This window comes from Ranitomeya variabilis, chromosome 2 (assembly GCF_051348905.1).
Source record: "Ranitomeya variabilis isolate aRanVar5 chromosome 2, aRanVar5.hap1, whole genome shotgun sequence".
NCBI classification, from domain to species: Eukaryota; Metazoa; Chordata; class Amphibia; order Anura; family Dendrobatidae; genus Ranitomeya; species Ranitomeya variabilis.
Window position 1 is genome coordinate 409,926,738 of NC_135233.1, and position 288,358 is coordinate 410,215,095.

Here is a 288,358-nt window from a genome sequence, read left to right on the forward strand (position 1 = left end):
GACAGCGGTGCCCAGCAGATGATGTTCCTCTCTCCTTGCCTGATCAGACCGGCCAGAGGTGCACAGCAGATCATGCTCCTCTCTCCCTGCCTGATCAGATGAGCCAGAAGTGCACAGCAGATGATGTTCCTCTCTCCTTGCCTGATCAGACCGGCCAGAGGTGCCCAGCAGATGATGTTCCTCTCTACTTGCCTGATCAGACCGGCCAGAGGTGCACAGCAGATGATGTTCCTCTTTCGCTGACTATAATTTGACGATGCTGAAGTTGGTTTCTTATTCAGCAGTTTCTTATTCGGCTATTTTTTATTTTCTGTTTTTTTCAGGTTTTTCAATAAAAATAAACCATTCTAAGTCTATAATATTATGCCGTCATGTGCCCTCTTGTGAATACACTTAAAAACAGATAAACATATTAGAAGGCTGGCACAAAAATGGGCATCAAAGTGGGCACTGAGGTATGGTATTAAAGGTGTTAAATGGCTTTGTGCCACTGATCTGACACCTGACTTGCATACCTTGTGATGCCACACATCAAGTTCCTGTCAATCCAGCCTGGCACAAATGGGTTCTGGGCATCAGAACTGGCATCAAAGTGGGCAGAGAACCAATTTTCACACATGCGAATAAGTAACAGCTATTTTTAAGGGGTTAAATGCCTTTGTGCCACTTATTAAACACCTGATTTACATACCTACTGATGCCCCACATGAAATCCATGTCACTCCAGCCTGGCACAAATGTGTTCTGGGCATCAAAACTGGCATCAAATGGGGCAAATCGCCCATTTTCACTGATTTGAATAAGTAACAGCTATTTTTAAGGGGTTAAATGCCTTTGTGCCACTTATTAAACACCTGATTTACATACCTACTGATGCCCCACATGAAATCCAAGTCAATCCAGCCTGGCACAAATGGGTTCTGGGCATCAGAACTGGCATCAAAGGGGGCAAATAGCACATTTTCACAGATTTGAATAAGTAACAGCAATTTTTAAGGGGTTAAATGCCTTTGTGCCACTAATCTAACACCTGATTTACATACCTAGTGATGCCCCACATCAAAGTCAAATCACTTCAGCCTGGCACAAATGGGTTCTGGGCATCAAAACTGGCATCAAAGGGGGCAAATCGCCCATTTTCACAGATTTGAATAAGTAACAGCTATTTTTAAGGGGTTAAATAGCTTTGTGCCACTGATCTAACACCTGATTTACATAACTACTGATGCCCCACATGAAATCCAAGTCACTGCAGCCTGGCACAAATCGGTTCGGGGCATCAAAACTGGCATCAAAGTGGGCAAATCACCCATTTTCACAGATTTGAATAAGTAACAGCTATTTTTAAGGGGATAAATAGCTTTGTGCCACTGATCTAACACCTGATTTACATACCTACTGATGCCCCACATGAAATACATGTCACTCCAGCCTGGCACAAATGGGTTCTGGGCATCAGAACTGGCATCAAAATGGTCAAATCGCCCATTTTCACAGATTTGAATAAGTAACAGCTATTTTTGAGGGGTTAAATGCCTTTGTGCCACTGATCTAACACCTGATTTACATACCTACTGATGCCCCACATGAAATCCATGTCACTGCAGCCTGGCACAAATGGGTTCTGGGCATCAGAACTGGCATCAAAGTGGGCAAATCGTACATTTTCACAGATTTGAATAAGTAACAGCAATTTTTAAGGGGTTAAATGCCTTTGTGCCACTAATCTAACACCTGATTTACATACCTAGTGATGCCCCACATCAAAGTCAAATCACTTCAGCCTGGCACAAATGGGTTCTGGGCATCAAAACTGGCATCAAAGGGGGCAAATCGCCCATTTTCACAGATTTGAATAAGTAACAGCTATTTTTAAAGGGTTAAATAGCTTTGTGCCACTGATCTAACACCTGATTTACATAGCTACTGATGCCCCACATGAAATCCAAGTCACTGCAGCCTGGCACAAATCGGTTCGGGGCATCAAAACTGGCATCAAAGTGGGCAAATCACCCATTTTCACAGATTTGAATAAGTAACAGCTATTTTTAAGGGGTTAAATAGCTTTGTGCCACTGATCTAACACCTGATTTACATACCTACTGATGCCCCACATGAAATACATGTCACTCCAGCCTGGCACAAATGGGTTCTGGGCATCAGAACTGGCATCAAAATGGTCAAATCGCCCATTTTCACAGATTTGAATAAGTAACAGCTATTTTTGAGGGGTTCAATGCCTTTGTGCCACTGATCTAACACCTGATTTACATACCTACTGATGCCCCACATCAAAGTCAAATCACTTCAGCCTGGCACAAATGGGTTCTGGGCATCAAAACTGGCATCAAAGGGGGCAAATCGCCCATTTTCACAGATTTGAATAAGTAACAGCTATTTTTAAGGGGTTAAATAGCTTTGTGCCACTGATCTAACACCTGATTTACATAACTACTGATGCCCCACATGAAATCCAAGTCACTGCACCCTGGCACAAATCGGTTCGGGGCATCAAAACTGGCATCAAAGTGGGCAAATCACCCATTTTCACAGATTTGAATAAGTAACAGCTATTTTAAGGGGTTAAATAGCTTTGTGCCACTGATCTAACACCTGATTTACATATTTACATACCTACTGATGCCCCACATGAAATCCATGTCACTGCAGCCTGGCACAAATGGGTTCTGGGCATCAGAACTGGCATCAAAGTGGGCAAATCGTACATTTTCACATATTTGAATAAGTAACAGCTATTTTTAAGGGGTTAAATGCCTTTGTGCCACTGAATTAACACCTGATTTACATACCTACTGATGACCCACATGAAATCCATGTCACTCCAGCCTGGCACAAATGGGTTCTGGGCATCAGAACTGGCATCAAAGTGGGCAAATTGCACATTTTCACAGATTTGAATAAGTAACAGCTATTTTTAAGGGGTTAAATGCCTTTGTGCCACTGATTTAACACCTGATTTACATATTTAATGATGCCCCACATGAAATCCATGTCACTCCAGCCTGGCACAAATGGGTTCTGGGCATCAAAACTGGCATCAAAGTGGTCAAATCGCCCATTTTCACAGATTTGAATAAGTAACAGCTATTTTTAAGGGGTTAAATGCCTTTGTGCCACTAATCTAACACCTGATTTACATACCTACTGGTACCCCACATCAAAGTCAAATCACTTCAGCCTGGCACAAATGGGTTCTGGGCATCAAAACTGGCATCAAAGGGGGCAAATTGCCCATTTTCACAGATTTGAATAAGTAACAGCTATTTTTAAGGGGTTAAATAGCTTTGCGCCACTGATCTAACACCTGACTTACATAACTACTGATGCCCCACATGAAATCCAAGTCACTGCAGCCTGGCACAAATCGGTTCGGGGCATCAAAACTGGCATCAAAGTGGGCAAATCACCCATTTTCACAGATTTGAATAAGTAACAGCTATTTTTAAGGGGTTAAATAGCTTTGTGCCACTGATCTAACACCTGATTTACATACCTACTGATGCCCCACATGAAATCCATGTCACTGCAGCCTGGCAAAAATGGGTTCTGGACATCAGAACTGGCATCAAAGTGGGCAAATCGTACATTTTCACATATTTGAATAAGTAACAGCTATTTTTAAGGGGTTAAATGCCTTTGTGCCACTGATTTAACACCTGATTTACATACCTACTGATGCCCCACATGAAATCCATGTCACTGCAGCCTGGCACAAATGGGTTCTGGGCATCAGAACTGGCATCAAAGTGGGCAAATCGTACATTTTCACATATTTGAATAAGTAACAGCTATTTTTAAGGGGTTAAATGCCTTTGTGCCACTGATTTAACACCTGATTTACATACCTACTGATGCCCCACATGAAATCCATGTCACTCCAGCCTGGCACAAATGGGTTCTGGGCATCAGAACTGGCATCAAAGTGGTCAAATTGCACATTTTCACAGATTTGAATAAGTAACAGCTATTTTTAAGGGGTTAAATGCCTTTGTGCCACTAATCTAACACCTGATTTACATACCTACTGGTACCCCACATCAAAGTCAAATCACTTCAGCCTGGCACAAATGGGTTCTGGGCATCAAAACTGGCATCAAAGGGGGCAAATCGCCCATTTTCACAGATTTGAATAAGTAACAGCTATTTTTAAGGGGTTAAATGCCTTTGTGCCACTAATCTAACACCTGATTTACATACCTACTGGTACCCCACATGAAATCCATGTCACTGCAGCCTGGCACAAATGGGTTCTGGGCATCAGAACTGGCATCAAATTGGGCAAATTGCACATTTTCACAGATTTGAATAAGTAACAGCTATTTTTAAGGGGTTAAATGCCTTTGTGCCACTAATCTAACACCTGATTTACATACCTACTGATGCCCCACATGAAATCCATGTCACTCCAGCCTGGCACAAATGGGTTCTGGGCATCAGAACTGGCATCAAAGTGGGCAAATCACCCATTTTCACAGATTTGAATAAGTAACAGCTATTTTTAAGGGGTTAAATGCCTTTGTGCCACTAATCTAACACCTGATTTACATACCTACTGGTACCCCACATGAAATCCATGTCACTGCAGCCTGGCACAAATGGGTTCTGGGCATCAGAACTGGCATCAAAGTGGGCAAATCGTACATTTTCACATATTTGAATAAGTAACAGCTATTTTTAAGGGGTTAAATGCCTTTGTGCCACTGATTTAACACCTGATTTACATACCTACTGATGCCCCACATGAAATCCATGTCACTGCAGCCTGGCACAAATGGGTTCTGGGCATCAGAACTGGCATCAAAGTGGGCAAATCGTACATTTTCACATATTTGAATAAGTAACAGCTATTTTTAAGGGGTTAAATGCCTTTGTGCCACTGATTTAACACCTGATTTACATACCTACTGATGCCCCACATGAAATCCATGTCACTCCAGCCTGGCACAAATGGGTTCTGGGCATCAGAACTGGCATCAAAGTGGGCAAATTGCACATTTTCACAGATTTGAATAAGTAACAGCTATTTTTAAGGGGTTAAATGCCTTTGTGCCACTAATCTAACACCTGATTTACATACCTACTGGTACCCCACATCAAAGTCAAATCACTTCAGCCTGGCACAAATGGGTTCTGGGCATCAAAACTGGCATCAAAGGGGGCAAATTTGCCCATTTTCACAGATTTGAATAAGTAACAGCTATTTTTAAGGGGTTAAATGCCTTTGTGCCACTAATCTAACACCTGATTTACATACCTACTGGTACCCCACATGAAATCCATGTCACTGCAGCCTGGCATAAATGGGTTCTGGGCATCAGAACTGGCATCAAATTGGGCAAATTGCACATTTTCACAGATTTGAATAAGTAACAGCTATTTTTAAGGGGTTAAATGCCTTTGTGCCACTAATCTAACACCTGATTTACATACCTACTGGTACCCCACATGAAATCCATGTCACTGCAGCCTGGCACAAATGGGTTCTGGGCATCAGAACTGGCATCAAAGTGGGCAAACAGCGCATTTTCACAGATTTGAATGTCATGGTTCCCAATGGCAAGAGAACGTCAGAAAAACATAAATAAGGACTAGCTCTTGGGTGATGGAATCTCGAGCTGACCATGAGCTAAACCTACCACACAACTAATAGTGGCCGGGTGGCGTATCTACGTTGCCCCTAGACGCCCAGCGCCAGCCGGAGGACTAACTAACCCTAATAGAGGAAAAACAGACCTGGCTTACCTCTAGAGAAATTCCCCCAAAAAGGAGACAGAAGCCCCCCACATATATTGACGGTGAATTCAGAGGAAAAGACATACGTAGTATGAAGGTAGGTTCAGCAAAGCGAGGTCCGCTTACTAGATAGTAGGAAAATACAAAAGGGGACTTCACGGTCAGCTGAAAACCCTCTTTAAAATACCATCCTGAAATTACTTTAAGACTCATGTGTCAACTCATGACACCGGAGTGGCAATTTCAGTCCACAAGAGCTTCCAGCTACAGAAAAATAACACAACTGTGAAGTGGAACAAAAATACAAAACAAACTTAGGACTAAGAGTCCAACTTAGCTGATCAGAAGACTAGGAGCAGGAACATGCAACAGAAAGGCTCTGGTTACATTGATGGCCGGCACTAGAATGACTGAGCAGCAAGGCTAAATAGGATACTCCCATATCCAGGGCCGGACTTAGCCCAAAAGGCGCCCTGTGCGAGACTGCAGGACGGCGCCCCCCCCCCTCCAAACTTTGAAAGAAAACAATAACTCTTTAATATTCACAACAACACGTTTACTTAGAAAACTTGTGTTTCCCTGCAAAACACTTGAAGAAACACTAATATTGCAATAACGGGAATTATAAAGTGCTTTAAAGCGGACCAAAAGGAAAAAATGACGCTTGGTCCAAAGCCATATGGGCTGACAGCCAATCAGAGTGCAGAGCGGCGGCCTGCAAGGCCAAACACCGCCCTGCACTCTGATTGGCTGCCAATCGGAGTGCAGAGATGATGGCCAGCATGGAGAAGAGTTCCGGACGGGTGGCAGCAGGTCGGGTGCCGTGCGGACCAAGAGTCATTCTATGACTTTTGATCCACCTTAATACTAAATAAAATATCTTAAAATATCAAATATAAATAATATAATAAATATGCAACATACATGAGAAAAACTGTCATTAAATATGTGCACAATTTTCAACCTTCAAGACAAAAAAATAAAAATAAAGTGCACTATACTGTAATCCAGCAACAACAAGAACATAATAACGTGCTACATAAACTGATTTAAAAAGCAACTTTCCGTGCTTTTACTTTGGCAAACTCATCAATAGTTTCATTTAAGTCTAGAGATGCCAACACATCATTTTCAATTGACAAGACTGCAAGTGAGGATAACCTGCTCTCTGTCATAGTGGACCTTAAATATGTCTTAATGAGCTTAAGTTTTGAAAAACTGCGCTCTCCTGAGGCCACAGAAATCGGGATGGTGCACAGAATCTGAAGTGCAGTCCAGGTTTGTGGAAAGTGCTCTGTAAACTCATTTTTGGTGAGGAAACCAAGTATCTGCAGCGGAGTCTCAACATCATCAGGGAGCACATTCCGAATGTGCCAGAGTTCATCAGAAAGTTCAGCACCATTTATGTCAGACTTATTGCCATAAGTCAGAGACTTCTGCAGTTCTACACTATGTGCCAACAAGTCTTCCCGTGATTCATGGCTCTTTATATCGTACAAAAAGCCCCATTTTTTATTATGAATACTGAGTTGCTGGAAACGCTCCTCCATTGAATTTAAAGCAGTATCCACCAACACATTGAAGAACTCAACCTTAAATTTCTGCTTTGCATCCACCGCCAGCATAGTGGAGGCCATGTGAGGTGGTTACTCACGCTTTGCTTGGCTGAGTTGGCTCCTCAGGTCCACCTCTGCTCTGCTCTTCAGTGCCGGGAAGAGAGCGGCGGGGCACGAGCGGGGACGTGTGGCGTAATGTCACACGCTGTGCAGCCGTTCTCTCCCGCCGGGGACAGCAGAAGGCGGAACTAAAGTTCCTCTGCGTGCTGTCCCTGCCCAGCGGGGAGAACGGCTTGCGCGTGTGACATTACGTCACACGCAGAGAGCCGAGCGACAGGGCGGGCGCCGGGCGGGCGGCACTGGGCAGGAGCAGGCGAGCAGCAGATACAGATAGCGCAAATGGCGCGGCGGGGGGCGCCACAAGAGGTGCGGGCGCCCTCAGGCCATTAAGCGTCTACATTGTGATCAGGGGTGGGATTCAAATTTTTAACAACAGGTCCTCTAAGTCGCGGCGGGCGGAATTTTGGCCACGCCCATTTTCAATAACCCCGCCCATACTAATAAGCCACACCCAGTTCAATAGACAGACCAGACACCATATCACCACAGTGACCTATAATACTATCTACAAGGCACAAATACCGCCACACCATGACCAGATGACATATTACCACCACAGTGATCGAATAATATCAAATACAAGGAACGAATACCACAACATCATGACCAGACCACATATTACCACCACATAGTGACTGAATACTACAATACTGATCAATAATAAAAAAAACCACAATACTATCACCATAAGTGCCATTATACACAGGAGATCTGTACTTAGTATGCAGCGTCTGTGTATAGGTAATACAGTGATCACCGGTGACATACACAGGACCTCAGTATATAGTATACAGTGTATAGTGTCAGTGTATAGGTAACACACTGACTCACCAGTGACATCTCTAGGTGAAGTCCTTCATCTTTCATCCCGCACAGACCGCCATCACTTCATCCAGCCAGGACTCGTCTCTGCAGGAAATAACACAGTTATCTCGAGTTCCACTTGCAGAACACATTACTTAAAGGGAACCTGTCACCCCCAAAATGGCTGGTGAGGTAAGCTCACCGGCATCAGGGGCTTATCTACAGCATTCTGTAATGCTGTAGATAAGCCCCCAATGTTACCTGAAAGAGGAGAAAAAGACGTTAGATTATACTCACCCAGGGGCGGTCCCGCTCTGGTCCGCGTCCGATGGGTGTCTCCGGTCCGCTCTGGCGCCTCCCATCTTCATTCCATGGCGTCCTCTTCGGGTCTTTACGCCGCGGCTCCGGCGCAGGCGTACTTTGTCTGCCCTGTTGAGGGCAGAGCAAAGTACTGCAGTGCGCAGGCGCCGGAAAGGTCAGAGAGGCCCGGCGCCTGCGCAATGCAGTACTTTGCTCTGCCCTCAATAGGGCAGACAAAGTACGCCTGCGCCGGAGCCGCGGCGCGAAGACCCGAAGAGGACGTCATGGAACGAAGATGGGAGGCGCCGGAGCGGACCGGAGACACCCATCGGACGCGGACCAGAGCGGGACCGCCCCTGCGTGAGTATAATCTAACGTCTTTTTCTCCTCTTTCAGGTAACATCGGCGGCTTATCTACAGCATTACAGAATGCTGTAGATAAGCCCCTGATGCCGGTGAGCTTACCTCACCAGCCATTTTGGGGGTGACAGGTGCCCTTTAATTTTCCCAACTTCTACATTACACCACATGAAGAAGGCGACATAGTGTCACTCTACACAGTAATAGGACCGCCCCTCCATTTAAAACAGTATACTCAAAAAATAAAATAAATACATCACTGCAGTAATAATATCCCTTAATTAGCCCCTATGGTAATAATATTCGCCATCCTGGCCCCCGTGTGTCTCATTCCTGGCGTCAGCCATATATTCTCCCATCCTGCCCTAATGAGTATCTATCCTGCCCCATATGATCTTCCCATCCTGCCCCATCTGTCTCCATCGTATCCATCCTGCCCCATCTGTCTCCAATCCTGCCTCCAGTGTCTCCAGTCATGACGCCATGTCTGTCATCCTGCCCCGTGTCTCCATTCTGCCCCTGTGTCAAGCATTCTGCCCGTGTCCAGCTTTCTGCCCCAGTGTCCAGCTTTCTGCCCCAGTGTCCAGCTTTCTGCCCCAGTGTCCAGCTTTCTGCCCCAGTGTCCAGCGTTCTGCCCCAGTGTCCAGCGTTCTGCCCCAGTGTCCAGCGTTCTGCCCCCGTGTCCAGCGTTCTGCCCCCGTGTCCAGCGTTCTGCCCCCGTGTCCAGCGTTCTGCCCCCGTGTCCAGCGTTCTGCCCCCGTGTCCAGCGTTCTGCCCCCGTGTCCAGCGTTCTGCCCCCGTGTCCAGCGTTCTGCCCCCGTGTCCAGCGTTCTGCCCCAGTGTCCAGCGTTCTGCCCCAGTGTCCAGCTTTCTGCCCCAGTGTCCAGCTTTCTGCCCCAGTGTCCAGCTTTCTGCCCCAGTGTCCAGCTTTCTGCCCCAGTGTCCAGCTTTCTGCCCCAGTGTCCAGCGTTCTGCCCCAGTGTCCAGCTTTCTGCCCCAGTGTCCAGCTTTCTGCCCCAGTGTCCAGCGTTCTGCCCCAGTGTCCAGCGTTCTGCCCCAGTGTCCAGCGTTCTGCCCCCGTGTCCAGCGTTCTGCCCCAGTGTCCAGCGTTCTGCCCCAGTGTCCAGCGTTCTGCCCCAGTGTCCAGCGTTCTGCCCCAGTGTCCAGCGTTCTGCCCCAGTGTCCAGCGCTCTGCCCCCCCTGTGTCCAGCTTTCTGCCCCGTCTCCAGCTTTCTGCCCCAGTGTCCAGCTTTCTGCCCCAGTGTCCAGCTTTCTGTCCCAGTGTCCAGCGTTCTGCCTCCCTGTGTCCAGCTTTCTGCCCTGCCCCCCCCCCCCTCCCGATCGCCGCTCTCAATAATAATTAAAAAAAAAAAACAAGTTCTTCTTACCTGACCGCGATCCTGCTCTATCTGCTTATCGGTGGGGGCGGCCATCTTCCTGAGGCCGCGCGTGCGCAGGTGGAGTGCTCTGCTGCCCGGGGCTTCAGGAAAATGGCCGCGGGATGCCGCGCATGCGCAGATGGAGATCGCGGCGGCCATTTTTCTGAAGCCGAGAAGCGAACAGCCAGGTAAATTCTGCGCCGCCGGCGACCCGCCCCCCCGCATTGTGCCGCCCCCCGCATTGTGCCGCCCGGGGCGGCCCGCCCCCCCCTTCCTACGCCACTGCCAGGGGGGGCCCGATGACCGGGGGCGTGGTAACCGGAACGCTGGCAGATGGAAATTTTAGAAAACGGCTGCCCCGACATTAATCTGCTGAGCTCAATAAATGCGCCCCTTGTATGCTAACGAGCCTTGGCGCCCTGTGCGGCCGCACAGGTCGCACAGGGCAAAGGTCGGCCCTGCCCATATCCTGATGGAAACAGGTGAACAGAGAAAGTGAAGCACACAAGTCCAGTACCACCAGTGACCACCGGGGGAGCCCAAAAACCAAATTCACAACATTTGAATAAGTAACTGATGTTTTTAAGGGGTTAAATGCCTTTGAGCCACTGATCTGACACTTAAAATACACAGACAGTGATGCCCTGCATCAAACCCAGGTCCCTTCAGCCTGGCCCAAATGGGTTCTGGGCACCAGAACTGGCATCAAAGTGGGCAAACAGCCCATTTTCACAGATTTGAATAAGTAACTGATGTTTTTAAGGGGTTAAATGCCTTTGGGCCACTAATACGACACTTAAAATACACAGACAGTGATGCCCTGCATCAAACCCAGGTCTCTCCAGCCTGGCCCAAATGGGTTCTGGGCACCAGAACTGGCATCAAAGTGGGCAAACAGCACATTTTCACAGATTTGAATAAGTAACTGATGTTTTTAAGGGGTTAAATGCCTTTGGGCCACTAATACGACACTTAAAATACACAGACAGTGATGCCCTGCATCAAACCCAGGTCTCTCCAGCCTGGCCCAAATGGGTTCTGGGCACCAGAACTGGCATCAAAGTGGGCAAACAGCCCATTTTCACAGATTTGAATAAGTAACTGATGTTTTTAAGGGGTTAAATGCCTTTGGGCCACTAATACGACACTTAAAATACACAGACAGTGATGCCCTGCATCAAACCCAGGTCTCTCCAGCCTGGCCCAAATGGGTTCTGGGCACCAGAACTGGCATCAAAGTGGGCAAACAGCCCATTTTCACAGATTTGAATAAGTAAGTGGTGTTTTTAAGGGGTTAAATTCCTTTGTGCCACTGATACCAGAGTGCATACATATAGAACAGGGAGCCCCACAATAAAACCAGGTCTCTTCAGCCTGGGCCTAATTAGTTCTGGGCATCAGAACTGTCATCAAACTGGGCAAACAGCCAATTTTAACAGATTTGAATAGGGACCTGCTGTTTTTAAGGGGTTAAATGGCTTTGGGCCACTGATCTGACACTTAAAATACACAAATAGCGATGCCCTGCATCAAACCCAGGTCCCTCCAGCCTAGCCCAAATGGGTTCTGGGCACCAGAATTAGCATCAAAGTGGGCAAATATAGTGGGTTGGTGTCGGGAATGCCTTGGTTACAGCATCAAAACCCTGTTATTAACTGGGTTACTGAGGAAATTGTTCAATGGTCCTTATCTAAGTCCTTGAAGTGTGTATCTGTGTTGTCTGTCGGTCTGGAAGCTATTCCGGAGTATCTGAAGGTCTTTGAAGACGTGTTCTCTGAAAGCGAGGCTGAGGTTCTACCACCACATCCATCTTTTAATTGTGCCATCAATTTAATCTGTCTTGTCCTGAGCGGCTGGCCATGAAGGAGTACAGGTCCTTCTCAAAAAATTAGCATATAGTGTTAAATTTCATTATTTACCATAATGTAATGATTACAATTAAACTTTCATATACTATAGATTCATTATCCACCAACTGAAATTTGTCAGGTCTTTTATTGTTTTAATACTGATGATTTTGGCATACAACTCCTGATAACCCAAAAAACCTGTCTCAATAAATTAGCATATCAAGAAAAGGTTCTCTAAATGACCTATTACCCTAATCTTCTGAATCAACTAATTAACTCTAAACACATGCAAAAGATACCTGAGGCTTTTAAAAACTCCCTGCCTGGTTCATTACTCAAAACCCCCATCATGGGTAAGACTAGCGACCTGACAGATGTCAAGAAGGCCATCATTGACACCCTCAAGCAAGAGGGTAAGACCCAGAAAGAAATTTCTCAACAAATAGGCTGTTCCCAGAGTGCTGTATCAAGGCACCTCAATGGTAAGTCTGTTGGAAGGAAACAATGTGGCAGAAAACGCTGTACAACGAGAAGAGGTGACCGGAACCTGAGGAAGCAGTGGACTGAGTCTGGTGTGGAAACATCCAGAGCCACCGTGCACAGGCGTGTGCAGGAAATGGGCTACAGGTGCCGCATTCCCCAGGTAAAGCCACTTTTGAACCATAAACAGCGGCAGAAGCGCCTGACCTGGGCTACAGAGAAGCAGCACTGGACTGTTGCTAAGTGGTCCCAAGTACTTTTTTCTGATGAAAGCAAATATTGCATGTCATTCGGAAATCAAGGTGCCAGAGTCTGGAGGAAGACTGGGGAGAAGGAAATGCCAAAATGCCTGAAGTCCAGTGTCAAGTACCCACAGTCAGTGATGGTGTGGGGTGCCATGTCAGCTGCTGGTGTTGGTCCACGGTGTTTCATCAAGGGCAGGGTCAATGCAGCTAGCTATCAGGAGATTTTGGAGCACTTCATGCTTCCATCGGCTGAAATGCTTTATGGAGATGAAGATTTCATTTTTCAGCACGACCTGGCACCTGCTCACAGTGCCAAAACCACTGGTAAATGGTTTACTGACCATGGTATTACTGTGCTCAATTGGCCTGCCAACTCTCCTGACCTGAACCCCATAGAGAATCTGTGGGATATTGTGAAGAGAAAGTTGAGAGACGCAAGACCCAACACTCTGGATGAGCTTAAGGCCGCTATTGAAGCATCCTGGGCCTCCATAACATCTCAGCAGTGTCACAGGCTGATTGCCTCCATGCCACGCCGCATTGAAGCAGTCATTTCTGCCAAAGGATTCCCGACCAAGTATTGAGTGCATAACTGAACATTATTATTTGATGTTTTTTTTGTTTGGTATTAAAAAACACTTTTATTTGATTGGTCGGGTGAAATATGCTAATTTATTGAGACAGGTTTTTTGGGTTATCAGGAGTTGTATGCCAAAATCATCAGTATTAAAACAATAAAAGACCTGACAAATTTCAGTTGGTGGATAATGAATCTATAGTATATGAAAGTTTAATTGTAATCATTACCTAATGGTAAATAATGAAATTTAACACTATATGCTAATTTTTTGAGAAGGACCTGTATATTGCCGAGAGTCTTCGTAAGGGGCATATCCGCCCTTATGTTTCTCCTGTGGCAGCTGGCTTTTTCTTTGTAAAGAAAAAACATGGTGGTTTGAGTCCTTGCCTCGACTTTCGGGAACTCAACAAAATCACTGTGAGAAACACCCACTTCCTCTCATTCCTGACTTGTGTAACCAGTTGTCTGGGGCCAAATGGTTTTCAAAGTTGGATTTGTGGGGAGCCTATAATTGGATAAGTGTTTGAGAGGGAGACGAGTGGAAGACGGCGTTTCTCACGTGAGAAGTTCTTTTTGAGAATCTTTTTACGTCCTTCGGGCTAACAAACACCCCTGGCCATTTTTCAAAATTTTATTAATATTGTGTTTGCTGATCTGATCGGTCACTTTGCGATTATTTACCTTGACGACATCTTGGTTTACTCCCCTGACAGTGAAACCCATTTTCACTATTCGCGTACTGTCCTTCATAGACTCAGGGAAAAACTACTTTTTTCAAAATTTGAAATGTTAATTTTTTGTACAGGAGTTATCATTTTTGGGTTTGATTGTTTCCAATGAGGGGTTTCACATGGATCCCAAGAAGGTGCAGGCTATTAGTGATTGGGTTCAGCCCCGTGACTTGAAGGGTTTGCAACTAGTGATGAGTGAGTATACTCGTTACTTGGGTTTTCCCGAGCACACTCGGGTGGTCTCCAAGTATTTATGTCTGATCAGAGATTTAGTTTTCCTTGCCGCAGCTGCATGATTTACAGCTACTAGACAGCTTGATTACATGTGGGGATTCCCTGGCAAACAGGCAACCCCCACATGTACTCAGGCTGGCTAGCAGCCATACATTATGCAGCTGCATCAACAAAAACTAAATCTCTGAGCAGTCACAAATACTCGGGAGACCACCCGAGCGTGCTCGGGAAAGCCCGAGCAACGAGTATACTCGCTCATCACTATTTGCAACGCTTCTTGGGGTTTGCAAACTACTATCGAAAGTTCATCAAGTGTTTTTTGCAGGTAGTTAATATTGATGAGCGAATATACTTGTTGCTCGGGAAATCTCCGAGTATTTGTGACTGCTCAGAGATTTAGTTTTTGTTGATGCAGCTGCATGATTTATGGCAATTATGGCACTTAGCCTCTCTCTTCCCACTGCCCTGTAGCGGTGGCAATGGGGTAATAGTTGGGTGGTTGATGTGACCTTTGAATTGTAAGGTCACATCAAGCCCGGCTTAGTAATGGAGAGGTGTCAATAAGACAGCTATCCATTACTAATCCTATAGATCTCCTGTAATGAATAAAAAAAAACAAAAAACAACAATATACCTGTCCGTTGTTCTGTCCCACGCAGTAATCCATATCTGGGGAAAATACAGTTTGCAACCAGGACTGTGCTAAGATGCTACCAGCCCAGCTGCAAACTACTGGGGAATGAGGAGATGCTGCCAGCGCAGCCTCAGTGACTAGCGGTGAAGTCACTGAGTCTACCCTCCCTGCTTGCCTGACCCGCGCTGAACTCTGGAGCGTGGGAAAATGCCAGTTCATTTTCCCACGCTGCAGAGTTCATTGCAGTTCAAGCCGGAAGGGAGGGCAGACTATGTGACATCAGCACTAGTCTCTGTAGCTGCACTGGCAGCATCTCCTCATTCCCCAGTAGTTTGCAGCCATGGCGGTTGCATTTCAGCACCGCTCCTAGTTGCAAACTGTATTTTCCCCAGATATTGATTACTGCGTGGGACAGAACGACTGACAGGTATGGTATATTGTTGGGTTTTTGTTTTTGGGTTTTTTTAATTACAGGAGAACAAGGGCGTTGTATGTATTAGCTGCATAATAAGGATGAAAAACTGTGTTTAGTGTTTTATTTCATTAAAAGACTTTATCCTGGCTGCGTCTTTATTGAACCTGTAACAACTATAGGATTAGCAATGGATAGGTGTCTTCTTGACACTTCTCCATTACTAAGCCGGGCTTGATGTGACCTTACAATATAAAGGTCACATCAACCCCCAAACTATTACCCCATATACCACCGATACAGGGCAGCGGGAAGAGAGAGGCTAAGTGCTGAAATTGGTGAATCTTAAAAATGCGACATTTCTGGGGAGGCTGAGAGCTAGTGTTTGTAGCCATGAGGGGTCAATATCCATGGCCCCTTCCTAGGCTATGAATATCAGCCCGCAGCTGTCTGCATAGCTTTTTCTGGAATTTAATTATAAGGGTACCCCATGTCATTTTTGGGGGGCCACCCTATTTTAATAGCCAGTAAACACTAAAAATACAGCTGTGGGCTCATATTCATAGCCTGGGGAGATCCATGGGTATTAACCCCTTCTTAGGCTATAAACATTGGCCTCCAGTCGCTGGCTTTCCCTCTCTGGATTGGAAAATTATGCGGGAGCCCGCAACATTTTTTCCCCCCAAAATAATCTTTTATTAATTACATACATGTCCTCTAATTTGCACACACACTATACTAATTGTATTGATCACTGACATATACAGTACATATCTAACTATTCTGCATCTACTTAGTGTAAGTAAACCATGTCTTCTATCCTGTCGGCTCCAGCAGTGATTTTAGAGAGGCTGACAAATGAATTACCGGCTATTCTTCTATGTATCTCTCTCTGCAATATAAAGACTATGTATATACAGTGTATATATATATATATATATATAACCATATGCAAGAAGAAAGAGAAGGCACTCACCGATCTAAATTTCCCAACTTTATTTCATCTTAATGTTAAAAAAATTCCATGGCCGGGGGAGTGAGGAGCGGAGTTTTTGTGAGCAGGGATAGACGACGGCCGTTTGTGCTTGCGCTTCCACGGGTCAGTATTTTTTTAACATGAAGATGAAATAAAGTTGGGAATTTTAGATCGGTGAGTGCCTTCTCTTTCTTCTTGCATATGGTCATGGATTTTCGTGTATTTTCAGAAGAGCACCTATGATCTTGATGCATGGCTGATGCTAGGACTATTATTCATTAATACCTGAACCCGAAATTTTTGGATAACCTCGTTTCACAGACAGTGCCGTTCGTTTTTGGTCTTCTTGGCGTTATATATATATATATATATATATATATATATATATATATATATATACACACACACCCACTAGCTATTGAACCTGTTCTACGCCCGGGTGGCGAGCATTTATATTGGTATATGGTCTCCATCCTGGTATGCGCCTCTTCCATCCTGCCCCCTAATCTTGTCATGTGCTGCTACCATCTTGCACCCCCATCCTGTCATGTGCTGCTCCCATCCTGCGCCCCATTCTGTAATGTGCTGCACCCATTCTGCGCCCCCATTCTGTCATGTGCTGCTCCCATCGTTGATGGCCCCCATAAGATGCTCCATAGCATAATATGCCCCGTATGCTGATGCTGCGATTTAAAAAAAAAAAATGACAGACTCACCTCTCGTCGCTGGGCGCCGAGTGCCTAAGCAGGCGGGAACACCAGCGCACTATGGGGGTCAGGTGCTGGAGTCGCCGCTGGCTAAGGCCCCCGGTGTAACAGCGTGTCCCTCCCCCGGCCTGTGTCCCTGGACTGCTATGTAATCAGGCTTGAGTCAACAACCAGAAGGGGGAGCTTTCCCTCATGGAGGGATGGATCCCAGGACACAGAACAATAGACTCATGTGTTGGCTGATTCAATTGTGTGGTGACTTGCGAAGGGCTGGGATCGTATGCTGAGGCGAGATCCTGGTGCCCGTGTGTGGAGGATTAAAAGCTGCCACGTGGAATGGTGTTGTGTCCCTCATCTGCTGGATCCAGTAAACCCATCCCAGGATTATTTTTCTTTTCCCTGGCTTCGGATTGCCAGGTGGCGCCCCCGGATCTGCTCCCTTTGTGTGGACTCATTGTAGACTAATTACGGACGCTGCAGAATTACTTTGATTTGTGTTGTCCCAGTTCCCTGTTTCGATAAATTTTATTGGATTGATTACTGGCGTGGTGTCTCTTTCTGCTCTGTCGCATGCCCCGTCACACCCGGCACTTGCGATATTCACCTGTCCCTGTTCCACCGCCGCGCGCCACTCTGTCATCCGTGTCCTCTGGCTGTGACTGTTGAGGCAGGGGGCGCGCACTGACCACGTCATCGCGCCCTATGACCTGAACGTCACAGCCAGAGGATGCGGAAGACCCGGCGGTGGAACGGGGACAGGTGAATATAGCATGGCTCACCCTCCCCCTTCATACTCACCCTCCTGGTGCGTCTCTGCTTCTCCGTTGGAGATAGCGGTATGCGTTCAGTGCTTACTCATACCGCGATCTCCTGGGCCACAATCCTCCTCCCCGGATGCGTCACACTGTGGGATCCAGACTGTGCAGATGCGTCGCGCTTGCGCAGTTTATAAAGGCTTTGGACAGAGTGACGCTATCAGCGTTATAATATATATATATATATATATATACACAATGGTGTTCAAAAGTCCTGCATAGGCGTGAAGAAAACTATATGTTTCATACTTCTGCATCTCTACAGTGAAACTGGTGGGACATATATGTTTTTGTAATCCCTCATCGTATGCCATACTCATTTTTGAATGTCCCAAGTGTATAAATTGTTATGGTATGCGCATTTTTGATAATTTTTTTTACAGCATAACCATACCTACACCAGTACAGTGTGTAGAATGGTGAACAGGTTTCTAAGTTCATTAACTTCCAATGCAAGTTCACACAGACTTAAATTTAACTTTTTAAGATTTATTATTTTTTATTTAATTCAGAGTCCTGAAAAGGGCCTTTAGAGTGCATCTTTAGCTTCTAATACTTTATTGGCCAGCCTTTGCTCTTGAGCACCAGCTTGCATCTCTGTGGCATTGAGTGAACAAGCTTCTGCAGATGTTCACGAGTGATGATGTGGTTCCAGGCCTGTATCAGAGCCTCAATCAACTCACTCTTGGTCCTTGGCTGTTTTCTAGATATCTCTAATGATACCTTGTGCCACAAATTTTCAATTGGATTGAGGTCCGGGGACTGAGCTGGCCAGTCAATAGTAGCCACCTTGTTCTTTTTTTTCCTTTCCGTTACTGTCTTAGCTCTGTGACAAGGAGCATTATCATCCTGGAAGATGTAATCCCCTGAAAAGAGGTGTTGAGCAGAAGGAAGCATTTTCTTATTAAGGATGTCTATGTATTTTTTTGCATTAACCATACACTCCACAATATGAAGCCTTCCAACACCATTGGCTACCATACAGCCCCAGACCATTACTTTCATCGGATGTTTCACAGAGAAGCTCAAACACTCTGGCTTGTACTCTTCATGTGGGAACCTTCTCACATAAGACTTGCCATCATTTCCTAAAATGCAAAAAGTGCTTTCATCACTAAATAGCACTTTTTCCCACTCCTCCTTCCTCCATTTTAAATATTTCAATGCCCACAGTTTTCGCCTTTGTCTTTGTATGGCTGTCATCAATGGCTTCTTTCGGGCCTTGCACCCTCTCAATCCTGCTTCCAAACATCTCTTCCTAACAGTTGATGTTGCTACCTCAATATTGCACTTTTCTTGCCATTCTCGCAGAAGCTGAGGAGAGGTGAGTTTTCGATTGGCAAGGGATGTTCTTATGAGTACTCTATCCTCCCTTTTAGTTGACTTTCCGGGCCGACCAGATCTGGGCCTGTCCTGGGTAATTCCAAGCTGCTTATGTTTCTGCAAAATTCTTACGACTGTACTCTGATTACAGCCGACCTTCCTTGCGATCTGGGGGCCAGTATAACCCTCTTCATGTAGCACCACAACTCGCACACAATCCTCCGCTGACAAAAATCTGAAGGCTCCCATCATAAAACTCTACAGTATGATTCAGCTAGATAGACCAAGAGATAAAACAAACAAACAAAGCAGCAGATATGATGCAATGTAATGCAATGAGATTGGCTGCCATATCCAGGTTATGATTGGTCACAAGAACCTCATCTGTGATTGGCTAATTTTGGATCTGAAGCTGTACAATATTTAGTTGTGCTTTCAATTCCCATATTGTTGCAATAATATCAGGCAAAACTGCTTCAAAAGCTAAAAATATTACAGGGAGAGAATGCAAAATTGTATTCTGAACAAAACCATATATAATATGTCATATTAGCATTGAAGATATTCGACAGAAAACGTTTAAAACTTGAAAAATCAATTTATCCTATGCAGGACTTTTGAATACCACTGTATATATATACTGTATATATGTATACACACACACACACCACACATTTATTCTATGTGTATATCTCTATTCTATCGTAATCTAACCTGTCACTCTGATTAAAATGTACGTGGCTGATCATTTGCCGGCTTTTAATCTATCTATCTACCTAGAATATATATATACATTTTGAAGAATATTACGTTTTAAAACTATGTGTAAATGATTAATAACATTTCTGTATGTAAAATCTCATGTTAAAATCGCACTGCAGTCGGATGTAGATCGGGTGTTAGGTGTGAAAAGTCAGATTGTACTCGCACAAAAAACGCCTGACACTCACATGACACTTGCATTGCACTCGTCAGACTTTCCTAGTGTGTAAATCGCTAGTGTGTCTCCAGCCTGTGTATGTAATAGTGGTGTGAGATCAGTGGCCAAGGTCATTTAACCCCTTAAAATTCAGTTACTTATTCAAATCATTAAAATCAATGCCAACTTTGATGCCAATTCTCACGGCCAGAACCCATTTGGGAAAAGCTAAAGTGACATGAATTTCATGCAGGGCATCAAAATGCATGATCAGTCAGATCAGTGGCCCAAAGTCATTTAACCTCTTAAAAAATCACTTACTTATTCAAATATGTGAAAATGGGCTGTTTGCCCACTTTGATGCCAGTTCTGATGCCCAGTACCCATTTGGGCCAGGCTAAAGGGACCTGAGTTTGATGCAGGGCATCACTATCTGTGAATTGTAATCGTCAGATCAGTGGCCCAAAGTCATTTAACCCCTTGAAAACACCAGTTGCTTATTCAAATCTGTGAAAATGGGCTGTTTGCCGACTTTGATGCCAATTCTGGTGCCCAAAAGCCATTTGGGCCATGCTGAAGGGACCTGGGTTTGATGCAGGGCATCACTTTCTGTGTATTTTAAGTGTCAGATCAGTGGACCAAAGGCATTTAACCCCTTATAAACATCAGTTACTTATTCAAATCTGCGAGAATGGGCTGTTTGCCCACTTTGATGCCAATTCTGGTGCCCAGAACGCATTTGGGCCAGGCTGGAGGAACCTTGGTTTGATGCAGGGCATCACTGTCTGTGTATTTTAAGTGTTGTATCAGTGGCCCAAAGGCATTTAACCCCTTAAAAACATCAGTTACTTATTCAAATCCGTGAAAATGGGCTGTTTACCCACTTTGATGCCAGTTCTGATGCCCAGAACCCATTTGAGCCAGGCTGAAGAGACCTGTTTTTGATGTGGGGCTCCCTGTTTTATATGTATGCACTGTGGTATCAGTGGCCCAAAGGCATTTAACCCCTTAAAAACATCAGTTACTTATTCAAATCTGCGAAAATGGGCTGTTTGCCTAAATTGATGCCAGTTCTGATGCCCAGAAAACATTTGGGCCAGGCTGAAGGGACCTGGGTTTGATGCAGGGCATCACTTTCTGTGTATTTTAAGTGTCAGATCAGTGGCCCAAAGGCAATTAACCCCTTAAAAACATCAGTTACTTATTCAAATCTGTGAAAATGGGCGATTTGCCCACTTTGATGCCAGTTTTGATGCCCAGAACCCATTTGTGCCAGGCTGGAGTGACATGGATTTCATGTGGGGCATCAGTAAATATGTAAATCAGGTGTTAAATCAGTGGCACAAAGGCATTTAACCCCTTAAAAATAGCTGTTACTTATTCAAATCTATGAAAATTGGTGATTTGAGTACTTTGATGCCAGTTTTGATGCCCAGAACCCATTTGTGCCAGGCTGTATTGACATGCATTTCATGTGGGGCATCATTAGGTATGTTAATCAGGTGTTAAATCAGTGGCACAAAGGCATTTAACCTCTTAAAAATAGCTGTTACTTATTCAAATCTGTGAAAATAGGTGATTTGTCCACTTTGATGCCAGTTTTGATGCCCAGAACCCATTTGTGCCAGGCTGGAGTGACATGGATTTCATGTGGGGCATCAGTAGGTATGTAAATCAGGTGTTAGATCAGTGGCACAAAGGCATTTAACCCCTTAAAAATAGCTGTTACTTATTCAAATCTGTGAAAATGTGCAATTTGCCCACTTTGATGCCAGTTCTGATGCCCAGAACCCATTTGTGCCGGGCTGGAGTGACATGGATTTCATGTGGGGCATCAGTAGGTATGTAAATCAGGTGTTATATCAGTGGCACAAAGGCATTTAACCCCTTAAAAATAGCTGTTACTTATTCAAATCTGTGAAAATGTGCAATTTGCCCACTTTGATGCCAGTTCTGATGCCCAGAACCAATTTGTGCCAGGCTGGAGTGACATGGATTTCATGTGGGGCATCAGTAGGTATGTAAATCAGGTGTTAAATCAGTGGCACAAAGGCATTTAACCTCTTAAAAATAGCTGTTACTTATTCAAATCTGTGAAAATGGGTGATTTGTCCACTTTGATGCCAGTTTTGATGCCCAGAACCCATTTGTGCCAGGCTGGAGTGACATGGATTTCATGTGGGGCATCAGTAGGTATGTAAATCAGGTGTTAGATTAGTGGCACAAAGGCATTTAACCCCTTAAAAATAGCTGTTACTTATTCAAATCTGTGAAAATGTGCAATTTGCCCACTTTGATGCCCGTTCTGATGCCCAGAACCCATTTGTGCCAGGCTGGAGTGACATGGATTTCATGTGGGGCATCAGTAGGTATGTAAATCAGGTGTTATATCAGTGGCACAAAGGCATTTAACCCCTCAAAAATAGCTGTTACTTATTCAAATCTATGAAAATTGGTGATTTGAGTACTTTGATGCCAGTTTTGATGCCCAGAACCCATTTGTGCCAGGCTGGAGTGACATGGATTTCATGTGGGGCATCAGTAGGTATGTTAATCAGGTGTTAAATCAGTGGCACAAAGGCATTTAACCCCTTAAAAATAGCTGTTACTTATTCAAATCTGTGAAAATGTGCAATTTGCCCACTTTGATGCCAGTTTTGATGCCCAGAACCCATTTGTGCCAGGCTGGAGTGACATGGATTTCATGTGGGGCATCAGTAAATATGTAAATCAGGTGTTAAATCAGTGGCACAAAGGCATTTAACCCCTTCAATACCATACCTCAGTGCCCACTTTGATGCCCATTTTTGTGCCAGCCTTCTAAATTTTGTATCTGTTTTTAAGTGTATTCACAAAAGGACACATGACCGCATATTATTATATACTCAGAATGGTTTATTTTTATACAAAAACCTGAAAAAAAACAGAAAATAAAAAATAGCTGAATAAGAAACTGCTGAATAAGAAACCAACTTCGGCCCGAATAAGAAACTGAACGAATAAGAAACCAACTTCAGCATCGTTATAATTTGTCTGTGTGAGCCCCTGCACCAGTGAGAGAGGGGTTTCCCCCAGGTGCTGTGCTGGCGGCTGTGAGAGATGGGCTCATGGTGTGGCAGAGAAACCCCCCAGCAAGAGGACCTCAGGAGGGAAGACAGGCTGAGGAACCACAGAGATGCCTGATAAGGAGGGACTGTATACAGACTTCCCCTGCTGCATTAACTGTGAGTTAGCCCCTTTCACACATCAGTTTTTTGCTATCAGTCACAATCCATCGAATTTGGAAAAAAACGATCTGGCGATTGATGCTGACGGATCAGTGTTTTGCTCATAGACTTGTATTAGCGACGGATGCCCTCACGTTTCATCCGTCGTGCACCGGATCCGTCGAAAATTGTTTGTCCGGCAAAACGGAAAGCGACAGATCTGTTGCCATCCGTCGATTGCTAGAATGGATTCGTATGGCTCCGGATCCCGTTTTTTTTTTTTTAACTGAGCATGCTCCAATCCAATTAGCCAGACCTGCTAGCCGGATCTGTCCAAAAACAGATTTGTCGCATCAAATTTTCACAATCCGCATCCGATGATCCGTCGTTGGAAGGGGCCTGAGAAGGGAGACGGATTTTAAAAAGTCTTAAGTTATAAATTCTCCACTACATAGCCCAGGGGGAGTCTGGAGGCCAGGACCACCACCTTAGAGGAGGCTGGCCGATAACATCTCCTGTGCACCCCTCCCCCTAGCTTTATAGCAGTTTACCCCCTCTCTCACAGCTCTCCCAGAGACTTCACAGCCCCCAGGAGATTTCCGAGTTTTAACCTAATTTTCTCAGCCACTTTGCAAAAGGGGCTATCCAGCATATACTTGGATATCCCCCTGAATTACTAATATCTTGGTCTTTCGTCCACTCTCAGAAATAGGGTCTTTGGCCTAATTTTTCCAGCTGTTTAAGCTTGCAACACATATTTTAGCACACAGGTGTAAATCCACTTACCTAGTTTCGGGACTGCTCAAGATTTATTCAGGAAAATCCATTGTCTTTAATATCAGAAAACTGACTTTACAACCTCCCTACCGAAGATTTTATTGCACTCCTTAATATCTGGCGCCACTTACTGGCCATTCTGTGCTATAGCATCCTTTACGAGACGCTCCGCATTAACCACATGAAATGATTGGATAAAAAACAACGTATGATTAAAGGGACTCTGTCACCTGAATTTGGAGGGAACAATTTTCAGCCATAGGGGTGGGGTTTTCGGGTGTTTGATTCACCCTTTCCTTACCCGCTGGCTGCATGCTGGCTGCAATATTGGATTGAAGTTCATTCTCTGTCCTCTATAGTACACCCCTGCGTAAGGCAAGATTGCCTTGTGTAGGCATGTACTACGGAGGACACAGCATGAACTTCAATCCAATATTGCAGCCAGCATGCAGCCAGCAGGTAAGGAAAGGGTGAATCAAACACCCGAAAACCCCACCCCTATGGCTGAAAATTGTTCCCTCCAAATTCAGGTGACAGAGTCCCTTTAAGTGGTGATTCTTCCTGGTGCACGCTAACATCAAAATATGGTTAATTCTACGGCGGGGTCACACTACCGTAGAATGCGGATGAGTGCTATGCGAGAAAACATCGCAGCACTCGGACTAGTGTTACTCTATGGGGAAGCTCACATCACCGTATTTTTTATAGGGCGTATTCAGCGTGCTGCGATTGTACGCCTATATCGGCAGAGTCTCATCAATGCAAGTCTATGAGTGCGAGAATAAAACTGGACACCACACGGACCATCAGTGTGACTTGCGACAAATGCGCTCACATTTTCCTCATTTCAGCCCATTGAGCCATTAACCCCTTCCCGACATTTGACGTACTATCCCGTCGAGGTGGGGTGGGCCCCCATGACCGCCGACGGGATAGTACGTCATATGCGATCGGCCGCGCTCACGGGGGGAGCGCGGCCGATCGCGGCCGGGTGTCGGCTGCATATCGCAGCTGACATCCGGCACTATGTGCCAGGAGCGGTCACGGACCGCCCCCGGCACATTAACCCCCGGCACACCGCGATCAAACATGATTCCCTGAGACGATCGGTACAAGGTGATGTACTCACCTCGTACCGAACGTCTTCTCCCTGCAGGCCCCGGATCCAAAATGGCCGAGGGGCTGTATCCAGGTCCTGCAGGGAGCACTTCCGGGTCGGAGCAGGCTGCAGATGAAAGCTGCAGCCTGCTCCGATGAAAGTATGATCGCGGATCTGATAGAGTGCTGTGCACACTATCAGATCTGCGATCTGTGATGTCCCCCCCTGGGACAAAGTAAAAAAGTAAAAAAAAAAATTCCCCACATGTGTAAAAAAAAATAAAAAAAATTCCTAAATAAATAATAATAAAAAAAAAAATATTATTCCCATAAATACATTTCCTTATCTAAAAAAACCAAACAAAAACAATAAAAGTACACATATTTAGTATCGCCGCGTCCATAACGACCCAACCTATAAAACTGGCCCACTAGTTAACCCCTTCAGTAAACACCGTAAGAAAAAAAAAAAAAACGAGACAAAAAACAACGCTTTATTACCATACCGCCGAACAAAAAGTGGAATAACACGCGATCAAAAAGACGGATATAAATAACCATGTTACCGCTGAAAACGTCATCTTGTCCCGCAAAAAACGAGCCGCCATACAGCATCATCAGCAAAAAAATAAAAAAGTTATAGTCCGCAGAATAAAGCGATGCCAAAATAATTATTTTTTCTATAAAATAGTTTTTATCGTATAAAAGCGTCAAAACATAAAAAAATGATATAAATGAGGTATCGCTGTAATCGTACTGACCCGACGAATAAAACTGCTTTATCAATTTTACCAAGCGCAGAACGGTATAAACGCCTCTCCCAAAAGAAATTCATGAATAGCTGGTTTTTGGTTATTCTGCCTCACAAAAATCGGAATAAAAAGTGATAAAAAATGGTCACGTGTCCGAAAATGTTACCAATAAAAACGTCAACTCGTCCCGCAAAAAACAAGACCTCACATGACTCTGTGGACCAAAATGTGGAAAAATTATAGGTCTCAAAATGTGGAGACGCAAAAACTTTTTTGCTATAAAAAGCGTCTTTTAGTCTGGTTTCACACTTGCGTTTTTATCTGCATGCGTTTTTTAAAAAAACCACATGTGTGAAAACATGCATGTAAACGCGGTAAAACGCATGCGTTTTTATAGAAAAACACAAGAAAACAAGAAAAAAACAAAAAACCCTAACCCTACCCCTAACCTGAAATACGTGGCACTGAAATACGTGGCACTGAAATATACGTTTATATACGTATATACGTATATAAGTGCCACGATATTTCAGTGGCCACGTATATAAGTGCCACGTATTTAAGTGCCACGTATTTAAGTGCCACGTATTTACGTGCCACGTATTTACGTGCCACGTATTTACGTGCCACGTATTTACGTGCCACGTATTTTTCAGTGCCTGAAATACGTGGCACTGAAATACGTGGCACTGAAATATACGTTTATATACGTATATACGTATATAAGTGCCACGATATTTCAGTGGCCACGTATTTAAGTGCCACGTATTTAAGTGCCACGTATTTAAGTGCCACGAATTTAAGTGCCACAAATTTAAGTGCCACGTATTTCAGTGCCACGTATTTACGTGCCACGTATTTACGTGCCACGTATTTTTCAGTGCCTGAAATACGTGGCACTGAAATACGTGGCACTGAAATATCGTGGCACTGAAATATCGTGGCACTGAAGTATTTACGTGCCACGTATTTTTCAGTGCCTGAAATACGTGGCACTGAAATACGTGGCACTGAAATACGTGGCACTGAAATATCGTGGCACTGAAATACGTGGCACTGAAATACGTGGCACTTATGACTGTCAGAAAATGTTCAGTAAACGGTTAGGGGTGAGGTTAGGGGTAGGGTTTCAGGTAGAATTGGGGAGTTTCCACTGTTCAGGCACATCAGGGGCTCTCCAAACGCGACATGGCGTCCAATCTCAATTCCAGCCAATTCTGCGTTGAAAAAGTAAAACAGTGCTCCTTCCCTTCCGAGCTCTCCCGTGCGTCCAAAAAGGGGTTTACCCCAACATATGGGGTATCAGCGTACTAGGGACAAATTGAACAACAACTTCTGGGGTCCAAGTTCTCTTGTTATCCTTGGGGAAATAAAAATTTGGGGGGCTAAAAATCATTTTTGTGGGAAAAAAAATATGTTTTATTTTCACGGCTCTGCGTTGTAAACTGTAGTGAAACACTTGGGGGTTCAAAGTTCTCACAACACATCTAGATAAGTTCCTTGGGGGGTCTAATTTCCGATATGGGGTCACTTGTGGGGGGTTTGTACTATTTGGGTACATCAGGGGCTCTGCAAATGCAACGTGACGCCTGCAGACCAATCCATTTAAGTCTGCATTCCAAATGGCGCTCCTTCCCTTCCGAGCTCTGTCATGCGCCCAAACAGTGGTTCCCCCCCACATAGGGGGTATCAGCGTACTCAGGACAAATTGGACAACAACTTTTAGGGTCCAATTTATCCTGATACCCTTGTGAAAATACAAAACTGGGGGCTAAAAAATCATTTTTGTGAAAAAAATAAATAATTTTTATTTTCACGGCTCTGCGTTATAAACTGTAGTGAAACACTTGGGGGTTCAAAGTTCTCACAACACATCTAGATAAGTTCCTTGGGGGGTCTAGTTTCCAATATGGGGTCACTTGTGGGGGGTTTGTACTGTTTGGGTACATCAGGGGCTCTGCAAATGCAACGTGACGCCTGCAGACCAATCCATTTAAGTCTGCATTCCAAATGGCGCTCCTTCCCTTCCGAGCTCTGTCATGCGCCCAAACAGTGGTTCCCCCCCACATAGGGGGTATCAGCGTACTCAGGACAAATTGGACAACAACTTTTAGGGTCCAATTTATCCTGATACCCTTGTGAAAATACAAAACTGGGGGCTAAATTTCATTTTTGTGAAAAAAAAAAAAAATTATTTTCACGGCTCTGCGTTATAAACTGTAGTGAAACACTTGGGGGTTCAAAGCTCTCAAAACACATCTAGATAAGTTCCTTAGGGGGTCTACTTTCCAAAATGGTGTCACTTGTGGGGGGGTTTAATGTTTAGGCACATCAGGGGCTCTCCAAACGCAACATGGCATCCCATCTTAATTCCAGTCAATTTTGCATTGAAAAGTAAAATAGCGCTTCTTCCCTTCTGAGCTCTGCTATGCGCCCAAACAATGGGTTACACCCACATATGGGGTATCGTCGTACTCAGGACAAATTGCACAACAACTTTTGTGGTCTAATTTCTTCTCTTACCCTTGGGGAAATAAAAAAATGGGGGTGAAAAGATCATTTTTGTGAAAAAATATGATTTTTTATTTTTACGGCTCTGCATTATAAACTTCTGTGAAGCACTTGTTGGGTCAAAGTGCTCAACACACATCTAGATAAGTTCCTTAAGGGGTCTACTTTCCAAAATGGTGTCACTCGTGGGGGGTTTCAATGTTTAGGCACATTAGGGGCTCTCCAAACGCAACATGGCGTCCCATCTCAATTCCAGTCAATTTTGCATTGAAAAGTCAAATGGCGCTCCTTCCCTTCTGAGCTCTGCCCTGCGCCCAAACAATGGTTTACACCCACATATGGGGTATCAGTGTACTCAGGACAAATTGCACAACAATTTTTGGGGTCCAATTTCTTCTCTTGCCCTTGGGAAAATAAAAAATTGGGGGTGAAAAGATCATTTTTGTGAAAAAATATGATTTTTTATTTTTACGGCTCTGCATTATAAACTTCTGTAAAGCACTTGTTGGGTCAAAGTGCTCACCACACATCTAGATAAGTTCCTTAGGGGGTCTACTTTCCAAAATGGTGTCACTTGTTAGGGGTTTCAATGTTTAGGCACATCAGGGGCTCTCCAAATGCAACATGGCGTCCCATCTCAATTCCAGTCAATTTTGCATTGAAAAGTCAAATGGCGCTCCTTTGCTTCCAAGCTCTGCCATGCGCCCAAACTGTGGTTTACCCCCACATATGGGGTATCAGCGTACTCAGGACAAATTGTACAACAACTTTTGGGGTCTATTTTCTCCTGTTACCCTTGGTAAAATAAAACAAATTGGAGCTGAAATAAATTTTGTGTGAAAAAAAGTTAAATGTTCATTTTTATTTAAACATTCCAAAAATTCCTGTGAAACACCTGAAGGGTTAATAAACTTCTTGAAAGTGGTTTTGCGTACCTTGAGGGGTGCAGTTTTTAGAATGGTGTCACACTTGGGTATTTTCTATCATATAGACCCGTCAAAATGACTTCAAATGAGATGTGGTCCCTAAAAAAAAATGGTGTTGTAAAAATGAGAAATTGCTGGTCAACTTTTAACCCTTATAACTCCGTCACAAAAAAAAATTTTGGTTCCAAAATTGTGCTGATGTAAAGTAGACATGTGGGAAATGTTATTTATTAAGTATTTTGTGTGACATATGTCTGTGATTTAAGGGCATAAAAATTCAAAGTTGGAAAATTGCGAAATTTTCAAAATTTTTGCCAAATATTCGTTTTTTTCACAAATAAACGCAAGTTATATCGAAGAAATTTTACCACTAACATGAAGTACAAAATGTCACGAGAAAACAATGTCAGAATCGCCAAGATCCGTTGAAGCGTTCCAGAGTTATAACCTCATAAAGGGACAGTGGTCAGAATTGTAAAAATTGGCCCGGTCATTAACGTGCAAACCACCCTTGGTGGTGAAGGGGTTAAAGTCAATGGGGAAATATGCAGTGAGAAATGTAAAGCCGTACAGATGTCATACGGATTCCATACAGGCACATAGATGAGAGGAAATCACATCATCGCATTGCAAACGCGTTACATACACATGACCATATGGAGAACATTTGTGCAACTTTCGGCCGAGAGTCGGACCGATGTTTCATACGTTAAGTGTGACGCCGCCCTAATAAAGAGCGTGCCATACCCCTGCATCTCGTAAGCGACAGGGTGAACTGGACACGTTCCTAGGGAAAAAGCTACCTACTCCCCAACCTTCCTTAAATAAACTATCCTCACACTCCGGGCATTCAGCTCTAATGTAAGACTCAGAGTTAACCAACGATGACTCTAGAAGTGAATCATCATCCGCAGAATCAGCTCCCATCTCAAGATCCTTTCTCAAGAAAACGCTGAAACCTTTGCTGCTGGAAATATCAGGCCTGAGATCCGATCTAAAACCGGTATGCCACCAAATGGTTCCTTGGGGACCTCTCACTCAGACCTCCTAGAATTCTCAAATACCCTGAAAGACCAAGTGTGTTATCACCAGCAACAACTTAGCACCACTATGCTAGCTCTGGAAGATCAGGAATTAGGAAAAATATTTGACTTAAGGGAATCCCAGAATCATTCGCTTCAGAGTCACTAGAAAAAAATCGCCAAAGAACTCAGCCTCCATTGTGGGTGCTGAGAGGTCGGATTGAGAGAGTACACAGAGACTAAAACAAAAGCCAAAACCATCTGACCCTCCACGTGACCTAATATATGGCCTTCTAAGCTTGGTTGAGATGTCAGCTACTCTTTCCGCAATGAGAGGGCAAGCATCTCTTTCTTGTGACAATAATCCCATCCAAATCTTCCAAGACATTGCACCATCAACATTGTTTATTTTTTCTTCTTTTTTTTTTTATATAGCGCTAACATATTCCGCAGTGCTTTTCAGTTTGCACACATTATCATCACTGTCCCCGATGGGGCTCACAATCTAGATTCCCTATCAGTCTTTGGAATGTGGGAGGAAACCGGAGAACCCGGAGGAAACCCACGCAAACACAGGGAGAACATGCAAACTCCTTGCAGATGTTGTCCAAGGTGGGATTTGAACCCAGGACTCCAGCGCTGCAAGGCTGCAGTGCTAACCACTGAGCCACCGTGCTGCCCATTGGTGAAAAGAAGAAAGATGAAACCTCTCCTAGATGCGTTAAGAGCCAACAAGTTAAAATATAGATGTCTCTTTTCCTTTGGCCTAGCTATACTCAAAGAAGGAAAGCAAATCTTCATCCGCACACCAGACAACCTCAGAAAGGCCTGGGATGTCCTACAAATCTTCCCTGTAGAAGTTCTCCTGGATGCCACTGGATGTTGGTTTCAAATATCCTCAACTCCAAAAAGCTGAAAAATGGTCCATACTGAAATCTTCCTCCCTTAAAGCCATGAGGCAAATGAGAAGACACATTCCTCCATGAGACCCGACAAATGTTTCTTTTTCCCCCCTTCTCCAAGATGTTGGTCCTCTGGAAACAGGTCAAAGGACTGATGCCCTTCACCACTCACTCCCCCTATTCTTTCCTTCACAGATTTTTGTCCTCTCTTTAACTCTCTCTATTTTCACCCAATCTAGTCGTTTATTGGATGCTTTTTTTCTAGGAGGTTTTAAGGAAAACTCACCAATTGGACTGCCTTTTCTGCCTTCCACTGGGACGTTACTTCCTCCCCTCCCTGCAGATAAGACATATGTTTGTTATTTAGGTCTCTTGTTATTTCAAGGTACAACATTTACTCTTTAACTGCACACACTTCCAACGCTTATGGCTGACACACCCAATCCTGACTCCATTACAATCACTTCATTTAACGTGAAGGGCATTAACTCCCCTACCAAGCGCCAAGCAACCAGATCATGTCCCTATTGAGGAAAATAATACAAAAATTGCTTTCTTACAGGAAACACCATGTAAAAAAGGTCGTATTTCAGATCTCTTGCGTTCCATTTTCCCGATTTGGTTTAGTAGCAGCAGTTCTACTTCCTCTAAAGGAGTAAGTATTGCTATCCGTAAAGGTCTACCCTTCACGTTGAAGGATTCACTCTCTGACCCAGAGGGGAGAAACATCTTTGTGAAGGGTTTTATAGCCAATACTCTGGATACATTTGGTAATATTTATGTCCCAAACCAAAGGCAGGTGACATGGATCACCACAACTCTGGAACTTTTAGCTCTCTTAAAGGAAGTATTACTTGTAATGGGAGGGGACCTCAACACCCCACTAAACCCATTCTTAGACACGTCTACAGGATAGACGACCTTGTCTCAAAAGGCCCTTAGTAAAATCCAGCTTGCCCCAAACTCACTACATTTAATTGATTGATTAATTGGAGACTGCATAATTCATCTGTGAAGGATTACACCTTCTTCTCCCAAGTACACACTTCTTACCACAGATTGGATTACTTATTTCTACCAAACAATAATATTCTCTAGTCACCTCCACTTCAGTAGGATCTATCACACTATCAGACCACGCACCAATGTTTCTAGAATTAATGATTGCTTTGTTACCACGACCAACTATATTTTGGATACTAAATGAAACCTTACTAGACAGCAATAAACCTCCAAGGTTTCCAAAATATTAGACGTATACTTCAAAGAAAACTTAACCTCAGGTCCCTCTTTCCCTATAATCTGTGAAGCACATAAATCTGTACTGAGAGGAGAATTTATTGCCTTAAGTTCACACTTGAAAAAAGAAAGGGAAAAGGAAATAGCCTCCATTCTTCACCAAATAAATGCTTTTAAAATTATACACAAAAAAATCAGTTGCGAAAGGTGTTCAGAACGATCTATCCAAGTTGAGAAACAAACTTAAAGACATCCTAAATATTCAATCAGCGAAACTTTATCAGAGGTGTAAACAGAAATTCTATATGCATGCTGTGATATGGTATGTGGGTATCATTTTGACTATATTCATATTTTATTGATTTTCATAGTGTTCTCTTGTGGCTCTGTGTCCCTCTGTGCTTTCCCTCTAATGTTGACTTCTCTTGCAGGATGAGTTATTATTTGCTAATTGATGAATAGCTGTTATTTGCCAACTGATATTATTATTATTTATTTAGCACCATTAATTCCATGGTGCTGTACATGAGAAAGGGGTTACGCAGAGTTATAGATATCACTTAGAGTAAACAAATTTACTATGACAGACTGGTACAGAGGGGAGAGGACCCTGTCCTTTCGGACTTACATTCTATAGGATAATGGGGAAGAGACAGAAGGTCAGGGGTGCGGCAGCTCTGGTGGTGGTGAGGTGGCAGCTCTGGTGGTGGTGAGGCAGCAGCTCGGGTGGTGGTGAGGCAGCAGCTCGGGTGGTGGTGAGGTGGCAGAATGGTTATTGCAGGCTGTAGGCTTTCCTGAAGAGATGGGTTTTCAGGTTCCATCTGAAGGATCCCAGGGTGGTGGATAATGGGACGTGTTGAGGTGTGGAATTCCAGAGGATGGGGGATTGTTGTGAATTTGCTTTTTGCTCCCTCTAGTGGTTACTAGTTTTTTGACTCTGGTTTTTCTGTCATTCCTTTTATCCGCACCTGGGTCGTTAGTTAGGGGTGTTGCTATATAAGCTCCCTGGACCTTCAGTTCAATGCCTGGCAACGTAGTTATCAGAGCTAGTCTGCTGTGCTCTTGTCTACTGATCCTGGTTCCGGTTATATCAGCTAAGTTTGCTTTTTGCTTTTTGCTATTTGTTTTGGTTTTGTATTTTTGTCCAGCTTGTTCCTAATCTATATCCTGACCTTTGCTGGAAGCTCTAGGGGGCTGGTGTTCTCCCCCCGGACCGTTAGACGGTTCGGGGGTTCTTGAATTTCCAGTGTGGATTTTGATAGGGTTTTTGTTGACCATATAAGTTACCTTTCTTTATTCTGCTATCAGTAAGCGGGCCTCTCTGTGCTAAACCTGGTTCATTTCTGTGTTTGTCGTTTCCTCTTACCTCACCGTTATTATTTGTGGGGGGCTTCTATCCAGCTTTGGGGTCCCTTCTCTGGAGGCAAGAAAGGCCTTTGTTTTCCTCTACTAGGGGTAGTTAGATTCTCCGGCTGGAGCGTGTCATCTAGAATCATCGTAGGAATGATCCCCGGCTACTTCTAGTGTTGGCGTTAGGAGTAGATATATGGTCAACCCAGTTACCACTGCCCTATGAGCTGGATTTTTGTATTCTGCAGACTTCCACGTTCCTCTGAGACCCTCGCCATTGGGGTCATAACAGTTTGCCAGGCCAGTATTAAATGTTTAATGCATTGCAGAAGAGGGATTATAAGAAAGAAGATTCTGAGTTTTGTTTTTTTTTCTTCTTCCCCTTTACCTCAGAGTGGCTATGCTTGCTGCAGACATGAATGTCCAGACCTTGATTACAAGTGTGGACCAGCTGGCTACTCGTGTGCAGGGCATACAAGACTATGTTATCAGAAATCCTAGGTCAGAACCTAAAATACCGATTCCTGAACTGTTTTCCGGAGACAGGTTTAAATTTAGGAATTTCGTGAATAATTGTAAATTGTTTTTGTCCCTGAGACCCTGTTCATCTGGAGACTCTGCTCAGCAAGTAAAGATTGTTATTTCGTTCTTACGGGGCGACCCTCAGGATTGGGCTTTTTCGCTGGCGCCAGGAGATCCGGCATTGGCTGATATTGATGCGTTTTTTCTGGCGCTCGGTTTACTTTATGAGGAACCCAATCTTGAGATTCAGGCAGAAAAGGCCTTGCTGGCTATGTCTCAGGGGCAGGACGAGGCTGAAGTGTATTGCCAAAAATTTCGGAAATGGTCCGTGCTGACACATTGGAACGAGTGTGCACTGGCCGCTAATTTTAGAAATGGCCTTTCTGAAGCCATTAAGAATGTTATGGTGGGTTTTCCCATTCCCACAAGTCTGAATGATACTATGGCACTGGCTATTCAAATTGACCGGCGGTTGCGGGAGCGCAAAACCGCAAATTCCCTCATGGTGTTGTCTGAACAGACACCTAATTCGGTGCAATGTGATAGAAAAACCGCAAATTCCCTCATGGTGTTGTCTGAACAGACACCTGATTTAATGCAATGTGATAGAATCCTGACTAGAAATGAGCGGAAAATTCATAGACGCCGGAATGGCTTGTGCTACTACTGTGGTGATTCTACACATGTTATCTCAGCATGCTCTAAACGTATAGCTAAGGTTGTTAGTCCTGTCACCGTTGGTAATTTGCAACCTAAATTTATTCTGTCTGTAACTTTGATTTGCTCACTGTCGTCTTATCCTGTCATGGCGTTTGTAGATTCAGGTGCTGCCCTGAGTCTTATGGATCTGTCATTTGCTAAGCACTGTGGTTTTACTCTTGAACCATTAGAAAATCCTATTCCTCTTAGGGGTATTGATGCTACGCCATTGGCAGCAAATAAACCGCAGTATTGGACACAGGTTACCATGTGCATGACTCCTGAACACCGCGAGGTGATACGTTTCCTGGTGTTACATAAAATGCATGATTTGGTTGTTTTAGGGCTGCCATGGTTACAGACCCATAATCCAGTCCTGGACTGGAAAGCTATGTCAGTGTCAAGTTGGGGCTGTCGTGGTATTCATGGGGATTCCCTGCCTGTGTCTATTGCTTCTTCTACGCCTTCGGAAGTTCCGGAGTATTTGTCTGATTATCAGGATGTCTTCAGTGAGTCTGAGTCCAGTGCACTGCCTCCTCATAGGGACTGTGACTGTGCTATAGATTTGATCCCAGGCAGTAAATTTCCTAAGGGAAGACTGTTTAATCTGTCGGTACCTGAACATACCGCTATGCGTTCATATATCAAGGAGTCTCTGGAGAAAGGACATATTCGTCCGTCTTCTTCCCCTCTTGGTGCGGGATTCTTTTTTGTGGCAAAAAAGGACGGATCTTTGAGACCTTGTATTGATTATCGGCTTTTAAATAAGATCACTGTCAAATTTCAGTATCCTTTACCGCTGTTGTCTGACTTGTTTGCCCGGATTAAAGGTGCCAAGTGGTTCACCAAGATAGACCTTCGTGGTGCGTACAACCTTGTGCGCATTAAGCAAGGTGATGAATGGAAAACCGCATTCAATACGCCCGAAGGTCATTTTGAGTACTTGGTGATGCCTTTTGGGCTCTCCAATGCGCCTTCAGTTTTTCAGTCCTTTATGCATGACATTTTCCGGAAGTATCTGGATAAATTTTTGATTGTTTATCTGGATGATATTTTGGTTTTTTCTGATGATTGGGATTCGCATGTGGAGCAGGTCAGGTTGGTCTTTAAAATTTTGCGTGAAAATTCTTTGTTTGTCAAGGGCTCAAAGTGTCTCTTTGGTGTACAGAAGGTTCCCTTTTTGGGGTTCATTTTTTCCCCTTCTGCTGTGGAGATGGACCCAGTCAAGGTCCGAGCTATTCTTGATTGGACTCAGCCCTCGTCAGTTAAGAGTCTTCAGAAGTTCTTGGGTTTCGCTAACTTCTACCGTCGTTTTATCGCTAATTTTTCTAGCATTGTGAAACCTTTGACGGATATGACCAAGAAGGGCTCCGATGTAGCTAACTGGGCTCCTGCTGCCGTGGAGGCTTTCCAGGAGTTGAAACGCCGGTTTACTTCGGCGCCTGTTTTGTGCCAGCCCGATGTCTCACTTCCCTTTCAGGTTGAGGTGGATGCTTCAGAGATTGGAGCAGGGGCCGTTTTGTCGCAGAGAGGCCCTGGTTGCTCTGTTATGAAACCTTGTGCCTTTTTCTCTAGGAAGTTTTCGCCTGCCGAGCGAAATTATGATGTGGGCAATCGGGAGTTGTTGGCCATGAAATGGGCATTTGAGGAGTGGCGTCATTGGCTCGAGGGGGCTAAGCATCGTGTGGTGGTCTTGACTGATCACAAAAATCTGATGTATCTCGAGTCTGCTAAACGCCTTAATCCGAGACAGGCCCGCTGGTCATTGTTTTTCTCCCGCTTTGATTTTGTTGTCTCGTATTTACCAGGTTCAAAGAATGTGAAGGCCGATGCTCTTTCTAGGAGCTTTGTGCCTGATGCTCCTGGAGTCGCTGATCCTGTTGGTATTCTTAAAGATGGAGTTATCTTGTCAGCTATTTCTCCGGATCTGCGACGTGTGTTGCAGAGATTTCAGGCTGATAGGCCTGAGTCTTGTCCACCTGACAGACTGTTTGTCCCGGATAAGTGGACCAGCAGAGTCATTTCCGAGGTTCATTCCTCGGTGTTGGCAGGTCACCCGGGAATTTTTGGCACCAGAGATCTGGTGGCCAGGTCCTTTTGGTGGCCTTCCTTGTCAAGGGATGTGCGGTCATTTGTGCAGTCCTGTGGGACTTGTGCTCGAGCTAAGCCTTGCTGTTCTCGTGCCAGCGGTTTGCTCTTGCCCTTGCCTGTCCCGAAGAGACCTTGGACACATATCTCCATGGATTTCATTTCTGATCTTCCGCTATCTCAGGGCATGTCCGTTATCTGGGTGATATGTGATCGCTTCTCCAAGATGGTCCATTTGGTTCCTTTGCCTAAGCTGCCTTCCTCTTCCGATCTGGTTCCTGTGTTTTTCCAGAACGTGGTTCGTTTGCACGGCATCCCTGAGAATATTGTGTCAGACAGAGGATCCCAGTTCGTTTCCAGGTTCTGGCGATCCTTTTGTAGTAGGATGGGCATTGATTTGTCGTTTTCGTCTGCTTTCCATCCTCAGACTAATGGACAGACGGAGCGAACCAATCAGACTTTGGAGGCCTATTTGAGGTGTTTTGTCTCTGCTGATCAGGACGATTGGGTGACATTCTTGCCGTTGGCTGAGTTTGCCCTTAATAATCGGGCTAGTTCCGCCACCTTGGTTTCGCCTTTTTTCTGCAACTCTGGTTTCCATCCTCGCTTTTCTTCGGGTCATGTGGAGCCTTCTGACTGTCCTGGGGTGGATTCTGTGGTGGATAGGTTGCAGCGGATCTGGAGTCATGTGGTGGACAACTTGAAGTTGTCACAGGAGAGGGCTCAGCGCTTTGCTAACCGCCGCCGCGGTGTGGGTCCCCGACTACGCGTTGGGGATTTGGTATGGCTTTCTTCCCGCTTTGTTCCTATGAAGGTCTCCTCTCCCAAATTTAAACCTCGTTTTATTGGGCCTTACAAGATATTGGAAATCCTTAATCCTGTATCTTTTCGTCTGGATCTTCCTGTGTCGTTTGCTATTCACAATGTATTTCATAGGTCCTTGTTGCGGCGGTACATTGTGCCCGTAGTTCCTTCTGCTGAGCCTCCTGCTCCGGTGTTGGTTGAGGGCGAGTTGGAGTACGTGGTGGAGAAGATCTTGGATTCTCGCCTCTCCAGGCGGAGGCTTCAGTACCTGGTCAAGTGGAAGGGCTATGGTCAGGAGGATAATTCCTGGGTGGTCGCCTCTGATGTTCATGCGGCCGATTTAGTTCGTGCCTTTCATGCCGCTCATCCTGATCGCCCTGGTGGTCGTGGTGAGGGTTCGGTGACCCCTCACTAAGGGGGGGGTACTGTTGTGAATTTGCTTTTTGCTCCCTCTAGTGGTTACTAGTTTTTTGACTCTGGTTTTTCTGTCATTCCTTTTATCCGCACCTGGGTCGTTAGTTAGGGGTGTTGCTATATAAGCTCCCTGGACCTTCAGTTCAATGCCTGGCAACGTAGTTATCAGAGCTAGTCTGCTGTGCTCTTGTCTACTGATCCTGGTTCCGGTTATATCAGCTAAGTTTGCTTTTTGCTTTTTGCTATTTGTTTTGGTTTTGTATTTTTGTCCAGCTTGTTCCTAATCTATATCCTGACCTTTGCTGGAAGCTCTAGGGGGCTGGTGTTCTCCCCCCGGACCGTTAGACGGTTCGGGGGTTCTTGAATTTCCAGTGTGGATTTTGATAGGGTTTTTGTTGACCATATAAGTTACCTTTCTTTATTCTGCTATCAGTAAGCGGGCCTCTCTGTGCTAAACCTGGTTCATTTCTGTGTTTGTCGTTTCCTCTTACCTCACCGTTATTATTTGTGGGGGGCTTCTATCCAGCTTTGGGGTCCCTTCTCTGGAGGCAAGAAAGGCCTTTGTTTTCCTCTACTAGGGGTAGTTAGATTCTCCGGCTGGAGCGTGTCATCTAGAATCATCGTAGGAATGATCCCCGGCTACTTCTAGTGTTGGCGTTAGGAGTAGATATATGGTCAACCCAGTTACCACTGCCCTATGAGCTGGATTTTTGTATTCTGCAGACTTCCACGTTCCTCTGAGACCCTCGCCATTGGGGTCATAACAGGGGATATTCGGGAGAAATCTTGGAGGCAGTTGTGTGAGGAGCGAATAAGTGTGGTGGAGAGAAGGAGGTCTTGGGAGGATTGAAGATTACATGAGGGAAGATATTGGGAGATTAGTTCAGAGATATAGGGAGGGCACAGGTTGTTGATGGTTTTGTAGATCAGTGTTAGTAGTTTGAACTGGATTTGTTGGGGAATTGGGAACCAGTGGAGGGATTTGCAGAGGGGAGAAACAGGGGAGTAGTGAGGAGAGAGGTGGATTAGCCGGACAGCAAAGTTGAGGACAGACTGGAGTGGTGCAAGAGAGCGGGGAGGCCACATAGGAGGGTGTTGCAGTAATTGAGGCGGGAGATGAGGGCATGCATAAGAGTTTTAGTACATCGTGGGCTGAGGAAGGAACGGATTCTGGCAATATTTTTGAGTTGGAGGCGACAGGAGGTGGCAGGGCAGAGTCGAGAGTTACCCTGAGGTAGGGTATTTCAGGTGCGGGAGAGAGCATGATGCCGTTTACCGTTTACCATAATAGATCGGGTAGGGGTGATACGCGAGATGGTGGAAAGATGGAGATTTCCCTTTTGTCTACATGTCTACATTGAGTTTTAGGAAGCAAGAGGTGAAGAAGGAGGATATGGCTGATAGACACTCTGGGATTCTGGACAGCAGAGAGGTGACATCTGGGCCAGAGAGGTAGATCTAGTGTCGTCCGCATACAGGTGGTACTGGAAGCCATGGGACTTTATGAGTTGTCCTAGGCCAAGGGTATAGATGGAAAAACGTAGGGGCCCTAGGACAGAGCCTTGAGGGACTCCAACAGAGAGAGGGCAGGATGAGGAGGTAGTGTGGGAGTGGAAAACGCTAAATGTGCGGTCGAAAAGGTATGAGGCAATCCAGGACAGGGAAAGGTCTTTGATGCCAAGGGAAGAAAGAATCTGTAGCAGTAGTCGACTGTGTCGAAGGCAGAGGACAGGTCGAGAAGGAGGAGGATGGAGAACTGTCTGATAGTTTCGGCTGTGAGTAAGTCATTAGTAATTTTGGTCAGGGCCGTTTTGGTGAAGTAGTGGGGGCGGAAGCCAGATTGGAGGTTGTCAAGAAGAGAGTTAGATGACAGGTGGGAGGAAAGTTGAGAATGGGAGCAGTGATATGGGGTGATAGCTTGGCATAGCAGTTGGGTCAAGGTTAGTTTTTTGAGGATAGGTTTGATGGTGGCATGTTTGAAGGCAGAGGGGAAGGTACCAGAAGATAGCGATAGGTTGAACAGATGGGATAGGGCTGGAATGAGCATATTAGTGAGGTTGGGGAGCAGGTGGAAATGGATGGGGTCAAGTGCACAGGTTGTGAGGTGTGATTTGGAAAGGAGGTGAGTAAGCTCTCCTTAGTGATGTTGGAGAGGGAGATTATTAGGGAATGGCAGAGGTCTGGTATATGGAGTGCTTGGGGTGGTGGAACAATAAAGGTTTGCCTTGATATCAGCCGCTCACAGTACTGTACTGTTATCTTTCCAGAGAATCAGTGAATAATGCTGTTTGATAATATGCTAATGACATATTGAACTAGATTGTTGAAACAATGAGCTCTTGGGACCTTCCCTCCTGACCTGTGAATGAGGAGAGACGAGAGATCAGATCCTGTGTGGGACGATGATGGGACCACAGCACCACAGAGAGTATATGGACTATTTTATCCTCTGCTGGATTGTTGGACTCATCTCCCAGGGCTTTTATCCTGTTAGGCCATGTGCACACGTTCAGTATTTTTCGCATTTTTCACGTTTTTTCGCTATAAAAACGTGATAAAAACGCGAAAAAACGCTTACATATGCCTCCTATTATTTTAAGTGTATTCCGCATTTTTTGTGCACATGCTGCATTTTTTTCCGTGAAAAAATCGCATCACGGAAAAAAAAGCAACATGTTCATTAAATTTGCGGAATTGCGGGGTCTCCGCACACCTAGGAATGCATTGATCTGCTTACTTTCCACATGGGGCTGTGCACACCATGCGGGAAGTAAGCAGATCATGTGCGGTTGGTACCCAGGGTGGAGGAGAGGAGACTCTCCTCCACGGACTGGGCACCATATAATTGGTCAAAAAAAAAAAGAATTAAAATAAAAAATAGTCATATACTCACCCTCTGATGGCCTCGGAGTGTTCCCGCCTCTCAGCGGTGCATGCTCTCTCTTCCGTTCCTATAGATGGTGTGGTTCAGGACCTGCGATGACGTCGCTGTCTTGTGATTGGTCGCGTGACCGCTCACGTGACCGTGACGTCATCGAAGGTCCTGAACCACACCATCTATAGGAACGGACGCCGCTGAGGAGGTCGGCTGTCTGCAGAGGGTGAGTATAACCATTTTTTTAATTTTTTTTATTATTTTTAACATTCTATCTTTTACTATTTTTGCTGCAAAAGCAGCATCTATAGTAAAAAGTTGGTCACACTTGTCAAACACTATGTTTGACAAGTGTGACCAACCTGTCAGTCAGTTTTCCTAGCGATGCTACAGATCGCTTGGAAAACTTTAGCATTCTGCAAGCTAATTACGCTTGCAAAATGCTAAAAAAACGCGAAAAAAACGGGAAAAAAACGCAAAAACAAAAATGCGGATTTCTTGCAGAAAATTTCCGGTTTTCTTCAGGAAATTTCTGCAATAAATCCTGACGTGTGCACATACCCTTACTGAACTGCATTCGGCTTCTGGACTATCTTATCTTTTGTGTGGTGGATTGTTTATGGACATTTGTTTTTTTTGCTTAAAATAAAGGTCTTGGTATTGTTCGCTCTTCCTTTGCTCTGTTGATTGTGATTGTGTGATACCGGAGAAGGACCCCCATGACACATGGCAATAAAGCCCCCGTCACACTAAGCGAGGTCGCTAGCGAGATCGCTGCTGAGTCACAAGTTTTGTGACGCAACAGCGACCTCAGTAGCGATCTCGCTGTTTGACACGTAGCAGCGACCAGGCCCCTGCTGTGAGATCGCTGGTCATGTCGGAATGGCCTGGATCTTTTTTTGATCGTTGAGGTCCCGCTGGGTAGCACACATCGCTGTGTTTGACACCTTACCAACGACCTCGTTGACTACAACGTCACACAGGACGTCCCTCATCGAGGTCTGAATCGTCATAATAGCTGCCATTTGACATCGTTGTACAGGTCGCTACAGGTCGCTGCATCGCTGCTGCGTCGTTGGGAAGATCTCACTGTTTGACATCTCACCAGCGACCACATAGCGACGCAGCAACGATCCCTGACAGGTCGTATCGTTGTCGGGATCGCTTTAGCGTCGCTAAGTGTGACGGGGCCTTAAGGGAAGTAACCTTACCTCCTCCCTATTGAAAGAAAGTTCTGAAAGGTCTTTTATCAAATAAATTTTGACCAATAATAAGACATTAACTGACAAAACAGAAAATATAGCAAACTCCTTCAAACTCTTCCATGAAAAGCTCTATAATTTAGAGACCCTATCTGCAATGCAAAACCCAATAGATGCATAATTTAAAATAAAAGACTTCTTAAATGAATTGTCTCTGCCTACTCTTAAAGGATTGTGAAAAGCTAACCTCTCAAGTTACCCAACACAAAATATTAGATACGCTTAAATCCATGCCCAATGGGAAAACTCCCGAATCTGATAGCCTTCTGATTCTATACTATAAAAAAAAACTTACCAGATCACTACTCCCCTATTTAGTAAAACTTCTTAATTCTTTCCTTTCTGGTCTCCCCCAACCCCCCATAAACAATCGTTAGAAGCTTTTATTACAGTTATCCCTAAAGAAGGCAGAGACACCTTATTATGTAGCAGTTACTGCCCAATTTCGCTGCTAAATGCAGATATGAAACTGTGGGCTAAACTCCTAGCTAGAGGGATAAATAACGTTCTATCATGGATAATACATCCAGATCAAGATGGCTTCATCAAAGGCAGAGAAGGGAAGGATAACTCTGCTAATGTATTACATTTGATCTCATATGCATCAAAACTCAACTGACACTTCTTTCAACTGACGCCGAAAAGATGTTTGATAGGTTTAGCTGGCACTTCATGGCAAGCACTTTGGAAAGATTTGCTTTTCCACCAGCAATTTAGATGCCATGCTAACACTTTACTCCCAACACACAGCCAGCGTTAGAGTTAATAGTTCTCTCAGAGTTTCAAGATCCAAAAAGGAACCCGCCAAGAGTGCCCTCTCTCACCTTCACTGTTCATAATAGTGATGGAAACCCTTATGCAGAAAATTAGGCAGGACATGGACATCCAGGGACTCCATGTTGAGTGTATAGAACAAAAAGCTGTGGCCTTTGCAGACGATCTCTTGCTTTTACTCACAAACCCCAGAGAATCCTTCCCCAAACTAACACAACTCTTTGAGCAATTTGGGGGGCCCCGTGGTCCGTGGTATTGCCTCCCTAACCAGTGGTGGTATCATGTCTGGAAGTAAATGGAGCTCCCTACACTAAGTAAACCACGCGTCCACACACAAGCCCATCCCTGACCAAAAAGGGGAGCACAAGCCCCTAGAGTTTGTAGGGTGACTGCCTCTTCTGGCTGAGGGGGAGGAGTAAGTGTGTAGTGTAGTGTGAGGAAGGGAAGAAGGTGCACATGGTGTTATTCCAGAGTTGGAGCTATGGAAGGCTCACCCTAGGATTGTGACGAAAACAGGACACCAGAGTCCTGGGCAACCAGGGATTGCAAACCCTGAGAACAGAATCTGGAGACCAGGGGACTGCAGGTTCTCTGGCCACTACTGCAGCGCCAAATGCATCACATTACAGAGGGCTCAGAGCTGGGACTGAGAGGACAGCTTGCAAAGAGCACACAATGTATGCTGGCTGTAACTGCTACAGAACAGGCAAGCAGGGAGTACAGATCAGGTCATAAGCTGTTGAACCTCCAAACAGATGGGCATAGAAAGGAAGACTTATTCTACCCACTTAGTGGAGTGGACTCCAGCTGCTTCCAGATCGGCCGGAGCCTGAACATAGTGACCAGTACTCCTGGATTCAACTTGCCATCCATTATCAGTAAAGGAAAAAGACTGAATTCTTTTGCCTCCTTGCTTCTTTCTGCTGCACTGCTCACTACAACCCCCATCATCACCCCAGGGGCATGCTCCTGCTGAGGGGAGTGATCCATCTTACTGCATTACCATCTATCCCCTCGGGACTCCACTTGCAGCGCTGGCCATCCTTGGCCAGACATCTCAGCTGGTGTCATGATAAAACCATAAATTATTATCCCCTGTAAATACTCCCCTTTCATTTGTCCGGTCAGGGCCACGGCGCTGGGCAATCGCTACTGTGATATCTCTGATAGACTGCTTGCCTTGCTATCAAGTACCCCGGCCTGTGTGACCACGGCAAAATTGGCATAATGAACAGAATAAAGCACCGCTGCTAAGTGGAGTGCTGTGCTCCTAATTTCTGCTTCTGAACGGTTTGTGAACTGTGTAAAACGCTGCATGCAGTGTGGTGCATTGGAACTTATTACTGTGGCACATGTGGAGTTAATCATATGCATGGTGTCCCATCATGGGTGGATGGGACACCATGAGGGACACCTCTTTCGGGCACCAAAAGAGGCCCCTCCCACTTGCATAGACTATGCTTTGAGTTGTCTGTCATTCCTGAAAGGTGCCGCCAGCCCCCTGCCTCAGATTGTGCGGAAAAATTGCTACCTCCCCCTGCATTAGAATGTGCCAGCCCCTCTCTGCATAGACTGCGTTATGATGACGCTGATCCACCCCTCTGCACTGAGCAGTGTGCTGTGTAATCCATCCAACCATCAAAGCATCTGCGGCGGGCTGCCAGCCACAATACAAGTGAAGCTGTGAAGCAAGGGTGCAGCTGTCCAGTGCAGTGCTGTGCAAGGAGCATCAACCTGCAGCATCCACAGCATTGAGTCACACCCCAGTAAGGGTTAACTAGGGGGAAGATGGCCAACTCCAGTGGCCCCACTGTAGCGGCCCCCATACTACTGCTGTCTATGCCTTATATACTGGGTGCAGCCTGGTTGCCACAGTATTCAGGAGAATCTCATACCCTGAGTGACTTTAATGAAAGATTGCGCAGCTTGCTTGATGTTCATCCATTGATCGAAGGGTAGAAAGTCAGCATACTGACCAGCCAACTCACTGGTGCTACCCAGAGGGAAGTCAAATCCTGGCCAGATGCTGATATCCAGGTAGTTGGTACAAGGTATATTTTCTTATAAATATACCTAAAACACTGGATACACTGTACCAAGAGGGGGCGAGAGCATTGTGGACTGGGGAGAACATAAATAATGAGATGGAGAGCGATAGTGCTGCAGACAGGGATAGTAGTGTGCTACAATGCTGCTATCACTAAGTAAGGGCAGCATCACACAAGCACAGAAAAAATTGTGCAGAGCTTTGTCTGGAAAACTGGGAGGATTTTCTTCTCACTTGTCATCCAAGTACAATCCGTTTTTTCCAGCTGCATTTACACAACCATTTACAGTTTCCAATGTTACAGAATTGGGTTCGGATGTTATATTGCAGTATCTGATTTTTTTTACACTCCCATAGACTTGAATGGGTGAGTCTCATATGATTTATGGAAGAAATGAGTGCATCTTGCAATTTATTTTTTTTCTAACGCAGATTCAGTCTGTGAAAACAATTGCTCATCTGCACTGCCCCATTGGATAACTATGGTCTGAGTGCTGTCTTTTTTTCCACAGACAGCACACAGACTGAAAATACGTCCAGGTGAACAGGTTGTCAGTTTGTTTTTCTGCAGCAGTTCAGTAATTCATTGCATTTTGCTGGTGTAAATAACAAGCATTTAAATCCCGGAACAGACAAGACCAATTAGTTCCAGTTTAGTGTGTGACAAGGTGTGCGTGTCTCAGAGATGGTCCAGTCTGCATTTGCTGCAAGTGTATGCCAACAAGTTACAGCAGCATGAGGTTACCTCTGACACCGACACTGTCAGTCTCAGCAGTGTTCAGCCCATTCCTCCACAGAGATACCTTTCTATTAATGACATCTGTGCTCACTGACCACTGGTGATGGGCTTCTCTCCTAAGAGATGGCACTCCATGGAAAGCAGGATGTCTCCCAACAAAGTGTTCCGGGTAATTCATCGGTTAGCACAGTCAGCATTTAGCTGGAGTGAGACAGATCAGTAGGAGGACATGACTTCTTGATGGCAGTAACCATGGTCGTTGTAATGTCATATGAAAATCTATAGGTGGGAATCACGAAAGAGGGAAAGGGGACCGTGACATTTCCCAGCCTGAGAATATTGGCACGGGATGACTACCATGTGATAATGATGATGGTCTAGTGGACAGGACCCTAGATTCAGATCAGGGTGATGAGTGTGGTGGCATAGGCGATAAAAAGCAGAGCCAACGTATGGCAAGAAGACCAAAACCTTCCCAGGGCAGATCTGCTGCTTCAAAAGCTTCAAAACACAAGAAAACTCTGGTGGTGGCAGTAACAATGCTGCGAATGTCACTGATGATGACCACATGAGAGTATCTCCTGCATGGAATTTTTCATTACAGTGTAATAGAGTGCAGGGTAGAGTATGTCACCACCGAACAGACAGACCAACTGTTGAGGGGGGTTTATTAACAGGGGCAATATTCTCCTCGCAGGGAGAAAACAGTAGAATACAAACTGATAAAATAACGGTGCAAAATATATGGGAAGCAGTATAAGTTTCCAAACAGTATAACAGTAATAAATGGAATTTCTTGGGAAAACACTTATCAGTCTGAATGCTTGTAGGGTCATCTTCTCCAACGTAGTTGCCGAGAAACAGCGGCACTTGTCGTCCCTCTGTTATCCGTGGGCTGTGTAGTCTCTAGGAACCCACAACCTGGGGTTTAAGGGGTTACTGTGGTGAGCAGAGGGGATGCTAGGGAAACGAGGTCACCTGTACTCTGAGTCTTTTGCTTCAAAAGTGCAGCCTATCCCGGGAGAACGATGCTCTGTCTATTATTGGGTCTCCCAACAGGAATCAGGGGCTCTGCACTAATACCGTGGGTAATAGGGGCCAGTCTCTGCACGGGTCACTGTCTCTGCACAGATCAAGCATACAGAACGCAAGGCACAGGAGAACAAACCTCGCAAGCTGAATGTACATCTGGCAGAGTTCTGGGAGACACAGCTCAGTTAAAAAGCATGTGTAATGCTGTTGCACTGCAGCATAGCGTAGCCTCCACCAGGGGATGCTGGTGAGGGAAGAGAGGTTGCACACACAGCGTAACACCACTGAGCAGCAGCACAAACGCCACCTGGGGGCGAAGGAGTGGTCAGAGGGCCAAGTCAGAAACAGTCAGGACAAGAAGTACCAGAGGTCACAGCAATACACGTGATCAAATATGAGCCAGAAGTCAGAGCCAGAGATAACAGAGATGAGAGACAGTCAAACAGGCCAGAAGACAAGCTGGGTCACATACCAAGAGGTCCAAGAATAGGGAGCGAATACTAAGTCACGGGAACAGAGTAAGTAACCGGGCAGAGGACTAAAACACGTATCAAGGGGTCAGCTGCTCTAGGCGGAGAGCATGGACTATCACTGACATAGATCTGCAGGCACAGCAGACTGAAATAGCCACACCGAACCCAAAACCAGGCAGAGAAGGTTAACCCCAGCATGCCCAAACCAGGGAGAAAATAACATGAAAAACCCTGGCCTGGATGATGACAGTATGGCACTTAACTGGAATAATCAAAATCATATGAAAGAACCTCAATACTAAAAACACTTTTATTGATTAAAAACAAGGCAACCAACACCACTCAAAAGTGATCAACAAAAAAACAAAAAACATGTGCTCAACCAAAAACCGTATAAAAGAATCTAATGGGGAAAACTGTAGGACCCTGGTAAAGGCACCTATACTGCCCCTACCTGGCTGCGGAGGTAGACGCCCTAGGGGGGAACGTATTGTAACGTATTACACTTAACTGGAATAATGAACACATGGAGACAGCCGATGCCTCAGAGTCTCAGATTTGATAGCTGAGCTGTCAATCAATACATTGAGAGCTCAGCAGGCCCCTGTACCAGATTGGATGGCCAAGCTGTCAGTAACTGCATCCCAGACACACTGAGGGGTGGAACCGTGACAATTGGGTCCCAATAGTGACTCAGTCAGATGTTTAGGAAAACCTGTTAAGGGCTTTTATCTTTAGAGGGATTTACAGTTTTGGTAGTGGGGCGAATCCCTCTCTCCATTACGGGTTTTGGAAGTGGCTCTATGGCCACAATTCCATTTAAAGGGAATCTGTCAGCAGGATTGTGCTCAGTAACTACATACAGTGTCAGGTCGGCGCCGTTATACTGGTTAAAATGATACCTGGTGATGAAAGGCGTCTTGTTGTTTCTTGATCTTTATTTTCAGTTTGTAGTTAATGAGATTCTCGTGCCCTAGGGGGGGGGGGGGGGTTGGTGTATGTGGTACTCTGATTAGGTATTCATAATTAGAGATGAGCGGTGTTTGAGTCGAACTGTTCGCCAATTTCAAATTCGAGCTGTTTTGGGCGGTGTTCCGAGTCGTTCGACGAACTCGAACAATTTGCTTAAAATTCGACTGTTCGAGTTTCTGTTCGATAACTGTTTGTTCACAAAAAGCCTAACTTGATTTTCACATTAAAACTGTTTATCATTGTTAATGGACTGTTTCAGTGTATAGTGGGCGGGGGATAGATCTGTGCTGAAATAACGCCGATATCCTTTTTTTTTTTCTTTCCAGCATTTACAGTGGGGCGGTGCAGTCTCTCAGCCTATCAGCAGTGCACACACACACAGCAATGTGCATGTGATGCACACAAGCAAGGGCATGTTTCATTGGCTGTGTATGTCACATGTCCTTGCCCTATAAGAACCAGCCATTTGCCCCGTCGCCACCATTTCCTCACTGCTGCAGCTTAGTGTTAGACGGCACCGCTGCTGCTGTGAGCGCTATACAGTCTAAGAGTGGTTTTTGCGAGCAAATTTTCAGTTAGAGAGAGATAGGTTTAGGGAGTCGGGACTAGTTGTAATATCAGCCCTTTTCAGGGTAGGTTACAGCAGTTCATAGCACTGTTTGCCAGGCAGGTCTGTGCCAGTGCTGTGCAAGTGTTTGTCACAGCATTTGGTGTAATCCAGCTCAGCCAATCCTTTTGGGCTAGTAGCAGTGTCTGGTAGTCATCTGAGTAGCCCGCCTGTGAAGCTAGCTACACCGCCTGTGTATCTCAATTTTTACTGCATCTAACCCAGTATATTGTTTTGGGCTTAGTAGCAGTGTCTGCACGTCAGCGGAGTAGCCCGCCTGTGAAGCTACACCGCCTGTGTATCTAAATTTTTACTGCATCTAACCCAGTAAATCGTTTTGGGCTTAGTAGCAGTGTCTGCACGTCAGCGGAGTAGCCCGCCTGTGAAGCTAGCTACACCGCCTGTGTATCTAAATTTTTACTGCATCTAACCCAGTAAATCGTTTTGGGCCTAGTACCACAGTTTGGCCACTCAGCTCTGCTCGGTTTCCATCCATCATTTTTTGTGCTAACAACTCCAGAGTTGCCAATTAGTTAAGCACCAAAATGAGTGGAAAAAGGCCTGCTGCTGGTGGAAAGGGGAATAGGCGTGTTGGAAAGGGAAAAAAAGGTTGTGTCTGTGGGTTAGGTGGTAAAGCAACAGTAACATCTGCAGAAGAAAGACCATCTTCCAGCCAAAGTAAGATGTCTACTTCTTTTCGTGGACAATCTAATATGATCCCTTTCTTACGACCATCGCTACGAGCATCGCTACAAATTCCAGATGAGGCACAAAAACAGCAGGTGCTTGAACGGATATTAAGTGCTCGTTCAAGTGGGCTCTCCTCCACCTCAACCTCAACATCACAAATACTCCAGTCCTAGAGATGTCACCACAATCGCACTTGCTTCCTCACAGCTCCCAAGTCTCCAGCCGCCCGTCTGAGTCCCAGCTGCCCATCTGAGTATGGGGTAACACAGATGGTTGAGTCTGCAGAGCTGTTTACTCATACTATAGCCTGGGAATCAGAGGTCTGCTCCAGAGCTTCTGTAAATCCAGACGAGGAAATGATCTGCACTGATGCCCAGAATCTTTGTGAGTCGGATCCAGGCCCAGATGAAGAAGGTTCTGAGCATAATGTAGACCCTCGTTCCCAAACTGTAACGTCTGTTAGTGGAGACAATGAGGAAGATGATGATGAGACTGAGATACCTGATTGGAACGAAAACTTTACTTTTCGGTCAGGGCAGGAAGAGGTTGGCTCTGGAGGACGACGGGTGTGAACACACAGGGTGATGATGAGGTTGGAGACCCCACTTACTGTCAACTCACAGTCCGTCAGTCCATGAGGTCAGCAGAGGAGGTGGAGGAGGATGCTAGTGACGAGGTTAGGTTGCGCCTTCCTGGACAGACGGAGTACTGGAAGCACGTCAACAACTGCATCCTCAACCACAACTGTGCCTCTGAGCACAAGTTGTGGTGGCTCTTCAGGTCGCATGGGCTCTAAGCCTTGCATAGCCTGGGCATTTTTTGAGATCGCAAAGGATTACCCAACTCATGTTGTCTGTAAGATTTGTCACCAAAATCTCAGTAGAGGCCAAAAAATGGTTTGAGTACTTCATGCATGAACCGTCACATGGATATGAGGCATAAGTTGCAGTGGGAAGCTCACTGTGCTACAATGCGGCCTAGTGGGCCGGGCCAACCACCGTCTGCCCCATAAAGTGCATCCGCGGCCTCTTCATCCTCTGTGACTGTGGGGACAGCAGTCACACATGGTTTTGGACGCAGACCTTCCACCTCTTTACCCGCAACAGCCAGTGTGATTGGCAGGTCGTCAGTAGATTTGCAAATGGAAACACCTGCTGGTGTTGAGCGCTCTCTGACATCGAGACCACCACATTTTGATCAAGGCAACATAATATCTCCGCCTGCACCTTCTTCACAGACCAGCAGTTTGCCGGGGACACCCTACTCAACCTCGTCTAAGCACGGCAGCCAGCCCTCGGTCCCTCAGATGTGGACAATAAAAGACCATTTCCTCCTAGCCATGACAAAGCTAAGTGGTTGAATTTCACCATCTGCAAGCTGTTGGCTACAGAAATGCTGCCTTTCCACCTGGTGGACACAGAGGATTTTCGAGACCTTATGTCCGTCACAGTGCCCCAGTACCAGATGCCCAGTCGCCACTACTTCTCAAAGAAAGCTGTGCCTGCACTACACCAGCATGTCGCACACAACATCACCGCTTCATTGAGAAACTCTGTGTGTGACCACAGACACTTGGACGAGTAGACATGGACAGGGGTGTTACATGTCGGTGACTGGGCACTGGGTAACTATGGTGACATCAGGAGAAGGGGCTGCCGTTCAAGTCTTGCCGTCCCCACGAGTTGCGCGTCGATCCTCTGTATCTATAAGTTCCTCCACTGCTTCTGTCTCCTCAACCTCCTCTCGGTCCTCCATCTGCACCCAAAGCCTGTCTGGTAATGCCACCCGCGTTACTATGGTGTCCTCAGGGCTCAACGGCATCAGGCGGTGTTTACCTTGAAATGCCTGGGAAATGTGAGTCACACAGCTGAGGAGTTGTGGTCAGCTCTGGAGACCGAGTTCCATCAATGGTTGTCTCCACTAAACCTGCAGCCAGGGAAGGCCGTGTGCGACAATGCTGCAAACTTGGGTGCAGCCCTTCGCCGGGGCAATGTCACACACGTGCCTTGTATGGCTCACGTTTTGAACCTGGTTGTCCAGCAATTTTTATCCCACTATCCCGGACTAGATGGGCTTCTGCAGAGGGCACGGTCGCTGTGTGTTCACTTCCTCCGTTCGCATCCCACAGCTCAACAACTTACATCTTTTAAATATGCACCAATAAAGGACTTAATTTTATTCAAGGCATCTTTGTGGAGCTGGAATCAACCCTTTTTTCATTGTTAACTTACATCTCTACAGAAGTCGTTGGGCCTGCCAGTTCACCGGCTGAAATGCGATGTGCCCACACGGTGGAATTCAACTCTGCACATGTTGCAGCGACTGTGGCAGCACCGTCGAGCCCTGGTGCAATACGTTATGATGTATAGCCTGGGCCAACGAGATCCAGAGGTGGGGCAAATCACGCTGCAGGAGTGGTCTCAGATCAGGGACCTATGCACCCTTCTGCACAGTTTTGAAATAGCGAGGAAGATGTTTAGTGCTGACAATGCCATTATCAGCATGACTATTCCGGTCATTTACATGCTGGAGCACACCCTAAAAAACAGTATTCAGAGTCAGGTGGTGGGACAAGAGGAGGAGGAGGAACAGGAGGAGTCGTATGCGAAAGGGATAATATCTCCAAGGTCCAGACAGTCGGCAGCACCAAGGCGGCTGGCATTGGAGTGTGGGGGAGAGGGATTACCGAGGGTGTATGGTAGCAGCCAAACTGTTGAGGAAGGTGCAGGAGCCAAGGAAGAAGTGGAGAACGAACTGGCGCTGGGCATGGAAGACTCATCAGATGAGGGAGACCTTGATCAAATTTCTGTTGTGCGAGGTTGGGGGGAGAGGGCAGAGGAAGGTAGCATGATTCTCACCTCGCCGCCACCAAGACAACAAGGACTTGGTCCTCCTGGATGCGCAAGACACATGAGTGCCTTCTTGCTGCACTACCTGCAACAAGCCCCTCGGATTGTCAGAATCCGAAGTAATGCCGACTACTAGTTTGCCACACTCTTAGATCCCCGGTACAAAAGTAAATTTGGCTAAATAATTCCTGCCACAGAAAGGGATTCACGCATGCAGGAGTATCAGCAGAGACTGTTACAGAATCTTACATCTGTTTTTCCACAAAACACCAGTGTTGCACGTAGTGAATCTCTGAGTTCTAACTTGCCAACCGTGGGACTGTCGAGTCATCACTCAAACCGTAACAGTAACATCGTATCTGGTGGTAACAGCAATTTTTTCCAATCGTTTCAAGAATTTTTTAGACAATCCTTTGCGAGGCCACAGGAGACATGAAGTCTGACGCATAGCCAACGCCCAGAGAGGATGGTACAGGAGTATCTCCAAGTTAACATCGATGCCATGACTGTGGAACTGGTCCCTTGCTCATTTTGGGCTTCCAATCTGGAAAAATGGCCTGAGCTCGCCACTCACGCCTTGGAGATCTTGTCGTGCCCCGCAGCCAGCGTTCTCTCTGAATGTGTGTTTAGCGCTGCTGGTGGTGTGCTGACAGATAAGCGCACGCAGCTGTCCAGTGACAACGTGGACAGACTAACGTTCATCAAGATGAACAAATCCTGAATCCGCAAGGACTTTTCTACGCCTGTGTCATCCTGGGGAGACTAAAAGCTTGATGATTTTTGAAAATCACCTTACCAACCATTTTAAGAAACTCTGGCGAAATTGATGCCACTTAACTGGTGTCTGTGGCCCAATTTTTGGAAAAAATTGAGACTCTTTTTGGAGTCCCCTTGCTGTGTTTTACATGACGTTGGCATAGTCAATTCCAGGTGGGTGGGGTCGTTCCCCCCCCTTTTAACCTTTAGAAACTACATATACTATGGCTTGGGGTAACACAGATGGTTGAGTCTGCAGAGCTGTTTACTCATACTATGGCCTGGGATTCAGAGGTCTGCTCCAAAGCTTCAGTGTCTGCTAGTCAGCAGAGTAGCCCACCCATGAAGCAAGCTACACCGCCTGTTTATCTAATTAATAATTTTTAACTGCATCTAGCCCACGCAATACTTTGGGCCTAGTAGCAGTGTCTGCTACTCAGCAGAGTACCCCACCCATGAAGCAAGCTACACCGCCTTCTTCCTTTCTCAATCTAACCCCTCAGAGCTCTGGGGTGTCCGCTCTCCCTCCAGCTCTCTCCTTCTCACAGGTGGACTACCATGTGTATTCACACTGTGGCGTATCTTTTGGGCCCAGGCATAAGAAGTTGTCGAGGTAATGGATAATATGTGCACTCTTAGAAACGTCCATGACGACCCATTTGACTAAGCAACTAAACGGATGGAGCACCCCATGGGCAAACAGCGATCTATGTAGTATGCTCCTTTACAGAAGCAGCCCAATAAGCGGACACTATTCGGAGGCACAGGTAGTAACTGGAGCGCCCCCTCAATGTCTGTTTTAGGCATTAGGGTGCCCCTTCCCAACTTCTTGACCCGTCTGATTGCCTCGTCAAAGGAGGTACAGTATACAGTACTGTACTTGGTTCCGCGTCGATGTTGTCGTTTACTGACCTGCCCCTTGGATATGACAAATGGTGGATTAGTCTGAATGTATTGGGTTCCTTTTTTGGCACGACTCCCAACGGGGATACCACTACGTCTTCTAAGGAAAGTGTTCTGAATGGACCCGCCGCCATTCTACCTAAAGATATTTCTTTTAAAAAAAATTTTGTCATGATGTCTGAGTGTTGGTAGGCTGATTTTAGGTTTTTACTCCAGCCTTTCTTGATTTTAGAAGGGCATGACATGCCTATATCAGTGTCTCCTCCTCCTTTTACACCACCTCTTTTATTTTCGCATGACTATATGTACTTGTGACTCTTCCATGTGTTTGTTGTATCTTCTGAGCAGTTTGTCAGCTTTTGGACACCTTTTAAGGTGTTTTCTATGTGTTTGCCTACCATTGGTTTCAATGGGGTTCGAAGGTGTTCGTCGAAGACGCCCCAATTCAACAAACCGAACCTAACTCGAACACTAGGGGGGTGGCTCAACACTATTCATAATGCAGACTGCTGACTGGTCACTGATCCCTTACTGCCCCGCCACCTAGTTTGCATAATGAATACCATCACAAACTAAATTAAAAAAAAACCTTCTGCAGTCAGGTGCCGGCTGTGGCCCCAGCGCTGCAGCATAATCGAATGATTACTTAGCACTTAATCCCTTTTGCTTATTTAATGCAGCAAGAAAAAAAACGTCAATTTGAAAATGGCGCCTGCCACACCTGTGCAGTATCTGCTATCGGTGTATATAGCTGTGATCTGATAGCTGCTGTTGCGCAGGCGCCATCTTGCTGGAGAAGAAAAATATTTCCTCCTCCAAGACGGCGCCACCTGCGCAGTAGCAGCTATCGGCGGATCTCCGAGATGGATCAGTGACCTGTCAGCAGTCTGCATTATGAAAATCTAATCAGAGCACACATACACCAGACCCACCTTAGGGCACGAGCATATCATTAACACAAAACTGAAAATAAAGATTAAACAACAACCACAAGACAGATTTCATCAACCCAGGTATCATTGTAATCAGTATAATGTTGCCGACCTGACACTGCCAGTAGGTTACTGTGCACAATCCTGCTGACAGGTTCCCTTTAAATCTGGCGGGTTTGCCTTGGGTGTATCAGTTTGGAGTTTGCAAGCTGCAGAGCAGGAGGCTCTGTGCAAGTTAGGTCTGTGTGGAGCTAACAGAGCCAGGGACTTCAACAAGGCTGACGCACCCAAAAGACACAGCGGTGCCATTGTCCATGGCAACAGGTTTTGAGTTCTGGACTGTGTCTACAGAAACCCGGCTGTGATCCAGAGGACATCACTCCAGTGTGTGTTTATTGGACACCGGTCCCTGCCTGTCGCACTGCACCAACCCCGCTGCACTACAACAGATACTGACTGATGACGGGACCATACATGTACATATACAAATACTGGCTCATGACCGGATCATACATGTACATATACAGATCCCGGCTGATGACCGGATCATACATGTACATATACAGATCCCGGCTGATGACCGGATCATACATGTACATATACAGATCCCGGCTGGTGACCAGATCATACATGTACATATACAGATACTGACTGATGACCGGATCATACATGTACATATACAGATCCCGGCTGGTGACCGGATCATACATGTACATATACAGATCCCGGCTGGTGACCGGATCATACATGTACATATACAGATCCCGGCTGGTGACCGGAGCATACATGTACATATACAGATCCCGGCTGGTGACCGGAGCATACATGTACATATACAGATCCCGGCTGGTGACCGGAGCATACATGTACATATAGATACTGACTGATGACCGGATCATACATGTACATATACAGATACTGACCGATGACCAGATCATACATGTACATATACAGAACCTGGCCGGTGACCGGATCATACATGTACAGATCCCGGCTGATGACCGGATCATACATGTACATATACAGATCCCGGCTAGTGACCGGATCATACATGTGCATATACAGATACTGACTGATGACCGGATCATACATGTATATATACAGATACTGGTCGGTGACCGGATCATACATGTACATATACAGATACTGGCTGATGACCGGATCATACATGTACATATACAGATACAGGCTGATAACCGGATCATACATGTACATATACAGATCCCAGCTGATGACCGGATCATACATGTACATATACAGATACTGACCGATGACCGGATCATACATGTACATATACAGATCCCGGCTGATGACCGGATCATACATGTACATATACAGATCCCGGTTAGTGACCGGATCATACATGTACATATACAGATACTGACTGATGACCGGATCATACATGTATATATACAGATACTGGTCGGTGACCGGATCATACATGTACATATACAGATACAGGCTGGTGACCGGATCATACATGTACATATAGATACTGGCTGATGACTGGATCATACATGTACATATACAGATACAGGCTGATAACCGGATCATACATGTACATATACAGATCCCGGCTGGTGACTGGATCATACATGTACATATACAGATACAGGCTGATAACCGGATCATACATGTACATATACAAATCCCGGCTGGTGACCGGATCATACATGTACATATACAGATCCCGGCTGGTGACCGGATCAAACATGTACATATACAGATACTGACTGATGACCGGATCATACATGTACATATACAGATACAGGCTGGTGACCGGATCATACATGTACATATACAGATACCAGCTGATGACCAGATCACACGTACATATACAGATACTGACCGGATCATACATGTACATATACAGATACTGACCGGATCATACATGTACATATACAGATACCAGCTGATGACCAGATCACACATGTACTGTACATATACAGATCCCGGCTGATGACCGGATCATACATGTACAAATACAGATCCTGGCTGATGACCGGATCATACATGTACATATACAGACACAGGCTGGTAACCGGATCATACATGTACATATACAGATCCCGGCTGATGACCGGATCATACATGTACATATACAGATCCCAGCTGATGACCGGATCATACATGTACATATACAGATACAGGTTGGTGACCGGATCTTACATGTAGAAATACAGATACTGGCTGATGACCGGATCATACATGTACATATACAGGTACTGGCTGATGACCGGATCATACATGTACATATACAGGTACTGGCTGATGACCGGATCATACAAGTACATATACAGATCCCGGCTGATGACCGGATCATACATGTACATATACAGGTTGGTGACCGGATCTTACATGTAGCAATACAGATACTGGCTGGTGACCGGATCATACATGTACATATACAGGTACTGGCTGGTGACCGGATCATACATGTACATATACAGACCCTGGCTGATGATGGCTACCCACCCTTGGTGGAGTCACTGTTGGTCCCAGCTAACTACCCCCTGGGGAGTCTTAGCTGGCCCTGGCTACCCTCGGGGGCGACACGGCTGGCCCCGGCTACCCTCGGAGGAGTCACGGCTGGCCCCCGTCTATCCTCGGGGGCATCACGGCTGACTCCTGCTACCGACCCTCGAGGGGAGTCACGGCTGGCTCTGACTACCCACCCTCGGGGGAGTTACGGCTGGCCCCGGCTGCCTTCCCTCGGTGGAGTCACGGCTGGCCCCGACTACCCACCCTTGGGGGGAGTCACGGCTGGCTCTGACTACCCACCCTCGGGGGGAGTCACGGCTGGCCCCGGCTGCCTACCCTCGGTAGAGTCACGGCTGGCCCCGGCTACCCTCGGGTGTTAGGATTGCTTTTGCCTTTGCTCTGGAGCCCCCTGCTCCTTTACATCTCTAGAAAGTGCATAAGTGGCCAAGCAATGATCTGTATAACGACAAGTCATCCAATGCAGAAGGGGTCTTACAAGCCGCGAGATAATAACACAATGTGGAGCCTTCGGGGTCATTTACCGGCTCTCCAAATTTGGGTCAGGGGAGCGGACGCCCTATGAGCAGCCAGGAAATTCTCCACATTTCTGCAGGGCTTTATTAGAGATCCTTACTGAAGTGGAGAGGTCGAGGCTGAAGACGGGAACAGGCTGCGACCAACCGGAGTCAAGATCCTAGAACTTTCATCAGAAATAAGCGGAGATTCCAAGACGTAAGTGTGCCTATGGCCGAACACAGCGGGCAGAGAGGTTTATGGGCGAGTCAGACATCACAGGATCCAGCATCTCATCCTTCTTTCCTCAACTGTAAAGCCGGGAGACTCATCCACGGTGGACCTTGTCCTCATATGGCTGCCGTCATGTGGTGGAGAGATCATGGCGCTGGTTGCATGGCCTAGCGCTGGAATCCATTTCAGGACACATCGGCCATTACATGACGGAGAAATCCTCGATAATCTGACAACGATCGGGTGGCTTCAGAGAATAGCTAGCTCTGCTTGCTGCCGTCCGTCCACGTCCTAATATCCTCATAAGACAATCGCTTTAATGGTCCTGACAGGGGGCAAAATTATTAAAGGTGCATTCCACATCATGTGAATAAAGCTTAGCAATTACATTACTAAGCTGAAGAACCACTAGGTTTTGGTCTCTCACCTTTTCCATCATTTCTGTTTGCAGTCAGTGAATGGAAACTGTAGATCTGATCAGATCCCGCTCACACAGGTGCCCGGCGTGTGAAGACTGATGTTCTGGCACAACGTGACAGCGAGAAGATGTAGACAGGTTTGGGGTCACTGACCAGCGCAGGATATCGGACTGGTGAGCGTGAAGCCGAGGTGACCAATGATCGGCTTTCTTATATGTCAGGAACGCAAACCCCTCGCCCCAGGTTTTACCATTGCGCCGTGAATGATGGATTGTCCAAACGTCAGATCAGTGTTTTTTAGTTGTATTTTTGTTTTTTTAGCACCCGTACAATAAAACTGTACCATTTACAATAAAAAGAAAAATCTCAGTTCAAAACAAGTTAAAGTGGCGCGTGTTTGACGGCGCGACACGCGGCCGGCGCCCCACCGCACAGGAGGGGCTTTCGTGACTTTAGTTTTCCTTTTCCTTTCCAGGAAGCGAACACTCACACACTTTTTTTATATATTTTTTTCTTCTTTTTTTACTTTCACTCCAAATTTCATTTTTTCTTTTAAAATTAGCATTTACTATAAAAAGTACGAAGCGTTGGATGAAGCGGGAAGAGGAGCCCTGAGGACAATCACACACATTTCCTCCTCCCCGGTCTCTAGCCATGCGGTCTATGGTTTCGCCACGGACTGAAGCATCTAGTGGTGCTGGCATGGACTGATGAGCGCGACCACGACCAGCGGTCGTCACCGTCAGTGTGAGTCCCAGATCGTCCCAACAGCCTCCCCATGTGACATGTTATCAGTAGGCGCGCACAATGCTTGGAGCCAGTGGGCCACGTTCCTGCAGGACATGTGGCTCGAGTCTGCTCAGCCCTGCTCCCATGATCCTCAATATCACCATCACCAGTTTTACAGTATATACTTCATAAAGGGACTGATTGGAAAGAAAAGTTGAAGGATTCTCCTTGGCTGTATGATTGTCTACCCTTCAGGTCATCCATTGTGTCGTTGGATGAACCAGTGCATTACTCACAGATGTCTGAACGTAGCCAAACATGGCAGATGGAGGTGATCTAGGAGTTCCCGGCGCCATCCTCCAACCCTGTGCGTATAATCTCATCCCCACGGTAGAAGCATAGAATAGATGAGCCATGGCAGGTAGACGGGAAATAAGGGCACAGCCAGCCGTGGCAATCACCGGTGCGGGCGCTGCAGGAGCCGGCTTTTCTTGCTCTCAGTTATTGCCTGTGACGTATCTGAAGGGTCTTGCACGTGACTTCTCCTCATCTGTCAGCTGTCGACACTCTGAAATTCCACAGCGGAGCCCAGGAGCTTAGCCAGTTCTGGCCCGTATTTCACCAGCTCTACCATTTCTCCACAGTCCTGTGGCCAGTAGTCAGTGCCCTCGGTGGGCGTCAAGATCTGGCTGGTGAACACCTGTCGCGTGAACTCTTTCTTTTGCATGCTGACAATTTCAAAGTTGGGATATCGCGCCTGGAAAATCCGGGAGGATAACTTCAGCCTCTTCAGCACATCGGACACCAGGAACCAGTTACTAGGTCTGTGAAGAGAAAAGAAGCGAAGACGATCAGGAGCGAAGAGGAGAGAAAAGGAGCGAAGACGATCAGGAGCGAAGAGAAGAGAAAAGGAGTGAAGACAATGAGGAGCGAAGAGAAGCGAAAAGGAGCGAAGACAATCAGAAGCGAAGACAATCAGGAGCGAAGAGAAGAGAAAAGGAGCAGAGCTGATCAGGAGCAAAGAGAAAAGGACCGAAGAGAAGAGAAAAGGATCGAAGACGATCAGGAGCAAAGACGATCAGGAGCGAAGAGACAAGAAAAGGAGCGAAGGCAATAAGGAGCGAAGAGAAGAGAAGAGGAGCAGAGACGATCAGGAGCGAAGAGAAAAGGAGCAAAGACGATCAGGAGCGAAGAGAAGCGAAAAGGAGCAAAGACGATCAGGAGCGAAGAGAAGAGAAAAGGAGCAAAGACGATCAGGAGCGAAGAGAAAAGGAGCAAAGACGATCAGCAGCGAAGAGAAGCGAAAAGGAGCAAAGACGATCAGGAGCGAAGAGAAGAGAAAAGGAGCAAAGACAATCAGGAGCGAAGAGAAAAGGAGCAAAGACGATCAGGAGTGAAGAGAAAAGGAGCAAAGACGATCAGCAGCGAAGAGAAGTGAAAAGGAGCAAAGACGATCAGGAACGAAGAGAAGAGAAAAGGAGCGAAGACGATCAGGAGCAAAGAGAAGAGAAAAGGAGCGAAGACAATCAGGAGCGAAGAGAAAAGGAGCAAAGACGATCAGGAGCGAAGAGAAAAGGATCAAAGACAATCAGCAACGAAGAGAAGCGAAAAGAAGCAAAGACGATCAGGAGCGAAGAGAAGAGAAAAGGAGCGAAGACGATCAGGAGGGAAGAAAAAAGGAGCAAAGACGATCAGGAGCAAAGAGAAGAGCGCAGGGCCACCCCGCTCTCTTCCTGGTTTACATGGATATTTACAGAATTCTTGTGTGCGGCAAATGCCCTGCTGCTGACAATCGTTTAACGACTTCTGTGCCAGGCTACATAGCTCCTTCAAGGCCAGACACAGTGACACTTGTATATGCATGAGCTAAAGATACTACTGGTAAGATTATACATCATGATCAGATGCAATGGCCTGATCACCGATATCATTACCACTGTTCTCGGCAGCACATCCAGGTTATACGGGGTGGGGCAATGTGCTGCTGAGAAAGAGGATGATTAAAAAAGCTTGAAAATTAATGCACCAGAAGAAGAAGTGTTTCGCTTCTTCATCAGGTGATTACGATCTTGTTTACAAGGCACGATTATCAGAAAGTGAGTGTTACCAGATTATCGGCCCGTATAACTAAGCCTTACTCAAAAATAGAACTAAAGACCCCATAAACAGAATGATGGCAGCTGATCCAGCTGATAACGATGGGTGCGGCCAACTAGGTATGGTGTATAGGGGCCCCGCACAGATGATTGTCGGGGGAGTTAAGGATCTACAGTGTCCAATTTTGGACTATCGATCCTCTTGTTATCCCAGTTGTAAGATGGCATCCTAAGGAAGGAAAGGCAGAAACATCTAAAGCAAAACTGGGAAACGTTCGGCACACATCCTGCCCTCTGGTTGTTCCAGTGCAGCCCACAGGCAGAAACAGCCAAAGACCTGAAGACAGTGGCCCACGGGCCTCACCATCCCCTCCACAGCCTGCGTAATGATATCACCACTATCTGCAACTCAAGATGCAATCAGCGGTGAATACATTGGAGGAGGATGGAGCCGCCGGCTCCTTCTTCCACCAATCAGCATGTGCAACTGAAACAGCAGATGCGATGACGTCACTACATCGTGCCTGCTGTGCGGAGAGTCAGTGCATCGGAGACCGGAGCAGTGCGGCAGGGGTAACGGGAGTAAGATCAGTGTATGTTTTGTTTATTTTTCATGTGGGGGCCTCACACTGTACACAAGAGGCTATGTGGGGGCTCATACTGTATACATGAGATTGTGGGGGATCATGCTATATACATGAGATTGTGGGGCTCATACTGTGTATAGGAGGTTGTATCGAGAACATACTGTATAAAGGAGGCTATGTGGGGGCCTCTGTACACAGGAGGCTTTGTGGGGGCCTCACACTGTACACAGGATGCTATATGGGGGCCTCACACTGTACACAGGAGGGAATGTGGAAGTCTCACACTATACACAGGAGGCTGTGTGGGGGCTCATACTGCACACAGGAGGTTCTGGGTAGATCATACTGTTTATAGGAGGTTATGTGGGGGCTCATACTGTATATAGGAGGCTGTGGGGGCTCATACTGTATATAGGAGTTTATGTGGGGGTTCATACTGTATATAGGAGTTTGTGGGGGTTCATACTGTATATAGGAGGCTGTGGGGGCTCATACTGTATATAGGAGTTTATGTGGGGGTTCATACTGTATATAGGAGGCTGTGGGGGCTCATACTGTATATAGGAGTTTATGTGGGACTCATACAGTAAATAAAGGTGTTGGGGGGTCTTACTGCATGTCAGGAAATATGAAGAATGTCAGGTTGTCCCAATTACACTTCTGGAACTTTCCGCTGCATTCACTGGCACAAGCCTGCTTGTAATCCTGTCTCCCTTTACCCCCCCATTAGGTCTGTGTAAAGTACACACACTGCAGCTGCATCAACTGTACAGCCCCCCTTCAGTCTGCCTGTGTAATTCTCCTCACCAAGCAGATCGCCAACACCTATGAGGCCAACAGTAAACCGGATGTGCGGAAGCCAGTCACCGCCAGCTGGAGAGGGGGTAAGCCATCAACCAGCCACAGTGCCCCTGCCAGCCGACTAACCGGAGGCCCCGTCCCCTTTGCCAACAACACCAGACCTACATCCGACCCTCGCAAGTGTTTTTCCTGCAATAGTACTGGCAATATCAGCGCCACCTGTCCGGAAAAGCAGAAGAATCCCCCAGCCAAGGCCCCAGGCCCTAATGCAGCAGTTCTTTTGGTAGGTGGGGCGGTTGGGAGGGTGTGTGATAATGTGCAGCACGTTACCGTGGGGAGCCACGTCACTAAAGGCCTCAAGGACACCGGGGCTGAACGAACCATCATCCTACCCGAACTGGCAGCCCCTGAAGAGATTATTCCACGGAAAACCCTGTCACTGGGATTGGGGGCATCTGCTGTCCCTTGGCAATGGCCCGGATAGATTGGGGTGCCGGGAGCGGGGTGAAGGAAGTGGGGTGGTCTGAAAACTTGCCCACCAACATTTTGTTGGGGACTGATTTGGGGAGAATGTTTGCCTATTATGTCCCTGACCCCCCACCCAATCTGTTACGAAGGGTCATGCTAATGCTGATGGTAATGCTGTGAAATGGCATGCATTGCCTGCGAGTGATTTACCTGATAATGCTTTAACGCGTAATGATGATGAGGATGATGTAAATGTGTATGTTTTACCTGCTAACCATTTATCTCCTAATGATGATGTGTCTACAGGTGCAGAGGTGCTCAGCCACATCACTCTGTGGGGTGAAATGGCTGAGGAACCCCTAACAGGAGCAAGCGATGGTGCTAAGGGAAATGGGGAGATGCATGGGAACCATGAGGAAGGTGATGCCGTGCAACTGACCAGTGCCATAGGGGAAGGTAACTGCCCCATAATTAGCACTGCTCCTGAGATGTTGGGGTGGATGGGGAGGTAGAACCCATAGCAGCGCCGGCTGATGGGTCAGTGAAGCTGCTGTCACCTGCAGTCAGAGTGCCTGGAACGCAGATAACGTTCTGCCTTCTGGACCCTACTTAGTCACAAGGGTTACTGAACCGGAAATGGACCCAGAGCAGGTCCCAGAGTGTTCCCGTGGGGAAGGGACCCTGACGTCGCTTCTGGCTTCCCCTAGCCAGGAGTTCCAGGCCACTCTGCACTCATATGCGAGCCTGGAGAATTTGAGACACATCGCCGAGACGCCCACCTCCGTGACTGATAAGGAGAGGGTGTTCTGGGAATGAGGGAGGTTATACTGGGAGAAAGTTCCCAGTAAATCCCAAAAGGAGTGGTTGAGGGAAAGACAGCTAGTTGTCCCGTACCAATTCAGGGGTTGCCCAAGAGATCCCGCTCGCTGGACACTTGGGGATCAGCAAGACTAAGGCCCGGCTGTCTCAACACTTCTATTGGCCCAAGATGGGGTCAGATGTGACAAACTACTGCTGCTCCTGTATCACGTGTCAGAGAGTGGGGAAGTCCGCGGCCTGTTCCCAAGGCTCATCTTATCTCTCTGGCAGTGATAGAGGAGCCTTTCCAGAGGATCGCGGTGGACATTGTGGGCCCGCTGGCTGTCCCCAGCAGCTCTGGCCAGTAATACATCCTCACTGTGGTAGACTATGCTACCCTGTACCCAGAGGCAGTGGCTCTGTCCTCAACTAGGGTAGATAAGGTTGCGGATGCACTGTTGGCTATCTTTTCACGGGTAGGATTTCCCAAGGAGATGCTTACTGATCGGGGACCCAATTCATGTCTCGCGTAATGGAGGCTCTCTGTAAGAAAATGCAGGTGAAGCGTCTGGTATCGAGTGCGTATCACCCCCAAACCAATGGCTTGTATGAGCGCTTCAACGGTACCCTCAAACAGATGCTAAGAATGCTGGTTGAGACCCAAGGGCGCGACTGGGAGTGGTACCTCCCACACCTACTATTCGCTTACTGAGAGGTTCCGCAGGCCTTAACGGGGTTCTCTCCTTTCGAGCTCCTGTATTGAGTACGGGGACCCCTTGGGTTGGTAAGGGAATACTGGGAAGAAGAGCCAAACCTTTCAAAAGTGTCCATCGTGGAGTATATCATGCGCTTCCGTGACAAAATGCAGACCTTGATGCAGTTGGTGCATAACAACATGACGCAGGCTCAAGCTGACCAGAAGCACTGGTACGACCAGAACGCCCGGGAGCGAACCTACCAGGTGGGTCAGAAAGTGTGGGTACTGGTCCCTGTACCAAAAGATAAGCTTCAGGCAGCCTGGGAAGGCCCGTACGTCGTACACGAACAGCTCAACCCAGTCACCTACGTGGTCACTCTTGACCACGCCCGGGGTAGGCGCAAAGCTTTCCTCGTCAATATGATGAAGGCTCATCACGAACGGGACGCCTCCGTCCTACCGGTCTGCAACCTGCCCAAAGACGGGGAGGAAGACCCCCTCCTGGACATGTTGGCCCAAGCCAAGGCCGGCGGGTCCACCGAGGCTGTGGACGTAAGCGCCTTGTGAACCAAACCCCAGCGGTCGCAGCTGCGGACCACGCTGGAACCCTTCCGGGTCATGTTCTCCAACCAACCTAGAAGGACTCAGTTGGCGGTCCATGAGGTGGACACCGGGAATCATGCCCCACTACGGCAAACACCCTATCGGATCTCTGACGAGGTGCAGCACGTTATGCGCTAGGAGGTCAATGAGATGTTACAGCTGGGGGTGATTCAACGGTCCAAAAGCGTGTGGGCCTCACCTGTAGTCCTCGTGCCAAAGAAGAAACTGACCTCCCGGTTCTGCATGGACTACAAGGGGCTCAACGCCATCACAGCCTCCAATGCGCACCCAATGCCGCGGATCGAGGAGCTGCTTGAGCGGTTAGCTGGCGCAAAATATTTGTCCATAATAGATCTGAGTTGGGGATACTGGCAGATTCCCCTGAGCCCCGAGGCGCAGGAGAAGTCCGCCTTTATCACACCCTTCAGACTGTACGAGTCAACGGTCATGCCATTTGGCATGAAGAATGCCCCTGTCACATTCCAGAGGATGGTCAACCACCTGCTTCAGAGACTTGAGAAGTACGTGGTGGCGCACCTGGATGACATTACCATCTTCAGTCTCTCCTGGAAGAAACACCTGCAGCATCTCCAGGTGGTGCTCCGGCAAATTCACCAAGCAGGCCTGACCATCCAGCCGGGAAAGTGCCAGATGGGAATGAGCGAGGTCCACTACCTGGGGCACCGGGTAGGTGGGGGTTCTATGAGGCCAGAGCCTGGGAAAGTGGATGCAATCGCGTCCTGGCCCACCCCCAGGATCAAGAAGCAGGTGGTTTCTTTCTTGGACACTGTAGGGTACTATAGGCGCTTTGTACAAGACTATAGTAGCCTGCAAAACCCTTGACGGACCTCACCAGGAAGAAGATACCCCAAACAGTCGACTGGACAGACGGCTGTGAGGTGGCCTTCCGGGCTGTGAAAGCAGCCCTGAAGAGTGCTCTGGTGCTAAAAGCAGTCAACAGTAGTTGAACGTTCTTAGTACAGACCGACGCCAGCGAATTTAGCCTCGGTGCTGTGCTCAGACAGGTGGACTCAGGGAACCATGAGCACCCCATGTTGTACCTGAGCCGGAAGCTTCTGCCGAGGGGAGTGGCCTACTCCACCATAGAGAAGGCGTGCCTGGGCATGGTCTGGGCCCTGCAACGTTTGCAGCCCTACCTGTATGGTCGCACCTTCACTGTGGTGACCGACCACAACCCCTGAGCTGGCTTCACACCGTGTCTGGTACCAACGGAAGGTTGCTACGCTGGAGCCTTGCCCTCCAGCATGACGACTTTACAGTCAAACACAACAAGGGCAGCGAGCATGGCAATGCAGACGGGTTGTCCCGGCGGGGCGAGCCTGCCGAGGAGCGCATGGAGGAGTACCAAAAGGTCCTGCCTCCATAGCGCAGTCCAAAAGGGGGAGGTGTCATGAAATATGACGTAAGCCTCATTGTTCAGTCACTCATACAGAGCTCCGCTGCATCTCGGCTCTGTACTAGCATGCTCCAGCCCTGATCCCCCTTGCAGCTTCCCCGCCCCTTCACAGCTGCATGTGTGTAATTCCAGCCCCCTCCGTGTCCCATACTATACAGCTGTGTAACCTGAGACCCTAATGTACCACAGAGGCACATGGCAATCCAATGTCTTTGTGTATCTCAGATCACATATAATGGCGCAGAATACTCATAGAAGCAGGGATCCTACATTTTTGGCATCTACATCGGTGTAGCTACCCACTGGTTTGTTTTGAAACTTTGGTGTCCAGCAGGAGCCAAGAAACAGATTTCAATCCAACCGAGCCAGCCAGCCACGGCATGTTAAGTCTTAACTGAAAGGAAAACTTGTAAGCAAACCTATGATAGTCCTGCCGTCATCCTACGCAGGCAGAGTTATGGCTTTCATAAGGTTTCAGTAATTTCTGAAAAGGGGAGTACACTCCATAGCTTCGCCCACCCAGAAGCAGGTATAAGAATAGCAGGCTTATTTAGACTGTGTTCAGACCTGGGGTGGGCAGCATATACCATCCATGCTGGGGACTAAATCTCTGCCATTGGGAACCCCTCCCCAATCCACATGGCGTACCAGTAACTAAGATCTGTAAGTTCATCTTTTAAGCTCTTTATTTTGTAATTGTTGTACATATTGTAATTGTCTCATTTTGTAACATCTTTTTATACTTTTGTAAACACTGCCTATTTCTTTTTGGAGTACAATCTATAAAACTTTACTAGCTTTGTTCTCTTTGCTCTAAACGTACCGCCACGCCCTCCGACTAAGTCAACACTACTGACTGGGTTGGCTCCTGACCCGAAATTAATCATAAGAACTAGGAGCTGGTGGCAGCCAAGTGTTCTGGGCTTTTGGGAAACTCTGGCAGTGACGGACAGAGATTTATAAGTATGACCCGCCTGAGACTGGAAATAGTTATATCGCCCTCACTGCAGTGTGCCCAATAGCCAGGACAAGGTAAGGCGGCCCTGCTGGCGACTACTAGTTCCCTGACTGACCTGAGGGTAAGACGGGCTCCAGAGAGCTGGAAGTTCCAAACTGGAACTGGACAGTGGGATATAATAAATCCCTTGACGAACTGGGGGCAAGCAAACACCCGCAGTTCATGACTGTGATACCGTCTGCTGAGCTGTATATCTAATCCTATCCTGTGTGTTACTGTCTGCTGAAAAATGTATCTAATCCTCTCCTGTGTGATACTGTGTGCTCAGCCGTGAATCTAATCCTATCCTGTGTGATACTGTGTGCTGAGCTGTGTATCTAATCCTATCCTGTGTCATACTGTCTCATGAGCTGTGTATCTAATCCACCCTAAGATGTATAATTATGTGCTTAATTGTAAAACACTGGGCAAAACCGTCAATGAAAAAGACCTGGGAGTATGGATGGATGACAAACTCACATTTAGTGGCCAGTGTCAGGCAGCTGCTACAAAGGCAAATAAAATAATGGGATGCATTAAAAGAGGCATAGATGCTCATGAGGAGAACATAATTTTACCTCTATACAAGTCACTAGTTCGACCACACTTAGAATACTGTGTACAGTTCTGGTTTCTGGTGTATAAGAAAGACATAGCTGAACTAGAGCGGGTGCAGAGAAGAGCGACCAAGGTTATTAGAGGACTGGGGGGTCTGCAATACCAAGATAGGTTATTACACTTGGGGCTATTTAGTTTGGAAAAACGAAGGCTAAGGGGTGATTTTATTTTAATGTATAAATATATGAGGGGACAGTACAAAGACCTTTCTGATGATCTTTTTAATCATAGACCTGAGACAGGGACAAGGGGGCATCCTCTACGTCTGGAGGAAAGAAGGTTTAAGCATAATCACAGATGCGGATTCTTTACTGTAAGAGCAGTGAGACTATGGAACTCTCTGCCGTATGATGTTGTAATGAGTGATTCATTACTTAAATTTAAGAGGGGACTGGATGCCTTTCTAGAAAAGTATAATGTTACAGGGTATATACACTAGATTCCTTGATAAGGCGTTGATCCAGGGAACTAGTCTGATTGCCATATGTGGAGTCGGGAAGGAATTTTTTTCCCCAAGGTGGAGCTTACTATTTGCCACATGGGTTTTTTTTGTCTTCCTCTGGATCAACATGTTAGGGCATATTAGGTTAGGCTATGGGTTGAACTAGATGGACTTAAAGTCTTCCTTCAACCTTAATAACTATGTAATCCCATCCTGTGTGATACCGTCTGCTGAGTGGGTGGGGCTGTGGAGTGGGCGGGGCTATGTGGAGTGGGTGTGGTTTGATACAACTTTATATATATCAAATATAGGAGTTTCACTTTTTCTATTTTAGAACTGAAATAAATTCACTTTTTGATGAGATTCAAATTTTGTGAGAAGCTTCTGTATATACATACACCTGTTCAGTGCAAAAACAAAGAGCAGCTGTACCACCGCCCCTCTCTGCGGCCCCCACACAGCCGCCCCTCTCTGCGGCCCCCACACAGCCGCCCCTCTCTGTGGTCCCCACAAAGCTGCCCCTCTCTGCGACCCCCACACAGCCGCCCCTCTTTGCGACCCCCACACAGCCGCCCCTCTCTGCGGCCCCAACAGAGCCGCCCCTGTCTGCGGCCCCCACAAAGCTGCCCCTCTCCGCGGCCCCCACAAAGCTGCCCCTCTCCGCAGCCCCCATAAAGCTGCCCCTCTCTGCGGCCCCCACACAGCCGCCCCTCTCTGTGGCCCCAACAGAGCCGCCCCTCTCTGCGGCCCCCACAGAGCCGCCCCTCTCTGCGGCCCCCACAAAGCTGCCCCTCTCTGCGGCCCCCACAGAGCCGCCCCTCTCTGAGGCCCCCACAAAGCTGCCCCTCTCTGCGGCCCCCACAAAGCTGCCCCTCTATGAGGCCCCCACACAGCCGCTCCTCTCTGCGGCCCCAACAGAGCCGCCCCTCTCTGCGGCCCCCACAAAGCTGCCCCTCTCTGCGGCATCCACAAAGCTGCCCCTCTCTGCAGCCCCCACAAAGCCGCCCCTCTCTGCGGCCCCCACAAAGCTGCCCCTCTCTGCGGCATCCACAAAGCTGCCCCTCTCTGCAGCCCCCACAAAGCTGCCCCTCTCTGCGGCCCCCACAAAGCTGCCCCTCTCTGCGGCCCCCACAGAGCCGCCCCTCTCTGAGGCCCCCACAAAGCTGCCCCTCTCTGCGGCCCCCAAACAGCCGCCCCTCTCTGCGGCCCCCACAAAGCTGCCCCTCTCTGCGGCCTCCACAAAGCTGCCCCTCTCTGCAGCCCCCACAAAGCTGCCCCTCTCTGCGGCCCCCACAAAGCTGCCCCTCTCTGCGGCCCCCACAAAGCCGCCCCTCTCTGAGGCCCCCACAAAGCTGCCCCTCTCTGCGGCCCCCACAAAGCTGCCCCTCTATGAGGCCCCCACACAGCCGCTCCTCTCTGCGGCCCCAACAGAGCCGCCCCTCTCTGCGGCCCCCACAAAGCTGCCCCTCTCTGCGGCCCCCAAACAGCCGCCCCTCTCTGCGGCCCCCACAAAGCTGCCCCTCTCTGCGGCCTCCACAAAGCTGCCCCTCTCTGCAGCCCCCACAAAGCTGCCCCTCTCTGCGGCCCCCACAAAGCTGCCCCTCTCTGCGGCTACAACAGAGCTGCCCCTCTCTGCGACCCCCACAAAGCCGCCCCTCTCTGCGACCCCCACAAAGCTGCCACTCTCTGCGGCCCCCATAAAGCTGCCCCTCTCTGCGGCCCCAACAGAGCCGCCCCTCTCTGCTGCCCCAAAAAGCTGCCCCTCTCTGCGGCCCCCACAAAGCTGCCCCTCTCTGCGGCCCCCACAAAGCCGCCCCTCTCTGCGGCCTAAGTAATTCACTTTACACTTGTGCTGTAACTATACAATGGAGCCGTCTCAGTGAGGTACCGATACCGACGGACTTTCACAAGTTCGGGTTCTGGTAGGCGTCCAAAACTTTATTTCAAAGTTGGGTTCGGACACCAGAACTAAACCCGAACTTGAATCAGAACCCAAACTCCATTGAAAACAATGGGGACCTGGACCTTTCGAGCTAGAAAAATAATCTCTCTGCTTTGGATTACTGAGAGAAGAGCATGCTCGGCGTTTAGTGCCAAACACCAACTGTCCGTCCAGACACCAAACTCTTAACTTCAGCTCTAAAAAAGCATAGAGATACTACAATTGGCCACTAGAGGTCAGTGTTCTCACAATGCTGAATGTTCCCCACACACAGCGGATCCAGAGCGAGAGGCCGAGACCCTCACAGGAGACTGCGAGGGACCCGGCCACACAGCTGCCTTTTCTGCCCCCGACTCCTTTATAATCTCCGTTTTCAATGTCAGAAGCTTTTCCAAGAACAGAAGTCTGGAAACTGTCCGGTGTAAACGCTGAAGACCAGGGAGCTGCGCCATGAATCCCAGCATCCTCCCCGGTAGGCATCTTACACCGGACTCGCACCGCCGAGACATCCTCTATGTGGGCAGCCTGTCACCCCCAGCCGTCCTCCATGTGGGCAGCCTGTCACCCCCAGCCGTCCTCCATGTGGGCAGCCTGTCACCCGCAGCCGTCCTCCATGTGGGCAGCCTGTCACCCCCAGCTGTCCTCCATGTGGGCAGCCTGTCACCCCCAGCCGTCCTCCATGTGGGCAGCCTGTCACCCCCAGCCGTCCTCCATGTGGGCAGCCTGTCACCCCCAGCCGTCCTCCATGTGGGCAGCCTGTCACCCCCAGCCGTCCTCCATGTGGGTAGCCTGTCACCCCCAGCCGTCCTCCATGTGGGCAGCCTGTCACCCCCAGCCGTCCTCCATGTGGGCAGCCTGTCACCCCCAGCCGTCCTCCATGTGGGCAGCCTGTCACCCCCAGCCGTCCTCCATGTGGGCAGCCTGTCACCCCCAGCCGTCCTCCATGTGGGCAGCCTGTCACCCCCAGCCTTCCTCCATGTGGGCAGCCTGTCACCCCCAGCCATCCTCCATGTGGGCAGCCTGTCACCCCCAGCCGTCCTCCATGTGGGCAGCCCCGAGCACTCACTTACCCGCTGCTCAGTGAGACATGCAGGTTGTAGCAGGAAATGAGCGGCAAATCTGAAAACTCGAACAAGAAATCGTCTTCCTTCGGCTCCTCGCCCTCCGGCTCCTCTGTACAAGCGTCAGACGCATCTAGGAGGACATCATGGCCGATCTCATCCTTTGGATCTAGAAGATAACAAGTGTGGTGAGGACTCAGTGTGGTGGCAGCCTTCAGTCTCAGACCACGGCTGTAGGGTGTCGGGATATGCTGGGACATGCAGTTCCACTGCCGGAGGCTGAGGCCACATGAACCTTCATGGCCTCTTCATTCGATGTCCGTATGGAGAGGTTCAGCCTCTGACAGTATGGGGGCCCTCCCGCGATCTGGACAGACGCGAGCCCCTGCAACAGTTACACACAGTCGTACATGAAGGGACCGCATTACGCCAGTTATATTACTGTATACAAGGTGTTGGACTCCGCCGGTCCAGGGCCGCCGCCACCATCCATATTCATATCTTCCTAACCCTTCCTACCATCAATCTGGCACAGTGGCATGTAAAAGTTTGTGCACCCCTGGTCAAAATTACTGCGATTGTGAACAGTTAAGCAAGTTGAAGATGAAATGATCCAGAAAAGGCCTAAAGTTACAGATGACACATTTCCTTTGTATTGCAGACAAAAATATATACAGATTTTTTACAGTTTAAAAAAAATACAAAAAGAAAGTGAGCCGATGCAAAGGTTTAAGCACCCTGCACGGTTAGCACCTAGTAGCGCCCCCTTTTGTAAGTATCGCAGCTTGTAAACACTTTTTGTAGCCAGACAAGAGTCTTTCAGTTCTTGTCTGAGGCATTTTCATCCATTCTTCTTTGGAGAATTCCTCCAGTTCGGTGAGATTCCCGGGGCATCTTGCTTCCTCTGCTATTTTGAGGTCTCGCCACAGATTTTCAATGATGTTCAGATCAGGGACTGTGAGGGCCATTGTAAAACCTTTAGCTGTCAGGTCGTCTTTTGTGGATTTTGCCGTGTGTTTAGGATCGTTATCCATCTGTAGCAGCCATCCTCATCCTCTTCTCACCTTCAGCTTTTTTTTACAGATGATGGTATGTTGTATCAAGAATTTGTTCAAATGTCATTGAATCCATTCTTCCCTCTACTCGTGAAATGTCCTCCCTGTCATTGCTTAATGATTGGCGAGATATTCGTTTTCTGAAATTCTGTGCCCTTTTCTCTCTACACATCTCTTTGGCCACAATGATCAAAGGTATCTATTTTACCTCTTTGGTCCACAGGACTTATTTCCAAAATGCATCAGGCTTGTTTAGAATACAGCATCAGAAGTCTGCAAAAAAACTTCTATAGTGATGCGCAGGAAAGGTTTTCTTCTGATGACTCTTCCATGGAAGCCATTTTTGTGCAGGTGTCTCTGAACAGTAGAACAATGTACCACAACTCCAGAGTCTGATAAATCTTACTGAAGGTCTTTTGCAGTCAAGCAGGGATTTGGATTTGCCTCTCTAGCAATACTAAGAGCAGATACCACTAAAATTTTGCTTGGTCTTCCAGACCTTACCTTGACCTCCACTTTTCCTGTTAATTTCCATTTCTAAATTACACTTCGAACCGAGGAAAGGGCATCTGGTGATTGGGGCCCTCACTCCTCCTGTATCTGGTGATCGGGGCCCTCACTGCTCCTGTATCTGGTGATCGGGGCCCTCAATCCTCCTGTATCTGGTGATCGGGGCCCTCACTGCTTCTGTATCTGGTGATCAGGGCCCTCAATCCTCTTGTATCTGGTGATCGGGGCCCTCACTGCTCCTGTATCTGGTGATCGGGGCCCTCAATCCTCCTGTATCTGGTGATCGGGGCCCTCACTGCTCCTGTATCTGGTGATCGGGGCCCTCACTGTCCTGTATCTGGTGATCAGGGCCCTCAAACCTCCTGTATCTGGTGATCGGGGCCCTCACTGCTCCTGTATCTGGTGATCAGGGCCCTCAATCCTCTTGTATCTGGTGATCGGGGCCCTCACTCCTCCTGTATCTGGTGATCGGGGCCCTCACTGCTCCTGTATCTGGTGATCGCAGCCCTCAATCCTCCTGTATCTGGTGATCGGGGCCCTCACTGCTCCTGTATCTGGTGATCGGGGCCCTGAATCCTCCTGTATCTGGTGATCGGGGCCCTCACTGCTCCTGTATCTGGTGATCGGAGCCCTCAATCCTCCTGTATCTGGTGATCGGGGCCCTCACTGCTCCTGTATCTGGTGATCGGAGCCCTCAATCCTTCTGTATCTGGTGATCGGGGCCCTCACTGCTCCTGTATCTGGTGATCGGAGCCCTCAATCCTCCTGTATCTGGTGATCGGGGCCCTCACTGCTCCTGTATCTGGTGATCGGGGCCCTCACTGCTCCTGTATCTGGTGATCGGGGCCCTCACTGCTCCTGTATCTGGTGATCGGAGCCCTCAATCCTCCTGTATCTGGTGATCGGGGCCCTCACTGCTCCTGTATCTGGTGATCGGGACCCTCACTCCTCCTGTATCTGGTGATCGGGGCCCTCACTGCTCCTGTATCTGGTGATCGGGGCCCTCACTGCTCCTGTATCTGGTGATCGGGGCCCTCATTCCTCCTGTATCTGGTGATCGGGGCCCTCACTGCTTCTGTATCTGGTGATCGGGGCCCTCACTGCTTCTGTATCTGGTGATCGGGGCCCTCAATCCTCTTGTATCTGGTGATCGGGGCCCTCAATCCTCCTGTATCTGGTGATCGGGGCCCTCACTGCTACTGTATCTGGTGATCGGGACCCTCACTGCTCCTGTATCTAGTGATCGGGGCCCTCACTGCTCCTGTATCTGGTGATCGGGGCCCTCACTGTCCTGTATCTGGTGATCAGGGCCCTCAATCCTCTTGTATCTGGTGATCGGGGCCCTCAATCCTCCTGTATCTGGTGATCGGGGCCCTCACTGCTACTGTATCTGGTGATTGGGACCCTCACTGCTCCTGTATCTGGTGATCGGGGCCCTCACTCCTCCTGTATCTGGTGATCGGGACCCTCACTGCTCCTGTATCTGGTGATCGGGACCCTCACTCCTCCTGTATCTGGTGATCGGGGCCCTCACTGCTCCTGTATCTGTGATCGGGACCCTCACTCCTCCTGTATCTGGTGATCGGGGCCCTCACTGCTCCTGTATCTGGTGATCGGGGCCCTCAATCCTCCTGTATCTGATGATCGGGGCCCTCACTGCTTCTGTATCTGGTGATCAGGGCCCTCAATCCTCTTGTATCTGGTGATCGGGGCCCTCACTGATCCTGTATCTGGTGATCGGGGCCCTCAATCCTCCTGTATCTGGTGATCGGGGCCCTCACTGCTCCTGTATCTGGTGATCAGGGCCCTCAATCCTCTTGTATCTGGTGATCGGGGCCCTCACTGCTCCTGTATCTGGTGATCGGGGCCCTCAATCCTCCTGTATCTGGTGATCGGGACCCTCACTGCTCCTGTATCTGGTGACAAGGGCCCTCAATCCTCCTGTATCTGGTGATCGGGGGCCCTCACTGCTCCTGTATCTGGTGATCGGAGTTCTCAATCCTCCTGTATCTGGTGATCGGGGCCCTCACTGCTCCTGTATCTGGTGATCGGGGCCCTCACTCCTCCTGTATCTGGTGATCGGGGCCCTCACTGCTCCTGTATCTGGTGATCGGGGCCCTCAATCCTCCTGTATCTGGTGATCGGGGCCCTGAATCCTCCTGTATCTGGTGATCGGGGCTCTCACTGCTCCTGTATCTGGTGATCGGAGCTCTCAATCCTCCTGTATCTGGTGATCGGGGCCCTCACTGCTCCTGTATCTGGTGATCGGGACCCTCACTCCTCCTGTATCTGGTGATCGGGACCCTCACTGCTCCTGTATCTGGTGATCGGGGCCCTCAATCCTCCTGTATCTGGTGATCGGGGCCCTCACTGCTTCTGTATCTGGTGATCAGGGCCCTCAATCCTCCTGTATCTGGTGATCGGGGCCCTCAATCCTCCTGTATCTGGTGATCGGGGCCCTCACTGCTCCTGTATCTGGTGATCGGGACCCTCACTGCTCCTGTATCTGGTGATCGGGGCCCTCACTGCTCCTGTATCTGGTGATCGGGGCCCTCGCTCCTCCTGTATCTGGTGATCGGGGCCCTCACTGCTCCTGTATCTGGTGATCGGGGCCCTCACTCCTCCTGTATCTGGTGATCGAGGCCCTCACTGCTCCTGTATCTGGTGATCGGGGCCCTCACTGCTCCTGTATCTGGTGATCGGGGCCCTCACTCCTCCTGTATCTGGTGATCGGGGCCCTCAATCCTCCCGTATCTGGTGATCGGGGCCCTCACTCCTCCTGCATCTGGTGATTGGGGCCCTCACTGTTCCTGACCACACACGGTCTCCAGGGTGGCCAACATTTTTCATCAGTCCCTTTCCTTTTTGTAATTTTTACCATGTAACAGCTGATGTCATCTTTACCTTTAGGTCTTGCAGAACTGTTCACAATAACAGTAATTTTGACCCGGGGTGCACAAACTTTTGGATGCCACTGTATACATGACAGGTCTGTCATGGTCCTGGGTTTCCATCCATATAAGAGGGAAGACCTCTGAGCTCCTAGGAAATTATCATCCTGGAGACAATACCTACAAATGAGGGTAGGTAGCACCTGAGAACAGGGGAGGATCCGACAACAGGGGAGGACCCGACCCGACATCAGGGGAGGACCTGACAACAGGGGAGGACCGGACAACACGGGAGGACCCGACAACAGGGGAGGACCCAACAACAGGGGAGGACCCGACAACAGGGGAGGACCCGACAACAGGGGAGCCCCCGACAACAGGGGAGGACCCGACAACAGGGGAGGACCCGACAACAGGGGAGGACCCGACAACAGGGGAGCCCCCGACAACAGGGCAGCCCCCGACAACAGGGCAGCCCCCGACAACAGGGGAGCACCCGACAACAGGGGAGCACCCGACAACAGGGGAGCACCCGACAACAGGGGAGCACCCGACAACAGGGGAGCACCTGACAACAGGGGAGGACCCGACAACAGGGGAGGACCCGACAACAGGGGAGCACCCGACAACAGGGGAGCACCTGACAACAGGGGAGGACCGGACAACACGGGAGGACCCGACAACAGGGGAGGACCCGACAACAGGGGAGGACCCGACAACAGGGGAGGACCCGACAACAGGGGAGGACCCGACAACAGGGGAGCCCCCGACAACAGGGGAGGACCCGACAACAGGGGAGGACCCGACAACAGGGGAGGACCCGACAACAGGGGAGCCCCCGACAACAGGGCAGCCCCCGACAACAGGGCAGCCCCCGACAACAGGGGAGCACCCGACAACAGGGGAGCACCCGACAACAGGGGAGCACCCGACAACAGGGGAGCACCCGACAACAGGGGAGCACCTGACAACAGGGGAGGACCCGACAACAGGGGAGGACTCGACAACAGGGGAGGACCCTGCGCCTCTCTGGGGTAGGCAAAGTACAAAGACAGCCGAGCTGCTACCAGAGAACAATAGAGGGGACCGGTGTACAATGAGAACACTCACCTAATACCGAGCTGCTGAAGAAGTCCCAGGAGGCCCGCGGGTCCCCATCACAACGGCCTCGCAGATCAGAGAGGTAATCTACAAGGCGAGAAACAGCAGGGACGTAATATCGTGAGGTGCATTCCATCCCAACCTAATACTTGTCACAGCGGAGGGTTCGCTACAATTGCATCCAGCCTAGATAACCCTCCGAGCGTTTGCTACAATGTATCAGTCTGGAGCCCGATTGTTTCTAGGCTGGATACAAAGGCGATCAGCCTCCGGACGTAAAAAAGAAGGTTTCTATTTACTGACACCAAGCAGAGATCTGGAAAATTGGCAGAAACTGTCATTTCATAAATTTTCATTACCCAAATCAGGCATGTTGGGCATTGTAGTATGCCTGCACAGTCTGGAATATTGCAAGGACACAGAAGTGCAGCCTTACCACTCAGAAACATCCTCATGGCCTCGCTGCTGGCCAGCTTCATGGGTGTCTGGCCGGAGTAAGTGGCCAGGGTGGGGTCGGCCCCATAAGAGAGCAGGAGCCACACAGTTTCCAGGTTGTCATTGACCACGGCATCATGGATGGGTCTGGAACAAAGAAGAACACACAAGGTGAGAGCGATGCGGAGATTGGGCCGGCGGAGGACGTTCCCCATCAATCCTCTATTTATAGGTATCCAATGAGGCCAAACCTCTCCGCGCCTACGCAGGTGACTCCCCAACCCTCCAGAACATCGGCCATGTCACGTGCTGCAATCTCTATGGGAAAGCAGGATGGACCCCGGAGGCGGCTTCGTAAGGTAAAACGACAGGAAGAAAACGGGGCTCAACTCCACTCACCTGGTCCCGTCCTGTGCGCTGCAGTTCACATTCGCTCCATTCTCTAGCAGGATCCGGAGGATGGACGTCCAGCCGCGGGCACAAGCTTCGTGCAGGGCGGTATACCCCGCATTATCCCGGTGGTTAATATCACCCTGATCGCGTTGTAGACAGTACAGTACGACATCCTGAGGGGAAGAATCAGCCAGGACAAAGCGATCAGTGAGAAGGGAGGAGAGGGCAGTGAGGAGGTGGCCGAAAGGTAGAGGAGGCGTCAGTGAGCAGGAAAGAGGCGGCGGCGGTGGGGACGATGAGAGGGCTGCGGCGGTGACGAAGAGGAGGCGGCGGCGGGAATAAAGAGAGGGCGGAGGCGGGGACAAAGAGAGGGCGGAGGCAGGGACAAAGAGAGGGTGGCAGCGGGAACAAAGAGAGGGCGGAGGCGGGGACAAAGAGGGCGGAGGCAGGGATGAAGAGGGCGGCGGCGGTGATGAAGAGGAGGCGGCGGGGACGAAGAGGAGGCGGCGGGGACGAAGAGGAGGCGGCGGGGACGAAGAGGAGGCGGCGGGGACGAAGAGGAGGCGGCGGCTGGGATGAAGAGGAGGCGGCGGCTGGGATGAAGAGGAGGCGGCGGCTGGGATGAAGAGGAGGCGGCGGGGATGAAGAGAGGGCGGCGGCGGGGACGAAGAGGAGGTGGCAGCGGGGACGAACAGGTGGCAGCGGGGACGAAGAGAGAGCAGCGGCGGGGACAAACAGGAGGTGGCGGCGGGGACGAAGAGGAGGCAGCGGCAGGGACGAACAGGAGGCAGCGGCGGGGACGAACAGGAGGCAGCGGCGGGGACGAACAGGAGGCAGCGGCGGGGACGAACAGGAGGCAGCGGCGGGGACGAACAGGAGGCAGCGGCGGGGACGAACAGGAGGCAGCGGCGGGGACGAACAGGAGGCAGCGGCGGGGACGAACAGGAGGCAGCGGCGGGGACGAACAGGAGGCAGCGGCGGGGACGAACAGGAGGCAGCGGCGGGGACGAACAGGAGGCAGCGGCGGGGACGAACAGGAGGCAGCAGGGACGAAGAGAGAGCAGCGGTGGGGACAAACAGGAGGCAGCGGCGGCGGGGACGAAGAGAGGGTGGCGGTGGGGACGAAGAGAGAGCGGTGAGGACTAAGAGTGCGGCAAGGAGGAAGTTGCTCTGGGAATGACGGGGGAGATGTCGCTCTGGGAATGGTGGGGGGACGTCACTCTGGGAATGGCAGGGGGACATCGCTCTGGGAACGGCGGGGGGACATCGCTCTGGGAACAGCGGGGGGACATCGCTCTGGGAACAGCAGGGGTTGTCGCTCTGGAAATGGCGGGGAGGGGGGGGGGAACGTTAACCCTTCACATCTTTGTGGTTCTCTATTGCCTGTTTTTATTACTTCCCCCCAAGCAGAGAGGAGCCATACTCAGGTCACGCTGGTGGATCCACACTTGCACCTCTCGGCCCCTCACCTTGTATCCCAGCCGCGCCGCTCGCTGTAGAAGGGTCTCGCCAGCATTTTTATTCACAATGAGTCTCCGGGCTTCAGGGGGCATGTTCTGGCTGCAGGGGGTGTCACATGAGCCCAGGCTGCTGGTCCGACGAGAGCTGCAGGGGGTTCCTGGCTGACAGGTCTTCCGGGGAGATTTTGTGGGGGTGCTTCTGGGAGTCAGGCTGCTCCGCCAGCCCCGTCCCTACAGTAAGAAAACAAGATGGACGATGAAAAATAATAACGTGTCCCGGAGACCGGACACAGCACTACTGCACATCAGAGGCCATATTTAAGGCCGCCGTCTATACTGTTGAGCACCCGCGATGCGCTCTCCTACCTTGGCCTCTTCATCTCTGCCACCCCCGAGATGTTTTGTCTTGCACTTGCGTTTTCCAGAGGGTTTTTCCAGAATCTGTAAGGGCGAATCCTCAAGGCTGAAGTTTCTGGGATTGCTCAGTCTCTGGTTACTCCGCAGGATCTCACCCGCTTCGTCTGTTGAGATTTTTCTCTTCCGGAAATCTAAAATCGTGAAGAGAGCAGTATGAGCAAAACGGGAAAAAGGAAGACAAGAAAAAAAGAAAATGTTTCCTAAGAAAGTTCCCCTCACATGGTGAATGACTCGTCACCTCCTGTGCCCCAGTTTCATCAATTTAGAGTCAATATACAGTGGCATGTAGAAGTTTGGGCGCCCCTGGTCAAAATCACTGTTATAGTGAACAGGTAAGCAAATTGAAGATTAAATGATCTAAAAGGCCTAAAGTTACAGATGACATTTCCTTTGTATTTTACGCAAAAATAAATAAATACCATATACTTTCATTTTTTTACATTTTGAAAATTACGAAAAGGAAAATGGGCCTATGCACAAGTTTAGGCACCCTTGGAGATTTGTGTGCTGAAATAACTTTGACCATGGTTTCAGGCCTTAATTAGCCTGTTGAGGTTATGGCTTGTTCACTATCATCGTTAGGAAAGGCCAGGTGATTAAAAATTTCCCAGCTTTATAAAACATAGCCTCCTCAAACCTTGTGCCAAAAACCAGCAGCCATGGTTCTTCTAAGGCTACTTTCACATTTCCGTCTTTCTGCTACCGTCGCAATACGTCGATTTTTTAAAATGCAGAATCCTGCATTTTCCCATAGACTTGTATTAGCGACGTATGGACTCACGTTTTGTCCGCCGTGCACTGGATCCTATAAAATGTGACGGCCCGTTTTTTGCAAAAAAAACGTTCAAGGGAATGTTTTTCTGTACGTTGTGTCCTGTGTTTCCGACTGTGCATGCCCGGCAGGAAACCTCTCTCTCTCTCTCTTTCCTCCCCGGGACTTTAGACTGGACAGCGGACCCGTTGAAAAACTGCGTCCGCTGCTCACGATATACACTATTTCACAAACGTCAGTCGGTAAGTCGCGCCGACGCTTTGTGACGGCTGACTACCGACGGAAATGTGAAAGTAGCCTAAGCAGCTGCCTGGCACTCTGAAAATAGTGGCGGCCAACAAAGCAGGAGAAGGCTATAAGAGAGCAAAACGTTTTCAAGTTGCCCTTTCCTAAGTTCAAAATGTAGTTACGAAATGGCAATTTCCAGGAACAGTGGAGGTCAAGATAAGGTCTGGAAGACCAAGCAAAAGTATCAGTGAGAGCTGCTGGTAGGATTGCTAGAGGGGCAAATCAGAACCCCTGCTTGACTGCAAAAGACCTTCAGTCAGATTTAGCAGACTCTGGAGTAGTTCTACTGTTCAGAGACACCTGAACCTGAACAAATATGGCCTTCATGGAAGAGTCATCAGAAGTAAACCTCAAAAGGCACAAGCTGAAGGTTTTATAACGGCTCTCACAATCCCCTGATCTTAACATCATTGAAAATCTGTGGCGAGACCTCAAAATAGAGGATACAAGACACCCCAGGAATCTCACAGGACTGGAGGAATTCTCCAAGGAAGAATGGATGAAAATCCCTCAAAATAAGAATTGAAAGACTCTTGCCTGGCTACAAAGTGTTTACAAGCTGCGATACTTTCAAAAGGGGGGTTCTACTAGGTACTAACCATGCAGGGTGTCCAAACTTCTGCATCGGCTCATTTACCTTTTTGTATTATTTTAAAGTGTAAATGATGAAAATATATTTTTGAGGGGCCTAAAATACAAATGAAGTCCAAGTCCTCCCTAAAATGTACAGTGCTGCGGAATATGTTGGCGCTATAGAAATAAAATTATTATTATTATTATTAGCAATAACCCTAGCAGGCTAATTAAGGTCTGAAACCTTGATCAAAGTTATCTGAACACACAAATTTCCAGGGGTGGTCAAAATTTAGCATCAGTCCATTTACCTTTGTGTAATTTTTAAAATGTAAGATGATGTATGATCCTTAACTTTATGCCTTTTAGAGATCATTTCATCTTCAACTTGCTTATCTGTTCAAATGGTGAGAAGAACGGACAAGGAGGGTCATATAAAAGCGAGAAGAATGAACACAAAACGTCACCAAACAGCATGAAGAAAGGACGCGAACCATCACCGAACAGAGAAGGACAGGCTCGGAAGGTTACCAAACAGTGAGAAGAACAGACGTGGAACATCACCGAATACCAAGAAGAAAGGATGAGGAACATCACCCAACAGCAAATAAAACAGAAGTGGAACGTCAACAAGAACGTCCGCAAGAAGAAAGGATGCGGAACGTCAGAAGAGCTAAAAGAACAGATGCAGAATAACACCGAAAAGCGAGAACAGATACAGAACGTCAAAGAAGAGTGAGAAGAACATACACAGAACGTCAACAAAGAGCGAGGAACAGACACAGAACGTCACAGAAGAGCAGAAGAACAGACACAGAACGCCAACGAAGAGCGAGAAGAACAGACACAGAATGCCACTGAAGAGCGAGAAGAACACACAGAACATCACTGAAGAGCGAAAAGAACAGACACAGAACGTCACTGAAGAGCGAGAAGAATAGACACAGAACGTCATTGAAGAGCGAGAAGAACAGACACAGAATGTCATTGAAGAGCGAGAAGAACAGATACAGAACGTCACCGTAGAGCGAGAAGAACAAACACAGAACGTCATTGAAGAGAAAAAAGAACAGACCCAGAATGTCATTGAAGAGCGAGAAGAATAGACACAGAACGTCAACGAGGAGCAAGAAGAACAGACACAGCATGTCACTGAAGAGCGAGAAGAACAGACACAGAACGTCAACGAGGAGCGGGAAGAACAGACACAGAACGTCAACGAGGAGCGGGAAGAATAGACACAGAATGCCACTAAAGAACGAAAAGAACAGACACAGGACATCGCTGAAGAGCGGGAAGAACAGACACAGAACATCACTCAAGAAGGAAAAGAACAGACACAGAACATCACTGAAGAGCGAGAAGAACAGACACAGAACGTCATTGAAGAGCGAGAAGAACAGACCCAGAACATCAACGAGGAGCGAGAAGAACACAGAGAACGTCACTGAAGCGCGAGAAGAACAGACCCAGAACGTCAACGAGGAGTGAGAACAGACACAGAACGTCACTTAAGAGCAAGGAGAACAGACACAGAACGTCAACGAGGAGCGAGAAGAACAGACACAGAATGTCATTGAAGAGCGAGAAGAACAGACACAGAACATCAGCGAAGAGCAAGAACACACAGAAGGTCAACGAAGAGCAAAAGAAACAGACACAGAAAGTCACTGAAGAGTGAGAAGAACAGACACAGAAAGTCACTGAAGCGCGAGAAGAACAGACCCAGAACGTCAACGAGGAGCGAGAAGAACAGACACAGAACGTCACTAAAGAGCAAGAACAGACACAGAACGTCACTGAAGAGCAAGAAGAACAGACACAGAACGTCAACGAGGAGCGAGAAGAACAGACACAGAACGTCAACAAGGAGCGAGAAGAACAGACACAGAACGCCACTGAAGAGCGAGAAAAACACACAGAACGTCAAAGAGGAGCGAGAAGAACAGACACAGAACGCCACTCAAAAGCGAGAAGAACACACAGAACGTCACTGAAGAGCGAGAAGAACAGACACAGAATGTTAACGAAGAGCAGGAACAGACAGAACGTCAACGAAGAGCAAAAAAACAGACACAAAGTCACTGAAGAGCGAGAAGAACAGACACAGAAGGTCAACGAGGAACGAGAAGAACAGACACAGAACGTCACTGAAGCGCGAGAAGAACAGACCCAGAACATCAATGTGGAGCGAGAAGAACAGACACAGAACGTGACCGAAGAGCAAGAAGAACAGACACAGAACGTTAACGAGGAGCGAAAAGAACAGACACAGAACGTCACTGAAGACCGAGAAGAATAGACAAGAACGTCATTGAAGAGCGAGAAGAACAGACACAGAATGTCATTGAAGAGCGAAAAGAACAGAGAACGTCACTGAAGAGCGAGAAGAATAGACACAGAATGTCAACGAGGAGCGAGAAGAACAGACACAGAACGGCACTGAAGAACGAAAAGAACAGACACATAACATCACTGAAGAGCCAGAAGAACAGACACAGAATGTCACTGAAGAGCGAGAAGAACAGACACAGAATGCCACTGAAGAAGGAAAAGAACAGACACAGAACATCACTGAAGAGCGAGAATAGACACAGAACATCATTGAAGAGCGAGAAGAACAGACACAGAATGTCATTGAAGAGCGAGAAGAACAGCCACAGAACGTCACCAAAGAGCGAGAAGAACAAACACAGAACGTCATTGAAGAGCGAGAAGAACAGACCCAGAACGTCAACGAGGAGCGAGAAGAACAGACACAGAACGTCACTGAAGAGCGAGAAGAACAGACACAGAACGTCACTGAAGAGCGAGAAGAACAGACACAGAATGTCAACGAGGAGCGAGAAGAACAGACACAGACCGCCACTGAAGAACGAAAAGAACAGACACAGAACATCACTGAAGAGCAAGAAGAGCAGACACAGAACGTCACTGAAGAGCGAAAAGAACAGACACATAACGTCACTGAACAGCAAGAAGAATAGACACAGAACGTCATTGAAGAGCGAGAACAGACACAGAACATCACCGAAGAGCGAGAACAGACACAGAACATCAACGAGGAGCAAGAAGAACAGTCACAGAACGCCACCGAAGAGTGAGAAGAACAGACACAGAATGTCAACGAGGAGCGAGAACAGACACAGAACATCACTGAAGAGGAAGAAGAACAGACACAGAACATCAACGAGGAGCGAGAACAGGCACAGAATATCACTGAAGAGGCAGAAGAACAGACACAGAACATAACCAAACAGCGAGAAGAACAGACACAGAAAGTCAACAAGGAGCGAGAAGATAAGACACAGAACATCACTGAAGAGGCAGAAGAACAGACACAGAACATAACCAAACAGCGAGAAGAACAGACACAGAACGTCAACAAGGAGCGAGAAGAACAGACACAGAACATCACTGAAGAGGCAGAAGAACAGACACAGAACGCAACCAAAGAGTGAATTAGAAACGCCAACAAACAGCTTGAAGAAAAAACGCAGAATGATACTGCACTACAATAAAAAGATGACAGAATAGTCATAGATAGTAAGACAGCTAAGGGTGATATCTGATGAACTAGAGAGAACCCTCTCGTCCGCAGAGCCCTGTTGTATCATCACATTTGATGAGCCCTACCGTACGCAGAGCCCTCCTGTCTACTGCTGTCCGTAGAAAACCACTCCCGCCTCCTCCCGTCCGCACACCTCTCCAGTATCCTCCTGTCCGCACAGTCCTCCCGTCCGCAGACCTCTCCCGCCTCCTCCCGTCTGCAGTGAACTAGACGTGAGCACTACTGTCGTAGGTGCACGGGTAGGCTCCCACACCTTATAGTAAATGTAACAAAACCCAGAACTCAACTTAAGTATGGATGCTTTAAGGTTTATTGTGTAGTATTAACAATAAAACGTTTCGGTCCTGTGGACCTTCCTCAGTTACTATTTGTGAGATGAGTAGGGAGTAAGTATCTTTTGCCAATAGAGCCCTATTGGTACAACTTAATATCCAGTAAGTTCCTGATTTCAGCTTTAAGGCTGTGTTGTCTCCGGGTGCAGACGCGGTGTCCACCGCTAGTCCCAAATGCCGGTAGATGTTTTGGGACTAGCGGTGGACACCGCGTCTGCACCCGGAGACAACACAGCCTTAAAGCTGAAATCAGGAACTTACTGGATATTAAGTTGTACCAATAGGGCTCTATTGGCAAAAGATACTTACTCCCTACTCATCTCACAAATAGTAACTGAGGAAGGTCCACAGGACCGAAACGTTTTATTGTTAATACTACACAATAAACCTTACAGCATCCATACTTAAGTTGAGTGCCGGGTTTTGTTACATCCTCCCGTCTGCAGACCACTCCTGCCTCCTCCCATCCGCAGAAAACTCCCATCCACACAGCCCTCCAGTCTCCTACTGTCCGCACACCTCTCCCGTATCCTCCTGTCCGCACAGCCCTCCCGTCTGCAGACCTCTCCCGTATCCAGCCGTCCCCAGAGCCCTCCTTGTGCAGACCACGTTTAGCAGATGAGAACGATCAGCAGATTGATGACTGATGTGTATTGGCAGCTTTAGGGTGAGCCGCCCTTGGACCCACCTGTCCGTGCCCTCCTCCGACAACAGTACTGAGACACTTCCTCCTCTTCTTTTTCAGTCAGATACTCCCCGTTCTGGTATTTCCGGTTCTTCTGTCTCCGTCTCTTTCTCTGGTGTAATAAACCATCCTCTTCACCATTGTCGTCCTGCTCTTGGAGGGTCTCTGTGACAGTGTCTAGACCCCTGCTGGACAGTTGCCAGGAGTCCTGTATTACCGGGGTGATGAGCTCGGGCTCGGGCTCCTCTTTGATGGCTGTGTACTTGCGAGGCCGGCCTGGTTTGCAGTTTTTCCGTAGCTTCCTTCTCTTATAGGGAATGGACGCTTTGTCCTCCTCTTCCTCAGTCCGGACATCGTCTACTGGGGGTCCAGTGTCCGAGAATCCGTAAGATCCTGCAGAAAACAGAAGTAAACGGGTGATGCCATGCAGGTCGGCACCAATACAGCCACAAACTGCAACAACTAGAAGGACAATACACATCTGCATCAGAAGATGCGTCTCTGCTGCTACCAATCTCAGGGAAGTCGCCCGATAACCTGCGGCCGCCATTACAGCCCACAGGGGATTGTGGCCCATTCCCAGACTGTGGTAACAGAAGCCAAGGATGGATTTACCCAATAGGAGTCTGAGAAGCAGAATGACAAAAAGGAAAAAGAAAAAGCAGGCTGCGCTCACCTCACGAGTGCCCGCCGCTACCGCGCTGATGACCTGCCGCACAGGACTGCTACACTCACGAGCAGGTACAGCACGTCATCACTCCGGGCATCCGCACTGGAGCCGCGTAGAGTTACATGTGCAGTAAGGTGAGCTTTTATGTTTTGTCTTTGAAAAACCCCTTTAAATGCACCCATCTCACAACCATCACACAGCAACCCTGGGTCACACCCATCCCACACCGACCCTGGATCACACCCATCACACAGCGTCTCTGGATCACACCCATCACACAGCGACCTTGGATCACACCCATCCCACAGCGACCCTGGATCACACCCATCCCACAGCGACCCTGGATCACACCCATCACATTCCACAGTGACCCTGGATCACACCCATCCCACAGTGACCCTGGATCACACCCATCACACAGCGACCCTGGATCACACCCATCCCACAGCGACCCTGGATCACACCCATTCCACAGCGAACCTGGATCACACCAATCACACAGCGACCCTGGATCACACCCATCACACAGCGACCCTGGATCACACCCATCCCACAGCGACCCTGGATCACACCCATCTCACAGCGACCCTGGATCACACCCATCACACAGCTACCCTGGATCACACCCATCACACAGCTACCCTGGATCACACCCATCACACAGTGACCCTGGATCACACACATCCCACAGTGACCCTGGATCACACACATCCCACAGTGACCCTGGATCACACCCATCAACACAGTGACCCTGGATCACACCCATCCCACAGCGACCCTGGATCACACCCATTCCACAGCGGCTGAACAGATTTAGGTAATTACCAGGGACTTTATATTTTGAACATCAAGGAATGAAAACTTGACGGCGTTAAGCTGCACGGTGGGATTAGACTTAACAGTAGCCCCTACTCAACTGCCAAGAAGGTGGAGAAAATAAAAAGTCTCCGATTTTACGTAGACAAAAGTGTCGTATGCTGCGGATGATTGCGTGATCGCGCTGCATTAACTGTTTCGGCCGAGAACACTGGAACAGCCGATAAGAAGGGCAGGGCCCATCCCCCACTGCTGCATCGTTACCTGTCTGACTGCGGGTTCGGCTCTTTAACACGACTGGGATGAAGTCTTTGAAGCGGTTTTTGGGTTTTCTCTCTGGCGTGGCTGTCGGGAAGGGAGAGCACAATGAGAGGAAAGCAAGAAAGGAACAAAGCTCAATTTAACGGGCAGCAGAGGAAGAGGCCAGCAAACCAGGGTCTAATGCCATCACAGCCAGAGACCAAAAATGCCCACTGGCCTGTACAGGTAAAGGCAAATTCTACTGGTAGCAGGCCAGAATAACATGGGTGGGGGCACAAGCCATTTTCTTTTTTGTTTTTATTTTTAAGTAAATGACAAGTCTGTGCAGAATTTCTGGAAAGGCTGTGGTATCTGATTCACAGGGGCCACAGCGGTGTAATACCCCCAGATAAAGCCGAGACTTATGCCAGTAATCACCAGCTGCCATACTGCACAGACTTCAGACAAGAAACATTACTAGACACACAGGAGGAGCCAGCGCCCAGGAAGACCCAGGAGGTGCTGACACACAAGAGGAATCAGCGCCCAGGGAGACCCAGCATGGTGCCGGCACCTAAGAAGACCCAGAGAGGTGCCAGCGCCCAGGGAGTTGCAGAAGGTGCTGACACACAGGAGGAAACGGCACCCAGGAAGACCCAGGATGATGCCAACACCTAGGAAGACCCATAGAGGTGCCAGCGCCAGGGAGAGCCAGGGAGGTGGAGGAGCCCAGGAAGACCCAGGGAGGTGGAGGAGCCCAGGAAGACCCAGGTGGTGCTGACACATAAGAGGAATCAGCGCCCAGGGAGACCCAGGAGGTGCTGACACAAAAGAGGAATCAGCGCCCAGGGAGACCCAGCATGGTGCCGGCACCTAGGAAGACCCAGAGAGGTGCCAGTGCCCAGGGAGTCGCAGAAGGTGCTGACAAACAGGAGGAAACGGCACCCAAGGAGACCCAGGAGGTGCTGACAAACAGAAGGAACAGGCGCCCAGGAAGACCCAGGATGGTGCCGGCACCTAGGAAGACCCATAGATGTGCCAGCGACCAAATAGACCCAGGAGGTGCTGACACACAGGAGGAAACAGCACCCAGGAAGACCCAGAGAGGTGCCAGCACACCAGGGAGAGCCAGGGAGGTGGAGGAGCCCAGGAAGACCCAGGGATGTGGAGGAGCCCAGGAAGACCCAGGGAGGTGGAGGCGCCCGAAGACCCAGGGAGGTGGAGGCACCCAGGAAGACCCAGGGAGGTGGAGGCGCCCAATTTAGGGAGAACTAGGTAGGTGCTGGCACCTAGGAAGCCCCAGGGAGGTGCCAGCTCCCAGGGAGTCCCAGAAGGTGCTGACACAGAGGAGGAACCAGTGCCCAAGGAGACCCAGAATGGTGCCGGTGCCTAGGAAGACCAGAGAGGTGCCAGTGACCAGGGAGACCCAGGGAGGTACTGCCACACAGGAGAAACCAGCACCCAGGAAGACTCAGGATGGTGCTGACACACAGGAGGAACCGGCGCCCAGGGAGACAAAGGATAGTGCCGGCGCCTAGGAAGGCCCACAGAGGTGCCAGCGACCAGGGAGACCCAGGAGGTGCTGACACACAGGAGGAACCAGCACCCAGGACGACCCAGGATGGTGCCGGCAGAGCCAGGGAGACCCAGGGAGGTGGCGGCGCCAAGGGAGACCCAGGGAGGTGGAGGCACCCAGGAAGACCCAGCAAGCTGGAGGCGCCCAGGAAGACCCAGGGAGGTGGAGGCGCCCAGGAAGACCCAGGGAGAACTAGGAGGTGCCGGCACCCAGGAAGACCAAGGGAGGTGCTGGCGCCCAGGGAGAAGCCAACATACAGGGACATGGAGACGCAGTGTTAATTACCAGCGTCCAGGGCCAGGGAAACCCAGAGCGAGGGAGATCTAGGGAGGTGGAGGCAGCCAGGAAGACCCAGGGAGGTGGCAGCATCGCGGAAGACCAAGGGAGGTGGCGATGGCCAGGAAGACACAGGGAGGTGCTAACGTCTGGAGCCAGTGAGAACCAGGGAGGTGCCGACTCCCAGAGCCAGGAAGACCCAGCTAGGTACCAGCACTGGCGTTGAGGCAGGTGCAGTGTCCAGGGAGATCCAGGGATGTTCCAGAACTAAGGGCCAGGGAGACACAGGGAGGTGCCAGCTGCCAGAGCCAGGGAGACCCACCAGGGAGGTTCTGCCACGGAGACCCACCAGGGAGGTTCCTACTCCCAGAACCAGGGAGACTCACCAGGGAGGTTCCGGCTCTCAGAAAGCCAGGGAGATTCCGGCTCCCAGAAAGCCAGAGAAACCCAGGGAGGTGCTGGCTCCCAGAAAGCCAGAGAGACCCAGGGAGGTGCCGGCTCCCAGAAAGCCAGGGAGACCAAGGGAGGTGACTGCTCCCAGAAAGCCAGGGAGACCCAGGGAGGTGACAGCTTCCAGAAAGCCAGGGAGACCCAGGGAGGTGCCGGCTCCCAGAAAGCTAGGGAGACCCAGGGAGGTGCCGGCTCCCAGAAAGCCAGGGAGACCCAGGGAGGTGCCGGCTCCCAGAAAGCCAGGGAGACCCAGGGAGGTGCCGACTCCCAGAAAGCCAGGGAGACCCTACCAGGGAGGTGCCGACTCCCAGAGCCAGGGAGACTCACCAGGAAGGTTCCGCCAGTGAGACCCACCAGGGAGGTGCCGGCTGCCAGAGCCAGGGAGACCCACCAGGGAGGTTCCAGCTCCCAAAGCCAGGGAGACCTACCAGGGAGGTTCCGCCAGTGAGACCCACCTGGGAGGTTCCGGCTCCCAGAGCCAGGGAGACCCACCGGGGAGGTTCCGGTTCCCAGAAAGCCAGGGAGGTTCCGGCTCCGAGAAAGCCAGGGAGACCCCTAGGGAGGTTCCGGCTCCCAGAAAGCCAGGGAGGTGTCGGCTCCCAGAAAGCAGGGAGGTGCCGGCTCCCAGAAAGGCAGGGAGGTGCCGGCTCCCAGAAAGCCAGGGAGGTGCCGGCTCCCAGAAAGCCAGGGAGGTGCCGGCTCCCAGAAAGCCAGGGAGACCAAAGGAGGTGCCGGCTCCTAGAAAGCCAGGGAGACCAAAGGAGGTGCCGGCTCCCAGAGCCAGGGAGAAAATAGGAGGTGCGAGCTCACAAGGAGATTCAGGGAGATGTCTGCCACAGGGCCATGGAGACGCAGAGTGACGTGTCGGCGCCCAGAGCCAGGGAGAACTAGGGAGGTGTTGGTGTCCAGGGAGACCCTGGAAGTGCAGTCATTCGGAATGTGCCCACTCAGGAGGAGGACCCAGAATCTGCCCACGCAGAGAAAGACCCAGGATCTGCCAATGCAGAGAAAGACCCAGGATCTGCCCACGCAGAGAAAGACCCAAGATCTGCCCTGTCACGGTTCATGGGGAGGATACCTTTATCATCCCCACCACTCACACCAATTTGTCATGAACCGGGGGTTGTTTGGTTGCCCCTGGTTCTTTCTGAAGGGGATTTATCTATATCTCACTTCCCAGTTCCGGTTTGGAACTTGCCGCTCTCTGGCGCCCCCCTTTCCCTCAGGTCAGTCAGGGTACTGCACCTAGGGTAACTAGTTGCCAGAAAGGCTGCCTTCCATGTACTGGCTATCGGGCACGCTGCAGCGAGGGCGATATAACTACTCCCACTCAGACGGGAACAATAATTATCAACGCCGCCGGTCGCTACAAAGCCTCCCAATTGCACAGGACAAATTTTGCTGCCACCAGCTACTATTTCTTATTTATTAACGGGTCCGGAGCCAACCCAGATTAGTAGCGCAATTCACTTCAGAGGACGTGACAGTACATTATAAAGCAAGGAGAGACAAGCTAGTAATTTTATATTTTACTCCAAAAACAGTTAGGCGGTATTTACAGAGGTATAAAAAGATATTATAAAGAAGACAAATATCATATGTACAATACAATTACAAATAAAATGGGATTAAGGTTGAAAAACACTTACATTTCGTTATGTCATATCATCTGATGGCTGACCGTGTGCTGTGGGGGAAGGCCGAGCATATATCCAGATGCATCACCCCTGTATAGCAGCTAGACCCCAGACAAAGACACGTGAAGACTGCTGCTTCACTCACTCAATTCCTAGCTGAAAACCCAAGCACTCCCCGTGGTGACCTCACTTAGAGGCTGAAACCTCCCCTTTACTTAGAGTTATGATAACTATTTTTATGCCTAGCTCGCTGTATGAATCTCGTATACGAAAGATACAATGATCATGAAGTGCACCACGTCGGGGCGATTCTTTTAAGTGTAAACACGGTGTAATTACATGACCCGCTTACGGAGAAACCCGCTCTTCGCACTCGTTGGGTTTAGCTTCTAGCGATTTCAGGGAGTTAAATATCCCTTGATGGACATCCGGAATATATAATCCTTATATCTCTAGCCCTGATTGGTGCCAATATATATAACCTTCAAAGAACAATAGAAGCTCAAGCCTTCTATACCAGTTTTAACCAGTACCAGGTGGGAGGGGGAATGAGGGATTTTCACAGAGTCTGACTGTGCAGCGTAAAGACATATAAATTCTTGAGGGGGGGGGAAGAACTATAGGATTTCACACACAGGCAGAGGGAGAAGAAGGGGGTCGGAAAGGCCCACAGCGTGTGTCTGCAAAGCCATGGAACTTTTAGGTAGATACTCAAACATGGCATATTCACATTATTGTGACATGCCCACGCACAGAAAGGATCTGCCCACAAAGAGAAAGACATAGGATCTGCCCATGTCGAGAAAGGCCCAGGATCTGCCCACGCCGAGAAAGACCCAGGATCTGCCCACGCCAAGAAAGACCCAGGATCTGCCCATGCAGAGGAAGACCCAGGATCTGCCCACGAAAAGACCCAGGATCTGCCCACGCAGAGGAAGACCCAGGATCTGCCCACGCAGAGGAAGACCCAGGATCTGCCCACACAGAGGAAGACCCAGGATCTGCCCACGCAGAGGAAGACCCAGGATCTGCCCACGCAGAGGGAGACCCAGGATCTGCCCACGCAGAGGAAGACCCAGGATCTGTCCACGCAGAGGAAGACCCAGGATCTGCCCATGCAGAGGAAGACTCAGGATCTGCCCACACAGAGGAAGACCCAGGACCTGCCCATGCAGAGGAAGACCCAGGATCTGCCCACGCACACAAGCCATTTAGTAATTGTGTAGCAGGAGCTGTGAGGAACTCCAATGTTGAAATCCCCAGGAGCCATCCAGCAATCATACTCTTAGATTTTACAGATGTAGTTTACAATTTTAGATGTGGATTCTGATCACTTACTCCAATGGGTAGATTCATTGCATACTGACCTACAACTCCCAGCATCCTGTGCTGACTGGAGCTCATGTGAATACCTCCGTATCATGAGCAGACACTGACTGAGGGAGAGCTGTGAACATTAGCAGCCCCTCAGTCGGGAAGTCTAAATGGAGTCAGTATCAGCCACGACTGCCGCCTGTTGTGTAATATCCTCCCATCAACTCACAATCTGCCATCATCTGGAAAACCGAGGGTCCTGGAAATACAGGACGCATCCACCCCAATGGAAGGAGATAGGGTTCCTAACATCAGAGCCGGTAGATCTAAGCTGTCCCTGTAATTGGCCATTCTTCCCCAATACGTAGTGTGCAGGACTACTCCTCCTGCCGAAGCCGCGCTGCGCTCCGTTGAGATCCTGCTGATCGACGTTTTTCTTTTGCTGCAGTGATAAGTATAAGGGGAACAACATATGTCGGAATTCAGATACTAAGAACCCCATTAGCCACCAGTAACAACACTCGATAAAGACAACGGATGGCTAATGGCCATGAGAGGAACTAGTCTAGAATGAGGCCCTGACAACCCCTGACACCACCAATGGCGCTGACAACATTGCGCACTGCCTTCGGGGGCAGCTGAAAATAAAGGACGCATCTATCTGCAGCATCGCCTCATACCACCAGATATCGCCAGGATAAGATTAGCAGCCTTGTCTTACAGCCCCAACCCCCAGCACCCCCCACTGCCCCGAGGCCGAGACGTAGACAGGAGCTATGGCCGCTACAGACGTCTACACCCAGAGCTTTCCTGCCACATACAGCAAGCCCAGGGTCGGGGCATGATCAGAGGCACTGCCAGGGGGCACAGAGAGGGAGCAAAGATAGGGGGCACAGAAAGGAGAGGGGCACAGAGAGGAGAGGGGCACAGAGAGAGAGCAAAGATAGAGGGCACAGAGAGGAAAGGGGCACAGAGAGCGAGCACAGAGAGAGAGCAAAGATAGAGTGCACAGAGAGTGAGCAGAGAGAGATCAAAGATAGGGGGCACAGAGAGGAGAGGGGCACAGAGAGGAGAGGGGCACAGAGAGAGAGCACAGAGGGAGCAAAGCTAGGGGGCACAGAGAGGGGGCAAAGAGAAGGAGCACAGAGAGGAGGGGCACAGAGAGGAGAGGGGCACAGAGAGGAGAGGGGCACAGAGAGTAAGCAGAGAGAGCACAGAGAGGGGGCACAGAGAGGGGAGAGGAGAGGGGCACAGAGAGGAAAGGGGCACAGAGCGAGCAGAGAGCGAGAATTGCTAGGGGGCACAGAGAGGGAGCAAAGAGAGGGGGCACAAGAGAGAAGGGGGACAGAGGGGGCACAGAGAGAGGGCAAATACGGGGCACAGAGAGGAGAGGGGCATGGGGCGGGAAGCAATGAGCAGGAAAAATGACACATGGAGCAGAGGCGCAATGCACAGCGCACAGAATCGGATCCTGATGGAGCAATTATAAACCTAAGACAAATAAATTTTTTTCACCCCATCAAAAAATTAAATCAGATTAATCAAAGGAAAAAAAAAAAGTGTCCCAGTGAGTGGTCTCAGCCAGGACAGCAGTGCAAATACAGGCGTGCGGGGACCGCCCCTCCCAGGCAGGGCGTGCGGGGACCGCCCCTCCCAGGCAGGGCGTGCGGGGACCGCCCCTCCCAGGCAGGGCGTGCGGGGACCGCCCCTCCCAGGCAGGGCGTGCGGGGACCGCCCCTCCCAGGCAGGGCGTGCGGGGACCGCCCCTCCCAGGCAGGGCGTGCGGGGACCGCCCCTCCCAGGCAGGGCGTGCGGGGACCGCCCCTGCCAGGCAGGGCGTGCGGGGACCGACCCTCCCAGGCAGGCGTGCGGGGACCGACCCTCCCAGGCAGGCGTGCGGAACCGACCCTCCCAGGCAGGCGTGCGGGGTCCGACCCTCCCAGGCAGGCGTGCGGGGTCCGACCCTCCCAGGCAGGCGTGCGGGGTCCGACCCTCCCAGGCAGGCGTGCGGGGACCGCCCCTACCAGGCAGGCATCCGGGGACCGCCCCGCTGGATCTCGGTTACGGTCAGAGAACAGAGACACTCATGATTATGTGAAGAGCTATGATGTCACCTAAATTTAAAGTGCTTGTCCACTACTGGACTCACCCAGATTAATCAATTCAAAGCCTCATAGAAAATAAATACAGTGTACACTCACCTTCTGCAACATCTGCTGTGACAAAATGATGAAGTCTGCAGCCAATCAGTGGCTGCCAATTGTTATGTCATGTGGCCACTGCAGCCAATGTGACATCACCCACAGGGAACAGCGGTGCTGCAAGAGGCGAGTATTCATCACTTGTGCTCATTATCCCTTTAAAAACATTCCTGCTCCTTTCCATTCTCCGTACAACGCTACAAGATCTGACGTCTCCAGCCAGAGATCTACTCGCCTGCGCATCTCACCTGGGTCAAACTCTGGGTCCAGAGGTTCGCTCTTTATGGCTCTCCTCCGCCGCCGCCGGACTCTGGAGATCACCGGATCCTGCTTGGATTTCAGGCTTGTATGTTCTTTATTCTCAAGATTCAATACACACGATGGCCGCTTACCCTGAAAGATAAAGATAGATCATATACAAAAGTCAAAACTGGATCGTATAGAAGAGATCATATAGGAATCATACAGAAGGGATCGTATAGAAGAGATCATATAGGGATTGTATAGAAGAGATCATACATTATACAGGGATCACTGAGCGAGGGCAGGGCGCACAGAGAGGGGGCATGGGGCTGCACCAAAAGAGGGGTCACGGCACACAGAGGAGACACAAGGCACAAAGCAGGGGCAGGACGCACAGAGAGGCACCAAGGCGTACAAAGAGGGGGTACGGTGCACAGAGAGGGGGCAGGACGCACAGAGAGGAACAAGGCAAAGCGGGGGCAGGGCGCACAGAGAGGCCGCGAGGCGCACATATAGATAGGATCGTATAGAAGAGATTATATTGAGTTGTGCTCAAAAGTTTACATACCCCGGTAGAATTTTGGCTTTCTTGGCCTGTTTTCACAGAATATTAATGATAACGCCAAAACTTTTTCTCCACTCATAGTTAGTGGTTGGGTGAAGCCATTTATTGTCACTACTGTGTTTTCTCTTTTTAAATCATAATGACAACCCAAAACATCCAAATGACCTTGATCAAAAGTTTACATCCCCTGGTGATTGTGGCCTGATAACATGCACAGAAGTTGACACAAATGGGTGTGAATGGCTACTAAAGGTAACATCCTGTGACCTGTTTGCTTGTAATCAGTGTGTGTGCATAGAAGCTGAGTGAGCTTTTGGGATCCAGACAGACTGCTGCATCTTTCAACCAGCCACTGATGTTTCTGGATTATGAGTCATGGGGAAAGCAAAAGAATTGTCAACAGATCTACGGGAAAAGGTAGTTGAACTGTATAAAACAGGAAAGGGATACAAAAACATATCCAAGGAACTGATAATGCCAGTCAGCAACGTTCACACTGTGATTAACAAATGGAAAATCAGGGGCTCTGTAAAAACAAAACCACAGTCAGGTAGACCAAAAAAATTGTCATCTACAACTGCCAGGAAAATTGTTCGGGTTGCAAAGAAAAACCCACAAATAACATCAGCTGAAATACTGGGCTCTCTGAAAACTAGCGGTGTGGCTGTTCCAAGATGCACAATAAGGAGGCACTTGAAGAAAAATGGTCTGCATGGTCGAGTCGCCAGAAGACAGCCAAGTCAACCTGTCATTAACTACAGCAGTACAAAGTGAAGGTTCTGGAGTGGTCATCTCAGTCTCCTGACCTCAGTATCATTGAGCCACTCTGCGGAGATCTCAAGCGCGCAGTTCATGCTAGACAGCCCAGGAATTTACAGGAACTGGAGGCTTTTTGCCAAGAAGAGTGGGCAGCTTTACCATCTGAGAAAATAAAGAACCTCCTCCACAACTACCACAAAAGACATCAAGCGGTCATTGATGTTAGAGGGGGCAATACACGGTATTAAGAAATGGGGAATATGAACTTTTGATCAGGGTCGTTTCGATGTTTTGGGTTGTCATTATGAGTTAGAAAGAGAAAACACAGTAGTTTGACAATAAATGGCTTCACCCAACCACTATCCACGAGTGGAGAAAAAGTTTTGGCATTATCATTCATATGCTCTGAAAAAAGGCCAAAAAAGCAAAAATTCTGCCGGGGTATGTAAACATTTGAGTACAACTGTAGAATGGTTCGTATAGAAGAGATTATACAGGGGTCATACAGAACAGATTATATGGGGATCATATAGAAGGGATCGTATAGAAGCGATATATATTGTAAGATGGCCGCCGGACAAGTCCTTGAGGGGAGATGTGTGTCATCGCGGCTATTAGCTGCAGTGATGTGAACTCGAAAGTATGCTCCAGCACGAATAGTGCTGAGAGAATTGTTTGGGCCGCTCCAGAGCCGGGTTTTACGAGCGGTCAGAGATAGGTGGGAATGACCGCTCACATATCCCCACACCGGGGATGTGGTTTGGTTAGTAAAATGGAGGTCCATTGCCTCATTCAGTGTCTGAGGCTGGAGGTGTGGAGACCTCCATTGTGTGTGCTAAAAACACTGACCTGTGCGGGCGGACCCAGAGTACTATACAGTTGTGGCCAAAAGTATTGACACCCCTGCAATTCTGTCAGATAATACTCAGTTTCTTTCTGAAATGATTGCAAACACAAATTATTTGGTATTATCTTCATTTAATTTGTCTTAAATGAAAAAACACAAAAAGAATTGTCCTAAAGCCAAATTGGATATAATTCCACACCAAACATAAAAAAGGATGTGGACAAAAGTATTGGCACTGTTCGAAAAATCATGTGATGCTTCTCTAATTTGTGTAATTAACAGCACCTGTAACTTACCTGTGGCACCTAACAGGTGTTGGCAGTAACTAAATCACACTTGCAGCCAGTTTACATGGATTAAAGTTGACTCAACCTCTGTCCTGTGTCCTTGTGTGCACCACATTGAGCATGGAGAAAAGAAAGAAGACCAAAGAACTGTCTGAAGACTTGGGAAACCAAATTGTGAGGAAGCATGAGCAATCTCAAGGCTACAAGCCCATCTCCAAAGACCTGAATGTTCCTGTGTCTACCGTGCGCAGTGTCATCAAGAAGTTTAAAGCCCATGGCACTGTGGCTAACCTCCCTAGATGTGGACGGAAAAGAAAAATTGACAAGAGATTTCAACGGAAGATTGTGCGGATGTTGGATAAAGAACCTCGACTAACATCCAAACAAGTTCAAGCTGCCCTGCAGTCCGAGGGTACAACAGTGTCAACCCGCACTATCTGTCGGCGTCTGAATGAAAAGGGACTGTATGGTAGGAGACACAGGAAGACCCCACTTCTTACCCTGAGACATAAAAAAGCCAGGCTGGAGTTTGCCAAAACTTACCTGAAAAAGCCTAAAACGTTTTGGAAGAATGTTCTCTGGTCAGATGAGACAAAAGTAGAGCTTTTTGGGCAAAGGCATCACCATAGAGTTTACAGGAGAAAAAAAGAGGCATTCAAAGAAAAGAACACGGTCCCTACAGTCAAACATGGCGGAGGTTCCCTGATGTTTTGGGGTTGCTTTGCTGCCTCTGGCACTGGACTGCTTGACCGTGTGCATGGCATTATGAAGTCTGAAGACTGCCAACAAATTTTGCAGCATAATGTAGGGCCCAGTGTGAGAAAGCTGGATCCCTCAGAGGTCATGGGTCTTCCAGCAGGACAATGACCCAAAACACACTTCAAAAAGCACTAGAAAATGGTTTGAGAGACAGCACTGGAGACTTCTAAGGAGGCCAGCAATGAGTCCAGACCTGAATCCCATAGAACACCTGTGGAGAGATCTAAAAATGGCAGTTTGGAGAAGGCACCCTTCAAATATCAGGGACCTGGAGCAGTTTGCCAAAGAAGAATGGTCTAAAATTCCAGCAGAGCATTGTAAGAAACTCATTGATGGTTACCGGAAGCGGTTGGTCGCAGTTATTTTGGCTAAAGGTTGTGCAACCAAGTATTAGGCTGCGGGTGCCAATACTTTTGTCTGGCCCATTTTTGGAGTTTTGTATGAAATGATCAATGTTTTGCTTTTTGCTTCATTCTCTTTTGTGTTTTTTCATTTAAGACAAATTAAATTATTGCAATCATTTTCAGGAAGAAACTGAGTATTATCTGACAGAATTGCAGGGGTGTCAATACTTTTGGCCACAACTGTATGGACTGTTTATTTTCCGGTTTGCTATTTTGTGCCAGAAAAGGGTGTTCATTTGTTTTTCCTAACCAGAGTAGTTTATGCTGTTTGTATAAACTTCCTTGGACATATAGCTTTCTGTGCCTACCTCAACTGCAGCCGAGTGAGTACAGATCCCTACAATCGGTGCTAGACGTGCGGGCAGCGTTCCCAGCAGAGACGCAAGACTGCTACAGGATGGGCTGCATGTCCTGGGTTAAGTCTGTCGCAAGCCAGCAAGCATGACCAGACAAGGTGGAGGACCTGCTGGTCCAGTCGCAGCAGCAACAGCAAGAGACCAACAGGCTGCTATTACAGTAAATCCAGCAGAGCTGGGAGGATCAACGGCAGCAGATGCAGTTTCAGGCAACCACCAACCAGGGCAGGCGAGCGCCCCAACCCCAAGTCAAGCTGTTGACGCCCATGTCCAAAAGGCGGTAAGACGTGCTTTGTAGAAAATGACCCCCCAGGGATGACGTTGAGGCTTTCCTGATGGTGTTTGAAACGGTTGCCAAGAGGGAGAAACTCCCGCCAGAGCAGTGGGCAGAGGTACTGGCCCCATACTTGACGGGGGAACCCCCAGAAGGCGTACTATGACAACTTTGCAGGGCGCCAAAGACAAACTAAAAACAGATACTCAGGTGCTTGGAGTGACAATGACTCTCAGGGCCCAGCGGGTTCACCGCTGGGTGTATCACCAGGACAAACAACCTCGCTCCCAAATGTTCGACCTGTTGCACCTGGTCCAGGAGTGGCTGCAACCAGAGTCGTCGACGCCTGCGCAGATGGTAGAACAGGTGGTGATGGGCCGGTTTGTGCACTCCCTGACGAGGCCCATACAGACTTGGGTTGTCCAGGGTGATCCCCAGAATGCCGATGAAATGGTCGACAGATACCACGGGATTGAAGGTTTCTTTGGAAGGCAGCCCACTTCAAACTGGTCCCAACAGGGGGCGGAGGCCCAAAAAAAGGGATGGGGCGTCCAAGGTCCAAATGGTTGGGGGAGATGGTGCCCAAGGTCTTTACGGGTGATGTTATTTGCTGGAGGTGCCACGGGCCAGGACATATAGCCGCCCGTTGTCCCATGATCACTAAGCCAATGGACTGCACAATGGGATGGCGCTGCTTGTATTTTGCCTATCCGGCCTGCAGGGCTGTGCCCCAAACGGGAGAGGGGCTGCAGGCATGCTCCATGACAGTAAATGGGGTACAAGTGACTGGTTTGCTTGACTCGGAAGTTTGGTAATCCTAGTGAGGGCATAATTCCACATAGGCTTATTCCTGGAAAGAGGATGGGCGTCCGCTGTATCCATGGTGACGAGACGGACTACCCTGTGGCCCAGTTGGTCATAAACACAAGCTGTGGCACAGAGTCCCATGAGGTTGGCATGGTCAAAAATCTATTGCACCCTATTATAATATGGCGGGACTTTGTGTTGTTTTGGGACTTGTGGGGAAAAGGGAAGATGTCTGGTTGCCTGAACAACAGCCAGATCGCTCCTGAAGAAACCTTGTCCCAGATGGCAGATTTCCATTATGTGTGCTTGTTGGCGATGAGGATGAGGCGGCATCCACTGAGGCCAACAGTCCTGAGCTGGACATGTCCAGGGGAAAGTTTGGGACTGCCAAACTCAGGGACTTAACTGTAAAAGGGGCTTTGATTATGTAACGGTACTTAATGATGTTGCTCAAGAGCTGGGGGCTGACACTCAATACCCACATTTTGCCATGAATGGGGAGATGATATATTGTGTCACCAAGCTGAGAGGGGAGATAATTGAGCAGTTATGGGTGCCAGGGGCCTACAAACGCAGAGTGTTAGACATGGCCCATACACATGTGTTAGGTAATCACCTGGGCGTAGAGAAAACTCAGGAACGGATCCTCCAGAGGTTCTACTGGCTCGGTTGTCACCATGATATAGTGAATTTCTGTAGGTCCTGTCCCACCTGCCAGCCGACATCCCCAGTGGCCTGTTTTCATAGCCCCTTGGTGCCGTTGCCCATTATTGAGGTACCGTTTGATTGCATAGCCATGGATCTATTAGGACACCTGGTCAAGTCCACCAGAGGACATCAGTATATCCTGGTTATACTGGACTATGCTACACGATACCCAGAGGCCATTCCACTACGTAACTCCTCCGTCAAGTGTATCGTCCGAGAGATGGTCCATGTCTTCTCTAGAACGGGTTGCCTAAAGAGATCCTGACAGACCAAGGGACCCAGTTTATGTCAAAGGTGAAGGAGTTGTGCAAAACCCTGCAAATCGCACAACTCCGGACCTTAGTCTCCCATCCACTGACGAATGGCTTGGTAGAAAGGTTCAATAAAACCTTGAAGGCCATATTGAAGAAGGTCGTAGAGAAAGACTGACGGTACTAGGATTGTCTACTACCGTACCTTCTATTCTCCATCTGAGAAGTACTGCAGGCCTCTACTGGGTTCTCCCCTTTGAACTGTTGTATGGCCGACACCCTCGTGGACTCCTCGACATAGCAAAAGAGACGTCGGAGGCGGAGTCTACACCATACCGGAGTGTAATGGAACATGTGACCCAGATGCAAGACGATTGCCAAGGTGATGCCCCTCGTGAGAGAACACATCTTCAAAGAACAAGAGGCACAGTAGAGGGTCTACAATAGGTCAGCAAGTGTGAGACACTTCAACCCTGGAGATCGAGTAATGGTGTTGGTACCCACGGTGGAGACTAAATTCCTGGCCAAGTGGCAGGGTCCCTATGAGGTAGTGGAGAAAGTTGGAGGTAAACTACAAAATCCACCAACCGGGGAGGCGAAAGCCCTACCATGTGTACCACGTGAATCTAATCAAACCGTGGCAGGACAGAGTACCACCTGAGGAAGCCACTTGCCTGCTGGCCAAATCCAATGTCAGTGCAAAGGATGTTAAGGCGGCAAACACATTATGCCCCTCGCAGAAGCAGAAGTGCCAGGAGTTGTTGCAAAGGAACAGAGACCTGTTCTCAGAACTGGGGTGTACTAAGGTTATAGAGCAAGAGGTCCTGATGGAGCCTCAGGTCGGGGTCAATGTGAAGCCATATTGGATTCTGGAAGCTCGTCGAGAGGTAATCTCAAAGGAAGTAAAGTGGATGCTGAGCTTGGGAGTTATCGAGGAGTCCAAGAGTGGCTGGTCTAGTCCAATAGTCTTGGTGCCGAAGCCAGATGGGGAATGGCGATTTTGCTATGACTATAGGAAGTTGAACGAAGTCTCTAATTGCGATGCTTACCCAATGCCCTGGGTCGATGAACTAATTGAGAGGCTAGGGCTGGTTCAGTACATTACTACCCTTGACCTCACAAAAGGGTATTGGCAAATTCCTATGTCCCAAGATGCCAAGAAGACTGATTTTTCAATGCCAGATGGGTGCTTCCATTACACAAAGATGTTATTTGGGTTTCACGGCGCTCCAGCTACATTCCAGAGAACCATGGACCGGATCCTGGCCCCCCACAAAAGGTATGCGATGGCCTACCTGGACATTGTAATCTTCAGTCAGGATTGGGGGAGCCATCTGAGCAAAGTCCAGTCTGTACTTGATCCTCTACGGGAGGCAGGGTTTTCTATAAATCCAAAAAAATGTGCCTTAGGAATGGAGGAGGCAAGATACTTGGGTTATGTTATAGGCAGGGGCGAAATAAAGCCCGAGATAAACAAAGTTGAGGCGATCCAGGGCTGGCCACAACCCCTCAAAAAAGCAGGTGAGGGTGTTCCTGGTGTCATGTCGGACGCTATTCACACTAGGGCGTCCGACAGACAGCGGTAATTCCACATTCGTCCACTATACGCTCAGTGGCACCGGCTAGACTTTATCCAGGTTGTCCGGGGTTAATCTAGCTGGTTATCGGGTTGGAGGCTGGGTCACGCCCATGGCCTTTAAATAGTCATTCTGAACTTTGGGCGTCGCCGATTATAGCTTGTGTCTTGTGCCTGGTGATCTCGGTCTGGACTGGTGGTCTAGGAGAAGAAATATCGTATCTGGTGGTGTATTATCCTTTGTCATATTTCTCCTTCCTATATTTGTATTTGTTTTGCCCTGTGCACATTATAGTGTTTTCCTGTGTGTCTGTGGCGTGGTGCGTTTTTAGTTTTCCCTGTCTGTGCTTTTTGTAGGGGTTGGTGTGTGGTCTTATCACTGGGTGGCAGGTGGAGGTTTCAGCATAGGACTGAAACAGGAGTCAGGGTCAGGCCTGGCGGCCCAGACAAGCACACCATCAGTGTAAATTCTGGGAGAGGGATAGACCGGGTTTTCCCTAGTCTGAGGGATATCGCAGGGGCCCGGGTAATCAGCTGTAGTCTACCCAGTACCCGCGTGACACCTGGGCTGTGTAGGCTGTTATCACCAGTTTATTCCAAACTTCGCCATGGTAGCTGCCTCTGCTTAAAAGGGACAAAGTAGGCTATGGCGAAGTGGTCTCCAGAAGCTGAGATGGCCTTCCAGGAACTGAAGCTGGCCCTGTGCAAACACCCGAAGCTGATAGCACCTGATTTCTCCAAGGAGTTTGTGGTCCAGACAGACGAGTCGGATGTCGGGCTGGGAGCGGTCTTGTCCCAAGAGGTTAACGGGGAAGAGCACCCCATAATGTATCTCAGTCGAAAGTTGTCATCCTGAGAAAAAACTACTCCATAGTGGAGATGGAATGTTTAGCCATCAAATGGGCAGTAGACTACCTCTTGGGCAGGAAGTTCAGACTGGTGTCTGACCATGCCCCACTGAAGTGGATGAGAGAGAAAAAAAGGGAACAATGCCAGAGAGACCAGGTGGTTCCTAGGCCTTCAGGATTTCAAATTCCATGTAGAGCATAAATCAGGGAAACTGCATGGCAATGTTGATACTCTGTCGAGGATCCACTATTTGTTGGCAGAAGGTGCCAAGCCCCCCGACTTTTGGCAGAAGGGGAGGGTATGTAAGATGGCCGCAGAACAAGTCCTTGTGGGGAAATGTGTCATTGCGGCTATGAGCTGCGGTGATGTGAACTCGGAAGTATGCTCCAGCACGTATAATGCTGAGAGAATTGTTTGGGCAGCTCCAGGGCCAGGTTTTACGAGCGGTCATGAGAGATAGGTGGCAATGACCGCTCACATATCCCCACCCCAGGGACGTGGTTTTGGTTAATGAAACGGAGGCCAATTGCCTCATTCAGTGTTTGTGGCTGGAGGTGTGGAGACCTCCATTGTGTGTGTGCTAAAGACACTGACCTGTGCAGGCGGACCCCGCAGTACTATGTGGACCATTTATTTTTTCTGTTTGTTACTTTGTGCTGGAAAAGCCTGTTCATTTGTTTTTCCTAACCAGAGCAGTTTATGCTGTTTGAATAAACTTGCTTGGATATATTGCTTTCTGTGCCTACCTCAACGGCAGCTGAGTGAGTACAGATCCCTACAATTGGTGCTGATCCCTATTAGGCTAGCTTCACACTAGCGTTCAGCAGCCTTCTTCCTCCGTGAAGCCCCGCCCACTGTCGCGCCTCTTCCTTCAGCTCCGCCTACGTTTGCATGCATTCTGCGTACCCCATGTTTAACATTGGGTATGCAGACCATGCGGATGTATGCGGATGCTTCTGCATGCGTCATTTTGAAGCTGCGACGACCGCAACAAAATTCTAACATGTTGCTTTTAATGCAGGTCAGCGTAGCATCAAGACGACATATGCGGAAGCATCCGCATACATCCACATGGCCTGCGTGCCCAATGCTAAAGATAGGGTACGCAGAACGCATGCAGACGTAGGCGGAGCTGAAGGAAAAGGCATGGCAGTGGGCGGGGCTTCACGGAGGAAGAAGGCTGCCGTCACCAGCCCTGCTGAACACTAGTGTGAAGCCTGCCTTATATATAGGTTGGAGCAGGTGTCGTTAGATTTACAAATGATGACATTTGCCAGCACTTCGCCTCAAGCTGCGATTTTTTTGGCACATGAAACATTGTATAATAATAATCTTTATTTTTATATAGCGCTAACATATTCCGCAGCGCTTTACAGTTTGCACACATTATCATCGCTGTCCCCGATGGGGCTCACAATCTAAATTTCCTATCAGTATGTCTTTGGAATGTGAGCGGAAACTGCAGAACCCAGAGGAAACCCACGCAAACACGGGGAGAACATACAAACTCCTTGCAGATGTTGTCCTTGGTGGCATTTGAACCCAGGACTCCAGTATGTATGAAAACTTGTTGGATGATTGAGCAATACCTCGTGTTGGCCGACGGGTCACGTATCAACACTCAGATAAGCACATTAGAAGAACGGGGCTTAGTTATCCATTCTATAGTGAAAATGGATGTCACACACCAAGTGAAGGTGTCACTCAGCGTCTACACAACCCATCAGAAAGAGTGTGCACAACGGCTAAGAGCTGGAGTCCGACTAGAGGTGTTAATTGAAGGTTGGACAGGAGGTCTGTCCTCATCAGTGAAGAGTCTCGCTTATGTCTTGGATACAATGCTACCCAGAGATTGGTCTGAAGACCATGTGCGAGATACCATGAAGAGAGTATTCACAAGGAAACATCACACCGGTCTTGCTCCCAGAATTATGGGGTGCAGTGGGATAGGGTATGACAATGTACGGTGGCTAGACCCCCCTAGACTTTACTCCAGGTGTACCAACAGCTCAGCCTACATGGATCTGATGGTGGAACCAGTGGTGTGGCCATTTCTTCAGTGTTCCAGGAGCCATTTTTCACATAACACCAGGCCGCATGTTCCTCACACTACTGTGAGCCATCTGTGTGGCCTAAACCTGCTCCCGTGGCTGCAGAGTCTCTGGAATGGTTTCCTTCAAGCACATCAAAGATGTCATTGGTCGGTAATTACATAGGAGCTGCTGGCAGCATCTCCGGACTTGGTTTCCTTTCGAGCACATAGGAGACGTCATTGATCAGTGATCACAAAGGAGCTTCCGGCAGTGTCTCCGGACTTGACTCCATCAAGCACATCAAGGGCTTCATTGGTAGGTGAATAGACAGGAGCTGCTGGCAGTGTCTCCAGACTTGTCTCCATCGAACACATCGAGGACGTCATTGGTCGGTGATCACACAGGAGATGCCAGCAGTGTCTCCGGACTTGTCTCCATCAAGCACATCGAGGATGTGATTGGTGAGCGATTACACAGGAACTGCTGGCAGCGTCTCTGGAATGGTCTCCTTTCGAGCACATTAGGGACATCAATGGTTGGTGGTTACACAGGAGAGGCCAGAATGATTTGTACATTCAATGGCAAATCCTTCCCCAGCTGACTATTAATAACCTCAGTGATAACAGTCGAGGCCGGAGGTGCCGGGATTTCTGCACGAGGCTCAGACTCCAGAGGTGGTGATTTTGTTGTGGACATATTTTCTCCATTTGCAGTTCAGTGACGTCTCAACCAGTGATTTCCAGAATCGCACGACTTCTGCTTGGTGCTGCAATTTCATTGTTGAGGATTATAGAAGGGAACATACAGAAGATCATATAGAAGAGATCACGTAGGGATTATATAGAAATCATATAGAGGACAAAGAGAAAGCCGAGATGTTACATGGGCACGTCTCATCCATGGTCACCAATGACCTGACTGTGCCGGTACCATACAGCGAGGCAGTGTAACGGGGTCTACCGTGCTGGAGTACCTCTTTAGTACCACCCCGTGTTTCAGGAGGTCCACTCTGCTTTGGCTGGAGTCTGAATGAAGGACGCTGGCTGGAATTCCTTGGTTACATGGGCGCATATAAAAGATCACTGCTTCTCCACATATTTCCAGTGTGACAACGCTTTACTCACAGGACACAGAATATATATCACACAGATACAGAGGGCAGACCAATTGAAAAGCGGCAGGCCAGACATACATTACAATAGCCACAGGTGGCTGGAGCCTGCTGATATTTACTGTGGGAATTACAAAGGTGGGGGAGGTCAGAAGGGGGTTATCTTGTCCCCTCTGCCCAGGGCGCAGCCTGTAGGCTCATGCGTCTCACATGGAACCTATTATACAAATATATAAATGCACAACATATTCTGAGTGCTGGTGGTTTCCGTAACACGGCTCCCCTTTTCAGCGACGCGATCGGCATACACAGTCTGATCCTTAACGGATCGGTTTGGGGATGACCGAAGTTTATGGGGTTGGTACAAGTTCCGTTTGTCGACTTAGTCCATCGGCGTTACCGTTTTGTTTGCCGGGTCTGTAGAGGATGGTGAAGTCCAGAGGTTGTAGGGCCAAACTCCACCGCAGTAATCTGGCGTTGTCTCCGGAGACCCGATTAAGCCAGACTAGGGGATTATGGTCCATTAGGAGGGAAAACTGTCGTCCATACAAATACGGTTGCAACTTTTTGAGTGCCCATACTACCGCCAAGCACTCCTTCTCGATGGAAGCATAGCTTACTTCACGGGGCAGTAGTTTCCAACTCAGGTACGCTACTGGGTGTTCTTGGCCGTCCGGCCCGACTTGGCTCAGTACTGCCCCCAATCCAAACATAGAAGCGTCTGTGTGAACAAGGAAACGTTTAGTTGGATCGGGTGCGGCCAATACAGGGGTATTGGTGAGGGCGTCCTTTAGCTGGCGGAAGGCTTCCTCGCACTCTGGGGTCCAGGTTACATGGCGGGGTTGGTTCTTACGGGTCAGATCAGTGAAGGGCTTGGCTACGCTGCTGTAATTGGGAACGAATTTCCTGTAATACCCCGCTGTCCCTAGAAACGCCATGACCTGGGCTTTAGTGCGTGGGGTGGGCCATTTGGCTATGGCCTCAATCTCGGCTGGTTCTGGTCGCTGTTTCCCACTTCCCACCCAATGCCCTAAATACTGAACCTCTGCTTTGCCCACGTGACACTTGTTTGGGTTCAGGGTGATTCCGGCCTTGTGGATCCTGTCCAATACTGTCTCTAGGTGATTTAGATGCTCTTCCCATGTCACGCTGTAGATGGCGATGTCATCCAGGTAGGCACAAGCATAGTCCTGGAGACCATCCATAAGCCGGTCAGCCAGCCTCTGGAAGGTTGCCGGGGCATTCTTCATCCCGAATGGCATAACTCGAAACTGGAATAAGCCGAACGGGGTGACAAATGCCGACTTGGGAATAGCGTCAGGACTAAGGGGAATCTGCCAGTAGCCTTTGCATAGATCGATGGTGGTCAAATACTTTGCCCCCGCCAGCCGGTCTAACAACTCATTCACACGCGGCATGGGATACGCATACGTCAACGTTTTTTAATTGAGCTTACGGTAGTCTACACAAAACCGTGTAGTCCCATCCTTCTCGGGCACTAACACTACGGGGGATGCCCAGGGACTATCTGACTCTTCAATGACCCCAAAAAGCAACATCTCTTGCATCTCTTGTCGCATCCCTTCTCGTACAGACTCAGGGACGCGGAAGGGGGGTTGTCGCAGGGGGGTCTGATCCTGGGTCTCAACCTTGTGTTGTGCCAGGCGAGTGTACCCTGGTCTCCCCGAAAACATCCTCTGTCGCTGCCTCAACAACGCCTCCACCTGCTGCCTCTCCCGGGGACCTAGGTCTTCACCCAAGTGTACCTGGTCCCATGTTTTGGACTGAGTCCTTTCCCCTAAGACATCAGGCAAGGGAAGTCCGGCTAAATCCTCTGCTTCAGGTGCACAGATGGCCACTACCTCTTCAGGGTGCTCCCGGTTGGGCTTCAGCATATTCACGTGGAACATGCGGATAACCCTGGGGTCGTCACAATCGGCGACATTATAGGTGGTGTCGGCTATTTTCCCCACTACCTGGTAGGGCCCCTGTCATGCAGCTTGGAACTTGTTCTGCCTAGTGGGCTCTAACACCAGAACCTTCTGTCCTATTTTCAAGGTGCGTTCTCTGGCCCTCCGATCGTACCATACGCGCTGGCGCCGCTGGGCCACCTGCATGTTCCCACGTACAGCCTGGGTCAGCTCCTGTAGGCGGTCCCGGAATTCCAGCACATAGGGTACAATAGGTACCCCTTCTATGATGCCCTCCCCTTCCCAGTGTTCTAGCACTAAGTCTAAGGGTCCCCTTACCCGCCTCCCGTATACCAGTTCGAACGGGGAGAACCCCGTGGATTCTTGGGGCACCTCCCGATAGGCAAACAGGAGGTGTGGCAAGAATTTCTCCCAGTCCCTGTAGGTCCTGGTAAAAGTCCCAATGAGTTGTTTTAACGTCCCGTTAAAGCGTTCACACAACCCATTGGTTTGCGGGTGGTACGGGGCGCTTCTCATGGACTTTATGCCGCACAGCTTCCACAGTTGGTTGGTCACCTCTGTTGTAAACCGGGTACCCTGGTCCGAGATAATCTCCCGGGGAAATCCAACCCGTGAGAAAACCTGGAGCAGGGCAGCCGCCACCATCTCTGCCAGTATGTTAGGTAACGCAACCGCCTCTGGATACTGTGTGGCATAATCTACCACTGTCAATATATACCTTTTCCCTGACGGACTGGGTTTGGCTAACGGCCCTATCAGATCCACCGCTACTCGGCTAAATGGTTCCTCCACAATGGGGACGGGGCGTAATTTGGCCTTGCATCGATCTCCCTTCTTGCCAATGCGCTGGCAACTGTCACAGGTCTGGCAGTACTGACGAACATCATAGGTTATCCTCGGCCAAAAGAAGTTTTGTGTCAGACGATGCCGGGTGCGACTGACGCCGAAGTGCCCGGCCAAGGGTATGTCATGAGAGATTCGCAGTAACTCCTGCCTATACTTCTTGGGAACTACCAGCTGTCTTTTATAGTGGGGCTCGTCCCTGTGTGGTGCTGCTCTGTGATCCGGTAGAGGAGTCCCTGCTTCCATACAAACTGTTCCCCTTCCAGCACCCCTCTCCCCTCCTGTGCCTTCTCACGATATCCCTCCAATGAAGGATCCTCAAGTAACTCTCTCTTAAATTCAGCTGGGGTGGCCCAAGAAATGTGTCTGGCTATGGGAATACGTGTAGGGCTGGGATGTCTTACCTGGGCCTCCTCTGAGTGTGATTCCGCCTCCGCAGCTTGAGCTTGTCTCAGGGTGGTCACAGGATATGTCTCAGCCAGAGGGGCAACCGAGAAGGCAGACAACATGGGCCCCAAGTTATTTCCCAGCAAGACTTCTGCAGGCAAATCCTCCATCAAGCCGACCTCAACAAGGCCATCCCCGACTCCCCAGTTCAGGTGAATCCTAGCAGTGGGCAGTCGATGTATGGCTCCCCCTGCTACACGGACTGCCACTGTCCGGTCCGTCTTCTCTTGGTCCCGGACGAGATGAGGCTTCACAAGGGTCAAAGTTACCCCGGAATCTCTTAGTCCCTGCATACGTTTCACATTAACCCACACGACCTGTCGATGCTGTTGTCGATTATCTGCCCGGGTTGCCTGCACGAGGTCTACTTCATGCAGCACTTCCTCCATCTCTTCCATCCCCTGGTTAGTCGTAGCCCCCAATGCCGGGTCAGCTTTGTCTTGGTAGCAGTGTACAGCGGCCCGGCGGAAGGTAGCGGTTCCCGCCTTTGTACCCACTGTAGCAGTGACTGCCGTAATTTACAGGCCGATTCAGCGTGGGTATCGGTTACACGTTTTATAAGTCCGCGGAACTTTTGGCGGTATGCCTCTGGCGTCAGCACATACCGGGCCAAGATCACTTCTTTGATCCGCTCATAGTCCATACAGTCCTCATAAGGTACCGTGCGATAGGCGTCCGCTGCCCGGCCTGTCAGCTTGCTGGCCAGAATCTGAACCCGTTCCTCCGGCTTCACTTGATGAAGGGCACACTGCCCCGCAAAGTCCTGCAGAAAGACATCAATGTCTTCCTCTGCCTCCCCAACTGTCAGAAGGCATTATACTGGATCTTTTTGTGGCTTACTGTTGAAGGTACCTGGGTGGAGGCCAGAGGTCCCCCTGCTTGCTGACTCTCCTCTCTGCCATCTCCATCTTGGCCAGCTCCATTTTGGTCCGCTCTGCCATCTCCATCTTGGCTAGCTCTATCCTGGTCCGCTCGGCCATCTTTTCCTTCAGATCAGAACGCACATCAGCCATCACCTCTCGTATGATCTCTACTGCAGGGTTTGGGCCATAGAACGCCAGTCTGTTCTTTACCTCCCTCTGGAATTCAGTCTCCTCCACGTCCACATTGGGGGGCGCTGCACTGTCGTGTTCCATGATGGTTGCTAACAAATCCGCTTTTGTTTTGTTGCTGGCGATTAACCCTCGGGCTTCCACTAGATCTTTTAATGTAGTCCTCTAACTTCTGGTAGTTGTTTTCCATTCATTCCTTTCCTCCTGTAGACGGGGTATCACATCCCGCTGTCTGCCACCAGTGTAACGGGGTCTACCGTGCTGGAGTACCTCTTTAGTACCACCCCGTGTTTCAGGAGGTCCACTCTGCTTTGGCTGGAGTCTGAATAAAGGACGCTGGCTGGAATTCCTTGGTTACATGGGCGCATATAAAAGATCACTGCTTCTCCACGTATTTCCAGTGTGTCAACGCTTTACTCACAGGACACAGAATATATATCACACAGATACAGAGGGCAGGCCAATTGAAAAGCGGCAGGCCAGACATACATTACAATAGCCGCAGGTGGCCGGAGCCTGCCGATATTTAATGTGGGAATTACAAAGGTGGGGGAGGTCAGAAGGGGGATATCTTGTCCCCTCTGCCCAGGGCGCAGCCTGTGGGCTGATGCATCTCACATGGAACCTATTATACAAACATATAAATGCATAACATATTCTGAGTGCTGGGGGGTTCAGTAACAGGCAGAAATCAAAGTTCACCACCTAATATAACTGACACAAGAAGAAGTGCATCTGCGTCAGAGCAGATTAAACATTTACAAATCCCACGGCCCAGATGGCATTCACCCACAGACACTGAGGGAGCTGAGCTCAGTAATTGACAGTGTGAAGAGGGAGCAGCCGCCATCTTGGATTTGGGGCATAATGCTGGCCTCCTATCAGAGACTGGCCTGACTCCATTTTGTCTCCTCTCAGAATTCACCTGGTCACAGGTCTGCAGGGACTTGAGCACTCCTTCCCCCACCTTTTTCCTACCTGAATGAAGACCCTTTAGTATGGTAATGGACTGAGACCAGTGTAGCAGGCAGATGACACTTCAAAGCTTGAATGAGGAAGCCATGCCAGCAGGGAGAATGGAGGTGCCTGGGGGCTCAATTAAAGTATACATGTCAGATGGCTACAGGAAGACACGTCTATTGTCTTCCCAGACGGAAAGTCTAGAACATGAAATTATGAACGCATCGTCCGAGGTACAGGCTCATAAAAAATATCCTCAAAAAAATATCCTCATAGCCCTGAAGAAATTGTGCATCTGACAGTGCAACTCCCGGGTCAGTCACAGTTCTGGAACCTGAGATATAGAGCTCAGCCTCCCACAGCAATCTAATGGCTCTAGGTTTGATCCCTGTACGACCGGCAGAACAAACAACATGCGCTGGTACCGCCCATGTACTGATCCAATCATCCTGAGAGAAGTTTATTATGTATTAGCTATTGGGAATAGATTCTGCAGGGAAACTGAAGGGTGGAGATTGTTAGCCCACCCAGATACAGGGGGGAGAGATACAGAAGGATTAAGAGCTGAGGACACATGGAGAGTCAGACACAACAGAAGAAGATGATGATGACATAAGGAACAGGGCATATGCCAACCAGAGGGGAGCAAGCACATGCTTTTTGGGGGCTGCCCGGCAACTAGAAGTCTTGTACCTGTGGAACGCAGAGCTCCCCGACCTCCACAAGCAACCTTCAACCTGGTAAATTGACCTCCAGCTTTATACCTCTAAGCCTTGTACTATTATTGCTATATTTTACTCTGACTGTAACTCTTGGTATATTCTTACTGTATATTTCTTGTAATTATCCAGTGCGCCCTTAAGGCAATTAAACCATAAATCAATTTTGGGCTGATCCTTTTATTCTGATTGCGAATCTTAGAATACCCAGCGTGGGTAACAGGGCAGTCTCCCCGGCGGCCGTTTTCTCTAGGTGCAGTTCTATTATTGACCTGAGAGACAAAGGGGGCGCCGAAGAGCTGTGCCTGTGTAGTTACATCACGGATTGGTGACGTGGGAGGAACCAGTTTTCTTCACAGACAGACCACTGTATCTCATATTCTTAGACTCCCTTGTAACACGGTCTGTGCCACAGGATTGGAGGAGGCCGATGTGAGACCAATACAGTTATATGAAAAAGTTTGGGCACCCCTATTAATCTTAAGCTTAATGTTTTATAAAAATTGTTTTTTTTGCAACAGCTATTTCAGTTTCATATATCTAATAACTGTTGGCCACAGTAATGTTTCTGCCTTGAAATGAGGTTTATTGTACTATCAGAAAATGTGCAATCTGCATTCAAACAAAATTTGACAGGTGCATAAGTATGGGCACCCTTATCATTTTCTTGTTTTAAATACTCCTACCTACTTTTTACTGACTTACTAAAGCACTTTTTTTGGTTTTGTAACCTCATTGAGCTTTGAACTTCATAGCCAGGTGTATGCAATCATGAGAAAAGCTACTTAAAGTGGCCACTTGCAAGTTGTTCTCCTGTTTGAATCTCCTCTGAAGAGTGGCATCATGGGCTCCTCAAAACAACTGTCAAATGATCTGAAAACAAAGATTATTCAACATAGTTGTTCAGGGGAAGGATACAAAAATCTGTCTCAGAGATTTAACCTGTCAATTTCCACTGTGAGGAACATAGTAAGGAAATGGAAGAACACAGGTACAGTTCTTGTTAAGGCCAGAAGTGGCAGGCCAAGAAAAACATCAGAAAGGTAGAGAAGAAGAATGGTGAGATCAGTCAAGGACAATCCTCAGACCACCTCCAGAGAGCTGCAGCATTAACTTGCTGCAGATGGTGTCACTGTGCATCGGTCAACTACCGTATACAACACACTTTGCACAAGGAGAAGCTGTATGGGAGAGTGATGTGAAAGAAGCCGTTTCTGCAAGCACGCCACAAACAGAGTCAGCTGAGGTATGCAAAAGCACATTTGGAGAAGCCAATTTCTTTTTGGAAGAAGGTCCTGTGGACTGATGAAACCAAGATTGAGTTGTTTGGTCATACAAAAAGGCGTTATGCATGGCGGCCAAAAAACACAGCATTCCAAGAAAAACACTTGCTACCCACAGTAAAATTTGGTGGAGGTTCCATCATGCTTTGGGGCTGTGTGGCCAATGCCGGCACCGGGAATCGTGTTAAAGTTGAGGGACGCATGGATTCCTCTCAGTATCAGCAGATTCTTGACAATAATGTTCATGAATCAGTGACAAAGTTGAAGTTACGCAGGGGATGGATCTTTCAGCAAAACAATGATCCAAAACACCGCTCCAAATCTACTCAGGCATTCATGCAGAGGAACAATTACACTGTTCTGGAATGGCCATCCCAGTCCCCAGACCTGAATATCATTGAAAATCTGTGGGATTATTTGAAGAGGGCTGTCCATGCTCGGCGACCATCAAACTTAACTGAACTGGAATTGTTTTGTAAAGAGGAATGGTCAAAAATACCTTCATCCAGGATCCAGGAACTCATTAAAAGCTACAGGAAGCGACTAGAGGCTGCTATTTTTGCAAAAGGAGGCTCTACTAAATATTAATGTCACTTTTCTGTTGAGGTGCCCATACTTATGCACCTGTCAAATTTTGTTTGAATGCAGATTGCACATTTTTTGTTAGTACAATAAACCTCACTTCAAGGCAGAAACATTACTGTTTCCAACAGTTATTAGATATATGAAACTGAAATACTCGTAGCTGTTGCAAAAAAAACAATTTTTATAAAACATAAAGCTTAAGATTAATAGGGGTGCCCAAACTTTTTAATATAACTGTATATAAGAAAGGAAAGAAGGTTCCAGGCAGCCACCGTCCGGTAAGTCTGACATCAGTGGTGACATATATGGGGGCGTTATAAGAGATGACAGCAGAGAATAATATAATAACTGACAACCAACACAGATTCATGAAGAATACGCCGTGTCTGATATGTTGGGTTTCTATGAGAATATAAGCGCAGATCTGGATGGTCATGTGACTGATGGGATTTATCTGGACTCTGATCCTGCACCACATAACAGCCTTATACTGAAGCTCCAGAAGATGGCACTGGGAGAAATTATATGTAGGGGGGAAAGGAACTGGTGAAAAGGCAGGAAACACAGAGCCATCATAAATGGTATATATGAGATATAGTCAGCAGTGGAGGACCGCAGGGGATCTGCCCCGGGACCAGTGGAGGACCGCAGGGGATCTGCCCCGGGACCAGTGGAGGACCGCAGGGGAACTGTGCCACGACCAGTGGAGGACCGCAGGGGATCTGTGCCACGACCAGTGGAGGACCGCAGGGGATCTGTGCCACGACCAGTGGAGGACCGCAGGGGATCTGCGCCGGGACCAGTGGAGGACCGCAGGGGACCTGCGCAGGGATAAGTGGAGGACCGCAGGGGATCTGCGCCAGGATAAGTGGAGGACCGCAGGGAATCTGCGCCGGGACCAGTGGAGGACCGCAGGGGATCAGCGCCGGGACCAGTGGAGGACCGCAGGGGATCTGCGCCGGGACCAGTGGAGGACCGCAGGGGATCTGCGCCGGGACCAGTGGAGGACCAAAGGGGATCTGCGCTGGGACCAGTGGAGTACCGCAGCGGATCTGCACCAGGACAAGTGGAGGACCGTTGGGAACTGTGGTCATTCCACTTAATGTCTGTGGACCACCGCTAAGACTCGGAGCAATACTCCTCCGCTGTCGATTTCCCTGCTAAAGCTGACACAGTGTGAACTCCGCCAGGGAGACGCAATCGAGGTCGTCATATATAATTCACGCTCAGGGGCATCACTGTCCTCATCTACATCCATAGACATTAATATGGAGAAAGTATGTGCCCCCCACATCCACCTCCGGGGGCTTCACTGTCCTCATCTACATCCATAGACATTAATATGGAGAAAGTATGTGCCCCCCACATCCACCTCCGGGGGCTTCTCTGTCCTCATCTACATCCATAGACATTAATATGGAGAAAGTATGTGCCCCCCACATCCACCTCCGGGGGCTTCTCTGTCCTCATCTACAACCACAGATATTAATATGGAGAAAGTATGTGCCCCCCACATCCACCTCCGGGGGCTTCTCTGTCCTCATCTACATCCATAGACATTAATATGGAGAAAGTATGTGCCCCCCACATCCACCTCCGCGGGCTTCACTGTCCTCATCTACATCCATAGACATTAATATGGAGAAAGTATGTGCCCCCCACATCCACCTCCGGGGGCTTCTCTGTCCTCATCTACATCCATAGACATTAATATGGAGAAAGTATGTGCCCCCCACATCCACCTCCGGGGGCTTCACTGTCCTCATCTACATCCATAGACATTAATATGGAGAAAGTATGTGCCCCTCACATCCACCTCCGGGGGCTTCTCTGTCCTCATCTACATCCATAGATATTAAAATGGAGAAAGTATGTGCCTCCACATCCACCTCCGGGGGCTTCTCTGTCCTCATCTACATCCATAGACATTAATATGGAGAAAGTATGTGCCCCCCATATCCACCTCCGGGGGCTTCTCTGTCCTCATCTACATCAATAGATATTAATATGGAGAAAGTATGTGCCCCCCACATCCACCTCCGGGGGCTTCTCTGTCCTCATCTACATCCATAGACATTAATATGGAGAAAGTATGTGCCCCCCACATCCACCTCCGGGGGCTTCACTGTCCTCATCTACATCCATAGACATTAATATGGAGAAAGTATGTGCCCCTCACATCCACCTCCGGGGGCTTCTCTGTCCTCATCTACATCCATAGATATTAAAATGGAGAAAGTATGTGCCCCTCACATCCACCTCCGGGGGCTTCTCTGTCCTCATCTACATCCATAGACATTAATATGGAGAAAGTATGTGCCCCCCACATCCACCTCCGGGGGCTTCTCTGTCCTCATCTACATCCATAGACATTAATATGGAGAAAGTATGTGCCCCCCACATCCTCCTCCGGGGGCTTCTGTCCTCATCTACATCCATAGACATTAAAATGGAGAAAGTATGTGCCCCCCACATCCACCTCCGGGGGGCTTCTCTGCCCTCATCTACATCCATAGACATTAATATGGAGAAAGTATGTGCCCCCCACATCCACCTCCGGGGACTTCTGTCCTCATCTACATCCATAGACATTAATATGGAGAAAGTATGTGCCCCCCACATCCACCTCCGGGGGGCTTCTCTGCCCTCATCTACATCCATAGACATTAATATGGAGAAAGTATGTGCCCCCCACATCCACCTCCGGGGGCTTCTGTCCTCATCTACATCCATAGACATTAATATGGAGAAAGTATGTGCCCCCCACATTCACCTCCGGGGGCTTCTCTGTCCTCATCTACATCCATAGACATTATTATGGAGAAAAGTATGTGCCCCCCATATCCACCTCCAGGGGCTTCTCTGTCCTCATCTACAATAATAGACATTAATATGGAGAAAGTATGTGCCCCCCACATCCACCTCCGGGGGCTTCTCTGTCCTCATCTACATCCATAGACATTAATATGGAGAAAGTATGTGCCCCCCACATCCTCCTCCGGGGGGCTTCTCTGTCCTCATCTACATCCATAGACATTAATATGGAGAAAGTATGTGCCCCCCACATCCACCTCCGGGGGCTTCTCTGTCCTCATCTACATCCATAGACATTAATATGGAGAAAGTGTGTGCCCCCCACATCCTCCTCCGGGGGCTTCTCTATCCTCATCTACATCCATAGATATTAATATGGAGAAAGTATGTGCCCCCCACATCCACCTCCGGGGGCTTCTCTGTCCTCATCTACATCCATAGACATTAATATGGACGAAAGTATGTGCCCCCCACATCCACCTCCGGGGGCTTCTCTGTCCTCATCTACATCCATAGACATTAATATGGAGAAAGTATGTGCCCCTCACATCCACCTCCGGGGGCTTCTCTCTCCTCAACTACATTCATAGACATTAATATGGAGAAAAGTATGTGCCCCCCACATCCTCCTCCGGGGGCTTCTGTCCTCATCTACATCCATAGACATTAATATGGAGAAAGTATGTGCCCCCCCACATCCACCTCCGGGGGCTTCTGTCCTCATCTACATCCATAGACATTAATATGGAGAAAGTATGTGCCCCCCACATCCACCTCCAGGGGCTTCTCTGTCCTCATCTACTTCCATAGACATTAATATGGAGAAAGTATGTGCCCCCCACATCCTCCTCCGGGGGCTTCTGTCCTCATCTACATCCATAGACATTAATATGGAGAAAGTATGTGCCCCCCACATCCACCTCCGGGGGGCTTCTCTGCCCTCATCTACATCCATAGACATTAATATGGAGAAAGTATGTGCCCCCCACATCCACCTCCGGGGGCTTCTCTGTCCTCATCTACATCCATAGACATTAATATGGAGAAAGTATGTGCCCCCCACATCCTCCTCCGGGGGCTTCTCTGTGCTCATCAACATCCATAGACATTAATATGGAGAAAGTATGTGCCCCCCACATCCACCTCCGGGGGCTTCTCTGTCCTCATCTACATCCATAGACATTAATATGGAGAAAGTATGTGCCCCCCACATCCACCTCCGGGGGCTTCTCTGTCCTCATCTACATCCATAGACATTAATATGGAGAAAGTATGTGCCCCCCACATCCTCCTCCGGGGGCTTCTCTGTCCTCATCTACATCCATAGACATTAATATGGAGAAAGTATGTGCCCCCCACATCCTCCTCCGGGGGCTTCTGTCCTCATCTACATCCATAGACATTAATATGGAGAAAGTATGTGCCCCCCACATCCACCTCCGGGGGGCTTCTCTGCCCTCATCTACATCCATAGACATTAATATGGAGAAAGTATGTGCCCCCCACATCCACCTCCGGGGGCTTCTCTGTCCTCATCTACATCCATAGACATTAATATGGAGAAAGTATGTGCCCCCCACATCCTCCTCCGGGGGCTTCTCTGTGCTCATCAACATCCATAGACATTAATATGGAGAAAGTATGTGCCCCCCACATCCACCTCCGGGGGCTTCTCTGTCCTCATCTACATCCATAGACATTAATATGGAGAAAGTATGTGCCCCCCACATCCACCTCCGGGGGCTTCTCTGTCCTCATCTACATCCATAGACATTAATATGGAGAAAGTATGTGCCCCCCACATCCTCCTCCGGGGGCTTCTCTGTCCTCATCTACATCCATAGACATTAATATGGAGAAAAGTATGTGCCCCCCACATCCACCTCCGGGGTTTTCTCTGTCCTCATCTACATCCATGGACATTATTATGGAGAAAATATGTGCCCCCCACATCCACCTCCGGGGGCTTCTCTGTCCTCATCTACATCCATAGACATTAATATGGACGAAAGTATGTGCCCCCCACATCCTCCTCCGGGGGCTTCCCTGTCCTCATCTACATCCATAGACATTAATATGGAGGAAAGTATGTGCCCCCCACATCCACCTCCGGGGGCTTCTCTGTCCTCATCTACATCCATAGACATTAATATGGAGAAAGTATGTGCCCCCCACATCCTCCTCCGGGGGCTTCTGTGCCCTCATCTACATCCATAGACATTAATATGGAGAAAGTATGTGCCCCCCACATCCACCTCCGGGGGCTTCTCTGTCCTCATCTACATCCATAGACATTAATATGGACGAAAGTATGTGCCCCCCACATCCTCCTCCGGGGGCTTCCCTGTCCTCATCTACATCCATAGACATTAATATGGAGGAAAGTATGTGCCCCCCACATCCACCTCCTGGGGCTTCGCTGTCCTCATCTACATCCATAGACATTAATATGGAGAAAGTATGGGCCCCCCACATCCACCTCCGGGGGCTTCTCTGTCCTCATCTACATCCATAGACATTAATATGGAGAAAGTATGTGCCCCCCACATCCACCTCCGGGGGGCTTCTCTGTCCTCATCTACATCCATAGACATTAATATGGAGAAAGTATGTGCCCCCCACATCCACCTCCGGGGGGCTTCTCTGTCCTCATCTACATCCATAGACATTAATATGGAGAAAGTATGTGCCCCCCATATCCACCTCCGGGGGCTTCTCTGTCCTCATCTACATCCATAGACATTAATATGGAGAAAGTATGTGCCCCCCACATCCACCTCCGGGGGCTTCTCTGTCCTTATCTACATCCATGGACATTAATATGGAGAAAGTATGTGCCCCCCACATCCACCTCCGGGGGCTTCTCTGTCCTCATCTACATCCATAGACATTAATATGGAGAAAGTATGTGCCCCACACATCCACCTCCGTGGGCTTCTCTGTCCTCATCTACATCCATAGACATTAATATGGAGAAAGTATGTGCCCCCCACATCCACCTCCGGGGGCTTCTCTGTCCTCATCTACATCCATAGACATTAATATGGACGAAAGTATGTGCCCCCCACATCCTCCTCCGGGGGCTTCCCTGTCCTCATCTACATCCATAGACATTAATATGGAGGAAAGTATGTGCCCCCCACATCCACCTCCTGGGGCTTCTCTGTCCTCATCTACATCCATAGACATTAATATGGAGAAAGTATGTGCCCCCCACATCCACCTCCGGGGGCTTCTCTGTCCTCATCTACATCCATAGACATTATTATGGAGAAAATATGTGCCCCCCACATCCACCTCCGGGGGCTTCTCTGTCCTCATCTACATCCATAGACATTAATATGGACGAAAGTATGTGCCCCCCACATCCTCCTCCGGGGGCTTCCCTGTCCTCATCTACATCCATAGACATTAATATGGAGAAAGTGTGTGCCCCCCACATCCACCTTCGGGGGCTTCGCTGTTCTCATCTACATCCATTGACATTAATATGGAGAAAGTATGTGACCCCCACATCCACCTCCGGGGGCTTCTCTGTCCTCATCTACATCCATAGACATTAATATGGAGAAAGTATGTGCCCCCCACATCCACCTCCGGGGGGCTTCTCTGTCCTCATCTACATCCATAGACATTAATATGGAGAAAGTATGTGCCCCCCATATCCACCTCCGGGGGCTTCTCTGTCCTCATCTACATCCATAGACATTAATATGGAGAAAGTATGTGCCCCCCACATCCACCTCCGGGGGCTTCTCTGTCCTCATCTACATCCATAGACATTAATATGGACGAAAGTATGTGCCCCCCACATCCTCCTCCGGGGGCTTCCCTGTCCTCATCTACATCCATAGACATTAATATGGAGGAAAGTATGTGCCCCCCACATCCACCTCCTGGGGCTTCTCTGTCCTCATCTACATCCATAGACATTAATATGGAGAAAGTATGTGCCCCCCACATCCACCTCCGGGGGCTTCTCTGTCCTCATCTACATCCATAGACATTATTATGGAGAAAATATGTGCCCCCCACATCCACCTCCGGGGGCTTCTCTGTCCTCATCTACATCCATAGACATTAATATGGACGAAAGTATGTGCCCCCCACATCCTCCTCCGGGGGCTTCCCTGTCCTCATCTACATCCATAGACATTAATATGGAGAAAGTATGTGCCCCCCACATCCACCTTCGGGGGCTTCGCTGTTCTCATCTACATCCATTGACATTAATATGGAGAAAGCATGTGACCCCCACATCCACCTCCGGGGGCTTCTCTGTCCTCATCTACATCCATAGACATTAATATGGAGAAAGTATGTGCCCCCCACATCCACCTCCGGGGGCTTCTGTCCTCATCTACATCCATAGACATTAATATGGAGAAATTATGTGCCCCCCACATCCACCTCCGGGGGCTTCTCTGTCCTCATCTACATCCATAGACATTAATATGGAGAAAAGTATGTGCCCCCCACATCCACCTCCGGGGGCTTCTCTGTCCTCATCTACATCCATAGACATTAATATGGAGAAAGTATGTGCCCCCCACATCCTCCTCCAGGGGCTTCTCTGTCCTCATCTACATCCATAGACATTAATATGGATAAAGTGTGTGCCCCCCACATCCTCCTCCGGGGGCTTCTGTGCCCTCATCTACATCCATAGACATTAATATGGAGAAAGTATGTGCCCCCCATATCCACCTCCGGGGGCTTCTCTGTCCTCATCTACATCCATAGACATTAATATGGAGAAAGCATGTGCCCCCCACATCCTCCTCCAGGGGCTTCTCTGTCCTCATCTACATCCATAGACATTAATATGGATAAAGTGTGTGCCCCCCACATCCTCCTCCGGGGGCTTCTGTGCCCTCATCTACATCCATAGACATTAATATGGAGAAAGTATGTGCCCCCCATATCCACCTCCGGGGGCTTCTCTGTCCTCATCTACATCCATAGACATTAATATGGAGAAAGCATGTGCCCCCCACATCCACCTCCGGGGGCTTCTCTGTCCTCATCTACATCCATAGACATTAATATGGAGAAAGTATGTGCCCCCCACATCCTCCTCCGGGGGCTTCTGTGCCCTCATCTACATCCATAGACATTAATATGGAGAAAGTATGTGCCCCCCATATCCACCTCCGGGGGCTTCTCTGTCCTCATCTACATCCATAGACATTAATATGGAGAAAGTATGTGCCCCCCACATCCACCTCCGGGGGCTTCTCTGTCCTCATCTACATCCACAAACACTAATCTGGAGAAAGTATGTACCCCCCACATCCACCTCTGGGGGCTTCTCTGTCCTCATCTACATCCATTAACATTAATATGGACGAAAGTATGTGCCCCCCACATCCACCTCTGGGGGCTTCTCTGCCCTCATCTACATCCATAGACATTAATATGGAGAAAGTATGTACCCCCCACATTCACCTCCGGGGGCTTCTCTGTCCGCATCTACATCCATAGACATTAATATGGAGAAAGTATGTGCCCCCCACATCCACCACCGGGGGGCTTCTCTGTCCTCATCTACATCCATAGACATTAATATGGAGAAAGTATGTGCCCCCCACATCCACCTCCGGGGGCTTCTCTGTCCTCATCTACATCCATAGACATTAATATGTAGAAAGCATGTGCCCCCCACATCCACCTCCGGGGGCTTCTCTGTCCTCATCTACATCCATAGACATTAATATGGAGAAAGTATGTGCCCCCCACATCCACCACCGGGGGGCTTCTCTGTCCTCATCTACATCCATAGACATTAATATGGAGAAAGTATGTGCCCCCCCACATCCACCTCCGGGGGCATCGCTGTCCTCATCTACATCCATAGACATTAATATGGAGAAAGTATGTGCCCCCCACATCCTCCTCTGGGGGCTTCTCTGTCCTTATCTACATCCATAGACATTAATATGGAGAAAGTATGTGCCCCCCACATCCTCCTCCGGGGGCTTCTCTGTCCTCATCTACATCCATAGACATTAATATGGAGAAAGTATGTGCCCCCCACATCCACCTCCGGGGGCTTCTCCGTCCTCATCTACATCCATAGACATTAATATGGAGAAAGTATGTGCCCCCCACATCCACCTCCGGGGGCTTCTCTGCCCTCATCTACATCCATAGACATTAATATGGAGAAAGTATGTGCCCCCCACATCCACCTCCGGGGGCTTCTCTGCCCTCATCTACATCCATAGACATTATTATGGAGAAAATATGTGCCCCCCATATCCACCTCCGGGGGCTTCTCTGTCCTCATCTATATCCATAGACATTAATATGGACGAAAGTATGTGCCCCCCACATCCTGCTCCGGGGGCTTCTCTGTCCTCATCTACATCCATAGACATTAATATGGAGAAAGTATGTGCCCCCCACATCCACCTCCGGGGGCTTCTCTGTCCTCATCTACATCCATAGATATTAATATGGAGAAAGTATGTGCCCCCCTCATCCTCCTCCGGGGGTTTCTCTGTCCTCATCTACATCCATAGACATTAATATGGAGAAAGTATGTGCCCCCCACATCCACCTCCGGGGGCTTCTCTGCCCTCATCTACATCCATAGACATTATTATGGAGAAAATATGTGCCCCCCATATCCACCTCCGGGGGCTTCTCTGTCCTCATCTATATCCAAAGACATTAATATGGAGAAAGTATGTGCCCCCCACATCCACCACCGGGGGCTTCTCTGTCCTCATCTACATCCATAGACATTAATATGGAGAAAGTATGTGCCCCCCACATCCACCTCCGGGGGCTTCTCTGTCCTCATCTACATCCATAGACATTAATATGGAGAAAGTATGTGCCCCCCACATTCTCCTCCGGGGGCTTCTCTGTCCTCATCTACATCCATGGACATTAATATGGAGAAAGTATGTGCCCCCCACATCCACCTCCGGGGGCTTCTCTGTCCTCATCTACATCCATAGACATTAATATGGAGAAAGTATGTGCCCCCCACATCCACCTCCGGGGGCTTCACTGTCCTCATCTACATCCATTAACATTAATATGGACGAAAGTATGTGCCCCCCACATCCACCTCCGGGGGGCTTCTCTGTCCTCATCTACATCCATAGACATAATTATGGAGAAAGTATGTGCCCCCCACATCCTCCTCCGGGGGCTTCTGTGCCCTCATCTACATCCATAGACATTAATATGGAGAAAGTATGTGCCCCCCATATCCACCTCCGGGGGCTTCTCTGTCCTCATCTACATCCATAGACATTAATATGGAGAAAGTATGTGCCCCCCACATCCTCCTCTGGGGGCTTCCCTGTCCTCATCTACATCCATAGACATTAATATGGAGAAAGTATGTGCCCCCCACATCCACCTCCGGGGGCTTCTCTGTCCTCATCTACATCCATTGACATTAATATGGAGAAAGTATGTGCCCCCCACATCCACCTCCGGGGGCTTCTCTGTCCTCATCTACATCCATAGACATTAATATGGAGAAAGGATGTGCCCCCCACATCCACCTCCGGGGGCTTCTCTGTCCTCATATACATCCATAGATATTAATATGGAGAAAGTATGTGCCCCCACATCCTCCTCTGGGGGCTTCTCTGCCCTCATCTGCATCCATAGACATTAATATGGAGAAAGTATGTGCCCCCCACATCCTCCTCTGGGGGCATCTCTGTCCTCATCTACATCCATAGACATTAATATGGAGAAAGTATGTGCCCCCCACATCCACCTCCGGGGGCTTCTCTGTCCTCATTTACATCCATAGACATTAATATGGAGAAAGTATGTGCCCCCCACATCCTCCTCTGGGGGCTTCCCTGTCCTCATCTACATCCATAGACATTAATATGGAGAAAGTATGTGCCCCCCACATCCACCTCCGGGGGCTTCTCTGTCCTCATCTACATCCATTGACATTAATATGGAGAAAGTATGTGCCCCCCACATCCACCTCCGGGGGCTTCTCTGTCCTCATCTACATCCATAGACATTAATATGGAGAAAGTATGTGCCCCCCACATCCACCTCCGGGGGCTTCTCTGTCCTCATATACATCCATAGATATTAATATGGAGAAAGTATGTGCCCCCCACATCCACCACCGGGGGTCTTCTCTGTCCTCATCTACATACATAGACATTAATATGGAGAAAGTATGTGCCCCCCACATCCACCACCGGGGGGCTTCTCTGTCCTCATCTACATCCATAGACATTAATATGGAGAAAGTATGTGCCCCCCACATCCTCCTCTGGGGGCATCTCTGTCCTCATCTACATCCATAGACATTAATATGGAGAAAGTATGTGCCCCCCACATCCACCTCCGGGGGCTTCTCTGTCCTCATTTACATCCATAGACATTAATATGGAGAAAGTATGTGCCCCCCACATCCACCTCCGGGGGCTTCTCTGTCCTCATCTACATCTATAGACATTAATATGGAGAAAGTATGTGCCCCCCACATCCACCTCCGGGGGCTTCTCTGTCCTCATCTACATCCATAGACATTAATATGGAGAAAGTATGTGCCCCCCACATCCACCTCCGGGGGCTTCTCTGTCCTCATCTACATCCATAGACATTAATATGGAGAAAGTATGTGCCCCCCACATTCTCCTCCGGGGGCTTCTCTGTCCTCATCTACATCCATGGACATTAATATGGAGAAAGTATGTGCCCCCCACATCCACCTCCGGGGGCTTCTCTGTCCTCATCTACATCCATAGACATTAATATGGAGAAAGTATGTGCCCCCCACATTCTCCTCCGGGGGCTTCTCTGTCCTCATCTACATCCATGGACATTAATATGGAGAAAGTATGTGCCCCCCACATCCACCTCCGGGGGCTTCTCTGTCCTCATCTACATCCATAGACATTAATATGGAGAAAGTATGTGCCCCCCCACATCCACCTCCGGGGGCTTCTCTGTCCTCATCTACATCCATAGACATAAATATGGAGAAAGTGTGTGCCCCCCACATCCACCTCCGGGGGCTTCTCTGTGCTCATCTACATCCATAGACATTAATATGGAGAAAGTATGTGCCCCCCACATCCACCTCCGGGGGCTTCTCTGTCCTCATCTACATCCATAGACATTAATATGGAGAAAGTATGTGCCCCCCACATCCACCTCCGGGGGCTTCACTGTCCTCATCTACATCCATTAACATTAATATGGACGAAAGTATGTGCCCCCCACATCCACCTCCGGGGGCTTCTCTGTCCTCATCTACATCCATAGACATTATTATGGAGAAAGTATGTGCCCCCCACATCCTCCTCCGGGGGCTTCTGTGCCCTCATCTACATCCATAGACATTAATATGGAGAAAGTATGTGCCCCCCATATCCACCTCCGGGGGCTTCTCTGTCCTCATCTACATCCATAGACATTAATATGGAGAAAGTATGTGCCCCCCACATCCTCCTCTGGGGGCTTCCCTGTCCTCATCTACATCCATAGACATTAATATGGAGAAAGTATGTGCCCCCCACATCCACCTCCGGGGGCTTCTCTGTCCTCATCTACATCCATTGACATTAATATGGAGAAAGTATGTGCCCCCCACATCCACCTCCGGGGGCTTCTCTGTCCTCATCTACATCCATAGACATTAATATGGAGAAAGGATGTGCCCCCCACATCCACCTCCGGGGGCTTCTCTGTCCTCATATACATCCATAGATATTAATATGGAGAAAGTATGTGCCCCCACATCCTCCTCTGGGGGCTTCTCTGCCCTCATCTGCATCCATAGACATTAATATGGAGAAAGTATGTGCCCCCCACATCCTCCTCTGGGGGCATCTCTGTCCTCATCTACATCCATAGACATTAATATGGAGAAAGTATGTGCCCCCCACATCCACCTCCGGGGGCTTCTCTGTCCTCATTTACATCCATAGACATTAATATGGAGAAAGTATGTGCCCCCACATCCTCCTCTGGGGGCTTCCCTGTCCTCATCTACATCCATAGACATTAATATGGAGAAAGTATGTGCCCCCCACATCCACCTCCGGGGGCTTCTCTGTCCTCATCTACATCCATTGACATTAATATGGAGAAAGTATGTGCCCCCCACATCCACCTCCGGGGGCTTCTCTGTCCTCATCTACATCCATAGACATTAATATGGAGAAAGTATGTGCCCCCCACATCCACCTCCGGGGGCTTCTCTGTCCTCATATACATCCATAGATATTAATATGGAGAAAGTATGTGCCCCCCACATCCACCACCGGGGGTCTTCTCTGTCCTCATCTACATACATAGACATTAATATGGAGAAAGTATGTGCCCCCCACATCCACCACCGGGGGGCTTCTCTGTCCTCATCTACATCCATAGACATTAATATGGAGAAAGTATGTGCCCCCCACATCCTCCTCTGGGGGCATCTCTGTCCTCATCTACATCCATAGACATTAATATGGAGAAAGTATGTGCCCCCCACATCCACCTCCGGGGGCTTCTCTGTCCTCATTTACATCCATAGACATTAATATGGAGAAAGTATGTGCCCCCCACATCCTCCTCCGGGGGCTTCTCTGTCCTCATCTACATCTATAGACATTAATATGTAGAAAGTATGTGCCCCCCACATCCACCTCCAGGGGCTTCTATGTTCTCATCTACATCCATAGACATTAATATGGACGAAAGTAAGTGCCCCCCACATCCACCTCCGGGGGGCTTCTCTGTCCTCATCTACATCCATAGACATTAATATGGAGAAAGCATGTGCCCCCCATATCCACCTCCGGGGGCTTCTCTGTCCTCATCTACATCCATTAACATTAATATGGACGAAAGTATGTGCCCCCCACATCCTCCTCCGGGGGCTTCTCTGTCCTCATCTACATCCATAGACATTAATATGGAGAAATTATGTGCCCCCCATATCCACCTCTGGGGCTTCTCTGTCCTCATATACATCCATAGATATTAATATGGAGAAAGTATGTGCCCCCCACATCCACCTCCGGGGGCTTCTCTGTCCTCATTTACATCCATAGACATTAATATGGAGAAAGTATGTGCCCCCCACATCCACCTCCGGGGGCTTCTCTGTCCTCATCTACATCTATAGACATTAATATGTAGAAAGTATGTGCCCCCCACATCCACCTCCAGGGGCTTCTATGTTCTCATCTACATCCATAGACATTAATATGGACGAAAGTAAGTGCCCCCCACATCCACCTCCGGGGGCTTCTCTGTCCTCATCTACATCCATAGACATTAATATGGAGAAAGCATGTGCCCCCCATATCCACCTCCGGGGGCTTCTCTGTCCTCATCTACATCCATTAACATTAATATGGACGAAAGTATGTGCCCCCCACATCCTCCTCCGGGGGCTTCTCTGTCCTCATCTACATCCATAGACATTAATATGGAGAAATTATGTGCCCCCCATATCCACCTCTGGGGCTTCTCTGTCCTCATATACATCCATAGATATTAATATGGAGAAAGTATGTGCCCCCCACATCCACCTCCGGGGGCTTCTCTGTCCTCATCTACATACATAGACATTAATATGGAGAAAGTATGTGCCCCCCACATCCACCACCGGGGGGCTTCTCTGTCCTCATCTACATCCATAGACATTAATATGGAGAAAGTATGTGCCCCCCACATCCACCTCCGGGGGCTTCTCTGTCCTCATCTACATCCATAGTCATTAATATGGAGAAAGTATGTGCCCCCCACATCCACCTCCGGGGGCATCTCTGTCCTCATCTACATCCATAGTCATTAATATGGAGAAAGTATGTGCCCCCCACATCCACCTCCGGGGGCATCTCTGTCCTCATCTACATCCATAGACATTAATATGCAGAAAGTATGTGCCCCCCACATCCACCTCCGGGGGCTTCTCTGTCCTCATCTACATCCATAGTCATTAATATGGAGAAAGTATGTGCCCCCCACATCCACCTCCGGGGGCATCTCTGTCCTCATCTACATCCATAGACATTAATATGCAGAAAGTATGTGCCCCCCACATCCACCTCCGGGGGCTTCTCTGTCCTCATCTACATCCATAGACAGTAATATGGAGAAAGTATGTGCCCCCCACATCCTCCTCCGGGGGCTTCTCTGTCCTCATCTACATCCATTAACATTAATATGGACGAAAGTATGTGCCCCCCACATCCACCTCTGGGGGCTTCTCTGTCCTCATCTACATCCATTAACATTAATATGGACGAAAGTATGTGCCCCCCACATCCACCTCTGGGGGCTTCTCTGCCCTCATCTACATCCATAGACATTAATATGGAGAAAGTATGTGCCCCCCACATCCACCTCCGGCGGCTTCTCTGTCCTCATCTACAACCATAGACATTAATATGGACGAAAGTATGTGCCCCCCACATCCTCCTCCGGGGGCTTCTCTGTCCTCATCTACAACCATAGACATTAATATGGACGAAAGTATGTGCCCCCCACATCCTCCTCCGGGGGCTTCTCTGCCCTCATCTACATTCATAGACATTAATATGGAGAAAGCATGTGCCCCCCATATCCACCTCCGGGGGCTTCTCTGTCCTCATCTACATCCATAGACATTAATATGGACGAAAGTATGTGCCCCCCACATCCACCTCCGGGGGCTTCTCTGTCCTCATCTACATCCATAGATATTAATATGGAGAAAGTATGTGCCCCCCACATCCACCTCCAGGGGCTTCTATGTTCTCATCTACATCCATAGACATTAATATGGAGAAAGTATGTGCCCCCCACATCCACCTCCGGGGGCTTCTCTGTCCTCACCTACATCCATAGACATTAATATGGAGAAAGTATGTGCCCCCCACATCCTCCTCCGGGGGCATCTCTGTCCTCATCTACATCCATAGACATTAATATGGAGAAAGTATGTGCCCCCCACATCCACCTCCGGGGGCTTCTCTGTCCTCATCTACATCCATAGACATTAATATGGAGAAAGCATGTGCCCCCCATATCCACCTCCGGGGGCTTCTCTGTCCTCATCTACATCCATTAACATTAATATGGACGAAAGTATGTGCCCCCCACATCCTCCTCCGGGGGCTTCTCTGTCCTCATCTACATCCATAGACATTAATATGGAGAAATTATGTGCCCCCCATATCCACCTCTGGGGGCTTCTCTGTCCTCATCTACATCCATAGACATTAATATGGACGAAAGTATGTGCCCCCCACATCCACCTCCGGGGGGCTTCTGTGTCCTCATCTACATCCATAGACATTAATATGGAGAAAGCATGTGCCCCCCATATCCACCTCTGGGGGCTTCTCTGTCCTCATCTACATCCATAGACATTAATATGGACGAAAGTATGTGCCCCCCACATCCACCTCCGGGGGCTTCTCTGTCCTCATCTACATCCATAGACATTAATATGGAGAAAGTATGTGCACCCCACATCCACCTCCGGGGGCTTCTCTGTCCTCATCTACATCCATAGACATTAATATGGAGAAAGCATGTGCCCCCCATATCCACCTCTGGGGGCTTCTCTGTCCTCATCTACATCCATAGACATTAATATGGACGAAAGTATGTGAACCCCACATCCACCTCCGGGGGCTTCTCTGTCCTCATCTACATCCATAGACATTAATATGGAGAAAGTATGTGCCCCCCACATCCACCTCCGGGGGCTTCTCCGTCCTCATCTACATCCATAGACATTAATATGGAGAAAGTATGTGCCCCCCACATCCACCTCCGGGGGCTTCTCTGTCCTCATCTACATCCATAGACATTAATATGGACGAAAGTATGTGCCCCCCACATCCACCTCCGGGGGCTTCTCTGCCCTCATCTACATCCATAGACATTAATATGGAGAAAGTATGTGCCCCCCACATCCACCTCCGGGGGCTTCTGTCCTCATCTACATCCATAGACATTAATATGGAGAAAGCATGTGCCCCCCATATCCACCTCCGGGGGCTTCTCTGTCCTCATCTACATCCATAGACATTAATATGGACGAAAGTATGTGCCCCCCACATCCACCTCCGGGGGCTTCTCTGTCCTCATCTACATCCATAGATATTAATATGGAGAAAGTATGTGCCCCCCACATCCACCTCCAGGGGCTTCTATGTTCTCATCTACATCCATAGACATTAATATGGACGAAAGTAAGTGCCCCCCACATCCACCTCCGGGGGGCTTCTCTGTCCTCATCTACATCCATAGACATTAGTATGGACGAAAGTATGTGCCCCCCACATCCACCTCCGGGGGCTTCTCTGTCCTCATCTACATCCATAGACATTAATATGGAGAAAGTATGTGCCCCCCACATCCACCTTCGGGGGCTTCACTGTCCTCATCTACATCCATAGACATTAATATGGAGAAAGTATGTGCCCCCCACATCCACCTCCGGGGGCTTCTCTGTGCTCATCTACATCCATGGACATTAATATGGAGAAAGTATGTGCCCGCCACATCCACCTCCGGGGGCTTCTCTGTCCTCATCTACATCCATAGACATTAATATGGAGAAAGTATGTGCCCCTCACATCCACCTTCGGGGGCTTCTCTGTCCTCATCTACATCCATAGACATTAATATGGAGAAAGTATGTGCCCCCCACATCCACCTTCGGGGGCTTCTCTGTCCTCATCTACATCCATAGACATTAATATGGACGAAAGTATGTGCCCCCCACATCCACCTCCGGGGGCTTCTCTGTACTCATCTACATCCATAGATATTAATATGGAGAAAGTATGTGCCCCCCACATCCACCTCCAGGGGCTTCTATGTTCTCATCTACATCCATAGACATTAATATGGACGAAAGTAAGTGCCCCCCACATCCACCTCCGGGGGGCTTCTCTGTCCTCATCTACATCCATAGACATTAGTATGGACGAAAGTATGTGCCCCCCACATCCACCTCCGGGGGCTTCTCTGTCCTCATCTACATCCATAGACATTAATATGGAGAAAGTATGTGCCCCCCACATCCACCTTCGGGGGCTTCACTGTCCTCATCTACATCCATAGACATTAATATGGAGAAAGTATGTGCCCCCCACATCCACCTCCGGGGGCTTCTCTGTCCTCATCTACATCCATGGACATTAATATGGAGAAAGTATGTGCCCCCCACATCCACCTCCGGGGGCTTCTCTGTCCTTATCTACATCCATGGACATTAATATGGAGAAAGTATGTGCCCCCCACATCCACCTCCGGGGGCTTCTCTGTCCTCATCTACATCCATGGACATTAATATGGAGAAAGTATGTGCCCGCCACATCCACCTCCGGGGGCTTCTCTGTCCTCATCTACATCCATAGACATTAATATGGAGAAAGTATGTGCCCCCCACATCCACCTCCGTGGGCTTCTCTGTCCTCATCTACATCCATAGACATTAATATGGAGAAAGTATGTGCCCCCCATATCCTCCTCCGTGGGCTTCTCTGCCCTCATCTACATCCATAGACATTAATATGGAGAAAGTATGTGCCCCCCACATCCTCCTCCGGGGGGCTTCTCTGTCCTCATCTACATCCATAGACATTAATATGGAGAAAGTATGTGCCCCCCACATCCACCTCCGGGGGCTTCTCTGTCCTCATCTATTGTACATCCATAGACATTATTATGGAGAAAAGTATGTGCCCCCCACATCCACCTCCGGGGGCTTCTCTGTCCTCATCTACATCAATAGACATTAATATGGAGAAAGTATGTGCCCCCCACATCCACCTCCGGGGGCTTCTCTGTCCTCATATACATCCATAGATATTAATATGGAGAAAGTATGTGCCCCCCACATCCACCACCGGGGGGCTTCTCTGTCCTCATCTACATACATAGACATTAATATGGAGAAAGTATGTGCCCCCCACATCCACCACCGGGGGGCTTCTCTGTCCTCATCTACATACATAGACATTAATATGGAGAAAGTATGTGCCCCCCACATCCACCACCGGGGGGCTTCTCTGTCCTCATCTACATCCATAGACATTAATATGGAGAAAGCATGTGCCCCCCATATCCACCTCCGGGGGCTTCTCTGTCCTCATCTACATCCATAGACATTAATATGGACGAAAGTATGTGCCCCCCACATCCACCTCCGGGGGCTTCTCTGTCCTCATCTACATCCATAGACATTAATATGGAGAAAGTATGTGCCCCCCACATCCACCTCCGGGGGCTTCTCTGTCCTCATCTACATCCATAGACATTAATATGGAGAAAGCATGTGCCCCCCATATCCACCTCCGGGGGCTTCTCTGTCCTCATCTACATCCATTAACATTAATATGGACGAAAGTATGTGCCCCCCACATCCACCTCCGGGGGGCTTCTGTGTCCTCATCTACATCCATAGACATTAATATGGACGAAAGTATGTGCACCCCACATCCACCTCCGGGGGCTTCTCTGTCCTCATCTACATCCATAGACATTAATATGGAGAAAGCATGTGCCCCCCATATCCACCTCCGGGGGCTTCTCTGTCCTCATCTACATCCATAGACATTAATATGTAGAAAGTATGTGCCCCCCACATCCTCCTCCAGGGGCTTCTCTGTCCTCATATACATCCATAGATATTAATATGGAGAAAGTATGTGCCCCCCACATCCACCACCGGGGGGCTTCTCTGTCCTCATCTACATACATAGACATTAATATGGAGAAAGTATGTGCCCCCCACATCCACCACCGGGGGGCTTCTCTGTCCTCATCTACATCCATAGACATTAATATGGAGAAAGTATGTGCCCCCCACATCCTCCTCTGGGGGCATCTCTGTCCTCATCTACATCCATAGACATTAATATGGAGAAAGTATGTGCCCCCCACATCCACCTCCGGGGGCTTCTCTGTCCTCATCTACATCCATAGACATTAATATGGAGAAAGTATGTGCCCCCCACATCCACCTCCGGGGGCTTCTCTGTCCTCATCTACAACCATTAACATTAATATGGACGAAAGTATGTGCCCCCCACATCCTCCTCCGGGGGCTTCTCTGTCCTCATCTACATCCATAGACATTAATATGGACGAAAGTATGTGCCCCCCACATCCACCTCCGGGGGCTTCTCTGTCCTCATCTACATCCATAGACATTAATATGGAGAAAGTATGTGCCCCCCACATCCACCTCCGGGGGCTTCTCTGCCCTCATCTACATCCATAGACATTAATATGGAGAAAGCATGTGCCCCCCATATCCACCTCCGGGGGCTTCTCTGTCCTCATCTACATCCATAGACATTAATATGGACGAAAGTATGTGCCCCCCACATCCACCTCCGGGGGCTTCTCTGTCCTCATCTACATCCATAGACATTAATATGGAGAAAGTATGTGCCCCCCACATCCACCTCCAGGGGCTTCTATGTTCTCATCTACATCCATAGACATTAATATGGACGAAAGTAAGTGCCCCCCACATCCACCTCCGGGGGGCTTCTCTGTCCTCATCTACATCCATAGACATTAGTATGGACGAAAGTATGTGCCCCCCACATCCTCCTCCGGGGGCATCTCTGTCCTCATCTACATCCATAGACATTAATATGGAGAAAGTATGTGCCCCCCACATCCACCTCCGGGGGCTTCTCTGTCCTCATCTACATCCATAGACATTAATATGGAGAAAGCATGTGCCCCCCATATCCACCTCCGGGGGCTTCTCTGTCCTCATCTACATCCATTAACATTAATATGGACGAAAGTATGTGCCCCCCACATCCTCCTCCGGGGGCTTCTCTGTCCTCATCTACATCCATAGACATTAATATGGAGAAATTATGTGCCCCCCATATCCACCTCTGGGGGCTTCTCTGTCCTCATCTACATCCATAGACATTAATATGGACGAAAGTATGTGCCCCCCACATCCACCTCCGGGGGGCTTCTGTGTCCTCATCTACATCCATAGACATTAATATGGACGAAAGTATGTGCACCCCACATCCACCTCCGGGGGCTTCTCTGTCCTCATCTACATCCATAGACATTAATATGGAGAAAGCATGTGCCCCCCATATCCACCTCTGGGGGCTTCTCTGTCCTCATCTACATCCATAGACATTAATATGGAGAAAGTATGTGCCCCCCACATCCACCTCCGGGGGGCTTCTCTGTCGTCATCTACATTCATAGACATTAGTATGGACGAAAGTATGTGCCCCCCACATCCTCCTCCGGGGGCTTCTGTGTCCTCATCTACATCCATAGACATTAATATGGATAAAGTATGTGCCCCCCACATCCACCTCCGGGGGCTTCTCTGTCCTCATCTACATCCATAGACATTAATATGGATAAAGTGTGTGCCCCCCACATCCTCCTCCGGGGGCTTCTGTGCCCTCATCTACATCCATAGACATTAATATGGAGAAAGTATGTGCCCCCCATATCCACCTCCGGGGGCTTCTCTGTCCTCATCTACATCCATAGACATTAATATGGACGAAAGTATGTGCCCCCCACATCCACCTCCGGGGGCTTCTCTGTCCTCATCTACATCCATAGACATTAATATGGACGAAAGTATGTGCCCCCCACATCCACCTCCGGGGGCTTCTCTGCCCTCATCTACATCCATAGACATTAATATGGAGAAAGCATGTGCCCCCCATATCCACCTCCGGGGGCTTCTCTGTCCTCATCTACATCCATAGACATTAATATGGAGAAAGTATGTGCCCCCCACATCCACCTCCGGGGGCTTTTCTGTCCTCATCTACATCCATAGACATTAATATGGAGAAAGTATGTGCCCCCCACATTCTCCTCCGGGGGCTTCTCTGTCCTCATCTACATCCATGGACATTAATATGGAGAAAGTATGTGCCCCCCACATCCACCTCCGGGGGCTTCTCTGTCCTCATCTACATCCATAGACATTAATATGGAGAAAGTATGTGCCCCCCACATCCACCTCCGGGGGCTTCACTGTCCTCATCTACATCCATTAACATTAATATGGACGAAAGTATGTGCCCCCCACATCCACCTCCGGGGGGCTTCTCTGTCCTCATCTACATCCATAGACATTATTATGGAGAAAGTATGTACCCCCCACATCCACCACCGGGGGGCTTCTCTGCCCTCATCTACATCCATAGACATTAATATGGAGAAAGTATGTGCCCCCCACATCCACCTCCGGGGGCTTCTCTGTCCTCATCTACATCCATAGACATTAATATGGACAAAGTATGTGCCCCCCACATCCACCTCCGGGGGGCTTCTCTGTCCTCATCTACATCCATAGACATTAATATGGAGAAAGTATGTGCCCCCCACATCCTCCTCCGGGGGCTTCTGTGCCCTCATCTACATCCATAGACATTAATATGGAGAAAGTATGTGCCCCCCATATCCACCTCCGGGGGCTTCTCTGTCCTCATCTACATCCATAGACATTAATATGGAGAAAGTATGTGCCCCCCACATCCTCCTCTGGGGGCTTCCCTGTCCTCATCTACATCCATAGACATTAATATGGAGAAAGTATGTGCCCCCCACATCCACCTCCGGGGGCTTCTCTGTCCTCATCTACATCCATTGACATTAATATGGAGAAAGTATGTGCCCCCCACATCCACCTCCGGGGGCTTCTCTGTCCTCATCTACATCCATAGACATTAATATGGAGAAAGTATGTGCCCCCCACATCCACCTCCGGGGGCTTATCTGTCCTCATATACATCCATAGATATTAATATGGAGAAAGTATGTGCCCCCCACATCCACCACCGGGGGTCTTCTCTGTCCTCATCTACATACATAGACATTAATATGGAGAAAGTATGTGCCCCCCACATCCTCCTCTGGGGGCATCTCTGTCCTCATCTACATCCATAGACATTAATATGGAGAAAGTATGTGCCCCCCACATCCACCTCCGGGGGCTTCTCTGTCCTCATTTACATCCATAGACATTAATATGGAGAAAGTATGTGCCCCCCACATCCACCTCCGGGGGCTTCTCTGTCCTCATCTACATCCATAGACATTATTATGGAGAAAAGTATGTGCCCCCCACATCCTCCTCTGGGGGCTTCCCTGTCCTCATCTACATCCATAGACATTAATATGGAGAAAGTATGTGCCCCCCACATCCACCACCGGGGGTCTTCTCTGTCCTCATCTACATACATAGACATTAATATGGAGAAAGTATGTGCCCCCCACATCCACCTCCGGCGGCTTCTCTGTCCTCATCTACAACCATTAACATTAATATGGACGAAAGTATGTGCCCCCCACATCCTCCTCCGGGGGCTTCTCTGTCCTCATCTACATCCATAGACATTAATATGGACGAAAGTAAGTGCCCCCCACATCCACCTCCGGGGGGCTTCTCTGTCCTCATCTACATCCATAGACATTAGTATGGACGAAAGTATGTGCCCCCCACATCCTCCTCCGGGGGCATCTCTGTCCTCATCTACATCCATAGACATTAATATGGAGAAAGTATGTGCCCCCCACATCCACCTCCGGGGGCTTCTCTGTCCTCATCTACATCCATAGACATTAATATGGAGAAAGCATGTGCCCCTCACATCCACCTCCGGGGGCTTCTATGTTCTCATCTACATCCATAGACATTAATATGGACGAAAGTAAGTGCCCCCCACATCCACCTCCGGGGGGCTTCTCTGTCCTCATCTACATCCATAGACATTAGTATGGACGAAAGTATGTGCCCCCCACATCCTCCTCCGGGGGCATCTCTGTCCTCATCTACATCCATAGACATTAATATGGAGAAAGTATGTGCCCCCCACATCCACCTCCGGGGGCTTCTCTGTCCTCATCTACATCCATAGACATTAATATGGAGAAAGCATGTGCCCCTCACATCCACCTCCGGGGGCTTCTCTGTCCTCATCTACATCCATTAACATTAATATGGACGAAAGTATGTGCCCCCCACATCCACCTCCGGGGGGCTTCTGTGTCCTCATCTACATCCATAGACATTAATATGGACGAAAGTATGTGCCCCCCCACATCCTTCTCCGGGGGCTTCTCTGTCTTCATCTACATCCATAGACATTAATATGGAGAAAGCATGTGCCCCCCACATCCACCTCCGGGGGCTTCGCTGTTCTCATCTACATCCATAGATATTAATATGGAGAAAGTATGTGCCCCCCACATCCACCTCCGGGGGCTTCTCTGTCCTCATCTACATACATAGACATTAATATGGAGAAAGTATGTGCCCCCCACATCCTCCTCTGGGGGCTTCTCTGTCCTCATCTACATCCATGGACATTAATATGAAGAAAGTATGTGCCCCCCACATCCACCTCCGGGGGCTTCTCTGTCCTCATCTACATCCATAGACATTAATATGGAGAAAGTATGTGCCCCCCACATCCACCTCCGGGGGCTTCTCTGTCCTCATCTACATCCATAGACATTAATATGGAGAAAGTATGTGCCCCCCACATCCACCTCCGGGGGCTTCTCTGTCCTCATCTACAACCATTAACATTAATATGGACGAAAGTATGTGCCCCCCACATCCTCCTCCGGGGGCTTCTCTGTCCTCATCTACATCCATAGACATTAATATGGACGAAAGTATGTGCCCCCCACATCCACCTCCGGGGGCTTCTCTGTCCTCATCTACATCCATAGACATTAATATGGACGAAAGTATGTGCCCCCCACATCCACCTCCGGGGGCTTCTCTGCCCTCATCTACATCCATAGATATTAATATGGAGAAAGTATGTGCCCCCCACATCCACCTCCGGGGGCTTCTCTGTCCTCATTTACATCCATAGACATTAATATGGAGAAAGTATGTGCCCCCCACATCCTCCTCCGGGGGCTTCTGTGCCCTCATCTACATCCATAGACATTAATATGGAGAAAGTATGTGCCCCCCATATCCACCTCCGGGGGCTTCTCTGTCCTCATCTACATCCATAGACATTAATATGGACGAAAGTATGTGCCCCCCACATCCACCTCCGGGGGCTTCTCTGTCCTCATCTACATCCATAGACATTAATATGGACGAAAGTATGTGCCCCCCACATCCACCTCCGGGGGCTTCTCTGCCCTCATCTACATCCATAGACATTAATATGGAGAAAGCATGTGCCCCCCATATCCACCTCCGGGGGCTTCTCTGTCCTCATCTACATCCATAGACATTAATATGGACGAAAGTATGTGCCCCCCACATCCACCTCCGGGGGCTTCTCTGTCCTCATCTACATCCATAGATATTAATATGGAGAAAGTATGTGCCCCCCACATCCTCCTCCGGGGGCTTCTCTGTCCTCATCTACATCCATAGACATTAATATGGAGAAATTATGTGCCCCCCATATCCACCTCTGGGGGCTTCTCTGTCCTCATCTACATCCATAGACATTAATATGGACGAAAGTATGTGCCCCCCACATCCACCTCCGGGGGGCTTCTGTGTCCTCATCTACATCCATAGACATTAATATGGACGAAAGTATGTGCACCCCACATCCACCTCCGGGGGCTTCTCTGTCCTCATCTACATCCATAGACATTAATATGGAGAAAGCATGTGCCCCCCATATCCACCTCTGGGGGCTTCTCTGTCCTCATCTACATCCATAGACATTAATATGGACGAAAGTATGTGCACCCCACATCCACCTCCGGGGGCTTCTCTGTCCTCATCTACATCCATAGACATTAATATGGAGAAAGTATGTGCCCCCCACATCCACCTCCGGGGGCTTCTCTGTCCCCATCTACATCCATAGACATTAATATGGAGAAAGTATGTGCCCCCCACATCCACCTCCGGGGGCTTCACTGTCCTCATCTACATCCATTAACATTAATATGGACGAAAGTATGTGCCCCCCACATCCTCTTCCGGGGGCTTCTCTGTCCTCATCTACATCCATAGACATTATTATGGAGAAAGTATGTACCCCCCACATCCACCACCGGGGGGCTTCTCTGTCTTCATCTATATCCATAGACATTAATATGGAGAAAGTATGTGCCCCCCACATCCACCTCCGGGGGGCTTCTCTGTCCTCATCTACATCCATAGACATTAATATGGAGAAAGTATGTGCCCCCCACATCCACCACCGGGGGGCTTCTCTGTCCTCATCTACATCCATAGACATTAATATGGAGAAAGTATGTGCCCCCTACATCCACCTCCGGGGGCTTCTCTGTCCTCATCTACATCCATAGACATTAATATGGACAAAGTATGTGCCCCCCACATCCTCCTCCGGGGGCTTCTCTGCCCTCATCTACATCCACAGACATTAATATGGAGAAAGTATGTGCCCCCCACATCCACCTCCGGGGGCTTCTCTGTCCTCATTTACATCCATAGACATTAATATGGACAAAGTATGTGCCCCCCACATCCACCTCCGGGGGGCTTCTCTGTCCTCATCTACATCCATAGACATTAATATGGAGAAAGTACGTGCCCCCCACATCCTCCTCCGGGGGCTTCTGTGCCCTCATCTACATCCATAGACATTAATATGGAGAAAGTATGTGCCCCCCATATCCACCTCCGGGGGCTTCTCTGTCCTCATCTACATCCATAGACATTAATATGGAGAAAGTATGTGCCCCCCACATCCACCTCCGGGGGCTTCTCTGTCCTCATATACATCCATAGATATTAATATGGAGAAAGTATGTGCCCCCCACATCCACCACCGGGGGGCTTCTCTGTCCTCATCTACATACATAGACATTAATATGGAGAAAGTATGTGCCCCCCACATCCACCACCGGGGGGCTTCTCTGTCCTCATCTACATCCATAGACATTAATATGGAGAAAGTATGTGCCCCCCACATCCTCCTCTGGGGGCATCTCTGTCCTCATCTACATCCATAGACATTAATATGGAGAAAGTATGTGCCCCCCACATCCACCTCCGGGGGCTTCTCTGTCCTCATCTACATCCATAGACATTAATATGGAGAAAGTATGTGCCCCCCACATCCACCTCCGGGGGCTTCTCTGTCCTCATCTACAACCATTAACATTAATATGGACGAAAGTATGTGCCCCCCACATCCTCCTCCGGGGGCTTCTCTGTCCTCATCTACATCCATAGACATTAATATGGACGAAAGTATGTGCCAACCACATCCACCTCCGGGGGCTTCTCTGTCCTCATCTACATCCATAGACATTAATATGGACGAAAGTATGTGCCCCCCACATCCACCTCCGGGGGCTTCTCTGCCCTCATCTACATCCATAGATATTAATATGGAGAAAGTATGTGCCCCCCACATCCACCTCCAGGGGCTTCTATGTTCTCATCTACATCCATAGACATTAATATGGACGAAAGTAAGTGCCCCCCACATCCACCTCCGGGGGGCTTCTCTGTCCTCATCTACATCCATAGACATTAGTATGGACGAAAGTATGTGCCCCCCACATCCACCTCCGGGGGCTTCTCTGTCCTCATCTACATCCATAGACATTAATATGAAGAAAGCATGTGCCCCCCATATCCACCTCCGGGGGCTTCTCTGTCCTCATCTACATCCATTAACATTAATATGGACGAAAGTATGTGCCCCCCACATCCTCCTCCGGGGGCTTCTCTGTCCTCATCTACATCCATAGACATTAATATGGAGAAATTATGTGCCCCCCATATCCACCTCTGGGGGCTTCTCTGTCCTCATCTACATCCATAGACATTAATATGGACGAAAGTATGTGCCCCCCACATCCACCTCCGGGGGGCTTCTGTGTCCTCATCTACATCCATAGACATTAATATGGACGAAAGTATGTGCCCCCCACATCCTCCTCCGGGGGCTTCTCTGTCCTCATCTACATCCATAGACATTAATATGGAGAAAGCATGTGCCCCCCATATCCACCTCCGGGGGCTTCTCTGTCCTCATATACATCCATAGATATTAATATGGAGAAAGTATGTGCCCCCCACATCCACCTCCGGGGGCTTCTCTGTCCTCATCTACATCCATAGACATTAATATGGAGAAAGCATGTGCCCCCCATATCCACCTCCGGGGGCTTCTCTGTCCTCATATACATCCATAGATATTAATATGGAGAAAGTATGTGCCCCCCACATCCACCTCCGGGGGCTTCTCTGTCCTCATCTACATACATAGACATTAATATGGAGAAAGTATGTGCCCCCCACATCCACCACCGGGGGGCTTCTCTGTCCTCATCTACATCCATAGACATTAATATGGAGAAAGTATGTGCCCCCCACATCCTCCTCTGGGGGCATCTCTGTCCTCATCTACATCCATAGACATTAATATGGAGAAAGTATGTGCCCCCCACATCCACCTCCGGGGGCTTCTCTGTCCTCATCTACATCCATAGACATTAATATGGAGAAAGTATGTGCCCCCCACATCCACCTCCGGGGGCTTCTCTGTCCTCATCTACAACCATTAACATTAATATGGACGAAAGTATGTGCCCCCCACATCCACCTCCGGGGGCTTCTCTGTCCTCATCTACATCCATAGACATTAATATGGACGAAAGTATGTGCCCCCCACATCCACCTCCGGGGGCTTCTCTGTCCTCATCTACATCCATAGACATTAATATGGACGAAATTATGTGCCCCCCACATCCACCTCCGGGGGCTTCTCTGTCCTCATCTACATCCATAGACATTAATATGGAGAAAGTATGTGCCCCCCACATCCTCCTCCGGGGGCTTCTGTGCCCTCATCTACATCCAAAGACATTAATATGGAGAAAGTATGTGCCCCCCATATCCACCTCCGGGGGCTTCTCTGTCCTCATCTACATCCATAGACATTAATATGGACGAAAGTATGTGCCCCCCACATCCACCTCCGGGGGCTTCTCTGTCCTCATCTACATCCATAGACATTAATATGGACGAAAGTATGTGCCCCCCACATCCACCTCCGGGGGCTTCTCTGCCCTCATCTACATCCATAGACATTAATATGGAGAAAGCATGTGCCCCCCATATCCACCTCCGGGGGCTTCTCTGTCCTCATCTACATCCATAGACATTAATATGGACGAAAGTATGTGCCCCCCACATCCACCTCCGGGGGCTTCTCTGTCCTCATCTACATCCATAGATATTAATATGGAGAAAGTATGTGCCCCCCACATCCACCTCCGGGGGCTTCTCTGTCCTCATCTACATCCATAGACATTAATATGGACGAAAGTAAGTGCCCCCCACATCCACCTCCGGGGGCTTCTCTGTCCTCATCTACATCCATAGACATTAGTATGGACGAAAGTATGTGCCCCCCACATCCTCCTCCGGGGGCTTCTCTGTCCTCATCTACATCCATAGACATTAGTATGGACGAAAGTATGTGCCCCCCACATCCTCCTCCGGGGGCATCTCTGTCCTCATCTACATCCATAGACATTAATATGGAGAAAGTATGTGCCCCCCACATCCACCTCCGGGGGCTTCTCTGTCCTCATCTACATCCATAGACATTAATATGGAGAAAGCATGTGCCCCCCATATCCACCTCCGGGGGCTTCTCTGTCCTCATCTACATCCATTAACATTAATATGGACGAAAGTATGTGCCCCCCACATCCTCCTCCGGGGGCTTCTCTGTCCTCATCTACATCCATAGACATTAATATGGAGAAATTATGTGCCCCCCATATCCACCTCTGGGGGCTTCTCTGTCCTCATCTACATCCATAGACATTAATATGGACGAAAGTATGTGCCCCCCACATCCACCTCCGGGGGGCTTCTGTGTCCTCATCTACATCCATAGACATTAATATGGACGAAAGTATGTGCACCCCACATCCACCTCCGGGGGCTTCTCTGTCCTCATCTACATCCATAGACATTAATATGGAGAAAGCATGTGCCCCCCATATCCACCTCTGGGGGCTTCTCTGTCCTCATCTACATCCATAGACATTAGTATGGACGAAAGTATGTGCCCCCCACATCCTCCTCCGGGGGCTTCTGTGTCCTCATCTACATACATAGACATTAATATGGAGAAAGTATGTGCCCCCCACATCCACCTTCGGGGGCTTCTCTGTCCTCATCTACATCCATAGACATTAATATGGAGAAAGTATGTGCCCCTCACATCCACCTTCGGGGGCTTCACTGTCCTCATCTACATCCATAGACATTAATATGGAGAAAGTATGTGCCCCCCACATCCACCTCCAGGGGCTTCTGTCCTCATCTACATCCATAGACATTAATATGGAGAAAGTATGTGCCCCTCACATCCACCTTCGGGGGCTTCTCTGTCCTCATCTACATCCATAGACATTAATATGGAGAAAGTATGTGCCCCCCACATCCACCTTCGGGGGCTTCTCTGTCCTCATCTTCATCCATAGACATTAATATGGAGAAAGTATGTGCCCCCCACATCCACCTCCGTGGGCTTCTCTGTCCTCATCTACATCCATAGACATTAATATGGAGAAAGTATGTGCCCCCCACATCCACCTCCGGGGGCTTCTCTGTCCTCATCTATTGTACATCCATAGACATTATTATGGAGAAAAGTATGTGCCCCCCATATCCACCTCCGGGGGCTTCTCTGTCCTCATATACATCCATAGACATTAATATGGAGAAAGTATGTGCCCCCCACATCCACCTCCGGGGGCTTCTCTGTCCTCATCTACATCAATATACATTAATATGGAGAAAGTATGTGCCCCCCACATCCACCTCCGGGGGCTTCTCTGTCCTCATTTACATCCATAGATATTAATATGGAGAAAGTATGTGCCCCCCACATCCACCACCGGGGGGCTTCTCTGTCCTCATCTACATACATAGACATTAATATGGAGAAAGTATGTGCCCCCCACATCCACCACCGGGGGGCTTCTCTGTCCTCATCTACATCCATAGACATTAATATGGAGAAAGTATGTGCCCCCCACATCCTCCTCTGGGGGCATCTCTGTCCTCATCTACATCCATAGACATTAATATGGAGAAAGTATGTGCCCCCCACATCCACCTCCGGGGGCTTCTCTGTCCTCATCTACATCCATAGACATTAATATGGAGAAAGTATGTGCCCCCCACATCCACCTCCGGGGGCTTCTCTGTCCTCATCTACAACCATTAACATTAATATGGACGAAAGTATGTGCCCCCCACATCCACCTCCAGGGGCTTCTCTGTCCTCATCTACATCCATAGACATTAATATGGACGAAAGTATGTGCCCCCCACATCCACCTCCAGGGGCTTCTCTGTCCTCATCTACATCCATAGACATTAATATGGACGAAAGTATGTGCCCCCCACATCCACCTCCGGGGGCTTCTCTGCCCTCATCTACATCCATAGACATTAATATGGAGAAAGCATGTGCCCCCCATATCCACCTCCGGGGGCTTCTCTGTCCTCATCTACATCCATAGACATTAATATGGACGAAAGTATGTGCCCCCCACATCCACCTCCGGGGGCTTCTCTGTCCTCATCTACATCCATAGATATTAATATGGAGAAAGTATGTGCCCCCCACATCCACTTCCAGGGGCTTCTATGTTCTCATCTACATCCATAGACATTAATATGGACGAAAGTAAGTGCCCCCCACATCCACCTCCGGGGGGCTTCTCTGTCCTCATCTACATCCATAGACATTAGTATGGACGAAAGTATGTGCCCCCCACATCCTCCTCCGGGGGCATCTCTGTCCTCATCTACATCCATAGACATTAATATGGAGAAAGTATGTGCCCCCCACATCCACCTCCGGGGGCTTCTCTGTCCTCATCTACATCCATAGACATTAATATGGAGAAAGCATGTGCCCCCCATATCCACCTCCGGGGGCTTCTCTGTCCTCATCTACATCCATTAACATTAATATGGACGAAAGTATGTGCCCCCCACATCCTCCTCCGGGGGCTTCTCTGTCCTCATCTACATCCATAGACATTAATATGGAGAAATTATGTGCCCCCCATATCCACCTCTGGGGGCTTCTCTGTCCTCATCTACATCCATAGACATTAATATGGACGAAAGTATGTGCCCCCCACATCCACCTCCGGGGGGCTTCTGTGTCCTCATCTACATCCATAGACATTAATATGGACGAAAGTATGTGCACCCCACATCCACCTCCGGGGGCTTCTCTGTCCTCATCTACATCCATAGACATTAATATGGAGAAAGCATGTGCCCCCCATATCCACCTCTGGGGGCTTCTCTGTCCTCATCTACATCCATAGACATTAATATGGATGAAAGTATGTGCACCCCACATCCACCTCCGGGGGCTTCTCTGTCCTCATCTACATCCATAGACATTAATATGGAGAAAGTATGTGCCCCCCACATCCACCTCTGGGGGGCTTCTCTGTCCTCATCTACATTCATAGACATTAGTATGGACGAAAGTATGTGCCCCCCACATCCTCCTCCGGGGGCTTCTGTGTCCTCATCTACATCCATAGACATTAATATGGATAAAGTGTGTGCCCCCCACATCCACCTTCGGGGGCTTCTCTGTCCTCATCTACATCCATAGACATTAATATGGACGAAAGTATGTGCCCCCCACATCCACCTCCGGGGGCTTCTCTGTCCTCATCTACATCCATAGACATTAATATGGACGAAAGTATGTGCCCCCCACATCCACCTCCGGGGGCTTCTCTGCCCTCATCTACATCCATAGACATTAATATGGAGAAAGCATGTGCCCCCCATATCCACCTCCGGGGGCTTCTCTGTCCTCATCTACATCCATAGACATTAATATGGACGAAAGTATGTGCCCCCCACATCCACCTCCGGGGGCTTCTCTGTCCTCATCTACATCCATAGATATTAATATGGAGAAAGTATGTGCCCCCCACATCCACCTCCAGGGGCTTCTATGTTCTCATCTACATCCATAGACATTAATATGGACGAAAGTAAGTGCCCCCCACATCCACCTCCGGGGGGCTTCTCTGTCCTCATCTACATCCATAGACATTAGTATGGACGAAAGTATGTGCCCCCCACATCCTCCTCCGGGGGCATCTCTGTCCTCATCTACATCCATAGACATTAATATGGAGAAACTATGTGCCCCCCACATCCACCTCCGGGGGCTTCTCTGTCCTCATCTACATCCATAGACATTAATATGGAGAAAGCATGTGCCCCCCATATCCACCTCCGGGGGCTTCTCTGTCCTCATCTACATCCATAGACATTAATATGGAGAAAGTATGTGCCCCCCACATCCACCTCCGGGGGCTTCTCTGTCCTCATCTACATCCATTAACATTAATATGGACGAAAGTATGTGCCCCCCACATCCTCCTCCGGGGGCTTCTCTGTCCTCATCTACATCCATAGACATTAATATGGAGAAATTATGTGCCCCCCATATCCACCTCTGGGGGCTTCTCTGTCCTCATCTACATCCATAGACATTAATATGGACGAAAGTATGTGCCCCCCACATCCACCTCCGGGGGGCTTCTGTGTCCTCATCTACATCCATAGACATTAATATGGACGAAAGTATGTGCACCCCACATCCACCTCCGGGGGCTTCTCTGTCCTCATCTACATCCATAGACATTAATATGGAGAAAGCATGTGCCCCCCATATCCACCTCTGGGGGCTTCTCTGTCCTCATCTACATCCATAGACATTAATATGGACGAAAGTATGTGCACCCCACATCCACCTCCGGGGGCTTCTCTGTCCTCATCTACATCCATAGACATTAATATGGAGAAAGTATGTGCCCCCCACATCCACCTCCGGGGGCTTCTCTGTCCTCATCTACATTCATAGACATTAGTATGGACGAAAGTATGTGCCCCCCACATCCTCCTCCGGGGGCTTCTGTGTCCTCATCTACATCCATAGACATTAATATGGATAAAGTGTGTGCCCCCCACATCCACCTTCGGGGGCTTCTCTGTCCTCATCTACATCCATAGACATTAATATGGAGAAAGTATGTGCCCCCCACATCCTCCTCCGGGGGCTTCTGTCCTCATCTACATCCATAGACATTAATATGGAGAAAGTATGTGCCCCCCACATCCTCCTCCGGGGGCTTCTGTGCCCTCATCTACATCCATAGACATTAATATGGAGAAAGTATGTTCCCCCCATATCCACCTCCGGGGGCTTCTCTGTCCTCATCTACATCCATAGACATTAATATGGACGAAAGTATGTGCCCCCCACATCCTCCTCCGGGGGCTTCACTGTCCTCATCTACATCCATAGACATTATTATGGAGAAAAGTATGTGTCCCCCATATCCACCTCCGGGGGCTTCTCTGTCCTCATCTACATCCATAGACATTAATATGGAGAAAGTATGTGCCCCTCACATCCTCCTCCGGGGGCTTCTCTGTCCTCATCTACATCAATAGACATTAATATGGAGAAAGTGTGTGCCCCCCACATCCTCCTCCGGGGGCTTCTCTGTCCTCCATCTACATCCATAGACATTAATATGGAGAAAGTGTGTGCCCCCCACATCCTCCTCCGGGGGCTTCTCTGTCCTCCATCTACATCCATAGACATTAATATGGAGAAAGTATGTGCCCCCCATATCCACCTCCGGGGGCTTCTCTGTCCTCATCTATATCCATAGACATTAATATGGACGAAAGTATGTGCCCCCCACATCCTCCTCTGGGGGCATCTCTGTCCTCATCTACATCCATAGACATTAATATGGAGAAAGTATGTGCCCCCCACATCCACCTCCGGGGGCTTCTCTGTCCTCATCTACATCCATAGACATTAATATGGAGAAAGTATGTGCCCCCCACATCCACCTCCGGGGGCTTCTCTGTCCTCATCTACAATAATAGACATTAATATGGAGAAAGTATGTACCCCCCACATCCTCCTCCGGGGGCTTCTCTGTCCTCATCTACATCCATAGACATTAATATGGAGAAAGTATGTGCCCCCAACATCCTCCTCCGGGGGCTTCTCTGTCCTCATCTACATCCATAGACATTAATATGGAGAAAGTATGTGCCCCCCACATCCGCCTCCGGGGGCTTCTCTGTCCTCATCTACGTCCATAGACATTAATATGGAGAAAGTATGTGCCCCCCACATCCACCTTCGGGGGCTTCTCTGTCCTCATCTACATCCATAGACATTAATATGGAAAAAGTATGTGCCCCCCACATCCACCTCCGGGGGCTTCTCTGTCCACATCCAATATCTGTACAGTGCAGTCAGGGGGTAACGTCCTCCAGGAATCACAACAGGACACGTCTCCACTGCTCCAGGGCCGGACAACCCATGCACCTCTGACCACTATGCGCTGTACGAGCTCAGAGCCACAACCACATGATCTCTATACTTCCCCGATTGTGACTAATCTCCTTCACGCCGCCATTACGACAATGAAGAATCCAACTATAACCTGGAGCAGGAGTCTGCCATATTGGACAGGTTGGCAGGCAGCATATCACTAGGGGATTATTAACATTACCGCCACTCTTTTCCTTCCAGCCTACCGTTCAGGTGACATTTATTTCCATGGATTCGGTGACACAGAGGGACTGTAGTACGGCCAGATGGTCCTGGATCTACATACTGTGCCGGTTATGGGGCCCCATCAGGCCGAAGGCCATTCCTAGGACCATGCAGTCGCCACTTCTTTCCTGCCGGCTACACTATATCCACAAGGTCACTAACCCTTTCAGCGAGGGGTCGACCCCTGGAGGCAGCTCCTCTGTATACAGCTGTCAGGGGACCGCCATTTTCAGCTGCCCATCAGACCCCGGCCCCCTCCACAGTCAACCATTTATGGAGAGAGAACATATTAGTGCAAGAATGGCAATTTATACATATCCATCACCAGTGTCGCTCACCTTTCTCTTGTGCGATGGCGGTAAGCTTCTGTCCACGTCTTCGCCTTTGCCCTTACACGCGGCCTTCTGGGCCACTGGCTTGGTTGGTGTGACCTCCTCTAAGCGCTTTGACCGACCTCGTACACCCGGCTCTTTCTTAACCTTAGTCTTGACTTTGATGATTGGTGGCATTTCCACAGGCGACCATGATGGACTGCTAAAGGATGGAAGGCAGCCGAAGTTCTCATCATCATCCACCCTCTCGATCTTGACTTTGCTCAGGTCGACCTCCTGCACACAATGCTGGCTGTCCTGAGGAGCATGTGCTTTTTTGAGGCCACGCTTGCGATGCACTGGCTGATCTGGTGATATGTCGCTCTTGGCGTCGTTTTTGTTGACCTCCTGACTTAATAAAGGCAGGCATAGACCACTGTCATTTCTCTGAGCCATGGCCAGGGGGTTGTTAGTCATGTAGGAGGCCAAAACTTTGTTTTTTGGCTTTGTGTCCCCAAGTGTCTTTCGATTGCAGCTGAGCTTAAGTGGCCGGACCTTGTCGTCTTTGCAGTTTGACTTGTGAGGCGGCGGGTGCAAGGAGGCGCTTCCTTCAGAAGTCTGCTTACTGTCTGCACTGCCGTCCGCGGTGTCAGCAATGCCGGACTGGAGGTACAACGCAGCATTTCCTGTGGCAGGTTTTGGTGCAAGCAATGTTTTGTTTGGGTGAGTTTTTCGAGCCTTAGGAACAGACTCACAAGTCTTTGCATTAGCTAGCGGGTCCTGCTCGTGGGCCGCTGCTGGCGGCATCGCAGGCTTTTGCTGAGAACTTAGTGTAGAATCTCCTGCACTTTTCTGAGGCATCACCTTGGATTCTGCTGGAAGAATGCTGGAAAACAGAGTGAACTCCCCTACGGGCAGTCTCTGGTGAGAGCCTTGGTTTGTATGCAGTGTGCCTGAGGCAGGTATGCCGATGGACAGCACCGACGTCTGATGGTACGGAGACCAACTAATGGGCAGAACCTGAGAATTGCTGGGCTTCCCATTTAAGGGACACTTGGGGTGCACGGTCCCTTGCCCAGGTAACGTCCAATCCTTAGAAGAACACAAAGAGTTCACCGTTGTAGGACGTCCATGATGCCGCTTATCAGTGGGCTGCTGGCCATCTATGCCCGGCTGGCTAGTTTTTTTGCCACATGACCCTGAGATCTTTGGCTCTCCCTGGTCTATTATGGATATTTGCTCCTGCTTTGCCAAATGTCGTGAGTCTGAGCTGAGGCTCAAGCTAGAGTCTTTGTTCAGCAGCAGCGAGGCCGGCACCGGGTTGGCCACCCCAACATAAGTGCCAGGTATAGCACTAATGAGAGCGGCAGAACTCTTCATCCAAGGTCCAGATGTTCCAACGATCTGTGGTGACAGCTGATCTCCATTTCTTAAAAAGTCTGGGAACACAACGAGTGGAGCAACTCCCCGTAGGTTCTGGCTAACAACACTGCTGCTGGTGAAGCTGACTGTGGCCGGACTCACAGTGCTGGAATCAGCCCGGGACAGAACGGTGGACAGTGAGGCTTTCCCACTGGTGTGCACTGGGGTTAACACTGGCATTGGTGGCGTCTTACGTTGGTTGGGTGGAACATGTTTATGACGGTGAGACTTTGAGGACAGATCCAAAGGCATTTCATACGAGTCCTGGGGAGAAAGCATCTCCCTTTCTAACTGCGGAGGAGACTTTAATGGGGAGACTGATGATGACGAGGAGGAATCATTCTGTGGTTCTAGGTTAGGAGTTCTGGAGTAGGAGGCGAGGGCGACACTGACGACGGGGATGGTGGGGTGTGCAGACAGAGTCTGCAGAGCTGATGCATCAGTGCAGACGGGCGGCCCGGCCACAGCAGGGGTCATATTGCTGTTAGTGAGGGAAGCAGAAGGGGCGACCGTGCTCGCTGGCTTAGTCATCTCTGCAGAGACCACTTTAGTGTCTGTTGTCAGCGGTCTTCCCAGAGGTGGAGTGAACGTGTGCGACTGCAGCTCAGAAGGAGCCCGCAGAAGACATTGCTCTGTCAAGGCATGATGGGGCATAATAGGAAGGGTCAGAGTCGATGTCACCCCAAATGTGGTGGGCAAGGCAGTCACACTGAGGGGCTGTCCACAGTTGGGGGGTGGAATGTACACTAGGGGTTGGCTCGGCGTCAAAACGGCACCAGGTGGGAAAGAAAGAGGAAGCTTCTGCACATTGGGGACCTGAGTGGTGGGGAAGCAGATTCTGCTCATAGTAAAGGGAAACGCAGAGGAAACGACAGCGTGTGACGCATCCACCACCGGGCCGGACATCTGTATTCCGGGAGTCAGAAGAGAGTCCACGTCGGCTGGCCGGGCAGCGGGGGCCTCAAGTCCTGCAGCTTTGTCTTGTGCCGCTGGCCTTGCAGGTTCGCCCTTCTTACGGTGCCTGCTTGGAGCAGCATGGATCAGATTCTCCGTCGGTTTTATGACCGCTTTACCCTTGGGCAGGGACAGATTATTACAAGCTTTAGAAGGGGAGATGATGCCGGCTGCCTCTGGTTCTGCACCATCTGGCGGTTTGTCCTCTGGTTTCTGCCCAGTCTCCACCTGTGTAGCACCAACCTCCTGCAGCATCAGGGCATCACTTTGGTTGGGTGCAGGTATTAAATCCACCTGAAAAAGAGAAAGAATCAGCAGCATGTCCTAGAGTGGCAGCGCAGCTGGAGAGGTCACGCCGGGCCCAGAGTGTGCCCGATCACTGCACACAGAGTTACCCCTGCAGGATTGCAGCATGCTGATGGTCACACCTGTTCCTGTCCACCATCACTGCAGCCCAGCATGCTATTCATACAGCAGAACTTCCACAATGGACGGCGCTCTCCTCCTACCGCTCCTCCTCTGACGCTGTGTGACGGACTTTGGACGTCAAAATGTCCTCCCAGTGTCCCCAACAAACTACCACATTACCGGGGTCCCATGTGGCCCCCTGCTGCAGTTCTGCACTGTTGTCTTAAGGCTATGTGCACAAGTTGCGGATTTTGATGCGGTTCCGCAGCGGTTTTGGAAGCGCGGAATTGCATCAAATCTGCAGGGTAGTGCACCGCCAATGCTAGTTAATGGTGTGCACATATTGCGGAAAAATACGTGCGGATTCGCAGCGTTTTATTTTCCGCAGCATGTCAATTCTTTTTGCGAATCTGCAGCGTTTCTGCACCCATTGACTACCATTGAGTCAAGGCAAATCCTAAGCAAAACCGCAGATTTAAAAAGATCTGAAGTTTTGCTGCGGAGTTGCCTGTGAGAAACGCTGCAGATCGGGAGGAGGAGGAGTGTGTGGGCGGAGATGTGCGAGGCTGTGTGCGAGTGTTTGTGTGTGTGCGTGCGTGCGTGAGTCTGCGAGGCTGTGTCTGTGTGTATCTCTGTGTGTGTGTGTGTGTGTGTGTGTGTGTGTGTGTGCGGGTCTGTATGTAGGCAGGCATCGTCCGATAGGACTACTAGTCCCATCCGGCTATGCCTGCTACAGTAACAGCTAGCCGATGATGGGACAGTAGTAGTAGTCCCATCATCCGGGACTACTGTGTTCAAGTGTTAAAAAAAAACACATACAGTATAAACTCAACAGCTAATCCCCAACGCCCTTGGTCACCTGTAAAAAAAAATAAAATAATAAATCAACAATATACTCCCTGTTCCAATGTAATCCATTTAATAACGAGTGTCCTGGGACGATCTCCTGTGTAGAGCTGTCACATCGGCAGATGTGAGGTGATACAATGAAGGCAGGAATCCTCCCGCAGTGGATCACTCCGCCGTCAGAGGTCACTGGAGTTCAAGCAGTCACTTGTGGCACTGTTGGGTGGGAAAATTCTCACGCAGCAGTGCCGTAAAGTGAGAGAGTATGAACTCCAGTGAACCCTCAGTGATAACACTGCAAGAGCCATTGTCTCCTGTCAGTGTGTCACTGGAGGCCCTGTAGAGCGGTCACATCTCCTGATGTGACAGCTCTATAGGGGAGATCGTCATGGGACACTCGTTATTTAAGACTACGTCAGAACAGGGAGTATACTGTTGGTTTATTATTTTATTTGACAGGAGATCAAGGGCGTCGCAGGAATTAGCAATATTAATAAAGATGCGCCATTTTTGGGTGGCTGAGAGCTGGTGTTTGTAGCTGGGGGGGGCAATATCCATGGCCCCTTCCTAGGCTATTAATATCAGCCCACAGTAAAGGCTAAATATACAGCTGCAGACTGATATTCACAGCCTGGGAAGATCCACGGGTATTAACCCCTTCCTAGGCTATAAACATCTGCCCCAGTCGCTGGCTTTCCCTCTCTGGCGCATAAAATTGCACGGGAGCCCACGCCATTTTCTTTCAGTTTTTTTTTTTTTAATTAAACAGATATTGCGCTGAAGGCTGGGGTCACACTTGCAAGACTCTTGGGATCGGAGTGTGCGGATGCATGTATTTCTCATGCGGCTGCATGAGAAGTAGATGTCGGCCACTGGGAGGAGACGACATGGATCTGAAAATTATCCAACAATGGAAACTACATTTTCAAAACCTGTGGATTTATCCAGTGTGGAGGATGAGCCTCGTGCCAATGGGAAGGACTGGAGGTTTATGTACAGTGGGCAGAAAAAGTCTACACGCCTTTCTTCATAGCCCAAGTTTTTGTCATGTAAAATAATCCTGCCAAGAAGAATCATTTCAAAACTTTTCCCCTTTAATGTTTAATCTATACAAATCATTGAGAAACAAGCTGACATCATTTGGAAGGAAAAATAAATAAATAGCAAAACTACAATAATGTCATTGCATTAGCACTACCATGGACACTGAAAACGTCATGAGGAAGGGGCTGATATGTCACAACAGTGACATTACCCTGAACTGTTCATCCCTCTAAAATTGGTGCAAGAGGGCGACAGCAACACTAGAGGAGCTGCAGGAATTTCTGCTGGTCCTGGTTGTGTCCTGCCTGAGACCACAATCTCCCGTATTCTTCATATGTCCGGCCTGTAGGATCAGGGAGAAGATCGAGACTTCTCTTACCTATAAAACATCCAGGCTCAGCTACGTGCTACCAAAACCTCCATCACATCTACCAAACGCACGCTGGAACGTGTGATGGAGGGACTTACTAACAAGCCAAGTATCAGTCAACTTTACATCAGAACCCCCGGCCCTCTGCTAAAAAGCTGAAGACGAGGAGGAATTTCACTTTTCAGCGACATGACCCAAAGTGACCTCTAAATCACCAAAAGAACATATCCTCCAGAAGATGGAGGTTCTGGAACGGCCGATCCCAGACCCAGGCCTGAACCCAAGTTATGGCCGACTACAAGGGGGAAAAAAGTTCATAAATGATTCTTCTTGGTAGGATGTGTACATGGCAAAAACCTGGAGTTTCATCAAGGGTGTGTAGACTTTTTGTATACAAGTTTTTTTATTATTATTATAGTAAACAGTGCCTTGAAAAACTCTTCATTCCCAGTGAATTTTTCTATATTTTCCCGCATTACAACCACAAACTTAAAGTGAACCTGTCAGCAGTATTTTGCTCAGTAAACTACAGGCATTGTCATATTGCCCGTTATACTGATTAACATGATACCTGGGGTGGTTCTTGTGTAATCTGTGCTAGTTTTCAGTTAATGAGATGCCCGCGCTCCGGGGAGGGACAGTGGACGGAGTCTTATCTTGGTACCCTAGGTCAGAGAAACCAAGGAAAGACCTGCCGACAGCCCCGCCCACAGGCCGACCGCATCCCCACCCGCAGCTCTGCCCACAGCCCCACTCACTGCCCTGCTAACAGGCCGCCCACAGCCCTTCCCATAGGCTGCCCACAGCCCTTCCGGTAGGCCACCCACAGCCCCACCCGCAGCACTGCTCACAGGCCACCCACAGCCCTGCTCACAGGCCGCCCACAGACCCGCCCCTGCTCACAGGCCGCCCACAGCCCCACCCCTAGCCCTTCCCATAGGCCACCCACAACCCCACTCACAGCCCTGCTCACAGGTCACCGACAGCCTCACCCGCAGCCCTTCCCATAGGCCACCCACAACCCCACTCACAGCCCTGCTAACAGGCCGCCCACAGCACTTCCCGTAGGCCACCCGCAACACTGCTCACAGGCCGCCCACAGCCACACCCATAGGCCACCCATAGGCCACCCACAGCCCCACCCATAGGCCATCCACAGCCACAGCCCTGCTCACAGGCTGCCCACAGCCCTGCTTACAGGGCGCCCACAGCCCCACCCGCAGCCCTGGTCACAGGCCGCCCACAGCACCACCCGCAGCCCTTCCGATAGGCCGCCCACAGCCCCACCCCTGCTCACAGGCTGTCCACAGCCCCAGCCGCAGCCCTGCCCACAGCTCCACCCCTTCTCACAGGTCACCGACAGCCTCATCCACAGCCCTTCCCATAGGCCACCCACAACCCCACTCACAGCCCTGCTAACAGGCCGCCCACAGCCCTTCCGGTAGGCCACCCACAGCCCCATCCGCAGCCCTGCTCACAGGCCGCCCACAGCCACACCCATAGGCCACCCACAGCCCCACCCATAGGCCACCCACAGCCCCACCCTTAGGCCACCCACAGCCCTGCTCACAGGCCGCCCACAGCCCTGCTCACAGGGCGCCCACAGCCCTGATCACAGGCCGCCCCGCAGCCCTGCTCACAGGCTGCCCACAGCCCCACCCGCAGCCCTGCTCACAGGCCGCCCACAGCCCCACCCCTGCTCACAGGCTGCCCACAGCCCCACCCGCTACCCTGCCCACAGCCGCACCCCTTCTCACAGGCCGCCCACAGCCCCACCTGCAGCCCTGCTCACAGGCCGCCCACAGCCCCACTCGCATCCCTTCCCATAGGCCGCCCACAGCCCGACCCGCAGCCCTCCCCATAGGCCGCTCGCAGCCCCACCCGCAGCCCTTCCCATAGGCCGCTCGCAGCCCCACCCGCAGCCCTCCCCATAGGCCGCTCGCAGCCCCACCCGCAGCCCTTCCCATAGGCCGCTCGCAGCCCCACCCGCAGCCCTTCCCATAGGCCGCCCGCAGCCCCACCCCTGCTCACAGGCCGCCCACAGCCCTTCCCATAGGCCACCCACAACCCCACTCACAGGCCACCCATAGCCCTTCCCATAGACCGCCCACAGCCCTTCCCATAGGCCGCCCACAGCCTAACCCGCAGCCCTTCCCATAGGCCACCCACAGCCCCACCCCTAGCCCTTCCGATAGGCCGCCCACAGCCCCATCCACAGCCCTGCTCACAGCCCCACCCCTGCTCACAGGAAGCCCATAGCCCCACCCGCAGCCCTGCCACAGGTCGCCCACAGCCCCACCCGAAGCCCTGCCACAGGCCACCCACAGCCCTGCTCACAGCCCCACCCACAGCCCCTCCCGCAGCCCCACCTCGAAACACAAAAATGTTGTTCATCATAGAGACAGAGGGAGAGACCGACTGTTTGTGCTCCGGGGTGGGATTGTGGGCGGAGTCTTATCTTACTGCTCTAAGCCAGAGAAACCAAGGAAAGACCTGCCCACAGGCCGACTGCAGCCTCACCCACAGGACGCTCTAAAGCATAGACATGTTCCTCATCAGAGAGATAGAGGGAGAGACAGACTGTGCTCCTGGGATGGACTGTAGGCAGAGTCTTACCTTCCTGAGTGTTGTGAGCAGGACTGTGGGCAGGTCTTTCCTTAGTTTCTATGGCTTAGAGCAGGAATATAAGACTCTGCCCACAGTCCCGCCCCAGAGCACCAGCATATTATTTACTGAACACTTCTAATACTGATTACACAAGAACCACAAGACGGATTAATTCACACCAGGTATTATTTTAGTCAGTATAACAGGGGCAACATGACAATGCCTGTAGTTTACTTAGCAAAATCGTGCTGACAGGTTCACTTTAAATGTATTTTATTGGGATTTTATGTGACACTAACAAACAGTAGCAAGTATTTGTGATTTGTAAAGGAAATGATACAAGGTTTTCTAAGTATTTCCAAAACATAAATTTGAAAATTGTGAGGCACATTATTACTCAGCCCCCTGTAGTGTGATGCCCCTAAATACAATCCTGAGTCACCAATCGTCTCCAGAAATCACATCATTAGCACACCAAGTTGACCTGTGTGTGATTCCTCCTCAGTATAAGTACATATGTTCTGTGAAGGCCTCTGAGGTTTGCGTGAGAACATTAGGGATCAAACAGCATCATGAAAAACAAAAGGAGCCCACCAGACAGGTCAGGGATAAACTTGTGGACAAGAAGAAAGCAGAGTTAGGTTATAAAGAAATAACCCAAGCTCCAAACATCTCACAGAGCACTGTGCAATCCGTCATCCAAAAATGGAAGGCGTATGGCACAACTGCAAACATAAAAGACGTGGCCATCCACCTAATCTGACAGCCCAAGCCAGGAGAACTAATGAGAGAAGCAGCAGAGACGCCCATGGTCACTGGAGGAGCCGCAGATCCACAGCTCTGGTGGGATTATCAGTCCACAGGACAACTACTAGTCGTATACTTAAAAAATCCGGCCTTTATAGAAGGAAAATCCCAGTATAGAGATTCTCATAGATGTTACATAGAAATATCTGCTTTATTGAGGTAATAAAAAATTACAGGACAAAGTGTTTAGACTCCTACACCCTGGTGTCTTCTTCAGGTCTTATTTATTTTTTAAAGACCCGATGAAGGCTCCAGGGTGTAGGAGTCGAAATGAGTTGTCCTGTAATTTGTTATTACCTCAATAAAGCAGATATTTCTATAGAACATCTATTAGAATGTCCATACGGGAGCGCCGGCTCCATACTGGGATTCTCCTTGCCATCTACTGTTTTACCACGGATGTCTGAGGGCCTTCTCCGTGTGCCCAGTCGGCCGAGCTGCACACCGTTCCCCTTTCAATGCTTCATTTTCACCTTTGACTACAACTGCAATGATATAAGCGTGCACAATTTACACCTAGTTCCTACTGCTCTTAGATTGTGCGCCGCGTTGTTCCCTTTTTTTCCCCGATCCTCAGGGTTGTTTGGATTCCTTTATGGAAGAGTGGCAAGAAGAAGCCAGTTTTGAAAGCAATAAGAAGTCCCATTTGCACTTTGCAAAAAATTATGTAGAGGACCCAGCAAGTATGTGGAAGAAAGGACTCTGGTCAGGTGAGACCAAAAGCAGAACTTTTGGGCTAAATGCAAACACCAAGTGTCACAGAAAACTAACACTGGACAGCACCCTGAAAACACCATTCCCACCGTCACACGTGGTGGTAGCATTATTCTGTGGGCGGGCTTTTCTTCAGCAGGGGCAGGGAAGCTGGTTAGAGGTGATGTGAATATGGATGATGGAACTAAATAAAGGGAAATCCTGGAAGAAAACTGAAGAAGACTTGAGATTGCCGAGTAGGTTCACCTTCCAACAGGACAACAACTCTAAACATCCTGCCAGAGCTACAGTGGAGGGTGTAGATCAGAGCGTATTCTTTGTGTACGGCCCAAGTCACCATCCAGACTGATATCCCAGGGAATCTGTGACAGGACGTGAAAATTATTGATCACAGATGTTTCCATCTACTCTCAATGAGCGAGAGCGAGTGTGCAAAGAAGAAGGGGCCAAATGTCACCTGTAGACGTGCAAAGCTGGAGAGACAGACCCCAAAAGGCTGCAGCAGTGACTGCAGAGATAGGTGGTCCTACTAAGTATTGGCTCAGGGGCTGGACACAAAATGTCCAGATTTAGATTTGTTAAATATTTATAAAATCCTGGATCATTTCCTTTACACGTCCCAAATATTTGCTACTTTGTTTCAGAGTCACTAAAATCCCAATTTTCAAGGCACTTTGTAGGGTCCCAGAGAGTCGGCACAGGCCTGAGTGCCGCATGTATTCCTGCATGTCCGCAGCACCAGCAATGCATCCAGCGGCAGCTCACCTTGGGGAGGATAGTGCTCACACAACGGTCGTCAGATCCCAGGGGCTGGGCACCGCTAGACTTGGACTCCTCATCAGACAGCGTCGTCCTCCTGCCCAAAACCAAAGGAAAATATCAGAGTGAGTAATGGCCGACGGCGGGGTGCGCTACTAACACTGAGTGGCAGAAACCAATGACCAATACTACAGCCTTTCCTCTACATGAACCCGGGCTCCCCGGAATCAGAGCCGACACTACGGTCCGTGATCCAGACGCCATCACTACGGTCCGTGATCCAGACGCCGTCACTACAGCCCGTGATCCAGACGCCGTCACTACGGCCCGTGATCCAGACGCCATCACTACGGCCTGTGATCCAGACGCTATCACTAAGGCCCCTGATCCAGACGCCGCCACTACAGCCCGTGATCCAGACGCTATCACTAAGGCTCGTGATCCAGACGCCATCACTACGGCCCGTGACCCAGACGCCGTCACTACGGCCCGTGATCCAGACGCCATCACTACGGCCCGTGACCGAGACGCCGTCACTACGGCACGTTATCCAGACGCCGCCACTACAGCCCGTGATCCAGACGCCGCCACTACAGCCTGTGATCCAGACGCCGTCACTACGGCCTGTGATCCAGACGCCGCCACTACAGCCCGTGATCTAGTCACTGCCACTACGGCCCGTGATCCAGACTATCACTAAGGCCCATGATCCAGACGCCATCACTACGGCCTGTGATCCAGATGCCGTCACTACGGCCCGTGATCCAGACGCCGTCACTACGGCCCGTGATCCAGACGCCGTCACTACGGCCCGTGATCCAGACGCCGTCACAGACGGTCACATTTGACCCTCTGTGCCCGGGTGTGTTATGTTCTCACATTCAGGCAGGATCTCTTCTAGAGGGACGGGAAGGACAATGTCCGGTTCCCAGTGCCAGAAGCTTGAGCGTGAACTCTTACCTGTCCTCACTAATGCCGCACATACGCACACGGTCAGCGCTGGTCCAATTGTGCACACCACCAAAGAGTGGGGCAGCCGATATCATGGCAGGTGATGGCACCCCTGGAGCTGCTGAATGAGTCCGCAGTCCCCCGGCCTCCCTCCACGGTGCCCGATGTAGAGTCCACCTGCAAACAAAAAGGGCATGAAGAAACAATTCAGATCTGAATGAGGTCGGAGAGGCTCAAACCCCTCAGTACGGCACACCACGCTCCCCCGACTCCAGAAACTGTCCACATATTATGTAGTGAACACTGAGGAGACTGGCAAAGCCGTGTGCTGATCCCTACCATACTCATGAGAGCCGTCAGCAACATCCGCAAGACCCATGGTATCTACAATATGAGAGGATGGTGACCCCAATGTGTGGTCGGGCTTCAATGCTCGCTGTGCGGAAGCGAGGATGGGGGTCAGCGCTCGCTGTGCAGGTGGTCAGGCGTCAGCACCCGCTGTGTGGGCAGGCGGCAAGGCCGGGGGTCAGCACACACGGTGGAGGTGGACAGGATGTGGGGTAGCGCCTGCCGTGTGGGCGGCAAGGCCGGGGGTCAGCGCTCGCTGTGTGGGTGGCCAGGATGGGGGTTAGCGCTCGCTGTGCGGGTGGCCAGGATGGGGGTCAGCGCTCGCTGTGTGGGTGGCCAGGATGGAGATCAGCGCTCGCTGTGCGGGTGGCCAGGATGGAGATCAGCGCTCGCTGTGCGGGTGGCCAGGATGGAGGTCAGCGCTCGCTGTGCGGGTGGCCAGGATGGGGGTCAACGCTCGCTGTGCGGGTGGCCAGGATGGGGGTCAGCGCTCGCTGTGTGAGTGGCCATGTGCACGCTCAGGTCTCAGATGTATGGGGGGCTGCCATGTGCACGCTCAGGTCTCAGATGTATGGGGGGCTGCCATGTGCACGCTCAGGTCTCAGATGTAGGGGGCTGCAATGTGCACACTCAGGTCTCAGATGTAGGGGGCTGCCATGTGCACGTTCAGGTCTCAGATGTACGGGGGGGGCTGTCATGTGCGCGCTCAGGTCTCAGATGTAGGGGGCTGCCATGTGCACACTCAGGTCTCAGATGTGCGAGGGGCTGCCATGTGCACACTCAGGTCTCAGATGTACGAGGGGCTGCCATGGATGTACTCAGGACTCAGATGTATGGGGGGCTGCCATGTGCACGCTCAGGTCTCAGATGTACGGGGGGCTGCCATGTGCACGCTCAGGTCTCAGACGTACGGGAGGCTGCCATGTGCACGCTCAGGTTTCATATGTAGGGGGCTGCCATGTGCATGCTTAGGTCTCAGATGTAGGGGGCTGCCATGTGCATGCTTAGGTCTCAGATGTAGGGGGCTGCCATGTGTGCGCTCAGGTCTCAGACATACAGGGGGCTGCCATGTGCACGTTCAGGTCTCAGATGAAGGGGTTACCATGGATGTTCTCAGGTCTCAGATGTAGGGGGCTGCCATGTTCACGCTCAGCTCTCAAACGTACGGGAGTAATCATGTGCGTGCTCAGGTCTCAGATGTACGGGGGGCTGCCATGTGCAAGCTCAGGTTTCAGATGTAGGGGGCTGTCATGTGCACGCTCAGGTCTCAGATGTACGGGGGGCTGCCATGTGCGCACTCAGGTCTCAGATGTAGGGAGCTGCCATGTGCACGCTCAGGTCTCAGATGTAGGGGGTTACCATGGATGTACTCAGGTCTCAGATATAGGGGGGCTGCCATGTCCACGCTCAGGTCTCAGATGTAGGGGGATGCACTGTGCACGCTCAGGTCTCAGATGTAGGGGGCTGCCATGTGCACGCTCAGGTCTCAGATGTAGGGGTTACCATGGATGTACTCAGGTCTCAGATGTAGGGGGGGCTGCCATGTGCACGCTCAGGTCTCAGATGTAGGGGGCCGTCATGTGCACGCTCAGGTCTCAGATGTAGGGAGCTGCCATGTGTGCGCTCAGGTCTCAGATGTACGGGGGGCTGCCATGAGCGCGCTCAGGTCTCAGATGTACGGTGGGCTGCCATGTGCACGCTCAGGACTCAGCTGTAGGGGGCTGCCACGTGTGCGCTCAGGTCTCAGATGTAGGGGGCCGTCATGTGCACGCTCAGGTCTCAGATGTAGGGAGCTGCCATGTGTGCGCTCAGGTCTCAGATGTACGGGGGGCTGCCATGAGCGCGCTCAGGTCTCAGATGTACGGTGGGCTGCCATGTGCACGCTCAGGACTCAGCTGTAGGGGGCTGCCACGTGTGCGCTCAGGTCTCAGATGTAGGGGGCTGCCATGTGAGCGCTCAGGTCTCAGACGTACGGTGGGCTGCCATGTGCACGCTCAGGTCTCAGTTATACGGGTTACCATGGATGTACTCAGGTCTCAGATGTAGGGGGCTGACATGTGCACGCTCAGGTCTCAGATGTAGGGGGCTGCCATGTCCATGCTCAAGTCTCAGATGTAGGGGGATGCCATGTGCACGCTCAGGTCTCAGACGTATGGAGGGCTGCCATGTTCACGCTCAGGTCTCAAACGTACCATAGGTGCACACAGGGGAGCAGGGTTACACGGCCATACCATAGGTGCACACGGGGGAGTGGGGTCACACCATAGGTGCACATGGGGGAGTGGGGTCACTCAGCCACACCATAGGTGCAGAAAAGGGAGTGGGGTCACAAGGCCACACCATAGGTGCACACGGGGGAGTGGGGTCACACAGCCACACCATAGGTGCACACGGAGGAGTGGGGTCACATGGCCACACCATCGGTGCACACGGAGGAGTGGGGTCACACAGCCACACCATAGGTGCACCCGGGGGAGTGGGGTCACACAGCCACACCATAGGTGCACACGGGTAAGTGGGGTCACACGGCCACACCATAGGTGCACACGGGGGAGTGGGGTCACACGGCCACACCATAGGTGCACACGGGGGAGTGGGGTCACACGGCCACACCATAGGTGCACCCGGGGGAGTGGGGTCACACAGCCATACCATAGGTGCACCCGGGGGAGTGGGGCCACACCATAGGTGCACCCGGGGGAGTGGGGCCACACCATAGGTGCACCCGGGGGAGTGGGGCCACACCATAGGTGCACACGGGGGAATGGGGTTACACAGCCACACCATAGGTGCACCCCGGGGGAGTGGGGTCACACAGCCACACCATAGGTGCTCCCGGGGGAGTGGGGTTACACAGTCACACTATAGGTGCACACGGGGGAGTGGGGTCACACGGCCACACCATAGGTGCACCCGGGGGGAGTGGGGTCACACGGCCACACCATAAGTGCACCCGGGGGAGTGGGGCCACACCATAGGTGCACCCGGGGGAGTGGGGCCACACCATAGGTGCACACGGGGGAATGGGGTTACACGGCCACACCATAGGTGCACCCGGGGGAGTGGGGTCACACAGCCACACCATAGGTGAACACGGGGGAGCGGGGTCACACCATAGGTGCACCCGGGGGAGTGGGGTCACACGGCCACACCATAGGTGCACACGGCCACACCATCGGTGCACACGGGGGAGTGAGGTCACACGGCCACACCATAGGTGCACCCGGGGGAGTGGGGTCACACGGCCACACCATAGGTGCACCCGGGGGAGTGGGGTCACACAGCCACACCATAGGTGCTCCCGGGGGAGTGGGATCACACAGCCACACCATAGGTGCACACGGGGGAGTGGGGTCACACCATAGGTGCACCCGGGGGAGTGGGGTCACACCATAGGTGCACCCGGGGGAGTGGGGTCACACGGCCACACCATAGGTGCACATGGGGGAGTGGGGTCACGCCATAGGTGCACACGGGGGAGTGGGGCCACACCATAGGTGCACACGGGGGAGTGGGGTCACACAGCCACACCATAGATGCTCCCGGGGGAGTGGGGTCACACAGCCACACTATAGGTGCACACGGGGGAGCAGGGCCACACAGCCACACCATAGTTGCACACGGGGGATTGGGGTCACACGGCCACACCATAGGTGCACCGCCACCCGGGGGAGCGGGGTCACACCATAGGTGCACTCGGGGAACTGGGGTCACACAGCCACACCATAGGTGCACATGGGGGAGCGGGGTCACACAGCCACACCATAGGTGCACCGCCACCCGGGGGAGCGGGGTCACACAGCCACACCATAGGCGCACCCGGGGGAGTGGGGTCACACAGCCACACCATAGGTGCACCCGGGGGAGTGGGGTCACACGGCCACACCATAGGTGCACACGGGGAAGTGGGGTCACACCATAGGTGCACCCGGGGGAGTGGGGTCACACGGCCACACCATAGGTGCACATGGGGGAGTGGGGTCACACCATAGGTGCACACGGGGGAGTGGGGTCACACCATAGGTGCACCCGGGGGAGTGGGGTCACACAGTCACACCATAGATGCTCCCGGGGGAGTGGGGTCACACAGCCACACCATAGTTGCACACGGGGGAGTGGGGTCACACCATAGGTGCATCCGGGGGAGTGGGGTCACACAGTCACACCATAGATGCTCCCGGGGGAGTGGGGTCACACAGCCACACTATAGGTGCACACGGGGGAGCGGGGTCACACAGCCACACCATAGTTGCACATGGGGGAGTGGGGCCACACCATAGGTGCACATGGGGGAGTGGGGTCACACAGCCACACCATAGGTGCACACGGGGGAGTGGGGTCACACAGCGACACCATAGGTGCAACAGGGGGAGTGGGGCCACACCATAGGTGCACCCGGGGAGTGGGGTTACACAGCCACACCATAGGTGCTCCCGGGGGAGTGGGGACACACAGTCACACTATAGGTGCACACGGGGGAGTGGGGTCACACGGCCACACCATAGGTGCACCCGGGGGAGTGGGGCCACACCATAGGTGCACACGGGGGAATGGGGTTACATGGCCACACCATAGGTGCACCCGGGGGAGTGGGGTCACACGGCCACACCATAGGTGCACCCGGGGGAGTGGGGCCACACCATAGGTGCACCCGGGGGAGTGGGGCCACACCATAGGTGCACCCGGGGGAGTGGGGTCACACAGCCACACCATAGGTGAACACGGGGGAGCGGGGTCACACAGCCACACCATAGGTGAACACGGGGGAGCGGGGTCACACCATAGGTGCACCCGGGGGAGTGGGGTCACACCATAGGTGCACCCGGGGGAGTGAGGTCACATAGCCACACCATAGGTGCACCCGGGGGAGTGGAGTCACACAGCCACACCATAGGTGCACACGGGGGAGTGGGGTCACACAGCCGCACCATAGGTGCACCCGGGGGAGTGAGGTCACACAGCCACACCATAGGTACACACGGGGCAGCGGGGTCACATGGCCACACCATAGGTGCACACGGGGGAGCGGGGTCACATGGCCACACCATAGGTTCACACGGGGGAGTGGGGTCACACCATAGGTGCACCCGGAGGAGTGAGGTCACACAGCCACACACGGGGCAGCGGGGTCACATGGCCACACCATAGGTGCACACGGGGGAGCGGGGTCACAGGGCCACAACATAGGTGCACACTGGGGAGTGGGGTCAAAAGACCTTGTGGAATAAATTGCTGTGATCAAACATTGCTGCTAATTACTGCAGATTGAGGGATCTGGGAGAAGAAATGCTCTAAGGCCCTGTGAGCAGCACCTGTCTACGTTACATAGGACTTCTGTGTGGTGGCTGTTGCTATCCCATATTACATGGGACTGCTGTGCGGTGACAGTTGCCAGCCCATTACATGGGAGTGCTGGGTGGTGACAGTTGCCAGCCCATTACATGGGACTGCTGTTTGGTGACTGTTGCCAGCCCATGACATGGGACTGCTGGGCGGTCATCTGTCCACACTGCGAGCCATCAGCACGTATTGCAGGTCTGCAGATCACGCTCTCAGCCCGCTGTGACGTCGGCATTCTGTCACGTCCTCCCGATGGCCTGCACTCCGCAGACAGTATACAGGCTGCCACATACAGGAACAGCTGGAAATCGCCCCAACTATCTCCCATCACCGGTCAAAAGGACAACTGGCCACAGCCTCACCCAGCTGTGCTGATCAATTTTCCCTGCCAGACTGGACAACACTGTAACAAACCTTCAGCTGTGAGAACTACTAGAGGTGCAAGCAAAGATCTTTAAAACAGCAAGGAAATGAGGTGCAAAGAATATGAGCACCAGACTGAACTGCCCCTTTAAAAATGTCTGCATATGGAAAAGCTGGAAACCTCAACCAATAGGACAGCACTGCAGTGAGCGGAGACCCGCGGGCGATCACCCGGATCCTTCATCTTACAGGTTTGTTGCCTCCCTAGAGTCAATGGATCAGGCTCCAGGGAACCCTGCGCTGCACCAAGTGCTCCAATGAGTGACGACTGGATCCCAGGAGAGCAGATCTCTGCGCACAGTGTGCCGGCTGTAATAGCACCAGCCGATCCATACAACACACACGCAATGGACACAACCCGGCGTATTCTTACACAAAGACATCACGTTATCCAACATCTGCAACATAGAAGGGAGGGCGAGGAAACCCAGGACCAGCCGGATCCCCCCAATAATACTCACGTCTCTAGGAGACAGTACCAGGCCCAGGACGCACGTCTCCAGGAGACACTACCGAGTACAAGCGGCCCAGGAGGCACGTCCCCAGGAGACACTACCGAATACAAGCGGCCCAGGAGGCACGTCCCCAGGAGACACTACCGAGTACAAGCGGCCCAGGAGGCACGTCCCCAGGAGACACTACCGAGTACAAGCGGCCCAGGAGGCACGTCCCCAGGAGACACTACCGAGTACAAGCGGCCCAGGAGGCACGTCCCCAGGAGACACTACCGAGTACAAGCGGCCCAGGAGGCACGTCCCCAGGAGACACTACCGAGTACAAGAGGCCCAGGAGGCACGTCCCCAGGAGACACTACCGAGTACAAGCGGCCCAGGAGGCACGTCCCCAGGAGACACTACCGAGTACAAGCGGCCCAGGAGGCACGTCCCCAGGAGACACTACAGAGTACAAGCGGCCCAGGAGGCACGTCCCCAGGAGACACTACCGAGTACAAGCGGCCCAGGAGGCACGTCCCCAGGAGACACTACCGAGTACAAGCGGCCCAGGAGGCACGTCCCCAGGAGACACTACCGAGTACAAGCGGCCCAGGAGGCACGTCCCCAGGAGACACTACCGAGTACAAGCGGCCCAGGAGGCACGTCCCCAGGAGACACTACCGAGTACAAGAGGCCCAGGAGGCACGTCCCCAGGAGACACTACCGAGTACAAGCGGCCCAGGAGGCACGTCCCCAGGAGACACTACCGAGTACAAGCGGCCCAGGACGCACATCCCCAGGAGACACTACCGAGTACAAGCGGCCCAGGAGGCACGTCCCCAGGAGACACTACCGAGTATAAGAGGCCCAGGAGGCACGTATCCAGGAGACACTACCGAGTACAAGCGGCCCAGGACGCACGTCTCCAGGAGACACTACCGAGTACAAGCGGCCCAGGAGGCACGTCCCCAGGAGACACTACCGAGTACAAGCGGCCCAGGACGCATGTATCCAGGAGACACTACAGAGTACAAGCGGCCCAGGAGGCACATCTCCAGGAGACACGGAGTACAAGCAGCCCAGGACGCACGTCTCCAGGAGACAATACCGAGTACAAACGGCCCAGGACGCACGTCTCCAGGGGACAGAGTAAGGCCAGGACGAACGTCTTCGGGGGACACTACCGGGTCCACAACGCACGTCTCTAGGAGTACAGGCGGCCCAGGACGCACATCTCCTGGGAAAACTACTGAGCACAGGCGGCCCAGGACGCACGTCTCACTACTGAGTACAGGCGGCTAAGGACGCACATCTTCAGGGGACATCAACGGGCCCACAACACATGTCTCCGGGGGACACAAATGAGCACAGACCACCCAGGATACACCTCTTAGGGAGAACCTACTGAGCACAGGCAGCCCAGGACACACACCTCAGGGGTACACCAACGGGCTCAGGATGCACGTCTCCAAGGGACACTATCGGGTCAAGGACACACGTCTCTGGGAGACACTACTGACTACAGGCAGCCCAAGATTCATATCTACAGGGGACACTACGGGGCCCAGGACGCACATCTTCGAGGAACACTACAGAATAAAAGCAGCCCATGTCTACAGCGGACACTACTAGGCCCAGGACACACAACTTAGGGGGACAGTACCAGGCCCAGGATGCACATCTCCGGGGGACAATACTGAGTACAGGCGGCTCAGGACCAGGCTCAGGAGCAATGTATGTACACAGTGACAACACCAGCAGAATAGTGAGTGCAGCTCTAGAGTATAATATATTATACGATATTATACACGGGTGACCCCTATTACAGGACCGCGCTGGTTTCAGGAGCTCCGCACCCCCCCAGCCGCTGTCACAAGTCAGTAATGGCAGACGGACATGGCGGGGGCAGATATTATACCCCAGTGAGCCCTATTACAGGACCGCGCTGGTATCAGGAGCTCCGCACCCCCGGCCGCTCTGTCACATGGCAGTAATGGCAGACGGACATTGCGGGGGCAGATATTATACCCCGGTGACTCCTATTACAGGACCGCGCCGGTATCAGGAGCTTTCCACCCCCCCCCCCCCCGCCGCCGCTCTGTCACATGATAGTAATGGCAGACGGACATGGCAGGGGCAGATATTATACCCCGGTGACCCCTATTACAGGACAGTGCTGGTATCAGGAGCTCAGCACCACCGGCCGCTGTCACATGGTAGTAATGGCAGACGGACATGGCGGGGGCAGATATTATACCCCGGTGACCCCTATTACAGGATAGTGCTGGTATCAGGAGCTCCGCACCCCCCCAGCCGCTCTGTCACATGGCAGTAATGGCAGACAAACATTGCGGGGGCAGATATTATACCCCAGTGACTCCTATTACAGGACCGCGCCGGTATCAGGAGCTTTCCCCCCCCCCCCCGCCGCTCTGTCACATAGCTGTAATGGCAGAAAAACATGGCGGGGGCAGATATTAAACCCCGGTGACTCCTATCACAGGACCGAGCTGGTATCAGGGGGCCGAGGTTACACTGAAGCATTTCAGGAGTGTCCTGATACAATGGCCGCCTCACACAAGGGGTGACTGGATGTGGCTCAGGGTTATTCCAGCGGTTTCTCGGCGGTTCGGACCAAGACTCCGCCGGTGTCAGCAGGATGAGCCGCTGCCGTCTCTGGTGAGGGGGTGACACCGCTGGCAGTGACCGGAGGCCTCCTGGTGAAGGCCTGCTCTGTGCCCCCATCTTCCTTTCTTCACACAGAGGAGGAGGAGGGGACGGCGCCTCCAGTTTTATGTCCAGAGGTCGCGAGGTCGCAGTGATTAGCAGAAGCTGCTGCTTTTCCTGAACCCAGGGCCCTGAATGGCTGCTGCGCTAAGCTGCGATTACACCGCGGTTACTGCAGGTCCCAATAACTGCACCAAGGCGAGGACCCCCCGATAGAGGTGAAGACCCCCTGCGCGACAGCCAACATCAGGAGAATTGCTGCGGCAGACACTACACGCTGTGACTGGCAGGGAATATCTAAAGCTGCATGTCGCATGCTCTGCACACACCGAGAGCTGCATCCTGGAGTCACCACATAAGGCTGCATACGTCTCACCCAGGACATCTGTCGTCAAAGCGCCGCACCAAGACACATTACCTGCTCGGACATCGACTGACACCAATCTGATGCTCAAGTTCACACTCAAGTATGGAAACGGTCTCCAGTCACAGATGTCAGACTTCTGTCTCACCGGACACAATTTATTCCCCTCATCCACTCCCCATACGGGGCGACCCAGAGACAGCGGCAGAGAGGAGCGGATAACGGGGCAGAGAGGAGCGGATAACGGGGCAGAGAGGAGCGGATAACGGGGCAGAGAGGAGCGGATAACGGGGCAGAGACCAGCGGATAACGGGGCAGAGAGGAGCGGATAACGGGGCAGAGAGGAGCGGATAACGGGGCAGAGAGGAGCGGATAACGGGGCAGAGACCAGCGGATAACGGGGCAGAGACCAGCGGATAACGGGGCAGAGAGGAGCGGATAACGGGGCAGAGAGGAGCGGATAACGGGGCAGAGAGGAGCGGATAACGGGGCAGAGAGGAGACAGAGAGGAGCGGATAACGGGGCAGAGAGGAGCGGATAACGGGGCAGAGAGGAGCGGATAACGGGGCAGAGAGGAGCGGATAACGGGGCAGAGAGGAGCGGATAACGGGGCAGAGAGGAGACAGAGAGGAGCGGATAACGGGGCAGAGAGGAGCGGATAACGGGGCAGAGAGGAGCGGATAACGGGGCAGAGAGGAGCGGATAACGGGGCAGAGAGGAGCGGATAACGGGGCAGAGAGGAGCGGATAACGGGGCAGAGAGGAGCGGATAACGGGGCAGAGAGGAGGCAGAGAGGAGCGGATAACGGGGCAGAGACCAGCGGATAACGGGGCAGAGACCAGCGGATAACGGGGCAGAGACCAGTGGATAACGGGGCAGAGACCAGCGGATAACGGGGCAGAGACCAGCGGATAACGGGGCAGAGAGGAGCGGATAACGGGGCAGAGAGGAGCGGATAACGGGGCAGAAAGGAGGCAGAGAGGAGCAGATAACGGGGCAGAGACCAGCGGATAACGGGGCAAAGAGGAGCGGATAACGGGGCAGAGAGGAGGCAGAGAGGAGCAGATAACGGGGCAGAGAGGAGCGGATAACGGGGCAGAGAGGAGCGGATAACGGGGCAGAGAGGAGCGGATAACGGGGCAGCACAGCAGAGAGGAGCGGATAACGGGGCAGCACAGCAGAGAGGAGCGGATAATCTGGACAATTGCCCATGTGAAAACAGCCTGACCAGTAACGGGCACAAACACTGGAACAGATGGGCCCAACCTGAAATTCTGTGGCTATGAAGCTGCTCATCATGGGGTGCGATGCTGAGAGTGACAATTACACAGATCTGCCCCCACAATCCTTGTATCTACAGGACAAACACCAGTGGGCAGTCATCTCTCCAGATACCGTCAGTGCTACAATCAGCCTCTGCCGGGGACGTGTGGGCCGCTGCACACACATGGGCGGGATCAGCGCTGAGAATCCCCCTCTACACGGGGCTCCGATATCTGCGCTGCTGCCTGCTGGACCCATCACGTTCCCCCCACTGCACCGTAAAGGATTCCCCTGTAAGGCTCTGTGCACACGCTGCATTTGTTGCGTTTTTTCTGCACACGTCACAAAACCTAAAGGTTTTCCCAGTACCAGTGCAGTGAGTGAGATGCCTGAAGTCTCGTTCACACGCTGCTTATTTTTCTTGCAGATTTGTGGCAGGTTTCAATCTACATTGTGTCAATTCTTGCAGCGTTTTTTCTGCAGATTTCACAGTTGTGAGTGGAGAAAAATCTGCACCAAAACTGCATGAAAACCTGGAAAAAACGCAGCGAAACCTGCGGATTGTACACTGCGCTTCTCCTGCACTACATACTTACCGTGTGCACAGTCCCCAAGAACGAGCGAAGGAGCACCAGAGAAAGGCTCCGAGGTCTCCGGGCATCGGCCCCAGGACCGGCAGAGCCGCCGGCACATCCGAATCCCCGGCACGGACCGCACAGGACACGGGCCGCGCAAGACACGGGCCGCGCAAGACACGGGCCGCACAAGACACGGACCGCCCAGGACGCGGGCCGCACAGGACACGGGCCGCACAAGACACGGGCCGCACAGGACACGGGCCGCGCAAGACACGGGCCGCGCAAGACACGGGCCGCGCAAGACACGGGCAGCGCAAGACACGGGCAGCGCAAGACACGGGCAGCGCAAGACACGGGCAGCGCAAGACACGGGCAGCGCAAGACACGGGCCGCGCAAGACACGGGCCGCACAAGACACGGGCCGCACAAGACACGGGCCGCACAAGACACGGGCCGCACAAGACACGGGCAGCGCAGGACGCGGGCAGCGCAAGACACGGGCAGCGCAAGACGCGGGCAGCGCAAGACGCACGTGGGCAGTGCAAGACGCACACGGGCCGCGCAAGACACGGGCCGCGCAAGACACGGGCCGCGCAAGACACGGGCCGCACAGAAGGTATGCAGCCGTGTGATCAACGGGGGAGACGCTCCGTACAGGAGCCCACAATAAACGAGACGTTCTCAGCTGCTCAAAAGGGACGGCTGCGGTCATGGGCTGTCACCATGTGAGTGAGGGCAATGCAGAGGGGCGACAGAGGGCAACACAGAGGGGCAACGTATGACGCAGAGGGCTCCACAGAGGGGCGACGTACAATGCACAGGGCTCCGCAGCTGGGTGACATACGATGCTAAGGGGCAAAGTACGACAGAGGGCTCCGCACAGGGGAGATGAACGCTGCACAGGGCTCCGCAGCTGGGTGACAGAGGGCTCCGCAGAGGATTGGATATGAAGAGACGCAATCGGATGCGTTGACATAAAGCCCGATGGTTGGACACAGAGATACGGATCGGATACGCTGAGATACGGCCCGATGGTCGGACACAGGTACGGGTCGGATACACTGAGATACGGGTCGGATATACGGAGACACGGCCCGATGGTCGGATACACTGAGATATGGGTCGGACACGCTGAGATACGGGTCAGATATGCTGAGACACGCTGAGATATGGGTCGGATTCGCTGAAATACAAGTCAGAGAAACTAAGATACGGGTCGGACATGCTGAGATACGGGTCGGATACGCTAAGACACGGGTCGGAGAAACTAAGATACGGGTCGGATACGCTGAGATACGGGTCGGATACGCTGAGACACGGGTCAGATACGCTGAGACACGGGTCAAATATTTGAGATATGGGTCGGACACGCTGAGGTACAGGTCAGAAACGCTGAGATACGGGTCGGATACGCTGAGATATGGGTCAAACATGCCGAGATACGGGTCAGATATGCTGAGACACGCTGAGATATGGGTCGGATTCGCTGAGATACAAAGTCAGAGAAACTAAGATATGGGTCGGACATGCTGAGATACGGGTCAGATACGCTGAGACACGGGTCGGAGAAACTAAGATACGGGTCGGATACGCTGAGACACGCGTCAAATATGCTGAGATACGGGTCGGACACACTGAGATACGGGTTGGATACGCTGAGACAAGCTGAGGTACGGGTCAGATATGCTGAGATACGGGTCGGAGAAACTAAGATACGGGTCGGACACACTGAGATACGGGTTGGATACGCTGAGACACGCCGAGATACGGGTCAGATATGCTGAGATACGGGTCTGACACGCTGAGATACAGGTCGGATACGCTGAGATACGTTGAGATATGGTGAGATACAGGTCGGATACGCTGAGATACAGGTCGGATACACTGAGATATGCAGAGATACGGGTCGGATACGCTGAGATACGGCCTGATGGTTGGACACGGAGATACGGGTCGGATACACTGAGACATGCTGAGATACGGGTCGGATACACTGAGATACGGCCTGATGGTTGGACACAGAGATACGGGTCGGATACGCTGAGATACGGCCCGATGGTTGGACACGGAGATTCGGGTCGGATACGCTGAGATACGAGTTGGATATGCTGAGATACGGCCCGATGGTCGGACACAGATACGGGTCGGATACACTGAGATACGGCCCGATGGTCGGATACACTGAGATATGGGTCGAACATGCCGAGATACGGGTCAGATACGCTGAGATACGGGTCACACACGCTGAGATACGGGTCGGATATGCTGAGATACGGGTCGGATACGCTGAGATACGGGTCGGATACGCTGAGATACGGGTCGGATATGCTGAGATATGCTGAGATACGGGTCAGATACGCTGAGATACGGGTCGGATATGCTGAGATACGGGTCGGATATGCTGAGATATGCTGAGATACGGGTCGGATACGCTGAGATACGGGTCAGATATGCTGAGATACGGGTCGGATACGCTGAGATATGCTGAGATACGGGTCGGATACGCTGAGATACAGGTCGGAGACGCTGAGATACGCTGATACGGGTCAGATACGCTGAGATACTAGTCGGAGATGCTGAGATACGCTGATACGGGTCGGATATGCTGAGATACGGGTCTTATACGCTGAGATAAGCTGAGATATGGGTCGGATAAGCAGAGATATGGGTCGGATACGCTTGGATACGCTGAGATACGGGTCGGATACGCTGAGATACGAGTCGGAGATGCGGAGATACGCTGATACGGGTCGGATATGCTGAGATACGGGTCGGATACGCTTGGATACGGGTCGGACATGCTGAGATAACGGGTCGGACATGCTGATACGAGTCGGATATGATGAGATACGCTTGGATACGGGTCGGATACGCTGAGATACGAGTCAGATACGCGTCAGATACGCTGAGATACGAGTCAGATACGGATCGGATATGCTGAGATACGAGTCAGATACGCTGAGATACGAGTCAGATACGCTGAGATACGAGTCAGGTACGCTGAGATACGAGTCAGGTACGCTGAGATACGAGTCAGATACGCTGAGATACGCTTGGATACGGGACGGATATGCTGAGATATGGGTCGGATACGCTGAGATACGGGTCAGATACGCTGAGATACGAGTCGGAGATGCTGAGATACGCTGAGATACGGGTCGGATATGCTGAGATACGGGTCGGATACGCTGAGATACGAGTTGGATACAGGTTGGATACGCTGAGATATGGGTCGGATACGCTTGGATACGCTGAGATACGGGTCGAATATGCTGATATACGCTGAGATACACGGATACGGGTCGGATACGCAGAGATACGGGTCGGATACGCTGAGATACGGGTCGGATACGCTGAGATACGGGTCGGATACGCTGAGATACGGGTCGGATATGCTGATATACGCTGAGATACGGGTCGGATACGCTGAGATACGGGTCGGATACGCTGAGATACGGGTCGGATATGCTGATATACGCTGAGATACGGGTCAGATACGCTGAGATACGGGTCGGATACGCTGAGATACGGGTCGGATACGCTGAGATACGGGTCGGATACGCTGAGATACGGGTCGGATATGCTGAGATACGCTGAGATACGGGTCGGGTACGCTGAGATACGGGTCGGATATGCTGAGATACGGGTCGGATACGCTGAGATACGGGTCGGATACGCTGAGATACGGGTCGGATATGCTGAGATATGAGTCGGATATGCTGAGATACGCTTGGATACGGCCCGCACACCAGCTGCCCCACATTTCCTCTGACTATCGGAGACAGTGCCGGGATAGTGCCGCCTATCGCGACAGCAGTCGGTCCCACCTGGACGGTTTCCGATGACGCGAGAGTGACACCAACTCCTGCCAAGTGCCGGCAACACTGAGGTGACCCGCGACCCCCGCTGCGGCTCCGCGCAGGTAAACACGGAGTTGCGGCGGATGCGCTGCCGGGACCCTCCGCTCCGGGACCCTCCGCTCCGGGACCCTCCGCTCCGGGACCCTCCGCTCCGGGACCCTCCGCTCCGGGACCCTCCGCTCCGGGACCCTCCGCCGCACGCCCGCCTGTTACCATAGAGACCCATCACCGAGCGCACGGACATCGCTACACCCGAGGGCGAGGTGTTGTGGGCGCGGAGCGGCGGCTGGAGCAGCCCCCGGGAGTTCCGGTGCAGCCTGTGCCTGAGCGGGGCCGAGCTGCAGCTCAGTGGGGGGTTTAAATGTCCGGAGCGTCGGGGACACCCGGGAGGAGGAGGAGGAGAGGGGAGAGGTCGCTGCTGGACGCACCTGTTCCGTGACTCCGCGATCCAGGCCCCGGGGGGCGGCGGAGGCGGCTGAGCCGGGGGTCCGCGGCGGCTTCTGCTCCCGGACGAAAACAAGAAGAAGAAGAAGGTTTCGGCGGAGACACTGGCAGCAGCGAGCGAAAGCACAGAGCCAGGCCGCGCAGGGCGTGACGGGAAGTGTAGTCCGGACACCGCGCCGCCCACCACTGCCGCCAATGGGGGCCAGACTGCACGAGAACTACCAGTCCCAGCATGCACGGCGGGCGGCCGGGGCGGTGGGGGGGACGGAGGAGAGGAAAAAAACGAGCGCAGCGCATACATCCATCCCGGAGACACAGAGAGGAGGACAGTGGTGTACACAGCGCTGTACACGGGAGGACGGAGTGTGACACAGCGCTGTACACGGGAGGACGGTGTGTGACACAGCGCTGTACAGGGGAGGACGGTGTGTGACACAGCGCTGTACAGGGGAGGACGGAGTGTGACACAGCGCTGTACACGGGAGGACGGTGTGTGACCCAGGAGGACGGTGTGTGACACAGTGCTGTACACAGGAGGACGGTGTGTGACACAGCGCTGTACACAGGAGGACGGTGTGTGACACAGCGCTGTACACAGGAGGACGGTGTGTGACACAGCGCTGTACACAGGAGGACGGTGTGTGACCCAGGAGGACAGTGTGTGACACAGCGCTGTACACAGGAGGACGGTGTGTGACCCAGGAGGACAGTGTGTGACACAGCGCTGTACACAGGAGGACGGTGTGTGACCCAGGAGGACGGTGTGTGACACAGCGCTGTACACGGGAGGACGGTGTGTGACCCAGGAGGACAGTGTGTGACACAGCGCTGTACACAGGAGGACGGTGTGTGACACAGCGCTGTACACAGGAGGACGGTGTGTGACACAGCGCTGTACACAGGAGGACGGTGTGTGACCCAGGAGGACAGTGTGTGACACAGCGCTGTACACAGGAGGACAGTGTGTGACACAGCGCTGTACACGGGAGGACGGTGTGTGACCCAGGAGGACGGTGTGTGACACAGTGCTGTACACGGGAGGACGGTGTGTGACACAGTGCTTTACACATGAGGACAGTGTGTGACACAGCGCTGTACACGGGAGGACGGAGTGTGACACAGCGATGTACACGGGAGGACGGAGTGTGACACAGCGCTGTACACAGGAGGACCGTGTGTGACACAGCGCTGTACACGGGAGGACAGTGTGTGACACAGCGCTGTACACGGGAGGACGGAGTGTGACACAGCGCTGTACACAGGAGGACAGTGTGTGACACAGCGCTGTACACGGGAGGACGGTGTGTGACACAGCGCTGTACACGGGAGGACGGTGTGTGACACAGCGCTGTACACGGGAGGACGGTGTGTGACACAGCGCTGTACACGGGAGGACGGTGTGTGACACAGCGCTGTACACGGGAGGACGGTGTGTGACACAGCGCTGTACACAGGAGGACAGTGTGTGACACAGCGCTGTACACGGGAGGACGGAGTGTGACACAGTTCTGTACACGGGAGGATGGTGTGTGACACAGCGCTGTACAGGGGAGGACAGTGTGTGACACAGTGCTGTACACAGGAGGACGGAGTGTGACACAGTGCTGTACACAGGAGGACGGTGTGTGACCCAGGAGGACGGTGTGTGACACAGTGCTGTACACAGGAGGACAGTGTGTGACACAGCGCTGTACACAGGAGGACAGTGTGTGACACAACTATACACAGGAGGACGGTGTGTGACACAGTGCTGTACACAGGAGGACAGTGTGTGACACAGCGCTGTACACGGGAGGACAGTGTGTGACACAGCGCTGTACACAGGAGGACAGTGTGTGACACAGCGCTGTACAGGGGAGGACGGTGTGTGACACAGTGCTGTACACGGGAGGACGGAGTGTGACCCAGGAGGACAGTGTGTGACACAGTGCTGTACACGGGAGGACGGTGTGTGACACAGCGCTGTACACGGGAGGACAGTGTGTGACATAGCGCTGTACACGGGAGGACAGTGTGTGACACAGCGCTGTACACAGGAGGACAGTGTGTGACACAGCGCTGTACACGGGAGGACAGTGTGTGACAGCGCTGTACACGGGAGGACAGTGTGTGACACAACTATACATAGGACACATGAGGACAGTGTGTGACAGTGCTGTACACAGGAGGACAGTGTGTGACAGTGCTGTACACAGGAGGACGGTGTGTGACACAGCGCTGTACACAGGAGGACAGTGTGTGACACAGTGCTTTACACATGAGGACAGTGTGTGACACAACTATACATAGGACACATGAGGACAGTGTGTGACAGTGCTGTACACAGGAGGACGGTGTGTGACCCAGGAGGACGGTGTGTGACACAGTGCTGTACACGGGAGGACGGTGTGTGACACAGCGCTGTACACAGGAGGACAGTGTGTGACACAGCGCTGTACACAGGGGGACAGTGTGTGACACAGCGCTGTACAGGGGAGGGCGGTGTGTGACACAGTGCTGTACACAGGAGGACAGTGTGTGACACAGCGCTGTACAGGGGAGGACGGTGTGTGACACAGTGCTGTACACGGGAGGACGGAGTGTGACCCAGGAGGACAGTGTGTGACACAGTGCTGTACACGGGAGGACGGTGTGTGACACAGCGCTGTACACAGGAGGACAGTGTGTGACACAGCGCTGTACACAGGAGGACCGTGTGTGACACAGCGCTGTACACGGGAGGACAGTGTGACACAGCGCTGTACACGGGAGGACAGTGTGTGACACAGCGCTGTACACAGGAGGACAGTGTGTGACACAGCGCTGTACACGGGAGGACAGTGTGTGACACAGTGCTTTACACAGGAGGACAGTGTGTGACACAACTATACATAGGACACATGAGGACAGTGTGTGACAGTGCTGTACACAGGAGGACAGTGTGTGACACAGTGCTGTACACAGGAGAACGGTGTGTGACACAGCGCTGTACACAGGAGGACAGTGTGTGACACAGTGCTTTACACATGAGGATAGTGTGTGACACAGTGCTGTACACAGGAGGACAGTGTGTGACACAGTGCTTTACACATGAGGACAGTGTGTGACACAACTATACATAGGACACATGAGGACAGTGTGTGACAGTGCTGTACACAGGAGGACAGTGTGTGACAGTGCTGTACACAGGAGGACAGTGTGTGACAGCGCTGTACACAGGAGGACAGTGTGTGACAGTGCTTTACACAGGAGGACGGTGTGTGACACAGCGCTGTGCACAGGAGGACAGTGTGTGACAGCGCTGTACACAGGAGGACAGTGTGTGACACAGCGCTGTACACGGGAGGACGGTGTGTGACACAGTGCTTTACACAGGAGGACAGTGTGTGACACAGTGCTGTACACAGGAGGACGGTGTGTGACACAGCACTGTACACAGGAGGACGGTGTGTGACCCAGGAGGACAGTGTGTGACACAGTGCTTTACACATGAGGACAGTGTGTGACACAACTATACACAGGAGGACGGTGTGTGACACAGTGCTGTACACAGGAGGACAGTGTGTGACACAGTGACATACACAGGAGGACAGTGTGTGACACAGTGCTGTACACAGGAGGACAGTGTGCGACACGGGGACAGTGTGTGACACAACTATACACAGGAGGACAGTGTGTAACTGCTGTACACAAGAGGACAGTGTGTGACACAGTGACGTACACAGGAGGATAGTGTGTGACACAGTGCTGTACACAGGAGGACAGTGTGTGACACAACTTTGCACAGGAGGAGAGTGTGTGACACAACTATACACAGGAGGACAGTGTGTGACACAACTATACACAGGAGGACAATGTATGATCAACCATACACAGGAAGTCAGTGTGTGTGAAACAACTATACACAGGAGGACAGTGTGTGACACAGTGCTGTACACAGGAGGACAATGTGTGACACAACTATACACAGGAGGACAGTGTGTGACAACTATACACAGGAGGACAATATGTGAGAACTATACACAGGAGGACAGTGTGTGACATAACTATACACAGGAGGACAGTGTGTGACAGCTATACACAGGAGGACAATATGTGAGAACTATACACAGGAGGACAGTGTGTGACATAACTATACACAGGAGGACAGTGTGTGACAGCTATACACAGGAGGACAATATGTGACAGCTATACACAGGAGGACAATATGTGACAACTATACACAGGAGGACAGTGTGACATAACTATACACAGGAGGACAATGTGTGACAGAACTATACACAGGAGGACAATATGTGACAACTATACACAGGAGGACAGTGTGTGACACAACTATACACAGGAGGACAGTGTGTGACACAACTATAGACAGGAGGACAATATGTGACAACTATACACAGGAGGACAATATGTGACAACTATACACAGGAGGACAGTGTGACATAACTATACACAGGAGGACAATGTGTGACAACTATACACAGGAGGACAATATGTGAGAACTATATACAGGAGGACAGTGTGTGACATAACTACACAGGAGGACAGTGTGTGACAACTATACACAGGAGGACAGTGTGTGACAGCTATACACAGGAGGACTGTGACATAACTACACAGGAGGACAATGTGTGACAGAACTATACACAGGAGGACAATATGTGACAACTATACACAGGAGGACAGTGTGTGACACAACTATACACAGGAGGACAGTGTGTGACACAACTATACACAGGAGGACAGTGTGTGACACAACTATAGACAGGAGGACAATATGTGACAACTATACACAGGAGGACAATATGTGACAACTATACACAGGAGGACAGTGTGACATAACTATACACAGGAGGACAATGTGTGACAACTATACACAGGAGGACAATATGTGAGAACTATATACAGGAGGACAGTGTGTGACATAACTATACACAGGAGGACAGTGTGTGACAACTATACACAGGAGGACAGTGTGTGACAGCTATACACAGGAGGACTGTGACATAACTACACAGGAGGACAATGTGTGACAGAACTATACACAGGAGGACAATATGTGACAACTATACACAGGAGGACAGTGTGTGACACAACTATACACAGGAGGACAGTGTGTGACACAACTATACACAGGAGGACAGTGTGTGACAACTATACACAGGAGGACAATATGTGAGAACTATACACAGGAGGACAGTGTGTGACATAACTATACACAGGAGGACAGTGTGTGACAGCTATACACAGGAGGACAATATGTGACAGCTATACACAGGAGGACAATATGTGACAACTATACACAGGAGGACAGTGTGACATAACTATACACAGGAGGACAATGTGTGACAGAACTATACACAGGAGGACAATATGTGACAACTATACACAGGAGGACAGTGTGTGACACAACTATACACAGGAGGACAGTGTGTGACACAACAATACACAGGAGGACAGTGTGTGACACAACTATACACAGGAGGAAAATATGTGACAACTATACACAGGAGGACAATATGTGACAACTATACACAGGAGGACAGTGTGACATAACTATACACAGGAGGACAATGTGTGACAACTATACACAGGAGGACAATATGTGAGAACTATATACAGGAGGACAGTGTGTGACATAACTATACACAGGAGGACAGTGTGTGACAACTATACACAGGAGGACAGTGTGTGACAGCTATACACAGGAGGACTGTGTGACATAACTACACAGGAGGACAATGTGTGACAGAACTATACACAGGAGGACAATATGTGACAACTATACACAGGACGACAGTGTGTGACACAACTATACACAGGAGGACAGTGTGTGACACAACTATACACAGGAGGACAGTGTGTGACACAACTATACACAGGAGGACAATATGTGACAACTATACACAGGAGGACAGTGTGTGACACAACTATACACAGGAGGACAGTGTGACACAACTATACACAGAAGCACAATATGTGACAACTATACACAGGAGGACAATATGTGACAACTATACACAGGAGGACAGTGTGTGACACAGTGCTGTACACGGTAGGACGGTGTGTGACAGTGCTTTACACATGAGGACAGTGTGTGACACAACTATACACAGGAGGACGGTGTGTGACACAGTGCTTTACACATGAGGACAGTGTGTGACAGTGCTGTACACAGGAGGACGGTGTGTGACACAACTATACACAGGAGGACAGTGTGTAACACAGTGCTGTACACAAGAGGACAGTGTGTGACACAGTGACGTACACAGGAGGACAGTGTGTGACACAGTGCTGTACACAGGAGGACAGTGTGTGACACAGTGGTATACATATGAGGACAGTGTGTGACACAGTGACGTACACAGGAGGACAGTGTGCGACACAGTGCTGTACACAGGAGGACAGTGTGTGACACAACTTTGCACAGGAGGATAGTGTGTGACACAACTATACACAGGAGGACAGTGTGTGACACAACTATACACAGGAGGACAGTGTGTGACAACTATACACAGGAGGACAATATGTGAGAACTATACACAGGAGAACAGTGTGTGACATAACTATACACAGGAGAACAGTGTGTGACATAACTATACACAGGAGGACAGTGTGTGACAACTATACACAGGAGGACAGTGTGTGACAGCTATACACAGGAGGACTGTGTGACATAACTATACACAGGAGGATAATGTGTGACAGAACTATACACAGGAGGACAATATATGACAACTATACATAGGAGGACAGTGAGTGACACAACTATACACAGGAGGACAGTGTGTGACACAACTATACACAGGAGGACAGTGTGTGACAACTATACACAGGAGGACAGTGTTTGACACAGTGCTGTACACGGTAGGACGGTGTGTGACACAGTGCTTTACACATGAGGACAGTGTGTGACACAACTATACACAGGACGGTGTGTGACAGTGCTTTACACATGAGGACAGTGTGTGATAGTGCTGTACACAGGAGGACGGTGTGTGACACAACTATACACAGGAGGACAGTGTGTAACACAGTGCTGTACACAAGAGGACAGTGTGTGACAGTGCTGTACACAGGAGGACGGTGTGTGACACAGTGCTGTACACAGGAGGACAGTGTGTGACACAGTGCTGTACACAGGAGGACAGTGTGTGACACAGTGGTGTACATATGGGGACAGTGTGACACAGTGACGTACACAGGAGGACAGTGTGCAACACAGTTCTGTACATAGGACGACAGTGTGTGACACAACTATACAAAGGAGGACAGTGTAACACAGTGCTGTACACAAGAGGACAGTGTGTGACACAGTGACGTACACAGGAGGATAGTGTGTGACACAGTGCTGTACACAGGAGGACAGTTTGTGACACAACTTTGCACAGGAGGAGAGTGTGACACAACTATACACAGGAGGACAGTGTGTGACACAACTATACACAGGAGGACAATGTGTGATCAACCATACACAGGAAGTCAGTGCGTGTGAAACAACTATACACAGGAGGACAGTGTGTGACACAACTATACACAGGAGGACAGTGTGTGACAACTATGCACAGGAGGACAATATGTGAGAACTTTATACAGGAGGACAGTGCGTGACATAACTATACACAAGAGGACAGTGTGTGACAACTATACACAGGAGGACTGTGTGTGACAGCTATACACAGGAGGACAGTGTGTGACATAACTATAGACAGGAGGACAATGTGTGACACAACTATACACAGGAGGACAATATGTGACAACTATACACAGGAGGACAGTGTGTGACACAACTATACACAGGAGGACAGTGTGACACAACTATACACAGGAGGACAGTGTGACACAACTATACACAGGAGGACAGTGTGACAACTATACACAGGAGGACAATATGTGACACAACTATACACAGGAGGACAGTGTGTGACACAAGTATACACAGGAGGACAATATGTGACAACTATACACAGGAGGACAGTGTGTGACACAACTATACGCAGGAGGACAGTGTGACACAACTATACACAGGAGGACAGTGTGTGACACAACTATACACAGGAGGACAATATGTGACAACTATACACAGGAGGACAATATGTGACAACTATACACAGGAGGACAGTGTGTGACACAGTGCTGTACACGGTAGGACGGTGTGTAACAGTGCTTTACACATGAGGACAGTGTGTGACAGTGCTGTACACAGGAGGACGGTGTGTGACACAACTATACACAGGAGGACAGTGTAACACAGTGCTGTACACAAGAGGACAGTGTGTGACAGTGCTGTACACAGGAGGACAGTGTATGACACAGTGGTATACATATGAGGACAGTGTGTGACACAGTGACGTACACAGGAGGACAGTGTGCGACACAGTTCTGTACATAGGAGGACAGTGTGTGACACAACTATACACAGGAGGACAGTGTGTAACACAGTGCTGTACACAAGAGGACAGTGTGTGACACAGTGACGTACACAGGAGGATAGTGTGTGACAGTGCTGTACACAGGAGGACAGTTTGTGACAACTTTGCACAGGAGGAGAGTGTGTGACACAACTATACACAGGAGGACAGTGTGTGACACAACTATACACAGGAGGACAGTGTGACAACTATACACAGGAGGACAATATGTGAGAACTGTACACAGGAGGACAGTGTGTGACATAACTATACACAGGGGGACAGTGTGTGACAACTATACACAGGAGGACAGTGTGTGACAGCTATACACAGGAGGACAGTGTGTGACATAACTATACACAGGAGGACAATGTGACACAACTATACACAGGAGGACAATATGTGACAACTATACACAGGAGGACAGTGTGTGACAACTATACACAGGAGGACAATATGTGACAACTATACACAGGAGGACAGTGTGTGACACAGTGCTGTACACGGTAGGACGGTGTGTGACACAGTGCTTTACACATGAGGACAGTGTGTGACACACCTATACACAGGAGGACGGTGTGTGACACAGTGCTTTACACATGAGGACAATGTGTGACAGTGCTGTACACAGGAGGACGGTGTGTGACAACTATACACAGGAGGACAGTGTGTAACACAGTGCTGTACACAAGAGGACAGTGTGTGACAGTGACGTACACAGGAGGACAGTGTGTGACACAGTGCTGTACACAGGAGGACAGTGTGACACAGTGGTATACATATGAGGACAGCGTGTGACACAGTGACGTACACAGGAGGACAGTGTGCGACACATTGCTGTACACAGGAGGACAGTGTGTGACACAACTTTGCACAGGAGGAGAGTGTGTGACACAACTATACACAGGAGGACAGTGTGTGACACAACTATACACAGGAGGACAGTGTGTGACAACTATACACAGGAGGACAATGTGAGAACTATACACAGAAGGACAGTGTGTGACATAACTATACACAGGAGGACAGTGTGTGACAACTATACATAGGAGGACAGTGTGTGACAGCTATACACAGGAGGACTGTGTGACATAACTACACAGGAGGACAGTGTGTGACAGAACTGTACACAGGAGGACAATATGTGACAACTATACACAGGAGGACAGTGTGTGACACAACTATACGCAGGAGGACAGTGTGACACAACTATACACAGGAGGACAATATGTGACAACTATACACAGGAGGACAATATGTGACAACTATACACAGGAGGACAGGGTGTGACAACTATGCACAGGAGGACAATATGTGAGAACTATATACAGGAGGACAGTGCGTGACATAACTATACACAAGAGGACAGTGTGTGACACAACTTTGCACAGGAGGATAGTGTGTGACACAACTATACACAGGAGGACAGTGTGTGACACAACTATACACAGGAGGACAGTGTGTGACAACTATACACAGGAGGACAATATGTGAGAACTATACACAAGAGGACAGTGTGTGACAACTATACACAGGAGGACTGTGTGTGACAGCTATACACAGGAGGACAGTGTGTGACATAACTATAGACAGGAGGACAATGTGTGACACAACTATACACAGGAGGACAATATGTGACAACTATACACAGGAGGACAGTGTGTGACACAACTATACACAGGAGGACAGTGTGACACAACTATACACAGGAGGACAGTGTGACACAACTATACACAGGAGGACAGTGTGACAACTATACACAGGAGGACAATATGTGACACAAATATACACAGGAGGACAGTGTGTGACACAAGTATACACAGGAGGACAATATGTGACAACTATACACAGGAGGACAGTGTGTGACACAACTATACGCAGGAGGACAGTGTGACACAACTATACACAGGAGGACAGTGTGTGACACAACTATACACAGGAGGACAATATGTGACAACTATACACAGGAGGACAATATGTGACAACTATACACAGGAGGACAGTGTGTGACACAGTGCTGTACACGGTAGGACGGTGTGTAACAGTGCTTTACACATGAGGACAGTGTGTGACAGTGCTGTACACAGGAGGACGGTGTGTGACACAACTATACACAGGAGGACAGTGTAACACAGTGCTGTACACAAGAGGACAGTGTGTGACAGTGCTGTACACAGGAGGACAGTGTATGACACAGTGGTATACATATGAGGACAGTGTGTGACACAGTGACGTACACAGGAGGACAGTGTGCGACACAGTTCTGTACATAGGAGGACAGTGTGTGACACAACTATACACAGGAGGACAGTGTGTAACACAGTGCTGTACACAAGAGGACAGTGTGTGACACAGTGACGTACACAGGAGGATAGTGTGTGACAGTGCTGTACACAGGAGGACAGTTTGTGACAACTTTGCACAGGAGGAGAGTGTGTGACACAACTATACACAGGAGGACAGTGTGTGACACAACTATACACAGGAGGACAGTGTGACAACTATACACAGGAGGACAATATGTGAGAACTGTACACAGGAGGACAGTGTGTGACATAACTATACACAGGGGGACAGTGTGTGACAACTATACACAGGAGGACAGTGTGTGACAGCTATACACAGGAGGACAGTGTGTGACATAACTATACACAGGAGGACAATGTGACACAACTATACACAGGAGGACAATATGTGACAACTATACACAGGAGGACAGTGTGTGACAACTATACACAGGAGGACAATATGTGACAACTATACACAGGAGGACAGTGTGTGACAGTGCTGTACACGGTAGGACGGTGTGTGACACAGTGCTTTACACATGAGGACAGTGTGTGACACACCTATACACAGGAGGACGGTGTGTGACACAGTGCTTTACACATGAGGACAATGTGTGACAGTGCTGTACACAGGAGGACTGTGTGTGACAACTATACACAGGAGGACAGTGTGTAACACAGTGCTGTACACAAGAGGACAGTGTGTGACAGTGACGTACACAGGAGGACAGTGTGTGACACAGTGCTGTACACAGGAGGACAGTGTGACACAGTGGTATACATATGAGGACAGCGTGTGACACAGTGACGTACACAGGAGGACAGTGTGCGACACATTGCTGTACACAGGAGGACAGTGTGTGACACAACTTTGCACAGGAGGAGAGTGTGTGACACAACTATACACAGGAGGACAGTGTGTGACACAACTATACACAGGAGGACAGTGTGTGACAACTATACACAGGAGGACAATGTGAGAACTATACACAGAAGGACAGTGTGTGACATAACTATACACAGGAGGACAGTGTGTGACAACTATACATAGGAGGACAGTGTGTGACAGCTATACACAGGAGGACTGTGTGACATAACTACACAGGAGGACAGTGTGTGACAGAACTGTACACAGGAGGACAATATGTGACAACTATACACAGGAGGACAGTGTGTGACACAACTATACGCAGGAGGACAGTGTGACACAACTATACACAGGAGGACAATATGTGACAACTATACACAGGAGGACAATATGTGACAACTATACACAGGAGGACAGGGTGTGACACAGTGCTGTACACGGTAGGACGGTGTGTAACAGTGCTTTACACATGAGGACAGTGTGTGACAGTGCTGTACACAGGAGGACGGTGTGTGACACAACTATACACAGGAGGACAGTGTGTAACACAGTGCTGTACACAAGAGGACAGTGTGTGACAGTGCTGTACACAGGAGGACAGTGTGTAACACAGTGCTGTACACAAGAGGACAGTGTGTGACACAGTGACGTACACAGGAGGATAGTGTGTGACAGTGCTGTACACAGGAGGACAGTTTGTGACAACTTTGCACAGGAGGAGAGTGTGTGACACAACTATACACAGGAGAACAGTGTGTGACACAACTATACACAGGAGGACAGTGTGACAACTATACACAGGAGGACAATATTTGAGAACTGTACACAGGAGGACAGTGTGTGACATAACTATACACAGGGGGACAGTGTGTGACAACTATACACAGGAGGAAAGTGTGTGACAGCTATACACAGGAGGACAGTGTGTGACATAACTATACACAGGAGGACAATGTGTGACACAACTATACACAGGAGGACAATATGTGACAACTATACACAGGAGGACGGTGTGTGACACAACTATACACAGGAGGACAATATGTGACAACTACACAGGAGGACAATATGTGACAACTATACACAGGAGGACAGTGTGTGACACAGTGCTGTACACGGTAGTTATACACAGGAGGACGGTGGTGACAGTGCTTTACACATGAGGACAGTGTGTGACAGTGCTGTACACAGGAGGACGGTGTGTGACACAACTATACACAGGAGGACAGTGTGTAACACAGTGCTGTACACAAGAGGACAGTATGTGACACAGTGCTGTACACAGGAGGACAGTGTGTGACACAGTGGTATACATATGAGGACAGTGTGTGACACAGTGACGTACACAGGAGGACAGTGTGCGACACAGTTCTGTACATAGGAGGACAGTGTGTGACAACTATACACAGGAGGACAGTGTGTAACAGTGCTGTACACAAGAGGACAGTGTGTGACACAGTGACGTACACAGGAGGATAGTGTGTAACACAGTGTTGTACACAGGAGGGCAGTTTGTGACACAACTTTGCACAGGAGGAGAGTTGTTATGGCTGGACCTGGTGGTTAGGAGCATCGGGAATGACCTGATAGTGAAAACTGCAAAACAGAGCGAGCTCTGGGAAGTGGGAGCTCTGCTGACCGCAGCCCTAATCTATTATCACACACACTAGAATTAGCCGTGGATCGTACCTGACTCTGCCTAGACGACTCCTCACAGCCTGAGAGGTAACTACCCCTAAAGAGAAATATAGCCTCACCTTGCCTCAGAGAAATTCCCCAAAGGAAAAGAGCAGCCCCCCACATATATTGACTGTGAGTTAAGAGGAAGGCACAAACATAGGAATGAGACAGGTTTCAGCAAAGGAGGCCCGACTTACTAAATGGACAGAAGATAGATAAAGGGATCTTTGCGGTCAGCACAAAAAACTACAAAAAGCCACGCAGAGTGAGCAAGAAACCCCCCGCGCTGACTCACGGCGCGGTAGGTGCCACTCTGCAACCCAGAGCTTCCAGCTAGCGAGACAATATCATGATAGCCAGCTGGACAAAACTTAGCAGGTACTCAGAAATATATTCAGCACACAAATGAACAACAAATGAGCTTAACAGGGACTTAGCTTCTGCTGAAGTAGACAGGTCATCAGGAGATCCAAGTGAGATCTGAACCAGTACAGATACATTGACAACTGGCATCAGGTAACGATCTGAGCAGAGTTAAATAGAGGAACCAGCCCAGTCTTAAACGATGCAGCTGAGGAAGCCACCTCCAGACCAGCAGCTCCACTTTCAGCCACCAGAGGGAACCCACGGACAGAACTCACAGAAATACCATTCCTGACCACAGGAGGGAGTTCGAGAACAGAGTTCACAACAGCACCCCCCCCTTGAGGAGGGGTCACCGAACCCTCACCAGAACCCCCCGGCCGATTAGGACGAGCCAAATGAAAGGCACGAACCAAATCGGCAGCATGGACATCGGAGGCAAGAACCCAGGAATTATCTTCCTGACCATAGCCCTTCCATTTGACCAGATATTGAAGTTTCCGTCTCGAGATACGAGAATCTAAAATCTCCACCACATACTCCAATTCTCCCTTGACCAACACCGGAGCAGGACGGTCAACGGAAGGAACCATATCTCTGCAACAACGACCTATGGAACACATTATGGATGGCAAAAGAAGCTGGAAGGTCCAAACGAAAAGACACAGGATTGAGGATTTCAGAAATCTTATAAGGCCCAATAAAACGAGGCTTAAACTTAGGAGAAGAAACCTTCATAGGAACATAACGAGATGACAGCCAAACCAGATCCCCAACACGAAGTCGAGGACCAACACGGCGACGGCGGTTAGCGAAACGTTGAGCCTTCTCCTGTGACAATGTCAAATTGTCCACTACATGAGTCCAAATTTGCTGCAGCCTGTCCACCACCGAATCCACACCAGGACAGTCCGAAGGCTCAACCTGCCCTGAAGAGAAACGAGGATGGAAACCAGAATTACAATAAAAAGGTGAAACCAAAGTAGCCGAACTGGCCCGATTATTAAGGGCGAACTCAGCCAATGGCAAGAAGGTCACCCAATCATCCTGATCAGCAGAAACAAAGCATCTCAGATAGGTCTCCAAAGTCTGATTGGTTCGCTCAGTTTGGCCATTTGTCTGAGGATGGAAAGCAGAAGAAAAAGACAAATCAATGCCCATCTTAGCACAAAAGGACCGCCAAAACCTCGAAACAAACTGGGAATCTCTGTCCGACACAATGTTCTCCGGAATGCCATGCAAACGAACCACATGCTGGAAAAACAACGGAACCAAATCACAGGATGAAGGCAACTTAGGCAAGGGTACCAAATGGACCATCTTAGAGAAGCGATCACAAACCACCCAGATGACCGACATCCTTTGAGAGACAGGGAGATCTGAAATAAAATCCATGGAAACATGCGTCCAGGGCCTCTTCGGGACCGGCAAGGGCAAAAGTAACCCACTGGCACGAGAACAGCAGGGCTTCGCCCGAGCACAAGTCCCACAGGACTGCACAAAAGCACGCACATCCCGGGACAAGGAAGGCCACCAAAAGGACCTAGCCACCAAATCTCTGGTACCAAAAATTCCAGGATGACCAGCCAACACCGAACAATGAACCTCCGAGATAACCTTACTAGTCCATCTATCAGGGACAAACAGTCTCTCTGCAGGACAGCGGTCAGGTCTATCCGCCTGAAACTCCTGTAGAACCCGCCGCAAATCAGGGGAGATGGCAGACAAAATCACCCCCTCTTTGAGAATACCAGCCGGCTCAGAAACTCCCGGAGAATCAGGCACAAAACTCCTTGAAAGGGCATGAGCCTTCACATTCTTAGAACCCGGAAGGTATGAAACCACGAAATCGAAACGGGAGAAAAACAGTGACCATCGAACCTGTCTAGGGTTCAACCGCTTGGCAGACTCGAGATAAGTCAGATTCTTGTGATCCGTCAAGACCACCACGCGATGCTTGGCACCCTCAAGCCAATGTCGCCACTCCTCGAATGCCCACTTCATGGCCAACAACTCCCGATTGCCAACATCATAATTACGCTCAGCAGGCGAAAACTTTCTAGAAAAGAAAGCACATGGCTTCATCACAGAGCCATCAGAACTTCTCTGAGACAAAACAGCCCCTGCTCCAATCTCAGAAGCATCAACCTCGACCTGAAAAGGGAGCGAAACATCTGGCTGACACAACACAGGAACCGAAGAAAAACGACGTTTCAGCTCCTGAAACGCCTCAACGGCCGCAGAGGACCAATTCACCACATCCGCACCTTTCTTGGTCAAATCAGTCAGTGGTTTGACAACACTAGAAAAATTAGCGATAAAGCGACGGTAAAAATTTGCAAAGCCCAGGAATTTCTGAAGGCTCTTTACAGATGTAGGCTGAGTCCAATCATAAATGGCCTGGACTTTAACTGGATCCATCTCGATAGTAGAAGGGGAAAAAATGAAGCCCAAAAAGGAAACCTTCTGAACTCCGAAGAGACACTTAGACCCCTTCACAAACAAGGAATTAGCACGAAGGACTTGGAACACCATTCTGACCTGCTTCACATGAGACTCCCAATCATCCGAAAAGACCAAAATATCATCCACATATACTATCATGAATCTATCCAGATACTTTCGGAAGATGTCATGCATAAAGGACTGGAATACAGATGGCGCATTAAAAAGCCCGAATGGCATCACCAGATACTCAAAATGGCCCTCGGGCGTATTAAATGCGGTTTTCCATTCATCGCCCCGCTTAGTACGCACAAGATTATACGCTCCTCGAAGATCTATCTTGGTAAACCAACTAGCCCCCTTAATCCGAGCAAACAAATCAGACAATAGAGGCAAAGGGTACTGAAATTTGACCGTGATTTTATTAAGAAGGCGGTAATCTATACAAGGTCTCAGAGAACCATCCTTCTTGGCCACAAAAAAGAACCCTGCTCCCAACGGTGATGACGACGGGCGAATATGCCCTTTCTCCAAGGACTCCTTTATATAGCTCCGCATAGCGGCGTGTTCTGGCACAGATAAATTGAAAAGTCGGCCTTTAGGAAACTTACTACCAGGAATCAAATTAATAGCACAATCACAATCCCTATGAGGAGGCAGGGCACTGGGCTTGGGCTCATCAAATACATCCTGGTAATCCGACAAAAACTCAGGTACTTCAGAAGGAGTGGAAGAAGAAATTGACAATGCTGGAACATCACCATGGGCCCCTTGACAACCCCAACTGGACACAGACATAGATTTCCAGTCCAATACTGGATTATGGACCTGTAGCCATGGCAAACCCAACACGACCACATCATGCAAATTATGCAACACCAAAAAGCAAATATCTTCCCGATGTGCAGGAGCCATGCACATGGTCAACTGGGTCCAGTACTGAGGCTTATTCTTGGCCAAAGGCGTAGCATCAATTCCCCTTAATGGAATAGGATGCTGCAAGGGCTCCAAGAAAAACCCACAGCGCCTGGCATACTCTAAGTCCATCAAATTCAGGGATGCGCCTGAATCCACAAACGCCATAACAGAGTAGGATGACAAACAGCAAATCAAAGTAACGGACAAAAGAAATTTAGGCTGTATAGTACCAATGGTGACAGACCTAGCGGACCGCTTAGTGCGCTTAGGACAATCAGAGATAGCATGAGTGGAGTCACCACAGTAAAAACACAGCCCATTCTGACGTCTGTGTTCTTGCCGTTCAGTTCTGGTCAAAGTGCTATCACATTGCATAGGCTCAGGCCTCTGCTCAGAGGACACCGCCATATGGTGCACAACTTTCCGCTCCCGCAAACGCCGATCGATCTGAATAGCCAAGGACATTGATTCATTCAGACCAGCAGGCGTGGGGAACCCCACCATAGCATCCTTAAGGCCCTCAGAAAGACCCTTTCTGAAAATTGCTGCCAGAGCACACTCATTCAATTGAGTAAGCACAGACCACTTTCTAAACTTCTGACAATACATTTCAGCATCATCCTGACCCTGACATAGAGCCAGCAAGATTTTCTCTGCCTGATCAACAGAATTTGGTTCGTCATAGAGCAATCCAAGCGCCAGAAAAAACGCATCTACATTAAGCAATGCAGGATCTCCTGGCACAAGGGAGAATGCCCTGTCTTGAGGGTCACCACGCAACAAGGAAATAATGATTTTTACTTGCTGACTAGGGTCACCAGAGGAGCGAGGTTTCAGGGCAAGAAACAGTTTACAATTATTCTTGAAATTCAGAAACTTTGATCTATCCCCAGAAAACAAATCAGGAATTGGGATTCTAGGCTCTAACATAGGATACTGAACTATATAATCCTGAATGCCTTGTACCCTTGCAGTGAGATTATCCACACAAGAGGACAGACCTTGAATGTCCATACCTACACCCGAGTCCTGAACCACCCAGAGGTTTAGGGGAAAAAAAAGACTAAACACACTGCAGAGAAAAAAAAATGGTCTCAGAACTTCTCTTATCCCTCTATTGAGATGCATTAACACTTTCTGGCCAGTTGTACTGTTATGGCTGGACCTGGTGGTTAGGAGCACCGGGAATGACCTGATAGTCAAAACTGCAAAACAGAGCGAGCTCTGGGAAGTGGGAGCTCTGCTGACCGCAGCCCTAATCTATTATCACACACACTAGAATTAGCCGTGGATCGTACCTGACTCTGCCTAGACGACTCTTCACAGCCTGAGAGGTAACTACCCCTAAAGAGAAATATAGCCTCACCTTGCCTCAGAGAAATTCCCCAAAGGAAAAGAGCAGCCCCCTACATATATTAACTGTGAGTTAAGAGGAAGGCACAAACATAGGAATGAGACAGGTTTCAGCAAAGGAGGCCCGACTTACTAAATAGAAGATAGATAAAGGGATCTTTGCGGTCAGCACAAAAAACTACAAAAAGCCACGCAGAGTGAGCAAGAAACCCCCCGCGCTGACTCACGGCACGGTAGGTGCCACTCTGCAACCCAGAGCTTCCAGCTAGCGAGACAATATCATGATAGCCAGCTGGACAAAACTTAGCAGGTACTCAGAAATATATTCAGCACACAAATGAACAACAAATGAGCTTAACAGGGACTTAGCTTCTGCTGAAGTAGACAGGTCATCAGGAGATCCAAGTGAGATCTGAACCAGTACAGATACATTGACAACTGGCATCAGGTAACGATCTGAGCAGAGTTAAATAGAGGAACCAGCCCAGTCTTAAACGATGCAGCTGAGGAAGCCACCTCCAGACCAGCAGCTCCACTTTCAGCCACCAGAGGGAACCCACGGACAGAACTCACAGAAATACCATTCCTGACCACAGGAGGGAGTTCGAGAACAGAGTTCACAACAGAGAGTGTGTGACACAACTATACACAGGAGGACAGTGTGTGACACAACTATACACAGGAGGACAATGTGTGACAACTATACACAGGAGGACAATATGTGAGAACTATACACAGGAGGACAGTGTGTGACATAACTACACAGGAGGACAGTGTGTGACAACTATACACAGGAGGACAGTGTGTGACAGCTATACACAGGAGGGCAGTGTGTGACATAACTATACGCAGGAGGACAATGTGACAACTATACACAGGAGGACAATATGTGACAACTATACACAGGAAGTCAGTGTGTGTGAAACAACTATACACAGGAGGACAGTGTGTGACAGCTATACACAGGAGGGCAGTGTGTGACATAACTATACACAGGAGGACAATGTGTGACACAACTATACACAGGAGGACAATATGTGACAACTATGCACAGGACAGTGTGTGACACAACTATACACAGGAGGACAGTGTGACACAACTATACACAGGAGGACAATATGTGACAACTATACACAGGAGGACAGTGAGTGACACAACGGTACACAGGAGGACAGTGTGACACAACTATACACAGGAGGACAGTGTGTGACACAACTATACACAGGAGGACAATATGTGACAACTATACACAGGACAATATGTGACAACTATACACAGGAGGACAGTGTGTGACACAACTACACAGGAGGACAATATGTGACAACTATACACAGGAGGACAGTGTGACAACTGTACACAGGAGGACAGTGTGTGACACAACTATACACAGGAGGATAGTGTGTGACACAACTATACACAGGAGGACAATTTGTGACAACTATACACAGGAGGACTGTGACACAACTATACACAGGAGGACGATGTGTGACATAACTACACAGGAGGACAGTGTGTGACACAACTATACACAGGAGGACGATGTGTGACAACTATACACAGGAGGACGATGTGTGATAACTATACACAGGAGGACAGTGTGACACAACTGTGCACAGGAGGACAGTGTGACAGTGCTGTACACAGGAGGACAGTGTGTGACAACTATACACAGGAGAACAGTGTGTGACAAATATACACAGGAGGACTGTGTGTGACAACTATACACAGGAGGACAGTGTGTGACACAACTATACACAGGAGGACAGTGTGTGACACAACTATACACAGGAGGACAGTGTGTGACAACTATACACAGGAGGAAAATGTGACAACTATACACAGGAGGACAGTGTGTGACAACTATACACAGGAGGACAGTGTGTGACATCTATACACAGGAGGACAGTGTGTGACAACTATACACAGGAGGACAATGTGTTATCAACTATACACAGGAGGACAGTGTGTGACACAACTGTACACAGGATGACAGTGTGTGACAACTATACACAGGAGAACAGTGTGTGACAACTGTGCACAGGAGGACAGTGACAACTATACACAGGAGGACAGTGTGTGACACAACTATACACAGGAGGACAGTGTGTGAACTATACACAGGAGGACAGTGTGTTACAACTATACACAGGAGGAAAATGTGTGACAACTATACAGAGGAGGACAGTGTGTGACAACTATACACAGGAGGACAGTGTGTGATACAACTATACACAGGAGGACAATGTGTTATCAACTATACACAGGAGGACAGTGTGTGACACAGGACTGTACCCAGGAGGACAGTGTGTGACACAACTATACACAGGAGGACAGTGTGTACCACAGCTATACACAGGAGGACAGTGTGTGACATAGGACTATACCCAGGAGGCCAGTGTGCGACACAGTACTGTACACAGGAGGACAGTGTGTACCACAGCTATACACAGGAGGACGGTGTGTGACATAACTATACACAGGAGGATAGTGTGTGACACAATTATACAGAGGAGGACAGTGTGTGACACAATACTGCACAAAAGACACACTCTGTATGGTGGTGTCACTCACTGTCCTGTGTATATGTCACAGTCCATTTTTTAGATTTGTGGCAGCCCTGCTTCCACTCTGTTTTAAATGTAGCTTTTTTCCTTTCAGGTCCAGCGGGGGTTAATGTCAGTTTTTCCTGCTAGCAATCTATTGCAGTTACAGAGTTGCTGGGTCAGCTGATGTGGTGGTGACCACTCCTACCATCCTTTAAATGGTCACCTGATGCATCAGCTACCTGTTGGTGATAGTTTCTCTATGGAGACCAGCTGTGCAGTTGTAGCTATTTCTGGAGTTTTAGAGTCCTGTTTCTGCGTTATCTGAGGTGTGGAGCTGGGCAGCAGAGTCTGGAAGCTAAGTGTTGTGTTTATTCCTTGTCCCGCCCTTGTTTGTCACTGTCCCCTGTGTGGTATTATCTGCAGTGGTGAGGCTAGCGCCCATTGCAGGCGAGTGCACTAGCCAGGGCAGTGTGAGGTGACAATGAAGGATGAGGTTCCTGACGGCGGTGGGGGAAGGACCCACTTAGGGCGTTAGGGAGTGCAGGGACAGACTCAGGTTTGAGTTCAGGTGGTAGCCATCCCCCATTTCCCTATCAGTAGGGCCTTCCTCTCCCATATACCATCCCCTCGTGTATGTGTTTCGTGCCGTCCGCTCACCGACCCCCTGTGGGGTCGTTACATATTTCATGACATTATCACCAACCAATATTTTTTCCGGTGAACCTATGGCTCAAGCCCAGGCTTTTACCTAGCTGATCCCGACACTCATTGATGAGGTTAAGGAGCTGCGGTGTCAGGTGGTGCAGCAGCTTCAGCAGTTGTCGTTGTTCTGAGTCATGGCTCATGTGCAGGCTCAACTGGAACCCAAGATATCTCTCCCAGACAGGTTCTCTCTTAGGAGAGATACATTTTTGTTTTTTAAGGAGGCCTGTAAACTATACTTCAGGCTCAGGGAGTGAGGAACCACGTGTGGGGATAATAGTCTCCCTTTTCTAGGGTGATTCCCAATCCTGGGCCTTCTCCCTGTTGACTGATTCACCATCTTTGCGGTCGGTGGACGAGTTTTTTTCGGCATTGGCGCTGGTGTATGGGATCCTGATGGCGTCTTCCTGGCTGAGTCTAGACCAGTGTTCCCCAAATCCAGTCCTCAAGAGCCACCAACAGGTCATGTTTTCAGGATTTCCTTAGTATTGCACAGGTGATGGAATTATTGCCTGTGCAGGTGATGCAATTATCACCTGTGCAATACTAAGGAAATACTGAAAACATGACCTGTTGGTGGCTCTTGAGGACCGGACTTGGGGAACACTGGTCTAGACTCTGTAATATTAAGCTGGGAGGCCGACCGGCTGAGGAGTACTGCTTGGAGTTTAGGAGATGGGCCACTGACACGCAGTGGAAGGACCCTGGAGTCATATCGGTCAGGGTCTGTCACCTAGGCTGCAAGATACTCTGGTGCAGTACACGACTCCTGGGAAGCCGCCACGGCCATTGGTATCCGGGTGGATATATGCCTCAGGGAGAGACATACACCAAATCTGCCCCCTGTTGTTCATTCTGGGGAGGAGCACACAGCGGTTCAGGTGGGAGGAGTCTCATCTCAAACGGGGTTTGTTCACCGTGGGATGGGGGCATATTTCTACTGTGGTCTTACAGGTCATTACATCAATGTCTGCCCATCTTGCGCCAAACTATGTGCTCCATCCCAAAAGCCGCGCCGCCCTGGTCGTGTGGAGGGAGGTGACCAAGGTGTGTATATTTACTCCATCTTTTCGTCCCAGTGTATCATTTGTGCTGAAGTGGTAGTTAGCGGGGTGCCTGAGACTGTACCAGTGCTTGTGGATAGTGAAGCGGGAGTCAATGTGGTAGATTCTCACTTTTTTCAGACCCATGGTCTGATCGGTAGGACGCTGGCGAGACCCCTTAGCATTCAGGCAATTGACTCTGTCCCACTCAACCAGGGAAGGGTGACCCAAGTCGTAGATACTAGAAGGATATGTGCACACGTTGCGGATTTGCCTTTGTAAAAATCTGTGCAGATTCTTCCTCTCTTCTCAGAAAACACAGCTGAAAATCTGCGTGGTTTTTATGCGGATTTTCATGCAGTTTTCTCTGCGGATTTGTCTGCGGATTTGCAAGCTAAATAAAGAAGTACTATTTAACCCCTTCCCGAACTTTGACGCCACGTAGGCGTCATGAAAGTCGGTGCCAATCCGACCTGTGACGCCTATGTGGCGTCATGGAATGATCGCGTCCCTGCAGATCGGGTGAAAGGGTTAACACCAATTTCACCCGATCTGCAGGGACAGGGGGAGTGGTACTTCAGCCCAGGGGGGGTGGCTTCACCCCCCCATAGCTATGACCGCTCTGATTGGCTGTTGAAAGTGAAACAGCCAATCAGAGCGATTTGTAATATTTCACTATGAAAACTGGTGAAATATTACAATCCAGCCATGGCCAATGCTGCAATATCATCGGCCATGGCTGGAAACACTGGTCTGCACCCCCCCACCGCCACCGATCTCCTCCCCAGTCCTCCATCCTGTGCTCCGCTCCCCTCCGTCCTGTCCGCTCCCCCCGTGCTCCGATCCCACCCCCCCTGCTCCGATCACCCCCCGTGCTCCGATCCCCCCCCTCATACTTACCGAGCTTCCCGGTGTCCGTCCGTCTTCTCCACGGGCGCCGCCATCTTCCAAAATGGCGGGCACATGCGCAGTGTGCCCGCCGAATCTGCCGGACGGCAGATTCGTTCCAGCTACATTTTAATCACTGTGATAAAACCTATCACAGTGATCAAAATAAAAAAAATAGTAAATGACCCCACCCCTTTATCACCCCCATATGTAGGGACAATAATAAAATAAAATATATTTTTTTCCCACTAGGGTTAGAACTAGGGTTAGAACTAGGGTTAGGGGTAGGGTTAGGGGTAGGGTTAGGGTTAGAACTAGGGTTAGCGTTAGAATTAGGCTATGTGCACACGGTGCGGATTTGGCTGCGGATCCGCAGCGGATTGGCCGCTGCGGATTCGTAGCAGTGTTCCATCAGGTTTACAGTACCATCCGCTGTGCCCATGGTGCGGAAAATACCGCGCGGAAATGCTGCGTTGTATTTTCCGCAGCATGTTAATTCTTTGTGCGGATTCCGCAGCGTTTTACACCTGTTCCTCAATAGAAATCCGCAGGTGAAATCCGCATAAAAAACACTGGAAATCCGCGGTAAACGCAGTGCCTTTTACCTGCGGATTTTTCAAAAATGGTGCGGAAAAATCTCACACGAATCCGCAACGTGGGCACATAGCCTTAGGGTTGGAATTAGAGTTAGGGTTGGAATTAGGGCTAGGGTTGGAAATAGGGTTAAGAATAGGCTTGTCGTTAGGGTTATGGTTAGGGATGTGTTGGGGTTAAAGTTGTGGTTAAGGTTAGGGTTGGGATTAGGGTTAGGATTAGGGTTGGGATTAGGGTTAGGGTTGTGGTTAGGAGTGTATTGGGGTTAGGGTTGTGATTAGGGTTATGGCTAGAGTTTGGATTAGGGTTAGGGGTGTGTTGGGGTTAGTGTTGGAGTTAGAATTGAGGGGTTTCCACTGTTTAGGCACATCAGGGATCTCCAAACGCAACATGGCGCCACCATTGATTCCAGCCAATCTTGCGTTCAAAAAGTCAAATGGTGCTCCCTCCCTTCTGAGCCCTGACGTGCACCCAAACAGTGGTTTACCCCCACATACGGGGTACCAGCATACTCAGGACAAACTGAGCAAGAATTATTGGGGTCCAATTTCTCCGTTTACCCTTGCGAAAATAAAAATTGCTTGCTAATACATAATTTTTGAGTAAAGAAAAATGATTTTTTATTTTCACGGCTCTGCGTTATAAACTTGTGTGAAGCACTTGGGGGTTCAAAGTGCTCACCACACATCTAGATAAGTTCCTTGGGGGGTCTAGTTTCCAAAATGGGGTCACTTGTGGGGGGTTTCTACTGTTTAGGCACATCAGGGGCTCCGCAAACGCAACGTGGCGTGTTGTGATTTTGCTTTTTGCTCCCTCTAGTGGTTACTAGTTTTTTGACTCTGGTTTTTCTGTCATTCCTTTTATCCGCACCTGAGGTCGTTAGTTAAGGGTGTAGCTATATAAGCTCCCTGGACCTTCAGTTCTGTGCCTGGCAACGTAGTTATCAGAGCTAGTCTGCTGTGCTCTTGTCTACTGATCCTGGTTCCAGAAAATATCAGCTAAGTCTACTTTTTGCTTTTGCTATTTGTTTTGGTTTTTGCATTTTTGTCCAGCTTGTTCCTAATCTGCATCCTGACCTTTGCTGGAAGCTCTAGGGGGCTGGTGTTCTCCCCCCGGACCGTTAGACGGTTCGGGGGTTCTTGAATTTCCAGTGTGGATTTTAATAGGGTTTTCGTTGACCATATAAGTTCCCTTTCCTTATTCTGCTATTAGTTAGCGGGCCTCTCTGTGCTAAATCTGATTCATTTCTGTGTTTGTCATTTCCTCTTACCTCACCGTTATTATTTGTGGGGGGCTTCTATCCAGCTTTGGGGTCCATTTCTCTAGAGGCAAGAAAGGTCTTTGTTTTCCTCTACTAGGGGTAGCTAGATTCTCCGGCTGGAGCGTGTCATCTAGAATCATCGTAGGAATGATCCCCGGCTACTTCTAGTGTTGGCGTGAGGAGTAGTTATATGGTCAACCCAGTTACCACTGCCCTATGAGCTGGTTTTTTGTATTCCTCAGACTTCCACATTCCTCTGAGACCCTCGCCATTGGGGTCATAACAGTTTGCCAGGCCAGTATTAAATGTTTAGTGCATTGCAAAAGAGGGATTATAAGAAAGAAGATTCTGAGTTTTTTTTTTTTTTTTCTCTTTCTTCTTCCCCTTTACCTCAGAGTGGCTATGCTTGCTGCAGACATGAATGTCCAGACCTTGATTACAAGTGTGGACCAGCTGGCTACTCGTGTGCAGGGCATACAAGACTATGTTATCAGAAATCCTAGGTCTGAACCTAAAATACCGATTCCTGAACTGTTTTCCGGAGACAGATTTAAGTTTAGGAATTTCGTGAATAATTGTAAATTGTTTTTGTCCCTGAGACCCTGTTCATCTGGAGACTCTGCTCAGCAAGTAAAAATTGTTATTTCGTTCTTACGGAGCGACCCTCAGGATTGGGCTTTTTCGCTGGCGCCAGGAGATCCGGCATTGGCTGATATTGATGCGTTTTTTCTGGCGCTCGGTTTGCTTTATGAGGAACCCAATCTTGAGATTCAGGCAGAAAAGGCCTTGCTGGCTATGTCTCAGGGGCAGGACGAGGCTGAAGTGTATTGCCAAAAATTTCGGAAGTGGTCCGTGCTGACACATTGGAACGAGTGTGCACTGGCCGCTAATTTCAGAAATGGCCTTTCTGAAGCCATTAAAAATGTTATGGTGGGATTTCCCATTCCCACAGGTCTGAATGATACTATGGCACTGGCTATTCAAATTGACCGGCGGTTGCGGGAGCGCAAAACCGCAAATTCCCTCATGGTGTTGTCTGAACAGACACCTACCTCGGTGCAATGTGATAGAAAAACCGCAAATTCCCTCATGGTGTTGTCTGAACAGACACCTGATTTAATGCAATGTGATAGAATCCTGACTAGAAATGAGCGGAAAATTCATAGACGCCGGAATGGCTTGTGCTACTACTGTGGTGACTCTACACATGTTATCTCAGCATGCTCTAAACGTATAGCTAAGGTTGTTAGTCCTGTCACCGTTGGTAATTTGCAACCTAAATTTATTCTGTCTGTAACTCTGATTTGCTCACTGTCATCTTATCCTGTCATGGCGTTTGTGGATTCAGGTGCTGCCCTGAGTCTTATGGATCTCTCATTTGCTAAGCGCTGTGGTTTTACTCTTGAACCATTGGAAAATCCTATTCCTCTTAGGGGTATTGATGCTACGCCATTGGCAGCAAATAAACCGCAGTATTGGACACAGGTTACCATGTGCATGACTCCTGAACACCGCGAGGTGATGCGTTTCCTGGTTTTGCATAAAATGCATGATTTGGTTGTTTTGGGGCTGCCATGGTTACAGACCCATAATCCAGTCCTGGACTGGAAGGCTATGTCAGTCTCAAGTTGGGGCTGTCGTGGTATTCATGGGGATTCCCTGCCTGTGTCTATTGCTTCTTCTACGCCTTCGGAAGTTCCGGAGTATTTGTCTGATTATCAGGATGTCTTCAGTGAGTCTGAATCCAGTGCATTGCCTCCTCATAGGGACTGTGACTGTGCTATAGATTTGATACCAGGCAGTAAATTTCCTAAGGGAAGACTGTTTAATCTGTCGGTACCTGAGCATACCGCTATGCGTTCATATATCAAGGAGTCTCTGGAGAAAGGACATATTCGTCCGTCTTCTTCCCCTCTTGGTGCGGGATTCTTTTTTGTGGCAAAAAAGGACGGATCTTTGAGACCCTGTATTGATTATCGGCTTTTAAATAAGATCACTGTCAAATTTCAGTATCCTTTACCGCTGTTGTCTGACTTGTTTGCCCGGATTAAAGGTGCCAAGTGGTTCACCAAGATAGACCTTCGTGGTGCGTACAACCTTGTGCGCATTAAACAAGGTGATGAATGGAAAACCGCATTCAATACGCCCGAAGGTCATTTTGAGTACTTGGTGATGCCTTTTGGGCTCTCCAATGCGCCTTCAGTTTTTCAGTCCTTTATGCATGACATATTCCGGAAGTATCTGGATAAATTTTTGATTGTTTATCTGGATGATATTTTGGTTTTTTCTGATGATTGGGATTCGCATGTGGAGCAGGTCAGGTTGGTCTTTAAAATTTTGCGTGAAAATTCTTTGTTTGTCAAGGGCTCAAAATGTCTCTTTGGTGTACAGAAGGTTCCCTTTTTGGGGTTCATTTTTTCCCCTTCTGCTGTGGAGATGGACCCAGTCAAGGTCCGAGCTATTCTTGATTGGACTCAGCCCTCGTCGGTTAAGAGTCTTCAGAAGTTCTTGGGCTTCGCTAACTTCTACCGTCGTTTTATCGCTAATTTTTCTAGCATTGTGAAACCTTTGACGGATATGACCAAGAAGGGCTCCGATGTAGCTAACTGGGCTCCTGCTGCCGTGGAGGCTTTCCAGGAGTTGAAACGCCGGTTTACTTCGGCGCCTGTTTTGTGCCAGCCTGATGTCTCGCTTCCCTTTCAGGTTGAGGTGGATGCTTCAGAGATTGGAGCAGGGGCCGTTTTGTCGCAGAGAGGCCATGGTTGCTCTGTTATGAAACCTTGTGCCTTTTTCTCTAGGAAGTTTTCGCCTGCTGAGCGAAATTATGATGTGGGCAATCGGGAGTTGTTGGCCATGAAATGGGCATTTGAGGAGTGGCGTCATTGGCTCGAGGGTGCTAAGCATCGTGTTGTGGTCCTGACTGATCACAAAAATCTGATGTATCTCGAGTCTGCTAAACGCCTTAATCCGAGACAGGCCCGCTGGTCATTGTTTTTCTCCCGCTTTGATTTTGTTGTCTCGTATTTACCAGGTTCAAAGAATGTGAAGGCCGATGCTCTTTCTAGGAGCTTTGTGCCTGATGCTCCTGGAGTCGCTGACCCTGTTGGTATTCTTAAAGATGGAGTTATCTTGTCAGCTATTTCTCCGGATCTGCGACGTGTGTTGCAGAGATTTCAGGCTGATAGGCCTGAGTCTTGTCCATCTGACAGACTGTTTGTCCCGGATAAGTGGACCAGCAGAGTCATTTCCGAGGTTCATTCCTCGGTGTTGGCAGGTCACCCGGGAATTTTTGGCACCAGAGATCTGATGGCCAGGTCCTTTTGGTGGCCTTCCTTGTCAAGGGATGTGCGGTCTTTTGTGCAGTCCTGTGGGATTTGTGCTCGAGCTAAGCCTTGCTGTTCTCGTGCCAGCGGTTTGCTCTTGCCCTTGCCTGTCCCGAAGAGACCTTGGACACATATCTCCATGGATTTCATTTCTGATCTTCCGCTATCTCAGGGCATGTCCGTTATCTGGGTGATATGTGATCGCTTCTCCAAGATGGTCCATTTGGTTCCTTTGCCTAAGCTGCCTTCCTCTTCCGATCTGGTTCCTGTGTTTTTCCAGAACGTGGTTCGTTTGCACGGCATCCCTGAGAATATTGTATCAGACAGAGGATCCCAGTTCGTTTCCAGGTTCTGGCGATCCTTTTGTGGTAGGATGGGCATTGATTTGTCGTTTTCGTCTGCTTTCCATCCTCAGACTAATGGACAGACGGAGCGAACCAATCAGACTTTGGAGGCTTATTTGAGGTGTTTTGTCTCTGCTGATCAGGACGATTGGGTGACATTCTTACCGTTGGCTGAGTTTGCCCTTAATAATCGGGCTAGTTCCGCCACCTTGGTTTCGCCTTTTTTCTGCAACTCTGGTTTCCATCCTCGCTTTTCTTCGGGTCATGTGGAACCTTCTGACTGTCCTGGGGTGGATTCTGTGGTGGATAGGTTGCAGCGGATCTGGAATCATGTGGTGGACAACTTGAAATTGTCACAGGAGAAGGCTCAGCGCTTTGCCAACCGCCGCCGCGGTGTAGGTCCCCGACTACGCGTTGGGGATTTGGTATGGCTTTCTTCCCGCTTTGTTCCTATGAAGGTCTCCTCTCCCAAATTTAAACCTCGTTTTATTGGGCCTTACAAGATATTGGAAATCCTTAATCCTGTATCTTTTCGTCTGGATCTTCCTGTGTCATTTGCTATTCACAATGTATTTCATAGGTCCTTGTTGCGGCGGTACATTGTGCCTGTGGTTCCTTCTGCTGAGCCTCCTGCTCCGGTGTTGGTTGAGGGCGAGTTGGAGTACGTGGTGGAGAAGATCTTGGATTCTCGCCTCTCCAGGCGGAGGCTTCAGTACTTGGTCAAGTGGAAGGGCTATGGTCAGGAGGATAATTCCTGGGTGGTCGCCTCTGATGTTCATGCGGCCGATTTAGTTCGTGCCTTTCATGCCGCTCATCCTGATCGCCCTGGTGGTCGTGGTGAGGGTTCGGTGACCCCTCACTAAGGGGGGGGTACTGTTGTGATTTTGCTTTTTGCTCCCTCTAGTGGTTACTAGTTTTTTGACTCTGGTTTTTCTGTCATTCCTTTTATCCGCACCTGAGGTCGTTAGTTAAGGGTGTAGCTATATAAGCTCCCTGGACCTTCAGTTCTGTGCCTGGCAACGTAGTTATCAGAGCTAGTCTGCTGTGCTCTTGTCTACTGATCCTGGTTCCAGAAAATATCAGCTAAGTCTACTTTTTGCTTTTGCTATTTGTTTTGGTTTTTGCATTTTTGTCCAGCTTGTTCCTAATCTGCATCCTGACCTTTGCTGGAAGCTCTAGGGGGCTGGTGTTCTCCCCCCGGACCGTTAGACGGTTCGGGGGTTCTTGAATTTCCAGTGTGGATTTTAATAGGGTTTTCGTTGACCATATAAGTTCCCTTTCCTTATTCTGCTATTAGTTAGCGGGCCTCTCTGTGCTAAATCTGATTCATTTCTGTGTTTGTCATTTCCTCTTACCTCACCGTTATTATTTGTGGGGGGCTTCTATCCAGCTTTGGGGTCCATTTCTCTAGAGGCAAGAAAGGTCTTTGTTTTCCTCTACTAGGGGTAGCTAGATTCTCCGGCTGGAGCGTGTCATCTAGAATCATCGTAGGAATGATCCCCGGCTACTTCTAGTGTTGGCGTGAGGAGTAGTTATATGGTCAACCCAGTTACCACTGCCCTATGAGCTGGTTTTTTGTATTCCTCAGACTTCCACATTCCTCTGAGACCCTCGCCATTGGGGTCATAACAGTGGCGCCCGCAGACCATTCCATCAAAGTCTGCATTTCAAAACGTCACTACTTCCTTTCCGAGCCCCGACGTGTGCCCAAGCAGTGGTTTACCCCCACATATGGGGTATCAGTGTACTCCGGACAAACTGGGCAACAATTATTGGGGTCCAATTTCTCCTGTTAGCCTTGCGAAAATAAAAAATTGTTTGCTAAAACATCATTTTTGAGGAAAGAAAAATGATTTTTTATTTTCACGGCTCTGCGTTGTAAACTTCTGTGAAGCACTTGGGGGTTCAAAGTGCTCAACACATATCTAGATAAGTTCCTTGGGGGGTCTAGTTTCCAAAATGGGGTCACTTTTGGGGGGTATCTACTGTTTAGGCACATCAGGGGCTCCGCAAACGCAACGTGACGCCCGCAGACCATTCCATCAAAGTCAGCATTTCAAAACGTCAATACTTCCTTTCCGAGCCCCGACGTGTGCCCAAGCAGTGGTTTACCCCCACATATGGGGTATCAGTGTACTCAGGACAAACTGGGCAACAACTATTGGGGTCCAATTTCTCCTGTTACCCTTGTGAACATAAAAAATTGCTTGCTAAAACATCATTTTTGAGGAAAGAAAAATAATTTTTTATTTTCAGGGCTCTGCGTTATAAACTTCTCTGAAGCACCTGGGCATTTAAAGTGCTCTCTATGCATCTATATAAGTTCCTTGGGGGGTCTAGTTTCCAAAATGGGGTCACTTGTAGGGGAGCTCCAATGTTTAGGCACACAGGGGCTCTCCAAACGCGACATGGTGTCCGCTAACGATTGGAGCTAATTTTCCATTCAAAAAGTCAAATGGCGCGCCTTCCCTTCCGAGCCTTGCCGTGCACCCAAACAGTGGTTTACCCCCACATATAAGGTATCGGCGTTCTCAGGAGAAATTGCCCAACAAATTTTAGGATCCATTTTATCCTGTTGCCCATGTGAAAATGAAAAAATTGAGGCTAAAAGAATTTTTGTGTGAAAAAAAAGTACTTTTTCATTTTTACGGATCAATTTGTGAAGCACCTGAGAGTTTAAAGTGCTCACTATGCTTCTAGATAAGTTCCTTGGGGGGTCTAGTTTCCAAAATGCGGTCACTTGTGGGGAGCTCCAATGTTTAGGCACACAGGGGCTTTCCAAACGCGACATGGTGTCCGCTAACGATGGAGATAATTTTTCATGCAAAAAGTCAAATGGCGCTCCTTCCCTTCCGAGCCTTACCATGTGCCCAAACAGTGGTTTACCCCCACATGTGAGGTATCGGTGTACTCAGAAGAAATTGCTCAACAAATTTTAGGATCCATTTTATCCTGTTGCCAATGTGAAAATGAAAAAATTGAGGCTAAAAGAAATTTTGTGTGAAAAAAAAGTATTATTTAATTTTTACGGATCAATTTGTGAAGCACCTGAGGGTTTAAAGAGCTCACTATGCTTCTAGATAAGTTCCTTGGGGGGTCTAGTTTCCAAAATAGGGTCACTTGTGGGGGGCCTCCAATGCTTAGGCACACGGGGGCTCTCCAAACGCGACGTGTCCGCTAAAGATTGGAGCCAATTTTTCATTCAAAAAGTCAAATGGCGCTCCTTCCCTTCCAAGCCCTGCTGTGCACCCAAACAGTGGTTTACCCCCACATATGAGGTATCAGCGTACTCAGGACAAATTGGACAACAAAGTTCGTGGTCCAGTTTCTCCTTTTACCCTTGGGAAAATAAAAATTGTTGCTAAAAGCTCATTTTTGTGACTAAAAAGTTAAATGTTCATTTTTTCCTTCCATGTTGCTTCTGCTGCTGTGAAACACCTAAAGGGTTAATAAACTTCTTCAATGTGGTTTTGAGCACCTTGAGGGGTGCAGTTTTTAGAATGGTGTCACTTTTGGGTATTTTCAGCCATATAGAACCCTCAAACTGACTTCAAATGTGAGGTGGTCCCTAAAAAAAATGGTTTTGTAAATTTTGTTGTAAAAATGAGAAATCACTGGTCAAATTTTAACCCTTGTAACTTCCTAGCAAAAAAAAATGTTGTTTCCAAAATTGTGCTGATGTAAAGTAGACATGTGGGAAATGTTATTTATTAACTATTTTGTGTCACATAACTCTCTGGTTTAACAAAATAAAAATTCAAAATGTTAAAATTGCGAAATTTTCCAAATTTTCGCCAAATTTCCGTTTTTTTCACAAATAAACTCAGAAATTATCAACCTAAATTTACCACTAACATGAAGCCCAATATGTCACGAAAAACCAATCTCATAACCGCTAGGATCCGTTGAAGCGTTCCTGAGTTATTACCTCATAAAGGGACACTGGTCAGAATTGCAAAAAACGGCCAGGTCATTAAGGTCAAAATAGGCTGGGTCATGAAGGGGTTAACAAAAAAAAGAATTGTGATGTAATTTGTCCAAACTCTTCTTTTACATTCTCCATTGAAGACCATAATATCATTACATACCATGTTTAAATATAATGTTTACCCAGAAATCATATATTACCCCTTAAAAAATCGTTACTTTATTAATTTATGTTTAAACGCCACCAACCTGTGGCCATTCCACACACATCAAAAACCACCGTGAAAAAAACTGGTGTAGGGGTGGATAATCCTTAGATGATACCTATACTGGTGCCTGCCTAACCGCGGGGGTTCCCTAGGGAAAGCGTTCTGGCACCCCCGCTCCCCGATAACCCTGGGGTCCCTAGATACACCCTATGTTTCCAAACGGGTCCCTCTACCCAGAAAATGATGAACTGAAGGTACCCCTAGTGTCTATACATAGGTCACACCTATAAACAGGGAAACCGTGATATAAAAACAATGGAGAACATGTTCATAGGCTTTTACCGCAATACAGAGAAGATTCAGCACGATCGCTGACCTTGTTAATCTATAAACATCATATCTTTTCTCATCATCACTAATCATAAGTAAACATGGTACTCATCTACACTCTCATCTCAGATGCCGTCCGCCTATGCTGTATATCACCTCATTATATATATATATATATATATATATATATATATATATATATATATATATATATATATATATATACACACACATATATACAGTACAGACCAAAAGTTTGGACACACCTTATTTAAAGATTTTTCTGTATTTTCATGACTATGAAAATTGTACGTTCACACTGAAGGCATCAAAACTATGAATTAACACATGTGGAATTATATACTTAACAAAAAAGTGTGAAACAACTGAAATTATGTCTTATATTCTAGGTTCTTCAAAGTAGCCACTTTTGCTTTGATGACTGCTTTGCACACTCTTGGCATTCTCTTGATGAGCTTCAAGAGGTAGTCACCGGGAATGGTTTTCACTTCACAGGTGTGCCCTGTCAGGTATAATAAGTGGGATTTCTTGCCTTATAAATGGGGTTGGGACCATCAGTTGTGTTGTGCAGAAGTCTGGTGGATACACAGCTGATAGTCCTACTGAATAGACTGTTAGCTGTTTTTTTCTTGCCATAATACAAATGCTAAGTAAAGAAAAACAAGTGGCCATCATTACTTTAAGAAATGAAGGTCAGTCTGTCCGAAAAATTGGGCAAACTTTGAAAGTGTCCCCAAGTGCAGTGGCAAAAACCATCAAGTGCTACAAAGAAACTGGCTCACATGAGGACCGTCGCCCAGGAAAGGAAGACCAAGAGTCACCTCTGCTTCTGAGGATAAGTTTATCCGAGTCACCAGCCTCAGAAATCGCAGGTTAACAGCAGCTCAGATTAGAGACCAGGTCAATGCCACACAGAGTTCTAGCAGCAGACACATCTCTACAACAACTGTTAAGAGGAGACTTTGTGCAGGAGGCCTTCATGGTAAAATAGCTGCTAGGAAACCACTGCTAAGGACAGGCAACAAGCAGAAGAGACTTGTTTGGGCTAAAGGACACAAGGAATGGACATTAGACCAGTGGAAGTCTGTGCTTTGGTCAGATGAGTCCAAATTTGAGATCTTTGGTTCCAACCACCGTGTCTTTGTGCGACGCAGAAAAGGTGAACGGATGGACTCTACATGCCTGGTTCCCACCGTGAAGCATGGAGGAGGAGGTGTGGGGGTGCTTTGCTGGTGACACTGTTGGGGATTTATTCAAAATTGAAGGCTTACTGAACCAGCATGGCTACCACAGCATCTTGCAGCGGCATGCTATTCCATCCGATTTGCGTTTAGTTGGACCATCTTTTATTTTTCAACACTACAATGACCCCAAACACACCTCCAGGCTGTGTAAGGGCTATTTGACCAAGAAGGAGAGTGATGGGGTGCTATGCCAGATGACCTGGCCTCCACAGTCACCAGACCTGAACCCAATCGAGATGGTTTGGGGTGAGCTGGACCGCAGAGTGAAGGCAAAAGGGCCAACAAGTGCTAAGCATCTCTGGGAACTCCTTCAAGATTGTTGGAAGACCATTCCTGGTGACTACCTCTTGAAGCTCATCAAGAGAATGCCAAGAGTGTGCAAAGCAGTCATCAAAGCAAAAGGTGGCTACTTTGAAGAACCTAGAATATAAGACATAATATCAGTTGTTTCACACTTTTTTGTTAAGTATATAATTCCACATGTGTTAATTCATAGTTTTGATGCCTTCAGTGTGAATGTACAATTTTCATAGTCATGAAAATACAGAAAAATCTTTAAATGAGAAGGTGTGTCCAAACTTTTCATCTGTACTGTATATGGTAGTGTATATATATATATATACTAGCTGAAGAGCCCGGCGTTGCCTGGGCATAGTAAATATCTGTGGTTAGTTATAGCACCTCACTTCTCTTATTTTCCCATCACGCCTCTCATTTTCCCCATCACATCTTTCATTTTCCCCCTCACATCTCTCATTTTCCCCCTCACTCCTCTCATTTTCCCCCTCACTCCTCTTATTTTCCCCCTCACTCCTCTCATTCCCCCCTAACACTTGTCATTTCGACCTCACATCTGTCATTTTCCGATCACTCCACTATTTTCCCTCACTCCTCTCATTTTGCACTCACACCTTTTCATTTTCACCTCACACCTCTCATTTTCACCTCAGTATATACATGTTTGTCATCTCCCTTATATATAGTATACACCTGTATGTCATCTCCTGTATATAGTATATACCTGTATGTCATCTCCCCTGTATATAGTATATACCTGCTGTGTGTCATCTCCCCTGTATATAGTATATACCTGTATGTCATCTCCTATATATAGTATATACCTGTATGTAATCTCCTCCTGTATATAGTATATACCTGTGTGTCATCTCACCTTTATATAGTATATATCTGTGTGTCATCTCCTGTATATAGTATATACCTGTATGTCATCTCCTCCTATACATAGCATATACCTGTATGTCATCTCCTCCTGTATATACTATATACCTGTAGGTAATCTGCTCCTGTATATAGTATATACCTGTGTGTCATCTCCTCCTGTATATAGTATATACCTGTGTGTCATCTCCTCCTGTATGTAGTATGTACCTGTATGTCATCTCCTCTATATAGTATATACCTGTGTGTCATCTCTCCTGTATATAGTATATATCTGTGTGTCATCTCCTCCTGTATATAGTATATACCTGTGTGTCATCTCCCCTGTAAATAGTATATACCTGTGTGTCATCTCCTGTATATAGTATATATCTGTATGTCATCTCCTCCTGTATTAGACCTCGTTCACACGTTATTTGGTCAGTATTTTTACCTCAGTATTTGTAAGCTAAATTGGCAGCCTGATAAATCCCCAGCCAACAGTAAGCCCACCCCCTGGCAGTATATATTAGCTCACACATACACATAATAGACTGGTCATGTGACTGACAGCTGCCGGATTCCTATATGGTACATTTGTTGCTCTTGTAGTTTGTCTGCTTATTAATCAGATTTTTATTTTCGAAGGATAATACCAGACTTGTGTGTGTTTTAGGGCGAGTTTCGTGTGTCAAGTTGTGTGTGTTGAGTTGCGTGTGGCGACATGCATGTAGCGACTTTTGTGAGATGAGTTTTGTGTGGCGACATGCGTGTAGCAACTTTTTGTGTGTCGAGTTGCATGTGACAGGTTAGTGTAGCAAGTTGTGTGCAGCAAGTTTTGCGCATGGCGAGTTTTGCGCGTGGCGAGTTTTATGTGTGGTGCCTTTTGAGTATGTGCAAGTTTTGTGTGAGGCAACTTTTGCATGTGTTGCAACTTTTGTGCATGTGGCAATTTTTCCGCGTGTGCAAGTTTTGCGTGTGGCGAGTTTTCCACGAGGTGAGTTTTGCACATGTGGCGAGTTTTGCATGTGGAGAGTTTTGCGCGTGGCGAGTTTTGAGCGGCGACTTTTGTGTTTCGACTTTTATGTGGTGAGGTTGGTGTATGTGTGATGAAATGTGCGCTGAGGGTGGTATATGTGTTCGAGCACGTGGTAGTGTGTGGCGCATTTTGTGTGTGTGTTCATATCCGCGTGGTGGTGTGGTGATTATCCCTTGTCGGGGCCCCACCTTAGCAACTGTACGGTATATACTCTTTGGCGCCATCGCTCTCATTCTTTAAGTCCCCCTTCTTCACATCTGGCAGCTGTTAATTTGCCTCCAACACTTTTCCTTTCATTTTTTCCCCATTATGTAGATAGGGGCAAAATTGTTTGGTGAATTGGAAAGCACGGGGTTAAAATTTCACCTCACAACATAGCTTTGACGCTCTCGGGGTCCAGACGTGTGACTGTGCAAAATTTTGTGGCTGTAGCTGCGACGGTTCAGATGCCAATCCCGGACATACACACATTCAGCTTTATATATTAGATATTTATATATACATATATATATATATATATAACACTACACTGTGTGCAGAATTATTCGGCAAGTTGTATTTTGATCACATGATACTTTTCATACATGTTGTCCTACTCCAAGCTGTTCAGGCTTGAGAGCCAACTACCAATTAAGTAAATCAGGTGATGTGCATCTCAGTAATGAGGAGGGGTGTTGTCTAATGACATCAGAACCCTATATAAGGTGTGCTTAATTATTAGGCAACTTGCTTTCCTTTGGCAAAATGGGTCAGAAGAGAGATTTGACGGGCTCTGAAAAGTCCAAAATTGTGAGATGTCTTGCAGAGGGATGCAGCAGTCTTGAAATTGCCAAACGTTTGAAGCGTGATCACCGAACAATCAAGCGTTTCATGGCAAATAGCCAACAGGGTCGCAAGAAGCGTGTTGGGCAAAAAACGCGCAAAATAACTGCCCATGAATTGAGGAAAATCAAGCATGAAGCTGCCAAGATGCCATTTGCCACCAGTTTTGCCATATTTCAGAGCTGCAACGTTACTGGAGTAACAAAAAACACAAAGTGTGCGATACTCAGGGACATGGCCAAGGTAAGGAAGGCTGAAAAACGACCACCTTTGAACAAGAAACCTAAGATAAAACGTCAAGACTGGGCCAAGAAATATCTTAAGACTGACTTTTTAAAGGTTTTATGGACTGATGAAATGAGAGTGACTCTTGATTGACCAGATAGGTGGGCCAGAGGCTGGATCAGTAAAGGGCAGAGAGCTCCACTCCGACTCAGACGCCAGCAAGGTGGAGGTGGGGGACTGGTATGGGCTTGTATCATCAAAGATGAACTTGAGGGACCTTTTCGGGTTGAGGATGGAGTGAAGCTCAACTCCCAGACCTACTGCCAGTTTCTGGAAGACAACTTCTTCAAGCAGTGTTACAGGAAGAAGTCGGTATCATTCAAGAAAAACATGATTTTCATGCAGGACAATGCTCCATCACATGCCTCCAACTACTCCACAGTGTGGCTGGCCAGTAAAGGTCTCAAAGAAGAAAAAATAATGACATGGCCCCCTTGTTCACCTGATCTGAGCCCCATAGAGAACCTGTGGTCCCTCATAAAATGTGAGATCTACAGGGAGGGAAAACAGTCCACCTCTCGGAACAGTGTCTGGAGGCTGTGGAGGCTGCTGCATGCGATGTTGGTCGTAAACAGGTCAAGCAACTGACAGAATCTATGGATGGAAGGCTGTTGAGTGTCATCATAAAGAAAGGTGGCTATATTGGGCACTCATTTTTGGGGGTTTTGTTTTTGCATGTCAGAAATGTTTATTTCTAAATTTTGTGCAGTTATATTGGTTTACCTGGTGAAAATAAACAAGTGAGATGGGAATATATTTGGTTTTTATTAAGTTGCCTAATAATTCTGCACAGTAATAGTTACCTGCACAAACAGATATCCTCCTAAGATAGCCAAATCTAAAAAACCCCACTCCAACTTCCAAAAATATTAAGCTTTGATATATATGAGTCTTTTCGGTTGATTGAGAACATAGTTCTTGATCAATAATAAAAAATAATCCTCTAAAATACAACTTGCCTAATAATTCTGCACACAGTGTATATACTAAGGGACTGTGCTATATACAATAAATGAGCACAATATTCAGCTCTGGCAAAATCTTCAATTTCTCTGATTTTTATCTTTATAGGTTTATTTTTGAGTAAAATGTAAATTCTTCTTTTATTCTATAAACTTCTGACAACATGTCTCCGAATTTCCAAGCAAAAAATTTAGTATTTTTTTTTTCTGACAAAGAAAAATGGTCAAAATGAAAAAAAAACCCCAGTGCTTTCAGACCTCAAATAATGCAAAGAAAACAAGCTCATAATCATTTAGAAACAACATTACTAATGTTTTACCCCAGGAAGAGTTCAGAAATCAATATTTTGTGGAATAACAATGATTTTTACTCACAACTTTCATGCGTCTTGGCATGCTTTCCACCTGTCTTTCTCACTGCTTCTGGAGCAAAAACTTAAGCAGTTCTTCTTTGTTTGATGGCTTGTGACTATCCATCATCCTCTTGATTACATTCAAGAGGTTTTCAATGGGGTTCAGGTCTGGAGATTGGGCGGCCATGACAGGGATTTGATGTGGTGGTATCTTAATTTTTGCCAGAGCTGTATAGTGTACTCACTTATGTATAGCACAGTCCCTTAGTACATAGTGTACTCACCTATTATTTACAGCGCAGACTCTTAGTATATAGTGTGCTCATTTGTTATGTGTAGCACAGTCTCTTAGTATATAGTGTGCCTACTTATTATGTATAGTACAGTACTTAGTATATAGTGAACTCACTTATGTACAGCAGTTCCTTAGTTTGTAGTGTACTCAATTATGTATTTCAAGTATACTCACTTATTTATAGCACAGTCTCTTAGTATATATTGTGCTCACCTATGTATAGCACAGTCGCTTAGTTTATAGTGTGCTCACTTATTTATATTGCACAGTACCTTAATATATAGTGTACTCACTGATGTATAGCACAGTCAATTAGTATATATTGTGCTCACTGATGTATAGCACAGTCCCTTACTATATAGTGTACTCACTTATTAAGTATAACACTGTCTCCTAGTTTATATTGTGCTCAATTATTTATAGCACAGTCCCTTAGTATATAGTGTGCTCTCTTATGTATAGCAGTCCCTTAATATATAGTGTACTCACTATTTATATATAGCTCAGTCCCTTAAAATATAGTGTACTCACTTATGTATAGCAGTCAATTCGTTTATTGTGTACTCACATATTATTTATAGTGCAGTCCCTTAGTATATAATGCAATTACACTGGTCAACGCAATTTTTCTAGCAAAGGTTTTAAAACATATTTTAAGTAAATTTTGGCTGCTGATTACGAATATGAACTCCGTTTTTGGCATCAGGATTTCGAGATATTTTAAATTTTTGATGAAAATTGCTCCTAATGTTTTATGATAAAAACACATGGTTTTCGGTACTACATTTTGTATATTTTTAAACAAGGAATAACAAAGATTACAAAGTCTATGTACAGCAAATCAAATATACTTACAGAATTAAACTACAAAATATAAAAACACATATATATATACTGTATATGGCACACAGATGAATTACAAATGGCAGTTATTTGAACTTTCTTTTCTTGGCTGATCTGTGATGTACAGCTTCTGGGTTGTCTCTCATCAAGCTCCAGCAATAGTCAGCCATCATATGTGAGTCCCACGGGCCTTGATACCGTTCTTCCATTGTTTTAATGTCCTGATGAAAACGCTCCCCTTGTTCCTCGCTCACATCCCCAAGGTTCTCTGGAAAAAAAGTCCAAATGGCTGTGTAAATAGTGAATCTTGATACTCATTCTACATCTAAGATTTCGCAGACTCATTAGTAGCTCTTCCACAATCTCTTCATAGTTGTCTGCTTTCTTATTCCCTATAAAATTCTGCACTACATTACAAAATGCATTCCAAGCTCTTTCTTCTGTCTCATTCATTGATGTGATAACATTTGGGTCTCTCATAAGGGTTCTTGTTTGAGGTCCATCAAATATTCCAGCCTTTTTCTTCTCTTCACTAAGACAAGGAAAAGTTGGACATATATAGTTAAAGCACTCTCCACTGTGATTGAGAGCTTTGATGAACTGCTTCATCTATCCAAGTTTTATGTGTAAGGGAGGAAACACAATATTCTTCCTATCCACTAGAGCAGTGGTCCCCAACCTTTCTGACCTTGAGAGCCACATTCAGCTTAGAGAGAGAGTCGCAAGCCACATTCAGCACTGAGAGAGGGTCGAGAGCCACATGCAGCTCCCACCTTCTTCAAAGTAGTGTCAACCAAAGCCCCCATTACAGGTATAATGATAACCAAAGCTTTTCCACAGAAATCACTCCAGAGCAGTACACTGAGATCCAGGGGTTCCCAAAATACTCCCATTCAGTATTCTCCCAACACACTGTCACATCCAGCTTTGAGCACCTCCTCTAACAGGTAGTACAAACCTCCAGCGTACCTAAAACATCTCTAAACCCCTAAGACCAGTAAATGTGCATCCAGATCTGCAATTCTGTGCAGGGCTACTCCCAAAATTCACCATTTTGAGATGTGCTTTTCATACCTGTTTGCTAGACCTGGACCTAATGCATCAAGCTGGCAGACAGTCGCGAGCCACAATTCATGGGGCCGCGAGCCACATGTGGCTCCCGAGCTACAGGTTGGGGAGCCCTGCACTAGAGGATCATGGATGACATTCTTATCGCCAGATGCCAAACTCTGTCGCTGAGGCCATTCAGTTTTCACCCAATGCTCTGCTGTAGCTCTACTGTCCCAGTAGCACAGAAAACAAGGGTGTTTTGTGTACCCTCCTTGCAGACCCAAAAGAAAGTTAACCATTTTCAAATCAACACAAATTAACCACCCAAATTAAACTAAATTTACCTTAGTGAACCGTATAAACCGGCACTTTTCATACACTAATTATATTTATCATGGAATTCATGAAAATGGGCTATACACCTACGGCGCAAAAACGTGATGTGATAGAGAAATTATAAGATCAGATTTGAATTCAGCACCCTCAAATTAGTCTAAAACTGTTCTTAAATTCCATGCCGGAATTTTTTTTTTTTTTGTAGACCAGTGTTATCTATATATATAAGAGGCATCGTGATTACTCGCTAATCGCACAGTAGCTCCGCCCCCCACACATCACCACACACAATCCCAACCCCCACCACATTACCACACACAATCCCGCCCCCCCACCACATTACCACACACAATCCCGCCCCCCCACATTACCACACAGAATCCCGCCCCCCACCACATTACCACACACAATCCCGCCCCCCCACATTACCACACACAATCCCGCCCCCCCACATTACCACACATTATCCCACCCCCCCACCACATTACCACACATAATCCCGCCCCCCACCACATTACCACACACAATCCCGCCCCCCACCAGATTACCACACATAATCCCGCCCCCCCACCACATTACCACACACAATCCAGCCCCCCACCACATTACCACACACAATCCTGCCCCCACCAGATTACCACACATAATCCTGCCCCCCACCACATTACCACACATAATCCCGCCCCCCACCAGATTACCACACATAATCCTGCCCCCCCACACCACATTACCACATATAATCCCGCCCCCCACCACAATACCACACATAATCCTGCCCCCCACCACATTACCACACATAATCCTGCCCCCACCACATTACCATACATAATCCTGCCCCCCACCACATTACCACACATAATCCCGCCCCACCAGATTACCACACTTAATCCCGCCCCCTCACACATTACCACATATAATCCCGCGCCCCACCACAATACCGCACATAATCCCGCCCCCACCACATTACCACACATAATTCCGCCCCCCACCACATTACCACACATAATCCTGCCCCCCACCACATTACCACACATAATCCCACCCCCCCACATTACCACACATAATCCCGCCCCCCACCACATTACCACACATAATCCTACCCCCATCACATTACCACACATAATCCCGCCCCCCAACACATTACCACACATAATCCCGCCCCCCAACACATTACCACACATAATCCTGCCCCCACCACATTACCACACACAATCCCACCTCCCACACATCACCACACACAATCCCGACCCCCACATTACCACACATAATCCCACCCACCACAATACCACACATAATCCCGCCCCCCACCACATTACCACACACAATCCCACCCCCACCACATTACCACACATAATCCCGCCCCCCACCAGATTACCACACATAATCCCACCCCATTACCACACACAATCCCACCCCCACCACATTACCACACATAATCCCGCCCCCCACCAGATTACCACACATAATCCCGCCCCGCCACCACATTACCACACACAATCCTGCCCCCCTCCACATTACCACACATAATCCCACCCCCAGCACATTACCACACATAATCCCGCCCCCACCACATTACCACACATAATCCCGCCCCACCACATTACCACACATAATCCCGCCCCACCACATTACCACATATAATCCTGCACCCCCACATTACCACACATAATCCCTCCACCCACATTACCAGATAATCCCGCCCCCTACACAGTAGCTCAGCCCCCCACCACATCACCACACATAATCCCACCCCCCCACATTACCACACAATCCCGCCCCCCATCACATTACCACACATAATCCCACCCCCCCACCACATTACCACACATAATCCCGCCTCCCCACCACATTACCACATATAATCCCGCCCCCACCACATTAGCACACATAATCCCACCCCCCCACATTACCACACATAATCCTGCCCCCCCACCACATTACCACACACAATCCCGCCCCCCCCACATTACCACACACAATCCCGCCCCCCCACATTACCACACATAATACCGCCCCCCCACCACATTACCACACACAATCCAGCCCCCCACCACATTACCACACACAATCCCGCCCCCACCAGATTACCACACATAATCCCGCCCCCCCACCACATTACCACACATAATCCCGGCCCCCCACCACATTACTACACATAATCCCGCCCCCCACACTACCACACGAGGCTCCGTCCCCACACATTACCACACGAGGCTCCATCCCCACACATTACCACACGAGGCTCCATCCCCACACATTACCACATGAGGCTCCGTCCTCACACATTACCACATGAGGTTCTGTCCCCACACATTACCATACAAGGCTCCGTCCTCACACATTACCACACGAGGCTCCGTCCTCACACATTACCACACGAGGCTCTGTCCCCACACATTACCATACAAGGCTCCGTCCTCACACATTACCACACGAGGCTCTGTCCCCACACATTACCACACGAGGCTCTGTCCCCACACATTACCATACGAGGCTCCGTCCCTCCACATTACCACATGAGGCTCCATCCCCACACATTACCACACGAGGCTCCGTCCCCCCACATTACCACAGGAGGCTCCGTCCCCACACATTACCACATGAGGCTGCATCCCCACACATTACCACACGAGGCTCTGTCCTCACACATTACCACACAAATCCAGTTTGCTTTTGATTTTACACTAAAATGTATTATTAGTATTATTCTGATTTTTAATTATTATTGTTATTAACTTAATTTTAAGTTAATTTACCACCTGCGTAAGCGCTATTGAATGTTGTCATTATTTACTTTAGTTTAATCACTAGCAGTGTTAATTACCGTATTTTTCTGACCATAAGATGCACTTTTTTTCCTCCAAATTTGGGAGGAAAGTGTGGGTGCGTCTTATGGTAGGGATGTAGCATGTGGGGAGGGGGGCAGCAGCGAGTGGGATCGCACTGTTATCCCACTTCAGGAGGCAGAAAAATGTCCCCACTGCCGGGAATCAGCTGCTGCAGAAAGCAGTGGTCCCGATGATTAAGTGCAGTGAATATTCATTAGCTACTCCCCGCCCACCTATCAGCTGAGCAGTGAGCGGGGAGCAGCAAATGAATACTGCACTTAAGCAGCGACACACATGGATTCCTCAGCGCTGATTCCTGCAGCAGCTAGGGAGATCCCTGTGTCCGGGGGAGGAGGAGGAGGCAGCAGCAGCAGGGTTCGGGGGAGAGGAGATCGCTGCGTACCTGCCTGGGCTGGAGCTGAGTGCTGTGCAGTGTGCGCAAGGAGGACCTGTGATGATGTCAGAGGTGGGCGGGCTGGAGCATCACATGGCAGCACAGAGTCCTCCCTCTTCTTGACATCATCACAGGTCCTTCAGACTCCAACACTAGAATCTGCTGGCTTCCATTACCTGTGCTGTGGAAAGGCAACAAGAGGGAGGGCTCTGTGTGTGCAGTCATGGGATGCTTTTACCTCACCACAGCTGGCTGGCTGCCACAATTAAGAGGTTAGTCTTTCCAAAACACAATAAAGCACTCTGCCACTCCTGTGGTGAACTATAACTCCCAGCATGTCATAGGATCTGCAGGACATGCTGGGAGTTATAGTTCTCCCATGGGATTTTAAAGCAGCACTCCAGTGTTATTTTGCAGTGCTGGAGTGGTGCTTTCACTATAAGCCCTGTGCCCCCATTCTTATACTCACCCTCCAGCATCTTCATATAGTACTTCACAGACACCACACTGGTCCCGCAGCGTCCAACATAATAACATACTATTATATATAATAACACCACATATTATAGTATGTTATTAAATATTTTACCACATTTTTTTGCTTCAAATATTTTTTTCCCTATTTTCCACCTCTAAAACCTGGGTGCGCCTTATAGTCCGGTGCGTCTTATAGTCCGAAAAATACGGTCGATAGCAATGAGCATGCCGAGCATTAGCTGGCTGAAAACAGCTAGTTTATTATACATAGCACAGTCCCTTAGCATATAGTGTACTTACTTATAATTTTTAGCACTTTCCCTTAGTATATAGTGTACTCACTTATCTATAGCAGTCGATTAGTATATTCGGTGCTCACTGATGTAGAGCACAGTCCCTTAGTGTATAGTGTACTTATTATGTTGTATAGCAGTTTCTTATTTTATAGTGTACTCACTTATTATTTATAGCACAGCAGCTTAGTATATAGTGTGATCACTTATGCATAGCATAGTCCCTCAGTATATAGTGTACTCACTTATCATTTATAACACAGTCTGTTAGTATATAGTGTACTCGCGTATGTATAGCACAGTCTCTAAGTATGTAGTGTTCTTACTTATAATGTATAGCACAGTCTCTTACTTTATACAGTTGTGCTCAAAATTTGACATACCCTGGCAGAATTTTTGCTTTCTTGGCCTTTTTTTTAGAGAATATGAATGATAATACCAAAACTTTTTCTCCCCTCATGGTCATTGGTTGGGTGACGCCATTTATTGTCAAACTACTGTGTTTTCTCTTTGTAAATCATAATGACAACATCATTCTGATGTCAGGGAAAAGGCTTTCCCTCTTCCTCCCTGCCTGGGCAAAAATTTTATCCAATGGCTGGATTCTATGTATAGTGGAATCGGGCCTGATGTTGGAATTTTAGACTTTTCATTTGTGAACATTCACAGTAACATTACCCCATGGAAACTTTAGCCCTGGAAGCAGAAGTTTTTAATATAGCTCAGAAACAGGTTCACATAGAGCAGGGATCCCCAACCTGTAGCTCAGGAGCCACATGTGGCTCACGGTCCCATGACTTGCGGCTCGCGGCTGTCAGCTTGGTGCATTAGCTCCAGTTCTAGCAAACAGATATGAAGAGCACATCTGAAAATGGTGAATTTTGTGAGGAGCCCTGCACAGAAGAGCAGATCTGGATGCACATATAATGGTCTTAGGGGTTTTGAGATGATTTAATTGTGGTACGCTGGAGACAAGATGACACCACCTGTCAGAGGAGGTGTTTGAAGCTGGATGTGACACTGTCTTGGGAGTGCTTGATAGGAGAAAACTGAATGGGGGGTATTGCAGGAACCCCTGGATCTTTGTATAGTGCTTTTGGGTCATTGATTTTTGTGGAAAAGCTTTGGTTACCATTATTCCTTGAATGGGGGCTTTGGTTGCCACTATTGTGAGGGGGAGGGAGCTGAATGTGGCTCGCGACCCTCTCTCAAGACTGGATGTGGCTCGCGACCCTCTCTCAGAGCTGAATGTGGCTCTCAAGGTCAGAAACGTTGGGGACCTATGACAGAGGTACTGTACCAATGGAGGAGGAAAAAAAATGGGATTCTATTCCCCCCTTTTCTTGATAAAAAAAAGCCAGATGACACCTTCAGAACCATCATCAATTTTAAGAATCAGAAGAAATTCCTAATGTATCAACTTTGGAATCAATAAAATCGGCTATAAAAATTCTGTTTCCAGATTGTTACATGAGTATGCTGGACCTGAAAGATGCATAATATCATGTTTCGATCCATGCAACAGAGGGTTGTCTGTTTCATAACCAAAAAAGTCAAGCATTTACAAATCAGGGCCTTGCCCTTCGGTCAGTCCATAGGCCCAAGAGTATTTACAAAAAAACAGTGCATCTTTGGGAGCAGGATACTCTAATAAATCCAAACCTGCCTGGTGGTAGGAAGACTGGTAAAACACCTCAATTTACAGATAGCAAGGGTCAAAGCCATCTTAGAGGAATTGGGATGCTTCCTGAACCTAACAAAATCAAAGCTACCAGTCTTCAAAAGTTCAGTCTTTTTTAGGTCTTATCTTATATTCTGTGAGTCAGACTTGTTTCCTACCAGAAGGCAAAATGCAGCCTTGGTATCAGCTGCAGTAAACCATCCTGTCAAGACACTCAGGAAGGCCAGGCATTGTTGGGGACCTTGACCTTATGTATTCCAGCTGTACTATGGGCCCAATAGCATACCAGACAATTGCAGCAGGGCATACTGATAGGCGAAAAACAGCTCAGAGGGTGTTTGGAAGGAAAACAAAATCTTTCTCTTCAGTGGCAAGCAATACTCTCTTATGGTGGCTAAAGCCCAGTCACACTAAGCGAGGTCGCTAGCGAGATCGCTGCTGAGTCACAAGTTTTGTGACGCAACAGTGACCTCAGTAGCGATCTCGCTATGTTTGACACGTAGCAGCGACCAGGCCCCTGCTGTGAGATCGCTGGTCGTGTTGGAATGGCCTGGACCTTTTTTTGATCGTTGAGGTCCCGCTGGATAGCACACATCGCTGTGTTTGACACCTTACCAACGACCTCGTTGACTACAACGTCACACAGGACGTCCCTCATCGAGGTCTGAATCGTCATAATAGCTGCCATGTGACAGGGTCACAACGACCAACGACATCGTTGTACAGGTCGCCGCATCGCTGCTGCGTCGTTGGGAAGATCTCACTGTTTGACATCTCACCAGCGACCACATAGCGACGCAGCAACGATCCCTGACAGGTCGTATCGTTGTCGGGATCGCTTTAGCGTCGCTAAGTGTGACGGGGCCTTAAGTGTAGAGAATGTCAGCAGGGGTCCATTGGTAATTCAGACTACAGATATCAAAACTACAGGTACAAGTGGATGGGTAGCACATCTAAGAGACTGTGTAGTCCAGGGTGTTTGGGCAGAATGCGAGGAAAGGAACTTATCTAGGCTACGTTCACATTTGCGGTCCTCGCCGCAGCGTCGGGCGCCGCAGCGGCGCCGCATGCATCATGCGCCCCTATATTTAACATGGGGGCGCATGCACATGCGGTGCACTTGCGTTTGGCGCCGCAAGCGTCCCTGCGGCGCCCGCGTCGGGGCGCAGAGGACGCAGCAAGTTGCATTTTTGCTGCGTCCAAAATCAATGAAAAAAAGGACGCATGCGGCGCAAAACGCAGCGTTGTGCATGCGTTTTGCCGCGTTTTTGTTTGCGTTGTGCGCTGCGGCGCCGACGCTGCGGCGCACAACGCAAATGTGAACGTAGCCTAACATGATAGAACTTCTGGCAGTGAAATATGCGATGGAGAAGTTTCTCACATCTCTGCAAAACATTCATGTTTGTATCCTAGAGTTTCTTCAGAAAACATTAGAGTTTGGGCTATCCACTAGCACTTTATAGTACAGATCTCGGCCGTAGGGGCGTTGCATAACTGTGACTTGGCAGGAAATAGATGGATAACTAGGTATATTAAAGCATGTGATAGGTCTAGTCTGAAGATTCCTTCTCGGGATCTGAACGTGGTGCTGGAGGCGTTAACCAACTCCTCCTTTGAGCCACTGCAGGGGTCATCTGTTAAAAACCTTACATTAAAGCTGGAGTTACACTAAACGACTTACCAACGATCACGACCAGCAATACGACCTGGCCGTGACCGTTGCTAAGTCGTTGTGTGGTCGCTGGGGAGCTGTCACACAGACAGCTCTCTCCAGCGACCAACGATCAGGGGAACGACTTCGGCATCGTTGAAACTGTCTTCAACGATGCCGAAGTCCCACTGCAGCACCCGGGTAACCAGGGTAAACATCGGGTTACTAAGTGCAGGGCCACGCTTAGTAACCCGATATTTACCCTGGTTACCATTGTAAAAGTAAAAAAAAAAAAAACACTACATACTCACATTCTGATGTCTGTCACGTCCCCTGCCGGTGTCCACAGGGTTAAAACTGCTTTCGGCAAGAGCGCTGCTAATGCACGCGCTGCTGCCGAGAGCTTCCCTGCACTGAATGGGTCAGCGCCGGCAGTAACAGCGGTGACGTCACCGCTGTGCTCTGCTTTACGGCCGGCGCTGACACAGTCAGTGCAGGGAAGCTCTCGGCAGCAGCGCGTGCATTAGCAGCGCTCCTGCCGGAAGCAGTTTTAACCCTGTGGACGCCGGGGGACGTGACAGACATCAGAATGTGAGTATGTAGTGGTTTTTTTTTTTAACTTTTACAATGGTAACCAGGGTAAATATCGGGTTACTAAGCGCGGCCCTGCGCTTAGTAACCCGATATTTACCCTGGCTACAAGTGAACACATCGCTGGATCGGCATCACACACGCCGATCCAGCGATGACAGCGGGTGATCAGCGACCAAAAAATGGTCCTGATCATTCCCCAACGACCAACGATCTCCCAGCAGGGGCCTGATCGTTGGTCGCTGTCACACATAACGAGATCGTTAGCGGGATCGTTGCTACGTCACCAAAAGCATGACGTTGCAACGATATCGTTAACGATATCGTTATGTGTGACTCAGCCTTAAAGATGGGTAATTCTGGCAGTGTTGACTTCAGCCAGTTGGGTCAATGATATCAAGGCCTTGTCAGATAATCCCTTTTATGCAGATTTTGTAAGATAGGCTTATTCTTAGACCAGATCCAGCCTACCCACCAAAGGTAGCCATAAAATTTCATTGGAGTCAGATTATTCTTTCCCCTTTTGTACTAATCCTAGGAACCCAATGGAGGAAAAGTTCCAGACAGTGCATGTTAGATCTTTAATTAATTACCGTATTTTTCTGATTATAAGATGTACTTTCCTTCCTCCAAATTTGGGAGGAAAACGAGGGTGCATCTTATAATACAAAGCGAGCTTATGAGTGGGGGAATGGCTACAGTGGAGAGGGGTCATGGGAGGCACGGTCACTGCTTCAGGAGGCCGGCAGGAGTGGGATAATGCTGCATAACCTGGACTCTCGTAAGATGCCAGTGAGCAGAGTCTCCTTTCGCAATGATTTCCCTGTGGTGGTGTTTGGGAAAATGTGCTCCACAGATGGCGCATGTGTAGATAGAGATCTTGGGAGATGAGGTGGAAGTTCTTTTGAGGTCCATGCGGTCAGACTCTACATCCCCTTCTCCATGCGAGTGGCAGTGGTGTATCATCCCCCGGGCCCCTTCCATCAGTTCCTGGATCACTTTGCCACCTGTCTTCCACATTTTCTCTACTGTGACATCCCCATCCTCATCATGGGTGATTTCAACATCCCCATTGCTTTTCCCCTCTCCCCATCTGCTTTTCACCTTCTATCTCTAACCTCCTCTTTCAGCCTCTCGCAGCATACTAACTCTCCAACTCATGAATCCGGAAACTCCCTCAACTGGGTCTTCACCCGGCTTTGCTCAGAGGATGATTTCACAAACTCCACTCTCCCACTCTCTGACCACAACCTTCTTTCATTCTCTATCAAGAACTACCATCCCACTCAGGTAACCCCCACTTTCCACACTTATAGAAACATACAGGCCATTAAAACCCACAAACTTATGAAGAACTTGCAGTCCTCATTGGCCCCTATCTCCTCCCTCTCATGTCCTGATTCTGCACTGAAGCATTACAATGAAACCCTGCAAAGTGCCCTGGATAAAATTGCACCTCTTATACATAGAAAAACTTGGCACAGACGGCAACAACCGTGGCACATGCTGCGAACACATTTCCTGCAGCGGTGCTCCAGGTGCGCCGAACGTCTGTGGAGAAAATCTAATCTACCCGAAGATTTCATCCATTATAAGTTCATACTTAAAACATACAACTGTGCCCTTCACCTCTCCAAACAAACCTATTTCAACACCCTCATCACCTCACTGTCCAATAACCCTAAACATCTCTTTCACACTTTTCATTCCCTACTCAACCCAAGAGTGCAGGCGCCAACCACGGATCTCTGCGCTGACGATCTGGCCAATTACTTCAAAGAAAAAATTGACCACATCTGACAGGAAATTATCTCCCAATCCCCTCATATCATGCACTGTCCTCCCTCCCCCACTGCAGCTAGCTCACTTTCTGACTTTGAACCAGTCACAGAAGAAGTAATCAGGCTTCTTGCATCTTCTCACCCGACCACTTACACCAGTGACCCCATTCCGTCACATCTCCCCCAGTCCCTTTCCCCTGCCGTCACCTCTCACCTAACAAAAATATTCAACCTCTCTCTCTCTTCTGGTATCTTTCCCTCCTCATTTAAGCATCCCATCATACATCCATTACTTAAAAAACCATCCCTCGACCAAAACTGTGCCGCTAACTATAGACCGTCTCTAATCTTCCCTTCATCTCTAAACTCCTCGAACGCCTGGTCCACTCCCGTCTTATCCGCTATCTCTCAGATAACTCTCTTCTCGACCCTCTTCAATCAGGTTTGCGCTCTTTACACTCTACTGAAACTGCCCTCACTAAAGTCTCTAATGATCTACTAACAGCTAAATCTAATGGTCACTGCTCCATGCTAATTCTCTTGGATCTCTCTGCAGCATTCAACACTGTGGATCATCAGCTGCTCCTCACTATGCTCCGTTCCATCGGCCTTAAGGACACCGTTCTTTTGGTTCTCCTCCTATCTTTCTGACCGCTCTTTCACTGTCTCTTTTGCTGGTTCCTCTTCCTCTCATCTTTCCCTTACTGTTGGAGTTCCTCAAGGATCAGTCCTAGGCCCCCTCCTCTTCTCTTTGTATACCGCCCCTATTGGACAAACAATCAGCAGATTTGGGTTCCAGTACCATCTCTATGCTGACGACACCCAATTATACACTTCTTCTCCTGATATCACGCCTGCCTTTTTAGAAAACACCAGTGATTGTCTTACCGCTGTCTCAAACATCATGTCCTCCCTCTATCTAAAACTGAACCTGTCAAAAACTGAACTCCTCGTGTTTCCTCCCTCTTCTAACATACCTTTACCCGACATTGCCATTTCCGTGTGTGGTTCCACCATTACTCCCAAGCAACATGCCCGCTGCCTTGGGGTCATACTTGATTCTGAGCTTTCCTTCACACCCCACATCCGTTCACTGGCTCGCTCTTGTTATCTGTACCTCAAAAACATTTCTAGAATTCAATCTTTTCTTACTTTCAATTCTGCAAAAACTCTTAATGTGTCTCTTATTCTTTCTCGTCTGGACTATTGTAACTCTCTACTAATCGTCCTCCCTCTTACCAAACTCTCCCTGCTCCAATCTGTCCTGAATGCTGCAGCCAGGATCATATTCCTCACCAACCGTTACACCGATGCCTCTACCTTGTGCCAGTCATTACACTGGCTACCCATCCACTCCAGAATCCAGTACAAACTTATTACCCTCATCCTCAAAGCACTCCATGGCTCAGCTCCACCCTACATCTCCTCTCTGGTCTCAGTCTACCACCCAGAAGGGTGAATATTTCACTTTAGCAGGGGGCAGTGTTAGCTGTAGTCTGCACATAAGCGCTTTTTAAACTTACAACTCCAGAGCCGCAGGCTGCAGCAGAAGCAGCCGAACATGTCAGCTGTAATCAGTGACACCCGCACCGCTCTCTCACTGTGGGAGGAGCCACGAGCAGGACGTCCTCCCAGCGTGACGTCACCACTACTCCCGGCTCTGGCACTCAGAACTAGGCAGAGAGCAGTGAGGGCATCACTGATAACAGCTAATGTTTGGCAGCTGCAGCTCAGGATTTGTAAGTACCACAGCGCTCCTGTCCTGCTGACGTTTTCTGTCACTCACCACTCTTCCCTGCGGTGGAGCAGGTCTTAAAGTTTAAGGTAACACTGATTGGCCACAGCGCAGCCAATCAATGTTAGCTTTGTTTGTGTCCTCATCTCCCCTGCGGTACAGCACAGCTCAGGTAATGAGCTGCTGTCATCTGTAACACGCGCTCCCCTCCCCCACAGTGTAAGCAGCAGAGAAGTGCAGAGAAGTGTAAATTGGGGGGCTTTAGTCTGGGGTGAGAGAGGGGGAGGGGCTAAGTTACTTAAGGATAAATGCCCTCATTTGCCCATGACCTCATCTCCCCTTTCACTCCTGACTGACTGCACCCCCTCCCTCAATGTCACCCCTGAATGAGCCCCCTCCCCCTGTATCACCCGACTGCGCCAGCACTCCCTGTATCACCCTGACTGCGCCAGCACTCCCTGTATCACCCCTGACTGTGCCAGCACTCCCTGTATCACCCCTCACTGCGCCAGCACTCGCTGTATCACCCCTGACTGTGCCAGCACTTCCTGTATCACCCCCGACTGCGGCAGCACTCCCTGTATCACCCCTCACTGCGCCAGCACTCGCTGTATCACCCCTCACTGCGCCAGCACTCCCTGTATCACCCGACTGCGCCAGCACTCCGTGTCACCCCTGACTGCGCCCTCTCCCACTATATTACCTCTGACTGCGCCAGCACTCCCTGTATCACCCGAGTGCGCCAGCACCCCCTGTATCACCCCTGACTGTGCCAGCACTCCCTGTATCACCCCTCACTGCGCCAGCACCCCGTCACCCCTGACTGCGCCCTCTCCCACTATATGACCCTTGACTAAGCCAGCACTCCCTGTATCACCCGTCTGCGCCAGCACTCCCTGTATCACCCGACTGCGCCAGCACTCCCTGTATCACCCCTCACTGCGCCAGCACTCCCTGTATCACCCCTCACTGCGCCAGCACTCCCTGTATCACCCCTCACTGCGCCAGCACTCCCTGTATCACCCGACTGCGCCAGTACTCCCTGTATCACCCCTAACTGGGCCAGCACCCCGTGTCACCCGACTGCGCCAGCACTCCCTGTGTCACCCGACTGCGCCAGCACTCCTTGTATCACCTCTGACTGCGCCAGCACTCCCTGTATCACCCGACTGCGCCAGCACTCCCTGTATCACCCGAGTGCGCCAGCACCCCCTGTATCACCCCTGACTGCGCCAGCACCCCGTGTCACCCCTGACTGCGCCCTCCCACTATATGACCCGACTAAGCCAGCACTCCCTGTATCACCCGACTGAGCCAGCACTCCCTGTATCACCCCTGACTGCGCAGCACCCCCTGTATCACCCGACTGCGCCAGCACTCCCTGTATCTCCCTGACTGTGCCAGCACTCCCTGTATCACCCTGACTGCGCCAGCACCCCGTGTCACCCCTGACTGCGCCCTCTCCCACTATATGACCCCTGACTGAGCCAGCACTCCCTGTATCACCTGACTGCGCCAGCACTCCCTGTATCACCCTGACTGCGCCAGCACTCCCTGTATCACCCTGACTGCGCCAGCACCCCCTGTATCACCCCTGACTGAGCCCACCCACTATATCACCCTGACTGCGCCAGCACTCCCTGTATCACCCTGACAGCGCCAGCACCCCCTGTATCACCCCTGACTGAGCCCACCCACTATATCACCCTGACTGCGCCAGCACTCCCTGTATCACCCTGACAGCGCCAGCACCCCCTGTATCACCTCTGACTGAGCCCTCTCCCACTATATCACCCTGACTGCGCCAGCACTCCCTGTATCACCCTGACTGCGCCAGCACTCCCTGTATCACCCTGACTGCGTCACCTCCCCCTGTATCACCCGACTGTCTGCGTCACCTCCCACTGTATCACCCGTCACCTCCCCCTTTATCAGCCGACTGACTGCGTCACCTCCCCCTGTATCACCCCTGACTGACTGCGTCATATCCCCCTGTATCACTCCTGACTGACTGCGTTACCTCCCCCTCCATCATGCTGATTGATCCCCTCTCCCCCTTTGTCAACCCTGACTAAAACTTTTCTTTCCTTGCTACTAACAAAATGAGGCCCTTTATAAAAAAAAAGTGTTTGCGTGATGTGAGAGAAAACGCTTTCGATATTACTCCAATGTCATACATAAGTGATCTAGGACCCCCAGCACTAGAAGATGGGGCATTCACATAATGTATTTGCTGCAGAGATCAAACAGAAAATTAACAGTGGAAATATCCACAGACATTGTGCAGATATTGCTGCGTTTACTACTACCGCCATGGATTTTCTCAGAGTATAGATGAGATGTCATAAAATCCCCTCCTGCACACTGGTGCTATAACACATTGGCCTAGTGGTTAATAAACACCAGGGAACATTTATCATTGAGTTTGAACCAAAACGTGGGCGCCAACCCCTGCTGTATCATTAAGACGGGTACTACCTAATGTTATGTCCTGATATTAGTGTATTTTACCGCACAATTGGTGGTCTTGTATTTATTTCTATGTAGCTACATAGTGGGCCCCAAGAATGATTTTCTCTGGTGGGCCCAAGGTGCTCCAGTCCAATGCTGACTACTACTCCCCTCTTCCCTGGGTAAGGGAAGGGTACAGATTGAGGGCGGATTCAGAAGCTAAGGCAAGGTACATGGCTCGGTGTCTTCACCATCAGAAGTAATCCGGGGAACAGGGTGAGCTAGGAATTTCCTAGCGTTAGGGACAGGAACGGAGCTCCTGGACACCCCACAACAGAGTTATGACAATATTTTTTTTCATTTTCACAGTACATTATCAAATTCTGTGAAGCATCTGTGGGTTCAAGGTGCTCACCACAAGTCTAGATAAATTCCTTGAGGGGTCTAGTTTTCAAACTGTGGTCACTTGTGGGGGGTTCCACTGTTTAGGCACATCAGGGGCTCTCCAAACGGGACATGGCGTCCGCGCTCTATCCAATCATTTGTGTGTTCAAAAAGTCAAACTGTGCAGTGCTCCTTCCCTTCTGTGCGTCCAAACAGTAGTTTTCTCCCATAGTTGAGGCATCGGCGTACTCAGGAGAAATTGCACAAAAAAAATTGAGGTCTTCTTTCTTTTGTTTTTTGTGGAAAAAAAAGTAAAAATCCTTTTTTTTCAATGCACATTGTTTTAATTCCTGTGAAGCACCTGAAGGGTTAACAAACGTCTTGAATGTGGTTTTGCGCACCTTGAGGAGTGCAGTTTTTAGAACGGTGTCACTTTTGATTATTTTCTGTCATAGAGGCCCCTCAAAGACACTTCAAATGTGAGGTAGTCCCTAAACAATGGTTTTGTAAATTATATGGAAAAATGAAAAATCGTTGGTCAACTCTTAACCCTTATAAACTGCCTGATAAAAAAATTTTTTCAAAAATTGTGCTGATGTAAAATCGACATGTGGGAAACTTTATTATTATTCTATTATATGTTATTCCAATAATTTCACAAATAAACGCAAATCATATCAAACAAATGTTACCACGATCATTAAGTACAATGTGTCACCAAAAAACAGCCCCAGAATCACCGGGATCCGATGACGCTCCAGCGTTATTACCACAAAGTGACAGCGGTCAGAACTGAAAAATTTGGTCTGGTCATGAAGGTGAAAACCGGCTCAGGGGTGAATATTGGTGCGGTGTGTAATGGACGGCTATGTAGTAGTTGACGAGAAAACGATTGCGGAATCCGAATGTGCCATATTCCTGCTGAATCTATGTTTGATGATTGTTTCCGAATCTACTTGCTCAACTGTTCAGCTAATATTGCAAATACGGCGATCGCAATCTGAACCGATTATTGAAATATTTGCTGATATCTAGTGGACACCCGGTCATTCACCTGCTACCTCCGACTCTCCGAGAAGACCACATATTGAGCGGCATTTACATCAGGATGGTTGGGAAGATAAAAGTTGGCCGGTTATCACTTTAGGACACAGATCTTCCCATGGATCCAGTCTCTGCATCTTAATGATGTCTGCTCAGCTAATAAAAGGGCACATATTCATGGATGGTGACACGAATGCTAAGGGCTTGATTCCACTTGCGAGAAACACGTCCGTGTCTCGCATGTAGAAACCAAGCTCTGGCGCCGGCACTTTGGAGCAGACCGTGCGGCTCCATGTGTTCCTATGCGGCTGCACACTTCACTCTGGAGTGCCGGCGCCACAGCTTGGTTTCCACATGCGAGACACGGACGTGTTTCTCACAAGTGGAAACAAGCCCTAGTGTTTAGATTCCACGTAGGAGACGACCATCGATACAAAGTATTTACCTCAATCGTCGTCTCTTCTGTATCCTGCACAATATCTTTACACCTTTTTTCTGGTGCATGCGGCGTATATGGAGAGCATCATGTAAATGGACCTCTGCGCATATGGTGGGTGCCGCGTATTAGGAGTGTGCCACACCCATGGAGTACGCATTGTATACGGAGAGTGGCGCATATACGGAGCATGCCGCATCCATGGAGCGTTTCGCGTATATAATGAGCATGGTGTAAATGGAGAACTCTGCGCATACGTAGCGCTCTGCGTATACAGAGCATGCTGCGTCCAAGGAGTGTGCCACATACACGGATGGCCTTGCGTAAATGGAGACCTCTACGTATACGGAAAGTCCCGTGAATACGGAGCGTGCTGCGTCCACAGAGCGTGCAGTGTATGCAGCGTGCCGCATCCACGGAGCGTGCAATGTATACGGAGCATGCAGCAACCACGGAGCGTGCAGTGTATACAGAGCGTGCCGCATCCACGGAGCGTGCAGTATATACAGAGCGTGCCATATCCACAGAGCGTGCAGTGTATACAAAGTGCCGCATCCACGGAGCGTGCAGTGTATACAAAGTGCCGCATCCACGGAGCGTGCAGTGTAGACGGAGCGTGCAGTGTAGACGGAGCGTGCAGTATATACAGAGCGTGCCATATCCAGACCGTGCAGTGTATACAAAGTGCCGCATCCACGGAGCGTGCAGTGTATACAAAGTGCCGCATCCACGGAGCGTGCAGTGTAGACGGAGCGTGCAGTGTAGATGGAGTGTGCCGCATCCACGGAGCGTGCAGTGTATACAGAGTGACGCATCCACGGAGCGTGCAGTGTAGACAGAGCATGCAGTGTATACGGAGCGTGCAGTGTAGACAGAGCATGCAGTGTATACGGAGCGTGCCGCATCCAGGAAGCGTGCAGTGTATATGGAGAGTGCCACGTATAAGGAGCATGGAGTGTTCCATGTATTATACCCTCTCCTAGTGTATCCTCACCCATCCCCTGTAGACTGTGAGGCCTCGCGGGCAGGGTCCTCTCTCCTTCTGTATCCTCACCCATCCCCTGTAGACTGTGAGCCCTCGCGGGCAGGGTCCTCTCTCCTATTGTATCCTCACCCATCCCCTGCAGACTGTGAGGCCTCGCGGGCAGGGTCCTCTCTCCTAGTGTATCCTCACCCATCCCCTGCAGACTGTGAGCCCTCGCAAGCAGGGTCCTCCCTCCTTCTGTACCTGTGTGCCTTGTATTGCTCATGTTTATGAACATAGTGTATGAAATTAGTGGAGAGGTTGGGGCTCTGGAGCAGGAGGCCGGAGAATGCCCCCCAGATCCTCGCTGTGGACAGGAAAGGACACTTCTTCCCCAGGAGTTCCTGGTCATTTCCAGACCGCTGGGTCTCGCATCTCGTCCTTCTCATTCAGACAAGAAATGAAGCAGAATGTCTCTGGCTGCCCGTCCTGTGCTGGAAACATATTATACGCAGTTTACAGCTCAGACTCTGAGATTTCTGGGGGAAATAAAACACTTCTAACTTTATTGATTCGCGTGTCTCCACATGCACTACATACCCCAGCAGCACATCGGGGAGACGTCAGGGAAACACTTTATATTCCCTTTATTTCAGGCAGACAAGTACAAGATACATAATTGCAGTAGGGAGGTAAACCAGAAGTGTCCAGGGGTCTTCATAGGGGCGCACGGCTCATTGCAAACATTACAACTATATATATTCCTGTTAATGAGAACTGAAACAGAGACAATGAAGAGGCGGCTCCGCGCGGTGACTGCACAGAAGAGGATGGTCACTAGGAAACCAGCAGGCGTCAGCAATGGAGCGTGAACTGTGGACCCTCGGGCACTGGTCATTAGTGGGTGGACAACGGTCTCAGTAATGGAGTCAGACACTTGCTAGAAAAAAAAGTTCAGAAATGCAACACAGACCCTTGGGGTATAACCCTCAAGGAGCGGCGTCCAGGGACTAACAGGGCGATGGCCCCTCCACTTGCGCAAAGAAAGATTGCAGAGATGAGTGAGCAGATTTGTAGGATCCCGGCAGCCATGTCTAATCTAACCGCTGAGCGGGAACACCGCAGCCAGCCGCCAGCCTCGGCGCCTCTTCTGACTTGTCATTGTTTTGGCATGATGCAAGGTCAGGGGGGCCGTCTAATCCACCCATGTGCTGTGAGCGGAAGCACGGTCTGTATATAATGGACCTTAAGTTCACAAAGACTAAAACACACAAGAACTGTCCCTTACTATTTGGAGGGTGGACCCAAAATGATTCCTGTGTCTCCCAATAACAAAGACAGATTCTACTCTCCGGACCCATCTCTGGGCTTTGGATATAGCGGTGACCAAGGGCATTGGCAAAGCTGCTGAGCTCAGTGATTGGCTGCAGCGGTGATGGGACCTGAAAAAGTGACATCACTGCTGTAGAAAAGGGGCGCTGGCTCTGGAAAAGGGACAGGGATTTCTGTCTGTAATTTTACAATGCAGAAAGTTTGGGGTCCACTTTCTTAAAAATGGAGACACCATTAAAATTGAATCTATTTGGCAGACGGATGCATTTCCCTTTAAACAACTTAACAAAACAAGTACAAATTTTAGCCCATTTGCCTTGAACAAAAATTCTGACGTTTCTACACCAGAAAAAAAATTTTTTTTTAAATTCCACTTTTGATGGTTTTTCTATCTGATGCCCCAACAGAAACCGAAGAGCCGAGTCCGAGATGCACGGGTGTCACGGCCATTCAAGTCCATGTGAGGAAATCTAAACAAAGAAGAGGCGAATGTACAGCTCTGCTCAGATTTCCTTCACCACATGATCGTGATTCCAATAAGAAATAGAATAAATTTATCACTATTGCAAGTAATAGCCCTGAAAATGTCACATCAGAAAATGGCCCCATCCTCCAGACCCTCAATAGTACAGGTTTTCCCAAGTATAAAAATGAATGAGATATATAACAAGTCTCTAAAAACAAGGACGTTCCCCAGGGCCGAGGCAGCGGATCTCTGGAGGAAATTCCAATCCTGGTTTCCATGTAAAATGGTTTAAGTTCTTGTGAGGTCTGAAAATCGGACATCAGCGAAGCCTAACAAAGCACAGAACACGTCCTGAAATGAAGAACAGAATCCGAAAATGGAATCATTAACATCGTGCTTCCAAAATAACGGACGAAATCCTTCTTACTCTCCGTTCACACTGGCATCATGGGTGGGGCCCATCGCACCTACCACACGTCCTACCTTTAATCCCAGCGATCCACTTACACCATCTCGTACTGGTTGTTAGTGATGTACCGGGACAGGCAGCAGGCCAGGAACATCCCCACAAGCTGCAGAACAAGAAGCCATCATCAGTTACTCCAAGAACATACAGAGATCATATTCATCAGAGAAACCATTGCACATAGCGTGCGGCTGATACCAGCATTGCAATAGCGGAAGCAGTCAAGAAACTTTCATATAAATGTACCTTAAAACACCAAAAAAAAATACAGGACAAACAGGGAAAAATCCAGGACAGAGGATGGGAAGAACAAGGCCATGCTAAAAAATATTCAAAGTGTCACATTAAGCAAAGGCATCTGTAAGAGAATAGGAAGGAGAGGGTCCCTGTGCGTAAGGGGTAAGGAAGGAGAGGGTCCCTGTGCGTAAGGGGTAAGGAAGGAGAGGGTCCCTGTGCGTAAGGGGTAAGGAAGGAGAGGGCCCCTCTGTGTAAGGAAGGAGAGGGCCCCTGTGCGTAAGGGGTAAGGAAGGAGAAGGCCCCTCTGTGTAAGGAAGAAGAGGGCCCCTGTGCATAAGGGGTAAGAAAGGAGAGGGCCCCTGTGCGTAAGGGGTAAGGAAGGAGAAGGCCCCTCTGTGTAAGGAAGGAGAAGGACCCTGTGTGTAAGGGGTAAAGAAGGAGAGGGGCCGCTGTGTGAGTAACGATTAGTCAGATGTCAGTCGTATGCGTGGAAGCTCATTCACTGGACATCACTCACGTGGCAGCCCTGACACGTGGTCCTGGGAATGCTCAGTGCCCGTTCACACTCACCTGGAAACATGCAATTCCACATGAAATCCCGGCCACGATTCCCATCCGAGACTCCATCACTGAGGTCACCTTGGAGATGCAGCCCTGAGGGGAGAAAAGCATTGTAGAAAGGTGGGCTGAGAAGTGAGGGGGTCTCCTCTGAAAACATGGACGCTCTTCTAATAAAGCAGAGAAGAGTCAGACAACCCTGGATCCTACAGCCGACCCCCGAAAGGTCACTGGCAAACCAGTCAGCAAGCGCTCATCACAGCCCAGCCTTCACATTACCCCCGTTGGGAGGTTTTTGATTCGTAGGGGCCCTACCAGTCATGAGAATGGTGGCTTCGAGCCCCCTTTTTCCAGAATGCAGACCAGATCGGTCACAGCTGATCACTGCTGCTTTACGGGACTGGCCGATATGGCCGCATACTTGTCCTTCTCCATCAGTATCATAGGCACTAATTGTAGCAGCATCGGGGGTCTCCAATGACGGAGAAAGGGGAAATATGTTGCAAGTTGGAAAACCAAGTGCCCTGACCTTGCACATGACTCCGACCATACTGCAGATGTCAGGAGGCAGCGCTGGGTGTGAGGGGCAGGGTGGTCGCCCTCCACTAACATCCAGATGGGGAAGAACATCTCCACCCTATGAGGTCGTCATCTTGGTGACTCTAGAGCTACCAACAAGTTCCAATCACACAGGCCACGTTATGCAGCCACATATCACTTACATCTGTGAAGACGACATCCTTGGCCTTCACCATGTCCTTCAGGGCTTCCTGCGTACAGTTCTCTGGATTGGCACAGCAGCTCTGGGGGATCCCGCTGGTCTTGTAGTAGGGGCTCTGCCCCCAATCCGTGTACGAGTTCACCCCACAGCAATGCAGCTGCACAACACAGAAATCGAGAGAAACTGATCATTCCGGCCTCTCTGGATCCCACGCCCGATTTATCTGAACATGCAACTACCCACAGACACCATCAGCCATAAGAATAAAACCAGCCGGTCAGGGGGCGCCATCTGCACCAAGTGAGCAGTCAGTTCTTGGATTGGAAGCAGGAAATATGGGAAAGCGGAAGTGACAATGCAAAAGTGGGCTCTCCAGAGGACTGGTCATCCCCAAAACTGCAGCTCTTGTCTAGTGTCTACCAAAAGGAATTATGACCACTGAGCCAGCGACAGGGTCATAGACACCTAGAGCTCACTGACATGTATCTGGTTGTATCCTACAGATCAACAGCAAATCCCCGAATTAGTGATAAATATTCTGCTGTATGGGACAGAGGTGTCAGGATATGCAGAGCATAGTGGACGCGCAGAGGCAGGGGTCGCACACGCGGTGGCCGGGGTCTCTGGTGTTGACACGCGGCGGCCGGGGTTACTGGTTCCATTGTCTGTGGCCCCATCATGTACACATCCATCAATGATTACGACAAGTAGTGCGACAGTCAGTTCAGAACTCCTGTCCGGAGAATCCATCATTGTGAAGCCTCGGCCATTGGGAAGATGAAATTTCCTCAGGTTCCTGTATATGGTGGAGGAGAATTAGTGACTGTCCACTCACCGTCTTCTGGATGGTGTCCATCGCCTGGCTCCGGGGGTCTCCAGTAGTATTATACTGCCTTAGGGCCTGCATGTATCCGTGCTCGAAGCTGTCCTTAATCTGATAGGAGAGAGTCTTACATTAGTGTCTGATGGTCACCGCTGCGGACCGAAGCTCCCCTATATCGCTGCTCCCCGCTAGGGTCACACTGGAGGGAGAACACAATGGCGATGGGGGGGGGGGGGCGGGCATACTGGGGGGAAACAAAATGGCAGCAGGGAGTCACACTGGGGGGGGGGGGGGGACATACTGGGGGCCACATGGGGTGGAGCACAATTGGCGGGGGAGGGGAACACAATGGCGGGGGGACATACTGGGGGTCACACACTGGGGGCGGGGGGACACAATGGCTGCACTCTATTGTGCTAAAGCACGTCAATGTGAAATATGAATAGCTATATGGCTTCTGAATAATAGGAAAAAAATGATTGAGATGCTTTGCACAAAATTTGGCCAAATAATGTCTGCCCAGCAACCAACATCAAGGTGGTCTCATAAGACTGATGGGTCCCTATCAATGTGAATACCTCTCTTTGGCTGATGTCTGAATTCCTGGGTGAATGTGGACGCCCCTCTCAGTAAAGCCTGCATTTATGGGTCAGTCGGGACCTGCAGTAATTAAAATCACCGCATGGTGAAGGGCAGATTGCTTTTTTTGTATATTGTATATGGAGGTAGCAGCTCCTGGTATGCACATATTTACACTAGTTTGCATGTGCCAGTCAGTTTTTTGTTGGGACACAAAATGGCGGCAGGAGGACACACTGGGGAGACAATGGCGGCAAGGGGACCCACAGAGAGACACAATGGCGGCAGGGGACACTGGGGAGACAATGGTGGCGGGGGACACTAGGCGAGAATGGCGGCGGGGGACACTGGGGGAGACAATGGCGACGGGGGGAATACTGAGGGAGATAATGGCGGCAGGGGGACATAGTGGGGGAGACACAATGGCATCGGGGGACACACTGGGAGAGACAATGGCGGCAGGGGGACGCACTGGGGGAGACAATGGCGGCAGGGGGAATACTGAGGGAGACAATGGCGGCAGGGGGACATAATGGCGTCGGGGGACACACTGGGTGAGACAGGCGGCAGGGGGATGCACTTGGGGACACAATGGCGGCAGGGGGACACACTGGGAGAGACAATGGCGACAGGGGACACTGGGAGGACACAATGGCAGCAGGGGGACACACTGGGAGAGACAATGGCGGCAGGAGACAATGGCAGAAGGGGGACACTGGGGGAGACAATGGTGGCAGGAGGACACTGGGGGAGACAATGGTGACGGGGGACACACTAGGGGAGACAATGGCGGCAGGGGGACATAGTGGGGGAGACACAATGGCGTCGGAGGACACTGGGGGAGACAATGGCGGCAGGGGGGGCGCACTGGCGATGGGGGACACACTGGGGGAGACAATGGCGATGGGGGACACACTGGGGGAGACCATGGCGGCAGGGGGACACACTGGGGGAGACCATGGCGACGGGGGACACACTGGGGGACACAATGGCGGCAGGGGGACACACTGGGAGAGACACAATGGCGGCAGGAGACAATGGCAGAAGGGGGACACATTGGGGGAGACAATGGCGGCAGGAGGACACTGGGGGAGACACAATGGTGACGGGGGACACACTGGGGGAGACAATGGCAGCAGGGGGACGCACTGGGGGACATACTGCTTTCCCTGAGCACAATAGTCACCCAACTTTCCAATATGCAGTCAGTATAGGTTCTGGCTGCTGCCTGCTGTCATTCACTAGGGACCCTCAGTTCTGGGCAGTCTGTGGACCCCCAGGTGGACGGTTCTCTGAAGGACGCAGCTCTGATACCCGCCACTGCAACGAGCCGTTCACCTGTGTGTCAACCACTTAGCCAGGACAGCAGCCATCATGGTACCATGCAGTCTTCCATTCTACTTTCTGCATCACAAAGCAAAAGAATATTTGCTAGAACTGTAGAACTGCAGCGCCCCTTTAATCAATCCTTGAAGCCGGTAGATCCGACTGCCCAAAAATCTACCGACAGCGGGGGTTCTTCACCGTGGTGCAACTACGTGCAAGATATGATGAAGGGTTCAAGAAGCGCAGCACAGGGCGATTAATGGGGCGACCTGACGGGACAATAGCGACAGTCAGAAAAGACCACAGATATCAGACATCCAGGAGAGAATCAGGGGAGGTGGTCACATCTATGGGAGTTATGGAGGCAGTCGGGGGTCTCCCGTTCTCTACAGGAGGCAGCGTCACATCTATGGGAGTTATGGAGGCAGTCTGGGGTCTCCCGTCCTCTACAGGAGGCAGTGTCACATCTATGGGAGTTATGGAGGCAGTCTGGGGTCTCCCGTCCTCTACAGGAGGCAGTGTCACATCTATGGGAGTTATGGAGGCAGTCGGGGGTCTCCCGTTCTCTACAGGAGGCAGTGTCACATCTATGGGAGTTATGGAGGCAGTCTGGGGTCTCCCGTGCTCTACAGGAGGCAGTGTCACATCTATGGGAGTTATGGAGGCAGTCGGGTGTCTTCCGTCCTCTACAGGAGGCAGTGTCACATCTATGGGAGGAGGCAGTGTCACATCTATGGGAGTAATGGAGGCAGTTGGGGGTCTCCCGTTCTCTACAGGAGGCAGTGTCACATCTATGGGAGTTATAGCGGCAGTCGGGGGTCTCGTGTCCTCTACAGGAGGCAGTGTTACATCTATGGGAGTTATGGAGGCAGTCGGGGGTCTTCCGTTCTCTACAGGAGGCAGTGTCACATCTATGGGAGTTATGGACGCAGTCGGGGATCTTCCTTCCTCTACAGGAGGCAGTATCACATCTATGGGAGTTATGGAGGCAGTCGGGGGTCTCCCGTCCTCTACAGGAGGCAGTGTCACATCTATGGGAGTTATGGAGGCAGTCGGGGGTTTTCCGTCCTCTAAAGGAGGCATGGTCACATTTATGGGAGTAATGGAGGCAGTCGGGGGTCTCCCGTCCTCTACAGGAGGCATGGTCACATCTATGGGAGCTATTGAGGCAGTCGGGGGTCTCCCGTCCTCTACAGGAGGCAGAGGTAAGACCTGCATCTATCAGCCATACTACAAATGTCCGGTGAACGCCCCATAACTAAGTCTAATAGAGGGAGAACAAGGAATCCATAACGTGATCAGTATTACTGCAAAGAGCCGCACTGGACCGGCCCATGGTGAAAACACACGAAGACGGGATGTGACATTAGGAAGAATATCTATGAGGATCCCAGAGAAGATCCCTGCACTAAACGGAGCCAGAAATCAAGTGTCCGTGCTGGAAAATCAGCTTCTTCACAGAAAAGAACAGCCTTCCTGAGGGTCCGCTCTGTGCCAGGACCACCTTCATTGTGCCCACTCTGTGTGCAATCTCACCTCATGCCTGAAGACTAGTCCCACAATGGCCGCCACCAATTCAATAAGGAAGATGAGAGACAGGAACATGGCATACTGAAAACAGAAAGAGCCGCCATCAGTGTGTGTCTGCCGCTAATCAGTCATCGCACCTCCATGGAGCCCCGCTCCCACTGCTATCCGCCCCGCACCCACTGCCATTCGCGCCCATAGCTATCCGCCCCGCGCCCACTGCCATTCGCGCCCATAGCTATCCGCCCCGCGCCCATAGCTATCCCGCCCAGCGCCCACTGCTATCCACCCCGCGCTCACTGCTATCCGCCCCCACTGCCATTCGCGCCCCGCGCCCATAGCTATCCTGCCCCGCGCCCAGTTATCCCGCCCCCATAGCTATCCCGCCCCGTGCCCATAGCTATCCTGCACCCACAGCCATTCATGCCCATTGCTATCCACGCCACACCCATTGCTATCCACGCCGTGCCCACACATGTCCTTACCAGTTTCAGCATCCAGGTACTGGCGCGGCAGGTGGCAAAGCAACCAAAGGTCCCCAGCAGGACGATCACAGCCCCGGTGCCAATCAGGACGTACGGCACATTGATGGCTTTTTCATTCAGCAGTGAGAAGTAGACATCTAAGCTGACTTTTCCCCAAACGCCCACAGTCAGTAGGATCACACCGGTAATCTGCAGATAGAGAGCGACAGTCAGGACGACCACAACCAACAGAGATCTCACACTTTCACCACTGATCGGAGACTGCTGAATTGGGATTGTCGGTCAACGGTGTTCACTTTCCCAACTTCCCCACCACATTCCTGACAGGCAGAGAGCTGGAAGCTATTCCTGGGAGCTACTGACTGTCTGCAGCAATGAAAGGGAGACCAGGTCTCTGGTGGGGAAGGATCCTCTGAGATCAGCACTGTGTTATAGAGGACCACAGACACTATGAACGGATACCAATGTCTCCGAGTGCACTAGCCATAAAATACCAGCTCCTATGGGTGTGCACAGTAATAGGGCATCTCACCATCAACTTCAACAGGAAGACAGATTCTCGATAGCTGATCATCCAATGGCTTTTGAGTCAGTGGTCAGTGATGAATATTGGGGTTAATATTGATCCCATACTTATGGGATATACATTATTGGCGTTGCAATGAAGGGACAAACATAACACATACACTCACTACTGTAAGGCCATTTTAACCCCTCCAACTTAACACTCCGATGGAAAATGCTATTCATGCCGTGTTTTATCTCTATAGAAAGGTAAAATCGTGACAGAAAACAATGACAGTATCTCCCACCTAGGACCTCCAAGGGCAAAGATAGCTTGAAAGTTCAGGATCTCAAACTTCTAAGAGACCTAACACATTGCACAACAAGCCCTTAAGGGGAGGTCTGTGGGCATAACCTTGACCTAATAAAAACCAGTTTGGACTTCTGTCATTGTTTATTCTGGAAGAAAAAGATAGTTCTCTGTGAGAGTGTCCATTTTCCTAACCGAAGCGGTTCCCTCCTTAAAGATAAGAGCCATTCCTGCAACATCAGCTCTAAGAGTTCTTTTTCGTTATTCCTTTTTATTTTATGAAATTGCATATACCGTATTGTTTTGTTCCCATTTTATAAAATCTTTGTATATTTTTTATAAACACTACCTATCCTTGTAGATTAAATGTATAAAATGTAGTAGATCTGTGGTGGCAGCAAGTACCGTATATACTCGAGTATAAGCGGACCTGAGTATAAGCCGACCCCCCTAATTTTGCCACAAAAAAACTAGGAAAACTTAATGACTCGAGTATAAGCCTAGGGTGGAAAATGCAGCAGCTACTGGTAAATTTCAAAAATAAAAATAGGTACCAATAAAAGTAAAATTAATTGAGACATCAGTAGTTTAAAGGGAACCTGTCACCTGAATTTGGCGGGTCCGGTTTTGGGTCATATGGGCGGTGTTTTTCAGGTCTTTTGTTAACCCCTTTTTGTCCCGCTGGCGGCATGCTGATCGCGAAATTGACTTGCCATTGATTTGCTTTCCTGCATAGTTAACACGTGCGCAAAGCAATCTTGCCTTGCGCACGCGCAGTATGCTTTGCCCAGCTGCGGGCAAAGCCGAAACCCATTAGTGTGCACTAACTATGCAGGAAAGCGAATCAACGGCAAGTCAATTTCGCGATCAGCATGCGGCCAGCCGGACAAAAAGGGGTTAATAAAAGACACGAAAACACCGCCCATATGACCCAAAACCGGACCCGCCAAATTCAGGTGACAGGTTCCCTTTAGGCATTTTTGAATATCCATATTGAATCAGGAGCCCCATATGATGCTCCATACAGTTCATGATGGGCTCCATAAGATGCTCCACATTAAAATATGCCCCATATAGTGCAGCACAAATGTTGATTATGACCCCACAAGATGCTCCATACAGATAATTGCCCCATATAACGCTGCACATGGCCCCATAAGATGCTCCATACAGATATTTGTCCCATATAATGCTGCACATGGCCCCATAAGATGCTCCATACAGAAATTTTATGCTGCACATGGCCCCATAAGATGCTCCATACAGATATTTGCCCCATATAACGCTGCACATGGCCCCATAAGATGCTCCATACAGATATTTGCCCCATATAACGCTGCACATGGCCCCATAAGATGCTCCATACAGATATTTGCCCCATATAACGCTGCACATGGCCCCATAAGATGCTCCATACAGATATTTGCCCCATATAACGCTGCACATGGCCCCATAAGATGCTCCATACAGATATTTGTCCCATATAATGCTGCACATGGCCCCATAAGATGCTCCATAGATATTTGCCCCATATAACGCTGCACATGGCCCCATAAGATGCTCCACACAGATATTTGTCCCATATAATGCTGCACATGGCCCCATAAGATGCTCCATACAGATATTTGCCCCATATAATTCTGCACATGGCCCCATACAGATATTTGCCCCATATAATTCTGCACATGGCCCCATACAGATATTTGTCCCATATAATGCTGCATATGGCCCCATAAGATGCCCCATACAGATATTTGTCCCATATAATGCTGCATATGGCCCCATAAGATGCTCCATACAGATAATTGCCCCATATAATGCGGATTATGGCCCCATAAGATGCTCCATACAGATATTTACCCCATATGCTGTTGCTGCGATCAAAAAAAAAAAAAAAATCACATACTCACCACTCAGGCCCCCAGCACTTGCTATATTCTCCTGCTCCGTGCTCCACCGCCGACCGCCGCTGTCTTCCAGTCCTCCACACTGACGTTCAGGCAGAGGGCGGCGCACACTAATCGCGTCATCGCACCCTCTGACCTGAGCGTCACTGCAGAGGGCGCCGACGGTGGAACAGGGAGCAAGTGAATGTCAAGCACTGCGTTATACTCACCTGCTCCTGGCACGGTGCAGACCCTGGTCCTTAGTCGCCGGCAGCTTCTTCCTGTAGTGAGCGGTCACATGGTACCGCTCATTACAGTAATAAATATGCGGCTCCACCCCTATGGGAGTGGAGCCGCGTCCATATTCATTACTGTAATGAGCGGTACCATGTGACCGCTCACTACAGGAAGAAGCTGTCAGCGCCCGGAGAACCAGGGACCGCGCCAGGAGCAGGTGAGTATGATTAGACAGCCCCCCGCTCCCCCTCCCCTGCCGACCCCTGGGTATGACTCGAGTATAAGCAGAGAGGGTTACTTTAAGCCCAAAAAAGTGGACTGAAAATCTCGGCTTATACTCTAGTATATACGGTAGTTCTTTTGCTATTGGGCAGCACAGTGGCTCACTGGTTATCAGTGTATGGTGGCTCAGTGGCTAGCACTGTTACTATGCAGTGCCGAAGTACAGGGTTCAAACCTAACCAAGGACATCTGCAAAGAGTAAGGCTACTTTCACACTAGCGTCATACTCGGCCCGTCGCAGTGCGTCAGGCCGACGTACCGACGCTAGCGTTGTTAGCGCAGCACAACGGGTGCAGCGGATGCAGATTTCAGCGCATCCGCTGCCCCATTGTGAGATGCGGGGAGGAGGGGGCGGAGTTCCGGCCGCGCATGCGCGGTCGGAAAAGACGTTCCCGACGAGCAAAAAACGTTGCAAGCAAGGTTTTTTGCTGCCGACGGTCCGTCACAACACGACGCAACCGTCGCACGATGGTTGCGACGTGTGTCAATGTGTCGCAAATGCGTCGCTAATGTTTGTCAATGGGGAAAAACGCATCCTGCAAGCACTTTTGCAGGATGCGTTTTTTCGCCAAAACGACGCATTGCAAAAAACGCTAGTGTGAAAGTACCCTTAGTTTGTATGTTCTCCCCGTGTTTGCGTAGGTTTACTCCAGGGTCTCCGATTTCCTTCCACGCTCCAAAAACTGATAGGGAATTTAAATTGTGAGCCCCAATGGGGACAGAGATGATAATGTGAGTAAAGCTGTGGAATTAATGACACTATATAAGGGAGTACAATAAATAAAAATTAATTACGTACTTGACAGTGACCATACTGGGATATATATGGATAGACATAGGAAAAAAATGGCACAGCACTATAATTGTGGGTGCACAGGCCCTCAGCAGCTCACCCAATATGTGCCCAACTTCATTCTAGGAAAAAAGGAAGGCAGCACTCCATTTCCTCCAAGCGAATAGTTGGATTTATCCAGACCCACATGGCATGGCGATGTTATAGCTCACACGGAGCCTTTCTCAAGCAGCGAATCAATGACACAGGGGCAAAGATGCTGCCTCTCATATAACTCTTGAAAGTGCTTTAAAGGGAACCTGTCACCTGAATTCGGCGGGACCAGTTTTGGGTCATATGGGTGGGGTTTTCGGGTGTTTGATTCACCCTTTCCTTACCTGCTGGCTGCATGCTGGCCGCAATATTGGATTGAAGTTCATTCTCTGTCCTCCGGAGTACACGCCAGCGCAAGGCAATATTGCCTTGCGCAGGCGTGTACTCTGGAGGACAGAGAATGAACTTCAATCCAATATTGCGGCCAGCATGCAGCCAGCGGGTAAGGAAAGGGTGAATCAAACACCCAAAAACCCCACCCATATGACCCAAAACTGGTCCCGCCATATTCAGGTGACAGGTTCCCTTTAACCTGCGACATATATCCGGACAGTATCACTTGATATGGAGGATTATTGGAGTGGACAGGTTTACACCTGGCAGAAGGAAAGCATGAAACCCACTTGGCGGAAGAGCAGTTATACGACGGGTAGAAGCATGGACACAAATAATGAGATACCTGTTATCAACGATGCTATTCATTACAGACATGGACATTACTATTATAGCACCATTTATTCCAATACAAAAAGACTTTGTCATCGGAAAAGGTGAGGAGGCAGGCGCCACCACGGGCAACAGAAAAGGCAAGAGAAAATCCCACCCCAGCCACCCTGAAGAAACGGGAGCAGAACTAGTTATCAATAAAAGGTACTCACCGATTCAGAAACAGCTGCACGGAGCAAGGGTCTGCCCCTTACTCCATCTACCCATGTGGATCATCAATAGATCTAACAAGGTGCTCACCGATTCAGAAACAGCCGCACTGAGCAAGGGTCTGCCCCTTATTCCATGTACCCACGTAAATCAATAGATCTAACAAGGTGCTCACTGATTCAGAAATAGCCGCATGGAGCAAGGGTCTGCCCTTTACTCCATGTACCCATGGGGATCATCAATAGATTTAACAAGGTGCTCACCGATTCAGAAACAGCCGCACTGAGCAAGGGTCTGCCCCTAACTCCATCCACCCATGGGGATCATCAATAGATTTAACAAGGTGCTCACCGATTCAGAAACAGCCGCACTGAGCAAGGGTCTGCCCCTTACTCCATGTACCCATGGGGACCATCAATAGATCTAACAAGGTGCTCACTGATTCAGAAACAGCCGCACTGAGCAAGGGTCTGCCCCTTACTCCATCCACCCATGGGGACCATCAATAGATCTAACAAGGTGCTCACTGATTCAGAAACAGCCGCACTGAGCAAGGGTCTGCCCCTTACTCCATGTACCCATGGGGACCATCAATAGATCTAACAAGGTGCTCACTGATTCAGAAACAGCCGCACTGAGCAAGGGTCTGCCCCTTACTCCATGTACCCATGGGGACCATCAATAGATCTAACAAGGTGCTCACCGATTCAGAAACAGCCGCACTGAGCAAGGGTCTGCCCCTTACTCCATGTACCCATGGGGACCATCAATAGATCTAACAAGGTGCTCACCGATTCAGAAACAGCCGCACTGAGCAAGGGTCTGCCCCTAACTCCATCCACCCATGGGGACCATCAATAGATCTAACAAGGTGCTCACTGATTCAGAAACAGCCGCACTGAGCAAGGGTCTGCCCCTTACTCCATGTACCCATGGGGACCATCAATAGATCTAACAAGGTGCTCACTGATTCAGAAACAGCCGCACTGAGCAAGGGTCTGCCCCTTACTCCATGTACCCATGGGGACCATCAATAGATCTAACAAGGTGCTCACTGATTCAGAAACAGCCGCACTGAGCAAGGGTCTGCCCCTAACTCCATCCACCCATGGGGACCATCAATAGATCTAACAAGGTGCTCACTGATTCAGAAACAGCCGCACTGAGCAAGGGTCTGCCCCTAACTCCATGTACCCATGTGCATGCTTTCAATTGCAAATTCAGATCAATTAAGATCAAAGAATGGTTTCATGATAGTAAAACAACTGAAAAGGTCAGGACAAGTGAATCAGATTTATCTAGGGTTAGGATTTAGAACAAATAGTAACTCCGTCCCCCAACATGTTCAGCAAGTGAAAAGGCCGAAAGGCCGGCCACCGAGACCCTAAGGGAGAATGTAAATGCCCCAATATCCCCAGGGATGAGTCTATGGCACTGAATGAGCTCGCCCGTGCCCGCTGATAAGGGGGTGCTGTCATCCTCATGCGCAAATATATCTCAGACGTTAACCCCTTCATGACCGGAGGTACTTTTGTTTTTGCTCCCCTTCTTCCCACAGCTATAACTTTTATCTTTTATTTTTAGGTCAATATTCAATATGGCCAAGTGAGGGCTTGTTTTTTGCGTAACGAGTTATACTTTTGAACATATCACCATTGGTTTCAACATATTGTGTACTGGAAAACAGGAAAACAATTCAAAGTGCAGTGAAATTGCAAAAAAAGTGCAATCCCACAGTTTTTTATTTTGCTTCATAAACATTATGGAATGCTAGCCGGGTGCCTTCTGAATGTGGGGGAATTTCAAACATTGCCATTGTTTTTCTATAGGAAGAATAAGAATGTTAAAGATCGTCTGATATATTCAGAGATACATACGTGTTCAAAATTGTTGGTGCCCCTCCTTTAATGACAGGAAAACCCACAATGGTCCCAGAAATAACTGGAATCTGACAAAAGTAATAATAAATAAAAGATCTATGAAAATGAACAAATGAAAAGTCAGACATTGCTTTTCAGCCATGATTCCACATAATTTACAAAAAATAATACTGATGAAATCGGCCTGGACAGAAATGATGGCACCCTGAAAATAATGTGACAATGTTAAATCGCGGTGTGTCCACTATCATCACAGGTGTCTACAATCCTGGAATCAGTGAGTGGCCGGTATATAAGGCTACAGATGCTCACTGTGCTGTGTGGTGACATGGTGTGTATCACACTCAACATGGACCAGAGGAAGCGAAGGAGTTGTCTCAGGAGATTAGAAAGAACATTATAGACAAACATGTTACAGGTAAAAGTTATAAGACATCTCCTAGCAGCTTGATGTTCCTGTGACTACAGCTGCACATATTATTCAGAAATGTAAGATTCATGGACTGTAGCTGACTTCTCTGGACGTGGCCGCAGGAGGAAAACTGATGACAAATCAAAGAGACGGATAATACGAATGGTAACAAAAGAGCCCAGAAAATCTTCTAAACAGATTAAAGGTGAACTTCTAGATCAAAGAACATCAGTGTCAGATCGCACCATCTGTCGTTGTATGAGCCGAAGTAGACTTCACGGGAGACGACCAAGGAAGACACCATTGTTGAAAAAAAAAAATCATAAAAAAGCCAGACAGGAATTTGCCAAACTACATGTTGACAAGCAACAAAACTTCTGGGAGAATGTCTTATGGACAGATGAGACAAAAATTGAACTTTTTGGCAAGGCACATCAGCTCTATGTTCACAGATGGAAAAATTAAGAATATCAAGAAAAGAACACTGCCCTACTGTGAAACATGGAGGAGGCTCTGTTATGTTCTGGGGCTGCTTTGCTGCATCTGGCACAGGGTGTCTAGAATCTATGCAGGGTACAATGAAATCAAGACTATTAAGGGATTCTAGAGAGAAATATGCTGCCCACTGTCAGAAAGCTTGGTCTCAGTCGCAGGTCATGGGTCTTGCAACAGGATAATGACCCAAAATACACAGCTAAAGACACCCAAGAATGGCTAAGAGGAAAACATTGGACTATTCTGAAGTGGCCTTCTATGAGCCCTGACCTAAATCCTATTGAGCATCTTAGGAAAGAGCTGAAACATGTGGTCTGGAGAAGGCAACCTTCAAACATGAGACAACTGGAGCACTTTGCTCTTGAGGAGCGGCCAAAATACCTGTCAAGAGGTGTAGAAGTCTCATTGACAGTGATTTGATTGCAGGGATTGCCTCAAAAGGTTGTGCAACAAAATATTAAGTTAAGGGTCCCATCATTTCTGTCCAGGCCTATTTTCATTTTTAAATTCTGTGGAAGCATGGTTGAAAAGCAATGTCTGACTTTCATTCGGTCACTGTCATAGTTCTTTTATTTATGATTACTTTTGTCAGATTCGAGTTATTTCTGTGACCATTATGGGTTTTTCTGTCATTAAACGAGGGGTGCCCAGGGCAGTATTTGCCACTAGGCACTTGAGGGCGGAGACACGGGAGCAGGGTGGAGACACGGGAGCAGGGTGGAGACACGGGAGCAGGGTGGAGACAGATGGGGCAGGATGGAGACAGATGGGGCAGGATGGAGACAGATGGGGCAGGATGGAGACAGATGGGGCAGGATTATGGTGTATGATGGAGACAGATGGGGCAGGATCAAGACAGATGGGGCAGGATCATGGGGCAGGATGGAGACAGATGGGACATGATCATGGTTCAGGATGGAGACAGATGAGGCAGGATGGAGACAGATGGGGCAGGATCATGGGGCAGGATGGAGACAGATGGGGCAGGATCATAGGACAGGATGGAGACAGATGGGACAGGATGGAGACAGATGGGGCAGGACGGAGACAGATGGGGCAGGACAGAGAGATGGGGCATGATGGAGACAGATGGGGCAGGATGGAGACAGATGGGGAAGGATCATGGGGCAGGATGGAGACAAATGGGGAAGGACATTGGGACAGGATGGAGACAGATGGGGCAGGATGGAGACATGGGGCAGGATGGAGACATGGGGCACGATGGATACGATGGAGACAGATGGGGAGATCACATGGGTGCAGAATGGATACTCATGAGGGCAAGATGGGAGAACATATGGCTGGAGCCAGGAATGAGACACACGGGGGCCAGGATGGGGGATATTATTACAATAGGGGCTAATTAAGGGATATTATTACTGCAGTGATGTATTTCTTTTATTTTTTGAGGATACTGTTTTAAATGGGGGGGGGTCCTGTTACTGTGCAGAGCGACACTCACTTTTTTTCTTCATCTTCATCTGATGTAGTTTAGAATTTGGGAAAAAATTAAGTAATGTGTTCTGAAAGCGAAGCTCTAGATAAATGTGTTATTTCCTGCAGAGACGAGCCCTGGCTGGAAGAAGTGATGGCGGTCTGTGCTGGATGAAGATGAAAAGCAAAGATGAAGAACTTCACCTAGAGACGTCTCTGGTGAGTCAGTGTGTTACCTGTACACTGACACTATACACTGTATACTATATACAGCGGTCCTGTGTACAATGTCACAAGTGATCACTGTATTACCTTTACACTATATACAGAGCTCCTGTGTATAATATCACTGGTGATCACTGTATTACCTGCACAGACACTGCATACCAAGTACAGATCTCCTGTGTATAATGGCACTTATGGTGATATTGGTATTTTTTTTTTTTTATTAATGATCAGTATTGTAGTGTTCAGTTACTATGTGGTGGTGATATGTTGTAAAGCCATGGTGTGATGATATTTGTTCCTTGTATGTGATATTATTGGTCACCATGTGGTGGTAATATGTGGTCTGGTCATGGTGTGGTGATATTTGTTCCTTGTATGTGGTATTATTCGGGCACTGTGGTGGTAATATGTGATCTGGACATGATGTGGTGGTCTTTGTTCCTTGTATGTGGTATTATAGGTCTCTAAGTGGTGGTAATATCGTGTCTGTTCATGGTGTGGTGGTATTTGCCCCTTGCATGTGTTATTATTGGTCATTTCAAAAATTGAAAAATACATAAAAATATACCTAAATTGTATTGGATAGTTTAACAAATGATTAATAGTACAGAGTAGAGTAGGGCTCGGCCAAAAGAGTCAACCTTGTCATGGTGGCCGCTTAAAAAAAATCTTTTGGCCAAAACAAAAGCTGCTGGCTATATGTGTGATCTGGTGATGGGAATGGTTAATGTGTGACTGGTGAGAAGTGGAGTTTTCCCAAGAGAGCATTGGGACTGGACAGTTCGAGGGGTGGAAGCGGGGCTGGGGTGGAGCTTGGGTGGAGTCTTAAGGGGGTCCTGAAAATTTTGCCAGTATGGGGCCCTGAAATTCCTAGTGGCAGCCCTGCCTGTGTGCACACGGGCAATGTTTGCTCCCAGGAAGGTGCGGAGCCGGGACAAAGCAGGAGGAATCTCCATTGTTCTTACAGCATTTATTACACTACTACTAAGCACTCATTTATAAGATTTATCACCTGTTTTATTCACAAGTCATTTTTGTCATTAAAATTGCCCCAAATCCTACACCCTGGGTGCTGCTGATATATCCAGGTTCTCTCCCCCGTGCCATGGTCCTAAATGCAGAAACACTTTTTCCACATTTCGTCTTTAATATCTGCTGCGAACGCTGGTGTGAAAGTAGCCTAATTCACTGCCGACAGTGTCTGCATTGGTCATACTCACCAATGGGGGAGGCAGCACTAAAAGGGCCTAGGGGGGCACAAACTCTAAATACGGCCCACGTGTGTAGGTACTGGCTGCTTTCCATTTTTGTCGTGTGTGAATTGTCCTCAGGCTTACAGGTAATTTTTTTTTGCAATTCACGTACCCCCAAAACATACGTGATAAGGGACTTCCTGACATGTAACTGGGATTGTGTCGTCATCTCCTCCAGTGTTCAGGTAACATGGTGAATTGGTGACAACCTGTGATAGATTTGACAATACACTTTACGGAGTTTAAACATACGGAGAAACAATTAAGATTTAGAATAATTGCTACAATTCCGCAGCAGTGGAGGAGATAGGGCGCTACTTCTTAAAGGGAACCTGTCAGCAGGATTGTGCACAGTAACCTGCACAGTGTTAGGTCGGCGACGTTAGTTTGCATAATGAATACCTGACATACTCTTTCCCTTTTTTCAGATTTACCGGGGGGGGGGGGATGTTATTTAAAATGGCGCCCGCCGCGCCTGCGCAGTAGCAGCTGTTTATATGAAGATCCAATAGCTGCTATTGCTCAGGCGGCGCCAACTTGGTTGAGGACATTTTATTCTTCTTCTCCAGCAAGATGGCGCTGCATGCGCAATAGCAGCTATCGGATCTCCGTATAAACAGATAGCTGCTACTGCGCAGTAGCGACGGGCACCATTTTCAAAATGACTTTTCCCTCGCTCAAGTAAATCTGAAAAAAGGGATTAAGTGCTCAGTAACCATGCGATTATGCTGCAGCCAGGGGCCACGGCAGCCGCCTGCAGAAGGGCTTTTTTTTTATGCAGTATGTGATGGAATTCATTATGCAAACTAGGGGGCGGGGCAGTGAGGGCTCAGTGACCTGTCAGCAGTCTGCATTATGAATAGCTAATCAGAGAGCCACATACACCAACCCCGCCCTAGGGCAAGAGCATATCATTGACACAAAACTGAAAATAAAGATTAAGAAACAACCACAAGACGGATTTCATCACCAGGTATCATTGTAATCAGTATATCGGCACCGACACTGCCTGTGGTTGCTGTGCACAATCCTACTGACAGGTTCCCTTTAAGTATAGGGAACTGAAATGGATCTGTGAGTTAAATACCCTTTAATCAATGGGTCTGAATGTGGACTTTAAAGTTCACTCCTTAATGTAATCAGAATTCAGTGGTGTAATCCTTTCATTTCCTCCTTCATGATGTACCATGTCCTTAGTGATATAAATGGGCTTTTGATTTCCTTTGGGATGTTAAATATATTCTAAGAATATTTAATAAGAAATAATCTTTTTAATTGTGATGTATGTTTACAATCTGTTTACAATCTTGCCTTGCGCAGGCGTGTACTATGGAGGACAGAGAATGAACTTCAATCCAATATTGCAGCAAGCATGCAGCCAACGGGTAAGGAAAGGGTGAATCAAACACCCGAAAACCCCGCCCATATGACTGAAAATTGTTCCCTCCAAATTCAGGTGACAGAGTCCCTTTAATCCATCCTAGATGGTACGGAGCACCCACTGGCTTGAGGAGATGGTCCGCCATTGGTTGATGAAGCTCGAGAGTCGACACCTGACAGGCAGAGTAGTTACTGTTTGTCAGGGGTTTGCTGGTGTTGGGGGACAAGGATATACCTGCCCTTCCCCCCTTTGGGATAACTCCAGCGGCCCGTTTTGCCTTTCCCTTTGAATTTTCTTTGGGAAGTCTGATCTTTGGGGGAACGAAAAAAACTTTTCTTGGGATTCCTCTGTTCAGGAAGTGCCTTCTTTTTGTCCATAGCCTTGTGTAAGATATCATCTAGGGCTGGGTTAGGTGATCCTCCAGGGTTCGGAGCCAGCGAAACAGTGATCTAGCCACACAGGTAGATGCTATGTTCGTTTTTAGGAGGTATCCCAGGATCTCCTTAGCAGGCTTTCGATTTTGTGATCCATGGGGCCCCTGAGTTGAGAGGAGTCCTCGAATGGGATGGCTGTCTTTTTCGTCACTCTAGATACCTATACATCTACCTTGGGGGTATCCCAAAAGGAAATATCCCCGTCTAACGGGAAGCGATTTTTTAATTCAGAGGGAACACTAAGCCCCTTCTCTGGACAGTCCCATTCGTGAAAAATGAGGCTCTGTACATTTTCATGCACGGGAAATCTCTTTAGCTTCCTAGGTATGACGCCCCCAAACATTTCGTCCTGTACAGATTGTTTCACCTCCTCTTCCTCAACCCCCATTGTACCCCTCACCATACTAATTAATTCCTGTATGTCTTATGAGGAGAAATAATATTTTTTAGTATCATCCTTGGGGGTGGAAGTGGAGCCCTCATTCTCCCATATATCCTCTGAGTCAGAAGTACGTAATTCGCCAGAATCTGAATCAAGACTCCACAGCTGCTAATTTCCTCTTTTTTGGAGGAGGGGCTGTGGTAATAAGGTATGGGAAAGGGCCGATACCAAGGACTGGACATCCTGTTTAATGAGGGACTTGATACTTTCAAACAGGGAGGGTTGTTCGGCACGTAACACCTCGTCAGTGCAGGATTGGTAAAGCTTCTTGTATGAGGAAGGAAGCCTGGTAGCACATACACCACACTCTTGTGGCTGGATGTTTTATCCTTCTTAGGGGCAGGGGACTTGTCTCCCTAAAAGAAAGAGAGAAGGGGGCTAAGCCTATTAAGCCATCTAGAGGAAAGGGACCATCATCCACTACTTACAGTAGGAGGGAGGATGCTGGGCTCAGCAGAGAGGGGGATTTTGTCGCCGTCCATGGTCTGTCTGTCCGTTCACAATCACACAGAAACAGACAGTGGGCCTTACCTGGTGGCATCCCCCGACCAGGATTAAATAATCGAGGTCTCAGTGTCATCTGTTCCATGCTCCTCCTCTCCCAGGTCGGCAGGTGGTGTGTGTGTGTGGGGGGCTAAACCCAGGAACGCTCCATGTGGCAGCGGACTCCGTAGAACCAGCGGTGATGCCGGGCGCACCTGCGTTCCACGCGGGAACGCACCGAAAGTAAACCGGAAGTTCGGGATCGCGTCACTTCCGGTGCGCACGTATCAGAGCCCGCGCCAAGAAGGAGGAGGAAGCCGGGGAGCTTGAGGACCCCGGGCCGCACATCACCGCCCTGCTTTACCTCTGGAGGGGGCGCGGGAGGGGCGGTAAAGGAGGGTCCCGAGTCGCATGGTGACAAGGAGCAGCTTTTGGAGGGAGGAGAGCGGAGCCCCCAAACCCCAGCTGCCCGGCTATAGGTAAACGAAACTGGGTATTCCGGTCGCCGGCCACGGCAGCACCACAGCAGGACCTCTTCATGCCCCATAGGGGACAGGAAAAACACTGGTGGTTACAGGAAAGGGAGGGTGTTTAACCTCTGCATTTTCTATCCCCCATTAGGGCGGGGAGACATCTTCCGATGCTGCTATCGTGGAAGGTGACTAGAGAAACAAAGTATTTGAAAGAATGGGTTAAGAAAGTGGCAATGTGGTTAAAAATAAGTAAGTAAGTAAGGGTGTGCAGAAGCGCACTGTAGGGTCAGAAGCTCGCCCCATCAGAAGTGTCCCGTTTATGAGAGTGTGCATGCGCTGGATGTTGCCACACACAGATTATGATTGGCGCTTACTAAAACAAGTATGACATGAACGGTAGATTCCCCAACCATATGATGTACCTCAACCAATATGGCACTGACGCGTCAAAAATGATGAAGCGTGCCGGCACGAGAGGAAATAGGCCGTTTTTTGATAGGAATGGCTGATAATCAGAGACGGGTTAATGACGCAGTGACATGCGCAGTTTTCTTTATAGAACGTAAAAAATTTGGAAAATGTTCCAGCTCCTTCCAATAAAAAGTCCTTTATTTATCCATAGAATTTGTAATAAAACAATCCCTGCTCACAGGGGGTGTGAACATGCGGCAAAAGCCTGCTGAAAGCGACGCGTTTCAATCTATACGATCTTCATCATGGCTATCTACATATCATTGCTAGGGAAGTGTATATATATAGTTCATTGACCTATCACAGTAACATTCCCAATCACATGACCACGATCGCAGGTCCTAGTGACACTACATAACAGACAGGTGCATGAATGTACACACATTAAAACAATATAATTTGACTAAAATTTCAACAATAGTGGTACATAATTTCATTCCTTTTGTTCAATCCCAAGACGCAATCTAGTTTGTAAATTGTAAATCCAGTACACCTCCCTCATAAGGAGACGTCTCTTAATGTCTAGCCGTGTTTGAGATTTTGATTTAGATAAAAATAGACCAGGCGAGATTATATTGCCAATTGTTGGGGCTCTCCGAGCAACTACGGTACATTGATTCCTTTGCTCAAGATTTTGGAAATCTCCTCATCTTCTTGCAATATGGGTAGTCGCTTGTAAATAATGGACCTGATGTCCCCAAATTGAGGGCTATATTGGAGACAAACAAATGTTTTTTCTTTTCTTATTTCCCTATTTATTTTGTTATTAGTGTTCTGTTTTAATAGATTAACTCTTTCTTTTTTGTCCACTATATTTCGAGCTCTATTTAGACACCATTGGGGATATTTGCGCTCAATCAATCTGTTTTCAAGAATATCAAATTCCTTGATCCTATCCTCATCCTTATTGCAATTTCTCTTAAGTCTCGTGAACTCCCCAATTGGTATTGACTTTATTGTGTGTGGGATGACTGCTTCTGGCATGCAAGACCGTGTTCCCACTACTAGGTTTGGTGTGCATTTTGCTATTTATTATTTCGCCCCCAATCCCACTTAATTCCAAATCCAAGAATGAAATTTGATTTTTATCATGTCTATGGGTGAATTTAATCCCATAATCATTCTCATTGATGTATTCCATGAATTTCGGTATGGCAGACACATCGCCGCCCCAAATAATAAGGGTGTCGTCGATGTATCTGCCATACCAAATGAGATCCATCAAATACGGGTTATCCACTGAATAAATGTACTTTTCCCAAAACGACATGGTCAAATTAGCCAAGGACGGGATGTATCTCGCTCCCATAGGCACTCCTGCTTTTTGATCAAAAATATAATTGTCAAAAGAAAAAATGTTGTGTTTTAAAAGAAAAAACGTAACCTGCAAAGCAAAATTAACCAGGTCCCGTGAATATAAATTAGACGCAACAAAATGAAATTCTAATGCCTTCATGGCTAAGTCATGGGGAATGCACGTATAAAGGGAAATAACATCGCAACATAACCATGAGAACTTATCATGCCAAATTTTTTTTAGAAAAAATTCTTAGGACTTCTCTTGAATCTTTGATATAGCCCGGTGATCTGATTACTATGGGTTGCAAGAGCGAATCTACCCACTCGCACAGGTGTTCAGTCATTGAGCCCATGCCAGATACTATGGGTCTCATAGTCAATGGTCCGTCTTTATACACTTTCGGTAAGCCATATAATATGGGTAACACAGGAGATGGTACAAACAGGTAATCAGCTTGTTTTTTAGTAAGTGCTCCCAAATTTAAGCATTCATCAATCATTTTATTTATTTTCTCATTATACTCTTTGGTGGGATTTTTCTTCAGTTTCTCCTAAGTTTTATTGTCCGCCAACATTTCCTGTATTTTATCTTTATAGTCATTTTCATTCATGACAACAATCATGCCTCCTTTATCACTTTTTTTGAAAACTACGTTTTTTATTTCTTTTAAGTCACAAAGAGCTTTTCTTTGTTTGACTGTCAAATTGTTGTGATCTCTTTCCGGAGGTTTCTGACTTAACTTAGCCCGTGGAGGAGACATTAAGGCTATGTGCACACGTTGCGGATTAGGCTTAGGAATTTCTGGTGCGGATTCAGTCTCTCCTGGCAGAAAATGCACCTGCGGTTTTTTGTGCGGTTCCGCAGCGTTTTTTTGTGCTTTTTGCTGCGGTTTTCTTGCGGATTTGCTGCGTTTTTTACCCCTGCGGTTTTCTATAATGGAATGGGTACAAACACGCTGCAGATTCACAAAAAAGTAGTGACATGCTACTTCTTTTAAACCGCATCGTTTCCGCAGCGGATTTTCCGCAAAGTGTGCACAGCATTTTTTTTTCTCATTGATTTACATTGTACTGTAAATCAATTGCGGATCTGCAGCGTTTCTGCACTGCAAAAAACGCTGCGGATCCGCAGAGAATCCGCAACGTGTGCACATACCCTAAAAGACGCCTCCTTACGAGGGAGGCGTACTGGATTTACAATTGACAAACCAGATCGCCTTTGGGATTGAACAAAAGGAATGAAATTATGTACCACTATTGTTGAAATTTTAGTCAAATGATGTTGTTTTAATGTGTGTACATTCATGAATCTGTCTGTTATGTAGTGTTACTAGGACCTGCGATCGTGATCATGTGATTGGGAATGTTACTGTGATAGGTCAATGAACTAATATATATACAGGTCCTTCTCAAAAAATTAGCATATAGTGTTAAATTTCATTATTTACCATAATGTAATGATTACAATTAAACTTTCATATATTATAGATTCATTATCCACCAACTGAAATTTGTCAGGTCTTTTATTGTTTTAATACTGATGATTTTGGCCTACAACTCCTGATAACCCAAAAAACCTGTCTCAATAAATTAGCATATCAAGAAAAGGTTCTCTAAACGACCTATTACCCTAATCTTCTGAATCAACTAATTAACTCTAAACACATGCAAAAGATACCTGAGGCTTTTAAAAACTCCCTGCCTGGTTCATTACTCAAAACCCCCATCATGGGTAAGACTAGCGACCTGACAGATGTCAAGAAGGCCATCATTGACACCCTCAAGCAAGAGGGTAAGACCCAGAAAGAAATTTCTCAACAAATAGGCTGTTCCCAGAGTGCTGTATCAAGGCACCTCAATGGTAAGTCTGTTGGAAGGAAACAATGTGGCAGAAAACGCTGTACAACGAGAAGAGGTGACCGGACCCTTAGGAAGATTGTGGAGAAGGACCGATTCCAGACCTTGGGGAACCTGAGGAAGCAGTGGACTGAGTCTGGTGTGGAAACATCCAGAGCCACCGTGCACAGGCGTGTGCAGGAAATGGGCTACAGGTGCCGCATTCCCCAGGTAAAGCCACTTTTGAACCATAAACAGCGGCAGAAGCGCCTGACCTGGGCTACAGAGAAGCAGCACTGGACTGTTGCTAAGTGGTCCCAAGTACTTTTTTCTGATGAAAGCAAATTTTGCATGTCATTCGGAAATCAAGGTGCCAGAGTCTGGAGGAAGACTGGGGAGAAGGAAATGCCAAAATGCCTGAAGTCCAGTGTCAAGTACCCACAGTCAGTGATGGTGTGGGGTGCCATGTCAGCTGCTGGTGTTGGTCCACTGTGTTTCATCAAGGGCAGGGTCAATGCAGCTAGCTATCAGGAGATTTTGGAGCACTTCATGCTTCCTGGCACCTGCTCACAGTGCCAAAACCACTGGTAAATGGTTTACTGACCATGGTATTACTGTGCTCAATTGGCCTGCCAACTCTCCTGACCTGAACCCCATAGAGAATCTGTGGGATATTGTGAAGAGAAAGTTGAGAGACGCAAGACCCAACACTCTGGATGAGCTTAAGGCCGCTATTGAAGCATCCTGGGCCTCCATAACATCTCAGCAGTGTCACAGGCTGATTGCCTCCATGCCACGCCGCATTGAAGCAATCATTTCTGCCAAAGGATTCCCGACCAAGTATTGAGTGCATAAATGAACATTATTATTTGATGGTTTTTTTGTTTGTTATTAAAAAACACTTTTATTTGATTGGACGGTTGAAATATGCTAATTTATTGAGACAGGTTTTTTGGGTTATCAGGAGCTGTAGGCCAAAATCATCAGTATTAAAACAATAAAAGACCTGACAAATTTCAGTTGGTGGATAATGAATCTATAATATATGAAAGTTTAATTGTAATCATTACATTATGGTAAATAATGAAATTTAACACTATATGCTAATTTTTTCAGAAGGACCTGTATATATATATATATCACACATATAGACACACACACACTTCCCTAGCATTGATATGTAGATAGCCATGATGAAGATCGTATAGATCGAAACGCGTCACTTTCAGCAGGCTTTTGACGCATGTTCACACCCCCTGTGAGCAGGGATTGTTTTATTACAAACTCTATGGATAAATGAAGGACTTTTTATTGGAAGGAGCTGGAACATTTTCCAAATTTTTTATGTCTTCAGCTGATGCAACGTCTGGGTCGGGACGAGTTCACCTGCTTCTGTGGTCTGTCGGAGAGCTGGCTGGGCTCTTGTAGCCCCAACATTTTTGTATTATTTACTTTATAGAACGCCGAATATGGGGTTCTTAAACATCCTCCATGTGGGAATCTAGCATCTATATGATCTGCTGCACTACTAATCTAATTATCAGCAATTAGGTCATATCAAGTTATACTGTCCGGATATACATCACACGTTAAAGCACTTGTACTTTCAAGAGTTATACGAGAGGCAGCAATTTTGCACATGGATTCAATTTTGTATCATTATATACATTTTTTGTAAAATACATGGAGATTGTTATCAATTGGAAATTGTGAATTGTATCTATATATATTCACCTGTATCATTGATTCACTGCTTGAGAAAGGCTCCGTGTGAGCCAAAACATCACCATACCGTGTGAGTCTGAATAAATCCACTTATTCACTTGAAGTAAATGGAGTGCTACCTTCCTTTTTTCTTATTATATACACACACACACACACACACACACATATCCCATGCGTTGGGAGTCGGAGGTATATACCATACGTTCACTGCGAGTTCTCCATATCTGGCCTAGTAGTGGAAGCAGCTGCGGCCTCGTCCATCACTCACCAGCCAACTGCGTCATTGTTCTGACGATTGGAGGCAGCAGAGTTCTGTGATAAACTGATGGCAGCGGTGGGATCTGCCTGATCTCTCCGATGTTCTCTCTGGCCACCAGGTGGCAGCGGAGGGATCTGTGTGATCTCTCCGATGTCCTCCCTGGTCATCATGTGGCTGCGGTGGGGATCTGTGTGATCTCCCTGTTCTCCCTGGCCATCAGGTGGCAGCGGTGGGATCTGCAGGATTCCCCGTGGTTACCTCGGACAACACTGGAATCAACGTTGGAATATTTCTACGTCTCCACTGCCCTGAACGACTTCCATGTTTGTGAACCAACAATAATAGTTATGTAATGCAGAAAACTTTATGACACAAACAACCCAAGAAAACGATCCGGAATAGTCCTAGGCTGGAGGACCATGTCACTGCCATCGCCGGCCATGAGGGTCCCGCCTCGGAGATCCGCAGCTTCTCCCATTATGGCCGTGTCCAGAGCTGCAGCCACATGAGGGGTAAATCTTTGCCAATTGTTGGTGGTCCCATGTTAGACATTTACCAATCCCTTGATTACCAGTTCCACACATGCTGATTTATAGGTGCTCACGTTTAGCTCGTCTTCTCACAATATGAATTGGGGCCAGGCTTGATTTTCTCATGATCTCAAACATTAGAGAAGTAGGCATTGATGGTTGGAGTAAAACGCTGCACAACCTATAACTCCACATAAGACGAGATATCCGGACATTGATAAAGCCATGTGTGGTAGATCAGCTCACCTGACCAGCTGCTTCCTCCGTACAACCCCACCCCCAACCCTGACCGGCTGCTTCCTCTGTACAACCCCACCTCCAATCGTCTGCTTCCTCTGTACAACCCCCAACCCTGACCGGCTGCTTCCTCTGTACAACCCCACCCCCAACCCTGACCGGCTGCTTCCTCTGTGCAACCCCACACACAACCCTGACCGGCTGCTTCCTCTGTGCAACCCCACCCCAAACCCTGACTGGCTGCTTTCTCTGTAGAACCTCACCCCCAACCCTAACCGGCTGCTTTCTCTGTACAACCCCACCCCTGACCGGCTTTCTCTGTACAACCCCACCCCCAACCCTGAATGGCTGCATCCTCTGTACAACCCCACCCGGATGCTTTCTCTGTACAACCCCACCCCTGACCGGCTTGCTTTCTCTGTACAAACCCACCCCCAACCCTGACCGGCTGCTTTCTCTGTACAACCCCACCCCCAACCCTGAAAGGCTGCTTCCTCTGTACAACCCCACCCGGCTGCTTTCTCTGTACAACCCCAACCCTGACCGGCTGCTTTCTCTGTACAACCCCACCCCAAACCCTGACTGGCTGCTTTCTCTGTACAACCCCACCCTCAACCCTTACCGGCTGCTTTCTCTGTAAAACCCCACCCCTGACCGGCTGCTTTCTCTGTACAACCCCACCCCCAACCGGCTGCTTTCTCTGTACAACCCCACCCCTGACCGGCTGCATTCTCTGTACAACCCCACCCCCAATCCTGACCGGCAGCTTCCTCTGTACAACCCCACCCCCAATCCTGACCGGCAGCTTCCTCTGTAAAACCCCACCCCCAACTCTGACCGGCTGCTTTCTCTGTACAACCCCACTCCCAACCCTGACCGGCTGCTTTCTCTGTACAACCCCACCCCCAACCGGCTGCTTTCTCTGTACAACCCCACACCCAACCCGCTGCTTCCTCTGTACAACCCCACCCCCAACCCTGACCGGCTGCTTTCTTTGTACAACCCCACCCCCAACCGGCTGTTTTCTTTGTACAACCCCACCCCCAACCGGCTGCTTTCTCTGTACAACCCCACACCCAACCCGCTGCTTCCTCTGTACAACCCCACCCCCAACCCTGACCGGCTGCTTTCTCTGTACAACCCCACCCCCAACCCTGACTGCCTGCTTCCTCTGTACAACCCCACCCCCAACCCTGACTGCCTGCTTCCTCTGTACAACCCCACCCCCAACCCTGACTGCCTGCTTCCTCTGTACAACCCCACCCTAGACCCTGACCGACTGCTTCGCTTCCTCTGTACAACCCCACCCCCAATCCTGACTGGCTGCTTTCTCTGTACAACCCCACCCCCAACCGGCTGCTTTCTCTGTACAACCCCACCCCTGATCGGCAGCTTTCTCTGTACAACCCCACCCCTGACCGGTTGCTTTCTCTGTACAACCCCACCCCTGACCGGCTGCTTTCTCTGTACAACCCCACCCCTGACTGGCTGCTTTCTCTGTACAACCCCACCCCTGACCGGCTGCATTCTCTGTACAACCCCACCCCCAATCCTGACCGGCAGCTTCCTCTGTACAACCCCACCCCCAATCCTGACCAGCAGCTTCCTCTGTACAACCCCACCCCCAACCCTGACTGCCTGCTTCCTCTGTACAACCCCACCCCCAACCCTGACTGCCTGCTTCCTCTGTACAACCCCACCCTAGACCCTGACCGACTGCTTCGCTTCCTCTGTACAACCCCACCCCCAATCCTGACTGGCTGCTTTCTCTGTACAACCCCACCCCCAACCGGCTGCTTTCTCTGTACAACCCCACCCCTGATCGGCAGCTTTCTCTGTAAAACCCCACCCCTGACCGGTTGCTTTCTCTGTACAACCCCACCCCTGACCGGCTGCTTTCTCTGTACAACCCCACCCCTGACTGGCTGCTTTCTCTGTACAACCCCACCCCTGACCGGCTGCATTCTCTGTACAACCCCACCCCCAATCCTGACCGGCAGCTTCCTCTGTACAACCCCACCCCCAATCCTGACCAGCAGCTTCCTCTGTACAACCCCACTCCCAACCCTGACCGGCTGCTTTCTCTGTACAACCCCACCCCCAACCGGCTGCTTTCTCTGTACAACCCCACACCCAACCCGCTGCTTCCTCTGTACAACCCCACCCCCAACCCTGACTGACTGCTTCCTCTGTACAACCCCACACCTAATCCTGACCGGCTGCTTTCTCTGTACAACCCCACCCCCAACCCTGACCGGCTGCTTTCTCTGTACAACCCCACCCCCCAACCCCAACCGGCTGCTTTCTTTGTACATCCCCACCCCCAACCGGCTGCTTTCTTTGTACACCCCCACCCCCAACCGGCTGCTTTCTCTGTACAACCCCACACCCAACCCGCTGCTTCCTCTGTACAACCCCAACCCCAACCCTGACCGGCTGCTTTCTCTGTACAACCCCACCCCTAATCCTGACCGGCTGCTTTCTCTGTACAACCCCACCCCCAACCCCAACCGGCTGCTTTCTTTGTACAACCCCACCCCCAACCGGCTGCTTTCTTTGTACAACCCCACCCCCAACCGGCTGCTTTCTCTGTACAACCCCACACCCAACCCGCTGCTTCCTCTGTACAACCCCACCCCCAACCCTGACCGACTGCTTTCTCTGTACAACCCCACCCCTGATCGGCAGTTTTCTCTGTGGAACCCCAACCCTGAACGGCCGCTTTCTCTGTACAACCCCACCCCCAACCCTGACTGCCTGCTTCCTCTGTACAACCCCACCCCCAACCCTGACTGCCTGCTTCCTCTGTACAACCCCACCCTCAACCCTGACCGACTGCTTCCTCTGTACAACCCCACCCCCAATCCTGACTGGCTGCTTTCTCTGTACAACCCCACCCCCAACCGGCTGCTTTCTCTGTACAACCCCACCCCTGATCGGCAGCTTTCTCTATACAACCCCACCCCTGACCGGTTGCTTTCTCTGTACAACCCCACCCCTGACCGGCTGCTTTCTCTGTACAACCCCACCCCTGACTGGCTGCTTTCTCTGTACAACCCCACCCCCAACCCTGAACGGCCGCTTTCTCTGTACAACCCCAAACCTGACTGGCTGCTTTCTCTGTACAACCCCACCCCCAACCCTGAACGGCAGCTTTCTCTGTACAACCCCAACCCTGACTGCCTGCTTTCTCTGTACAACCCCACCCCCAATCCTGACCGCCAGCTTCCTCTGTACAACCCCACCCCCAACTCTGACCAGCTGCTTTCTCTGTACAACCCCACCCCCAACCCTGACCAGCTGCTTTCTCTGTACAACCCCACCCCCAATCCTGACCGGCAGCTTCCTCTGTACAACCCCACCCCCAACTCTGACCGGCTGCTTTCTCTGTACAACTACACACCCAACCCGCTGCTTCCTCTGTACAACCCCACCCCCAACCCTGACTGGCTGCTTTCTCTGTACAACCCCACCCTCAACCCTTACCGGCTGCTTTCTCTGTAAAACCCCACCCCTGACCGGCTGCTTTCTCTGTACAACCCCACCCCAAACCCTGACTGGCTGCTTTCTCTGTACAACCCCACCCTCAACCCTTACCGGCTGCTTTCTCTGTAAAACCCCACCCCTGACCGGCTGCTTTCTCTGTACAACCCCACCCCCAACCGGCTGCTTTCTCTGTACAACCCCACCCCTGACCGGCTGCATTCTCTGTACAACCCCACCCCCAATCCTGACCGGCAGCTTCCTCTGTACAACCCCACCCCCAATCCTGACCGGCAGCTTCCTCTGTAAAACCCCACCCCCAACTCTGACCGGCTGCTTTCTCTGTACAACCCCACTCCCAACCCTGACCGGCTGCTTTCTCTGTACAACCCCACCCCCAACCGGCTGCTTTCTCTGTACAACCCCACACCCAACCCGCTGCTTCCTCTGTACAACCCCACCCCTAATCCTGACCGGCTGCTTTCTCTGTACAACCCCACCCCCAACCCTGAGCGGCTGCTTTCTCTGTACAACCCCACCCCCAACCGGCTGCTTTCTTTGTACAACCCCACCCCCAACCGGCTGTTTTCTTTGTACAACCCCACCCCCAACCGGCTGCTTTCTCTGTACAACCCCACACCCAACCCGCTGCTTCCTCTGTACAACCCCACCCCCAACCCTGACCGGCTGCTTTCTCTGTACAACCCCACCCCCAACCCTGACTGCCTGCTTCCTCTGTACAACCCCACCCCCAACCCTGACTGCCTGCTTCCTCTGTACAACCCCACCCCCAACCCTGACTGCCTGCTTCCTCTGTACAACCCCACCCTAGACCCTGACCGACTGCTTCGCTTCCTCTGTACAACCCCACCCCCAATCCTGACTGGCTGCTTTCTCTGTACAACCCCACCCCCAACCGGCTGCTTTCTCTGTACAACCCCACCCCTGATCGGCAGCTTTCTCTGTACAACCCCACCCCTGACCGGTTGCTTTCTCTGTACAACCCCACCCCTGACCGGCTGCTTTCTCTGTACAACCCCACCCCTGACCGGCTGCTTTCTCTGTACAACCCCACCCCTGACCGGCTGCTTTCTCTGTACAACCCCACCCCTGACCGGCTGCTTTCTCTGTACAACCCCACCCCCAACCCTGAACGGCTGTTTTCTCTGTACAACCCCACCCCCAACCCTGACTGCCTGCTTCCTCTGTACAACCCCACCCTCAACCCTGACTGGCTGCTTTCTCTGTACAACCCCACCCCCAACCCTGAACGGCTGCTTTCTCTGTACAACCCCACCCCCAACCCTGACTGCCTGCTTCCTCTGTACAACCCCACCCTCAACCCTGACTGACTGCTTCCTGTGTACAACCCCACCCCCACCCCTGACCGGCTGCTTTCTCTGTACAACCCCACCCCTGACCGGCTGCTTTCTCTGTACAACCCCACCCCTGACTGGCTGCTTTCTCTGTACAACCCCACCCCCAACCCTGATCGTCCGCTTTCTCTGTACAACTCCACCCCCAATCCTGACCGGCAGCTTCCTCTGTACAACCCCACCCCAAACCCTGACTGGCTGCTTTCTATGTACAACGCCACCCTCAACCCTGACTGACTGCTTCCTCTGTACAACCCCACCCCTAATCCGGACCGGCTGCTTTCTCTGTACAACCCCACCCCCAACCGGCTTTCTTTGTACAACCCCACCCCCAACCGGCTGCTTTCTTTGTACAACCCCACCCCCAACCGGCTGCTTTCTTTGTACAACCCCACCCCCAACCGGCTGCTTCCTCTGTACAACCTCACCCCCAACCGGCTGCTTCCTCTGTACAACCCCACCCCCAACCCTGAATGGCTGCTTTCTTTGTACAACCCAGTCCACACCCCTTACTGGCTGCTCTCAATGTATAACCCCGCCCACACCACTGACAGGCTGCTTTCTCTGTATTACCCCGCCCACACCACTGACTGCTTTCACTACGGCGGCGACCACTCATCTACTGGTTGCTTTCTATTTACAACCCTGCCCACACTAATGAGTGACGGCTTTCTGTGTACACTGTACATAGGCAGAAAGTGGTCAATCAGCGTTGGCGGTGGGATTGGATTACCTGGCAGCAGTTTTCATCTAATAATAATCTCCTGCTGATAAAAGTGATTTTATAAAAACTACAACAAGCATCCCAGTAATTGACACATGGCTGGAATCAGGGTCTCTGCCTCTACATTACGCTGCTTTCAGATTAAGGGGCAAAAACCTGCTAACAGATTCCCTTTAATATTTGTTGAAAAACATTTACAAAGTATATATCTGAAGACATTTGCTAAAACCAGAGCTTGTTCACACAGGGCCTGCGGAGGCAGTAACGTGAGGCTTAGTGACCTCACCTGATGATAAGGTAAGAGATCCCAGCAGGAATTCAGCTCCAATATGAAGGGGCGACTTCGGAGCTCCTACAAGGAATAACTTCTACACACACAGAATTGACAAAACTTTGTACAAGACGAGAAGAAACAGAGAAACTTCCCAGGTTACTCACCCGACTGCTCCCACCCAATGAATGATGAAGCACAAAGAAAAAAAAAAAAGACGTTAACTGTTATTAAAAGATAAAGTTGTGCAAACAGACATAAATCATATCCTACAGCGCTCATTGTGGAGACGGGAATTCAGAAAAGAAATCACCACAACGCCATCAGATATCATTAGCCACCATGCCATCATCAACAGCTACCACCATCAACCAGCACACTGCCCTCATCAGTCACCACCATCAACCACCACACCGCCCTCATCAGTCACCATGCAATCAACAGCCACCACCAACCACCACACCGCTCTCATCAGTCACCACCAACCACCACACCGCCCTCATCAGTCACCATGCCATCAACAGCCACCACCAACCACCACACCATCCTCATCAGTCACCAACCACAACACCGCCCTCAGTCACCACCATCAACCACCACACCGCCCTCATCAGTCACCACCGTCAACCACGCCATCAACAGCCACCACCATCAACCACCACACCACCCTCATCAGTCACCACCATCATCCACCACACCGCCCTCATCAGTCACCACTGTCAACCACCACGCCATCAACAGCCACCACCATCAACCATCACACGGCCCACATCAGTCACCATCAACCACCATACTACCAACAGAGACAGTGAAGTCACAACACGATCAAATAGTATAAAACAAATAATTGGCTTTATTAGGATATCAAACAGGAAAATTCCATAAATAGCATAGAGTATAAATATATCTCACTATGAATAACCACATGTATAGTATGCAACAGAGGTGAATAAAACAACTCTGTTGCTCATGGGCAGAAAATGACTAGCAACAGAGAAAATAGAGAATGTGACATATACACTCACCGGCCACTTTATTAGGTACACCATGCTAGTAACGGGTTGGACCCCCTTTTGCCTTCAGAACTGCCTCAATTCTTCGTGGCATAGATTCAACAAGGTGCTGGAAGCATTCCTCAGAGATTTTGGTCCATATTGACATGATGGCATCACACAGTTGCCGCAGATTTGTCGGCTGCACATCCCAAAGATGCTCCATACAAGGCAGGATGGATCCATGCTTTCATGTTGTTTATGCCAAATTCTGACCCTACCATCCGAATGTCGCAGCAGAAATCGAGACTCATCAGACCAAGCAACGTTTTTCCAATCTTCTACTGTCCAATTTCGATGAGCTTGTACAAATTGTAGCCTCAGTTTCCTGTTCTTAGCTGAAAGGAGTGGTACCCGGTGTGGTCTTCTGCTGCTGTAGCCCATCTGCCTCAAAGTTCGACGCACTGTGCATTCAGAAATGCTCTTAGGCCTACCTTGGTTGTAACGGGTGGCGATTTGAGTCACTGTTGCCTTTCTATCAGCTCGAACCAGTCTGCCCATTCTCCTCTGACCTCTGGCATCAACAAGGCATTTCCGCCCACAGAACTGCCGCTCACTGGATTTTTTTTCTTTTTCGGGCCATTCTCTGTAAACCCTAGAGATGGTTGTGCGTGAAAATCCCAGTAGATCAGCAGTTTCTGAAATACTCAGACCAGCCCTTCTGGCACCAACAACCATGCCACGTTCAAAGGCACTCAAATCACCTTTCTTCCCCATACTGATGCTCGGTTTGAACTGCAGGAGATTGTCTTGACCATGTCTACATGCCTAAATGCACTGAGTTGCCGCCATCTGATTGGCTGATTAGAAATTAAGTGTTAACAAGAAGTTGGACAGGTGTACCTAATAAAGTGGCCGGTGAGTGTATATCCTAACACTGCTGATCTACAGAGATTAGTCAACATAAATGTATATAGATGTTATATCATATAACAAATATCCCATATGATGTCAATCTACAAAGCCGCTACACACCACCTATCATAGATATACATGATAACTTAATCCGCCGTGAATCTTGCCCAAAATAGGGCACCAATAGGCTCAATCTCATAAGACATGCTTTTAGTTTGAATAAATGTATCGGTTACCTGCGGCCATCGCAGTATAAGGATAATGATAACAAGGCTATATATCTGTCCCACTAGTTAACCCCTTTGGTCAACACCATAAAAAAACAATCAAGGCAAAAAAACAAACTATGCTTTATCACCATACCGCCGAACAAAAGTGGAATATAATGCGATAAAAGACGATTATACATAAACATGGTACAGGTGAAAACGTCATCTTATCCTGCAAAAAACAAGCTGCCATACAGCTCCATCAGCGAGAAAATTAAAAAGTTATAGATCTCAGAATAAAGCAAAGCAAAAAATTATTATTTTCTCCATAAAGTAGTTATTGTGTAAAAGCACCAAAACATAGAAAAAATATATAACAGCCTTATAAATTTTACCACACACAGAACGACAAACACCCCCCACCCAAAAAAATCCCGAATTGCTGGTTTTTGTTCATTCTGCCTCACAAAAATTGAAACAGAAAGCGATCAGATGTCGTGCCCAAAAATGGGACCAATAAAAATGTCAACTCGCACCGCAAAGAACAAGACCTCACATGACTGTGGACCAAAATATGGAAAAAATTATAGCTCTCAAAACAAGGGGATGCAAAAACAAGTTTTTGCAAGAAAAAGCATCTTTTAGTGCGTGACAGCAACCAAGCATAAAAACCAGATATAAATCTGGTATCACTGTAATCGCACTGACTCGAAGAATAAAGTCACCTAATCACTTATACCGCACGAGGAACAGCGTAAAAAAATAAAACCAATTCTTCACCTGCTGTTGATTTGTTCATTCTGCCTCCCAAAGATCGCTCTGCGCTGAGCGCTTGCACTTGGATTTCCGTGTAAATCTCTAAAATACGTGATTCAGACAGAACCTCTGGAGGAAGATTCCCTATAATGAGGCTGATAGGCACTGTGGACGCCGTCTGGCCTGTGATCCAGCGGTGTCTTGGCTTTTTAGGATTGCATAAAAGTGCAGTCAACCAGTTTTGTGCACTTGTGAAAAGAAGGACAACGCTGAACAGAGGCCAGGCGGAGTCCAGAGTAACTCTGCTGCCTCAATATAGTGAATGGATCCCTCGAGGTTTCATCTGAATCACATCATTCAGAGATTTAGATGGAAACTCCAAAGTAAGTGCTCAGCGTAGAGCACAGGATAAATGTGATCCCAAATGCTATGTAAAATATTCCCAATAAAAGCTTCAACTCAATCCACAAAAAAAGCAAGTCCCCACTCAGGTCCGTCATCTGTTAACGGAAATTAAGGGGTTTCCACATTACTGGTAGTACAAAGGCTCTGGAAAATCAAAAAGGGTTCTAAACTTTCAAAAGAAATTCAGCAAATATTGCGCTCCCAAATCAAAAATGTCCCCTACCCTTCTGAGCCCTAGTGTGCCTAAAAAATCTAGCGTTCACATGTTTGGCATTTCTGATGCGATGAGAGCCAGTCATTACAATGTACCGCTTACAACAAAGGCAGTTTGCAATTTTCACTCCAACATCCACTGCTGCTTGTTTCTGGAAAACACCCATTGAGTCAAAATCGTCACTACATCTGTATATAGTATAATTTCCAAAAAGGGGTCACTTGAGGGGGGATTCTGCTCTTCTAGCAATTAGGGACCCTGTATATTGAGCCCACAAACTATTCTACGAAAATCTGGGCTCCAGAAGGCAAATAGCGCTCTGTCCCAACTGAGTCTCGCCATATGGCCGGGGTCACAATATGGGGGTATTGCCAATATGGTGCCAATTTTACCCACTTCTGGTATGAAAATGTAAAATCTGGTGATTAACCCCTTTCTGCCAGCTGACGGAATAGTACGTCAGCTGGCAGATTCCCTGCTTTAAGGTGGGCTCCGATGGTGAGCCCACCTTAAAGCCGCGACACGTCAGCTGTTTTGTACAGCTGACATGTGCGCGCAATGAGCGCAAGCGGAATCGCGATCCGCCCGCGCCCATTAACCAGTTAAATGCCGTTGTCAAGCGCTGACAGCGGCATTTAACTGGCGCTCCCGGCCGCGCGGCCGGAGGTCCTTGCACCGCTGAACCCCGTCACATGATCGGGGGTCAGCGGTGCATTGCCATAACAACCAGAGGTCTCCTTGAGACCTCTATGGTTGTTGATGGCCGAATGCTTTGAGCGCCACCCTGTGGTCGGCGTTCAAAGTACACGACCATTTCTACTACATACTGTAGAGGTGATCTGTACTTCACCTCTATGTAGCAGAGGCGATCGTGTTGTGCATGCTTCTAGCCTCCTATGGAGGCTATTGAAGCATGCCAAAATTTAAAAAAAAGTGTTTAAAAATATAAAAAAAATAAAAAAATATATAAAAGTTTAAATCACCCCCCTTTCGCCCCAATCAAAATAAAAGAATAAGAAAAAAAATCAAAACCCCAAAATTACGTTTTTTTGGTCGCCGCGACATTGCATTAAAATGCAATAACGGGCGATCAAAAGAACGTATCTACACCAAAATGGTATCATTAAAAACATCAGCTCGGCACGCAAAAAATAAGCCGTCACCTGACCCCAGATCACGAAATATGGAGACGCTACGGGTATCGGTATATCGCACAATTTTTTTTTTTGCAAACTTTGGAATTTTTTTCCACCACTTAGATAAAAAATAACCTAGACATGTTAGAGGTCTATGAACTCGTAATGACCTGGAGAATCATAATGGCAGGTTAGTTTTAGCATTTGGTGAACCTAGCAAAAAAGCCAAACAAAAAACAAGTGTGAGATTGCACTTTTTTTGCAATTTCATCACACTTGGAATTTTTTTCCCGTTTTCTGTTACAAGGCATGGTAAAACAAATGGTATCGTTCAAAAGTACATCTCGTCCCGCAACACATAAGCCCTCACATGGCCATATTGATGGAAAAATAAAAAAGTTATGGTTCTGGGAAGGAGGGGAGCGAAAAACGAAAACGAAAAAAGCTCCGGGGGTGAAGGGGTTAAACAAAATTTTGGTGGTTAAAAATGCAGTAAATTTTGTTTCTCAACCCAAAAGGTATAAAATTCTGTGACACACCCCTAGATGAATTTGCCGAGAGGTGTAGTTTGTAAAATAAGGTCACTTATGGGGGTTTCAGCTGTACTGGCAACTCAAGGGCTCTGCCAGTGGGTCATGGCACCCACAAGCCAGAACAGTAAAATCTGAACTCCAATATGGCGCCTCTTCTCTTCTGAGCTTTGCACTGTGCTACAAAAGTAGTATTCCCCCACATATGGGGTATCGGTGCACTCAGAAGAAATTGCACAAAACACTGTATGGAGCAATTTCTCCTGTTTCCTTCATGAAAATGCAAAATGCCCCAAAACAACATTTTTTGTGGGTAAAATGTGATTTTTATTTTTACGGCTCAACGTCATCTAAATACAGGTGAAACCAGAAGTTTCCATCTACTGTATAAAAAGACACATCTGCAGGTTCTTCTCAATATCGGACACAAAATCAGAATAAACCTTTCTTGTTTTAGGGCAATTAGGATTACCATAGTTATTAATATTTGCCAAATGCCAAAATAATATGAGAGAGAGAGAGAGAATATGTTTTAAGGCATTTACATTACTTCATTACTTACTAATGAAATGGATGAAACTTCTGAGTTTGCAGTATTTGGTGCCATTGCCCTTACACTGAATGACTTGGGTTAGACGTTTTGGATCTCCTTCGACAAGCTTCTCACAATAGTTGGTTGGAATTTGGGCCCGTTCCTCCTCGCAAAACTGGTGTAACTGATCCAGGTTGGTAGGTCGTCTTGCTCGCACCAGCCTTTTCAGATTTGCCCATAAATTTTCAATAAGGTTGAGATCAGGGCTTTGTGATGGAAGCTCCAAACAATGACTTTGTTATCCTTAAGCCACTTTGTTACCATTTTGGCAGTATGCTTCGGGTCGTTGTCCATTTGGAAGACCCATTTCTGCCCAAGCTTAAACATCCAGGCTGATGTCTTGAGATGTTGCTTCAGTATTGACACAAACTTTTCTCATGATGCCATCTATTTTGTGAAGTGCACCAGACCCTCTTGCAGCAAAACAATCCCACAACATGACGCTGCCTCCCCCCATGTTTCACAGTGGGGATGGTGTTCTTAGGCTTCCAAGCTTCTCCCTTTTTCCTCCAAACGTAAGGATGGTCATTATGCCCAAAAAGTTCAATTTTAGTTTAATCAGACCACAAGACATGTCTTCAAAAATTAAGGTCTGTGTTCCTGGCTTTTTTTATGTTTCTTTTGGAGTAATGGCTTCTTCCTGGAAGAGTGGCCTTTTAGCCCATTTTGATACAGTACTCGTTTCACTGAGAATATTGACACAATCTTACCAGCATCCGCCATCATCTTCACAAGGTCTTTTGCGCTGACATGCACATCTCGGACCAAAACACGTTAATCTCTGGGACACAGCATCCGTCTCCTTCCTGAGTGGTATGATGGCTGGACATTCCCATCTTGTTTGTACTTGTGCATAATTGTTTGAACAAATGAACGAGGCACCTTCAGGTATCTTGAAATTGAACCCGAGGAACTGAACCAGAGTTGTGCAAGTCCACAATTCCCTTCCTGATATCTTGGCTGATTTCTTGAGACTTTCCTATGATGCTACACAAAGAAGTGTTTCAGGTGTGTATTAAAATAAATTTGATTTACGTTTTCACCCTCATATGGGGTATCAGCATACTCAGGAGAAATTGCACAACAAATTCTATGGTGCAATTTCTCCTGCTACCCTTATGAAAATAAAAATGAATCCAAAGTAATTTTAGTGTGAAAAATAAGTTAAAATGTAAATTTTTTTTCTGCATTCCAAAAATTCCTGTGAAGCACCTGAAGGGTTAATAAACTTCTTGAATGTGGTTTTGAGCATCTTAAGGGGTGCAGTTTTAGAATGATGTCACTTTGGGAAATTTCCGCTCATATAGACCCCTCAAAGTCACTTCAAATGTGAGGTGGTCCCTAAAAAAAATGGTTTTGTAAATTTTGTTGGAAAAATGATAAATTGACGGTCAACTTTTAACGCTTATGAAGTCCTAACAAAAATAAAACATTTTTCAAAAATTGAGCTGATGAAAAGTAGACACGTGGGAAATGTTACGTATTACCCATTTTGTACGATATGACTCTCTGATTTAAAGGCATAAGAGTTTAAAAATTGCAACTTTTTTTGCAAACTTCCATTTGTTTTTTCTTTTACATATAAACGCAAGTCATATCAAATAAATTTTACTACGATCATGGAGCACATAATGTCACGAAAAAACAATCTCAGAATCACAGGGATCCATTGAAGCTCCTGAGTTATAACCTCATAAAGTGACAATGGTCAGAATTGTTAAAATTGACACGGTCATTAACGAGCAAATCACCCTCGGGGGTAAAGGGGTTAATATATTTATTTAAAAAATATAACAACTCAATACACAGCTGATAACACAGGATTCATCATTCACAATATATGATGTCACAGCTCTTTTACTCTGATTGCGAATCTTAGAATACCCAGCGTGGGTAACAGGGCAGTCTCCCCGGCGGCCATTTGCTCTAGGTGCAGTTCCCTTACTGACCTGAGAGACAAAGGGAGCGCCGGAGAGCTGTGCCTGTGTAGTTACATCACGGATTGGTGACGTGGGAGGAACAGGGCTTCCTTCACATGGTTATTCCACAAAATATTGGGGTAAAACATAGTATTGTTGTTTCTAAATGATTATGAACTTGATTTCTTTGCATTATTTGAGGTCTGAAAGCACTGGGTTTGTTTTGTTTTTTCTTTTTAATTTTGACCACTTTTGTGAAAAAAAATACAAAATTTATTGTTTGGAAATTCTGAGACATGTTGTCAGGAGTTTGTAGAATAAAAGAACAATTTACTCAAAAATATACCTATAAAGAGATAAATCAGACAAACTGACCATTCTGCAGTGGTCTCTTAATGTTTGCCAGTGCTGTACATATAGATGCATCACAGCTATTTGGGTATTACCCCACTAGGGGGCGACATTGCACCATGATACAAATAATATTTATTTCATTAAACGTTTGTCATTTTCGGTTCTAGTTTTCCTTCTGTACAGACAGTGGATTTCTTCATGTGGCCATAGTATTAATGTCTCCATATACAGAGCATCCATTTTAACACATTGTACAGGGCACAATGACAGGTCAGATAGTTACCTTTAGAGCACCAGTCTGTTTATTCATTGCTGTATATTTAAAATGGAATAAAGATTATTGAACTGTTGAAGGGAGTCTTTCATTGGCCAGTGTAGTATTTTCTGTAAACTCCGTGATTTATGGGACTATTTAGGAAACATTATCTAGTAAAGCGAATTACAAAAGTGGTTGAGGTGCAAAAATATTGAAAAAGGACATGGTGTGCCAACCGCCATCTAAGCTGTCAGCCGTATGGTTCTGCACTCCAGGTCTAGGTAAAGGCGTTAGACTTCTTGGAATCAGATCCACATAGTTTGGGGAGTGTCTCAGAAGAACAAGGAGTCCTGGGGGTGATGATCCGGCCCCGAGGCCCTGTGGGCAGCACGGTGGCGCAGCGGTTAGCACAGCAGCCTTGTAGCGCTGGAGTCCTGGGTTCAAACCCCACCAAGGACAACATCTGCAAAGAGTTTGTATGTTCTCTCCGTGTTTGCGTGGGTTTCCTCCAGGCACTCCGGTTTCCTCCCACATTCCAAAGACATACTGATAGGGAATTTAGATTGTGAGCCCCATCGGGGACAGTGATGATAATGTGTGCAAACTGTAAAGCGCTGCGGAATATGTTAGCGCTATATAAAAATAAAGATTATTATTATTATCTCACATCATCCCGTCTGCCTGGGATCACAGACAGAAGGATCCACACAACCCTCATACACAGGAGATCTGGGGGTGAGGATCTGGCCCCGGAGCCCCGATCTCACATCATCCCGTCTGCTTGGGATCACATAAGAGACAGAAGGATGCACACAACCCTCATACACAGGAGATCTGGGGGTGATGGTCTGGCCCCGTAGACCCGATCTCACATCATCCCATCTGCCTGGGATCACACAGACAGAAGGATCCACACAACCCTCATACACTGGAGATCTGGGGGTGATGACCCAGCCCCGATCTCACATCATCCCGTCTGCCTGGGATCACATGAAACATGGAGACAGAAGGATCCACACAACCCTCATACACAGGAGATCTGGGGGTGATGATCCGGCCCCGAAGCCCTGATCTCACATCATCCCAACTGCCTGGGATCACATGGAGACAGAAGGGTCCACACAACCCTCATACACAGGAGATCTGAGGGTGATGATCCGGCCCCGGAGCCGTGATCTTGCATCATCATGTCTGCCTGGGATCACATAGACAGAAGGATCCTAAAGGGGGGGTACCGTTACAAGAGCACCGCTGCTCCAGAAAAAAAAAAAACCAGACTGTATGATTTATACATAATTAGCATTTTATTGCATGAAATATTTGATCACCGACCAATCAGCAAGAATTCTGGCTCTCAGACATGTTAGTTTTTCTTTAAGAAGCCCTCTTACTCTGCACTAATTGTACCTGTTTTAACTCCTTACCTGTGTAAAAGACAACTGTCCACACATTCAATCACACTCCAACCTCTCCACCATGGCCAAGACCAAAGAGCTGTTTACGGACAAATTGTAGACCTGCACAAGGCTGGGAATTGGCTACAGGACAATAGGCAAGCAACTTCATGAGAAGAAAACTAATGGCACAATTATTAGAATATGGAAAAAACACAAGATGACTGTCAATCTTCCTCGGTCTGGGGCTCCATGGAAGATCTCACCTCGTGGGGTAAGGATGATTCTGAGAAAGGTCAGGAATTGGTCCAGAACTACACGGGGGATGTGTTAATCACCTGAAGAGAGCTGGGACCATAGTCTCAAACATTACTATGTACAGTTTTGGGCACCGATGCTCAGGAAGGATATAATGGAACTAGAGCGAGTACAAAGGAGGGCAAGAAAATTAATAAAGGGGATGGGGGAGCTACAATACCCAGAGAGATTAGCAAAATTAGGATTATTTAGTCTAGAAAAAAAGACGACTGAGGGGTGATCTAATAACCATGTATAAGTATATAAGGGGACAATACAAATACCGTATACACTCTAGTATAAGCCGAGATTTTTAGCCCAATTTTTAAGGCTGAAAGTGCCCCTTTCGGCTTATACTCGAGTCATTGTCCCAGGGGGTCGTCGGGGGCGTGGCAGCTGTCAAATCATACTTACCTGCTCTCGGCGCATCTCTGCATGTCCCTGCTTCTCCAGCGGTCACGTGGTACCGCTCATTAAAGTAATGAAAATGGACGCGACTCTACTCCCATAGGCATGGAGCGCATATTCATTACTTTAATAAGCGGTACCAGTGACCGCTGAACACAGGAACAAGCTGCCGGCGTCAGAGACTATCGCATTGGACAAGCTGCCAGGGAGCACCTGTCCCCGTTACACCGCTGCGCGCCGCTCCGCCTTCCGCGTCCTCTGGCTGTGACGTTCAGGTCAGAGGGCATGATGACGTGTTTACTGTGCGCCCTCTGCCTGAACAGTCACTGCAGAGAGCTGGAAGACAGCGGCGAGCGGCGGTGGAACGGGGACAGGTGAATATCACACGTGTCGGTGTCCCCTCCTGCTCAGGACAAGAGGAGAGTATGCCTTTTTATTTTTTTTTTTAATCGCAGCAGCAGCATAAGGGGCAAATGTTTTTATGGATAATCTTATGGGGCCATAATCAGCATTTGTGCAGCATCATATGGGGCATATTTTATTACTAGCTGTTTCCAGCCAGCTAACGATCGGCACGCTCATTGCTATCTAATTAACGCTGCTGGTGATTAAACTAAAGTAAATAATGACAACATTCAATAGCGCTTACGCAGGTGGTAAATTAACTTAAAATAAAATTTTTGGCCTCGTTCGTATCTTCAGTTAACCATGCTTGAAACTGCTGAGGATATTCATTTACTTCACGTAAGTGTATAGTACCACTTCCGCAGCACGACGCAAACTTTGCACTGTGTAATTTTTCTTTCCAAAAGTGAGATGCACCGCAATCACTACACGTAACGTCTCGCTTTCCCACGTGGTGTTCACTGGGTATATTCTCTGGATTTCTTGCTGCATACCTCGAAGGTGGTGGCAGTTTACGTCGATGGGCATTGTTGTTTTCAACTTCCGCAGGTGTCAAATTCCTTCTTCGTTGACGCTGGTTATATATATCAGCTTCCCCTCTTTCTGTCACTCGGTTGATATAAACCTTGTGATATCTCTCTCTGTCCTTATCAATCAGCTCAGGTGTTCGTTGTTGATAACCAATCCTACAATTTTGTCAATATTGTTGCTGTCGATCAGCTACTGCATCATTTTCCTGCGGCCTGTGAGATGGACCTGGCGACTCTTCTGGGCTCATTTTGTTTGGGAGAATGCGGATGCAATTAATGTACGTTTACCTTGGCTGAAGTGGTTGAATTACATAGAAAGGAAGTGCTGCGTGTGGTAATGTGGGGGGGCGGAGCCTCGTGTGGTAATGTGCGGGGACGGAGCCTCGTGTGGTAATGTGGGGGGACGCAGCCTCGTGTGGTAATGTGGGGGGCGGAGCCTCGTGTGATAATGTGGGGGGGGCGGAGCCTCGTGTGGTAATGTGGGGGGACGGAGCCTCGTGTGGTAATGTGGGGGGGCGGAGCCTCGTGTGATAATGTGGGGGGGCGGAGCCTCGTGTGGTAATGTGTGGGGACGGAGCCTCGTGTGGTAATGTGTGGGGACGGAGCTTCGTGTGGTAATGTGTGGGGACGGAGCCTCGTGTGGTAATGTGTGGGGACGGAGCCTCGTGTGGCAATGTGGGGGGCGGGATTATGTGTGGTGATGTGTTGAGGGGACGGGATTATGTGTGGTGATGTGGTGGGGGGGCGAGATTATGTGTGGTGATGTGGTGGGGGGGCGGGATTGTGTGTGGTGATGGGGTGGGGGGGCGGTATTGTGTGGGGTGATGGGGGGGCGGGATTATGTGTGGTGATGGGGTGGGGGGGATGTGGTGGGGGGCGGGATTATGTGAGGTAATGGGGTGTGGGGGCTGGGTTATGTGTGGTGATGTGCTGGGGGGCGGGATTGTGTGTGGTGATGTGTTGGTGGGGGCGGGATTGTGTGTGATGTGTTGGTGGGGGCGGGATTGTGTGTGGTGATGTTGTGGGGGGCGGGATTGTGTGTGGTGATGTAGTGCGGATTGTGTGTGGTAATGTGGTGGGGGCGGGATTGTGTGTGGTAATGTGTTGGGGGCGGATTATGTGTGGTGATGTGGTGGGGGGCGGAGCTACTGTGCAGGGGGCGGAATTAGCGAGTAATCACGATGCCTCATAGATATATATATAGATGGAGCATCTTATGGGGCCATCATGAACTGTATGGAGCATTATATGGGGCTACTGATTCAATATGGATATTCAAAAACACTTAACCTAGTCTCAATTAATGTTACTTTTATTGGTATCTATTTTTATTTTTGAAATTTACCAGTAGCTGCTGCATTTTCCACCCTAGGCTTATACTCGTGTCATTGAGTTTTCCCAGTTTTTTGTGGCAAAATTAGGGGTCTAGGCTTATAGATATACATATAGATATCATATCTCTCCGAGGATGTTTATACGAAGGAAGGTGACGGTCACAAAGGGGCATTCTTTGCGTCTGATGGAGAGAAGGTTTTTCCACCAACATAGAAGAGGATTCTTTACTGTTAGGGCAGTGAGAATCTGGAATTCCTTGCCTGAGGAGGTGGTGATGGGGAACTCAGTCGAAGGGTTCGAGAGGCCTGGATGTCTTCCTGGAGCGTAACAATATTGTATCTTACAGTTATTAGGTTCTTTAGAAGGATGTAAATGTGGGGATTTATTCTGATGGAATATAGGCTGAACTGGATGGACAAATGGCTTTTTTCAGCCTTGCTAACTATGTTACTATGTTATCCAAAATAGAGAAAAAAGCAACAACATTCCGTTTACCGTGTGTCATGATATGTACTTTTGCCCTGTCCTGTATTTGAAAATATGCCATTTGATGTATGTAACTGTTCTCTGGTTTCTATTAGCTGTAATTTATGTATTTTCTTGTGCTGGGAGTCACCTGTAACTGTCTCCTTCCCCCAATACTTGCAGCCCTAAGCTTTAATGTAATTAAGCTTTGTCAACTAGTGAAGGAATAGCCATTCTTCCTCACAGCAGGTGGCTAGTCAAATGTACATACTACCTAGACTAAGCGGAGCCGACCAGAATAGAATCTTCTGATGGACCCAACCATTGAATAGAAGGTGTGACCCCTACCCCCTTCATGGGCGAATCCCAGGAGCTCAGACAATCCATTCTTCTTTTTGAGATCAGATGTGAGTTGATGCTGGAAGGAGAAGGAGTGGGGATTCTTAGCTGAGGCAAGACCCCATGTCCATCTGTGACAGCAGAAGCGAACGGGGCGAGACTTGAGCTGAGGACATATCTCGTCATTCGTGAGATTGTTTTGGGATCCTTTGGACTCGTGTGGACTATTGCTTTGTTAGCTGGCACAAGGATTATCGGGAGGTGCCCCGAACCTGTTTCGTTGGACTAATTGTGGACTCTGTAGATCTATCTGCATGTGTTGTTCCAGCATTCTTGATAATAAATCTGTGGAATCATCCCCTGGCCTGTTGTCCCTTCTTGCTCTGCCGTACAACCCGTCACAAACTGGTGGCAGCAGCGGGATCAGAGCAGAAGGAATGGAGGACAATGGCCCAACATCGGGAACCAACACCGCAGAGTACAAGAACTGGACTTTGGGGAGCCTACAATCAAAGGCCCGTGAATTAGGAGTCCGTTTTAAAGGACTCTCCAAGGAGCAGCTAATTGAGGCTTTGGAAGGAGTTTGCCTGCAAGATGACGCTGAGGAAGGATCCTCACAGCAAATGGAGGAAAGACTGCAGCCGGAGGTAAATACCCAAAAAAGTCAGTGGGTTGTGTGGTACGAGGAGGAGCTGGCATTGCTGGGAGAAGAGGCCACCATAGACGATAAGAGGGAGGCCATTCACAGAGCTCAGGAGAGGGAGAGGGAGAGGGAGGCCATTCACAGAGCTCAGGAGATGGCATTGCTGGAGAGGCAGATCGCTTTGGAAGCAGCTAGAAGCTCCAGACAGACTGTAACCCCAGCACCCACCATGAGGGAACTCCCCAGAGTGTCCCGCAAAGACTTCAAGCCCTTTAATGAGGCTGCAGGTGACATTGAGGGCTTCTTCCAGGACTTTGAGCATCAGTGTCGATTAATGGAAGTCCCGGAAAGGGAGCGAGTCAGACATCTTGTGGGGCTCTTAGAGGGTGGAGCTGCTGAAGCCTATAGAGCTATGGACCTTCGGGGGAACCGTGAGTATGCGGAGATTAAACAAACTATTCTAGAACAATATGCTGTGACGCCAGACACTTACAGGACTCAGTTCCGTACTTTAGCCTGTGATGGGGAAGTGTCTTTTAAGATATATGCTCATAGACTCAAACAAATATGTCATCGCTGGCTGGAGGCAGAGGAGGCCTTAACCTGGGAGACCTTTCTCCAGGTTATCCTAAAAGAACAATTCTTTGCCCAGTGCCCCGTTGAGATCAGGGAATGGGTGCGTGGGAGGAGACCAGCGACAGTGGAAGAAGCTGCATCTCTCGCTGATGAGGCTCTCACCATCAAGCCTCAGTGGAGGGTTCTGTTAGAGGATCGAGAGAGGCCTACCAGCCCCACAACACCGGTGGCCCCCAGTTCTTCTGTCCCCATTGTTCCCCGTTCCTCTAAGCCACCACCTCATGCTGATACCCATGTAAATGTGCCTCCAGTTGCTTCTACTGCATTTTCTGGAATACGACGAGGAGAGGAAGTAGCAGAGCGCAGGTGTTATGGTTGTGGGCATCCAGGGCATCTGCAGGCCTCATGCCCAGCCAGCCCATGGAGGAGTCGTCCTCAAACCCCTACAGCACCTTCAGGTGGGAGCCGGCCTCCAGGTTCCCTTAGCCCTCGCCCAAGAGGACGCCTTGGATAGAGTGAGACCCAGCACAGATGCTATCGATGTGGGCAGCCGGGGCATCTGCAAGCCTCCTGCCCAGCTGTTCAAATGAGGATTGAGCCTGTACCCAGTCGTATTATTAATTATGTACAGCCAAGTGCCATGGAGGAAGACGTGTCACCACTACGTGAGGACCGGCCTAGTGCCTCACCCACCCATGTTGCACCACTAGGAGTTTATGGTGTGCGACCCGCAGCTATGACAACTCCTGCTCATCAAGGTAAGCACTTGCAGGAGGTCGTGCTGGATGGACAGAGACTTATTGGATTTTGTGACTCAGGGGCTTTCCTCACACTGGCTGATCCCCAAGTGGTTCGGCCTGAGGCAATCCATAGAGGACCTGGGATTGTCATTGAACTGGCTGGTGGACAATGGAGGACTATTCCCACAGCCACTGTGGATCTGAACTTTGGTTTTGGGGTCAGGCGATGTGTGGTTGGGGTGATGGGTGGTCTGCCTGCAGATGTTCTCCTGGGCAATGATGTGGGAGAGCTAAGATGCCAATTCGTGGCTGCATGAAGCCACATGTAAGTTACGCTCTGCCTGTGTGTACTTAACCAGCGACCTGTAGAGGTCCCTAGTACGTACACAAATTGGGAGGGGAAGGGATTGTCATGATATGTACTTTTACCCTGTCCTGTATTTGAAAATATGCCATTTGATGTATGTAACTGTTCTCTGGTTTCTATTAGCTGTAATTTATGTATTTTCTTGTGCTGGGAGTCATCTGTAACAATGTCTCCTTCCCCCCAATACTTGCAGCCCTAAGCTTTAATGTAATTAAGCTTTGTCAACTAGTGAAGGAATAGCCATTCTTCCTCACAGCAGGTGGCTAGTCAAATGTACATACTACGTAGACTAAGGGTACCGTCACACAGTACCATTTACATCTCTACGACGGCACGATTCGTAACGTCGTAGCATCGTATGATTATCGCTCCAGCGTCGTAGACTGCGGTCACACGTTGCAATCACGGCGCTGGAGCGATGCCGAAGTCCCTGGGTAACCAGGGTAAACATCGGGTTACTAAGCGCAGGGCCGCGCTTAGTAACCCGATGTTTACCCTGGTTACCAGCGTAAACGTAAAAAAAACAAACAGTACATACTTACATTCCGGTGTTTGTCCTCCGGCGTCTCAGCTTCTCTGCACTGTGTAAGCACAGCGGCCGGAAAGCAGAGCGGTGACGTCAGACGTCACCGCTGTGCTCGCTTTCTGGCTGGCCGGCGCTCACAGTGCAGAGAAGCTGAGACGCCGGAGGACAGACACCGGAATGTGAGTATGTACTGTTTGGTTTTTTTACGTTTACGCTGGTAACCACGGTAAACATCGGGTTACTAAGCGCGGCCCTGCGCTTAGTTACCCGATGTTTACCCTGGTTACAAGCGAACACATCGCTGGATCGCTGTCACACACAACGATCCAGCGATGTCAGCGGGTGATCAAGCGACGAAAGAAAGTTCCATACGATCTGCTACGACGTACGATTCTCAGCAGGGTCCCTGATCGCTGCTGCGTGTCAGACACTGCGATATCGTATGGATATCGCTAGAACGTCACGAATCGTACCGTCGTAGCGATCAAAATGGCACTGTGTGACGGTACCCTAAGCGGAGCCGACCAGAATAGAATCTTCTGATGGACCCAACCATTGAATAGAAGGTGTGACCCCTACCCCCTTCATGGGCGGATCCCAGGAGCTCAGACAATCCATTCTTCTTTTTGAGATCAGATGTGAGTTGATGCTGGAAGGAGAAGGAGTGGGGATTCTTAGCTGAGGCAAGACCCCATGTCCATCTGTGACTGCGGAAGCGAACGGGGCGAGACTTGAGCTGAGGACATATCTCGTCATTCGTGAGATTGTTTTGGGATCCTTTGGACTCGTGTGGACTATTGCTTTGTTAGCTGGCACAAGGATTATCGGGAGGTGCCCCGAACCT

General features: G+C 49.1%; 2 protein-coding genes across 3 annotated transcripts in view; both read right to left on the reverse strand.

The window, feature by feature from the left end:
* Positions 1–60,102: 60,102 nt before the first annotated feature.
* On the reverse strand, positions 60,103–178,107 carry BCORL1 (BCL6 corepressor like 1). 2 transcript variants are annotated; one of them, XM_077286529.1, is made up of 14 exons: positions 177,979–178,107; positions 162,223–162,390; positions 161,269–161,359; positions 151,359–154,001; positions 96,215–96,359; positions 88,537–88,617; positions 86,790–87,179; positions 80,515–80,696; positions 80,158–80,379; positions 78,695–78,861; positions 78,297–78,442; positions 77,870–77,947; positions 72,313–72,472; positions 60,103–60,600 (listed from the first exon to the last, which is right to left on the reverse strand). In XM_077286529.1, exons 2-14 carry the CDS (start codon positions 162,306–162,308, stop codon positions 60,330–60,332), a joined length of 4,662 nt encoding a protein of 1,553 aa, XP_077142644.1. In that variant the 5' UTR covers positions 162,309–162,390; positions 177,979–178,107; the 3' UTR covers positions 60,103–60,329. The 2 variants fall into 2 exon arrangements, with proteins under 2 accessions (XP_077142644.1, XP_077142646.1); XM_077286531.1 differs by lacking the exon at positions 177,979–178,107 and adding an exon at positions 177,518–177,734.
* Positions 178,108–234,734: 56,627 nt separating this feature from the next.
* TSPAN6 (tetraspanin 6) overlaps positions 234,735–288,358 on the reverse strand; it is a 73,810-nt gene continuing 20,186 nt past the window's right edge. Inside the window, exons 2-8 of the mRNA XM_077286532.1 lie at positions 245,105–245,293; positions 244,629–244,703; positions 241,200–241,298; positions 240,366–240,521; positions 239,656–239,739; positions 238,866–238,954; positions 234,735–238,733 (exon numbers count right to left, since the gene is read on the reverse strand). Of these exons, the coding sequence (XP_077142647.1) occupies positions 238,886–238,954; positions 239,656–239,739; positions 240,366–240,521; positions 241,200–241,298; positions 244,629–244,703; positions 245,105–245,293 (672 nt within the window). The 3' untranslated portion in view covers positions 234,735–238,733; positions 238,866–238,885. The remainder of the gene's footprint in view (positions 238,734–238,865; positions 238,955–239,655; positions 239,740–240,365; positions 240,522–241,199; positions 241,299–244,628; positions 244,704–245,104; positions 245,294–288,358) is intronic.

What these genes read in the sequence shown, in the direction of transcription:
- BCORL1 (XM_077286529.1), bottom strand. Translation starts at nt 162,308, where the DNA reads ATGATATCGGCTGCCCCACTCTTTGGTGGTGTGCACAATTGGACCAGC. An exon ending in GCAGAGATGAAGAGGCCAAG is followed by an intron (nt 80,380 to 80,514) that starts GTAGGAGAGCGC and finishes TTCTTACTGTAG; the next exon opens with GGACGGGGCTGGCGGAGCAG. An exon ending in CATGAGGATGTTTCTGAGTG is followed by an intron (nt 77,948 to 78,296) that starts GTAAGGCTGCAC and finishes CTCGCCTTGTAG; the next exon opens with ATTACCTCTCTGATCTGCGA.